Source organism: Balaenoptera physalus (genome assembly GCF_965194825.1).
Source record: "Balaenoptera physalus genome assembly, chromosome: 6".
Classification (NCBI taxonomy): domain Eukaryota; kingdom Metazoa; phylum Chordata; class Mammalia; order Artiodactyla; family Balaenopteridae; genus Balaenoptera; species Balaenoptera physalus.
This window is the reverse complement of record NC_138885.1, coordinates 75,451,850-75,740,207: the sequence shown is the minus strand read 5'-3', so window position 1 is coordinate 75,740,207 and position 288,358 is coordinate 75,451,850. Positions and strand designations below refer to the sequence as shown.

At 37.3% G+C, this 288,358-nt stretch overlaps 2 protein-coding genes across 8 annotated transcripts; one reads left to right on the top strand and one right to left on the bottom strand.

Moving 5' to 3' along the window:
- Nucleotides 1-48,831: 48,831 nt before the first annotated feature.
- Nucleotides 48,832-83,019, top strand: FRZB (frizzled related protein). Of its 2 annotated transcripts, XM_082466808.1 has the most exons (7): nucleotides 48,832-49,223; nucleotides 49,975-50,747; nucleotides 57,718-57,765; nucleotides 73,558-73,623; nucleotides 78,055-78,259; nucleotides 78,608-78,671; nucleotides 81,734-83,019. In XM_082466808.1, the coding sequence occupies exons 2-7, from the start codon at nucleotides 50,270-50,272 to the stop codon at nucleotides 81,848-81,850; spliced, it is 978 nt and encodes a 325-aa protein (XP_082322934.1). In that variant the 5' UTR covers nucleotides 48,832-49,223; nucleotides 49,975-50,269; the 3' UTR covers nucleotides 81,851-83,019. The 2 variants fall into 2 exon arrangements, with proteins under 2 accessions (XP_082322934.1, XP_082322933.1); XM_082466807.1 differs by lacking the exon at nucleotides 48,832-49,223 and having other exon boundaries at nucleotides 49,324-50,747.
- A 5,151-nt stretch (nucleotides 83,020-88,170) lies between these two features.
- On the bottom strand, nucleotides 88,171-214,316 carry DNAJC10 (DnaJ heat shock protein family (Hsp40) member C10). Of its 6 annotated transcripts, XM_082466704.1 has the most exons (25): nucleotides 214,079-214,291; nucleotides 213,465-213,515; nucleotides 212,204-212,553; nucleotides 210,439-210,601; nucleotides 208,410-208,460; nucleotides 202,840-202,922; nucleotides 202,103-202,234; nucleotides 201,435-201,528; nucleotides 200,273-200,350; nucleotides 181,283-181,326; nucleotides 180,497-180,634; nucleotides 177,325-177,414; nucleotides 176,463-176,576; nucleotides 174,804-174,918; nucleotides 169,879-170,006; nucleotides 169,462-169,578; nucleotides 165,281-165,382; nucleotides 163,895-164,050; nucleotides 162,787-162,920; nucleotides 162,076-162,129; nucleotides 161,651-161,798; nucleotides 158,053-158,172; nucleotides 156,138-156,242; nucleotides 144,360-144,450; nucleotides 88,171-93,271 (listed from the first exon to the last, which is right to left on the bottom strand). In XM_082466704.1, the coding sequence occupies exons 3-24, from the start codon at nucleotides 212,405-212,407 to the stop codon at nucleotides 144,442-144,444; spliced, it is 2,379 nt and encodes a 792-aa protein (XP_082322830.1). In that variant the 5' UTR covers nucleotides 212,408-212,553; nucleotides 213,465-213,515; nucleotides 214,079-214,291; the 3' UTR covers nucleotides 88,171-93,271; nucleotides 144,360-144,441. The 6 variants fall into 6 exon arrangements, with proteins under 6 accessions (XP_082322830.1, XP_082322828.1, XP_082322831.1 ...); XM_082466702.1 differs by lacking the exons at nucleotides 88,171-93,271; nucleotides 144,360-144,450 and adding an exon at nucleotides 152,511-154,996 and having other exon boundaries at nucleotides 214,079-214,315; XM_082466705.1 differs by lacking the exons at nucleotides 88,171-93,271; nucleotides 144,360-144,450; nucleotides 177,325-177,414 and adding an exon at nucleotides 152,511-154,996 and having other exon boundaries at nucleotides 214,079-214,316.
- Nucleotides 214,317-288,358: the final 74,042 nt, after the last annotated feature.

Genomic DNA, 288,358 nt, shown 5'->3' with positions numbered 1-288,358 from the left:
TGTTAAACCTTGCAAAGGCTGAAGTTGAGGAGCAGATAATGTACAAGTTCCCAGGCTGAAGCTGAACTTCAGTTCATTCCTAGTTCTTACCTTCAGGCAAAACGTACAAGGATCCTTGTATGCAGCATGAAGCAAGGCCCAGCTGGCAGAACTTGAGGTGGCAACGAAGAGAAAATTTGACCTTGACTGTTAATAGGGGTTTTGTCCAAACTGAAAATGTTGGCTAGAGTAATAATGAGAGCTAATGTTTATTGAGAGTTCACTGTGTACTAGACACTGTGGTATAAGGTAAGTTTTATCTAATTTAATTCTCTATTGCTCATTTCGTTCTCACAATAACTGTGTGTGATGGTTATCCTCATTACCAATGTGGAAACAGAAACTCAGGGAAGGTAAGTAATCTGTTCAGACTCACACTGTGAGGAAGTAGCAGGGCCAAGATTTAAATCTGGCCTAGAACTGTACTTTTAACAGTACTTTGTCTCTCAGATATGAATGTAGGCTTTTTTTTAATCCAATAGTATTTAAAGCTGCTTTGCACTAATTTAACTGCAGCTCAAGGAGCAGAAGAATAACCCTTACTCAGTGCTTATATTGTGCCACTCTCGGTACTAGGCATTTTCATGTCCCTTATCTCATTTAATCTCTTAAACCAAATTACTTAGTAAGGATTATTTTTTCAATTTTCATAAGTGAATGGGAAACTGATTTACAGCCTTAAATCCCTTGCCCCAGTGTCACAGAATTATTGAGTGACAGCACTGAGGTTAAAATCTACAGCTGTTGGATTTCTAGCCCATACTACTACTGTATTGTGCTTTTTCCCAAAACACTGAAAAACATTCCCTGGGTAAATAACAGTGAGAAGCTAACCCAGCTGTTTTTTTGGGGTTTTTTTTGGCTGCGTTGGGTCTTCATTGCTGCGCGCGGGCTTTCTCTAATTGTGGCGAGTGGGGGCAGCTCTTTGTTGTGGTACGCGGGCTTCTCATTGCGGTGGCTTCTCCAGTTGTGGAGCACAGGTTCTAGGCACAAGCGCTCTAGAGCGCAGGCTCAGTAGTTGTGGCGCATGGGCTTAGTCGCTCCGCAGCATGTGGGATCTTCCTGGACCAGGGCTTGAAACTGTGTCCCCTGCATTGGCAGGCAGATTCTTAACCACTACGCCACCAGGGAAGTCCCAAAGCTAACCCAGCTGTTGAAGTGAGATCCTACTTTGGAATATTCAACACTTGGCCTAGCATTAGACTTAGTGTAGGGAGCTCTGTAAACATGACTGATTAAATGATTCTGCGTTTTTGAAAGATGACCTTATTTTTAAGATAATGGCTAATACTTGAATGAAAAACCCGTTATGCAGCAGTGATTGTAATAAAGGAACGTTTTAGTCTTTTACAGCTGGATAGAGCCTTAGGAATTATCTACTTCACCTTACTCAAGGGTTAAGTAATTAAACCAAAGTTACTTAGAAAAAGACTATGGGATTAGAATACTGTCTTCATGATTCTTGGTATAGTGCTCTTTGTGCTGTGCAATGCTGCTGCATATATGCTAGTAGTTACATAGTCATAAAGTCTTAATCATAATGAGCTTTCACTGGTTCTTGGTAGGATTTCGGGGGTGGATGTGAGGTATGATGCCATGTCATCAAATTAATCTGGGATTTGAATCCAACTCTGTCACTTAGGGATGATTTGCTTGACTCTTCAGAGTTTGTTTCCTTAAGTGTAGAATAGGGATAATACCTACCTCAAGGACTATTGTGAGAATTAAAGTAAAGGAGATTATGTATATAAATCAGTGAGATTGGGGCCTGCCACATGGCATTCAGTTAATGGTGGTTGTTTTTCTGATATTATTCAGCTATTTGGTTTTGCTTATAAAATTGCCTTCTGAGAGTTCCATCATGTTTTTATGAATAGTATAACATCACAATTTACATTCGTGAGAATGGAACATCTTCGTGTCAGTCTATATTCTAGCTCTGGTTTGAAAGTCGTTACATTGTCTTAAATGTGGAAGTTTTTTTTTAAAAGACTGCTCTATACTGTATGACTTTATACTGATTTTTATATACTACATACAACAGAGGTAAAGCTTGTATTTTCAGATATCATTGCAACATCCAGAACAGTTTCAACAATTCCTCATTGGAAGCCTCTGTACTTTTCCTCATGTTGTTTCCTACCTCTGGAAATAGAATGTTCTTTTATATTCTGGCTGGCAAATCATCACCTCCCTTTTCCTTAGCACATCATCCTGTTTCTTTTGAACCTTATAGGTAGCTTTATTATAGTACTTACTGAATCACCGTGTATTTGTTATGTGTCTGTGTCTTCTTCAAGTCTGGGAATGCCTTAAGGTCAGGGTCCATGTTTATTTTGCCTTTCAGTTTAGTCATCCCTCCAACCCTGCACAGCCCTCAGAAAATATGCTGTGAGGTGGAAAAGACTGATGGCTAGACAGATACTATAGAACTCCATTGCTAATGATACCCATTGCTTCATGATGGGAACAAGTGGTTATTTTTCTCTTTGTTCTTGTGGAGGAGCAGGGCATTATTAGTTACAGGTAGGTGGGGTTTCTAGCACCTGGAATGGGCGTAGCTCATTGGTGATACAAAGAAGTGGTTTCTGTGATTTCTCCTGATGAGGTGATTCACATGTCTGTAGTATTTGGGGGAAAAGATGAGGGATCTGAGCTTCTTATATATCGATAACTAGGCATAAGGATGGGAGCATTGGCGGGAGATCAAAAAGGTGTTCCACGTTATAGGAAAATGATTTTTTTAATTTGGAAATTAAGTGAAATGCCAAGGGCAAAGAAGAAGGACCATCAGAGAAATTACAGAGTGACTGCTCAGGTCACTGTTCTGAAATAGAGAAATGATCCTTTCATTCTGGTGACTTACCTCTAGCTAGAGTCTGTACTTCATAAAAGAGGCAGGAGCTTTGAGACACTTAATTGTAATCTTATCCCTTTGCAGAAATACCTCCCATACTCAAGCAGGTTTGATGGTCTTCTCATGTCACTAGGCACAAGGATTAGCAGACCTTGAAATGTTATCCTATCAGTATAACTTCACATTTATTCTCAAGATTGCACTGGCAATTAATTCCCTTGGCAGCTGATCACACAGTGAGGACCGACCAGGCTCATAGGCTTCCAAGACAGCCGAACACCCTTGAAGAATAAATGCCTCTGCCACTGGAGGTCACGGCACCCAGAAAGTGATTAGAGGAAGCAGCTGATGACCTCTCTAGTGAGTTCTGCTATTCCTGTCATATCCAAGCCCAAGTCCAAGGGTTGCTGGCAAGTGGACCAATACCGTGACTCCCGTCTGAAAGATAGACCACACAACTCAACTATATTCTCTTCAGCCCTAAGCCATCCAGGCTTCCAGAAAAGCAGTCTGCATATTGATTCTATACAGCCTGTGACAGTTGGAAGATAGATAGGTGTGGTGTTTCAAGAACAGCTTATGAATCCCTCAGGCCACCCTATGTAAACCTATCATAGGAATTTTGCTTTGCTTCATATATTAACCTCATTGTACCATTGAGGCAGAGATTCCTAAAAAAAGTGTACACAGGGTGAACCCTGTTAAAATAATGAGCTTAACTCTCTCTGCGTGTGAGGAGGAGGACACCGTGAGAGCACCTGTGTTCTTGGGGGAGCACCCAGGTAGAGGTGCTCAGCACATGCTCTGACATAACTACTTGCTCCCACCATGAAGCAAAGGGCATCTTTACCAGCTGATTTCCGTAACATTTGTCTAGCCATCAGCCTTTTCCTCCTCACAGCGTATTTTCTGAGAGAGAAATTTATTAGAGGGGTTTGTTTCCTTACCTTTATCAATCTTGAAATTAATAGAGCCCTTCGTGTAATTCTAAATAGCTTAAGTTCTAAAGAGAATCAGAAAAGAGAGAATACTGTGGCACTTTTTAAATGTGCGGTATCGTCAACAATGGTTATTGTGGACAACGGGTTTCTGAGAGTCTCGTTTTCTGTGTTAGCTGTTTTAATTGATTTTTCAAAGATTAATTTGATAAGAGTTTTCATTTTAAAAGTAATGCTTGAGTCAGGAAATTAAAGAAACAAATTTCCAGCTTTAATTCTACTCCTCCTTGGAGCATTATATATCTTTCCAGAGTCCCAAACCTCAGCGAATATTATTTCATCTCCCTCCATTTTCCTTCTCAATGCCACATAATTCTAAAATTAAAAGAAACAGTGTATTATGTCATAGCCTAGCAGCAGTTCAACAAATGTTCTTTACCTACTATGTGCCAGATACTAGGGGCAGAATGATAAAACTAAAAATACAGTTTAACTAGTCTGTGGTGACCTGTCCTACTCACAGCTTCATCTTGGAGAGATATTCCTAATGGGGGCTCCCTTCTTCTGTGATTATGGATATGTGAATGCATTAGAAAATTAGTGTGATATCATTAGCAAATAAAATAAATTGCACTTAACTAGAATTCAACCTGGGCTGGGCTTCCGTCTCTCCCTCCCTCCCTCCTTCCCTCCCTTCTTTCCTTCCTTCCTTTCTTCCTTCTTTCCTTTCTCTCTCTCTTCCTTTCTTTTTGAAATCTGGCTACAATATTATGCTAGTGCACATATTTTAATTTGGTGGAAGGCGTGCATAACAAAATAAGTGAAAAGCTATAAATGTTAGAGAGCACGTATTTATTCCAGTGACTAAGGAGTAATAAATCATTTTGTCAAGTTGCACTGTAGCAGTCAAGTTTCATCTCTGTTATGGCTAATTGGCCAAGAATTTGTAACTCCATAGAATGGGAAAAAAGTGTATTAACTTGTAGCAATAGATCATTGAACTTATTAAATGTACCTTTCCTAATTCATACTTTCTTATGCTGAAAAAAAAGTACCTCTCTCAAATATATAATTTTTACAGGTCACTGGAAAAGAATGCTGTACAACAGGATTATTATAATGTGCTAAAAATGGCACTTGTATCTCATTGGCACGTAGAGAGCTCATGTGAAACCTCTTTTTGATCTTTGTTGGCTTTTTAGCTGAAAAGATTTGGAAATCTTTTTGGCACTGGCAAAGATAACACTCTAGTGGCTGTTGGTCGATTTTTAGCAACAGATAAGATAGTCTTTGTTGAAGTCAGTTGATTAATACATAATAGGCAATATGTTGCCTTAAAAGCAAATGCATATTTTTCTCATATCAAAAAATTCCCCAGGTTTGCCAACATTCAGAAATATTTAAAAGAGGTCTACATTTTCTTTTCCAGTTGGTCCTATGTTGAGAAATAATACTGCAACCCTCTGAGTTTTAGCAGTTTTTTAGGTAAAAGGAATTGTTCATGATGTAATTGATATTGTAACTACTCAGCTGGACTCCAGCTTTCAAGGGCTAAATGCATTTGTTGATTTGTTGATTTCCTACTCCAGCTAAAAGAATTCAAAGACATGAAAAGTCTATTGTGAAAAATACATAAATATCACAAAAGTCATCCTCAAGTGGGCTATCAGAAAGGGTACAAAAGCAGTTATTGCTTTCTAATACAATTATGAAAAACTTAAATTGAAAAAAGTATAACCATCTCAAATTTGTCAAGGCAGTTATAAAAGAGTACATAAGGGAAGGTTTCCCCTAAAATGTTTTTTTAATTTAATGAAGTCTTTTTCCCCCAGCTTTATTGAGGTGTAGTTGACATATAACATGTAAGTTTAAGGTATACAAAGTATTGGTTTGATACACTTATATATTGCAAATATATATATTGCAAAATGATTACCACCAGCACATTAGCTAACACCTCCATCATGTCACATAATTACTACTTCTTTTTTGTGGCGAGAACATTTAAGATCTACTCTCTTAGCAACTTCCAAGTATGTAATACAGCATTATTAACTATAATCATTTGATCCCCAGAATTTATTCATCTTATAACTGGAAGTTTGTACCATTTGATCAACATCTCCCATTTCCCCCACCCCCACCATTGCCTGGTAATCACTATTCTAATCTCTGTGTCTATGACTTTGGCTTTTTTAGATTCCACATGTAAGTGATGTACAGTATTTGTCTTTCTTTGTCTGACGTGTTTTACTTAGCATAATGCCCTCAAGCTTCATCCATGTTGTCACAAATGGCAGAACTTTCTTCTTTCTCATGGCTGAATAATATTCCATTGTACATATATACCACATCTTATCTATTTATCTGTTGATGGACACTTAGTTGTTTCCCTATCTTGGCTATTGTGAATATGCTGCAGTGAACATGGGAGTGCAGATATCGCTTCCAGATCCTGTTTTCATTTCCTTTGGATATATACCCAGAAGTGGGATTGCTGGATCATATGGTAGTTCTATTTTTAATTTTTAAGATACCTTCATACTGTTCCATAGTGGCTGTACCCATATCTATTCCCAACAACAGTGCACAAAGGTTCCCTTTTCTCTACATCCTCACCTACACTTGTTTCCCTCATCTTTTTGACAATAGCCCTTCCAACAGGTATGAGGTAATATGTGATTGTCGTTTTGATTTGCATTTCCCTGATGATTAGTAGTGTAGAGCACTTTTTCATGCACCTGTTGGCCATTTGTCTGTCTTTAGAAAAATGTCATTTTCTTAGCTCATTTTTAATTGGATTGTGTGGGGTTTTGGTTTTGGTTTTGGTTTTGGTTTTTTTTTTTGCTGTTGAGTTGTATGAGATCTTTATATATTTTGGATATTAATCACATATCAGATATAAGATTTGCAAATAGTTTCTCCCAATCTGTAGATTGCTTTTTCATTTTGTTGATTGTCTCTTTTGCTGTGCAGAAGCTTTTTAGCTTGATATAGTCCCACTTATTAATTTTTATTTTTGTTGATTGTGCTTTAGGTATCATATCCAAAAAATCATTGCAAAGATCAATGTCAAGGAGCTTTCTCCTTGTTTTCTTCCAGAACTTTTATGGTTTCAGGTCTCCTGTATTTGTGAATGGCATAAGATAGGGGTCCAGTTCTATTCTTCGTGTGGTTATGCAGTCTTCCCAGCACCATTATTGAAGAGACTATTTTTTCCTCATTGAGTGTTTTTGGCTCCCTTGTCAAATATTAGCTGACCATATACACATGGGTTTATTTTTGTGCTCTTCTGTTCCATTGGAACAGATTCCAGTGCAATCTGTTCCATTGGAATTTATGTCAATACATACTGTTTTGATTATAATAGCTTTGTAGTATAATTTGAAATCAGGAAGTGTGATGCCTCCAGCTTTGTTCTTCTTTTAATTGGTGCTTTGGCCATTTGACATCTTTTGTAGTTCCATTCAAATTTTAGGATTGTTTTTCTATTTCTGTGAAAAATGCCATTGGAAGTTTAATAAGGATTGCATTGAATCTATAGATGACCGTGGGTGGTATGAACAAGTTAATTTTAATTCTTCCAATGCATAAACACAGGATATCTTTCCATTTATTTGCATTTTCTTTAATTTCATCAATGTCTTATGGTTTTCAGTGTACAGATCTTTCACCTTCTTGGTTAAATTTATTCCTAAGTATTTTATTGGTTTTGATTCTATTGTGAATGATATTGTTTTCTTTGTTTTTCATTGTTAGTATATAGAAATGTAGCTGATTTCTGTGTGTTGATTTTGTATCCTGCAGTTGTACTGAATCCATTGATTAATTCTGGAAGTTTTTTGGTAGAGTCTTTGGGATTTTCTACATCAGCAAATAGAGACAATTTTAATTTTTTTCTTGCCAATTTGGATGTCTTTTACTTTTTTTTCTTGCCTGATTACTCTGGCTAAGACTTCCAGTACTATCTATGTCAAATATATTGCAAGAGTGGGCATCCTTGTCTTGTTCTTGATCTTAGAGAAAAAGCTTTCAACCTTTCACCGCTGAGTCTGCTGTTAGCTGTGTGCTTGCTACATATGGGCTTTACTATGTTGAGGTATTTTCCTTCTGCACCCAATTCGTTGAGCATTTTTATTGTGAAAGGATTATAGTATTTTGTCAAATTCTTTTTCTGCATCTATTGAGATGATCATATGATTTTTATCTTTTATTCTATTAATGTGTATCACATTTATTGACTTTCATATGTGAACCATCCTTGCATTCAAGGGATAAATCCCACTTGATTATGGTGTATGATCCTTTTAATGTGTTCAATTCGGTTTGCTAGTATTTTGTTGAGGATTTTTGCATCTACATTCATTGGGGATATGGTCTGTAGTTCTCTTTTATTATAGTATCCTTATCTGGCTTTGGTGTCAGAGTAATGCTGGACTTGTAAAATGAGTTTAGGAGTCTCCCGTCGTCTTCAGTGTTTTAGAAGAATTTGAGAGAAAGCTTGGTCTTAAGCCTTCTTTAAATGTTTGGTAGAATTCACAGTGAAACCATCTGGTCCTAGGCTTTTCTTTATTGGGAGGTGTATGACTACTGGTTCAATCTTCTTAGCAATTATGGGTCTGTTTAGATTTTCTATTTTTTTACAATTCAGTCTTGGTAGACGTATGTTTCTAAAAATTTATCCATTTCTTCTAGGTTAGTCAATTTGTTGGCATATAATTATTCACAGTAATCTCTTATTTGAGTCTTCTCTCTTTTTTCTTAGTCTAGCTAAAGGTTTGTCAATTTTGTTTATCTTTCCAAAAAAGTAGCTCTTATTTACATTAATCTTTTCTAGTGTTTTTCTGGACTCCATTTCATGTATTTCTGCTCTGATCTTTGTTATTTCCTTTCTTCTCCTAATTTTGGGCTTAGTTTGTTCTTCTTTTTCTAGTTTCTTTAGGTATAAAGCTGGTTATTTGAAATCTTTTTTCTTAGTGTAGGTGTTTATCACTATACACTTCCCTCTTAGAACTGCTTTTGCAGCATCCCATGGCTTTTATATTGTTGTGTTTCCATTTTCATTTGTTTCAAGATAATTTTTTCCCTTTTGATTAATTCTGTGACCCACTGGTTGTTCTGAAGTGTGTTGTTTAATTTCCGCTATTTGTGAAATTTCCAGCTTTCCTCCTGTTATTGATTTCTAGTTTCATACCATTGTGGTTAGAAAAGATACTTGGTATGATTTCAGTCTTCTTACATTTGCTAAGACTTGTTTCATGACCTATCATATGATCTGTCCTGGAGAATGCTTTCTGTGCACTTGAGAATTATATATATTCTGTTGATGTTGGATGGAATCTTTTCTGCATGTCTGTTAGGTCCATTTGGTTTGAAGTATGTGCCAAATCCTACGTTTCCTTGTTAATTTTCTGTCTGGATGATCTATTGTTGAAAGTAGGGTTTTGAAGTCTAGTATTGTACAGTAAGTCCCCTACAAACAAACGAGTTCGGTTCTGAGTGTGCGTTCGTAAGTCCAATTTGTTCGTAAGTCAGAGTTAGCCTAGGTACCCAACTAACACAGTCGGCTATATAGTACTGTACTGTAATAGGTTTATAATACTTTTCACACAAGTAATACATAAAAAACAAACAACAAAAAATAAAACATTTTTTAACTTACAGTACAGTACTTTGAAAAGTACAGTAGTACAGTACAACAGCTGGCATACAGGGGCTGGCATTGAGTGAACAGGCAAGAAGAGTTACTGACTGGAGGAGGGAAAGGAGGTGGGAGATAGTAGAGCCGAAGGATTGTCAGCGATAGGCGATGGAAGGCAAGCTGCAATTTCACTCACACCTGACATTGATGGCACAGGTTCTGGTTCCTTACTGGATTCAATTCTATCTACCCTCTTAAAAAAAGGATCCAGTGATGTCTGGGTAGTAGCTCTTCTTTTCTCATCATAGATGACATGGTAGCACTAGATTGCATTCTGAATTGCTGCTGCACCCTTTGTGTACCATTCTGCATTCGGGTCCTGTGCCTCAAAAACTAACACTGCGTCCTCAAATAAAGAAAATCCCCTTGCCATTTCCTGCACAACCACTTGTAGAGGATGCACACACGTGACAATATATGCCAGACACGTGAACTAACTTATGTGATTGGACATGCAAAAGCACGTTCGAATCTTTGAAAGTTCGCAACTTGAAGGTTCGTATGTAAGGGACTTACTGTATTGTCTATTTGTCCCTTTACATCTGTTAGTATTTGCTTGCTATAAGTGCCTCAGTGTTGGGTGCATATATATTTATAACTGTTGTATCTTTTTGATGAATCCACTGCTTTATCATTATATAATGACCTTATTTTTCTCTTGTTACCATTTTTGGCTTAAAGTCTATTTTATCTGATACAAGTATAGCTACCCTTTCTCTCTTTTGGTTTCTACCTTGCATGGAATATATTTTTTCATCCCTTCACTTTGAGCCTTCCTGTGTCCTTAAAGCTGAAGTGAACCTCTTGTAGGCAGCATGTAGTCAGGTCTTATTTTTTTTTAATCCATCCAGCCACTCCATGTCTTTTGATTGGAGAGTTCAATCTGTTTACATTTAGATTAATTATTGTAAGTAAGGCTTTACTAATGCTACCTTATGAATTGTTTTCTGGCTGTTTTGTAGTTCCCTTGTTCCTTTCTTCCTCTCTCTTGCTGTCTTCTGTTGTAAATTAGTTATTTTCCATAGTGGGTATGCTTTGATTCCCTTCTTTTTCTTTTTCTTTTTTTTTTTTTTTGGCTGCACCATGTGGTTTGCAGGATCTCAGTTCCCTGACCAGGGATTTAACCCAGGCCACGGCAGTGAAAGCCCAGAATCCTAACCACTAGGCCACCAGGGAACTCCCCCCTCTATCTTTTGTGAATCTGCTGTGGGTTTTTGCTTTGTGGCTATCATGAGGCTTACATAAAACATCTTATACATACAACAATCTACTTTACATTGAGAACAATTTAACTTCGATTACCTACAAAACCTCTACCTTTTACTCCCCCTTTTATATTTTTGATGTCACAATTTACATCTTTTTATTTTGTGTATCCATTAAGAAATTATTGTAGCTATAGCTTTTTAAAAATACTTTTGTCCTTTAACTTTTATACTAAGGTTAAATAGTTAACATACCACTATATTACAGTATTAGAGTATTCTGAATTTGACTATATGCCAAATTTAACCAGTGTGATATATATTTTCATATGTTTCATGTTACTAATTATCATCCTTTCATTTCAGCTTGAAGAATTCCTTTCAGCATATCTTGTAAAGTAGGTATAGTGGTGAAGAACACCCTCAGCTTTTGTTTGTTAGGGAAACTGTCTCACCTTCACTTCTGAAGGGCAGTTTTTCTGGGTAAATTATTCTTGATTGGCAGTTTGTTTCTTTTAGTACTTTGGATATATCATTTCATTCTCTCCTGATCTGTAAGGTCTGTGCTGAGAATTTGCTCTTAGCCTTATGGAGGTTTCTTTGTTATGTATTTCTCTATTGAATTCTTCAGTTCACTCAGTGTGTTCTTCAGCTCCAGAATTTGTTTGGTTCATTTTTATGTTTTCTATCTTTCTGTTGAACTTCTCATTTTGTTTTTCTGTTGTGTTCCTAATATTGTTAAATTATTTATCTGTGTTCTTTGTAGTTCTCTGAGCATCTTTAGAACAATTATTTTGAACACTTTGTTGGGCAATTCCTGCATCTCCATTTCTTTGGGGATCATTACTGATGGCTTACTGTATTCCTTCAGGAGAGTCATGATTCCCTGGTTCTTCATGATCCCTTGTAGCCTTGCATAGATGTCTCTACATTTAAATAACTAGTCACCTCTTCTGGACTTCATGGACTGATCTCAGCAAGGAAAGACTTTCACCTGTGGTTTGGGACATGCTGGAATGTGCTGTGACCCTGGTTCTAGTGGAGGAAGGTACCAAGTGTGGGGACATGTGGTGGCACTGGGTCCAGGGGTGCATGATGTCTCTTCGGCTCATGCTGCTGAGGTCCACAACATCAACAACTGTGTGGTCCTTGGGAGCACTGTGGGGGTCTACAGTGGCTGTAAGGGCTATTGGGGTCCTCAGTTATGCCTCTAGGTCCAGCAACTAGTGACCAGGCCAGACAGTGATGGTGGCTAGAGCCAGTAGTGTACATACACTTGGCTATGGGGCCTGCTGCAGGTGCCTGTGTGGTAGCTTGGATCAGCTGCAGACACATACACAGTGGTGGGGGCCAGGGTAGGCAGTAAGGGCTGGGCCAGTTGTGGGCTCACAGGCAGCTGTGGGGGCCCTGGCTGTTGGTGTGCTCTCCTATGACTGCATCATCTCCCTCTGTGTGCGCACTGCAGGGGAGGCCAGTAATGGGGGTCAGGCCAGGAGTATGCAGGTGCACAGCTGGAGGGCTTAACTGCAGGTAGTGTGGTGCAGTGGTGCAAGCCAGTGACGGAAGACAAGGCCTGATCCAAGCCCACAGGCAGTTATGGAGACCTTGGCTGTCAGCATGCTCTTCAGTGGCTGTATTGTCTTCCCCTGGGTGTGCACACTGCAGTGGACACTGGTGGCAGGTATCAGGCTAGCGGCATGCAAATGCACATCTGGAGGGGCTATGTCAAGTACACACTAGGAAGTGGATGTCAGCTGTGGGGGTCTAGGCTGGCATCTAGCACTCATGTAGCCACAGAGGACTGGGCTGGCCACCAGTGCAGTTCCTGGGCTGTGGCATGGGTGAAGAAGGAGGTAGCAGGGAAGGACTCAGGTGGCTGGTGTCAGTAAATACAAATACCTGTGGGGCAAAAGCTGGTGAAATCCCCAGGGGGTCTTTGGCAACTGTGCTGGTGTTAGTTTCTTCAGTGGCAAAATCTTCTGGATTTGTCTGCAGAGCAAGTCACAAGTCACTACAAACCATGATTGTTATTGGTAACTCCTGCTTTTCTTCCTTGTTTCTGTCTCTATGTGTCTCAGCTTTGCCAGTCTCTGGGTGGGGTGAAACTGTAATGGGACCTTCCTGTGGTGCCCCAAAGGCTGGGGAAGCTGGTTGCTCACTCCATCCACTCCTCCTTTCCTGGCTAGGGGAGCTCTTTCTAGCTGGGAAGTTCTCTCTTGACCCTGAGCAGTGCTGGCTTGAGGAATGGGATAATGCAGGCAAAATGAAGCTTTCTTCCTTCTCTTCTCATGAGGTTATTCTCAGATTTTTGTTCCACTGTGTTGCTGAAGTTTCTTAAGTGGACTCGAGAGCTCTCCAGAGTTGTTCTTATTCATGGAGAGCTGTCTAATTGCTGATCTTTACTGGGGGATGGAGGGCAGGGTTTTCTCCATCACTGTTTTGGTAATATCACTCCTGCCTCCACTTCAGGGAGTTTGTGACAAAGGCTCTGTACTTACATATGTGTATGCTTTTTCCTAGGGAAATAATTCATATTGTTCATCAGATTTTCAAAGAGACTAGGGAAAAGGTTAAGAATAATTGCACCATATGACATATATAAAATATTTGTTACATGAATGCTTGCATTGGACTGTATTTCTTCTTGAAAGATTTCTTTTAATATGTACCATTTCTTCTTGAACAATATCTCCTTTAGAAACTCCTCAACTAACAAAGGTAAATGAGTAAACATTTAAAAAAAATTGTTTCCTTTCCCAGAGTTCCCTGCTCCCCTTTTCTGGAATCTTTCATATTTGAGAGGCAAAGTACTCCTGAACGTCAGAGAAGCTACACAGACAAGTTGTGACCTGAACACTTGGGAGCCATTTGTTCCTCCAAATATAAAGTCCTAGCTGTGGTGCAGCCAGAAACAACACAGCCTTCCATGTCTTCAATTAGCACAGGGCCCGGCTCTCATGGGGACACCGCATCCCATTCTGCCTGGCTCAGTTCCTCAGGCTGCAACGCTGTTTCTTGGGCTGAGGACGGCACTGGTGAGAGATGGGGAAGGAGATGGCATAGCCTGAAAACTTGCAGTTGTGATCACCTAACTTTGAATTGATCTAGAATGAAACCTTTTTTCCCTCCTAAACTGCAAATATTTGAAATGCTCAGTGGCGTCTTTGGGGTGGGAAATTAGCATAACTTCCTTCTCTCACAGTCAGGTCTTCCACCCTCCCAGTGGGGTTTCTCTTTGAAATAAGAGTCGTGTGTGTGGAAAGGATTCAGGAGCAAGGCTTGGAGGACCAAGAAGAAAAGCAACCGGCCTATTTCCCATCCAAAGAGTAACCAGATACAGCTGTAACTTTAGACTGAGGTGCTTGGGAAAATGATTTTTATTATTTATTATTTTTTAAGAAGCAAGTGTATATTGCTGAGGAAGGGCCTAAAATGTGGCTGAGGAAATCTAGCTTTGATGATATAGTCCAATATACTATGTAAAATTTAACAAGCTAGTTGATTTTTTTTCTTAAGGAAAAAACTCTTAAAATTAAGTTTTTAAAAAGACAAAATGATTACCTATCAATTTAGAAATACAAACCAGAGATTCTCAAATACCCAGAGGATACGGTAGACTTATAGCCCATTCTTATTTCCTTCCATATTAGCTACATTCAAGTTTGAGCAATTATTGAAGGAAGTTAAAATTCTCTTGTGTTTTGACTACCTGTGGGAGGTATAATAAGATCTCAGCTGAAGCAGAAAACATACAATAAATCCTCCTTTTATGACTGACTTGAACATAGTTTATGGTGTTCGCAATAGTCATGTAACTTTGTGGGCGAAACAAGTAAATTACATTGTAAGTTATGTATTGCTAAATAGCCTCTGCTGAATAATAACCTGTTTTGTATATTTGCCACCTCTTTGTAATAGTAGCTTGTGTCTGCACTGTAGGTAGCACATAATCAACTGCGATATTGAAATGAAGAGAAAAGAGGCATTTGACGCTGGGTTTGTGAAAGGTTATATGTGATGGCATTTCCCATGAGCAAATTAGACCAAGGACTTCCCTGGTGGCACAATGGTTAAGAATCCGCCTGCCAGTGCAAGGGACACGGGTTCGAGCCCTGGTCCGGGAAGATCCCACATGCCACAGAGCAGCTAAGCCTGCGAGCCACAACTACTGAAGCCCCCGCGCCTAGAACCTGTGCTCCGCAACAAGAGAAGCCACCGCAATGAGAAGCCTGCGCACCGCAATGAAGAGTAGCCCCCACTCGCCGCAACTAGAGGAAGCCCGCGTGCAGCAATGAAGACTCAACGCAGACAAAAATAAATAATTAATTAATTTTAAAAATTAGACCAATAAAGTTATACTACATTTTATTAGTTTGAATAGAAAAAAGGTGACTTAAAAACTAGGAAATATGTCAAGCACATGGTTTATTGGCTCAATATATTTTTTCAAGGAGTCATTATTTATGAACCTGAATGATACCCACGCCCTTTCTTTTAGCCCATTCAAGAGAAGTTCAACATAGTTATTCTTTAATTACTGTCACCAGAAAACTAACCTTTAAAAAGAAAGAAAAGGAGAAACAATTGTATTTTTTTGAGTCCAGTTCATTTGGAAAGCCTATGCTGGAGTCACCATATAAGTGGGTTTGAACCAAACTTTTTGTTCAAGTAAGTCTATGCACCTCAGATCCAAATTTGGTGGTGTTCCAGGATACCTGCAGCACCACTCCCGACTGACTTTGCATCTCCAACCTGTGACCTCAGCAAGAGTGGATGTAATTGAGATGAGACTTGTAAGGTGCAAGATTCCAGTTTAACTCCTTTGAATTCTTGAGGTGTCTGGGCTCCGTGTATCTCGAGTGTAAGGTTTCATAGTGGTAGTAGTAATCAGTCTCACTGCCACCAGACTGTTTTTCTGAAGGAAAAGAGACATTTCTTCATACAAATAGAAGACTAATTCTGTCATAGGATGCATTCATCTGAAAAGGGATTGACGGGCAAGTGGAAATTCAGAATTTCAGTATCAAACGCACTGAAACTCAGATTCAACCTTTTAACAATCTGCATCTGTTTTCATTCATGGTCCTTGTTCTGAATACTGTGATTGTGGCTACAATTCTAGCAAGGCATGTTTGTGAGTCAGAGAACAGACTACAAAGTCCAGAAGCTGCAGGACTATTAACTAAAGGCTTCAGACTTAAGTGAAATGCATTTCTCCTGAGTGTCGAAGAAGTGCTACCTTGTGGCTAGATACATTAGGAATAGATTAAAGAGGGCCCCATAAAAGAGGGGGGAAAACCTATAAACCACATTCAAGAAAATTAAAAAATAAAGAATCTCCTTCCATGAGACCTTTACACTGAACCTTTTAGGATATATTCATTTCTACTCTATGTGCTATTTTCTGGAGTGTACCATTTCTTAAATAATAATGCAAAAATGGATTCACTAATGATTCCCATATTTTACGTGTACAACACCTAGGCCTCTGTCATCATCAGGTTGAATCCCAATCTTCTGTAGCTGAAAAATAACATTTCCATATTTATTTCTTTAATGCATTCATCTTAAGAGCCGGCATTCTACAGAGAGGATATTATACTAGGACTACTCGACTCTAAGGTGATATTTCCTTGCGGAGGTAACCACATTTCTTCCTTTGTTATTAAACTGGGGAGGCAGTCTTAGATGGATAAAACAAGAAGGAATTGGATGCTGAAACAATTTTCCCTGTACTCCCCAGCCATCAGTACTTAGGTTGACAGGTTAGCTACCATTTTGCTTGCCATGTAAAGGTACTGTGTGGAATTAAGTTCATCTTCACTTCAAAAATCTGAAGATGTTTCCCAGATGAATTTAGAGTACATTAAGCAACCATTAAATGCCCTTTTATCATGTTTCAGATTATGGGAGGCTCACTGCCCTCAAATTTGTGTGAAAAGTCAGTTGCCTCAGGAGGTCCTAGGAGTTCAAAAGCTGTCAGTGCAAGTGTTCCCAACCCAAGGCCTGGGATGGCAACTGTGACTTGGTTCCCATGTCACCAGGCCCTACAGCACAGGAGATCAGCTCTGCCTGCCACAAAGCCTAAAGGGCATGAGACTACATTGATAGAATTTGGGCTTGGAAAGTGTAAACACATAAAAATATGCATTTTTTTTTCTTTGAGTATGATGTAGTCTTTTAATTGGTTAATATATGATTTTTTCTTCTAGTGTCATCCACTTAAATAATTTTTCCATTTTATAAAGTAATACTTGTTTATTGAAGGAAACATATATTTACTGAAGAAAATCCATGTTTTTTCAGGAAAAATATAGACAAGGAAAAAACACAAATGTTAAATCACCCCAAATCCCATCTATATTAACATTTTATCTAGATACAGGTAAAAAGGTATCTATAGAGATTGAGATTGACATACATACACTATTGATACTATGTATAAAAGAGATAACTAATGAGTTATAAAGGTATATACTTTGAACCTCATGGTAATAAACACCAGTTCTTGTAAATCTTGAAAAAAAAAAATCATTCTTTGAAAAACAAAACAAAAAAAGATGTATATCTAGATATATCTATAAATATAGATATGTATACATACATACATATATACATTCTAGAGCTATATGCATTTCTATATTTACATTTATATCTACATCTACCCCGTACATCTGTCTATTGATCTATTGATCTACTTATCTATTTCAGCATCTATATCTATATACACTTACTTGAGATCATACAGTACCCACTGTTTGATAACTTTTTAAAACTTAACGTATATCATGAGCATTTTTCCGTGTCATTTTCTTCTACTACAGTATAGTCTACTAAATCATTTTTTAATGGTTTAATGCATAGTATTCCATGTGCCATACTTTTACCAGTCCCCTATTGTTTATTAAGATACATTCGTAGAAGTAGAATTATGAGCCAAAATTGTAAGGCTTCTGCTATTCAACATCACTGTCTTCCAGATGGTCTGTTCCTATTTCTACTTCCACCTGCAGGGTTTGAGAGGGCCTGCTTCCCTGCCTCATTACCAAACATTACTTTAAACTCTTATAGGGTATTCTTTATCAGAACAGCTCAAAGTGTCACGCAGACATCCACTTAACAATTTCTTCTCTACTAGGCAGGGGAGTGAAAAGGGTTGTTATACTTGGTTTAGTGAAAAACATTCAATATTTGGCTGAAGTAGGAAACTAAGATTAGGTCAAGCAAAGACCAAGAACAGACTCCTGGTCAGCTGAGTTCCCAGTTATATTTCTTTTTTTTAGGTATATTGCCAGAATTTCATTTAACTATATGTTCAAAGAACTGTTATTTTAGTTGAGTGGCATGGTTCATTTTGTAATAGTAATACATTTTTTTCAGTTCAGAGTTTCAAAATGAATTCTAATATGTGAGAGTTTAATTCAGGGCAACTTCAGGACAAAATAGGTTTTAAAGAGATCTGTAAAAGGGAGATCAGCTGTGTGCTTTGTGACCACCTAGAGGGGTGGGATAGGGAGGGTGGGAGCTCGGAGACACAGGAGGGAGGGATATGGGGATATATGTATACATATAGCTGATTCACTTTCTTATACAGCAGAAACTAACACAACATTGTAAAGCAATTATACTCCAATAAAAATGTTAAAAAAATAATAAAATGTGTTTAGAGTTCCTAAAAAACAAAAGAGACTTGTAAAAAGAAACTAAAATAAATTCCTGGATATCAAAATATCCTTTAAATAGAATTGGTGAATAAAGTATAAATTTAAAAAATAGATTAAATTTTCTGACAATACTCATTGACTTAAGAAAATTATACTGGTTGGAAAATACATTTTGCTAAAACAAAATATTTGAAAAAGAAGTTTTTGCGAAGTCTACAATATGTCAGAATTTATTCAACCCTAGTTTTTGTTGCATTTTCAAATATTAACCTGTGGTATTTAAGAGCATCTTCACAAACTAAGAGGAACTAGCTCTAAGGGGCTGCTATATAAAATGTATAATACCAATGCTGCATACTTAAGGATAGATGTACTCTAGGAGTTACTGTAAAATGGGATAATCTGCATTGGATTCATGTAGAATATCAACAAAAACACATGGAAATGCAATTTGGGAAGAAAGTATTTAATGATAGAGGTAGGCACGGTCTGGGTAGAGGTAGGTGTCCCAAGACTCTATTGCCCCTGTGTAGCATCTGCCATTTTCCCATATGCACCTATCTCTATTCACTTTGTCTTCTTTCACACTCATCTCTGACTTCTTTCATTTCCCCTTTTCTATATATTTCAATCTTTTCTTGCTCTTTTATATTCTCCTTTTATTTTAGGTTATCAAGGTTTCCATAGCCTTGTCCAGTAGAGGAAAAAGAGAGAATCTGCTTCTAATTGTGATTCTTTATATTGACTCCCTTTATCTCCAATGGAACATCCCTGCGTGTTTCTCTAATATAAAACAGGTAAACATATAATGGAATGGACCCTTAGTACCATTTAGCCTGCGGCATCATCCTTCAGATATAGGTGGTAAAAAGAGAATACTGTCCTGGAATTGGTGATATTAAATGGACTGGGTCAGGGGTCTGAAAGCCCTGGGTTCAAATCCAAATCTACTACTCACCAGCTCTTTGCTATTGGACTGACCTAAAAACTCACAGTGTCTTAGGATTAAATGAGATAACGTAGCTCCAGCATTTAGCACAAGCTTGGCCTACAGAAAAACATTTTTTAGGAGGTGAGATAAACAATCATTTGGGACTCTATTAAAGTATGTTGGCTCCACTAGGTGTTACTGGGGGTTACTTTGCCCTCTTAAGTGTTGAACACCATTCCACTAACTGCAGAAAATCCAGTGTTTTCCCAACAAATATCCATGAATTCCTGAGGAGCTTATGGTCATGGTCACCTATGGCTCCCGTCTCCTGCTTCTGCCAAATTATTTGTTAAGGGACTGTCTCACCATGCCATGAATGTGTCCATGTTTTGTGCCACTTTGACCCTGGCATGTCACCCAATGATTTTATTTTGCATACATACACAAAAAGTACTCACAAAAGATATTTATTTGTATGTAGAAAACTTGACTGAAGTTTCAGGTAGAGGAATTTATTTTACAGACATGTTACCTTACAAATTAAATGTTGGATATTCTTGATTTTGAAAGTGCCTTGGCTATTTTTGAAAAGAGGGCTCTAGTTTCTATAAAATGATGATAAATAGCAATACCTAAGTCATAGGATTGTTGTGAGGGTTGAATAATGTAAACCATGAAAAACACTTAGAACAATGCCTGGCATGAAGTGGTTAGCCATTCCGTCTACTCTTACTATCATTATCGCTCTTATTGTTATCTGCCCTGCCGCTATGTGACCTGGCGCTCCCCTCCCTTCTTTATCTCTTCTCTTTCTTCTGCCACCCACATTTCTGTTTGTTGTCTTGGCGGCTGCTGACCTTTAGCTCTGGCATTCATCCAAGGTGTTTATGAAAACATTTCCTAAACTGAGATAGTTTCCTTTCTAAGGAGAATTCTGCTGCTAGCTGTTAAGATAAAACGTGTTGGCAGCTTTTCCCCCTACTGCTTATATATTTTAATCATATAAATTTATTTAGGGAGGTAGGTTCCAGATGTATCTCATACTGAGATCAGATTAATCCCTGTTTCTTTAAACAATTTATACCTACGAACTACCCGGTTTATTTATTGACCCAATAGTGTTTCTTATCTTTGTACAAGAGTGTATAGTCTTTGATGGCAAGATTGTGTCTGACACATTTTGATTTGACCCAGAGACTTTCATGTAGTGGGTGTAATAAATAATAACTGATCGACTCCTTTCTCCACCATCGTGGTATGTGCGGTTGACTCCTTTCCTTGTCATGTCTTCTACAAGACTTTCAGGATCAGGTGATTTCTGGCTAAGAAACAAAAGCAGAGTCATTTCATTCCCCAAAGACTTCAAATGAAAATTCACAATACAGTCAGGTACAGCTCCAAGAGGAGACACTGGCAAGGAACCAGGCTGTGTCTATAAGGAATCGCACATCCGAGGCTCACATTTATGCTGTATAAAGGTCACTAGCATTTTACCCTATCAAGCTGAAAAATTGCCACTACCTGTCCAGTTGGACATATTTTATTGGGAAAATATTTTTTTTCTTTATGCTTCTGCACTGATAGGTTGGTTCAGCAATAAATATGTGAGACCTTTTGTTTTAAAAACGATAGCTGATTGAATAATAGATGGAACAATATTGAGTATATTCAATTCCAAGGAAGAAAAGTATTTTTTAAATTTATTTATTTTTAATTTATTTTTGGCTGCACTGGGTCTCTGTTGCGGTGCGCGGGCTTCTCATTGCAGTGGCTTCTCTTATTGCAGTGCACGGGCTTCAGTAGTTGTGGCACACGAGCTCAGTAGTTGTGGCTCGCAGGCTCAGTAATTGTGGCCCACGGGCCCAGTTGCTCCGTGGCATGTGGGATCTTCCCGGACCAGGGGTCGAACCCGTGTCCCCTGCATTGGCAGGCGGATTCTTAACCACCGCGCCACCAGAGAAGCCCAAGAAAAGTATTTTTAAAAAGAGCCAGCAATTTTTTTTGTTTCTATTTTTTTTTTTTTTTTTTTTTTTTGGCTGCATTGGGTCATTGTTGCTGCGCGCGGGCTTTCTCTAGTTGTGGCGAGCGGGGGCTACTCTTCTTTGCAGTGTGCAGGCTTCTTATTGCTGTGGCTTCTCCTGCTGTGGAGCATGGGCTCTAGGCGCTTGGGCTTCAGTAGTTGTGGCACACGGGCTCAGTAGTTGTGGCTCGCGGGCTCTAGAGCGCAGGCTCTGTAGTTGTGGCGCACAGGCTTCGTTGCTCTGCGGCATGTGGGATCTTCCCAAACCAGGGCTCGAACCCGTGTTCCGTGCATTGGCAGGTGGATTCTTAACCACTGTGCCACCAGGGAAGCCCCCAGCAGTTTTTTTTAAGGTAGCGTGGAGAGTTTTAATTTAATCCTTCTCTCACAGAAGGAGCGGAAGAGGTGAAGATGATTATGCAGAGAGACCACCAGTCTGCCCCCGCTGAGCCCACCTGCAGAGGGCATTCTGCGAATGCCTCACTGCGGCTCAGCTCCCAGCAGTATAGGTGCTAAAGAGACCTGTGTGGGAACAAGTGGTCTACAAGGTTTGCAGTGTGTGTGCACATGTCTGGTTGTGTGAGTCTGTGTGGATGGGTGTATCTGTATGCGATGTGCAGCAGCAGGGGGCCGGATGGGTGTTGAGGAGGCGGGGTGGGGGGTGGTTCTCTTTTCATCCTTGTGTCCAGCTGAGCCATTTTTGGACAGCTTTGGATGCCTTTGGCATTTAAAAAATCTTGTAAGTACCCTATCAACCTCAGGCCTAACACAGTTTAGGACATTTTATATGAAAGAGGACATTTACATAATTCTTAGAACTCAAAGATTAATCTTTATCATCTGCAAAAACCAGGGATTTGACACCTATTCTGCTTTTCCTGATGTTGCCTGAGATATTGCTGTATTTCACCTTCGTTGAAAGGAAAGAGGAAAATGAATGATATTTATTAACTTAATAAACTGTAATCTCATAGTGTTTATTGAAGACCAACATCTCTAGGATGCAAGGGCAGCCCCACCCCATGCCACCTACACCCTACCTGGGCAGAGCTCATCAGCTCAGGTATTTACACTAGAGCTGAAAAAGTCTGTTCCATTTAGAACTGGCTGGAAAAAAAGTAGAATGAGGGTCAAGTTATTAGTGTGGTGTTTAGTAAGGTAGAGCAAAAAACAGCACTGATGAGGAGGAAAGTCAAGGAGAGAACATGGAAAGAAGGGAAGAAGGGAGGAAAGGAGACAAGGAGGAAAACAAGGAAGAAGGAAGGGAAAGAGGTATGTTGTGGAGGGATTCTAGGGCCTGCTATGAATTTACTCAGTTTTCACTGTGGAGAGAGTAGGTCTGGGAGTGGAAGGGGATCAGATATCTGCTCACTTTCTTTTTTTTTTTTTTGGTTGAGGTATAACTGACATATAACATTATATTAGTTTCAGGTGTACAACATAATAATTTGATATTTGTATATATTACAAAATGGTCACCACAATGTCTAGTTAACATCTGTCACCATAGTCAAGATTTTTTTTCTTGTGATGAGAACTTTCTTTTAGCAGCTTTCAAATATGCAATACAGTATCATTAACTGTAGTACCATGCTGTACACTACAGCCCCATGATTTACTCATTTTGTAACTGAAAGTTTGTACCTTTTGCCAGACACTTTCTAATTATGGCATTGCTTCACTGGATTCCGAGGGCCACGGAGCCAGCTGTTATGTCTGATCTGTTCATCACTGTAAACTCAGGACCTAGAACAGTGCCTAGAATTGAGCAGATACTTCATAAATATTTGTTGAATGAACAAACTCATTATTTTCCTAAAGACAGATCAGTTTCTCTGTTTCCCATATTTAAAATAAACAGTTATTTTCATCCAGCATGCTAACTTGTGACTAAAAGGTCCACAGCAAGGACTGAGCTGACCTAACTTTTCAGGAATCCCAAACCAGGGAGGGTAGCTGGGACCAGCCTGGGCTCCACCTAGAGGGGGCACAGATCACAGACCCATTTACCCTTTCCAGTCCAGGAGAAACAAACAGCAGAAAGTTTTAGAGTGAGAATTTCCAATTTAACTGTGCAAATCCCTCCACACACCCTTTGTAGAAATCATGAAGGTGGCCTCCTTAGCCACAAAGGGTACCATTGGGTGAGGTGACTCATCCAAAGCCAGAAATTGCCTCATTGACAAGCATTGGAACTGTTATTACATGGAAAAAAATCTGTTGTTAGTTCCCTAAGCTTCTATAGAGATAATAAGCTCTTACACAGATAAGGATGAGCAATTATTAATTACGTATTTCCTTTGATGAGAAAATACAAGTAATGAGTTCAGAATGGGGAAGGTGGGGGAAATGTCCAGGTTATATGTAGGAAGAGCAGGTACCATTAAAAGAGAGATGCTCGGATAGGTAATGTGCCCACCTGACAAAGGGGTGGGGAATTTTTAGAATGGGGAGAGATGCTTTCACAGATAATACTAATACTAATACTAATACTAATACTAATAATAACAACAGCTAACACTGATCAGGCCAGGCACTGTTCTAATTGTTTACACATATTATCTCATTTAATCCTCACAGCAACCTCATGAGGTCCAGTACTGTTATCATTCCACTTGACAGAGGGGGAACTGAGGCTGAGAAGTGTTGAGACACTTGCTCAAGATTACACAGAAAGTTGGTGACCTCCTCTAATGATGGATGTGGGAAATAGCCAATTTGGTAATCTCCAACCCCAGAAAAATTAAAATGAAGGGCAAAAATCTTAGGGGCTTCCGCTTCTATTCCAGAAGTAAGTTGGCAAGCATAAACCTGGTAGCACGACTCTTAGCAGTTGCCAACTTTGTAACTTCTGATGTTGGCTATCTTTGTCATTCCTCTCATTCCCTGTCAAAATTCATTTTACAATTTTAAGTGAAATGAAATGGAGTGCTTATACCTGGGAGCAGTAAGGAAAATTGAGCGTGGGACCAAGAGACAGGTCAGGGATAGTGGCTGGGTCCCTGGAGTCTGTTGGAAAAAGGAAACCACTGGCCCAGGCATGTAAAGAGTCCTTGGAGATGAGCAGATAATTCCAGGATATGTAAATTGTGAAAGCAGACTCAGGCATCATTGAGAGAGGTTGCGGAATATTCTTTTCTGAAGGTGTTTAGATTTGGGGCTTGTTTTCTAGATCTGTTTTTATATTATCACTAAAAAGGAGACATGGTCTCCTGTGTCCTGGCCACAGCATCTGAAATATTCTCTGTCCCCCACCCTTGCCAACAAATCAGACCTAGGAGGCTGCTTCCCCTAGACTCACTTCTGAAGCATTGCTAAGAGTGCTTGAAGAGCTGTGGAAACAAGTAATTTTTTTATTAAAAATTTTATTTGAAAAATGATGGGAATACAACATAAACACCACTTATCCCGTCTTTTTTATCATCATGGCATAAAGTAAGTGGCTAAATTCCTCCTCCCTCTGCTTACACACACATTTAATTCTGCTCTCCAGGGGAAAGTATACCTTGCTTATCCTTTCCAACTTGTTTCTTCAGAGACATGGATGTTTTTTGTAGACATTATCTTATTTTACCCTAAAACTGCCTTTTGATGTCAAATGAGAAGGAACTATTATGCCCATTTTACAGATCAGGATACTGAGGGTCAGAGAAGTTCAGTGACTTACACAAGGTCAAAATATTAGTGTGAGATGGAACTAGGACTCAAACCAATTGTGCCTTGCTAGTCTTCATATTTGGTGAGGTTGTCATAATGAATAACTTCTCAGTGTTGTGCCTTGCTAGCCTTCATATTTGGTGAGGTTGTCATAATGAATAACTTCTCAGTGTTGCTGTTCCTTCCTATAACCATCAGTAAAGACTCTTCTTCACAGTCACTCATTCATTAATTCATGCAACAAATATTTTTGAGTGCCTTCTAGTTGCCTGTTTTAGGCGCTAGAGCAAATGGTCAAATCACTATCTGCATTGAGCTTACATTCTAGGGAAAGAAGATACATAATAAAATAAATACATATATTATAGAGTATACTACAAGGTGCTGAGTTAGGGAGAAAAATAAAGCAGTGGAAGAGGAGGGATAAAGAGGGACACAGGATTGGGCATTTGCCTTTTTAAATAGGGTCATCAGGGAAGTCTTCATTAAGAAGTTAACATTTGAGCAAAAATTTGAAAGAGGTACAGTACTGAGTCGTATGGACATCTGGAGAAAGAGCACGCCAGACAGAGGAATCAGCAAGGGCAAAATCCATGAGTTAGGAGCATTTCCATTCCCAGTATGTTCAAAAGCCAGCAAAGGAATGTATGTGGTGGAGTGGAGTGAAGGAGGGGAAGAACAGTAGGAGATGAAGTCATAGAGGAAAGGGGAAGGTAGATTCAGCCGGGTCTTGTGGACCTTGTAAAGACTGCGATGTTTGCTTTAAGTGAAAATGAAGGGCACTGGAGGAGTAACGTAATCTGACATATTTATAAAGGATCACTTTCACTGATGTGTTGTGATTAGACTGTAAGGGACTGCAAATGGAAGCAGGGGCACTGGTCATGAGGCTATTGTGATATCAGACTTGTTCTACTGTTTTAACAGTTGAGGTGATGAGATATGGTCAGGTTCTTCATATATTTGGAAGGTGGAGCCAAAAAGTAGAATGATCCCCCAGGATTTTGGCTTGAGCAACTGGAAGGATGGAACTATCATTAACGGAGATTGGAAAGACTGCAAGTAGGCCAGGGTTTAAACTTTTTATTCTTTCCTTTTCTTTCTTTCTTTTTTTTTTGGCATGGTGGTGGTAAAAGATCAGGAGCACAATTTGGGGCATGCTAAATTTGAGGTGTTTATTAGATATCAAAGTGGAAATGTTGAGTAGGAAGTTGAGTACATTTCAAGGTCAAAGTCTGAGCTAAAAGACATAAATCTGGGAGTCATCAGTTTCGAGATAGAACATAAAAGTTGTGAGATTGGATGAAATCGCCAAGGGAGTAAATACAGAGGAAAGAAGAGGATCAAGGACTGAGCCCTGAGGCCCTCCAACATTAAGGAAATGAAGGAGATGAGGATTTCCAGGATCATTTTTTAACTAGAAAATACACCAGGACTCTCTTAAGTGTCCAAATAGTCTGTCACCCCACCACCACCACGCCCCGCACCATCATCACTTCCATGACCACGTAACTGTTATATGATGTCGATTATGTGAACTGGATCTGCCATAGCAGTGCTATGCAGAGCAAGTCTACATCTCACCTCTTTGCATATCCAGGAGAGTGGTAAATTTGCTGGGTGGAGAAATTCCTTAACTGTCATTCACATAACGAGGGACGCCTCTTATTGTACTACTATCATGTGTTGGTCCAGAAAGGGCTTTGCTCTGGATTAACATGCCTCAAATAAAGAAGCTAATAGAAAAAGAATCTATTCTCAATTAGATTACAAATTCTAATCATCTACTATGGGACCAGCATACTACAAGTTATAGTGGGGCACACAAGAGTTACGATATGGCCCTCAACCTTGAGGCATCACAGGTTGTAACATGCCTCTATAACAAGGGGTATTCTGATTAAGCGATATAGTGGTGAATAAGTGTAGTCACTGCAGCCTGCCAAGATTGGGTAAGAGGTCATAAAGGTCATGCTTATCCAACAGCCTGCCTGGAGCAGAGAGTATATATTGAGAAACAGCTGTGTGTTGGCTTGGATGGAGGAGTGGGATAAGGTCTATGTAAGGGACATGAAGAGGCCAGGATCAAGGGAGCCTTGGGGTGGTGGTGGTTGGTGATGGGAGTGCGGCCTGAGTTGGGGGAGAATGTCAAGGGTCTGGCTATACTAGGCCAGGTTCCAAAAGTAAGGTTTGACAAAAACTTCCAAGGGTAAGCCTCAGCTCCAGCTCTCTTCTTATGCCACTCTGAAGAGGCATGAGTTTGGGGAAGGCTGGACAGCAGGACTCTGGGAAGCTTCTCATGCTGAACATGGAGGCTGAGTAGGCCCACTGACCTCCTGGGCCCTCCCTAAAGCTCAGCGTGAGGGGCACAGAGGGTGATGTCCAAGGACTGCTTTATTTCATCCCTTCACCCCCACTTGTGTTAGATTTAACCTCGCTAGGAAAATGTGTCCTTAAATTAAAAAAAAATGATTTTTTATATCAAAACATTTTTGAAGGATAAAAGATTGCTATACTAGACAAAATGACACATATTCTTTTGTTTACTTATTTATTTTTATTTACTCACTCTCACAACCTACATTTATTGAACATCTACTATGCAAGATACCGTGCTGAGCACACACGCCATGGACGGAGCACAATTCCCTGCCTTCTCTGGAGGTCCCTGACTTAGGCTCACATCATGTTATGTTATGGTTGGAATACTTTCTGGTAGAAAAAAAACTCATTTGCATATGTGCCCCATCACATCCACTCTTCGTAACCTTAAACAGGGGTTCAGTTTAATTCACCTACTCCCTGCACCTGTGTGCCTCAAAGGAAAAAGTAATGACCAAACATTCTGTTGAATAAAGCCAAACTGTTCTTTTTGATGCAGTCAGTCACAGGGCTGAGATTGCCCATGTGCTCACCCTGAAAGTTAATGGCCTACAGAAAAACCTAGTGCTAAACTGATTTAGTTTTATAATTTTATTCCAATAACAAGGGATGTTTTCCACTGAGTGGGAAAGATGCATAAGGCATTTATTTGGTGGGATAGGTGGTTTCAAGACTTTTCTAGTCAGAGCATTTTTGTTCCATGATTAACAACATCAGATTTTCTTCTGAAAGCCTTCTTTTGGAAAGACCACGTTGAACTTCAGAATGTATTTTAAGTGCTGTATTTGCTCTAATGAAAAAAAGATAAACACTGTGACCATTTCATAAATTTCAATGTTCACTTCATGTCTTTGCCACCCAACAAAGACAAAAGGGAATAAATGAGCTCCAGAACTTTTGGCATAGTTCATCTAAAATGTTTTTTGTTTGCTTTCTTAAAACTCAGGGCCATAACTCCTATATTGTCCATTTAGGAGTGGGTAAATGCAGTGACCCTGACTTTGGCAAAAGCTCATTCTTTTTTTTTTTTAAATTGAGATTTCTGAAACATTTTCAAAACGTTACACTAAGGAAACTTTAAATGGTAGCAATAAGGTTTTGTTTAAGCTTGGCCATTTGACAGTTCCTGTTTGTCTGAAAAAGACTCCCTAACATGCGTCTACCATCAAATACACAAAGTAAGTTAAATTTGTAGTTCAATATGCCGTCTTGAAACAAAACGACAGTCTAGGAGAATTTTCAAGTCAATGTAACATTTTATGGGTTTCTAGAAAATGTTTAATGTAAATAAGTTACTATAGAGGCTTCAATTTTAGATTGGCATATTAATCAAACTGTAATGGAAAGTCTAACTAATTTAAAGTTTTTCTAATTAGTTTACTTTAAATCAAATGGATTTAAAATTTGTTGCTGGTTTGAAGAGCTGTATAAATTACACATTGAAAATTCTATTCTTTAAAATAGAATAGAATGCCTTTCTAAAGAGTTATATTTTGTTCATGTTTAATCCAATTTCAAGGCCTCCTGTCTTGCTGCAGAGATCAAGGCTCTGGGCAGCTCTTAGCTATAGTTGGTGGCATTATTCACAAGTAGACACTGTCTTGTCTTTTCTAGAGGCCACAGTAATGAGACACTGAATCTAATTCTAACCTTATGGTGCTTCACTTGTCAAATCAGAGCCATCTCATCAGAGCTGGAAAGAGGGAAAGAGATGGTATTGATAAATGGCTGATGAAATTGGCCGGGAAGTTTCTTACCCTCTATCTGCTAGTGCAACTGATTCCCAACCCTGGATGGTTTCTCTGCGTGTCTCAATGACCTGTTTTTTCCCCCTTCCTCCTTCTCCCCTGAATTATCATTATCATTGAAACAATTAATATATACTTTGGAGCTAATGGAACAATTTAAGCTATATAAATTTAATTGAGAGCTGGTTTATCATTGAAAAATAGGTTCAAAAAGCCCTACCACCACCACCGAACAACCAGATAAGTCAAAATTCAATTATATTCAACCTGGCTCTTTGTTCTTAATTAGTCAAATTTCTTTATTAATATGTAGGTTCAATCTGAGGGCTTAAAATTTAGACATAAGATTGATCGAAAAATAAATAGAGAACATAAGAATTAAGTATACAAATATAAGTATACAAATATAAGTATGTGTATGTACAATGAGAGAAAGAGAAAGGGAGGGAGAGAGAGGGAGAGAGAAGAGAGAAGAACCTTGGGTTTGGTGAGAAAGCGGGGTTTGAAGGTTGCAAGGTGGAGAAGTTATGTATCCTCTGGAATATTTGCAAATGTAAACAATTTCAGACCATGTCTGGCCTCAGGTACAGCGATCCATTTTGAGGTTTTTAGTTTCATTTTCATCTCTGCTTCTCTTGTGTTTTCCCCTTCATTAGTTTGAAAGTTATATGCCCTATTGCTATTTTTGTAGTGGTTACCTGAGATGCTTTAAGGGATACATTTAACCTAACACAGTCTAATATTAATAATTAGACAATCAAAGTATCCTTCCAAATGATAAAAGATTTTGGAATATCTTAGCAGTACTTACCACTCCCTTTGGAATTACATGCTATTGTTATCTAGTAAATAAGTATCTATGGGTGGACATTCTTTTAAAAAAAAAAGGAAATTGGGGGAGATTAGTTAAGGATTCAACAGATGTGCATTTTTTATAAGCAATTTATAAACTAATTAATAGTGAAACTGTATAGGAACTGTTACCTCTCAGGCATAAATATTTTGTAACCATTATGTCTTGAGTTGAGTCTTAGTTCACAGACCCATGTGAACATGCTTGGAATTCATTACTTTTATCAGTGGGGAGTTGCAAATAAAAGGAGCAGGAGAGTCTTGGTGACAGTAAATGATAAACTTGGTGGGATATATGTTGAATTACAAGCAGATTTACACAGAAGCTCAGCGGTTTTCATGGATCTTACCCCAGAATGTTATAATATTTTATGGCTTTAGCCACAGTACAGATCAGATTCCCGAACACTACTCTTATCGTAAAAAGATGTAACACAGTTTTGGCCTTATAAAAACATACAGTATGTCAAAAGCACCTTTAGTCCTGGGTTTTCTCGAAGGGGCAGGGAAAGGGTTATTCAGCACAACATCTGTTCCATCTTATATTTCTGTAGCACTTAATCTCCAGGACATTTTTGTTTATAGATAGGCAAAGAACAGGCAATATGAGAGGAAAATTGGTTGGGGGTCGTGGCACACATGAGAAAAGTTAAAATGGTGAGAGTTGAAGTCCTGGTAAATATTACTTTATACTTATCATCTGTGACCTATTTGTTCTTTGTAATTGTTTTTATAAAAATAAACAATATTATTAATAAGAGTAGTACTTTGGCATCGAATCGTCTTTTTGAAATTGTATCCTTTGTGGTGATGTAGTGCTGAGGCACTGCACAGAGGTCTCATTACTATCCCTATTATAAGGGGAACTAGACCCCAGGGACATAGTCATCCCCGAGGCCAGTGGGATGAAATTAGACTCCTGGTAAACCTTGAAGGGGTTTAGTAAACAAAGACCTCTCTTACCAATCCAAATTAGGATTCCAGTTAGAAAAAAAGTTATAGCAGACCAACTGATGGATACGATTCCTTTGTTAGTAATCTAACAAAGTTGATTGGAGAAAGTGGCTTTAGATATATGGCTAACAGGACTTGCTAACTTTTGACCCCAGGACTGAGAATTAAGTACCCAGTCACAGGAGTGCTGGGCCATCGTAGGCCTTCCTTGCAGTGGCTGCACTGCCTCTAGAAGTGACCACAGTGGGCACCAAAGAGGGCTTGAAGATCTCCAAAGGAGAGGGAAAAGCCCAGTAGCTTTCTGTGCTCAAGTTCACAGGCCGGAAAAGTGGCTCTTCCAGTCAGGTTCCTCCCATGTATTTAGTCCTGGGGAGGAGTGGATATCTCCTCCCTGTGGAATTATCTTCTTGTTTCCCCACTAGCATTAAGTTCATCCCTCGCATCCTTCCAACCTGTTTTTGCTGCATCTCTTTTCATTTCCTTTGTTCTCTCCTTTGTTCTCCTTCCCTGCCTGGGGTGGGGGAGGGGGACTTCATGGGCAGCCATCAAACATTTTTTTGTCCTAATAATTTATTTCAGTCATATATCATGGCCTTAGGGATATATACTATTTGTTATACCTATTTATAAATGCAACAATGGAAACATATACTTTGTATATTTTGAGATCTATATATGAAATGACGCAAATATTAATTCTCTATAGTCAGGAAAGAAATTGTAAATTTTTACTGAGGTTGAAAACATGGAATGCGTGAATACCTTACATTTGTTAAGATATAGAATAAGTTCATTCATAAGAAGAACCTACAAATTTGTGTTTCCCTGGAGGCAGCAATAGCTAGATAGAAACAATGGACTGGCTGTCTATTTGGATACTTTTTTCTTTTCTAAATGTGATTGAACTCTTTTCTAGTAAAGTAGTTTCTTGATTGCCTTAGTCGAAGTCTTACTATGAATCAATTGTTACAACTTTATGGTTTTCTATTTGGTTGTTCTTAAATACTTTAGGGAAAATCTTAGCATGTTGTTGGCTTGACCACATTCTTCAGAGAAAAGTGAGCTCTGAAACAAAATGCATAGCAGATGTAAAGCACTGCAAAGTTCCCCAACTAACCTTCACCATAAATGATATTTTTAACACTAGGCAGCACCCACTGAGTGGCTGATGTGGTGCAGTGTGACAGGGTTCCTTGAGGGCTGCACCACCCTGGCTATTGTGGTCTTACAGATACTTCTAGTTAAAATTTTTTCATACCTAGAAGAGGAAATGCAATCTTCTGCAAAAAGCATGTCCATGGGTGATGTGGGGAAGAAGCAAAAATAAAAGGAAAATATGGACCTATAATTTGGTGAAATGAAACATGTCACCTGCATGACAAAGAATCATTTCAAATGTACACACTTAGGCTCTTATTATATGAAAAGTGACTAAATAAATATATACCGAGGTGAAAATATGTTAGGGAAATGTAAGCAGTTTTTCAAGAGCAGTTTAGAGGTACTATCAAAAATGCCAACTTAACCATTTTCCACCTGTCAATTCTTTCAAAGCCTCACCTCCCAGGGCCTCCTCCTTCCACTTTAAGTTTAGGGCCCATCTGAAGAAAACAGTGATGTTTGTGACCGTGCTTGTAGGGTGGTGTCATCTAAACCCTTGGAAGAAAAAGGTGTTCTCTCTTTCTACACTAATTTAGTTTTTAAGGGACCAATTTCAGGAATTTATCAACCTCAACGGAGAACATCCTTCAGATCTAGTGTAAATCTTCTTTGCTGTAACATAATGTTGTAACTTAGTCTTTTCTCAGTTAAAATATAGGACCAACCATTATACAGTTCTTTCCATTTTGTAGAGAAAACTTATAACAATGTAAGTTTTATGATGGCTCAGACTTTGTTTGTTGTGTCATCTCCACAACCTAAAACTGGCACTTAGAAGATAGCAATATGTGTTCAATGAATGAATGGATGAATGATCTTTTCCAGGATAACAGTATTCTTTTAAACTCTCTTCAGAGATTATATTCCACCACCTCACCTCCGCCAAAGAGAAGTTTCATTGTTTCCTCTGTATCCTCTTCACTTTGGTGCTATTAGACATAATATTCTAGACCTTGATAGCTATGTTGTCATTGTGTTAATCACCATCACTATCATCATAATCAAAAACATTAATATTGTTTATAAAACAGTATAAATGGACTCCAATGGGCACTCTACTAAAAGGTCCTCTTCAAAGACTTACTTGTTTTCATTCCAATCTTACAAATTTAAATGGTTTTTGTTTCAAAATTGGGAAGAAAGGAAATCTAAGAAAAGGGATGCTATTTCTCACTCTTGCAAAATATTTAAAGAATTCAAATTGTTTTTGTTTGGCAATTACTAGTAAGAAGTCAAAATCTGAATGTCTATCAAGACAGGAGATGAAGGATTTATAAAAAGTCTATGCTTAAAAGTATCTGAATGACCTGAACTGATCTTCATGTGTGTTGTTTTCATAACTTTGTCAGGTTTTTATCTTTATTGGCCAAGGGAAAGAATGGCTGATTTTCTGTTCCTATCTCTCTTACCACTTCGGATGGAATAATTCAGTGATGTCACTCTATATAACATCTTTCCCTAATTCTCTCTCTGGGAATCCTTCCCATGCAATGTGTTACCTTTGACATGACGTGTAACTAGGGGGGAGGGCGTGGTTTTCCCAGATGATCTATGTGCAAAGTCCTATCAAATTTTGAACCACATTAGGTCAAGCAAGGAACTGGACAGACTCACTTCTTTTTCCTTTTAATAATATACTTTAATAACAATCCTTTAATAATGATCAGACTGGCAGCTAATAAACAGAATCAAAACAAATATTATTTTTTGTAAATTATCATCATTTCTGAATAGTCTTGGAATTTATTTCTTATGAAAAAAATAAATAAAACCAAGGTTTTATTTGGAGATAGAAGATATAATTCTCCACTAGAATTATTCCAGAGACTGTCATGTATCATAATGTCATTGTAATTAACAGGTTTGACCAGATGTTTTTCCTTTGGGTTCAAGAAATTATTTACTCTTGAGGAGGAACCAAGATGGCAGAGTAGAAGGACATGCTCTCACTCCCTCTTGCGAGAACACCAGAATCACAACTAGCTGCTGGACAATCATCGACAGGAAGACACTGGAACTCACCAAAAAAGATACCCCACATACAAAGACAAAGGAGAAGCCACAATGAGATGGTAGGAGGGGCGCAATCAGAGTAAAATCAAATCCCATAACTGGTGGGTGGGTGACTCAAGACTGGCGAACACTTATACCACAGAAGTCCACCCACTGGAGTGAAGGTTCTGAGCCCCACGTCAGGCTTCCCAACCTGGGGGTCCGGCAATGGGAGGAGGAATTACTAGAGAATCAGACTTTGAAGCCTAGTGGGAATTGATTGCAGGACGTTGACAGGACTGGGGGAAACAGAGACTCCACTCTTGGAGGGCACACACAAAGTAGTGTGCGCATGGGGACCCAGGGGAAGGAGCAGTGACCCTATAGGAGACTGAACCAGACCTACCTGCTAGGGTTGGAGGGCCTCCTGCAGAGGTGGGGGGTGGCTCTTTCACCGTGGGGACAAGGGCACTGGCAGCAGAAGTTCTGGGAAGTACTCCTTGGCGTGAGCCCTCCCAGAGTCTGTCATTAGCTCCACCAAAGAACCCAGGTAGGCTCCAGTGTTAGGTTGCCTCAGGCCAAACAACCAACAGGGACGGAACCCAGCCCCACCCATCAACAGTCAAGTGGATTAAAGTTTTACTTAGCTCTGCCCACCAGAGCAACAGGCAGCTCTACCCACCACGAGTCCCTCCCATCAAGCCTCTTAGATAGCCTCATCCACCAGAGGGCAGACAACAGAAGCAAGAAGAACTACAATCCTGCAGCCTGTGGAGCAAAAACCACATTCACAGAAAGATAGACAAGATGAAAAGGCAGAGGGCTATATACCAGATGAAGGAACAAGATAAAACCCCAGAAAAACAACTAAATGAAGTGGAGATAGGCAACCTTCCAGAAAAAGAATTCAGAATAATGATAGTGAAACAAAGACCTAGAAGAATTAAAGAGCAAACAAACAGAGGTGAACAATACAATAACTGAAATGAAAACTACACTAAAAGGAATCAAAAGCAGAATAACTGAGGCAGAAGAACGGATAAGTGACCTGGAAGACAGAATGGTGGAATTCACTGCTGTGGAACAGACTAAAGAAAAAAGAATGAAAAGAAATGAAGACAGCCTAAGAGACCTCTGGGACAACATTAAACGCAACAACATTCGCATTATAGGGGTCCCAGAAGGAGAAGAGAGAGAGAAAGGACCAGAGAAAATATTTGAAGAGATTATAGTCGAAAACTTCCCTAACATGGGAAAGGAAATAGCCACCCAAGTCCAGGAAGCGCAGAGAGTCCCATATAGGATAAACCCAAGGAGAAACACGCCAAGACACATAGTAATCAAATTGGCAAAAATTAAAGACAAAGAAAAATTATTGAAAGCAGCAAGAGAAAAATGACAAATAACATACAAGGGAACTCCCATAAGGTTAACAGCTGATTTCTCAGCAGAAACTCTACATGCCAGAAGGGAGTGGCATGATATACTTCAAGTGATGAAAGGGAAGAACATACAACCAAGATTACTCTACCCAGCAAGGATCTCATTCAGATTTGATGGAGAAATCAAAAGCTTTACAGACAAGCAAAAGCTAAGAGAATTCAGCACCACCAAACCAGCTCTACAACAAATGCTAAAGGAACTTCTCTAAGTGGGAAACACAAGAGAAGAAAAGGACCTACAAAAACAAACCCGAAACAATTAAGAAAATGGTCATAGGAACATACATATCGATAATTACCTTAAATGTGAATGGATTAAATGCTCCAACCAAAAGACACAGGCTTGCTGAATGGACACAAAAACAAGACCCATATATATGCTGTCTACAAGAGACCCACTTCAGACCTAGGGACACATACAGACTGAAAGTGAGGGGATGGCAAAAGATATTCCATGCAAATGGTAATCAAAAGAAAGCTGGAGTAGCTATACTCATATCAGATAAAATAGACTTTAAAATAAAGAATGTTACAAGAGACAAGGAAGGACACTACATAATGATCACGGGATCAATCCAAGAAGAAGATATAACAATTATAAATATATATACACCCAACCTAGGAGCACCTCAATACATAAGGCAACTGCTAACAGCTATAAAAGAGGAAATCGACAGTAACACAATAATAGTGGGGGATTTTAACACCTCACACCAATGGACAGATCATCCAAAATGAAAGTAAACAAAGAAACAGAAGCTTTAAATGACACAATAGACCAGATAGATTTAATTGATATTTATAGGACATTCCATCCAAAAACAGCAGATTACACTTTCTTCTCAAGTGCGCATGGAACATCCTCCAGGATAGATCACATCTTGGGTCACAAATCAAGCTTCAGTTAAGTTAAGAAAATTGAAATCATATCAAGCATCTTTTCTGACCACAATGCTATGAGATTAGAAATGAATTACAGGGAAAAAAATGTAAAAAACACAAACACATGGAGGCTAAACAATACGTTACTAAATAACCAAGAGATCACTGAAGAAATCAAAGAGGAAATCAAAAAATACCTAGAGACAAATGACAATGAAAACACAACAATCCAAAACCTATGGGATGCAGCAAAAGCAGTTCTAAGTGGGAAGTTTATAGCTATACAAGCCTACCTCAAGAAACAAGAAAAATCTCAAGTAAACAATCAAACCTTACACCTAAAGGAACTAGAGAAAGAAGAACAAACAAAACCCAAAATTAGCAGAAGGAAAGAAATCATAAAGATCAGAGCAGAAATAAATGAAAGAGAAACAAAGAAAACAATAGCAAAGATCAATAAAACTAAAAGCTGGTTCTTTGAGAAGATAAACAAAGTTGATAAACCATTAGGCAGACTCATCAAGAAAAAGAGGGAGAGGACTCAAATCAATAAAATTAGAAATGAAAAAGGAGAAGTTACAACAGACACCACCAAAATACAAAGCATCCTAAGAGACTACTACAAGCAACTCTATGCCTCTAAAATGGACAACCTGGAAGAAATGGACAAATTCTTAGAAAGGTATAACCTTCCAAGACTGAACCAGGAAGAAACAGAAAATATGAACAGGCAAAACACAAGTAATGAAATTGAAACTGTGATTAAAAATCTTCCAGCAAACAAAAGTCCAGGACCCAATGGCTTCACAGGTGAATTCTATCAAACATTTAGAGAAGAGCTGACACGCATCCTTCTCAAACTCTTCCAAAAAATTGCAGAGGAAGGAACACTCCCAAACTCATTCTATGAGGCTACCATCACCCTGATACCAAAACCAGACAAAGATACTACAAAAAAAGAAAATTACAGACCAATATCACTGATGAATATAGATGCAAAAATCCTCAACAAAATACTAGCAAACAGAATCCAACAACACATTAAAAGGATCATACACCACGATCAAGTGGGATTTATCCCAGGGATGTAAGGATTCTTCAATATAAGCGAATCAATCAATGTGATACATCATATTAACAAATTGAAGAATAAAAACCATGTGATCATCTCAATAGATGCAGAAAAAGCTTTTGACAAAATTCAACACCCACTTATGATAAAAACTCTCCAGAAAATAGGCATAGAGGGATCCTACCTCAACATAATAAAGGCCATATACGACAAACCCACAGCAAACATCATTCTCAGTGGTGAAAAACTGAAAGCATTTCCTCCAAGATCAGGAACAAGACAAGCATGTCCACTTTCACCAGTATTATTCAACATAGTTTTGGAAGTCCTAGCCACGGCAATCAGAGAAGAAAAAGAAATAAAAGGAATCCAAATAGGAAAAGAAGAAGTAAAACTGTCACTGTTTGCAGATGACATGATACTATACATAGAGAATCCTAAAAATGCCACCAGAAAACTACTAGAGCTAATCAATGAATTTGGTAAAGTTGCAGGATACAAAATGAATGCACAGAAATCTCTTGCATTCCTATACACTAACGATGAAAAATCTGAAAGAGAAATTATGGAAACACTCCCATTTACCATTGCAACAAAAAGAATAAAACACCTAGGAATAAACCTACCTAAGGAGACAAAAGACCTGTATGCAGAAAACTATGAGACACTGATGAAAGAAATTAAAGATGGTACCAACAGATGGAGAGATATACCATGCTCTTGGATTTGAAGAATCAATATTGTGAAAATGACTATACTACCCAAAGCAATCTACAGATTCAATGCAATCCCTATCAAATTACCAATGGCATTTTTTACGGAGCTAGAACAAATCATCTTAAAATTTGTATGGAGACACAAAAGACCCTGAATAGCCAAAGCAGTCTTGAGGGAAAAAAACGGAGCTGGAGGAATCAGACTCCCTGACTTCAGACTAAACTATAAAGCTACAGTAATCAAGACAATATGGTACTGGCACAAAAACAGAAACATAGATCAATGGAACAAGATAGAAAGCCCAGAGATAAACCCACGCAGCCATGGTCAACTACTCTATGACAAAGGGGCAAAGATATACAATGGAGAAAAGACAGTCTCTTCAATAAGTGGTGCTGGGAAAACTGGACAGCTACATGTAAAAGAATGAAATTAGAACACTCCCTAACACCATACACAAAAATAAACTCAAAATGGATTCGAGACCTAAATGTAAGACCGGACACTATAAAACTCTTAGAGGAAAACACAGGAAGAACACTCTTTGACATAAATCACAGCAAGATCTTTTTTGATCCACCTCCTAGAGTAATGGCAATAAAAACAAAAATAAACAAATGGGACCTAATGAAACTTCAAAGCTTTTGCACAACAAAGGAAACCATAAACAAGACAAAAAGACAACCTTCAGAATGGGAGAAAATATTTGCAAATGAATCAACGGACAAAGGATTAATCTCCAAAATATATAAACAGCTCATGCAGCTCAATATTAAAGAAACAACCCAATCCAAAAATGGGCAGAAGACCTAAATAGACATTTCTCCAAAGAAGACATACAGATGTCCAAGAAGCACATGAAAAGCTGCTCAACATCACTAATTATTAGAGAAATGCAAATCAAAACTACAATGAGGTATCACCTGACAGCAGTTAGAATGGGCATCATCAGAAAATCTACAAACAACAAATGCTGGAGAGGGTGTGGAGAAAAGGGAACCCTCTTGCACTGTTGGTGGGAATGTCAATTGATACAGCCACTATGGAGAACAGTATGGAGGTTCCTTAAAAAATTAAAAATAGAATTACCATATGATCCAGCAATCCCACTACTGGGCATATACCCAGAGAAAACCATAATTCAAAAATTCAGCCATAAAAAGGAACGAAACTGAGTCATTTGTTGAGACGTGGATGGATCTAGAGACTGTCATACAGAGTGAAGTAAGTCAGAAAGAGAAAAACAAATATCGTATATTAACGCATGTATGTGGAACCTAGAAAAATGGTACAGATGAACCGGCTTGCAGGGCAGAAGTTGAGACACAGATGTAGAGAACAAACGTATGGACACCAAGGGGGGAAAACCACGGTGGGGTGGGGATGGTGGTGTGCTGAATTGGGCGATTGGGATTGACATGTATACATTGATGTGTATAAAATTGATGACTAATAAGAAACTGCAGTATAAACAAACAAACAAACAAAACAAAAAAAACGAACACTAAACTTTCTTTGGGTTATTTGTATGGAATTATGTTAACATAAATGTTTCAGACATTACATGAAACTTCTAAAAATCTTATATGTTTTGGTATAGTGTTATAAGTCATAATTGTAGTTATTACTTTAAAATGTATATCTCAGAAATAACTAAATTTCCTTGTCAATTGCATTATTATGAACTTTCATCAAATCTTTAACTGTGGTCATTTTTAAGTCTTTTGTCATTTACAGACAGTTCTGGGTGTACTCTGATGCTTTTGCAAAAATGTTCCTATAAAAGGATTTCATCTTCAAGGAATTCATGGAAAAGACTCTGACAAGTACAGGTTTCTGGTAACTGACTATACTGCTGAACTGAATGAATAAGCATTTTCAGAACTCTAATGGAAAACTGATGAATTCATAAAAGTGCTAAAAAAAGATCAAGATGAAAAAAAAAATTAATTACATGGGACTGAGTGAACTGATGAGGATGATTATAATTTTTGTGACTCTCAATAAAAAAAAAAAAGAAATTATTTACTCTTGTGTTCAGTTAATAATATTGTATCGATCAGTCATACATTCAGGGTAGATTTGGAAAGTATAATCTTCCTGTCTTTCTTTATCATTTCTGAGAGATTCCTCAAAGGAGACAGGTTTTACAAGACAAATTTCCTAAGATAAAACCAATCTTGGTGTTAAGATCTTCACTAATTATCATCAGAATGAATCAAGATATCAAGGGAATCAATGGAATAGAATTGAGAGTCCAGAATAAACCTTTACATTTATGTTTGATATTTGACAAGAATGCCAAGACAATTAAATGGGGCAAGAATAATCTTTTCAATAAATAGTGCTGAGACAACTAGATAGCCACATGCAAAAGAATGAAGTTGGACCTCTTCCTTACACCATGCATAAAAACTAACTCAAAATAGACCATAGACCAAAATACAAAAGCTAAAAGTTCTTAGAAGAAAACAGGAGTAAATCTTTGTGACCTTGGGTTACTCCAGTCCTTCTTAGATTTGACGCTAAAAGCACAAAAGACAAAAGAAATATTGAACTTCAACATTACAAACTTTTCTGCTTCAAAGAACACAATTAAGAAAATAAGAAGACAAACCATAGAATGAGAAAAGTTATTTGCAAATTATATATCTGATAAGGAACTTGTACCTAGACTGTATTAAAAACTCTTACAAATCAAAACAACATAAACAAAGCAAACAAACCAAACCAACAATGACAAACAACCCAATTAAAAAGTGCAAAGGATCCAAAGAGAGATTTCTCCACAGAAGATATGCAAATACACAGCCAATAAGCACTTGAAGATATGCTCAACATCATTGGTCATTAAGAAAATACACATCAAAACCACAATGAGATGCCACTTCACAGCCACTAGGATGGCTGTAATAAAAAAGACAGATAATATTAAGTATTGGGAAGGATGTAGAGGAACTGGAAACACTTATATGTTGCTGGTAAGAATACAAGATGGTGCAGCCACTTTGAACACAGTTTGGCAGTTCCCCAAAGATTTAAACATAGAGTTACCATGTGATCCAGCAAGTGCACTCCTAGGTATATAGCCAAGAGAAATGAAAACATATGTTCATGTAAAAACTTGTACAGAAACGTCATAGCAGCATTATTTATAATAGCCAAAGAGTGGAAACTTCTGAAATGTTCATCAACTGGTAAATGGATAAGCAAAATGTGGTATATCCATAAAACAGAATATTATTCAGCAACAAAAAGAAGTGAAGTACTGACGTATACTACAACATAGATGAACCCAAAAACATTATGAAAGGTGAAAGAAGCCAGTCACAGTGACCATATATTGTATGATTGCATTTATATGAAAAGGTATATGTAAGTCCAGAATAGGCAAACTATAGAGACAGAAGATAGATTAGTGGTTGTCTAGGGCTAGAAGGCTTGGGGGAAATGGGGAGTGACTGCTAATTGGAATGGGTTTCTTTTTGGGGATGATGAAAATGTTCTAAAATTGGTTGTGATGGTGGTTGCTCAACTCTGAATAATCTAAGACCCACTGGATAATATACTTTAGAAGAACGAAGTTTATATCATTTATGCAAATTATATGTCAATATAGATGTTATAAAAAAAATCTGGGGGATTGGCATGATACTTAGTAGGTAAGGTATTTATATTAAAGCACACCCCACTGTCCTAATGAGCACTGTGCCAAGACTGCAAGAGTAAGTTTTCATGTGGAGGCAATGCAGGGCCAAGAGGAAGAGCACAGCTCTTACAGCTGGATTGTCTGGATTTGAATCCTGACGTGACCTCTTATTAAGTCGTGGGGTCTTGGGAAATTATTTATTTACTCTGTGGCTCAGCTTCCTCATTCCTAAGTGAGAATAATGTTACCATGTTATCAAGTTGTTGTGATGACTGAATGAATTAGATGTTTTTATGGTGCCTGGCACATAGTAAATCATAGTAAGTGCTATATAAATATTTATTATTATTATATATAGTCCACAAACTTCAAAACATAACTTTTTGGTGCTGACTGAATTCCAACTCTTTCTGCTTCCAACTTAGTGAGTAAACGTATGAAAAAAGGAGCCGAAGTTAGAGTAAGGAAAAATGGATTTCTAAGGGACAGATTTCAGACAGATAATAACAACAACAAAAACACAGAGGAAAAGGAAAACAACATCGGCATTTGCCTCCTCATGTTGCTACATTCTAAGAAATAATACCTTGTTTCTGTGAAATGCGATTAAATATATCTCAAGAAAGAGGCAAAATGTCTGCATTTACCTTTTGAGAGCTGCAATTAGGAAATTCTCTAACTACTAACTCAACTACTGAGTTACTAAAGTTGTTAGCACTGGGTGGTTCCCACGATTCTGGCCTGAGCTGCACTATAATGATCCAGTTCTTTATGATGGAAGAATGGAGAGAAAGATTGAAAGAGTATTAGTCAGAGGTGGAGTTATTAACAGGTGATGGGAAGAGTAAGATAGCTGAGGGCCAACCTGAGGGTCAAGGGCCTCAATTAGAAAGGATCATGGAGGAAAATGGCACAGAGTAATTAATGGTCTTGGATTAGCAAGAAGTTCAGCAGGTCAGGATTCTCACACGGGGCAAATTAGTTGATCAGTGATATAAGGGTACTAAGCCTAGTCCCAGGAAAGGTCCCGTTTGCACTAAGAGGATCCATGTTAAGATTTAGGATCTTTACACTGGGTAATTTATTTTGAAGTCTCTCACTTTTTTTTTTTTTTTTTAGTGTTTACAGTAATCATATTGCTGTTTGTGCTGTTATTTTTATTCTAAGAGCGTTATATGTATGCTGTGGGATAAAGCAGATGAGTATTTATTTATTCATTTATTTGGCTGTGCTGTGTGGCATGCAGGATCCTAGTTCCCCAGCCAGGGATTGAGCCCATGTCCCCTGCACTGGGAGCACAGAGTCTTAACCACTGGACCGCCAGGTAGGTCCCTGAAGTCTCTCACTTTGAATGTAGAAATCTTTCAATACCTACTTCTGATATTCTGATGAGCATTATTACTCTTCAAAACTGAAAAAAGTTTTTAAAAATTCATTGGCTTTAGTAATTGATATAGTTGACAAGTTAGCAGATTCATGTTCTCATTATTTATATAACCATGGAAGAGACCGAATCATCTTCCAGGTTAAATATGGTATGTGCGACTCACATTTAACAAATCACAGATGACAGAAGACTAGCTGGGTTATCTTACCACGAATTGAACCCGCGCCCTTGGCAGTGAAAGCAAGGAGTCCTAACCACTGGACTGCCAGGGAATTCCCGGGTTATTGCTTCTTATTGATTTTTTTTTGCAGGATTTCTAATCTTGTGGTGATCATTTTAATGCCATTTTCTAATGTGGCCTTGATGGCCACCGTCAGTTGCTCAGTTGTTTACATCGTAACTCAGGTTGGGATGACCTGTGTGTTACTTGACTTCTCCTCTGGCACCATAAGAGGGGGAACTGAGGAATAAATCAAGACTTCCACACATATGATAAGATGAAAGATGTAGCAAAACATGGAGGTCTATTCTAGAGTAAGATGATAGAAAGGGTATTCTAGAAATCATCTGCAGTTAAATCTTGTCAAAGGGAGATTAGAAAGAAATCCAGGATCATCTAGGTTTCAATTGACATTAGACACAGGAAGTGCCACAGGGTGAGGTTTCCTTGGATGTGTCCCATACCTTCTCTTCTGGATTCCCAAATCCTTTTAAGCTGTTTGGAAGGTTTGCAAGATTTTAAGGGATTGTGTAAACTGAATACCATTCTGTTTAATTATCATATAAACTTTATATAGGCACTTGGTGTTTCCAAATGGATGAAAAACACACACCTTCAACAGAGAAGGATGGTGTAAATAGAAAGAATATTGAACCGGGAACCTTTAACTACCATTAACTGACTTCATGACTTTACATAAGTGATTTTAACTCTGAGTTTCCTCTTCAAATTAAGATATGGAGGGCTGGGAGGTGAGGGAGGGGGAACAGGTGGGTGGGCTAGATTGCTGCGGTTCATGTCTTTACTAAGATACTATGGTTCCTTCTGGAACTTCTTTGAAGCTGGCTCTATTGTTCTTTTGTTGCAATGGGGGTGGAGTGGTGCTGTTTTCCTTTAGAAAAGTACATTAGGGTCAGAGAGCCAGCTGATTTTATTGTCATGCCTCAATGGGGCTCTGAGGATGACCTTTGAATAACTAACAGAGGCATCTAGTCCTCTCTTCTTTCCTACTCCTTTCAGAGTGTCATTTAGCTGTTAGACTGCTTTATTGAAATTTTGTTTCAAGTAAGAGAAGATAACCAGGAGATAAAATCATGAAATCTTTATAGCATGTAAAGAGTTTACTAAAGGTAAATCAGAGCTTAATATCTAGTTCAAAACGGTGATACTCAAAGTGTCCCTGGACAGCAGTATCAGCGTCACTTGGGAACTCATTAGAAATGCAAATTCTCATGCCCTACCCCAGACCCATTACATTAGAAATTCTGGATGAGGCCCAGCAATCTGTGTTTTCAGAAGTCCCGTAGGGGATTCTGCTGCACATTACATTACAGTTTGAGAGTCACTGCCCTAATGCTGATGTAGCTAACAGGTGGGAAGCTTTTGTTGGATTGCTTGGAGACTGGAAACGTGAGATCTTCCTAAAGAGGAATTACTAGGTCTGCAGAATAGCTTGGGCAGGGGCCATGAAGCAGGAAGGTGTCCCTGTTTGGAGGGCAAAGCTTTGCATTCTATTCCTGGGTAGCAGAGCCAGAGGCTGACCGCCAGTGTGGCCGTGTTCAGAGACCCAGTCTCACAGAAAGCCCTGTTTCTCCCATTTCCCAGCTCCCTTCTGCCCAGGAAGAAGTGTGATTGTTGTAACTGTGAAAAGAGCATGGATTCAAGTCCCACTTCTGACAGGCCCTTAGCCAGCTGTGAGAGCTTTGGGAAATGACTTCATTTCTCTGAGCCTCAGTTTCTTCATCTTTATAACCAATACCTCTGGCAAAGCGTGGTGTGGTTTATGTGCCTCACACATAGTAGGTATTGAATAAACACTAGTCCCCTTGCTCCCCGGGTACTTAGGGCTGATGCTCAGTTGGTGCAGAATGAGATTGGCTGCAGTCACTCTGACTGGTCAGTGTCTGAGCCGCCCTAGTTGTTAGTTACTTCACACGTCAGCCCCGCACATTTCCTTACAGGACAGATGTGGACAGTCTTACAAACCACAGCTGGAGTAAGTTTAAAGTGTATTTAACAGATGAAAATTATGTTAATGTTTAAATTATTGACAAAACAAGACATTGCAAAATTCTTTTTAATTGGTCAAACTTAAATTTTGGAAATATGGCTATTTCACAGTGATAACCTCTAGCAAGATCTTTTTTTGATGTCTCCACAGGAACCCTTACCGGGAACTTAAATGGAATGGTACTTACCATGGTGCCATGAGGCATTATAAGAAGACTGATTGGCCATGACTGGGTCTGGGTGTAGTTCCTAAGCAGCCGTCGAGCCCAGAATTGACCCACAGTCCCAACTAAGTTCAAGGGGGCTGCTAGGCTGCAGCTCTTGCAGAGCCAGGTGCCATGTGGTTACTCTGAAGTGCCTTCATCCCTGGAAGAAACTCACCGGATGAGCCTTGAGGAGCCCTTCAAAGTCCTGGAAACCGGTTTTCATAAAATGTTTTTCAGTAAGGTACTGGTACATCAATAAGTTGCATTTGCTGCCTTGATAACTTTCTCAAATATAAAATCCACTGCATAAAACTCTTTGATTTTCATCCTTAGTTCCAAAATGTGAGTTCTAAAAGATCACTATAGCTATGCCCATCAAAATATCATTTAAAAGCTCCAATTCTCCAGCCCCTTCTGTGTGGCCTACAGATTATCTACTTTGAAATTTCTTCACCAGATAGGGAGAAATGTCTAAAGCAATCAGCTGTCTTTCATGTAGCCCAGGTGCAGTTTTACAAAAAGATCAGTGTTCTGTCAGTTAAACGCTGGTTAAATAAAGTGGTGTAAAATAGAACATAAGAGAAACAAATTACCAATGACCTATTTCCTCTGGGGCACCCGGTTTCAGCCTTCCCTTAATTTTCTCTAGTGTGGGCCTGTTTGAAGGCCCGCAGTTTTGAGGGTACATCTCATCTACTAGTGGAAACTATGCCATATCTCATTTGTGTTTCCTTCATGATTGTATAGCCTACTTTTCAAACTTGGCTATCATAATTTACTCAGTTTGTATTTTACTTCTCTTTAAGATATGTATATTTTAATGTTTAAAATATTGCATTCCAAGTTCCATCAGCCAACATTTCTCAAATGACTATTTCAAAAGAAATAGAAGATGAAGTCTCTTCTTTAAAAAAAAAAAATCATACATGCTATTTAGGAAGGCACAGCCCACCCAGATGAAATAATGAAGAAATTTTTTTGAAGCAGTAAGTTGGCAAGTGCTAAAGAATAATTTGCAAAAATGAATGATGTCCAAGGGGAACTAACTAGAAAAATGATCAGAACCGGGCAGGGTACTCAAAAAGGCTTCTGGTGGCCAATAGGCACATGAAAAGATGCTCAACATCATTAGTTATTAGAGAAACACTAATCAAAACTACAATGAGGTACCACCTCACACAGGTCAGAATAGCCATTATTAAAAAGTCTACAAATAACAAATGCTGGAGAGGGTGTGGAGAAAAGGGAACCCTTCTACACTGTTGGTGGGAATGTAAACTGGTGCAGCCACTAGGAAAACAGTATGGAGGTTACTTAAAAAACTAAAATTAGAGTTACCATATGATCCAGCAATCCCACTCCTGGTCATATATATATCTGGAAAAAAAACTATAATTTTTTAGATACACAAAGATACACAAACCCCTATGTTTATAGCAGCACTATTTACAATAGCCAAGACATGGAAGCAACCTAAATGTTCATCGACAGATGAGTGAATAAAGAAGATGTGGTACATATATACAATGGAATACTACTCAGCCATAAAAAAGAATGAAATAATGCCATTTGCAGCAACATGGATAGACCTAGATATTATCATACTAAGTGAAGTAAGTCAGAAAGAGAAGGACAAATACCATATGATATCACTTATATGTGGAATCTAAAATATGACCCAAATGAACTTATTTACAAAACAGAAACAGACTCACAGACATAGTGAACAGACTTGTGGTTGCCAAGGGGAGGGGGCTTGCGGGAGGGATGGATTGGGAGTTTGGGATTAGCAGATGCAAACTATTATATATAGCATGGATAAATAACAAGGTCCTACTGTATAGCACTGGGAACTATATTCAATATCCTGTAATAAATCATAATGGAAAAGAATATGAAAAATAATATATATATATGATGGTATCACTTTGCTGTATACCAGAAACTAACACAACATTGTAAATCAACTATAGTTCAATAAAGAAATAAATTTAAAAAAACCCAAAACCCAAAAAGGCTTCTGGGAGGCAGTGAAATTTATTTTAGGTTTTGATAAAGAGAAATTGGGTTTAGAGAAAAGTTGTGAGGGTACATGTTAGACAAAGGGGATATTTGACTTATGTGCAGGGGAAGGCAAACACACTTTATTTCAGATAATTGTAGAACCATTAAAACAACTGGCTCATTTTTTTCCCCTCATGCTGTTAAGATTTAAGATGAACAGGAAAATATATTTATCAAACAATCTATTATATCTAGTCCTCACTTCTTCCTTCTAGTTTATTGAAAATTCCACCTACATTTTCTTTACAGAGCCCCCCAAAGGCTCTATTATTAACTGTTTTTATATTTGTTTTTTCCCCTAAATTTTACTTGCTAAATCATTTTTCATCTAATTCATTTATACAATTTTTGGCTTTCTTTTGTTAAATGACACTAAATAATTGTAGACCAGGCAAAGTTGGTATACTCACTTAAATGACTCCCTATCTGCCATCTGTTGTTTTTTCTTTTCTCCTAAGTGGAACAAACTTCCTTCTGAAATAATTTACTGCAATCCCAAACGGCTGTTTATGGTCATTTTAGAGATAAAATTCCATAAACTCAGGTTAGCACTGACATTTTATAAGTGCTGTCGAGTCAATGCTGGGGAATGGAAACCATCTCACTTGGTGCTCTAAAGTGGAAGCATCTTTTGTCTGCTTATTATTGACTGTGAGAAATGGCTGGATTAAAGCAGCGAAATGTTTCAGTGATGCAGAGCAAAGGTGACTTCCTGTTTTGTTTTAGGGTTTGTTTCCTTCTCTTCTCAATGAAGGCTGTGTTTTCTGTCATTCTGCAATCCTTTTGCTCAGTGATTTCCCATTGAAAGGGCAGGGTAGGAGTGCCTCGGCAGGTCATTCATTTACAATTTGCCCTGAAAAGGGAGGAAGGGGGAGAGGGAGGAAAAGGGGCGGCTCATTAGTGGAAGGAGCAGACCAGGAGGGGATCTGTTTTCCATTTTCTTTTCTAGATTGAGCTCATTTGGATGAAAAGGGTTTTATTGTTGTCATTATCATCATTATCATTACCAGTGTGGTGTAATTTTCCTACACATCTCTCAAGTGTTAGGTGAAATTATTGGTGAGAAGAGTTAATAAATGCCATTTTATTTTAGTGAGTAAAATCGAGAAAAAAAAAAATGCCCAAGTACTTTAAAGCAGTTTTCAGTTTGAAACTTAAAAAGCAAAACTCAAAAGTTTTAATTCTGCAGGGCAAAGGAAAAACAAAATAACAACAACAACAACAAAAAACCCACCCGTATCTTGCTTCTAGTGGCCTATTTGTAATTATATAGTGTTTCTTCTCCTTTTATGAAAGGCGATTTCCCTCCACCCAGTTATTCAAAATGCAGACCTCTGTAGTCAGGAGCTCTGGGTTGATAAGGCTCCAACACCGCTGCAGGGGTCCCTGCTTCCTGCGACTTGGACATTGAGTGACGTTGCTTAAGTCTTTCCCCCTCAGGTCTGACTTTCTGCAGAGCCGGTGATCACAGAGGTGAGGCTATAATTTGCTTAAAGGAAATATCTCCAGGGAGCGTGGGGCTCGGGTGGGTTCCCAAGTGGGGACCTGGGGGCGCTCCTTCGTGGGGATTTGGGGTGGGCTCTTCAGTGAGAGGCCGGGGGCTCTCCTTTGGAGCCGGGGGTTGGGGGAGCTGAGGGGCTGCTCCCCTGTGTGTGGGTGGGGAAGAGGTGGTCGTCTCAAGTCCGCTCTGTCTTGGGTTCTCGCATCCTCACTGCTTCGTCACGCTTCCCTTTCCTCCGCCTCCAACCCACAGACCTCTCTCCGGACCCCTCACTCCCTTCCCGGGAAGGGGAGCGAGGGCTGGAGGGCTGGGACTGCACCGGGGCGGAGCTGCCCTTCGGGTCGGTAGGTAGGAAAGCGAAGCGCAGAGGGTCGCAGCCACAGACCTCCCGTCGAGGCTCCTCCTGCTGGTCCCCTCCTGCCTGCGGCTGGCTGGCCGCAGCTCACACCAAAAATTGGATCTTCTGCTCAGCCTGCAAGACTTGCAAACTCTTCCTGCACCCTCCTCCCGCATTAGGAGTCTCTGCCCTCCGGTTGCCCCCTTCCCCAACCCCCCTCCGGTCCTCCTCCTCACTTGGGAGAATTTCATGCTTCTTTTAGCACCTTTTTGTAATCCAGGGGAGGTGACACCCCAGAGCTCCAACTACCTCAGCTGAATTCTACTTTTGTTTTCATTTCTCCCTCGCTTCCTCTTGTTTTCCTCTCATCTGATTCATCTGCGAAGTCCGATGCTTCTGCCAGAGGGAGCGAGGAATAAATAGATGCTGCGGCCCCAGAAGGCTTAGACGTCGGGAAAGAGCAGCCAGAGCTGCAGGAGCGGCAGGGGCGGCGGCGGCTGGAGCTCGGCGAAGCTCGTGGTACCCCATTGGGGGAATTTGATCCAAGGAAGCTGTGAGATTGCCGGGGGAGGAGAAGCTCCCAGATCATTGTGTCCACTTCCAGGGGGGGAGGAGGAGACGGCGGAGCGGGCCTCTTGGCGTCCTCGGCACTGCTGCACCCTGCCCCGTCCCGCCGGGATCATGGTCTGCGGCAGCCCGGGAGGGATGCTGCTGCTGCGGGCCGGGCTGCTCGCCCTGGCTGCGCTCTGCCTGCTCCGCGTGCCCGGAGCTCGGGCGGCAGCCTGTGAGCCCGTCCGCATCCCGCTGTGCAAGTCCCTGCCCTGGAACATGACCAAGATGCCCAACCACCTGCACCACAGCACCCAGGCCAACGCCATCCTGGCCATCGAGCAGTTCGAAGGTCTGCTGGGCACCCACTGCAGCCCGGATCTGCTCTTCTTCCTCTGCGCCATGTACGCGCCCATCTGCACCATTGACTTCCAGCACGAGCCCATCAAGCCCTGCAAGTCTGTGTGCGAGCGGGCCCGGCAGGGCTGCGAGCCCATCCTCATCAAGTACCGCCACTCGTGGCCGGAAAGCCTGGCCTGTGAGGAGCTGCCGGTTTATGACCGCGGCGTGTGCATCTCTCCCGAGGCCATCGTCACTGCAGACGGAGCCGGTGAGTCCTGACACTGCACAACCTGCGCCCCCCCACCCCCAACCCCCGGCCCAAGCGTGTCCTCCAGCCGCTCACTTCCTGGAGTCCTTGTTACTCGCCTTTACTCTCTGATTTCTGTCTCTTCTCTGTGGATCACTTCTCTTAATGTCTCTCTCAATTACTGCTCTATCGAGCACCATGCCTTTTTCTCTCTCACCTCATCACCCTTCCAAACGGATGCACTCTATTCCAATAGGCGATCTGTCTTTCTAAAACACTCAGTTCCTTCCACTCCCATTACACTTCTACTCAACACTGCCCCTTCACTTCTTCTTTCCATGTCCAAGTAACCACATCTCCTAGAGTGATGCTTTTTTCTTACTTTCTTAATTTGTTTAGAATCACTTAACTTTCTTGCCTGATTCTCTTGCATTCTCAGTCATGAGTTTTCTATATTCATCGTGTTTAGCTACTTGTCAAGATTGTATGGTGAAAACAGAGAGCTGAAGAACTGTTTTCTTCTAATCGTTAAAAATGCCAAGATAATTCCAGTAACCTTACTCCAACCCACAGATGTTAGTGGTATGTGTTTGCTCAACATCCAGTTTGAGCAATTACCTTCACCTTAAATTTCCCCTTCCTTTCAATGAGATAAATTGTTCTTCCATTCCAGACTGACATAGCTGGGAAACATTGCCATGCACTGCTAATTAGCTCCTGAGACTTCCTGCAGCCACAGAGCTGGCGGAGTGAAATTGCTGGGCTCCTTTCACATTCCCACATGACTTCAAGTCATTTTGTAAATGACATATGGATGAAAGGAGTTATGTTTAAGGCGTGTTATCATCATACACTCATGTAATGTTATTTTTAATCTCACCCCTTATCCCACTCTTAAGCTCTGCAAATAATTTGTCTTCGATACTTTATTTTATGCTCTTTCTCTGTGTGCATCAAGCACCGGTTCATTTCAATCTTTCCCTACTGTAAAACTTTATTGCAGTTCTACAGTAAATGGAATCGATCACAAGTTGTTTTCTTACTAGTGTTTGGTCTAATTAGGGCAGTCATAACTCTTAAGACCCCAGCTAAACCTAGTTCATTATGGTCCATTTAATTCTAACTCAAAATCATTCCTCCCAACTACCCAAAACTCGAAAATTTCACCCTTCATATACTTTAAATATAAACCCAATCTTTTATGATTGGTCCTCTTTCACACCCTCCCCAGATCAACTCTGCCCTTAGATGTGATGTCTTTATACCTCCTTCTCTGTTCATTTTTGGGGCATCAACTTTTTCTTCTGCCTCTCAACTTGCTCAGCCTAAGCTCATGTCCTTAGTCCGTTTCTAGGTAAAATAGTTCTTGGTGGTCCGGGAATTGATTTGGAAAAATTGCTTTCTGTGCCCATTGCATTGACCCACTTAACATACAGTGAGTGGGGAGGGGAAAAGTACTTGTACAAATAGCTGCAAAACCAAACTGAACAGAAAGATTTCAAGAGCTTTTTGATGGTCACCTCAGTTTATCACCTTTGACTACCCCTATTGTCGTCTTGATTTTAATGACGAACCAACGACTGGTTGTTTAAAATAATCAAAAAGAAATGTATTTCTTATTAATCTTTGGTCTAAAAGAGCACTCTTGAGCTTTTGTACTCATTAACGTTACAGGCTGTGCAGACACTGGGAGAGCTCAGTTGCTGCCCTGGCCTGCCAGGCACTTAGATTAGTTAAATGCTGGTGCTCTTCTCAGGCCAAGGGCTAGGAACGAGGTGGCCACGGTTCACACTGAAATGCATTCCTCCTCTTGCTCTGAAACCTCTGTTAGAGGTGCACTTCAAATGAGAGAGGTTTGGCAAGGTTAATGGCTCTCAAAAGCCATGGTCAATATGAATGGAAAGCAGTTTCCTTAAGTGTCCCTTAAGTTACCTATCATCGTGGACCAAATGTAGAACAATTGCCTCATTGACGCCCTCAAATAGGACATGCATGGAAACAATTTGTCAGTCCATGGAACCTGATTGCTAAGCTGCTTTAAAATGCCATAATGTGCTTTGCTGACAGCATCCTTGCTAGAAAAAGAAGTAGGGGTAGGTGGCAGTTGGAACTGTATTTTAGTGATGGTCTCCCTTCCCCTTCCCTTTACCATAACCCTCAGTGTGAATCAGAGACTGTGGTGGCAGGAGGGAGCTGAAGGGGAGGTGGGGAAGGGGAATGGAATGGTGGATTCCAAGGCCGGCTTGCTGAAAATTACATTCCCTATCCTGGGTCAAACTGTCAGGCACCTGGAATTACTTAGGAACTACCACATGTGGCCAGTTTAATTTACGATGCAATATGCTCCTTGGTTCAGTGGGATATGGTAGTTCACAAAGCAGGGTTTTTTTTTTCCTTCCTCTAGGTATAAACAGAGTTCCTATGTCTTATGCCTAGAATTTAGCAGAATATAAAAATGAGGTCTCCCTGAACAAAATGGAACCACCTTTTACGTTCCTTCAATGTCAAGAGGATTTTCAAATCCTACCATTCACACAGATCTGTTCCCTTGTAGTACATTATGACTCCACCAACAAGTTTAAGGACATTTTACAAAGCAAAATCTTACTGAAATGAAATATTGCTTCAAACTACTTTTTGTTTTGAAATATTAGGGGCAAACATATTTTTATAAAGAAAAGATCATATCTTCCTGATTATTACCAAGAAATTCACATGAAATTTATTCTTTTTCCACATTTTATATTTACTAGAGAGTTGAGACTGCATGTACACCTGCTTTATCTGAGAATTCAGTTCAATTTAGTCATTCAGCCAGTTAATTAAGACCTTAGTCAAATCTTTAATATTGTATAGTGAGTAAAGGGTATGTGCTTGGAATGGGGCAGACTAGGTAGGTATTGAATCTTGACTCTGGCCTCATACCAACTGTTACTATAGGGAAATGATATAACCACTCCAATTCAAAGTTTTCTAATCTGTAACATGGGGACATACTGCCTACACCCCATGGACGTCTGGTACATAGTAGGTCCTCAACAAATTGCTGCTCTTGCTATTGCTATTTTACCATTATTATCATTGTTATTCAAATTGATTTTTTGTTTGTTTTTTTGGACAAACATGGTCTGTTGGTAAATGCAGGTACGGCCTAGAACTTTTATCAGTTCAACTCTGGGAAACAAGCTTCACACTGAGAACTAACTGGGAAAGCGGATCTTATTTCTCCTGAATATAAACTTAGTATTTCATTGTACACAAATGGACCTGGACCTCAGGCTCAAGAACAAATCCCTTTGGGAGCAATAGGTATAAAGAATGAGTCTGATGGATGTCTGTTAGTTACAAATAGTTTATCTGAGAAATGTAGACGTTGAGTGTTTAAGAAAATTTATGGTCTGATAGTTAACTGGTGTTTATACAGCCTCCTGGTTTGCCGTGCCAAGGGCTTTATAATCGCTCCTCAGTCACTGCTGCTTTTTGTTGTCACCCCAGCTCTTGCCCAGCACATTTCTCCCAGCCCTCTCTCGCCTGGCAGAGCTGTGCCAACTTTCACATGCATGCACTGCTGTTTAATCATTTCTCCACTTTCTGGGGAACAGGCAGCCTTTTCTTTAGCCCTGTTCTACAAATATTTGAGGGGCCAAATACCAAGAAGGGAGAATTATTTAGTGTGATATGCAGAGGAAAATGGAATGGAAAGGAGAAATGGACATTTTAGATTAAGACTAGAGAGAAAACATGATTCTAAAGCTTCTTCATAATGTAAAATATTGAAAGGCACTCTGGATGGGGTAGGGAAGAGTATTTTAGAATGCGGTGATATTAAATTCTATTTATAGCTAACACAATTATTAGTGGTAATGGAATCTCATGTAGTTTCCAAATTGTATTTCAGTAACTCACTTTTATCTTATTCCCACAAAATTCTAAATAGTTGTTTGCTATAAATAGCAAAAATGACTAAGTTATATTTGTCCTTTCTCCTCCTACTAGGTGTATCAAAAGAGGAGACCAAGAACCACCATGTAGAGTTTTAAATTATGAAGAATTGGCTATATATCCTCAGTTTAAAGAACACCAGTTTAAAAGTTATGGGCCCTTAGTTGGAATCCCAGATTTGCCATTAATGTTGTACCTTGAGCAAGTCATCTGACCTTAACATTGGGATTGTGAAGAACAAAAAGAAATATTCATGTGAAGTGAATGATAAATGGTAAATCAACATTAATGTGATTGGGAAGAGGAACAGGAATCATTAGCGGCCACAGAATAAGAACTAACAACACTTAGTATGTTCCAGGTGCTGTTCTAAGTGGGCAATGCATATTAATTTATTTAATTCTCATAATAACTGCACAGTAGGTATAATACTATTACTCTTATCTGCAGAAAGGGAAGCTGAAGCATCTAGAGAAGTTAAGTGCACCAAGTCCATAAAGCTATTTATAGAAAGAAGATTCAAACCAGGACCTGTTCTAAGCTATACGTCCTCTCTTATGAAGAAATAGGTGATACTAACTGTACAGATAATCTGTGTCTTTCGACCATCAGATTTCAGTTAAAGGAACAAGTTTTCTTCGTTGCATTTCCAAAGCCCATTTATATGTGGCCTAAGAGAATAGAAGACAGTCCTGGACAATGGATTCCAAGAGATAAGAGATAAGTACTTCTCTGAACTTCTGAGACAGCAGGAGACATACATTGCAGGCTCTCCTGTCTAACCCTGAGCCCCTCAGTCTCTGCAGGCCCCAGAGTGAACTCATCATCTCCTTACCTTCATACGCCTATTCTCTTCTAGTATTTTCTATATTGTTAAGAGACACCACCACACCCATACTCCAGGCCTGGGAGTCAGCTTTGCTTCCGCCCTTTTCTTTATCCCCCACATTCAATAGGTATCAAGTGCTATGAGATCTACTCCGAATCCAGTTCCCTCCCCTTCTTCCCTAATGGTACTTTCTTTGTTTTGGCCTCACCATTTCTTCCATGGATTATGGAACTAGAATGATAATTGGCTTGCTGACCTCCAGTATGATGCCTCCCTATTCCAACAGGGTGATCTTTCTGAAGTACAAATCTGTTGTTTAAAATCCTTTGATATCTGCCTCTAGTCTTCATGATCTCATGCCTTCTTACCTCTCTAGTTTCCTTTCTCTCTGCTTACACCACTCTATTAGCCCCACTGGAAGACTTGCAGGTCCTTTGATGAGTCCTGTGGTTTCTCATCCCAGACGTTTGCATGTGCTATTCTCTATTTGGAAAACCCTCCTTTCCTTCTCCAGCTCTTATTTAGAGCTCTTCTCCTGGAAACCTCTATGACCCCTACCTGAAATCCTTGGGGCATTAAAACCTACTAATAATACCCGCTATTTTAATTTAGGATAATTTTGTTAGAATTCCTAAGTTTAACTTTCTGAAAACATTTTTTTGGATTATTTCTGATCAGAAAACTTTGGTTTTCTCTCTTATAATTCTAACAACTGATGTCTAAGCACTTTAAAAAGTGTAGAAACATTTTCCTATGAATAAGAGTAAAAGAAGAAAACCAAGCTCCGAGGTTCAGCTGCTTCAAAGGGGTTTTCTTTTTCCAAGAGAAGAATTTTATCTTTCAGTTTTATTTCAATCTTTTGACATTAAACAATTATTTTAAATGTGGATCAATATATTTTTTTAATTTATGGAGAGATCATCTTTGTATAAATCATATGCATATTATCACATGATTATTAGACTTATTCAAGAATAGAATTCAAAGAATCTGACCTGAGTGGAACCAAACATTTTAGAATCAAGTATTTGTTGCCTAATTATCTATATTTTTATTTGGTGACTGCCATCTTTCCTAGGATATAGCTTTTTTTCTTATTTTTTATTAATTTTTTTGGCCACACCTCAGGTTTGCGGGATCTCAGTTCCCCGACCAGGGATTGAACCCTGGCCACAGCAGTGAAAGTCCAGAATCCTAACCGCTAGGCCACCAGGAAACTCCCTAGGATATAACTTTTAAAATACCAGCTAATGATTACTAAGCCTGGGAAAGTAATTCATTAGTTGTAATTTTGGGTATTATTGTTCTAAAATGGTATTATCCCTTCTTGTTTAATTTATTCATGATATGACCTGTGAAGAAAAAGGACAGAGGAAGAACATTATTTTCTATTAGGATAAACAGAGGCATTAAACTCATTTAACATAAAGTGTTAATTCAAGTGGAAAATGCTCGTGTAAGTGTACTGAGTTGAAGTGTCAGTAAGAACATATAATTAGGTACAGCATAGTGCTTTGCTGGGGCACTCAGTGTTATTCATTAGAGGCTGATTTCTAAACTAGAACAAAGAAGAATTTTACATAATTACCATTTTCATTACCATTTATCATTTTATCATTTTCCGGGATTTGGGGATCATGAAAAGAGTCGATGGCACTTTCCAATTATTACTGTGTCTGTTAATTGCACTGGCTTGAGTAGTCCCTGGATGGTAGGCTTCCTTTCTGCTAACGAACTGTTTAGTCTGCAGTTAACCCGAAACACAAGAATGCTTTCTGCATGCTTTCCTTAAGCACTAAGAATTAAAATGTATGCCAGTGAAGTGTGATACATCTATTTATCGAAGAGGTGTATTTAGTTCTTTTAGCCATCAAGAAATGTGTTGGGTGAATACCTAATATATTCATGGGCTTTAAAGTTACAGGAAGTTTTTGTGAAACTCAGAAACTTTGTTTATTACATACTGAAATAGTATGCACAGTTGATGAAGATTCAAAAGAGTATATCAACTTTCAATCACATGAAAGAATACATCATGTCCTTATTTGACCTACAAATGATAGTGTGTCAACCTCACAACACTAACAAGAATCAATTTCCTTGAGACACCTGGGTTCTTACCCAAATCAACTTGTGACTGAATTAGATTTTAATATGGGAATTCTTGAAATAATAATGAATATGTTATGATTCTTACTTTATTCTATCACCTCCTTTCAGATTTTCCTATGGATTCTAGTAATGGAAACTGTAGAGGGGCAAGCAGTGGTGAGTATATCACTATCTTCCTGGTTTTCTTTTGTGGTCAGATTAGTCTTGATGTTACCTAGATATTCAAATCTTATTTGGGGAAGTTTGTGTCTTATATTTTCAAAGTAAACTTATAAAAATATTTATTTGTATTAATTTTAGTTTTTAAATTAACATGGTAAAATTTGATCTTTTGTTTTTGTGTATAGGTCTATGAATTTTAATGCATGTTTAGATTTGTGTAACTACCACCACAATCAGTATACGTAACAGTTCCATAACCTCAAAACAAACAAACAAGAAAACCCCAGTTCCCTTGAGCTTCTCCCACCCTTAACCACTGGCAATCCCTGATCTGTTCTTCATTGCTATACTTTTGTCTTTTTGAGATTGCCATATGTGGGATGATAAGAGTATGTAACCTTTGGACATTGGCTTCTCTCACACACAAAATGCCTTTGAGATTCATCTAAGTTTTTGCATGTATCAATAGTCCATTCCATTTCGCTGCTGAATATTTTATTACTTGGATGTATTACCATTTGTTTATCCATTTATGTTTTGAAGGATATTTGGGGTGTTTCCACTTTTTGGCTATCATAGACAGAGCTATTATAAACATTTGTGTATAGGTTTTTGTGTAAATGTAAGCTTTCATTTCTCTAGGGTAAATATCTAGGAATATGATTACTGGGCTAAATGATAAAGGTATGTTTAACTTCATAAAAAACTGCCAAACTGTTTCCAAAATGACTGTTCAATTTTGCACTAGCAATACTTAAGAGTTCTAGGTGCTCTGCATCTAAGAATGGCTTTAGTTGCATCCTGCAAATTTTGATAGGTTTTATTTTGATTTTTCTTCAGTTCAGAATGTTTTATAATTTCCCTTGAGATTACCTCTGTGACTCATGCCTTACTTAGGATTGTGTTGTTAAATTTGGTGCTGTTTGGAGGTTTTTCTGTTCTTCTTATGCTATTAATTTTTTATTCTAATTCCATTATGGTGAAAGAATATAATTTGTATGATTTTAATCTTTTAAATTTGTTAAGATTTATTACATGACCCAGGATATGGTCTATCCTGGTGAATGTTTCATGTGTACTTTGGAAATATATATTCTGGTGTTACTGGGTGGAATGTTCTTTAAATGTCAATTAGATTTATTGATTGATACTTTTTTTTAGTTCTTTTATATTCTTGCTGGTTTTCTATCTACTACATCTATCAAGCACTGTGAGAGAAATGTTTAAGTCTCCAAATATTGTGGATTTTTCTGTTTCTTTTTTCAGTTCTGTCAGTTTTGTTCCATGAAGTCAAAGGTGATATTATTTGGTGTGTACACATTTAATATTTTTATGTCTTATTGGTGAATTGACCCTTTTCATGATGTAATGTTCCTCTTTATCTCTGGTAATTTTCTTTTCTCTAAAGTCTATTTTGTTTTATGTTAATGTAGCTCCTCCAGTTTTCTTTTGATTAGTGTTTGCAATGTGTATCTTTTTCTATCCTTTTACTTTTAACTTACCTACATCATTATGTTTTAAATAAATTTCTTCTAGACATCATATAGTTGGTTTTTTTGTTGGTGTTGGTTTTCTATCCATTCTGTCAACCTTTGTCTTTTGATTAGTATATTTAGATCATTTACATCTGTTGTAATTATTAATATCTTTGTATTTAGAGCCACTATTTTATTTGTTTTATGTTTGTTCCCTCTCTTTTTCATTCCTGTTTCCAATTTCCTAGCTTTCTCTTGGATTATTTGAATGAATCTCTCTCTCATTCTCTCTCTCTCTCTGTTTCATGTGCATGTGTGTGTACACACACACACAGACACACCCATGTATGTGTCTGTGTGATATATATATATCTATCTTTCCATGAGACAATGTAGTATTTTCTCTTTGAACCATTCATGTTTCTTTCAAACATTAAATATGTTTTAAACAGCTCAAGAGGAGAAAAATAGCCTACTGTATTTCTACAGATGTTTATAATTTCTATCGTTCTTCCTTCTTCCCTGATGTTCTAGTATCATTTCCCTTGTGTCTGAAGAACTTCCTTTATGCTTCTTTTAGAGCAGTTCTGGTGGCAGCAGATTCTATCAGTTTTCCTTCATCTAAAAATTCATCTCATATTCATTCCTGAAGGATATTTTCATTGGATATAGAATTCTGGGTTGGCAGTTCATTCAGTCCTTAAGAAATGCTATTTCATTTACTTCTGTCCTCAGTGTTTCTCATGGGACATTGGTTTTCATTCAGATCGTTGTTCTCCTGTAAGTAATGCATCAGATTTCTCTGGTTGCTTTCAATAATGTTTTCTTTGTTTTTACTTTTTAGCAGTTTGATTACAGTATGTCTGGACATTGATTTCTTTGGGTTTATCCTGTTTAGGGTTAATTGAGTTTCTTGTATCTATACGTTTATACCTTTTCTCAGATTTGGGAAGCTTTCAGAAATTATTTCTTCAAAAAATATTTTATACCACATTCTCTTCTACTTGAGAGTTGATGATGATATGAATTTTAGACCTTTTGATATTTCCCACAGGTCCCAGAGGCTCTGTTCATTCCCTCCCAGCCTTCCTCTGTTCTTTACATTGGATAATTTCTATCGGCCTGTCTTCAAGTTTACTGACTCCTGCCTTAGTCCTCTCCATTCTGCTGTTGAGCCCATCCACTGAACTTTTAAATTTCCATTATTGTAATTTTCAAAATTAAGATTTCCTCTTGGTTCTTTATTATATCCTGAATTTCACTGTTGAGAATTTCTATCTTTCCCTTCATTTCAACAGTGTTCACCATGACTTTCTGGGGAATTTTTATAAAACTGCCTTAAAATCATGGTTGGATAATTTCAACATTTGTGTCATCTGATTGTTTTTTCCCATACAGATTGAGATTTTCCTGGTTCTCATGGGCGGAGTAATTTTTTATTAGATTCTGGACATTTTGAATATTATGTTCTAAGACTTTGGGTCTTTAAAATCATATGGAGAATGGTGATATTTTTGCTCTAGCAGCAGTCTACCTAACTGGGTTAGGCTGCAAATTCTGACTAGTCTTCTGTGGGTTGTGATTTCAATATCAGTTCCACTTCCAAAGGCATTTGCGGTGTCTTTCAGATCTATCCCATGTGTACACTACTCAGTGGCCAGTGTGAGATCAAGGCTGTGATTTATACCATAGTCGAGTTTTCAAAGTCTATAGTATACTGTTTAGTGTCAGATTCACACATACCCAGGGGTGAGCCCAGCAGTTCATAAATATTTTTATGGGATCACTTCCCAAGCTCCTCCCTCTCTGTGATTGCCTTAGTACTTTTCTGTTCCTTGGGGGCTCCCCCTTTTTGTCCTTTGGCCAGAAAGCTGGAGCTTTATTTATCCCACTCTGTGATATACTTCCTGTGACTTCTTCTGTATCAGGGGCCAAGTGGTGGAGGACAAAGCAATGGGGGTTTGTCCCAGTCTCTTGACACCACATGTCATCCAATCAGAAAGGAAGGTTCCCCTCCATCGTCATTTTAGGCTTCCAAGGACCTCCCTTGCAGCAGCTGTTGCTGCCACCACTGTCCCAGGATTCCTTCAGAGATGGGGATAGAAGAGAATGGAGTGTTAGGAGACCCTTTCTGACTTCCTGAGTCAGAACCAGGGGGCTTTTCCTGGAGGACTCTCTGCATGATGACTACTTCCTGGCTGTGTTGAAACCAGGCTGGGAGGTACCAGAGGTGGAAAGAATGATGAACCCACTATCAGTCTGATGGTACTGAGCTTCTCCTCAAACTTCCTGCTACTGTTTACTTTTCAGAGTCCTTAAGTAGCAACATCTTGCGTTCTGTTTTATAACTGTGTTCAGTGGGAGATACATGATGGAGTCTACTTACTCCATCTTTCCATAAAATAAACCCTTAAGTGAAGTATGGCATACGTGCAGAAAAGGCACAAATCATAAGCATGCAGCCCAGTGCCTTTTCACAAAGTAAACACTCGTATGTAACCACTGCACAGATCAAGATGTATACCATTACCAGCACTCCAGAAACACTTCCTTGTGCCTCTTCCAAACCACTACTTCCACCTTTCTTCCCAGAGGTAACCACTAGCAGAAATTCTAACAGCATAGATTAATTTTGCCTGATTTTCAACTTTTATGAATGGAATCCTAATATATATATAGTGTGTGTGCATATGTGTGTGCGTGTGTGGGGCTTCCTTTGTTCTTCATTATGCTGTGTATAGCAGAACTTCTAAATTTTCATTGCTATATAGTATTCTATCATATGAGTATACCGCACTTCATTTATTCATTCTAATGTTCCTGGACGTTTGCTCTGTTTCTAGTTTTGTTTTGTTTTTTTACTATGACTAATGCTGCATTTGTTTCTGCAGGAACATTACAACTACAATTAGTTACTGTATACTTCTTTTTTACTTTCTGGAAATAGTAATGTGCACTGATTTGGGTCTGTATGTACTGCCTTGTAAGGTGTCTTATATGTGGAAGTGGAATCTTTATTAAGTTGTAAATAAGTTTGAAACATCAATTTTCATTAGATTGGAAGAGTTTTCACTGTTGATTTCCACTGAATCTTATCAGAGTGACAAGTATTTGACATGAGGCAGTGTGCACCAAACAAACATTTATCTTTTAAAAAACACAAGTGAATTAAAATGATTTATTTAGAATTATGTTGTTACCTTTTTAATGTAATTGAGTGTTCTTATAGTGTCATAAAATTAGCTGGAAATCACTGGTGCCCAGTAGTGGTGCTATTTTAAGGATCACTCCTGCTATGTTCATGTTTGCTGAAAACAAACCGAAAAACTCATTAGTATATAGTACAATTAGTGAGTCAAAATTTCAGGCCAAGCGCATGCATGTGCTATCAATTTGTCTAGAATTTATGGTTAGAATAATATAGCACTTCAGTGTGTGAAAGAGAGAAGACATTAATGACACTATAAATTCATACACAAAGATAGTTCAATGTGTAAAACTACCTCGAATGAATACAGTGTTCCAGGGTTCAGTGTTTACTGTTTCTCTTTTATAAATGTTTTCCTGTCCCCTGGTATAATGGGAGCGATGAAAACAAATTAACAGGGAGGCAAAACCAAGCTCATTTGCTTGTGAAGAAACACACTGACATAGTCACATGTTCCAAAAGAAAAGAAAATTTGTTCACACTCAAAATTTTGTGCGTTGGAGTAATGTAACAGCTGAGGTTGATTATGACAAAGCAGGAAATGAGGAGGACACAAAAACATTGTAACCCTCATAACCCCTCTTTCAAAAGTGTCAAGCTGTTTCTGTCTGGAATTTGGAAATGAAATTCTTTCTCGCTGGTTAACTTATCCTTTGCCTCAAAGCCTAACAGTCTTCTTTTTTGGGAGACAGTGACTGTCTGAGTAGCTTCCAGTTTGTGAGTGTGTTTTGCTGTTGTAAATCCACTATCATAATAAGGGGTACATTCTCTCTAGTTTCCATAACATGGAATATGGAGAAAAACAATTTTAGTTCTATTCTGCTGAGTCACTTCATCTGTCAAATCAACACAGAAAATTAAGACAGGTATTCAAATGGTGCAATGAAAAGATATGTTGTTTATTAAAACAATTCTGAAAAAGAATCCCCCCCCCACCGACCCCAGTTTTCTACTTGGTGATGGTGACCAATTTATGAGCTTTTGTATTTGAAAAACACAAATTTCCCCAAAGAGGTGATATAGTTAGTAAATTCTGACACTAATTAACTGTATAAGCATGACCAAATTACTTAACCTGTTATTCTGGGTCTGTTTTTTTAATATAAAATCAGATCATATTGACTGCTGAATTCTGATATATATCTGACATATTTTCTTTCTAAAAAAAATTTTTTTTAAGATTTTTTTTTTGATGTGGACCATTTTTAAAGTCTTTATTGAATTTGTTACAATATTGCTTCTGTTTTACATTTTGGTTTTCTGGCCACGAGGCACATAGAATCCCAGCTCCCCTACCAGGGATCGAACCTGCACCCCCTGCGTTGGAAGGCGAAGTCTTAACCACTGGACCGCCAGGGAAGTCCCATATCTGATATATTTTCAAATTAGGGAAACATGAGTAATATCTGCTGGTGTTAAAGTTGGGTACTCTCCCAGTTTTCACTAACACCTTCCTGACCCTTTTTCAAAGGTGCTTCTGAGAAACTCCTCTGAGCAGCTGAGTAACTGGTGATTCTTGATTGCCTGCACCTGCCAGGCCTGCCCTGGCAACACCCACCCCCCCTCCCCCTTTCATTGGGATGACCAGTGCCTAGCTTGGGTAGTACAGACCCATTCTCTCTCTTTCCTTCTCCAAATTTATTTCCTCCCCTTTGGCTTCTACTAATTTTGGGAAGGAGTCCAATTTTTTTTTTCCTTTGGTGCAAATGTATACTGACTATAGAGACTGACTTAACTTGTGGCAACTTCTACCTTTTATTTGAAAATAAAATTAGGATAGATAAAAATCGTATTTTGTAATTATATAGTAGCTTACAAATATATGCTTTTTTCACTGCTTTCCAGTATTGGACACTTTTTTTTTTGGCTGTGTTGGGTCTTTGTTGCTGCAAGCAGGCTTTCTCTAGTTGCGCTGGGGCTACTCTTCATTGCGGTACACAGCCTTCTCATTGCGGTGGCTTCTCTTGTTGCGGAACACGGGCTCTAGGCAACGAGGGCTTCAGTAGTTGCAGCACATGGGCTCAGTAGTTGTGGCACGCGGGCCCTAGAGGGTGTGGGCTTCAGCAGTTGTGGCGCGTGGGCTCAGTAGTTGCCGCGCATAGGATCTAGGGCACGTCGGCTTCAGTAGTTGTGGCTCACGGGCTCTAGAGCGCAGGCTCAGTAGTTGTGGCGTATGGGCTCAGTTGCTCCATGGCATGTGGGATCTTCCTGGACCAGGGATCGAACCCATGTCCCATGCATTGGCAGGCAGATTCTTAACCACTGCACCACCAAGGAAGTCCCTGGACACTTTTGATTAATACTTATTCCTAAGTATTCTTCTCCCTGAGCTACTACCCAAATTGTCCTAGCTCTTTTCCTCCTGTCCACAGCTATGGGCATTCCCCAAGTTTCTGTGCTTGGCCTCTGCTCGTCCTTGCAATGAGTTCTTCCTGCTGGAAGTCATTCAGCCACATAGGCCTAATGATCACTCTTGTGACAGCTCTGATCACTCTCGCAGGTAGAGTTCCACATTTCTCCTCCAGTGAACACTTCTACCTGGGCAGCCTATTTGTACTTCAAATACTACATGATTTAATAATTTTCTTTTCATTAAAAGTTTACTCCTTGCAACTTTTGTTTTAGTATGTGGCACCATTGTTCTCCCAGATCCCCGGTACTGAAACTTCATAGTCCATCTACCGATAAACTTATTAGTCCATCCACCCACCGTTCATCAAAAATGTAATGACCACCCCTTGCACCAGGCATACTTGATGCCAAGAACAGGGAGGGAGTGAAGGAGTGAACAGTTGACTGCACTACCCTTTTCTCCCACCTCTTTTCTGTGTGGTTGACATTGGGTGGATGTATGATGTTCTGAAAGACCCACTTTGCTTTTCTCTTAATTGACCTTTTTTTTTTTTTTTTTTTTTTTAGCCACACCGAGTGGCTTGTGGGGATCTTATTTCCCCGACTAGGGATTGAACCAGGGCCCTCGGCAGTGAAAGTGCAGTGTCCTAACCACTGGACTGCCAGGGAATTCCCTCTTAATTGACCTCTTTTATATATCACAAAACTAACACTTCAGATCTCACAGGAGAAAAGAGGCATATCACATTGGTTCTCTACATTTTGTATATCCTGAATGACTTGTGGATCCAGAAACCTTCTGAAAGACAGTTCATTTTAAAATTTCCAGTGACATAAATCCTAAAGGAATAAAACTAAATTTCCTTTTCATATTAATATAGTGTTAGTTCCCTCAATCTTAAGCAATTCCCTTTTACAAAGTGCAAATTACTATGAATTGAGACCTTTATTACAATGTTCGAGGTTTGTTTTTTGAGCTAGATTAAACAAATGTTAGTTTTGCTTTTTAAAGCCTGATTATATTACCTGAGTTCACCAATCAACTTCATTGCATTTTCCACATACTGCTCTAATCCAAAATAGAATCTAATATGATATTCTTTGCCCAATGTATATGTTTAGGAAATAAATATTATTTTAAACACGTAATGAATAGCTGCTAAGTCATGACACTTTAATTTATGGAAAAATGAAAGGAATTCATATAAGTATGAATTTTTATGTCAGTGGTACTTACAGTAAAATGCACAGTTCTTAAGTCTATGGCACATTGACTTTTGACAAATGTATATACCCATGTAGCTGTCACCCAGATCAAGATAAAGAACATTTCCAACACCCCTGAGAATTCCCTTGTGCCGAGTCAATCACCTACCCCACCATGAGGTGAGCATAGGTCTGATTTTTATTACCATAAATTAATGTTTGTTCTTCGGCTTCATGGAAGTGGAATCATACAGTACGTACTCTTTTGTGACTGGCTGCTTTTGTTTTTGTATAATGCTTTTGAGATTTACCCATTTAGTTCTGTGTATCATTTTATTGTGAAATAGTATGCCTTTGTGTGAGCATAATACCAATATGATTTCTAAATTCTATTCTTTTTATACAGTTCCCCCAAAACAAAATGTAATAATCTAAATTAAGTTTCTATCTCTAGGAAAAAAATTAGCAAATTTTTATCCTCAAACTTATAGATCATTTTTTTGTCAGAAAATTATCTCTTCTGTTTCATAAACTGCTCTTGAATTTGCATAAGTATCTTCCTTCCAATCTTTTTGGTTTGCTTATATATTACTACTACTACTAGCTAACATCCAATGAGTGATTAAGTACCAGGCTCTGTGCCAAATTCTTTACGTGAATTACTCTTTAAATTCTTACAATAACCCTATGAGGTAGCCAGCATTAGTTTAGAAATGGGTTTTGTAACTTGCTCAAGGCCACATAAGTAGGAAGGGACAGAGATGGGATTTAAACTCATGGGCCCTTAATTTTGCCATACTCTTTAGCACTAATGTTTATTAGAATGGCCACATATATGATCACTTTGGCTCGCTAAGTCTGATCCTTCAAATTTTGGATGTGTACATAATAGTTCAAATGGACTTCCTACATCAGGAAAGAAATTAGCTTGGTGTACCTGAATCAAAATAGCAGAGTCAGGCACTACTGAAAAAAATCTGATCGCTTTGCTTACTTTTGGTAGGCACCACAGTTCTGTAGATGGCAAGGAGCCTTGGGAAAATATTGCTTATCTTACTCATTAAATGGTCTTTACAAATGAGGGATTAGGATTCCCAGTGAATCTTGCACAAAAATAAATCTGACATTTATGGGCCGTGGTGTGCTAGGTACTGTGAAAGGTGTTTTATGTGTATTATCTCACTTAACTCTCTCAGTTATTCTGCAAGATACCACCGTTTAGATATTAAAAGTTACAAAAATAGTAAGAGATGGAGCCTACATTCAAACCCAGCTGTGTCTCACAATAAAAGTCCATCCTTTTAACCATGGTGTTTCCTGGACTCTGCCTCAGTGGTATAGATCTTCTTAGTGGTATAGATCAACATGGTTCCTGATTCTGTAAGAGATGCATTGTTGTTCTTTTTAAAATTTTTCCTTCATTATTGAGATCAGAACATTTGGGTTCTGTTTTTTTGTTTGTTTTTTTTTTTACTGCACCAGGAATAATAATATCCTCTAGATTTTCAATACAGTGTCCATTTCATGACTTGTAATTTTGGGAAGAGGGAAGGTGGTCCTAGTGGTGGCATCTAGGGATGTTTCACCATCTCTTTTTTTCTAGAAGGGTAGTGAAACTGACTTCCAGAAGGCCAAATGATACATTGCCCACCCTGCACTAAGCTCTATCTGTACATGTTCCATAATGGCACCCATCCCTGTTGCCATTTTGATGACTTTGATGATAAAGTAGATCATCCATCTAGTGCATTGACTCCTTCACTTCACTAACCTGTTTGTTCTACCCCAGCCATCCACTTCCATGGGCGCATTCTGTACCTTGCCATTTAGCAGTGGTGCCAGCTCTGTAATCTTAATTTCAAGTATCCACTTCTTTGCCTACCATCTCTTTTCATTCCAGCAGATTTGCTTTAGTATCATCACTGCTAAAATGTTACTCCACTGGGACTACCTATTCATCATATACCACTTACTATTATTGTTCAACCTTAACCTCCTTGTCTACCTGAGATTTCATGGTCTATTGTAATAATCATTTCCTTGAAAATACCCTCAATTCCCTTGCCTATCTTTTCTTCTGCCTTAGTCACCTGGCAAACTCTCAACTCCTGATGCTGGAGAAGATTACTTAGGTAGGGTGACTGGTTTTACTTTAAGTTCAAGACAAAATTCAAATACATGATCAACATTGCCTAGCAATCCTATCTTGTTTCTCTAGAAAGTTTGCCTTTCCACTCAATAAAATAATTGTTTTATTCTTTCTCTTCTCTCCTTACTCTTCCATACCCTGCTTCTCTTAGCCTCTCCTTCCCCACAGCTGATGACTTCATCCTTCAATGAGAAAGTAAAAGCCATCAGAAGGAACTCTCATCATCCCAGCAGCAGATTTAGAAGCTGTCAACATCAGTACCCCTCTCTCCTTTTTCTTCTTGTGCAGTGGCTAGAGTGTCCCTCTGGCTTTCACCCATCTTTTCCTTGCCAACTAAATTTTTTTTTTGGCCCCCCAGCATGCGCAATCTTAGTTCCCCAAGATCAAACCCATGCCCCCTGCAGTGGAAGTGCGGAGTCTTAACCACTGGACTGCCAGGGAAGTCCCCTTGCCAACTGAATTTAATGGACCCCTTTCTCTCTTAAGTCATCTGAGCTTTGAGGGTGCTCTCCTCAAAGAGAGCTCTCCTTTTCTCTTGAAACACCATCTTCTTTCAGCTCTTTGACTCTATACTCTCCTGTATTTCTTCCCCATCTTTGGATGCTCCTTCTCAGTCTCCTTTATGGTCTTCTTCGTCACTACCTTATGTATGAAGATGTAGTTCCTGCCTAGATAGCTACAGCTGATCTTTCAGGTTTCAAGCTTTAATGTCATTTCCTCAGAGGACTTTGAAGACCAGACTAGTTTAGGTCATCAATTTGTATGTTCTCACTGCACATTGTACTTTTCTTTCATAGGATGTATTACATATGAAAATAAATTATTTCGTGTGTAATTATTTGTTCAATGTCTGTATCCTATTCTGAATTGTCTGTATTGCTCATCAGGTGTCCTACATGCCTGGCACAGAGTTTGGCATGTAATAGACACCCAATAAATATTTGTAGAATGAATGAATTAATATGTAAGTGACTCAAAGGGTTCAACAAATGTTAGTTCTCTTTTCCTTTTCCATCTTATATTTAGAGAAGCATAGTTAATCCCAGGGTTGTAGAGTCAGAAAACGCTATTTCTATAGAAGAAAGACAAGTTTATGGTGTGATGGACATTGACATATGTTTAAAATTACTCAAGCCTTGCCCATGGACACCACTTATAGGCAATTGAAAATATAGATCTGGATCTCAGTAAAGAAGTCATAGTTAAGGATCATAACATTTTATAGTTTACATCTGTTTTAAAAATTGTTGTGGTCTTCTATGTGTCTTAAAATGGAGCGAAGGTGGACAAGTGGGCTTCCAGGGTCAAATATAAAACATACAGTTCATTTGGTACAAATTAAAATTATTTAAACTCTGATCTGATTAGAGTCAGTCTTGAAAGAGTTATAATAGAAATTGTAATGCAAATAGAATTGTATTTTCTTTTTTCCCCCTACTTTTTGAAAATAAATCTTGAGCACAGATCTAAGGCCTTTTCCTAAAAAAAAAAGCAGAAAAGTACTCACTCACAGATGGTAGTATTCCAAAGTCATGGTACATGAAAGGTTATAGGGGTTTTGGAATCTGCCAAAGTTAATTATAGTCTTACAGCTCTGGAGAAGACCCAAGAGAGTCAATTTCAAACAAAGGTCAGGGTTAGTTAGAAAGTCGTATCACACTTCAGCTTGAACTCAAACAAGGTTGCCTTAAATAGTTAAGGTCTGGTGAGTATCAAATTTCATAATTGTCAGGTACTTATAAATTTTAGACTTGTAAAATCATGGAACCCTTTAAAAAAGACTCTTGTCTTTATGTATTTTCAATAAATGAGCTGATTCTTATTTTTATGTGTAAAAAAATGAATAAAGAAGGATGTGATGACTTCCCACCCAGAGCTATGTTTCTAAGAAGCCCCAGTGTTGAGACAGTGAAGCTGTTCCCGGCTCAGGCACTGCAGTGCACCGTACGGCAGCTCCTCTGAATTGCAGACCAGGTTCTGTGCAGCACTGGGCATATTAATCTTACAAACTCCTATCTGTTCTAGGGTGGTAAACTCATGTTCATACTAGGATAATAAACAGTTTTCACTTTCATTAGCAGAGGAGTAGGAGATCTTGGATTCTAGAAGAGTAGCTGAGAGAATCTAGCTAGAGAATATGAGGGAAAGCTGCCCAAGACAGTTTCCTGGTTGTGCTCCACGGATGCTTGTGAGATATAGGACTGCATGTTGTTCTGTGATTCAGGTTGTACTTAATTCTAGATTTCGAGGTGAATGAATTGCTAATATTAAAACTTTCCCCACACTTGAAGAACTCCTTGTCACTTCTTTTACTGTGTCACAACCAACTCCTTTAAATTTTGCTGTATTTTTTCCTTAGATAAGAGCACCAAGGCAGTTCCTTTACACGTTTTTCTTCTCAACAGTGGAATGCAAGCAAATCAATATCTAGTGGTCTTTTGTGCAAAGCTCAGTAAAATAATAGATTTTACTTTGCCACTTAGGGAAAAAAATAAGACCTTGTGCCATTGGGAAGCTGGGGGAGGGAGACTAGTGGCAAAATTATTGGTGAATTAAAGTAGATATGATGATAATGCAACTGGCCCAATAAAAAGTCTGAGAAATCAACTATTGGTAGTAAAATAAAAAGAAGCTGTTGCAGTCTGATTTAGGGTGGCTGGTACAAGAAAATGTAGTGAATAATGCATGCAGTGTATTCCTCTATGATTTTTTTTTTTGGCCATTTCCCAGTTCTTGGGCTTTTGGAGACATATATGTAGATGTGGGTAGAAATACTTTAGAAAAGGGATAATCTTCCAGATATGTTGATCTAAGATACACTTTTCATGAAAACCTTCAGATATGAATGTTTGAGTTGAGTTAGCATAAATAAGTGAAAGTTCTTCTGTATTTGAGCCTTGTGGATATGAAATTCCACTCCTCCTTATTACTCTGTTATTTTTTGAGCTACTAGTTACTTCAACCAGACAGATATTTGCTGATAGCAAGAGCTAAGGTTTGGAGCATAGGAAAGTTTTCAAACATATAGTATGGCATTGCCACCTCTGAGGCCAGCAGGAGAAACAAGTGCATTGAGGAGGAACAAAATTTAGTCCCAAGAAAATAATTGCTTAGGTCATTAGCTATTAGGAAAGAGACTAGCTAATACATGTAGTTGTACAATTGGTTGTGGAAACACCTACTTAAAATCTTCCTAAATTGTTTTATGATATAATTTTTTTGAAAAATCTCTGCCTGGAAAGTGTTTTGGAATCCATTTTTTATGCTTCAAGCAAAGTTATATGGTAACAACATCATATTAGATGCAATCCAGTAACAGCTGGTGTATTTTTGCCAAGAATTTTTTATTAGAACATGTGCAATTTTCTGAAGAATTACAAATATGTAGATAATTTATCTACATTCATTATTTTTAATGAATAAATATCTATTTTTAAAGAGATAGAAAAGCATAAGTGAATTGGGATTGACATATATACACTAATATGTATAAAATAGATAACTAATAAGAACCTGCTGTATAGCACAGGGAACTCCACTTCGCTGTATAGTAGAAACTAACACAGCATTGTAAAACAACTATACCCCAATAAAAAAATTCTTTTTAATTAAAAAAAATATAAAGAGATAGAAAAGCATAAATCCATATCTATATATGGGTGAGGATAATTTGTAAGTCAAAGACCATAACATATATTTCTTCAGAAATAATGTCAATCTCAAGAATATCTCTCTTTTAAAAATGTATAATATTTTGGTACAAAATAAAACAGTAGAACTAGATCACTTTCTATTCTGTTTTAAATGGGAATACAAATGTTTTGCTAATAAGAAAGTTATTTTTTGAAGAGTCTTCTTCAAACTAGCAACCAGCACTGATGTTACGTATGGTTTATTGGGCTGAGATTGTTCTTCCACAAAAATAGTGTTAAAAATGACCTGCAGAACAAGAGAATTGCTGTGTGTAGCACTGAGGACACCCTCACTTCTCTCCTGGGTGAGAACAACAGCACTGCTGCTCCTGCTTTGGAGACCAGCACCTGCCCCCAGTAGAGACGCTTATTTCTAGAACTGAAAAGCGGGTAGTGAGGTGTTACATCCCTTGGGACTACTACTTCAAAGCATGTTATCTGTGAGTTCAACCGGAAATAACATTTATTTTGATTAGAAAACACAATGTCAAATGGTCAAGGAAAGCTTCTGCCTTTTATTAGTCTCCATGCTAACATAAAACACTTTTTAAACAAAATTTTTTTGTTGGCTTCTTTTCTGTGGTTCATGTGTTCGTTTTTCCTTTTTCTGTGTGAAAATAGAAAAACACATACCATTTCATCTTAAATGAAGCTTTCTCAGTGGTACTATTTTAAATAAATCTTTACATAAACTAAAATGCTTTCTAAGGTAATTGTGTATTATTTCCTATTTTTATATTGACTTTAATGACTAACAATTTACTATGATGTATACATATTATGATGTATGATGTATATATGTTGTATATTTCTTAGCTAAGTCATCTATAAACAGTATAGTAATCTACTCTCCAAGATGTTAAATGATTTATCCAATACATGAAACATTTTGAGATAATTACGTTTATTACATACACCTGTATTATGTCACATAGAATATGTGTTCTGGTCACCACTCACCAGATATTTAAAAAGCACAGAACTTCTCATTTTGAAATATGTATCTAGTAATTTCTGCCAATAAACATAAAAATACCATTGAGTTTAATAGCAGTTATTCTGCCTGTAGAAGGTAGTCATGATAATCACTATGGTGTACACCTGAAACAAGTATAATATTGTAACTCATTTATACTTTAGTTAAAAATTTTAAAAGTAAAAATTAAAAAAATTAAATAAAAAAGAAGGAACTCATGCCTCTTCAATAAGTTCACTGGGTTATAACAATACCTGCTTATCTCACTGAGTTGCTTTTAGATCCAGAAACTAATATTTGGAGGGGTGCTGTGTAATCTGTAAAATGTCTATGAATGCAAGTGGTCTTGCACAGGGGTAAACCAGTTACCTGAGCATAAGCATAAATTGCCTCTCAGTTGGCATTGATTCTTCTGCCACAAGCACTAAGCATGTCTCTTTCAGGACTCTGGAGTCATGCTCTCCTCCTGCATGGTGGTGAAGTGTTTCCTCAGGATCTGGGTGGTTTGTTGGAGAGTGGGAACTTATGAGCATTTGACATTGAATAAGAGGCTATGTAGCTAGAATAAACGTGAATGTAGTTCCAGGGGAAAGAGACCAGACACGTAGAATTGCTAAGAGCCTCCTTGCTGCCGAACTTGGATCTAATATTACCAAAAAATGTGCATAAACAAAAGAAAGCTGATGTTGAAGTTTTGCTTATAATACATAAAATGTTATATTTTTTAGAACGCTGCAAATGTAAACCTATCAGAGCTACACAGAAGACCTATTTCCGAAACAATTACAACTATGGTAAGGATAACTCATGATTGATTTATAAACTGCTGAGTTAAGAAAGGATGTGTATGTGTGTATAAATAAGAATGAGGCTTAAAAACAAACAAGGACAACTTTTTTTTTGATTGATTTATTTAATTGATTTATTTTTGGCTGCATTGGGTCTTCATTGCTGTGCGTGGGCTTTCTCTGGTTGCCTCGAGTAGGGGCTCGGGTGGGGTGTGCAGGCTTCTCGTTGCCGTGGCTTCTCTTGTCATGGAGCACAGGCTCTAGGCACATGGGCTCAGTAGTTGTGGTGCACCGGCTTAGTTACTCCGCGGCATGTGGGAATCTTCCTGGACCAGGGCTCAAACCCATGTCCCCTGCATTGGCAGGTAGGTTCTTAACCACCGCACCACCAGGGAAGCCCCAACAGGGACAACTTTTAAGAGCAAACTCTCCCTGTTCCAAACAACTAAACGGTCTCACAAGGGGACCATTCTCAACAAATGCTTGATTTTTTTGAAGCATATCAGGCAACATTGCTGGCATCTTGGAACCATGCAATTAAGTACACAGAGATACATTTCAAAACAGATGGGAGGGACTCTTCCCTTTCTGACAGGCCAGGGAGGATTTGGAGCTGCAGTGGGTCATCAGTTGTGATTTACGGGGGTGAACAGTAAGTGGGGTAAACAGAGGAGCACTTCAATGCATATGAGTGGTTAAAAGAGTCAAACTGGGTTTCTTCATTCTAACTGATGGAAAACATTGACAGTGTTGAAAAGTAACACAAAAGTTGTTAGTATTCAATTAAGGAAATGTTTTGTTATCTAGCCTGACCTAGACATCTGGTATTCTGATAAACAAAATATTAATTGAAGAGCTACCATTCTAAATGTAGCTGACAAATTTATCTGGAAGAGGAAAAAGTCTGCTGCCTCTGTGCCAAGTACTGTGTTAGGTGGTTTCCATACACTATCTTATGTGATTTTCTCAACTGCGCCATGAGACGTTCTATTATCCTTATTTTATCAATGATTATTGAACCTAAGTTGTCTTTCCTTTGATTATTCAGAATTACTTTTGGGTACTGGGATGCTTCAGAGTCACAAATATCAATTACCATTATATTTCAAAGGGTCAATTAATAGAGTTTTCCAGGGGCTTCCCTGGTGGCGCAGTGGTTGAGAGTCTGCCTGCCAATGCGGGGGACACGGGTTCGAGCCCTGGTCTGGGAGGATCCCACATGCCGCGGAGCGACTGGGCCCGTGAGCCACAACTACTGAGCCTGCGCGTCTGGAGCCTGTGCTCCGCAACAAGAGAGGCCGCGATAGTGAGAGGCCCGCGCACCGCGATGAGGAGTGGCCCCCACTTGCCGCAACTAGAGAAAGCCCTCGCACAGAAACGAAGACCCAACACAGCCAAAAATAAATAAATTAAAAAAAAAAAAAAATAGAGTTTTCCAGTTGATAAAATAAGGAACAAATCAGTATTTGCTGTATTCCATAGGCATTTTATTATGACTTCCCCGCCCTGGCATTTATGAGATTAATAAAGTTCATGTTACTGTCTCTGTCGATGCTGAGCAAATGAATAAACATGGCAATTAAATAGATTTTTAAAGGCATCTACATTATTAAAATGAGGGTTTTATTATTGAGTTTACATGCCCTACTTTACAGAATATAGGACATACACAGCAGACTTATCCTACTTTTATAATTTTGGGAATTGTATGGAGAGAAATGAGTAAATCTCTGTAAGAGTAATCTTTGATATCTTTGAGAATACTGTGTTTTGAAAGGTATCAAGTAAAAGATTCAGTGTAGTTAAATCTCTTTAAAATAAATATACCTAGTTTCTCAAGTTTTTCTTCAATGGAATCAATTTTTATTTTTTGTTTACTAACATCTTTAGAGGAATCTATAGTTTCTCTTAGCCAATGGTAGACACACTTTCCAAGGTTGAAATGTTTACCTAAGATGAGCCTGGCTGGTCACCTGAGGACCCTCTCCTCTACAAAGTGATATGAAATATCACAAGAAAAGGGAAGTCTTAATTTTTAGGAGGTTAGCTTTGTAAGACTGAAAAATGCTATATGAACTTTTAAGTACGGTAATATTAAAAACAAAAGCATGATAGAAATTTTATATTGGGGAATTTTAGTTGAATTTATATTTATTTTACTTATTAATTTTTACTATACCCAACCTTCTTAGTGCTGCAGTGGTTAGTGCTGCTATTTTTGTTAAAAGATAAAATACTACTGGTTACAAGTCATGGGAAGAGAAAATCAGCAACGAGGTAGCTGAGTGAAAATTACAACCGAAAATGGGATACAGAGCACAGTTAATGGAAAAAAGATAATTTCTTTCTCATAGCCAAACAATAACTAGATTGCTCATAGTTTAAGGATTTTCACTTGTCTGAGGCTTACTCAGAGCTTCTTTGGGGAAGGTAGGCACTGAAATGATTAAATAGAAGGAAAAACCCTGCAAAGAAAATACATTTTAAATTCCAAAATATGTTGATTTTTGTCTTTCTTAAATATCTACATGTGTCTACTGAGAAAACAAAGTGGGGGTGGGAGCATTTGATAATTCAGATAAAACCTCTGCTTCATTCAGATTAATTCAGTTAAAAGCTCTTGAGCTTTAACAAAATTGCTTGAATAATAAAGTAAGTCTTGTAGAGAGATATTTATTTTGGAGTGGGTACATGTGCTAAAAATTTCTAATGAAAATAGTAGACACACAGGGTAAATAAATCACTAGTTTGAGAAGGTTTGCACAGTTCACTAATCTGTGATAGTTGATGAATGCTATGAAGCACATTCACATAAGCCAGGACGCACAAAAATGTCTGCTAGCTGGGGTTGTGAATCTATCATCTGATTCTCCCAAATGACATTTCAAAAAGGGCAATCTTATCTTTTGTTAAAATAAGAATAGAACACTAATAAAAAGGGACTCCTTCACTCACAAATCACACCAAGCAGGGACAGCTGGGCAGTTACATTTTGCTTAGTATAAGCTCTCATACTTGAGACAACTAATTCTCTGAAGATTGAAATACCTGTGAAGCAAAAATGAGGTTTTGTCCTAAAGTTTTTAGAATTAGTAGCTTAATTTTTATTGTATGTGTCTTGTACTGGTGGAATGTTATTGAATAAGTTTCTGTATGGAATTGGGGCATTGACGGGAGGCAATGGCTTAATAGCTGGCTTTATATTTTCACAGATTACTTTTTTCTTTGTAGTTCTAAACCCCTAAAATATGTGGGAAGGGACTCAGATGAAAGTAGTTTACAGATATATGCCTAAGAGGCTTTCAAAAAGTACATTCATTTAGATATGTTGTGTTTTCCTCTGTATAACATCCATGGATATTGAACTAGAGCAATGAGGCTGCCTGGTCAAAAGCCACTGGCTTCCTACTAATTGACATTTTTGCTTCTTCTTAGGCTTTTTCAAACTCCCCCTTTAGGAAAAAAAAAGTAAAAAGCTCATTTACCAGAAGTAGGAATCTAAAGAATTTGGCTCTTCCAAAGGAGAGAAATACAGAAAAGAAGGAGAACTGTACTTTCTAGATTCTGAGTCAAATACCTTGACTTTGCAACTGAATTATTTTTAAGGCAGTTTGCCTTTATATTGAGAAGTCAAGCCGAGTCTTATAAGTTGGGTGCTAGAATATCCCTTGAGAGAGATAAATTAATGCAATTGACATAGTAGACCACATTCCATAGCACATGAGTGGCAACAGTTTTTATTCAAAAAGAAAATGCAGTATACCTAAAGGAGGGTATGAAAGATAATCTATACTGAAACAAAGGAAGAAAGGAGCCGATGTCTGAACAGTGAGCTAAGATGAGGAAGGTGGAAAGATCGAAGAACAAGCTTGGGAACACTGTAGAACAGAACAACTTTACGACACTAAAGAAAACCCCAACTCTTTAGAAAATCTATTAATAGACCCTATAGAAGAATGCTGACAAAGCAACAAAGAATATTTAAGTACTAGGTCTTTACATATAGTGAAATTAATATAGTTTAAATTCTTCTTGGCACAATTGAAACTGCACATATACATATACACACAACCAAAATGAAATTTTGAAGGAAAATTACATCCAGATTCAATCTTTGCTTATCTAAATGGTTTCTCACCATGAAATACATGCACACATGTATGCTTATATACACACAAATATAAACTTACATGCAAATACACACAAATATAAACTTACATGCAAAGGGGATCAGGGCTGAACATTAAGGGGGCAGGTGTGTTGTGTAGTGTGTCATTCACTACTGTCTAAGGTGACAATATATGGTTGACTTTTCCTCTCTATTCTTTGAGCATTAAGTGGATATGAATTGACTAGAAAGAAGCCTATGTATCTTTTTTGAATGGGGTGCCTATTGTGTATCATATTACCACATCAGCTTTATTGTCTTTTATCCAGTCATTCGGGCTAAAGTTAAAGAAGTGAAGATCAAGTGCCATGATGTGACTGCAGTAGTGGAGGTGAAGGAGATTTTAAAGGCTTCTCTGGTAAACATTCCAAGGGACACTGTTAACCTTTACACCAGCTCCGGTTGCCTGTGTCCTCCACTTAACGTCAATGAGGAGTATCTCATCATGGGCTATGAAGATGAGGAACGCGCCAGGTAATTCACTCCTTAAGGATTCAGAATAATGACTCCTGGGTTCTTACTTTGGGATCTGTCTACCTTCTGGGGGATTAAAGATCAGTTTTAGTTGGATCCTTCAATTTCATGTATTGGATACAAAAGTATATGTGGGAAATTTGTGGGTGTGCATTTTTCTGGGGAGATGGATCATAACTTCATTTGTTCTTAAAGGTGTCCATGACTCCCAATTAGTTAGAATTACTGTTCTAAAACTTGGCTGTCCTAGTCTAGTATAAACAGTTAAGTCTTTCTGACAATGATTCCTTGTACTTTTCAGTAATATATTTTAATGTTTCAAAAATGGTTGCTTCTTTAAAAATATAGATTACTGTTGGTGGAAGGTTCTATTGCTGAGAAATGGAAGGATCGACTTGGTAAAAAAGTTAAGGTAAGCCTAAACTTTATGTTCAAAATGATAAACAGAAAATAAAAGTAGAAAGACAGTCATTTGTCATTTAAACAAAATAGCTGCCCTCAACTTCATGAGAAATATTAAAACCTGATACATATATATTTAATATTCCAAGAACTGAGTTTGTCTGTAATGTCTGTTTCATTTAAGGAGCAAATTCTCTGTGTGGTATCAGAGATCTAACTACAGCTGCCTAACTTCTCACCATGGGAAGTCTAGCTGTAGTTAGTCCAGCCCTGCTCTGGTGGCTCCACATTATCATTAGGGCTCCAGGCTCCATCTAGCTTACGGATCTGTCATTTTTAAAGATATTGCTTCCATATTCAAGGTTAGCTGGATGTCACAGGCTGGCTGCCCTACCTCCACATCACACCTACATTTCAGGGAGAAAGAAAAAGGAGGTAAAAATAGATTCCAAGCATCCTACCTAGCAATTTTACTTAGGACTGGGTCTCCTGTCCATCCCTAGCTGCAAGAGAAGCTGGAAAATGTAGTTTTTTTAGCTGAATATGTTGGTTCCTTGAACAATTGCAGTTCCGTGAGTCAGAGAAGAAGGGGAGAATAAAGCTTGGGTACAAAACTGCCAATATTGTCCCAATGCATAGACACCAGTTCCTATGTACAAGGTGCAGCCGTATTCATCTGTATATAAGAGATCTGACCAAATTAGGTCCTTAGAGCAGAAACATAGCTTGATTTTTAAGCCAATGACTCTTAGATTCCGTAAGTGATGCATTTTTTAAAAAATCACAGTAAATCACTTTATTATAGAAGGTTCCATTTCCCCTTACTAAGCAAATCTGTTTCAACAAAAGGAATGTGGGGAGTATGCACAGAAGGGCAAAGAATCAAAAACGGTGTGTGTGCGTGTGTGTGTATGTGTGTGTGTAGTGGGCAGAAAGGGGGGGAGGGGAGAGTGGGAATTGTACCAAACATAATACATCCTCTTCCCTCTTTGAGTCTGAAGGCTTGGGAAACATTTACAAGGGTAAGTTAAACAACCCCAGGCAGTTTATCTTATACACCTGGCACTTGACACAGCAGACACATTTCAGTTTAAGTGACCTACAAGAAACGTAGAGGGCATTACTTTGCAGGGAGAAAATACCCTCCGGAAAGCTCTCCCCCCACCGCCACCCCAGTATTTTGTCAAAAGTGAGATGTATTTCAAGTTCAGACTCATGAGAATCCTCTATTTGTATCTCTCTTCAATTTGTTTGGTGTCTGTTAAAAAGTAACTCTTCTTCAGTGTGTTGGAATCTCTTACTGTCCTTTTAATTCCGTTTTCTGCTTGCTAATGCAGAACAGGAATTTGTCCTAAATTCTTGTACCAGTTGGAAGAGCTTTCAACATCATTGCTGCAAAGCATATAACACGGCTTGCTGCTTCTCTTTTGGTACCAAAACAATTATCATCGTGTAAAGACCCAGGACACATGGCGTGTTTGTCCTTTTTCCTAGTAAGGCAAAGATATTTTCCATTGTTTTCTACAGGGAACTCACAGTTATTATTGTGAACTCATTTATATTTTCAGTCTGGATTTAAACATGCTGAAGGGAAGAAATAACTTGAACAATTTTTAATTCATATGCAGAACTCAGGGTTAAAGACCATAAATGGGAAACCTCTTTTGGCTAGAATTACTGAGATTCTTACTGTAGTTTTCCAGTCAGTTCTGAAGATGTAAAAAAGAGTTTTAGGGAGGATACTGTTTTTTTTAAATAAGAGTTGTCCTTTTCAGCTGATTTGTTTTGCTCTCAGGGATAGATCAAGAATTAAATAAAGACTTTTTTATGGTTTTGCAATGCAATTTTTTTTTAAAACCTAAGTCTCTGTAATAGCAGGTTGTTCAAATCAAGATATTTGGCCTGCCTTGGGGAGCTGAAATTCAGACTTTTTTTTTATATGAAAATCCAGTAAGACTGTAGAGTTAAGTGTGCTAAAATGAAGAATTACTTTCAGTAATTGAAAATAGAGAATTTGTTATCTACTAAGAATTTTATACATTTTTCAACTGTGAATCTTCAGAACACTAAGCAGATGCTAGAATTAATTCTAATATGTAAATGATAAGGTCTAGTAAGTCCAAGAATCTTCGAATGGTAACTGATGGAGTTAGAATTTGAACTTGGGCCATCTGACATTAGCTCCTTGCTGCTCAAAGTGTGGTCCCTGGGCCAGCAACATTGGCATCACCTGGGAGCTTGTTAGGTATGAAAATCTTGGGCCCCGTCCCAGACCCACTGGATGAGGATCTGCAATTTTAACAAGATCTCCAAGTTATTTCTATATTCATTGAAGTTTAAGAAGTACTGCTATAGCCCTTATTCTTATTTACTACCTGTAATACCATAATATAACTTCTTTTTAAATTATTATATTCAATAATGTAAACATTATTGAAATTGTTAGTATGAAATATTAATAAACTTGACTGTAGTTATTAGAAACATTGGTGATGTCTGCTTTGTAAAACGTAGAATGAGGGCAGAACTTTGTTCTGTTTTGTTGCACTTGGTAGATATTATTTAGGAAATATTTTTAAGGGACTCTACCCCCTCCCCCCATTTTCATTTTTTTCACTGCTCAAATCACACAGGTTTAAAAGGCTGTGTTTTTACGAGTCATAAGAGAGGAAAATAAAAAGTAGCCCTTTCTTCAAATTCTCTATGTAAATCTTCCATTGGTTGGTCACCCATGAAGTAAGTACTAGACTTGTATATGTTACCTCAGGAAATACCCACAGATATCAATGTATATTTGTGTCACCGTTTATTGGAGATTTTAAGTTTAAGATTTGATATGAAAGCATTACTGATGCATTACAAGTGGCCAATTTTGTGCTTTTTCAAATCAAAGAATTATGTTTCTATAGCGTCCATCTCATTGTTACCCTGGGATATAGATTTTATACTTTTGGAAAAGTAGTAAAATGCTTTTGAGATCTGATTTTGCAGTCTTACTCAGTTGTTAGAATAATAGAAGTGATGACCCTGGTAATATGTGCTTGTGACCATTTTCTGTTTTAAATTTCACAGCGCTGGGATCTGAAGCTCCGTCATCTTGGACTGAATAAAAGTGATTCTAGCCATAGTGATTCCACTCAGAGTCAGAAGTCTGGTAGGAATGCTAACCCCCGGCAAGCACGCAACTAAATCCTGAAATGCAGAAAATCCTCAGTGGACTTCCTATTAAGACTTGCGTTGCTGGACTAGCAAAGGAAAATTGCACTATTGCACGTCATATTCTATTTTTTAACCACAAAAATCAGGTGGTAACTGATATTACTTCTATTTTTTCTTTTGTTTTCTGCTTTTCTCCTTCCCTCCATCCCTACCCCCCTTTTTTGTGGTCTGGGTGCAGATCCTTAAATATATTATATGTATTCTATTTCACTAATCATGGGAAAACTGTTCTTTGCAATAATAATAAATTAAACATGTTGATACCAGGGCCTCTTTGCTGGAGTAAATGTTAATTTACTGTTCTGCACCCAGATTGGGAATGCAATATTGGATGCAAAGAGAGATTTCTGGTATACACAGAAAGCTAGATAGGCTGTAAAGCATACTTTGCTGATCTAATTACAGCCTCATTTTTGCATGCCTTTTGGGCATTCTCCTCACGCTTAGAAAGTTCTAAATGTTTATAAAGGTAAAATGGCAGTTTGAAATCAAATGCCACACAGGCAAAGCCATCAAGCACCAGGAAGCATTTATGAGGAAACGACACGCAAGACGAATTATTTGCAAGATTGGCAGGAAGCAAAATAAACAGTGTTAGGAGCTGGGGAAAGAGCATTTTGCCTGATCGAGAAGCACAACTGAAACCAGTAGCTGGTTGGGGTGTTAACAGCAGCGTTTCTCTTTTGGCAACACATTCGATTTGTTTGTGAATATATTAATCAGCATTAGGGAAGTGAATTATAACCAGACATCAGCTGTTATCAGCATGGCTCTGTTTAATTTGCTTCCTTTTAGATAAACCCATTGGTGTAAGTCTTTTTTTTCTTCTTCTTTTAAAATAAATCTCACTTGCTGCATTTGACCAGGAAAAGAAAGTGTGTAAGCATATGCACCAGGGTGTTATTCTTTTAAAGATATGGGGCTCTCTAAAATGCTGTAGTTGCAGGATGGTAAAACGTGCAAGATTCTGGGTGTGGGTGTGTCTGTGTGTGTTAGCGTGGGGTGTGTGTCCGTACACTCACACCCAAGCTGAACTGAATTACAGGCCTGTGCAGTGGCCTGCACTTTATCATTTGGATTTGTGCTGTTTAATGCTCAGTAAACTATGCTTAATAAAAGGAATTACGGTTGTCAGGAGAGAGGTGACTCTGACTTTTGAAACAAATGCTCATTCTCATTACCCAAGCTGCAGTGGGGTCCCTCCGGGGACCATGGGGAACAAATCATGCTCTCACTTCTTCCTCCAGCAGGGGTTCTTTAGAGCCTGTGCCCATCACTTGACAGTCTCATTCTCTTAAATTTACATATTTGATATTAGTATTAATAGAACCAAATTTCTAAGCTGTGGTATGCTGAAAAGAAAACACTTATGAAGCAAATGGTGCTGTTTCCTTCTACAGGGACAAACATGTAAGAATGAAATTCATTCCTGAACAAAAGTTCCCTAAAATGGTAAATAACAATTCATCTAAATTCCCTCTTTTGGAAGTAAGAGAACATCCCCGCCTCCTGACTGACCCCCAAACCCCAACCATTTCCACAATCCCAGAAGTAGGAGTTCTCACCTTTGCCTACATCAGGACCACATAGTCTTTGAGCTGCCATATGGTTGCTTTCAGGTATTTTCACCATCTGCCCTTTGGGCTTTACTCTCAGATGGCTAAGACAGGGTCATTTCTTTCCAGATGCTGCTGTTGTAGCCCACAAAGGGGAGTTTGGGTGTCACGGGGTAGTAGTGAAATCCCACAGTGGATGAACTGCACCTCAGTATCTCTCGTCCTGACCTCAACTTGAGCTTCAAGGACTGAGGACTGGAAACTAGCACTTCTGCCTCTTCCTGTTTCTCTCATGCCTTTTTCATGTTCATGAGGGAAGAAGGGCAAGAACCGGCTGCAGGAGATTTAAAGGAATTGGTTTCTCAAATCCACAAAATGTCATCAACTCTTCCAAACCATAGTAAGAGGAATTTTAAGTAGCAAAATCTTTTGAGGTACAATGAAAGCCACAGCTGTTTGCAGCTCCTGCAGGTTTCTTTTTTTGGGGGGAGGGCAATAATATTTGTGTAGAGATTTGACACAATTTATGTTCAATACATATACAATTGTGATATTTATAAGCAAAAGATGACCAGAGTTTTAGATTCAGCTGTGTTTTTTTCCACCTTCCATTCTGCTCATCAGTACGAGCCTCTGTCAGCTGCAGTTTCTAATGGTATAAGGTCCCTGAATAAAGTACATTTGCTTTTTCAGTTTGATAGTTGCAATATCTCCATTAATAAATTATGTATAGGCCTATTTTGGAGGATGACATGATTTTTTTTATCTTAATGGTCACGTTTCTAACCAGACTGCAAAATCATTTCTACTCTGTAATTGCCGTAATACAAATACGTCTAATTAATGCCCCTCTACAGGCTTTTCTGACAAGTATTAACTTTCAAAGCCACTAAAAATTTAATATATATGCCTCCTTGTCAGTAAGCTTGAGATCTACAAAATTAATTTAACATTTCTTTGGAAAATTTTGTTCACTTTCAGGATTTTAATTTTCCTAGCCAAATAACAACACTAAAAATGTTAGACGCATGCTGAATAAACTAGCAGAAAGTACAATAACAGCAAACTTGGATTCTCCTCATGGATACGTGAGTATTTTACTGTGTCACGTCCAGAGTGTAATCTGATTCGGTGCCATATGTTGCACTGAGCATTGGAGGTGGGGTGAGACAAAGCCATGTCATTCCACATCTGTTATAGATTAAGAAGGCAAATACAAAAATTGTAATCACTGTGAGTAAATAGCACTACTTATTGTCTTCTGCAAGAAATTATTTGCTATTATCTTTCAACAAGTAAAATGAAAAATTAAATGTTTCAAGAGTGATGTTTATTTAGACTGAATTTTAATATTTTAATAATACAAGCTTTCAAGAACATGGGTAAAAGTGAGGTAAAGTGGAGATTTCTAATACTGTTATTGAAATCCAACCGATAGAATTTTAAAATATGGTTGCCAGCTGTACTAATATTACCAAAAACAGTATAGTTACGCCTTTGATAATTTACCTCTTTGGGATAATAATGTCTAACAGTGGCTCGAGTGCTCTGCAAAACATTTGGCATGTGTATTACCTCATGTAATCCTTGGAAGTCTGTGAAGGAGGAATTGTTATTTCCATTTTACAGATGAAGAAATCAAGAATTTAGAACTTCAGAGTTATGTAAGTAGCAGAGCTGGGCCTCAGACCATCTTATTCCCCAAGTTATACATTTTTCACCATTGAAATTACTGATAAAAAGTTAAGTGCTTCCTGACATAAACACCCAGCAGTGCCATCAACCTGGAACTACAGCTGCCCTCACTCCTTTTTCCTTAGAGACATTCAGTCATTCAAAATGGTCCCCTTATCACATCTCAAAAAGAGCTTTGTTAAGGCACCTGGATTCAAATTCTCACTTTGCAACTTACTGGCTGTTTAGTCTACACTCCAAGTTTTAAGATCAGGTGAGCTGAGCTGGGTGGAGCCTGTTGGCCAGTGCCTAGAGCATGGGAGGTGCTTAATAAGTGTCAGAATCATTCCACCTTTTACTCCTGAATACTTTTATGAGGTACTCAGTTCTCAAACAGTTCTCTCGCAAGTGCTTAACGCAAGAAGAAAAGCAGCTTCCAAGAGATCCTACCCCCTGCCCTGTTCTCTTTCCTCCATCTTTACGATGCCAGACTCAAAAAAAGTCCCCCCAACTCATCCTCAAGTTGAAGATGATTGAAATCGTCTTCCTTTACCTCCTCCAGCCAGGTAGATGTGCTTAGAAAGCAACATGATCAGGAGACTAGATGAATACTTAATCAATTTTGAAAAAGATAAGGTTTTGTAAAAACAGCATAGTAGTCAATTCTACAAATACTTACATCACTGATACAAAGTTATTTCAAATGTGATTTATTTTGGAAATCAACCAGAATACTTCTCCAATCACTTTTAAATATAGAGGATGATAAAACTATAGAAAGCTTCATATCTTTATGCTGTTCATCTCGATGGAGATGTCAACTTCCAGATTAATTCACTTATTAATCTTTCAACTTTTAAGTGGAATTGGACTTCTATACTTTACTGTTATCTATTATAAGTAATAAATTATTTCACATCAAGGAGTGAGGCAGGTCAAACAATTTTCTCTTAATGTTATTGGTAAAAGTTTGGCTCTCCAAAAAAGGTTTTTGCTCCTGGTTTAGGTGAGCAAGGAGAGACCTCTTGCAAAGATACACGTTCTCAATATGAGCTGAATTTTGTCGGAGGAGCTTCTTGGTGTTTTTCATTTCCTAGGGAGTTCCAGAAGTACTAAAATTATATCGAGACAAAGTGTTTATGTTTCAAAAGTGCAGGCTCTGCATTCCAGGCTACACACTGAGGGTTCTCAAAACAGAGGCAGCTTTTACTGAAACTTGGAAATAAGAATAACTCACAAGGGCTTGGACTAGTACATACTGGAAAAATAGAAGATAACCTAAAAGCCAGCTGAAAAAGGGAACAACCTAACCCAGGGATTGCATGGTAAATACTTAAGGCTTTGTGGGTCACACAGTCTCTGTTGCAAGCTCTGCCACTGAGGCTCAAAAGCAAACTCGACAATGCATACATGAGTGAGCATGGTGGTGTTCCAATAAAACTGTATTTACAAAAACAGGAGGTAGGCTGAATTTAGCCCTTGGGTTGTAGTTTGTCTATCTTTGTGGATCTAGTCAAATGCTCCCTGACTAGTTTGAATTATTTTATCGTTTGATGGACTTAATGAAATAGGTGGTTCTTGTAGCATAGAGAAATTAACTACTAAGAAAAGTTAGATTTGTGCTTAAAAAGGACTTTGCCTAAAATTTTACCATTAGAAATTCAGTTTATGGGTTGAACATTGTTCTCTTTAGGAATCTGCTTAAAATGCAAGTGCTTGGGAAACATATCAAGTCAGCATTTCTTTAGTATTAATTAAGTAGCTAGGACCAAAAGAGGCCCTAGAAGCTGCACGAGAGCACATAGTGCCTAGAGTAAAGAAAAAGGGATTGAAAGGGGAGAGCTATGAAAGGGAGGTGTTTGTCTCCCTGCTTTAAACAATTATTCATAGGATCCATTTGACCACCCATTAATATTTTTGTTGTTGTTGTACCTGCAAAGGCACATTCTTTAGGAATAATGTCCTGCATGAATGAGTGCTTAGATATCCAGACAGAGAGTGCCACTTCGGTTACTACACACCCATTCAACAAACACCTATTTTGTTGCAAGGCTCAGGGCTAGGAAATGAAGGTAAGACGTGGAATAGGATAATCCAGCAAGGAAAATCCACATATAATACAAGATGGTAGAATCTACAAAAGAAGCAAGAACAAAGGGTAATTCTTTTTAAAAGCCCTTCGCACTGCCGGTCTCATTTCTCTCTTGCCCTACCTCCCATTCATTCTAGTTTGGTATATTGAAATGTGTTCCTAGTGTTAGTTATTCCTTAGTTTTAAAGCTGGCATGACAGGAACAGTGGAAAACTACAGATATGGTTGGTAGTTGTCATTTGTAAAAACCTTACTTACTCCTTGCTATTTCCTTAACATTTCCATTTAAGTTGCTAAAAGTAGAAAAAGATACTAGGAAGTGTTGCTCATGCACTAAAACCCCCTTGTGTGTTTAACCCATTCACCATAAGCTTGATTTACAGCGGCTTTCCTTGCTTGATGAACCCCACATGCCCCATAATTTAAACATCTTAATGTGCCTCTCACTGGAGTGCCTTTTTATTTGAATGTAAATTGATTCTGAAACTGCTTCCAATCAGAAGTTTGTGTTTGATACACTGTAGCTTAGAGTGGAATATGGTCTCACCGAGGTCCAGTCTGCAAGGTATAGGATTGAGGTTCAATTGCCACCATAATTAACCTAGTTCAGGTTAATTTAACCATAAAATATACACTCCAGCTGACTATTTAACCTGCCACAAATAAATGAATAGCATAGATCCTGAGTCACTCAACAAATGAAATGCAGGTTGTTCATATAAATACAGAAGAACCTCAAGTTCATTTCTGGATTTGTGCAGCTTATTCTTTTTTGAAGACTTTGAGGGATTTTTAGTGGAAGGCAGACAAGATTTTTGCAGCATTCTAAACCTGAGAGCAACCCCACTCACCCTTGTCTAGTTCAGGTAAAACCAAATTTAAACCATTTAAGAAAGTGATTTATTTATATCTCTCCCATTCAAAAAGAGTATGCTGGAAGTCATTTAATGATTTCTATTGGTAGATAATTCTAAGGTTTAATAATTATTCCTGCTATTGGCAGGTTACATTGCAGGTTTTAGTGCAAGAAAATGTCAAGATACATGAAATATTTAGCTACAATTATAAAAACTAAGCTTTTTTTTTTTTTCAAGTACTTGTTTAATACTTTACACTAAATAGCCAAATTGGAAAGTATTTCAGACTTGTTGACTATCATCTTAGTAAATCAGGAAAATTTCAAGTTCTACTTTTCTCCTTCAAATTCAGGAAGGAGTGTGTGAGCTCAACTACACCTGGGTTCAGGTGTTAGCTCTCCTTGGAGACAAACTCCAGCCCCTTTCCATGATGCCATTCTCAGAGCCACAGCCTGGAGACTGGGGAAACGTCTTGCGGTGATGAGGACAGGCCAACAGACAAAAATGTGAATATAACGAGGCAACGGGTACACAAACATATCCAAAGAGGAGAGGCCTGAGCCTGGGAAGAGGATGCCAGAGGATGCTGGCCCCTGGCCCCTGACTAGTGTCGCCACAGCCAGAGTCATGTTGATGCAGAACTCTCTCCCCAAAACACAGAGGATGGTGATCCTGACCCAAACCAGGCCCACCCTCTTGGACAACTGATTTTTTGTCTCTGGAAATTAGGTGGGCTTAAAAATTCCTGAGGCTTGGAGTAGATAGAGAGGACATAGCAAGTGTTTCCTCCATACCAGGCATTATGTCATACTGTAAAGTTCTTTTTTTTTTGGCCACACCATACAGCATGTGGGATCTTAGTTCCCCAACCAGGGATCAAACCTGTGCCCCCTGCAGTGGAAGTGCGGAGTCCTAACCGCTGGACTGCCAGGTTCTTCTCATGGGACAGAGGGACAGAAAACCAGCCTGCTTTAATGACATGCAAATTTAAATCGTAAAATAGTTCTTTACACTTATCTAGCATTGTTCATCTCAAAGGACACTTTGTCACCCACTCATTCAGTGGCACTTTGATGTGATGTTTGGTGGTGGGTGTTATTGCATGGTACCTGCCCTGCTGGAAGGTACAGTCTGATGCAGGGGGCAGACGAGACAAGTGACAAATTGTGAGAAGTGCTAAGAAGGGTAAAGGGGATGCACTGATAGAGGCCATGGGGTGGAGGTGGGGGTGGGGATGGAGAGGACCTGCTCGACAACGGTAGTCATGGAGTGAGAGTCACTGTGAAGGGTATGATGCTAAGCTTTAGGGCCCTTCACTTGTCCCAGCCACAGGGGTCCCATGATGGTGTGTGTTTATAAGATTTACAAATTTAAGATTTAAAATTTTTCCATAAAAAAAGTTTCTCCCAAATTGTGTAAGCTTCAGGGCTCACAAAATCTGAATTCATTCTTAGTGGTTAGGGAAGGTTTCTCTGAAGAAGAGACATTTTGGTTGATTCCAATAGGATAAGAAGCAGCCTGCCATGCTTGATGCAGGTGTAGTAGTCCAGTTGGGTTGAAGGGCCACTTGAAAATCCCGAAGCTGGAAATTGCCCAGCCACTTGGAGGACCTGTGGAAGGAGTAGAATGGGGAATAGAGAGAGAGGGTAGGAGGGAAAGTTGGGGAAGGTAGCAGGGGCAAACATGGAGGGCCACGGTGGCCGTATGAAGGAGTTTGGTTTGTGTCAAAGTGATATGGAAAACCATTGGAGTGTTCTAAGCAGGCAAATGACATGATCAGATTTATGTTTTTTAAGATTGCTCAGACAATAAGAATTGATATGAGGTTGGGAGCATGATTAGAGAAAGGAGACTGTGGCACTATTCCAGGCAAGAGATGGTGCTGGGATTACAACAGTGGTCGTAGTGGTTATGGAGGGAACTGGACAGATTTAAGATACATGTTAGATTTTGAAATCCTAGCTGATGGGTTGGATGTAGGGAGCTGGGAAGAGAAAAGAGTCAAAGATGACCTAATAAAAAGATATTGGAGGTGGGCAGAATTACTGCCAGAAGGTTGCAATCATCACAACAAGTTGTATTAGGAATATCTAGGAAGGCATTTATTAATATAATGGATAGGGCTTTACATGTGTGAATATGTCAACGCTGACATTTCTTTGAAGGTGATGTAAGAGCAGGATTACAGAGTTAGACATGATTCTGCATTATTTAATCCCACTTGAGTGTGCAGGAATGAATTAGGTATGTGAAACATGTGTACCATCTTCATAAATCAGACTTTAACCTTGTTATCTGAGTTAGTTTACATTTCTTAGTAGCCTGTGGGAAACAATTATATGACTGCCACTGAATCATTCCAATCAATGAACAGACCAGGCTTTGAAAGCATACATGAAATGTAGCCAACATTGTGTTTGCCTGTGGATTAAGACCTTGACTTTAGGAGGTTTCAGTTAGGAGATGTTTTCCTAGAGTTAAAGACACATTTTTGCAAATAAGCAGGGAAGAGAAACATTGGCTAATCTGGTTCTCTAATTTCTTCCAAGTGTAATTGAAAGTTCTAAACTGTCAACTATAATTAAACACAATCTGAGCATTTAGGATCCTGACAAATCCATATTTGTGTGTGATGGTGTCTGTAGCATTAGAGACAATTTCAAAGAACTATAAGTGAAGATACTGGAAGGAGAAAGTAACTGCTATGCTGGTCTTACAAAAAATTCTTACCTTTTCCTTAGGGAATATAGACCAGTAAACATAAGTAGTTGCAAAAGCAATAAAAGTTATATTGTTCTTAAACAATTACATTCATTCATTAGGCTTTTAGAAAATAACACAGGCACTGAAATAACCATGGAATGCAAGGAGGAGATCATTAGGCTGCAAAGTAAGGTTCTTAGGGACTGACATCTCTAACTGTGCAATGTGAAGAATGTCAGTCAACTCAGCATTCAACTCTATATGAAATCTTCCAAGAGTGGATTTTATATGAATGAGTTTCCATCTTATTTCAGAACCCCTTTCTTCAGATTCTTCTCTGTTTTTTGATGAGAGTTGGTGATCTAGGAGTTTTTATATCTTATCTTTGTGGGACTTCTGCCCTCTACTACCCTCACACACACACAATTCCTGAAATACTTATTTTGAAGCCTAGTAGTATTTGATGAGAAGTCTGATCTCAGGGGAAAAAAAGGTAGGCATGGGGAAGGTAGCAGAAGATGATGAACACCACAGGAAAGCCAACATAAGAACATTTGGGGTGAAATTAATACTTTTGTGTTTGCTTACATTAGGGTGTTAAGCCTAAAGAAGTACAAAGAAATGGCATGATAAAAACATTTTAGAGAAAGGTAGGAAAAGAGGCTAAACTATGACAGGATTAGAATGGAATGATTCAGGAGACCTTGCTGATAGTGCTGGAAAGAAAAGTAATGCAGTTTCAAATTCTGCCCCTTGCAGAATTTTTGGTATATAAATCAAACAGCAGGAAGAACAGTCACCCTAAGCTGTTTCCTTGTGAGGTCTCTGCCTCCAGCTCAGACTCTCTGTAGCCATCAGCCAAGAGTGATGTCCAAAGTCAAACTAAGGCATTAGAAGTAAGTGTTAGCGAGAATACCCTGGCAGTCCAGTGGTTAGGACTCCGTGCTTCCATCGCAGGGGGCATGGGTTCGATCCTTGGTCGGGGAACTAAGATCCTGCAAGCTGCGTGCTGTGGCCAAAAAATAAAATAAAAGATAAAAAGTGTCAGCTTATAAAAAAAAAAATAAGTGTTAGAGTCTGGGATGCCATTGCCACCAAGTGTGAACTCTGAAAAGTGACCCTTCCCTCCTTCTGGCTGTGACATGCCAAGGGTCTGACGGTCATCCCTGCTGCTGTAGCCAATCTCAACGTCAAACTCCTGGAGATGCAGCCGTCACCTGCGAGCTCTACCAGGCACCCCAGGGAACCAGTGCCACGTGGCTTCCAGAGAGTGGCTGTGGCAGCAGAACGTGGAGCATCTGTCTGGAAACTGCCCCCAGATCCACGTACAGAGCCAGATTCCACCCCAGGAGCTTCCCCCATTCTGCCCCTGGAGTCCCCTCAGCTTACCTACCTACATGTAGCTGTTGGCACTGTTTGGGTTGTCTCACCAGTTATACTGGAACTACTATGAGCAACTAAACAATTCAGTATGCTTGTGGCTACCCAAAATATCATTGTTGAATGCATTGTCCGTGAAATAACCTTATATGATACTTATCTTGTTTGCCTGCCTTTAGTTAAAAAAAAAAAATCACTTTTTATTAAAAGAACACCCTGAATGAGTATGAGGTCTTTTATCTCATTGTTGCCAAGTATGGTGTTTGTTAAAGCTTGAAGAGTGAGAAAATGGATAACTTTCATCAGCCACTAATGGGGGGGAAAATAAGCTTAAATTTGTGACTTTCCATAAGATTAATCTAAATCTGGGAAAACTGGCTAGACTTTCCCCTGTCTGTTGTGTTCTTCAGTAAGTACAGGACATAAATACATCGCAGCCAATTTTGCCCCTCTGCTTTGCATATTAATAAAATTAGTTGTTGTGCAACTCCGTTGACCCCGCCTTCTGCAGCCCACAGCTGCTTTGGCATGCTAATTGAATTGTCAATAATAAACACAGGAAAGGAGGCCCTTCAAGCTACCATTTCGGGGCCACAAAACCTTCACTTACAGGCTGCCTGCTGTTTCTCCCAACTGTGCATGAAAAGCAATTAAGAAAAGTCTTGTGTAACTGTAGTCTGCTAAATCAAGGATAAACTGTATGTCGGAACTAACAAAAGACACACAAAACGCTTGCAAATCTTCTCACAACCAAACTGTGTGCAATGGTGCTTGTAAGAATGTGTGGCCCAATTAATGGAAAAACACTTAACTAAAAGTTAAATTGTCCCTTTGCCTTTTGCCCTATAAACTGGTGCCTAGCCTCAAGCATGAGAACCCTAGCTCAACGCATATTTTACCAAGGGGGAAACACAGTGAACCAGATATGAAACAGTCTAATAACTTTACCAGTCCTGGGCCAGCTGCTAATGCTCAGAATTTATACTGAATGAATACTTACCTCTTTGTTATTTCTAATTGCGGTGGTGAAAAGGTTACTAAATTCCCACACGTGATGGTACAAAAGACACTGTACGAACACAACAGCTCCATTTGACACCCATGGAAGCAGGGACTGCAGGCTTATAGGCTGAGTTAAAAAATAAATTAATAAAATACAGTTTGCATTTGCTGGCAAGTAGATGTGCCATGGTAACATAAATTTAAGTTACCGGTTTTTAAAATTGTGTGAAGTCATTCTCTTGTTACTAATAGGTTACATTTTGGCATATATTTTATTACTTAAAGTTATTTATAAACTGTTCTAAACTCCTAAGACATCTCGGTTTGAAGTGTTATTGAAATAATCCCTGGAATAAAATTCCTATGAGACTTATTTTACCCCTAAAGCTGTTCCCGGGTGGTGTAGTGTGTGTAACAGCGAGGGGTACCTATTAACCTGGATAACCCAGGAGAGACCATGAAAAATGGCCTATAGGATCTGGAGGCATATTTAAAGATGCCAGTCAACATTTTCTTAAATGTAAGATTTTGAAAATACTGAAAGTAAAACCTTGAAAGTTGCTAAAAATAGAACAGTTTAAAAATTTTTCCTCGTTAAAAGACACTTTAACCACTACATTTAAAATTGAAAGTAAGTAATTTACAATCAATCATTCTTTTTTTTTTTTAACATCTTTATTGGAGTATAATTGTTTTACAATGGTGTGTTAGTTTCTGCTTTATAACAAAGTGAATCAGTTATACATATACATTTATCCCCATATCCCCTCCCTCTTGCGTCTCCCTCCCACCCTCCCTATCCCACCCCTCTAGGTGGTCACAAAGCACCGAGCTGATCTCCCTGTGCTATGCGGCTGCTTCCCACTAGCTATCTATTTTAAGTTTGGTGGTGTATATATGTCCATGCCACTCTCTCACTTTGTCACAGCTTACCCTCCCCCCTCCCCATATCCTCAAGTCCATTCTCTAGTAGGTCTGTGTCTTTATTCGCGTCTTGCCCCTAGGTTTTTCATGACTTTTTTTTTTCTTTCTTAAATTCCATATGTATGTGTTAGCATATGGTATTTGTTTTTCTCTTTCTGACTTACTTCACTCTGTATGACAGACTCTAGGTCCATCCACCTCACTACAAATAACTCAATTTCGTTTCTTTTGATGGCTGAGTAATACTCCATTGTATATATGTGCCACATCTTCTTTATCCATTCATCTGTTGATGGACACTTAGGTTGCTTCCATGTCCTGGCTATTGTAGATAGAGCTGCAATGAACATTGTGGTACATGACTCTTTTTGAATTATGGTTTTCTCAGGGTATATGTCCAGTAGTGGGATTCCTGGGTCGTATGGTAGTTCTATTTTTAGTTTTTTAAGGAACCTCCATACTGTTCTCCATAGTGGCTGTATCAATGTACATTCCCATCAACAGTGCAAGAGGGTTCCCTTTTCTCCACACCCTCTCCAGCATTTATTGTTTGTAGATTTTTTGATGATGGCCATTCTGACCGGTGTGAGATGATATCTCATTGTAGTTTTGATTTGCATTTCTCTAATGATTAATGATGTTGAGCATTCTTTCATGTGTTTTTTGGCAATCTGTAGGTCTTCTTTGGAGAAATGTCTATTTAGGTCTTCTGCCCATTTTTGGATTGGGTTGTTTGTTTTTTTGATATTGAGCTGCATGAGCTGCTTGAAATTTTGGAGATTAATCCTTTGTCAGTTGCTTCATTGGCAAATATTTTCTCCCATTCTGAGGGTTGTCTTTTGGTGTTGTTTATGGTTTCCTTTGCTGTGCAAAAGCTTTGAAGTTTCATTAGGTCCCATTTGTTTATTTTTGTTTTTATTTCCATTTCTCTAGGAGCTGGGTCAAAAAGGATCTTGCTGTGATTTATGTCATAGAGTGTTCTGCCTATGTTTTCCTCTAAGAGTTTGATAGTGTCTGGCCTTACATTTAGGTCTTTAATACATTTTGAGTTTATTTTTGTGTATAGTGTTAGGGAGTGTTCTAATTTCGTACTTTTACATGTACCTGTCCAGTTTTCCCAGCACCACTTATTGAAGAGGCTGTCTTTTCTCCACTGTATATTCTTGCCTCCTTTGTCAAAGATAAGGTGACCATATGTGCATGGGTTTATCTCTGGGCTTTCTATCCTGTTCTATTGATCTGTATTTCTGTTTTTGTGCCAGTACCATACTGTCTTGATTACTGTAGCTTTGTAGTAGAGTCTGAAGTAAGGGAGCCTGATTCCTCCAGCTCCGTTTTTCTTTCTCAAGATTGTTTTGGCTATTCGGGGTCTTTTGTGTTTCCATACAAATTGTGAAATTTTTTGTTCTAGTTCTGTGAAAAATGCCAGTGGTAGTTTGAAAGGGATTGCATTGAATCTGTAGATTGCTTTGGGTAGTAGAGTCATTTTCACAATGTTGATTCTTCCAATCCAAGAACATGGTATATCTCTCCATCTATTTGTATCATCTTTCATTTCTTTCATCAGTGTCTTATAATTTTCTGCATACAGGTCTTTTGTCTCCTTAGGTAGGTTTATTCCTAGATATTTTATTCTTTTTGTTGCAATGGTAAATGGGAATGTTTTCTTAATTTCATTTTCAGATTTTTCATCATTAGTGTATAGGAATGCTAGAGATTTCTGTGCATTAATTTTGTATCCTGCTACGTTACCAAATTCATTGATTAGCTCTAGTAGTTTTCTGGTAGCCTCTTTAGGATTCTCTGTGTATAGTATCATGTCATCTGCAAACAGTGACAGCTTTACTTCTTCTTTTCCGATTTGGATTATTTTTATTTCTCTTTCTTCTCTGATTCCTGTGGCTAAAACTTGCAAAACTATGTTGAATAATAGTGGTGAGAGTGGGCAACCTTGTCTTGTTCCTGATCTTAGTGGAAATGGTTTCAGTTTTTCACCATTGAGGACGATGTTGGCTGTGGGTTTGTCATATATGGCCTTTATTATGTTGAGGTAAGTTCTCTCTATGCCTACTTTCTGCAGGGTTTTTATCATAAATGGGTGTTGAATTTTGTCAAAAGCTTTCTCTGCATCGATTGAGATGATCATATGATTTTTCTCCTTCAATTTGTTAATATGGTGTATCACACTGATTGATTTGCATATATTGAAGAATCCTTGCATTCCTGGGATAAACCCCACTTGATCATGGTGTATGATCCTTTTAATGTGCTGTTGGATTCTGTTTGCTAGTATTTTGTTGAGGATTTTTGCATCTATGTTCATCAGTGATATTGGCCTGTAGTTTTCTTTCTTTGTGACATCTTTGTCTGGTTTTGGTATCAGGGTGATGGTGGCCTCGTAGAATGAGTTTGGGAGTGTTCCTTCCTCTGCAATTTTTTGGAAGAGTTTGAGAAGGATAGGTGTTAGCTCTTCTCTAAATGTTTGATAGAATTCGCTTGTGAAGCCGTCTGGTCCTGGGCTTTTGTTTGTTGGAAGGTTTTTAATCAGTTTCAATTTCAGTGCTTCTGATTGGTCTGTTCATATTTTCTCTTTCTTCCTGGTTCAGTCTCGGAAGTTTGTGCATTTCTAAGAATTTGTCCATTTCTTCCAGGTTGCCCATTTTATTGGCATATAGTTGCTTGTAGTAATCTCTCATGATCCTTTGTATTTTTGCAGTGTCAGTTGTTACGTCTCCTTTTCATTTCTAATTAATTCTATTGATTTGAGTCTTCTCCCTTTTTTTCTGATGAGTCTGGCTAATGGTTTATCAATTTTGTTTATCTTCTCAAAGAACCAGCTTTTAGTTTTATTGATCTTTGCTATCGTTTCCTTCATTTCTTTTTCATTTATTTCTGATCTTATCTTTATGTTTTCTTTGCTTCTGCTAACTTTGGGGTTTTTTTTATTCTTCTTTCTCTAATTGATTTAAGTGTAAGATTAGGTTGTTTATTTGAGATGTTTCTTGTTTCTTAAGGTAGGATTGTATTGCTATAAACTTCCCTCTTAGAAATGCTTTTGCTGCATCCCATAGGTTTTGGGTCGTTGTGTTTTCATTGTCATTTGTTTCTAGGTATTTTTTGATTTCCTATTTGATTTCTTCAGTGATCTCTTGGTTATTTTATTTATTTATTTTTTATAAATTTATTTTATTTTTTTATTTTTGGCTGCGTTGGGTCTTCGTTGCTGCTTGCAGGCTTTCTCCAGTTGCTTTGAGCGGGGGACTACCCTTCATTGCGGTGCGGTGGCTTCTCTTATTGTGGAGCACAGACTCTAGGCACGCAGGTTTCAGTAGTTGTGGCACATGGGTTCTAGAGCGTAGGCTCAGTAGTCGTGGCGCACAGGCTTAGTTGCTCTGTGGCATGTGGGATCTTCCCAGACCAGGGCTCAAACCTGTGCCCCCTGCACTGGGAGGTGGATTCCTAACCACCGCGCTACCAGGGAAGCCCCTCTTGGTTATTCAGTAGTGTACTGTTTAGCCTCCATGTGCTTGTATTTTTTACAGATTTTTTCCTGTAATTGATATCTAGTCTCATAGCATCGTTCTCGGAAAAGATACTTGATATGATTTCAATTTTCTTAAATTTACCAAGGTTTGATTTGTGACCCAAGATATGATCTATCCTGGAGAATGTTCCATGAGTACTTGAGAAGAATGTGTATTCTGTTGTTCTTGGATGGAATGTCCTATAAATATCAATTCAGTCCATCTTGTTTCATGTATCATTTAAAGCTTGTGTTTCCTTATTTATTTTCATTTTGGATGATCTGTCCATTGGTGAAAGTGGGGTGTTAAAGTCCCCTACTATGATTGTGTTACTGTCGATTTCCCCTTTTATGGCTGTTAGTATTTGCCTTATGTATTGAGGTGCTCCTATGTTGGGTGCAAAAATAGGTACAATTGTTATATCTTCTTCTTGGGCCGATCCCTTGATCATTATGTAGTGTCCTTCTTCGTCTCTTGTAATACTCTATTTTAAAGTCTATTTTGTCTGATATGAGAATTGCTATCCAGCTTTCTTTTGATTTCCATTTGCATGGAATATATTTTTCCATCCCCTCACTTTCAATCTGTATGTGTCCCTAGGTCTGAAGTGGGTCTCTTGTAGACAGCATATATATGGGTCTTGTTTTTGTATCCATTCAGCCAGTCTATGTCTTTTGGTTGGAGCATTTAATCCACTTACATTTAAGGTAATTATTGATATGTATGTTCCTATTACCATTTTCTTAATTGTTTTGGGTTTGTTATTTAGGTCTTTTCCTTCTCTTGTGTTTCCTGCCTAGAGAAGTTCCTTTAGCATTTGTTGTAAAGCTGGTTTGGTGGTGCTGAATTCTCTTAGCTTTTGCTTGTCTGTAAAGGTTTTAATTTCTCCATCAAATCTGAATGAGATCCTTGCTGGGTAGAGTAATCTTGGTTGTAGGTTTTTCTCCTTCATCACTTTAAATATGTCCTGCCACTCCCTTCTGGCTTGCAGAGTTTCTGCTGAAAGATCAGCTGTTAACCGTATGGGGATTCCCTTGTGTTTTATTTGTTGTTTTTCCTTTGCTGCTTTTAATATTTTTTCTTTGTATTTAATTTTTGATAGTTTGATTAATATGTGTCTTGGTGTGTTTCTCCTTAGATTTATCCTGTATGGGACTCTCTGTGCTTCCTGGACTTGATTAACTATTTCCTTTCCCATATTAAGGAAGTTTTCAACTATGAACTCTTCAAATATTTTCTCAGTCCTTTCTTTTCCTCTTTTTCTTCTGGGACCCCTATAATTCAAATGTTGGTGCGTTTAATGTTGTCCCAGAGGTCTCTGAGACTGTCCTCAGTTCTTTTCATTCTTTTTTCTTTATTCTGCTCTGCAGTAGTTATTTCCACTATTTTATCTTCTAGGTCACTTATCCGTTCTTCTGCCTCAGTTATTCTGCTATTGATTCCTTCTAGAGAATTTTAAATTTCATTTATTGTGTTGTTCATCTCTGTTTGTTTGCTCTTTAGCTCTTCTAGGTCCTTGTTAAACATTTCTTGTATTTTCTCCATTCTATTTCCAAGATTTTGGATCATCTTTACTATCATTATTTTGAATTCTTTTCAGGTAGACTGCCTATTTCCTCTTCATTTGTTAGGTCTGGTGGGTTTTTGCCTTGCTCCTTCATCTGCTGTGTGTTTCTCTGTCTTCTCATTTTGCTTAACTTACTGTGTTTGGAGTCTCCTTTTCGCAGGCTGCAGGTTCGTAGTTCCTGTTGTTTTTGGTATCTGTCCCCAGTGGCTAAGGTTGGTTCAGTGGGTTGTGTAGGCTTCCTGGTGGAGGGGACTAGTGCCTGTGTTCTGGTAGATGAGGCTGGATCTTGTCTTTCTGTTGGGCAGGTCCACGTCTGGTGGTGTGTTTTGGGGTGTCTGTGACCTTATTATGATTTTAGGCAGCCTCTCTGCTAATGGATTAGGTTGTGTTCCTGTCTTGCTAGTTGTTTGGCATGGGGTGTCCAGCACTGTAGTTTGCTGGTCGTTGAGTGAAGCTGGGTCTTGGCGTTGAGATGGAGATCTCTGGGAGATTTTAGCCATTTGATATTACATGGAGCTGGGAGGTCTCTTGTGGACCAGTGTACTGAAGTTGGCTCTCCCACCTCAGAGGCACAGCCCTGATGCCTGGGAGGAGCACCAAGAGCCTTTCATCCACATGGCTCAGAATAAAAGGGAGAAAAAATAAAGAAATAAAGAAAGGAAGGAAGGAAGGAAGAAAGCAAGAAAGAAGATAAAATAAAATAAGAAGTTATTAAAATAAAAAATAATTATTAAGAAAAAAAATTTTTAAGTAAAAACAAAAAAACGGACAGACAGAACCCTAGGACAAATGGTAAAAGCAAAGCTATACAGACAAAATCACACACAGAAGCATACACATACACACTCACAAAAAGAGAAAAAGGGAAAAAATATGTATATCTTTCCTCCCAAAGTCCACCTCCTGAATTTGGGATGATTTGTTGTCTATTCAGGTATTCCACAGATGCAGGGTACTTCGAGTTGATTGTGGAGATTTAATCCTCTGCTCCTGAGGCTGCTGGGAGAGATTTCCCCTTCTCTTCTCTGTTCGCACAGCTCCTGGGGTTCAGATTTGGATTTAGACCCGCCTCTGTGTGTAGGTCGCCTGAGGGTGTCTGTTCCCCGCCCAGACAGAACGAGGTTAAAGGAGCAGCTGCTTCGGGGGCTCTGGCTCACTCAGGCCGGGGGGAGGGAGGGGTACGGATGCGGGGCGAGCCTGCGGCGGCAGAGGCCGGCATGACGTTGCAGCAGCGTGAGGCGCGCGTGCGTTCTCCCGGGGAAGTTGTCCCTCCATCACGGGACCCTGGCAGTGGCAGGCTGCACCGGCTCCCGGGAGGGGCGGTGTGGATAGTGACCTGTGCTCACACACAGGCTTCTTGGTGGCGGCAGCAGCAGCCTTAGCATCTCATGCCCGTCTCTGGGGTCCGCACTGATAGCTGCGGCTCGCGCCCACCTCTGGAGCTCCTTTAAGTGGCGCTCTGAATCCCCTCTCCTCGCGCACCAGGAAACAAAGAGGCAAGAAAAAGCCTCTTGACTCTTCGGCAGCTGCAGACTTTTCCCCGGACTCCCTCCCGGTTAGCTGTGGCGCACTAGCCCCTTCAGGCTGTGTTCACGCCGCCAACCCCAGTCCTCTCCCTGGGATCCGACCGAAGCCCGAGCCTCAGCTCCCAGCCCCGCCCGCCCCGGCGGGTGAGCAGACAAGCCTCTCGGGCTGGTGAGTGCTGCTCAGCACTGATCCTCTGTGCGGGAATCTCTCCGCTTTGCCCTCCGCACCCCTGTGGCTGCGCTCTCCTCCGTGGCTCGGAAGCTTCCCCCCTCTGCCACCCGCAGTCTCCGCCCGCGAAGGGGCTTCCTAGTGTGTGGAAACCTTTCCTCCTTCACAGCTCCCTCCCACTGGTGCAGGTCCCGTCCCTATTCTTTGCTCTGTTATTTCTTTTTTCTTTTGCCATACCCAGGTACGTGGGGAGTTTCTTGCCTTTTGGGAGGTCTGAGGTCTTCTGCCAGAGTTCAGTAGGTGTTCTGTAGGAGCTGTTCCACATGTAGATGTATTTCTGATGTATTTGTGGGGAGGAAGGTGATCTCCGCATCTTACTCTTCCGCCATCTTGAAGCTCCTCTCGATAAGGTACGTGTTTAAATTCAAAGTCCACATATACGTACTGGGTTATTCTTCCATCAGGTGAAAATTTTAAAATATGAATCTTTTGTGGTCATACAAAAAGAGCATAAAATTTAGACTTCCAAGATATGGCTTTGAGTTCCAACTTTGCCATTTATTAATGAGTTACTCAACTTCTCTGAGTCTTAATTTTCTCCTCTGTAAAATGGGGATGAAGATGTCAGTTGCAAAGGTTTTGCCTGTCTGGTTTATTCTTCCATAGATTTCCTCATGGTTGGCCTCCTCACGTCATTGAGATCTTTGTTCAAGTGACTCCTCTTCAAAGAGGCCCTCCTGACCACCCTCAGCTTCTTTCCAGAGAGCGACAGTGTTTCCCCTACAATCATTCTTATGTTGACATGCATATAGTGAAAATATATACAAGCATTAAAATGCTGACATCAAAGTTTTTAAATTAACATAGAAGGCTAGACTTGTGAGAAGTGTATATGTATGTGTGTGTGTAAATGTGTATGTATATGGCTATTTATTAGAATAAAAATATTTTCATCAGCTGATTCCAATTGATCCTCAATTATGTTTTAAAGATTCAAGTATGACATTGTAGTAACTTAATTTTTTAAAGGCTATTTTTGTTTTTTCAAGTGCCTTTACTGTAGACAGCAGCATTCTTTGTTGTGTGAAGTAAAAAGCAGCTGTAGTAAGATTGGGTTCTTTGCATCTGTCTCTATCTTTAGTAAATCAAGGATATGTCCTAGAGAATGTTTCCTATGATCTTTTTTTTTTCGTTTTCTTACAGTGCCCAATGAAAACGAATCAACTTTAGGAAAATTACAGTCTAAATTATACAACATGTTGATTCAAATTTTGTGGATTATGTGGGTAGAATGGATTTGATATTTCTTTCTAATAACAAAACAACTGCAACTACATGTTAATATTCCTGCTGAATGAATAAACATGATATTGATAAATCTGCATCTCACTCACACATAAACCTTTCTTTGTTTAATCAATTGATTCAGGTAAAACATGGTGCATGTCAGGAAGAGTTTATAAACCAAAGTGGTAGGAAAAGTTTTTATTTCTCTTTTCCTCTTCTCATTTTTATTTCATTCTTGCTTATAAAAATCCTGCAGCAAGAATTACTGGCATTCAAAATATGTTCTCTGAAGTTACTGTCCTTACTGATTTGAAACAGCTGTAAAACTTGAGGGGCTCAAATGAGTTTCCAAACACGCTGTTAAGAAGTACCTATGAGTACCCTGGATGGTCAGAGGGTTGTTTTGCATTCTTGGGGTAAAGCTTGTTGGGCTCCTGGGTTCTCCTTGGGCCTTGGTGTAGGGTATGTAACTCCTGTGTGTACTTCTGAAAATATTCAGACACCAAATAGAAGGTTAGCAAAGAAAGAAATTCAGCCAGCACAAGACATTGCCCCTAAATGTTTGCATCAATTAAAGCCCTCTTCAAGGCTAGCCTGGCGTTCCTCCAGCTGCAGTGTTCCATGTAAAATAAAATATTGCCAGCTGTAGTCAATGATTTGCTTTCCCAGTGAAACACGAGAAACGTGTAATCACTGTTAATATGGTAAAAATTGATCAAGTGTGACAGGCTATATAATTTACTGATTGCAATAGCCTTTTAGGTACCAACTCTGACAGCAGTACCCACTGATTAGTTTCTAAATCTCTAGAGCTAAGGTAAATTTTATACTTCAAATTTAGCTTTATGTCTCTCACGTGACAGAGGATTGGTTAAAAGGCCTATGATTTAGTTAATTGAGAGAATACTATCAACTATTCAAATGTTTTTGTAAGAGTGTTTAATAATGCAAGAAATTCTTATGTTATAATTTAAATGAATAAAGCAGGACTCAAAGTTACCGTATAATGATTACAGTTGCTCAAAAAAAAAAAAAAATCTGAGGTTAAAAAAATGCTAGAACATCAAAACATCTTTTTTTCTGGTTCCCATTTCTGTTAAGCCAAATGTACTGATTCAAAAAGTATAGTTGGCAGTCTGCAAATGATTTGAGAAAGATGCAGAGGAAAAAATTATGCATTAAAAGCATCAAAAATTGTAAAGTACCAGAAAAAAGTGGTGAAAAATAGAGGGATCTGAGAGCCCAAGCATTCACTTTTACAACTTGTGCCAAGAAATTAATTCTCATACTACATGTGCTTTGGTGATAAACATCTTTGGGGATCTCAATACACTGGTTATCCTTGGAGGAGTTTATAACGATGAGGCCATATAATCATGTCATGGTCAGGAGGGTGAGCTGTCAGATTTCAGCTTTTTCATCTCTAAAGGGGCAGTAATACCATTACCTACCCTACAGGACTACTAAACATTCAAGTGAGAGGATGCCCAGAGAACAGTGAATGTGCTGCCTGGCTACTGGTGAAGTTTGTAAGTGTTGCCTATTTTTGTGAGTTTTTAATTGTCTATATTTGTATTTTTCAGTACAAATTATCAGATTATCAACTACAATCTGTAGGTTTTATTTTTATGATACGATATATAATCAGCATCTTAAGGTCTTTTTGTGGCCACAAAATATTTTTACTTTTCTCTGCTGAAGTTTCAGGGTTTCACCTTTTGCTGCCTCTCTGGGTCCAGCAACCCTACCCTTTGATAATGTGACTAGTTTACGCACGTCTTCCAAGATTCACTTCAGCATTGCCTCCTCTGTATCCTGCTTTTGGCCCTTAAATTCTACCAAGATTTAGATAATCATCTTTGCTGTATTCAAAAATCATGTAATTTTAAGCAGAGAAAGTCCAGTTTTAACTTTGGCTCAATATAGCTGTCGAATCAGCAGACTCCTTGGAAAACAGCTAAGCGTTAAGGAAGAAGTCATGTTTCGCCTTCCCGGGCTGACGGTGTTATCTGCCTTCAGCAGAGGTTCTTTAAAAGCCCGTCATATTTTAAATTCCAATATTTACTCTTTTGTAGTTCCTTAGAATTAGAATTTTATTAGTAATAACGACTCAAAGGGGAGGAGGAGTCACTCGATCTTGGAGTTTTCTGTGTACATTTGGTCTAGTCTAAGAAACCAAAAAAACATTATCTTAGGGTTTGCAGGCCCTTTGGCCGAGCCTCAGAAACGTGGCTGGAGCGGACTTTGCTGCTTTAACTTTACAGGTCTAATGGCGATCCCTGCCTTGGGGCCGCCTCAGCCAAGAGGGCGCCTCGCCTGGGCGGGTTGAGGACTGGCATCTGCCACCACCATGGCCTAGAAGCTCTCTCTCCCTCTGGTGATCCACTAGTTGCAGCGGCCGTGCTCCCTGGCTGGTCTCTCTACTACCACAGTGTGTTTTTATTTCCTGCCGCTGGGCCTTTCTTTGGTTAAGTCCTTCTGGGTTCTCTGACAGTTGTCAATCACTTGGAAGCTCAGAAGGGGGCTGGTATCGCCTCATGCAAATTTGCCCATGTCTTGCCCAGCTACTTTCATGCTCTGCACATTAATAGTTTGCAGGGGGGAGAGTTCAAGTTCCATCTCTCTACGGTGTTTCTCCCAACTTCTGTTTACCCTGAGTTTTGCAAATAACTTCAAAGACAAGGTTCAAGATTTTATGGAATTCTCAGCAGGTAGTTTTTTGCAGTGAGTATCCATTCCCGGCACTGTTTATTGTGAGCAAAAGAACAGATGTGCTTTCTCTTGGAGGATAGACACAGTGCTCCTCTTATGTATTTCCTTCATGCTCATTTAACCTACTGGAAGCACAGAATAGATATTTAAAGTGTTTTATTGTCGTTGGGCATAGAGACAAGCTGGTGCTCAAATTCCCTATAAATACCACATGCTTTTGGTGATTTTCCCTGAACTGCAGCTTGGCCATTGTTCATGGGGTAACCAGATAACACACTGGATTTTTGGCTAATTGTGTTGCAATTGATTTTCTAATCAGGGTAATTCATGCAACCAAGATAAAAATACTAAAACTTGAATACATGGGTCAACTTTTTTTTTTTTTTTAACATCTTTATTGGAGTATAATTGCTTTACAATGGTGTGTTAGTTTCTGCTTTATAACAAAGTGAATCAGTTATACATATACATATTTTCCCATATCTCTTCCCTCTTGCATCTCCCTCCCTCCCACCCTCCCTATCCCACCCCCATGGGTCAACTTTTAAGTTTCTTGAAACAAAAAGTTTATACTATTTCTAACTACATGCCAGGTGATTACTTAAATTGAAAGAAAAAAAAAAAAAATCCCAAAATCAAATCAGCTGGCAGTAATGGAGGCAGATTAAGCCAGAAAAGGTAGAGATTTGTGTGGCTCTTTGTTATCTTATCTAAACATAAACTTCACTAGTGAACTCCCAAAGCAGTGTCTCATTTCCATTTGGAATATTGCAATTGGTATTTTTTACATTGTCTATTTTGGTCCTTATGAAAAGAAAGTGGAAAAATGGCCTGATGAGGTGGCATAATGCTTAAATCCACACCCGGTCTCTAACTTTTTTCCCCACGGGGTTCAGTCTACAAAGTCTCTAACACTTGCTGCTATTAATAAAAGTTGAATAAAATGATGCCTTTGTCTGAAGACATTAGCAGAATTGTAGTTGTGTTCCAAAGGATTGGGGGCTGAGAGGAGGGTGTGAGAAGGCCAGTTGGCCAGGGCACTGACCTGAAGGGTTGCTAAATTTGTTAAGGGGGAGGGCACCCAGCCAGCCATCAATGAACCACAAGTGCTCTGTTGCCAATCTAGGTGTCCATGATGCTCGGAATAGTTTTGCTTACTTTAAGCAGTTCTATCACATGTGCTCAGAAATTCTAATGATCGTTTATATATTTTATGGAAGCAAGATTTAAAAAATTGGACATGCAGTCTTGCTCCATACTCATGTTAATGACAACTTTAGAATTAAGGTTATAAAGATAGCTAAATATTTTGAACTTAAACCAGGAAACCAGCATCATCCCTTTTCTCCCCCACTCCTGAAACCCTCCACAACTGAAAAAAATTGTTTCCCTAGTTAGTTCTTATTTGAGGATACTGCAATGTTTCAGCACCCTGGCCAAACAGTAAAATCAGCTAGAAACTCTGGGCCCCATCATAGTCCAATTGAAACTGGTTTCTGGGGGGTTGGTCTTAAATGCTCCATGGGGGTTCTGATCTATACTCATTGTGTTGAATGAGTACCAGGTGACCATGATGACTTATTATACCCTCAAAATTTAGCTCACATCAGAAACACCTGGAGGGCTTGTGAAACGAGCTTGCTGGGCCCTACCCCCAGCATTTCTAAGTAGGTCTCGGTTGGGACCTGAGCATTTCTGCCTCTGTCAAGTTCCAGTGCTCGTTGATGCTGCCCCAGGGACAACACTTTGAGAACCACTGCACTAATACGGATCCTGACTCATTCTGTGTATCCTAAGGTACTTTCACTCCTAGAAAACTTCTGAAATTGTTATTGTTGTTTATGGGGGAGATTTGGAGAAGGGGCACAGCGTTAGTGCCAAACGGGCAGGAAGTGGAGGGAAGGGACTTTAAGAAAAAGAGTTAAGATAAGAATGTTATCAAAATTGAAGAGGGGGAAGGTTTGAACTTTATAAGTCCGGCTGGGCAGAGAAGTTTTACCAAAGAAGTTTGAGGAGAGAAGACCAGGGAAAGTTCTAATGGATGTAAGAGGATTTAAACGAAATTTTAAAGAAGTGTTGCCAAGCCTCTATTTTTCCCTCAGTGTGGTGAGAAATGTAAGTAAAGGATGGTTTTTTGTTGTGTCACATCTGGTCACTGCCCCATCTCTCTGGGATGGACCATGCGTGTCAGGCTTTTATAAGCAGTACATTCCCTGCTTTTTTTCCCTTCTTCATTCTCCTCTCTAGGAGAACCACAGCAACCTAACTTCAACTCTGTAAAGAAATAAGAATTGGAAGGAACGATGGTTTCAGAGATGCAAGAGACTATTCCTGGAGCTTAAGGAAAAAGAAATTTGCTTGAGTCTAAGAGAAACTATGTTCAGGGCTATTATGGGTGTGGAGCAAAAGGTGAAAAAAATGTATCCAGTGGCTCCCATTGGTCAAAAGAGATCCTGGAGTGTGAAAGCCCCTGCACTTCAGTTATGTGTGTGTTTGGGGGGTTGGGGGTGGGATTGAAGAGGTGCCCAGGAGGCAAAATGGGAACACGGGCTCTGGTTATCAACAAACAGGATGCTACCTTCTGAATGAGTGAAAGTAGGTGCGATTGAGATGAATAAAAAATGGAATTCAAAATTTATTTTAGAAGAACCAGATGGGATACACTATTCCTTGGAAACACAATTTTTTAGCCACATATATTTGCAAGTACTTTAAAAGAGCACCCACAGGTAGTGGGAAATGAAGGGTGCGAGGAGTCAGAACACCTGAGATAGTCCTAATTTTGTTGATAACTAGTGGCATGTGGTCAAATCACTGACTTCCTGAGCCTCACTATCTTCTTACAAAAGGGGGAACTCTGAGGTCAGCCCTGACAAATACCCTATGAAACAGAGATGAAGAATCTGATGTTAGGTCCTAGTTAGGCACCATGTTTTTATTTTTTATTTTATCTTTTTAAAAATTTATTTATTTATTTATTTTTGGCTGCGTTGGGTCTTCGTTGCTGCACGCGGGCTTTCTCTAGCTGCCGCAAGCGGTGGCTACTCTGTTGCGGTGCGGGGGCTTCTCGTTGTGGTGGCTTCTCTCGTTGTGGAGCACGGGCTCTATGCACGTGGGCTTCAGTAGTTGTGGCTCGCAGGCTTCAGTAGTTGTGGCTCGCGGGCTCTAGAGTGCAGGCTCAGTAGTTGTGGCGCACGGGCTTAGCTGCTCCACGGCATGTGGAATCTTCCCAGACCAGTGCTCGAACCCATGTTCCCTGCATTGGCAGGTGGATTCTTAACCACTGTGCCACCAGGGAAGCCCCAGGCACCAAGTTTTTAAAGCATAAAATAAATTTGTATTTCTTGCCTGTCTTTTAACTAAGATTCAAATTAGGTAAAACTCAGATTTGTTTCCTTGGGTTAGGGGTGAGGCCAAAATAAGGTTATAGAAAGCACAAAGAAATCAGTAGAGCCTTGTCTTTTAGGTAGGAACATACAGGACAAATGTTAGGACATTTCAATTTCGGTAAACAAGAAATTTGGCTATATTAGCACAATGCTGAAGTAGAGTTTAGTAACTGTTCAGTTTCTTTTCTTTCTTTCTTTCTTTTTTTTTTTCTGGAGGTGGGGAGAAGTTTACATTCCTCAAAAGACATGGACTAAAATAGATGAGACTTAGACTGGAATCTTTTTTGTAACAAACAACGAACCTTATTTCTGTTTCTTCTGTCTCCCTCTATTGGTTCTGAAACTGGCAAATCAGAACAATTTTTTTTTTTTATTTTGAGATTCAACCATTTATTTTATGTGAAAATTAAGCATATTTGTTCTTTATTCTTGGTCTTATATGTTTTATGGCTAAAGTAGGAAGTTTTTCTAAAAATTAAAATTCTGATGGAACAAGTATAAATGATAACTGGGTTATTAAGAATTTCATCAGGAATTTAAAATTGGATATAAATATTTGCTATTTCTCACAATTGCATAATTAAATCAGTAGGAAACTAGTATTATGAAATAATTAAAAATCACCCTTTAATTATCAATGGCATTCTGCCGGTCTTACTAAAGCTTAATTTTCATTGTATTATCAATATAAAATTCATCCTTCCTCTGGTTTCTGAGCCCATCTCCTACCCTCTCACTGAGGCTTCTCTTTCTATTTGTCTTTCTCATTCCTGTGTCTGAAAACTCTCCCTATTGGGTTATTTTTGCCTCCACATATAAATATGCTCAATATGTTCTAATCTTGAAAACAATTAGATTCCATCTACCCACTGCTGCATCTTTCCTTGTTTGGCTTTCTCTTTCTCTCTTTTCCCTTCCTTTCTCCATTTCTCTCTCCTTTCTTCTCCTTATCCCTGCTCCTCCCCCAGCTGCTTCCTTTCATTCATTCACTGGGTAAGTGCTTTTGAGGGTAGCAGTGTATCCTATGTGCCTCACACTGTAGTGAGTTCTGGAAAACATGGTTATACTGGAAAGATTGGGCTCTACCCTCATGGGGCTTAAAGTCTGGTGAAGGCGACATTTGATAAAAGAAGCAGGCGAGTATCATCACCTACACTCTTTCTCTCTAACCTATTGCAATTCAGCTTGAAGCTCTAGCCCAGGCCATCAATGATCAATCATTTCCAAAAGCATTGAACGCTTTTTGTTTTTATTTACACTTTCAATTTCTTATAGGAGTTTATCACTTCATTCTTCTGGAAACTTCTTTCTCCTTTGCCTTGTGTACCCATTCTTCACTGGTTTTCTTATTCCTTCTTATCCCCTAGGCCCTTTTGGAACCATTTCCTATATTCATCAATGAATGGGTATCATTTCATAGTGTTCTACCACCAGTTCTTTTATAACTTTTCTAATTTCCTGAGGCAAACCTGCCTATTCTCATGCCTTCTGCTGCCCCCTCTGCACTGGTAACTACATGTTCAATCATATCTCTTTCCCATCCATTCAAATGCCTGGTGGCATTCTATCTCAAACTCAACAGGTTCTGAATTGAACTCATTTTCTCCAAAACTGTGTCCTCCTCAGGTGTTCCCTGTTTTATTTTATAGAATCACCATACACACAGTCACTTAAACGAGACTTGTTGTTGTAAATAAGAGCAGCAAGATTTTCGAGAACTGGCTTTTATAGGTGATATTCAAATTGAGATTTAAATGACAAGAGGGAGCCAATCACACAGATGTCTGGGGGACAGTATTCTAGGTAGAGGGAACAGAAAGTGCAAAGGCCTAAAGGTGGAGAATGATTTTGAGGAGTTCATAGAACAGAAAGAAGACCAGTGTGGCTGGAGGGTAGGGGGCAAGAGGGAGGGCAGTGCCAGATGAGCTTGAGAAATTGGCAGGGGTTACATCACCAAGATTGTTGTAGATCATGGGAAGGGTTTCATTTTATTCTAAGTGAAATGGGGTGCAATTGAGGGATTCTTCAGCCAGAGAGTGACATTTAATTTACACTTTGTAAAGATCACTTCTACTACTCAATGAATAACAAATTGTGGAAGAGCAAGAGTATACACATGGCGTCCAGCTAGGAGGCTGTTTGGCTATCTAGGCAGGAGATGCTAAAAGTTGGAAATAGGGTAGTACCAGGGGAGCTGAAGGAGGAGAAGTCAGGATATATTTTGGAAGTAGTATCAATAATACTTCCTGATGAATTGGATATAGAAGGGGAGGCAAACAAAGGCATTAAAGACTATTCCTAGGTTTTTGGTATAAGCAACTGTGGGGCCATTTTACTGAGATGAGAACATATGGAGGGAACAGAAATTTTTTGCGGGGGTGGGGGCAGATAGACAGAAAGCTTTGTTCTGATTATGTAAAGTTTGAAATGCCTTTAATATCTCCAAAAGAAAATGCCAAATAGGCAGTTGGATAAATGAATCTGGAGCCTAGAAGAGAAAGAGCTGGTGACCCAAATGTGGGAGTCATTGACAGACGGTATCTGAAACCATGAGAACACATAAGATTGTCCAACAAGTGAACATAGGTGGAGAAAAGCAGAGGACAAGAGGGCTGAGAATGGAGTCCTGTGTTACACTAATGTTTAGAGGTCAAGTAGGAGAGAAGCAAGCAGATTAGTTAGGCAGACTAGTGAGGAAGGGGAAGACCAGGAGAATGTAGTGTCATTGAAGCTGGACAGTGTTCCGTGCTACTGAGAGGCCAAGCAAATGGAGGGCAGAAAAGGGACCTTAGGATAGAGTCTGTTGATGACCCTGACAAGAGCAGTTTCAGGATGAAGAGGGTCCTGCCTTTGTGAGTGCTTCAGATCACCCTGACATACTTTACTTCTTGTATTATCTTCATTAAGCTTCTGTATTTTTATTCTTCATTAAGTGGGCATATTAATATTTCTATAGTCCTTTATAATAGGTAATAACAGTCACTATTGGTGAGAGCTTATTAGAATAGTGTGTGCAAAGGCATAGAGACATAAAAAATGATACGACCTTTCAGTTGCATTAGTTGCATATGGTCAGAGTGTATAGTATGTGGGTGAGAATGAAGGTGGAAAGGATCAAAAAGAGTGAAGGTAAAGTTGGATAAGTAGACAGGACAGATAGAAAAGAGTAGAGTTTTACAGTTTTGTAGTTTTTCAGAGTTTTGTCATTTTCCTCTTGTAGGTCTTATACATATTTTGTTAGATTTCTACGTAAGTATTTCATTTGGAAGGGTGCTAATGTAAGTGGTGTTGTGTTTTATTATTTCAAATTCCACTTGTTCATTACTGGTACACAGGCATACGTCAGAGATATTACAGGTTCAATTGCAGACCACTGCAATAAAGTAAATATGCAATAAAGTGAGTCACATGAGTTGTTTGGTTTCCAAGTGCATATAAAGGTTATGTTTATACTGTACTGTAGTATACTGTATACTTATACTCTATTAAGTGTATAATAGCATTATATCTTTAAAAATGTACATATACCTTAGCTAAAAATATTTTTTTGCTAAAAAAATTCTAACCATCAGCTGAGCTCTTCAGTGAGTTGTAATCCTTTTGCTGGTGGGGGTCTTGCCTCAGCGTTGATGGCTGCTGATTGACTAGAGTGGTGGTTGCTGAAGGTTGGGGTGGCTGTGAAAATTTCTTAAAAGAAAACAAGAGTAAAGCTTGCTGCATCGATTGACTCCTCCTTTTTCACAAACGGTTTCTCTGTAGCATGCAGTGCTGTTTGTTAGCTTTTTACCCACAGTAGAACTTTCAAAATTGGAGTCAATCCTCTCAAACCCTGTTGCTGCTTTATCAACTAAGTTTATGCAATATTCTAAAGAAATTGCCATTTCTTTAGCAATAAAGTATTTTTAATACCACAAATTTTCAATTTAAAAATATGATATCTGCAAAGTGCAATGAAACGAGGCGTACCTGTGTAGGAAAGTGATTGACTTTTGTATATTAACTTTGTATCCTGCAACCTTATGATAATAGTTTATAGGCGTTTTCTTATAAGGATTTTTTGTTATTGTTGATTCCTTAGAATTTTCCACACAGATGATCATGTCACCTACGAACAAAAAGTTTTATTTCTCCCTTCCCAGTCTGTATGCCTTTTATATCCTTTTCTTACTGCATTAGCTAGGACTTCCACTACAGTGTTGAAAAGCAGTGGTGAGAGGGAACATCCTTGCCTTGCTCCTGATCTCAATAGGAAAGCTTCAAGTTTCTCATCATTAAATGTGATGTTAGCCATAAGGTTTTTTGTGTATATGTATATATTTATCAAATTGAGGAAGTTCACCTCTATTCTTAGCTTAGTGAGAATTTTTATCATTATGGATGTGGATATAAGAAAAAAATTTTTCAGCATCTATTGACATGATCATGTGATTTTTCTTTAGCCTATTGATGTGATGGATCACATTTTTTACTTCTAATTTTTTATTTCTAGGTAGCTTTTTACTTCTAAGTAGCTTTTACTTTTTGCTTTCACTTTTTTTTTTTTTTTTTGGTTGCACCTCCTGGCATGCAGAACTTCCCTGACCAGGGATGGAACCCACTGCAGCGGAAGGGTGGAGTCTTAACCACCAGACCACCAGGGGAGTCTGCATGTACTTTTAACATTTGCTTTCAACTTTTATTTTTCACTTTTCACTTGTATTTTCTCCTTTTTCTTTTTACTTTCACTTTTCACTTTAAACATCCACTTCCACATTTTACTTTTACTCCTACTTTTCACTTTTATTTTTAACATTTCACTTTCTTTTCACCTGATTCTACTTTTGCTTTTTACTTTCACCTTTTACTTTTTATTTTTACTTTTTACTTTTACTTCTAACCTTTCACTCTTACTTTTAATTTTTACTCTTTCCACTTTTACTTTTACTTTTGCTTTCACCTTTTAATTTTCACCTTACTTTACACTTTTACTTTCACCTTTTACTTCTTACTTCTACTTTGTACTTTGTACTCTTCACTCTTACTTATACTTTTTACCTTTACTTATTTGATTTTAAATGTTGAACCAACCTACCTGGGATAAATCACACTTGGTTATAATATATAATTCTTCTTATACATTGTTGAATTTGATTTTCTAATATTTTATTGAAGACTTTTATATTTATGTTCATGAGAAATGTTGGTCTGTATTTTTCTTATAATGTCTTTGTGTGGTTTTTTGTATTATGGTAATGCTGGCTTCATAGAATGAGTTAGTTAATTTTCTCTTCTTCTATTTTCTGAGAGAGATTGTAGAGAATTGGTATAATTTCTTCCTTAAATGTTTGATAGAATTCACCAGCAAACCTCTCTGGGCCTGGTGCTTTCTGTTTTATAAGGTTATTAATTATTGAATTAATTTCTTTAATAGATATAGGCCTATTCAGGTTGTCTATTTTCTCTTTGTAAGCTTTGTCAAATTGTGTCTTTCAAGGAATGGTTCACTTCATATAGGTTATCACATTTGTGGGCATAGAGTTGTACACAGTATTCTTTTATTAACCTTTCTATGTCTGCAGGATCTGTAGTGATGTCCCCTCTTATTTCTGATATTATTAATTTGTGTCTTCTCTTTTTTTCTTAGTTAGCCTTGCTAGGTGCTTAGAGATTTTACTGATTGTTTTAAAGAGCCAGCTTTTTTTTTTCCCCTCTATTTCCTTTTTTCAGTGATTTCTGCTCTAATTTTTATTATTTTCTTCTTACTTTGGATTTAATTTGCTGTTCTTTTTCTAGTTTTCTAAGGCAGAATCTTAGGTGATTGATTTTAGATAATCTTTTCTAACACAGTTGACCCTTGAACAATGTGGGGATTAGAGGTACCAACCCTCCAAGCAGTTGAAAATCTGGTATAATTTTATAGTTGGCCCTCTTTTCCTTACATGCAGTTCTGCATCTATGGATTCAATCAACTGTGGATCATTTAGTACCACAGTATGTATTTAAAAATCTGCATATATTAATACTATGTATAAAATAGACAAATGATGGGAACATACTGTATAGTACAGGGAACTCTACCTAATGCACTGGGGTAACCTAAATGGGAGGGAAGTCCAAAAGGGAGGAGATATCTGTATGTGTATGGGTGATTCATTTTGTTGTGCAGTGGAAGCTAACACAACATTGCAAAGCAACTATATTCCAATAAAAATTAACTTTAAAAATCTGCATATAAGTGCAGTTCAAACCAGTGTTGTTCAAGGGTCAACTATGTATACATTCAATGCTATAAACTTCCTTCAAACTACTGCTTTCACTGTATCCCACAAATTTTTATGATTTGTGTTTGTATTTTCATTTAGTTCAAAATATTAAAACTTTTTTCTTAATTTCTTTTTTGACCCATGTGTTATTTAGAAGTGTGTTGTTTAATTTCCACATATTTAAGGATCTTCCAGTTATCTTTCTGTTACTGATTTCTAGTATAATTCTACTGTGGTCTGAGAGCATACATTGTGTGATTTGTATTGTTCTAAATTTGTTAAGGTGTGTGTTATGGCCCAGAATGTGTTCTATCTGGATGAATGTTCCATGTGAGCTTGAGAAGAATGTGTATTCTGCTGTTATTGGATGAAATAGTCTATAGACGTTCATTATATCTAGTTGACTGATGTGTGGTATTAAGTCCAACTATGTTCTTACTGATGTTCTGCCTGCTGGATCTGTCCATTTCTGATAGGGGGAGTGTTGAAGTCTCCAACTACAATAGCTGATTTGTTTATTTCCCTTTCCAGTTTTACCATTTTTTTTGCCATATGTGTTTTGATGCTCCATTGTTAGGTGCATATATGTGAAAGATTGTCATATTTTATTGGAGAATTGACCCCTTTAACATTATGCAATGCCATTCTTTATCCCTGCTAACTTTCCTTGCTCTGAAGTCTGCTTGTCCAAAATTAATATAGCTACTCCTGAATTATTTTGATTGGTATTAGAATGATATATTTTTCTTCATCCCTTTACTTTCGATCTATGTAGACTTTATATTTAAAGTGGGTTTCTTATAAGTCAAGTCATTATGCTGTACACCTTAAGATTATGCAGTATGGTATGTCAACTATATCTCAATAAAACTGAAAGAAAAGTCAAAAGGTAACAGATGTTGGTGGGGATGTGGAGAAAAAGGGAGCCCTGTACTCTGTTGGTGGGAATGTAAATTGGTGCAGCCACTATGGAAAAACAGTATGGAGGTTCCTCCAAAAATTAAAAATAGAACTACCATATGACCCAGAAATCCCACTTCTGGGTATATTTGCAAAGGAAATAAAATCACTATCTCAAAGACAAAAAAAAACCCTTGATTTCTTGTAGACAACATATGGTTGGGTCTTGATTTTTGATCCACTCTGACAATCTGTATCTTTTAATTGGTGAATTTAGACCATTGACATCAAAGTGACTACAGCTAACACTGCTGTATGTTATACAGAAAAGTTAAGAGAGTAAATCCTAAGAGTTCTCACCACAAGGAGAAAAATTTTTTTTAATTTTTTCTTCTTGTTTTTCCTTGTATATATATGAGAAGATCAATGTTAACTGAAACTATTGTTGTAATAATTTCACAATATATGTATATCAAATCATCATGCTGCATGCCTTAAACTTATACAGTGATATGTCAATTATTTCTTAATAAAATTGGAAAAAAATCAGAAAAAAGGCAAAAAGTTTCATTGATATAGTTGGTTAATATCTACTATGTTACTGTTTTCTATCTGTTGCCCTTGTTCTTTGTTCTTATTTATTTTTTTTTTTTTAAAGAATATTTTGATGACTCCAATTTTTTTTTTTTTTTAATAGCTACTTTATTTATTTATTTATTTTATTTTTTTGACTGTGTTGGGTCTTCGGTTCGTGCGAGGGCTTTCTCTAGTTGTGGCAAGTGGGGGCCACTCTTCGTCGGGGTGCGGGGACTGCTCTTCATCGCGGTGCGCGGGCCTTTCACTATTGCGGCCCCTCCCGTTGCGGGGCACAGGCTCCAGACGCGCAGGCTCAGTAATTGTGGCTCACGGGCCTAGTTGCTCTGCGGCATGTGGGATCTTCCCAGACCAGGGCTCGAACCCGTGTCCCCTGCATTAGCAGGCGGATTCTCAACCACTGCGCCACCAGGGAAACCCCTTTGTTCTTATTTTTGTCTCCTGCTCTTTTTCTGCCTTTTGTGGTTGGAGTTGGCTATTTCCCTTCCCCCGAGTCAGTTAGGTTCTGACAAAACTTCAGCAGGTTAGGCTCTGGTTATATTGTTTCTCCTGAGGGCAGGTCTTGTTAAGAACAGGATGCTCTACTATATTTCAGAATGGTTCTTTTTTTCTCCCCCTGCTGGAAGCATGAGGAGATTTTTCTCTGATAGTCACTGTGAGAATTTGGTAGAGTTTCAGCAGGTAAAACACAGGAGTGTGAGGGCCCCTAATGACTGAATCCCCTAGGAGTTTTTCTCTCTGACTTGTCCATAGTTAGCCTCTAGCAATTCATCCATTATAGTTCAGATTCAGCTACTCCCGCATGGGTTCCCATGGAGGTTTTGTTTATAGGTTTATGCTCTGGTAAGTTGTTGATTCTCTTCATTCACCTGTTGGTCTCTCCAATTTGGAGGTGGGGAAACAGTGGTTGACCCTGTGACCTCACTTCCATTATGGATCTAAGAAGAGTTGATTTTTTTTTTTGGCCACACCGCTTGGCTTGCAGGATCTTAGTTCCCCAACCAGGGATTGAACCCACACCCTTGGCAGTGAAAGCACAGAGTCCTAACCACTGGACTGCAAGGGAATTCCCTGAGTTGTTGATTTTTTTTAAAGATAATTTTTAAAGAGAAGTTTTAGGTTCATAGCAAAATTGAGAGGAGGATATAGAGATTTCCTATATACTCCCTGCCCCTACATATATATAGACTCCCCCCATTGTCAACATTCCCCACCAAAGTGATATATTTGTTATAAATGGTGACCTGCGTTGACAAATCATAACTCTCCAAAAACCATAGTTTACATTAGGGTTCACTCTTGGTGTTGTACATTTATGGATTCGGACAAATGTATAATGACATGTATCCATCCCATCATTACAATATCATACAGAGTATTTTCACTGCATAAAAATCTTCTGTGCTCCACCCATTCATTCCCAACTTCTGACCCTGAATTGTTGATTTTTCAGTTTGTTCAGCTTTTTCTTTATTGTTAGGATGAAGCAGTGACTTCTGAGCTTCTTACATGCCAGACTGGAAACCACTTAACCTCATTTAATTTTTTAGAATAAAGGTTAAAAGCAAGAATTTTCTATTTAACTAAGAGCTTTGAGTGAGTCTGGGGCTTAAGATTTTATTGTATCTTAAGCCAATTGAAATGGTTCTTCTGAAATATGTATTGCAGCTAAGAATACAAGGAAAAATCCGCTGTTCATACTAGGGAAATATTATTAAAGTTTTATTAGCAATCTCATAACTATTGTTTTAGCTTTGAATTATTCACATCTGAACATTAATTTCCTGGCTTGCTCAATTTTCAAATCTCTAGTACTGTTGAGTCTAGAACACAAAAACACTAACATGCTCAAATATGGCAGTCCCACAGCACAGTTTTCCTATGATGAAATAGGAATAATAGGCCAAGTGCAATTACTTGAAATTATGCATTTTTCATTACAATAGTCATTGTTATTTAAAACTGAGAGTTTAGATTGAGGACTTTAATTTTCACTGTTTAGAAAGGAATGTTTTTGGTTTCCGGTACTTGAAGCATCAAAAAAGGATGATTGTTCCATGATACTGTTCATGTGTTTCTGGCAATAATAGGCTTAAAGGAAATTTATTTGAAAATAGAAAAAAAAATGAAACAGTCTTGGTGTGTGTACCACTTAACATGTTTCCTATTGTCTGTAGATCTAGTCATTCATATACTGATAACCTAAAAATTGGATTCAGGGTACTTTAAGAGGAGTGCCATCAAGATTGTCAATAGAAAACTTTCTTTCCTCATATTTTCTTTTTTCTTTTTTTAATTTATTTTTAATTGAAGTATAGTTGATTTACGTGTTAATTTCTGCTGTACAGCAAAGTGACTTAGTTATACACATACATACATTCTTTTCAATATTCTTTTCCATTATGGTTTATCCCAGGATATGGAATATAATTCCCTGTGCTATACAGTAGGACCTTGTTGTTTATCCAGTCTACATGTAATAGTTTTCATCTGCTAACCCCAAACTCCCAGTTCATCGCCCCCACTTCTTCACATTTTAAAGTACTTTACTGCCATATCTTAGGTAATTATCCTGGATAAATCATGTTGCTGGAACTCTTGTATTTTGCCGCCTTTGAAAACTATAATTGTCATTATAAGTCAGGATCTCAGTCACATTACAAATGGACATTTACTAAGCAGACATTAAACAACTAAAAAGTTTCATTAATGTGGTTTTTATATAGCAATACAAAAGGCAGAAGTATAAAAGTGAACAGTATAGTGGCTGGTTTGCTAAGGATGTGAAGAATTAAAGTATGCTTTCCTAATAATATTATATTACTATAGTGGATGGAGCCTCATGATGGCAGGGAATCTTGCCCTAAAAAATACATTAGAAAATTTAAAAAAAAAACCTTGGTGTGATGTATTTGAAATTACTATAATATTTGAGATGGGACACTAGGTAATTGTTGTTCTATCTTTGTCTCATCCAATATTAAAGCATGCAGTAGGCACTTAACAAATGTTTGACTTAATGAGTGATATTATTTAATTGTCATGATTGAATGAGTGGCATCATTGAATGTCACTAATGAATGACAAATATCATTTTAAAATACCCATTTTTATTGCTAATATGAAGTTAAACAATGGTATTGTGGTTATGTGAATAAAAAGAAATCTTTACATGAGATACATGTCAAAATATAATTGATCCTCATTATATATGGATTTGTGAACTTACCTACTCACTGAAATGTATCTGTAACCCCTAAATCAACACTTGTGATGTTTGTATGGTCATTTGCAGACACGTTCAGAGCAGCACAAAATTGGAGTGGCCCAATGCACACGTTCCCAGCTGAGGTTGAACAAGGTGACTCTCAGCCTTCTTGTTTCAGTCCTCGTACTGTAAACAAGTGACTTCATAATCTACTTAATGATCACATTTTTGCGCTTCTTCTGGGTTATTTTGCTGTTTAAAATGGCCTCCAAGCGTAGTGCTGAAGTGCAGCGTAGTTTTCCTAACTATAAGAAGGCTATGATGTACATTACAGAGGAAAACCATGCATTAGGTAAACCTCTTTCCGTTACAAGTTATGGTGTTGCTGACCGTGAGTTCAATGTTAATAAATCAACATTATATATCATGTGTCTTTAAACAGACACACATAAGACGAGGCTGTGTATTGACCAGTTGTCCACAAGGTGACCAGAGGCTTGCAGGAACCTAACCCTGTTTTTCTACCATGAGCAGTGGTTCAGTGTTTGCTAATTCAGTGTTTGTGATAAATTTATAGAACATAGATACCCAGAAAAATGAGAATTAACTGTATTTACCGATGAAGTGATGGAGTGATCTGGGGTTTGCTTAAAAATAATTCACGGAGGCACAGGGAATTGGGTTGGGACATAGATGAAACACATTGATGAGTTGAAAATTGGTGAAGCTGCAATTAGCTGCTCATTAAACTATTTTCTCTATTTTTGTAAATGTTTGGGGTTTCCATAATAAAAAGTTGTTTTCAAAATCCCATTCTAAGTATTTAAAGACTTTAATTCCAAATATTTTCATGAATGTTTGCTGCTCCCAATTTTAGTACTTGACTCAAAATTTTCCTAATTTTTTTCCTCCCTCTATCATCCTGTTTCCTCCAGGTTTACCCCATTCTACTGTTGTAGGTAAAAGAAAATGGAAGGAAGTTAGAATACAATCTGAGGGCTTTGAAAAGAGTTTAATTGAATTTTACAGACCCCGAAAAAGTAAATTATGTCTTGCAGGGTCTGTCCACCTCTCTAGAACAATCAACACATTAAACAAACAAGCTGTTGCCAGGGACTTTATTTACACAGCTCTCCTTCTTACCTCAAGGACTCTGTGACATCCTCTGCTTTTTTGCTTTTCTGAGAATAAATTCTCTAAGGGAGCCTTCCTAGTAAGGGTTAACCCCTATACACTGTGTCTAGCAGTGATTGGCTGAGAGAGTTTGTTTACCTTAAAGGGAAGAAACTTTCTTTTTTAGTTTCTTGTTGACTTTGACCCTAGAGTATACAGGATGATTTCAGGACTGCCCTTGATAGATGAAGAATTTATAAACTGACCTATGACGTTGGCTCACAGAGAGGGAGGAATAGACCACCAGCTCTGTTTATTTGTTTGTTTGTCTTAATTAAAAAAAAGAAAAACCACCCAGCCAGAGTTGAAAGAAGTAGGAGAAAAATACAGGGAAAACAACATAATTGTACCTTGTACTTTCCTAATGTTTCTTGCCTGTGGGGCTCAAAATATTCTCTAAACATTAACTCAAACATCAGTAGCTCCAAGGTACAGACAGGGCAAACATTATTACCCTCATCTGAAAGATGAGGTGAGGCAGGGCAGGGAGTCAACAGAGCCAAGATTAGGACTCAGAACTTGACTGCTGTTCAGCCACCAGCAAAGTAACTCCAGGACCCTTCGCTGCCTTCTCTGGGTGGTTTTCCTTTCGCATCTTAGTCATAACCCATCCCCTCACCATAAGCCTTTTGTGAGATCTCTTCTCTCATCTGCGAGGCCTTCCCGGACCACCTGGACCACTAAATAGTATCCCTCCATCTGCCCCCACACCAACCCCCATCACATAATGCCTTTCTCCAGCTTTGATTTCTTTTTGACCTTATTACCTGACACATTGTTTATTCCTGGTCTCCCTCCATTAAGATGCTCCATGAGGGAATACTGTCCAGTATTCCTCCAATGCCTGTTGAGCCCAAAGTGGGTACTGAGTAAATATTTGTTGACTAACTCCCTTCCTTTATTAAAACTTGCTTTTAGTTAAAATTCAATAGTGTTATCTCAAGGTGGTTGAGAATGCTTAACATATCTCCTAGGGGTTACTTTCATTATAATAGGAGAAACCTTACTGTGAATTAGCCAAAGGAACAAAGCTCTAATTCATTGCAGCTAATAATTTGAAGAAAGTATTTCTACCCATCAAGGGGTCCTTTTTGATGATCTCTGACCCTATGTCCAAGGCCAGCCCTCCCAACAGCGGTCATCAGAGACAGTGAGAAAAGAAAAGTGGATGAGAAACAGACTTTGTATTCTGTACATCAGTAGTAGGTTTAAATTGTGAAGAAATAAAACAGGATTTTATTTTAACTGAAATATATTCAATATCAGAAGTAAAACCTTTCAGTGCTTTTAGACAACATCTTTTTCTGTCCTACATCTTTCTTTATGTCAGGTATCTGACTTTCATTTTATCTAAAAAAATGCTTTTCACACACACACACACACACACACACACACACACACACACACACACGGAAAGGAAGCCTTGCCTTGTTAGGGGAGCAATCAGAGGGATGCCTCTTTAGAGACCCAGACCTTCATTGAATCAAGGATAAGGCAGAGAAATCCCTCTCCTGCAGGCTTGTCTATTGATTAAGAGCTTCGTGTAGCTTCCTAATGGCAAACTTTGAACAGTTATGTGGTATAAAGGGTGAGCCTTTTCTCACGGAAACCCACCATCATGACAAATTATAATTAGGAGCAAATCAGAGCATGATCAGACTTCTGGTGGCTTCTGAAAGGTGCAAGTGCCGGATTAAAGTCTATCTAGATGATAATCCATATTGTGGCTATTGTGTAAGTTTATTTTTGTAAAACTTAATCAAATTTTCACATTGGTTATTTCTAATTTATTCTCAACTGCTTTATACATTTTGATATTTTTGTGTTCATTTGCTTTTTTTTTTTTTTTTTTACACCCAGTCTTGGTCCAGGAACCATTTAAAGTGGCTTACAAATACACACACACACACACACATATATATATATATACACACGCACATATACAATAAGAAAAAAGATTACATTAAAAATTGGTGAAGAGGAAATCAATATAATGGAAAAGTGAGAATAGGCAAGGTGAGATAAGAATAATAATGCCTAAACATATACCATTTGCTGGGGAGAGGTAGGCACTGTTCTAAGCACTTTGCATATAAGAACTCATTTTATCTTGACAACATCCCTACAAGATTAGTGCTGTTATTCTCATCATTTTACAGATGAGGTAATTGAGGCATGGAGAAGTGATTGAGACCATACAGATAGTAAGGGGTAGAGCTCTGGGGCTCAAAGCTCAGCACTCTGGCTCCATCATGCTTTACTGATTCAACAATGAAGCTGGAAATAAGATTAATACACAAAGTAGAAATTGTAAGGTCCCGCCGTCCTGCTAGAGGCAGACCACAAGTTTACCTCTAAGATTTTTGGCAGACAAAATCAAGAAGGAAAAACGATCAGTTACAGGATTCACAGTGTTTAGGAGATAAAAAACAAGCTAGTTGCTCAAGAGTAGCATAATTATTTCTAGTTGGGAGACCAGGAAGAAAATTCTCTTGTAGATTCTCACAAAGAAGTCACTATGTGATGAAGTGGACACTATTCTCCAGTTAGGCTGTCAGGTTTTCATAGGTCTGTTTTTTTACATTCTTCACTGTGTCATAATGTATAACCAACACCAAAGCCAAGTTCAGTAAAAGGCAATTCTGCAAGGGTGGTGATTTCTGAAGATGTGGTCAGGTTTGTGGATTTCTGCTGGTCTGGCTTAATTTAGGAAAACATTTTAAGCTATTTAGAGGGAAGAATGGACTGTAGATTTCACGGGCCACTGTCCATAATTATTATTCCTCTCAATTGAGCTTTTGTAAAACTTTGAGTGGTAGCGAGTTTGAGGTTATTTCCTGACCAGTACCTGGAGTGCAGCTTTTCTGTGCTATTGGTTAAGTACAGAGCTTTAGCTTTAGCAGCTGACTGAGTTGGGTGAAGGACAGATTTTCTTGTAAAAGCTGAGGAAATGCAAGGAGACTCTTTGAATAGAGGGCCACCCAGTCTGTATAGGACTACATTCAATGGGATAGAGGCTGGGGCCTTGACCACCTCCAAAATATATGGAGCCAAAATGACTCTGTGGGGATCAAAAAGTTCCCCACAGACAATTTCAGTATGGACTTCTGAAAGCAGGTATAACCAAATACATACCTCAGTGATTAAAAACAAATCTCAGTAATGGACTCCTAACATTTTTAAACTTAAAAGTAAAACCAAAGTAATAAAAATATAAACATAATTTAAAAAATAAAATAGTATAAAGAATCTTAACCAAAAAAGCAATCATCCTTCACAACAGCCCTCTCCTTTCCTGTTTCACTCACCAAAGGCTACCACTTAAATTTTCTGTTGTTGTTTTTACATTTTACCCAGATTTATAATTTTTTAAAATATTCTACCACATTTGCTTTATCATCCTCTCAGTCTATATACATATATAGAGATAGATGTATATAGATAGACATATGATTAATTTTTTTGACCATTTGAGAGTAGTTTGAATACATCATGGCCCTTTACCCTTAGAAACTTCAGTATGTATTTCCTAAGTACAAGTTGTATATTCTTTAAAAAAACCACAGTACAACTCTCAAATTCAGGAAGCTTAACATTGGCTCAATATTTTGTCTTATCTATAGTTCATATTGCAGCTTCTTCAATTGTCTCAATAACGTCCTTTAGAGCATTTGTTCTCTGTAAGTGCAAGATTCGGTTCAGGATCAAGTATTGATTTGTCACTCCTCTTAATCTCCTTTATTCTGAAATGATTCCTCGGCCTTTCTCTGTCTTTTACAACATTAACGCTTATTTTTACATTTTTAATTTTTAAAAACTTTGAGATAAAATTGCCACACAGTAAACTGTATATAAATTGTGCAATTTGATAGGTTTTGAAGTATGTATACAAGTTTCCACATGTCCCTTTGTAATTTCTCTCTCCAGCCACCCCATCTCCCCCATTCCCCATACAACCACTGATTTGCTTTCTATTACCAGATTAGTTTATATTTTTAGAGTCATGCAAGTGGAATGATAAAGCGTGTACTATTTTTTTAATTATTTTGAGATTCATCCATGTTGATGCATCCATCAATATTCCATTCTTTTTTATTGTTGAAGTATTCCTTTGTATGGATACACTATGGATTGTTTACTCATTCACCTGTTGATGGGCATTTGGGTCGTTTACAGTTTTTGGCAATTACGTATGAAGCTATGAACATTCATGTACAAATCTTGTATGGACATATTTACCTTCTAGATAGACCTATAAGGAAATATGTCGATTATATGGTAGGCCCATGTTTGATTTCTTAAGAAACTGCCAAACTTTTCAAGTGGTTTTTCTATTTTATATTCCTATAGCAATGTAGGAGAGTTTCAGATCCTCCAATTTCTAGCGAACACTTCGTATGTCAGCCTTTTTAATTTTAGTGATTCTACTAAATGTGTAGGAGTGTCTCATTGTGGTTTTAAGCATTTCCCTAATGACTAATGATGTTGAGCACGTTGGGTGTGTTTGTCATATGTATATCTTCTTTGGTGAAGTGTCTTTTCAAAATTTTTCCTTGATATTGAGACTTTTGAATGTTTCTCAATTTGGGTTTGCCTGATGTTTCCCTGTTACTAGATTTAGGCTGTGCATACCCAACTGGAATAACATAAACATAATATTTCCTTCTCAGAGCATTTTATCTGGAGACACACTTTATCTCTCTGCTCCATGTTGGTAATATAATCCCCTGGTCAATGTGTGGCCCAGCCTTCCTTCCCCATAGTTACTTTTTCCCCTCTTTCAACTAATAAGCAATTTGTGGAGAGAGATTTTGAGACCATGGAAATGTTCCTGCTCCTCGTCAAATTTCTTCCTGGATTTAGTATCACTTGATGATGACATCCTGAACCAATCTTTACTAGTATTGTTGCAACGTATTGATTTTATAATTTAAGCACTCCTATATTTATCAGTTCACATGCTACTGTAAGAGAGAGCCCACTTGACCTCTCTCTCCCTCCCTCCCCCGCCTTTTTTTGGCCGTACTGCTTGGCTTGCGAGATCTTAGTTCCCTGACCAGGGAAATCTACCTAGCTAGCTAGCTGGCTATCTAGGAACTGTAAAAATTTAACAACTAGCTAGTACGGGCAAGGCTGGGAGAGGTGGGAAACCCTGATTTTTAGCATTTGCCAGTTTCCATGGTGTAAATACCCCCACTATAGATGGTTTCAAGCTACCATTATGAAGTCACTGAATGCACCTCTGGAAAGAAATGCACAATTAGCTCTCATGAGCCAATAGGATTAGCTAGCTAATCTAACTAATCTAGCTCATCTACCCTAGCTAATCTAGCTAGCTCATCTATCTATCTGTCCATCTCTCCACCTACCTACTTACCTATTCCTCTAATTCAATCCAACCCCTCAGGCTTCTTCCTTGACGTCACTCATTTCATATTTTATCCTCCCTTCTTCTATAGTGACAATCCCAGCTCTCAACAACACTAACATGTTAACTCATTTGTTCATTCCTATAATATAAAAATAATTGTTTAAGAATTACTACACCCATATCACTACTGAAAACAAAACAGTTAAAAAGAGTTCAAGATTTATTTGCATTTCCCCTAGACTGCAGGCATATGGTCAAATCAGGTATAAAAATTCCTTGGGTTAGTCACCCCCATTCCCTTTCAGTTTGGTTATGTTGTTCATTTGAAGTATAGTTGGGTTCATTTATATTTGTTTGCATTCAATTTTGGGTTTTTACTCTCATCTTTGTTGGCTTAATTTTATTTTTTGAATATGTAGAACATCACATGGTTCCAAAAGTACAAAAAGGTTTTTTTAAAGAAGTGTTGCTCTCTCTTCTATCCCTTCTACCCCATTTACCACACCCTTGTAGGTCTCCAAATACATTAATTTCTTTTTTTTTTTTGGAAAAGTGGCTGCATGTAAATTCAATTTTTTTTTTACATCTTTATTGGAGTATAATTGCTTTATAATGATGTGTTAGTTTCTGCTTTATAACAAAGTGAATCAGCTATACGTATACATATATCCCCATATCTCCTCCCTCTTGCGTATCCCTCCCACCCTCCCTATCCCACCCCTCTAGGTGGTCACAAAGCACCGAGCTGATCTCCCTGTGCTATGAGGCTGCTTCCCACTAGCTACCTGTTTTACATTTGGTAGTGTATATATGTCCATGCCACTCTCTCATTTCGTCCCAGCTTACCCTTCCCCCTCCCCATGTCCTCAAATCCATTCTCTGTGTCTGCGTCTTTATTCCTGTCCTGCCTGTAGGTTCTTCAGAACCATTTTTTTTTTTTTAGATTCCATATATATGTGTTAGCATACAGGTATTTGTTTTTCTCTTTCTGACTTACTTCACTCTGTATGACAGACTCTAGGTCCCTCCACCTCACTACAAATAACTCAATTTCGTTTCTTTTGATGGCTGAGTAATATTCCATTGTATATATGTGCCACATATTCTTTATCCATTCATCTGTCAGTGGACACTTAGGCTGCTTCCATGTCCTGGCTATTGTAAATAGAGCTGCAATGAACATTGTGGTACATGACTCTTCTTTTTTTTTTTTTTTTTCATTTTTCCACGTTTTTTTTTTTTTTTTTCACACACACACACTGTATTTTATTTTTACAAGAGATAAATAGACTGACACCAAGCATTGTACATGGATGACCACAACAAAAGCAACAATGATTGCAATTACCAAACATGAAACACACTCATACTATGTCATAATATTGACATTCAGTCCAGTAATCCTCCACTGTAACAGCTCCTTTACTTTGCAGTGAAAATTGATTTGTATATTCTTTGCCTCTGAGTCCTTGTGGGATTTTTTTTTTTTTTAATTCAAACAGAAAGTCACAAAAATTATACTCTTCCTCATCAGTTCACTCAGTCCCATGTAATTAATTTTTTTTTTCATCTTGATCTTTTGTTAGCACTTTTATGAGTTCATCAGTTTTTCATTAGAGTTCTGAAAATGCTTATTCATTCAGTTCAGCAGTACAGTCAGTTACCAGAAACCTCTACTTGTCAGAGTCTTTTCCATGAATTTCCTGAAGATGAAACCCTTTTATAGGAACATATTTGCAAAAGCATCAGAGTACACCCAGAACTGTCTGTAAATGACAAAAGACTTAAAAATGACCACAGTTAAAGATTTGATGAAAGTTCATAATAATGCAGTTGACAAGAAAATTAGTTATTTCTGAGATATACATTTTAAGGTAATAACTAGGATTATGACTTATAACATTATACCAGAACATATAAGATTTTTAGAAATTTCATGTAATGTCTGAAACATTTATATTAACATATTTCCATACAAATAACCCAATGAAAGTTTAGTATTAGTTGTTTTGTTTGTTTTTTTATACTGCAGGTTCTTATTAGTTATCAATTTTATACACATCAGTGTAAACATGTCAATCCCAATCGCCCAATTCAGCACACCACCATCCCCACCCCATCGCAGTTTTACCCCCTTGGTGTCCATATGTCCGTTCTCTACATCTGTGTCTCAACTTCTGCCCTGCAAACTGGCTCATCTGTACCATTTTTCTAGGTTCCACATACATGCATTAATATACGATATTTGTTTTTCTCTTTCTGACTTACTTCACTCTGTATGACAGTCTCTAGATCCATCCACGTCTCAACAAATGACTCAATTTCGTTCCTTTTTATGGCTGAGTAATATTCCATTGTATATATGTACCCCATTTTCTTTATCCATTCATCTGTTGATGGGCATTTAGGTTGCTTCCATGACCTGGCTATTGTAAATAGTGCTGCAATGAACATTCGGGTGCATGTGTCTTTTTGAATTACGGTTTTCTCTGGGTATATGCCCAGTAGTGGGATTGCTGGGTCATATGGTAATTCTATTTTTAGTTTTTTAAGGAACCTCCATATTGTTCTCCATAGTGGCTGTATCAATTTACATTCCCACCAACAGTGCAAGAGGGTTCCCTTTTCTCCACACCCTCTCCAGCATTTGTTGTTTGTAGATTTTCTGAGGATGCCCATTCTAACTGGTGTGAGGTGATACCTCATTGTAGTTTTGATTTGCATTTCTCTAATAATTAGTGATGTTGAGCAACTTTTCATGTGCTTTGTGGCCATCTGTATGTTTTCTTTGGAGAAATGTCTATTTAGGACCCCTGCCCATTTTTGGATTGGGGTATTTGTTTCTTTAATATTGAACTGAATGAGCTGTTTTTATATTTTGGAGATTAATCCTTTGTCTGTTGATTCGTTTGCAAATATTTTCTCCCATTCTGAGGGTTGTCTTTTCGTCTTGTTTATGGTTTCCTTTGCTGTCCAAAAGCTTTGAAGTTTCATTAGGTCCCATTTGTTTATTTTTGTTTTTATTGCCATTACTCTAGGAGGTGGATCAAAAAAGATCTTGCTGTGATTTATGTCAAAGAGTGTTCTTCCTATGTTTTCCTCTAAGAGTTTTATAGTGTCCGGTCTTACATTTAGGCCTCTAATCCATTTTGAGTTTATTTTTGTGTATGGTGTTAAGGAGTATTCTTATTTCATTCTTTTACGTGTAGCTGTCCAGTTTTCCCAGCACCACTTATTGAAGAGACTGTCTTTTATCCATTGTATATCTTTGCCTCCTTTGTCATAGATTAGTTGACCATAGGTGCGTGGGTTTATCTCTGGGCTTTCTATCTTGTTTCATTGATCTATGTTTCTGTTTTTGTGCCAGTACCATATTGTCTTGATTACTGTAGCTTTGTAGTATAGTCTGAAGTCAGGGAGTCTGATTCCTCCAGCTCCGTTTTTTTCCCTCAAGACTGCTTTGGCTATTCGGAGTCTTTTGTGTCTCCATACAAATTTTAAGATGATTTGTTCTAGCTCCGTAAAAAATGCCATTGGTAATTTGATAGGGATTGCATTGAATCTGTAGATTGCTTTGGGTAGTATAGTCATTTTCACAATGTTGATTCTTCCAATCCAAGAACATGGTATATCTCTCCATCTGTTGGTATCATCTTTAATTTCTTTCATCAGTGTCTTATAGTTTTCTGCATACAGGTCTTTTGTCTCCCTATGTAGGTTTATTCCTAGGTATTTTATTCTTTTTGTTGCAATGGTAAATGGGAGTGTTTCCATAATTTCTCTTTCAGATTTTTCATCATTAGTGTATAGGAATGCAAGAGATTTCTGTGCATTCATTTTGTATCCTGCAACTTTACCATATTCATTAATTAGCTCTAGCAGTTTTCTGGTTGCAGTTTTAGGATTCTCTATGTATAGTATCATGTCATCTTCAAACAGTGACAGTTTTACTTCTTCTTTTCCAATTTGTATTCCTTTTATTTCTTTTTATTCTCTGATTGCCATGGCTAGGACTTCCAGAGCTATGTTGAATAATAGTGGTGAGAGTGGACATCCTTGTCTTGTTCCTGATCTTAGAGGAAATGCTTTCAGTTTTTCACTATTGAGAATGATGTTTGCTGTGGGTTTGTCATATATGGCCTTTATTATGTTGAGGTAGGTTCCCTCTATGCCCACTTTCTGGAGAGTTTTTAGCATAAATGGGTGTTGAATTTTGTCAAAAGCTTTTTCTGCATCTATTGAGATGATCATATGGTTTTTATTCTTCAATTTGTTAATATGATGTATCACATTGATTGATTTGCATATATTGAAGAATCCTTGCATCCCTGGGATAAATCCCACTTGATCGTGGTGTATGATCCTTTTAATGTGTTGTTGGATTCTGTTTGCTAGTATTTTGTTGAGGATTTTTGCATCTATATTCATCAGTGATATTGATCTGTAATTTTCTTTTTTTGTAGTGTCTTTGTCTGGTTTTGGTATCAGGGTGATGGTGGCCTCATAGAATGAGTTTGGGTGTGTTCCTTCCTCTGCAATTTTTTGGAACAGTTTGAGAAGGATAGGTGTTAGCTCTTCTCTAAATGTTTGATAGAATTCACCTGTGAAGCCACCTGGTCCTGGACTTTTCTTTGTTGGAAGATATTTAATCACAGTTTCAATTTCATTACTTGTGATTGGTCTGTTCATGTTTTCTGTTTCTTCCTGGTTCAGTCTTGGAAGGTTATACCTTTCTAAGAATTTGTCCATTTCTTCCAGGTTTTCCATTTTATTGGCATAAAGTTGCTTGTAGTAGTCTCTTAGGATGTTTTGTATTTCTGCTGTGTCTGTTGTAACTTCTCCTTTTTCATTTCTAATTTTATTGATTTGAGTCCTCTCCCTCTTTTTCTTGATGAGTCTGGCTAATGGCTTATCAATTGTGTTTATCTTCTCAAAGAACCAGCTTTTAGTTTTATTGATCTTTGCTATTGTTTTCTTTGTTTCTATTTCATTTATTTTCGCTCTGATCTTTATGATTTCTTTCCTTCTGCTAACTTTGGGTTTTGTTTGTTCTTCTTTCTTTAGTTTCTTTAGGTGTAAGGTTAGATTGTTTACTTGAGATTTTTTTTGTTTCTTGAGGTAGGATTGCATTGTTATAAACTTCCCTCTTAGAACTGCTTTTGCTGCATCCCATAGGTTTTGGATTGTTGTGTTTTCATTGTCATTTGTTTCTAGGTATTTTTTGATTTCCTCTTTGATTTCTTCAGCGATCTCTTGGTTATTTAGTAACGTATTGTTTAGCTTCCATGTGTTTCTGTTTTTTTCCCTGTAATTCATTTCTAATCTCATAGCGTTGTGGTCAGAAAAGATGCTTGATATGATTTCAATTTTCTTAAATTTACTGAGGCTTGATTTGTGACCCAAGATGTGATCTATCCTGGAGAATGTTCCTTGCGCAGTTGAGAAGAAAGTGTAATCTGCTGTTTTTGGATGGAATATCCTAAAATATCAATTAAATCTATCTGGTCTCTTGTGTCATTTAAAGCTTCTGTTTCCTTATTTATTTTCATTTTGGATAATCTGTCCATTGGTGTAAGTGAGGTGTTAAAGTTCCCCACTATTATTGTGCTACTGTCAATTTCCTCTTTTATAGCTATTAGCAGTTGCCTTAAGTATTGAGGTGCTCCTATGTTGGGTGCATATATATTTATAATTGTTATATCTTCTTCTTGGATTGATCCCTTGATCATTATGTAGTGTCCTTCCTTGTCTCTTGTAACATTCTTTATTTTAAAGTCTGTTTTATCTGATATGAGTATAGCTAATCCAGCTTTCTTTTGATTTCCATTTGCATCGAATATCTTTTTCCATCCCCTCACTTTCAGTCTGTATGTGTCCCTAGGTCTAAAGTGGGTTTCTTGTAGACAGCATATATATGGGTCTTGTTTTTGTATCCATTCTGCAAGCCTGTGTCTTTTCGTTGGAGCATTTAATCCAATCACATTTAAGGTAATTATCGATATGTATGTTCTTATGACCATTTTCTTAATTGTTTTGGGTTCGTTTTTGTAGGCCCTTTTCTTCTCTTGTGTTTCCCACTTAGAGAAGTTCCTTCAGCATTTGTTGTAGAGCTGGTTTGGTGGTGCTGACTTCTCTTTGTTTTTGTTTGTCTGTAAAGCTTTTGATTTCTCCATCGAATCTGAATGAGATCCTTGCCAGATAGAGTAATCTTGGTTGTAGGTTCTTCCCTTTCATCACTTGAAGTATATCATGCCACTCCCTTCTGGCTTGTAGAGTTTGTGCTGAGAAATCAGCTGTTAACCTTATGGGAGTTCCCTTGTATGTTATTTGTCATTTTTCCCTTGCTGCTTTCAATAGTTTTCTTTGTCTTTAACTTTTGGCAATTTGATTACTATGTGTCTCCATGTGTTTATCCTTGGGTTTATCCTGTATGGGACTCTCTGTGCTTCCAGGACTTGCGTGGCTCTTTCCTTTCCCATGTTAGGGAAGTTTTCGACTATGATCTCTTCAAATATTTTCTCATGTCCTTTCTGTCTCTCTTCTCCTTCTGGGACCCCTATAATGTGAATGTTGTTGTGTTTAATGTCCCAGAGGTCTCTTAGTCTGTCTTCATTTCTTTTCATTCTATTTTTCTTTATTCTGTTCCACAGCAGTGAATTCCACCATTCTGTCTTCCAGGTCACTTATCCGTTCTTCTGACTAAGTTATTCTGCTATTGATTCCTTCTAATGTAGTTTTCATTTCAGTTATTGTATTGTTCATCTCTGTTTGTTTATTTGTTCTTTAATTCTTCTAGGTCTTTGTTAAACATTTTTTGCATCTTCTTGATCTTTGCCTCCATTCTTTTTCCGAGGTCCTGGATCATCTTCACTGTCATTATTCTGAATTCTTTTTCTGGAAGGTTGCCTATCTCCACTTCATTTGGTTGTTTTTTTGGGGTTTTATCTTGTTCCTTCATCTGGTACATAGCCCTCTGCCTTTTCATCTTGTCTATCTTTCTGTGAATGTGGTTTTTGTTCCACAGGCTTCAGGATTGTAGTTCTTCTTGCTTCTGCTGTCTGCCCTCTGGTGGATGAGGCTATCTAAGAGGCTTGTGCAAGTTTCCTGATGGGAGGGACTGGTGGTGGGTAGAGCTGGCTGTTGCTCTGGTGGGCAGAGCTCAGTAAAAGTTTAATCTGCTTCTCTGCAGATCATGGGGCTGGGTTCCCTCCCTGTTGGTTGTTTGGCCTGAGGCGGCCCAACACTGGAGCCTACCTGGGCTCTTTGGTGGGCTAATGGCAGACTCTGGGAGGGCTCACATCAAGGAGTATTTCCCAGAGCCTCTGCTGCCAATTTCCTTGTCCTCACAGTGAGCCACAGCCACCCCCTGCCTTTTCAGGAGACCCTCCAACACTAGCAGGTAGGTCTGATTCTGTCTCCCCTGGGTCACTGCTTCTTCCCCTGGGTCCCGATGTGCACACTACTTTGTGTGTGCCCTCCAAGAGTGGAGTCTCTGTTTCCTCCAGTCCTGTCGAAATCCTGCAATCAAATCCCGCTAGCCTTCAAAGTCTGATTCTCTAGGAATTCCTCCTCCCGTTGCCGGACCCCCAGGTTCGGAAGCCTGATGTAGGGCTCAGAACCTTCACTCCAGTGGTTGGACTTCTGTGGTATAAGTGTTTGCCAGTCTGTGAGTCACCCACCCAGCAGTTATGGGATTTGGTTTTACTGTGATTGCACCCCTTCTACCGTCTCACTGTGGCTTCTCCTTTGTCTTTGGATGTGGGGTACCTTTTTTGGTGAGTTCCAGTGTCTTCCTGTCGATGATTGTCCAGCAGCTAGTTGTGATTCTGGTGTTCTCGCAAGAGGGGGTGAGAGCATGTCCTTCTACTTCGCCATCTTGGTTCCTGGCTCCAGTTTTTGTATTTTTGATATTAACTCCTTATCTGTCATATCATTTACAAATATTTTCTCCCATTCAGTAGGCTGTCTTTTTGTTTTGTCAATGGTTTCCTTTGCTGTGCAAAAGCTTTTAAGTTTGATTAGGTCCCATTTGTTTATTTTTGCTTTTGTTTCCTTTGCCTAAAAAGACAGATCCAAAAAAATATTGCTACAGTTTATGTCAAAGAGTGTTCTGCCTATGTCTCCTTCTATGAGTTTTATGGTTTCCAGTCTTACATTTAGGTGTTTAGTTCATTTTGAGTTTATTTTTGTATATGGTGGAGAAAATGTTCTTATTTTATTCTTTTACATGTAGCTGTCAAGTTTTCCCAGTATCACTTATTGAAAAGACTGTCTATCCTCCATTGTATCTTCTTGCCTCTGTTGTCATAGATTGACCATAAGTGCCTGTGTTTATTTCTGGGCTCGCTATTTTCTTGCATTGACCTATGTGTCTGTTTTTGTGCCAGTATTATACTGCTTTGATGATTGTAGGTTTGTAGCATAGTCTGAAGTCTTGGGGGATGATACCTCCAGCTTTGTTCTTTTTTCTCAAGATTGCTCTGGCTAGTCAGGGTCTTTTGCAGTTCCATGTAAAGTTTAGGATTATTTGTTCTATTTCTGTGAAAAATGTCCGGTGTATTTTGATAGAGATTGCATTAAATCTGCAAATTGCTTTGAGTAGTATACCATTTTAATAGTATTAAGTCTTCCAATCCAAGAGCACAGAATATCTTTCCATTTCTTTGAGTCCTCTTTGATTTCCTTTATCAATGTTACACAATTTTCAGCATGTATGTATTTTACCTCCTTGGTTAAGTTTATTCCTAGGTATTTTATTCTTTTTGATATAATTGTAAATGTGATTTTTTTCTTGAATTCTCTGATAGTTAATTTTTAGTGTATAGAAAAGCAACAGATTTCAGTATATTAATCTTGTATCCTGCAGCTTTACTAAATTCATTTATTAGGTCTAATAGTTTTTTGGTGGAGACTTCAGAATTTTCTATATGTAGTATCATGGCATCTGCAAATAGTGGCAGTTTTACTTCTTCCCTTCCAATCTGGAGGCTTTTAATTTCTTTTTCTTTTTGTCTGATTACTATGGCTAGGACTTCCAATACTGTGTTATATAGAAATGGCAAGAGTGACCTCCCATGTTTTAAAGCTGCTGCTACCAGCTCAGCTTCTCCATTGGTTAACTCTGTACCTTCAAACACCTTCCTTCATTTTCTTGTCCATCTGCTATAGCAATGTCATAAGCTGGAAACCCTGGGCTGGATCTGGCATTGTTTGGCCCTATGAATATTTTAAAATGTTTTAAAGTAGTTGTCAACATTAAAAGATTTTTCATAAAAATCCAGGCTTTTCTTGGTACATTGGAATCTCTGGGTCTCTGTTTCTTCATGTCAACAATCTTTTGGAGCTAAGGAGCTGCTGCTGCCCCATTTAGATAGGGCATGTTCTAACTGCCCTCATTTACTTTGCCTACTGGGCTATGTGAGTTTGCAACCCCTGAACTACAGAGTCTATCTTCTCTCTGGGAGATAAGGACATTAGTGCTCCTACCGTTCCCTTTATTTGGATCAGTGTATATTTATTTTTGTGTTGTTAATCTGAAAATCAATGACAGTATTTGCATTTTCATGACTAATTAATTTTATTTCTATGTTTTGTTAAAAAAATTAGCTCACTGGACTTTCCCAGTGGTGCAGTGGTTAAGAATCCACCTGCATTTTGCAGGGGACACGGGTTTGAGCCCTGGTCCGGGATGATCCCACATGCCACGGAGCAACTGAGCCTGTGCACCACGACTACTGAGCCTGCTCTCTAGAGCCTGCAAGCCACAAGTACTGAGCCTGCATGCCGCAACTACTGAAGCCCATGCACCTAGAGCCCATGCTCCGCAACAAGAGAAGCCACCGCAATGAGAAGCCCTCACACTGCAACAAAGAGTAGCCCCTGCTCGCCGCAACTAGAGAAAGCCCGCGTGCAGCAACAAAGACCCAACACAGCCAAAAATAAATAAATAAATTTATAAAAATAAAAATAAAAAAATAACTCACTGAAAAGCCAAGTGGTGGGTTAGACTTATATTTCTTACTCTAGTTTTTTCTTTTTTAAAAAAGAAATTTATTAATTTATTTATTTATTTTTGGCTGCGTTGGGTCTTTGTTGCTGTGTGCAGGCTTTCTCTAGTTGCAGCGAGCAGCGTCTACTCTTCATTGCAGTGCGTGGACTTTTCATTGCAGTGCGTGGACTTCTCATTGCAGTGGCTTCTCTTGTTGCGGAGCATGGGCTCTAGGCACCCAGGCTTCAGTAGTTGTGGCACGTGGCTCAGTAGTCATGGCTCACAGGCTCTAGAGTGCAGGCTCAGTAGTTGTGGTGCACGGGCTCAGGTGCTCTGCGGCATGTGGGATCTTCTCGGACCAGGGATCGAACCGGTGTCTGCTGCACTGGCAGGCGGATTCTTAACCACTGCACCACCAGGGAAGTCCCCTTACTCTAGTTTTAATGCTATGATTACTCAAAGGAGAGAGTCTGAATGCATTCTTCATTTCTACACCCCACCAATTACTTCCTGTATATTCTAGTTTTTCCCAGACATGAATGTGCCCTTATACTTCCCCCTCCCTCCTCAGAGCTTTCTTTCCCAGAGCCTCACTTTCTAGCTCCAATCTGACCTGGTCATCTTTAATCTTCTTGCTCAGTTGTTGTCTTGTGATTTTGCTTCACTGCTCTCTTGTTTCTTGGATCTCACGCATTTTTTTTAATGCCTTCATTTAGTGGAGGCATACCATCAGCTAACTGCCTAAGAGAAAAAAATATTTATTTTTTTTTTAAGCAAACTTTTTTTTCTTTTTGGCCATGCCACATGACTCGCGGGATCTTAGTTCCCTGACCAGGGATCGAACTCCCTGAAGCCTGGAGTCCTAACCAAGGAATTCCTGAGAAAACATCTTTATTACCTGCCTGCTATTTGTGTCTGGGTAGGTGTGTATAGAAGCCTAGGTTAAAAATATTTTCCTCTCAGAACTTGAAAGTCTTTCCTTCACAGTTTTCCAACATATCCAGAGTTCCAATTACAGTCTGGTGCTTGTTCTTCTGTAGGTAACTTAGTGTGTGTGTTTTTGTGTATGTGTATGTGTGTTTCTTGTCTGGAAGTTTTTAGAGCCTTCTGTTTGGTTCTGGAATTTAACAGTTTCATGCTGAGTAAAAGTTAAAGTGCTTATAATGACCTGCAAGGCCCTCTATGGTCTAGCTCCCAATTCTCAGTTTCTCCTCAAACCTTACTACTCTCCAGTAGCTTACTCCTCTCCAGCCACAGTAGCCTCCCTACTGTTCCTTGAACTTGCCTAGCATGTGTTGCAGCCTGCTCTTTAGCTATTCTCACTACTGATATGCTCCACCCACAGATAGTCTCCTTCAAAGGCAGACTCTCCCTGCCTACCTTATTTAATACTGCAACCCTCCTGCTGCTGCCTCTGTACTCTCAATCCCTCTTACCTTGTTCTATCTTTTTCTCTATTCTATAACATACTTGTAACATACTATAACATTTACTTATGCTAAGTGTTTTATTGTCTATCTCTCACTGAGAGAATCAAATCTTCATGAGATGAAGAAATTTACTTTGTTATCTTAAATGCCTAGAACAAACCCTTGTACCTTATAAGTGCTCAATAAATTTTTGTTGAATGATATTGGTTATGTTGAGCTCATACAGCTAGCTCATAAATGATTCCTATTCAGGCAGGCCAAAGGAAGGATGACAAAGAGGATCACAGTGTTCCATGAGTGGAAGAGTTGAACCTAACCTGTACTCACTTAGAGATTACAGTCTTGCAATTTATCAAGAAAGAAACTGGCTTGCATTTCAGATGGACTGGTATAAGTCAATAGCTCTGTAGTTTGTGGGGTGCAAAGAGTTGTTCTTTCAAAAAATGGGATATGTTAAACACCAAGTCCATGGATGGAACTTTTTTTGGACATTAATTTGAGGGACCAAACATGAAGCTGTAAAAGAAACCAACCAATTCTACCAGGGTTGGTAACAGCTTTAATGAAACACTTTGGGGGAAAAAAAGAATATGTCTTTTACATTATTTTTGGACTTCAAAATATTATCCTGTTCCATACCCTCAAACCCCTCTCACGAAGATATCCAACTACAGTAGTGTAAACTTGGTTAATTCAATAAAACACATACTTCAGCTGATGCAGTTAATTCTAATGAAAACTGAAAGATCACAGCATAGAGTTTAAAGAACAATTGTTCATTGATGGTTTATATACATTTGTGAGAATTGCTTATAAGTGGACTTGCATACCTATTTTTTCTTTCATTCATTTATTCTCCAAAAATGTGTTGAATGCTGATACAGTCCTAGCCTTCAAGGTTCATGCAGTCTAGATCAAGAAAACAGATAAGTGGACAGGCCTAAACTTACACAGTGAGTGTTAGAATCCAATTTTCTGATTCTCTAGAATACTGTTTAGAATTTAATTTAAAATTCACGTTTTCAGTACTTAGTCAAATGCAAAATATAATTTACAAACACTTTAAACATCCATTGTTGAAATGTGAGATGCACTTTTGACTTTTAAACATCTATTTTATACCCATGTTGCAATTAATTAAAACATGATTCTATAAATTCTGACTAGAAGTCTTATTGCATCTTATAATGACTATATTCCTGTTTTTGAAGTGTCTTATCCACATTATATTTGAGTGTCTCAAAACACTGTGTATAATATGTATGCCTGGATGCTGGATTTATTAAGCAGAAAAGAAGTGAGAGGCAGAATATAGTAGTCGTTAATGGAGCCAGGTTTCACATGTCAAGGAAAATTTCACAGAAGAGGCCAGTTTGAAGAGTATCTTCAAGATGAGACATGGAATTGGAGCAGTTTGGGCCAATATTCTGTTAATAGCTGTATAATCATCATGGACAAATCTATTTTCCCCTGCATAGTGTCAGGACACATAATGACCTCTAGCTGGGCTGAAATTTTTTTTTTTTTTAGTTTTTAAATTTTATTTATTTTTTTTATACAGCAGGTTCTTATTAGTCACCCATTTTATACATATCAGTGTATACATGTCAATCCCAATCTCCCAATTCATCACACCATTTTTAAAAAAAATTTTATTTATTTTTGGCTGTGTCTGGTCTCAGTTGTGGCATGTGGGATCTTCGTTGAGGCATGCGGGATCTTTTGTTGTGGAGCGTGGGCTTCTCTCTAGCTGTGTTGTACAGGTTTTCTCTTCTCTAGTTGTGGCACGCAGGCTCCAGGGCATGTGGGGTCTGTAGTTTGCGGCACGTGGGCTCTCTAGTTGAGGTACGTGAGCTCAGTAGTTGTGGTGTGCGGGCTTAGCTGCCCTGCGGCATGTGGGATCCTAGTTCCCCCATCAAGGATGGAACCCACGTCCCCTGCATTGTAAGGTGGATTCCTTACCACTGGACCACCAGGGAAGTCCCCGGGCTGAACTTTTAAAGTTCAAGATATTTATGTGCTTTTAAAATTTCACTTGACAGCAACTCACTTGATATTCATTTGGCCAAAATGGTATTTAAAAATACTGTGTATAAATGGCCACCTGAATACATGTCTCCCTTAAATTCTAACTCTTGAGACTGTGAGGAGTTTTTATGTTAAGGCTTATTCACACCAAGAAATGCCAACGTTTGTTGCCAACTAGTTATGATTAAGGAGGACTGAAAATGAGGCTCTAGACTTTCTTTTTTTAAATTGAGAATTACTGCTTGGATTCAGTTTTTATGGCTTGATCCCATAATGGATGAATTGGCCCACTTCTGAGGGAACACATTTCATGTAGGGTAGATCTGTGTGTGGGTATGAAGTAAGATAGAGAATAAAGCAAAGGCAATGTAAAAAACAACTCAGCATAGCAGGCAATATAACTGATATATTAAGCAGCTAAGGTTATTACGTAATTGATATATTGAGCAACTAAAGTCATTTGATTCTTGGTGCTAGAAGGCATGATTATACTGTTGTAATTTATTTTTAAAAAAAGGGAAACCATGCTTCATTAGATAATGGCTTTTACATTTGACATTTTATTTTATTTTATTTTTTACTGAAATATAGTTGATTTACATGTTGTGTTAGTTTCTGGTGTAGAGCAAAGTGGTTCAGATATATATTTGTGTTTGTGTGTGTGTGTGTGTATTCTTTTTCATATACTTTTCCATTATGGTTTGTTACAGGATATTGAATATAGTTCCCTGTGCTATACAATAGGACCTTGTTGTTTATACATTTGACATTTTATATAGCAGATTTAAATACATCTAAGTATTGTTCAGTTCTATAAGGCTAAAATACTGACTTTACAAACTTCTCAAATTTCACATGTAGAAAGTCATGCAAACTAAATGAATACCAAGCATTTAGCCCCCTAAAGTACGTTAGTGACTCTTGAGGGTCATAAGTAAAAAACAAATTTCTTTTGCTCCTGAAGATCTAACAGTCTACTTTGGAAGACAGCATATAGAATAATTGGAGAATAGTACAGTGCTGAATAAAAGCTTATGCTTTCTTATAAACAAATGCTAAATTATGTGGTAGAGAGTGAGATATTTTTAGAAATTTAGAAATCAATGTGGAGTAAAGAAGTCAGCAAAAGCTTCATAGAGGGAGACAGAGTTTGAGTTTGAAGGATGAATCCAGGTGGGAAAATACTATGAAATGAAGTATGAAAATATAAATTAGCCAACTTCCACAAAATATTTTTGTATGGAAAATGTAATAATTAAAAAACTCAAAGCGCAAATCAAAACCAAAAGGTATCACCTCACATTCATTAGGATGGCTATTATCAAAGAGAAAATAGCAAGGGTTGGTGAGGAGTTAGAGAAATTCGAACCCTTGTGAACTGTTGATGGGAATGTAAAATGGTGCAGCCACTATGGAAAACATTATGGGATTCCTCAAAAAATTAAAAATAGAATTACCATATGATCCAGAAATTCCACTTCTAGGTAAATATCCAAAAGAACTGAAAGCAGAGTGTCAGAGATATTTGTACACCCATGTTCATAGCAGCATTAAACAATCTCTAAAAGGTGGAGAACTTAGAACTACTACCCATTGCTAACATTTTTCCTTCTGAGGTAATATTTCAACCCTCCATCCTTACTTTCTAGGTAATTTTCAACTTTTAATACTTCTTATTTATCCTTTCTTATTTTTACTCTAGTTTTCTCTCATGTTCGCTAAATAGTGGCCCTTTAAAATATTTGTTACACTTACACCTGAGATTATAGTGAAGGAGTATGTCTTAGTTTTCTACTAATCATTAGTTCAACTAAGAGGTATCTAACTCCTGAGATAATCTTTGCCTATTAAATCTCAAGTGACTACCTTCATTCCTATACCCATTTAGACTAAATTAGATTTCTTTGACTTTTCAATTGGCAAGACCAAGCATGTAGGCCTTCAGTAGTGGTCTTGCATAGAAAGACATAAATCTAGAGTCTGTTGCTTTGACAGGCACATTTTTGTTCTAACTCACGGACTGTTTGGTAGTAGTTCATAGGTTTGCCTGAACTTCTTGAACAGCAGAACTTGTAAACTATTCGGAAATCAAAACACCAGGTCAACAGTAGATAAAGCAGATATTTCCTTTCCCAATTTCTAGAGCCTTAAGAAGCAGAAGCCCCCAAAACTAGTGGGTGATGTGTCCCCATATGACCAGTGGGGCTGCAACTGATTTGGATATAGGACTGCAGTTGTAGGAAACACTAAGACTGTGCTTAGGTGAATCTGTTCCTTAGCTGATCCCAGCCAATATTTTTTTCAATGCATAAGAGATTTTTGGAGATAATTTTGTTTCAAATTGAACTTTACCATGTTAGTGTTAACTATTAAGCAGCACCCCAGTTTAATCTTTTGTATTGCAAGAGGAAACAGGTGATCATTATCAAATTACCACTATCACTAATTCCTTCAAACAGACTTCCAAATCACTGGTCTCTGTTGCAGAGATCCTACGCAGTCTGACCCCTTTATCCCCACTACTTCCACTGGAGTTTTCACCTCCTGATGTGAGCAGCACTTTCTCTTCATAGTCTTTAAAAATAATTATTCATAGACTGTTGTGAAATCTGAAAATAATATTACAGCAAAAATGTAGGTGCTTGAATCCTTCCCAATTTTCTCCTCTCAAACCAAGGGAATCTCCTTTTTAAAAGCTACTAGACTCAGTAGGATTGAATTTGTGCCTCCAACTTGGGGCATGATGGCTTACCTAAGAATGTTTCTGGGCCCAATTTGTATGTGTGCATGTGTACCTCATGGCTGGGACATGCAAAGAATCTTGAGAGTTGCTCCTGGGTTCCCTCGAGAACTAAATTCATGTAACATCAGAAGGAATGATGGGCGCTACTCAAGAAGACAGGGCAAGGGTAAGAAAAACTGTGACTCTGAGGACTATGGAAGCACATCCGAAGCCAAGGGGAAGCCTGTGCTCTGCCTTAGAACACAGAAGGAAGGAGTTGAAGGGACGAGGGTTGTATTGAATATATCCCAGACTAGAATCCATGTGAGTCCATTTCATACATTAATTATACAACAATTTACTGTATACCATGTTTCTGAAATGAATAATATTATTCAAAGGTGTTCAGAATCGTCTTTTCGAATAGATGCTGCACAATGCACAAAACTCTCTTACAGTGCTGTTTATAGGGAAAAAGTCTAGTTTCTCATACACACAAGTTTTTGTATAGAAGCAGTACTGAGAGAATAACAGCGAACTGTTGGGCTGCAGAGAGAGAAAGAGATCAATTGATCCAGGGCTGGAAAGAGAGATTCAGTTCAGGAAAGAGCATCCCTGAGAGTAGCAGGCACTGACGGCTGCAATTCAAAGCTGTGGTATCCATCAAGGGCATGGGCTAGGCGCTGCCAGGCAAGGAAATGGCCCTTAGGAACAGCAGAGAAGGTCACCTTAGGGAGATGATGTACCCTGCCCCTCAGGTCACCCTTGCAGAAGATGGTGAGACTTCTCTGTACCATCAGTCTTTAGTTTTATTAGTCTGGTTCGACTAGACAATCTCTAGTCAATTCTTTCTGTGTGAGAATTCAGTCTTATGATCTGAGTGAGGAAACAGCATCATAATTTTCAAGCATTCTGACAGCTTGGGCCAATTACACAGGCTCTAAACAGTGAAATGGCTCTCAGGTTCCAAGCTGGGAGGGAGGAATGAAAGGAAAATGAATTGCACATATTCTCTTCCAAAAGAGTCCTACTTAGTGCCAACCAATTCCATCTTTATCCTGTAGTAATTTTCCTACCTTTCCTAATTCAGCAAACGGATTTATATCTGGCAAAGAGATGATTATTACAAATTTGTCATTTGGTGTTCTGCATAAAAGTTCGGTAATATCTTCGTTATAAAGGCAATATGTTGCTTTTTAAAAATTAAACTTAGTTATTTAAAAACTTTATTTTGGAAATTTCCAAATAGAAAAAGTTGAATACTATACCAAACCCTAATTTGTCCATTTTATTCAGCTCCAATAGTTAATAAGATATCACAGTCTTATTTCATTAACAACCACTTCCAGCCCCTAGATTATTATTTTTTCCCTTTTTTGGTTATGTTTTATTTCGTTTTCCCCCACATCCTAGTCACTGAATTACTTTCAAGCAAATCCCAGACATTTCATTTTGTAGATACAATTTACATACCTGAAAACAATTCCCCTTCATTGAATACTTGTTTGATATCAAATATACATTTAGTGTTCTAAATATCCCCAACTGTTTCATAAAATTTTTTGCAGTCTGTTTGTTCAAATCAAAATCTTAATAAAGTCCATACATTGCCTTTAGCTAATATAACTCAAAAGCCCCTCTCTCTAATATCTCTTTTAATCTATAGATTACCCTTCCGTCTGTATTTTTTTCTTGCTATCTTTTTTTAAAGAAACTATGTCATCTGTCCTACAAAATTTCTCACTTTCTTGATTTCTGTTGCCTGCATGTTTTTTTTTTTTTTCTTTTTTTAAACACGTTATCTCATTTTGTCTACATAACTACCTGATGAAGTAGAAAGAAGAGAGAGTTTTACCACTGAGCAAAGGAGTTGATCAGGGTACAGAGAGATAAAGCGGTTTGTCCAAACTTGGAGTTAATAAGTAGTTGGACCAAAACTAGAATCCAGGAAACACATTTCTTAAACCAGGGCTCAGCTCTTTTTACCCAAACACTGAACCTCTTATTTCATTAATTAAAGCAGTATTAAAATACCAAAAATCCTGAGGAGCCTTTGAATAAAAAAATTAAAATATTATTAGTACAGTTTAATGTTTTATAATTTCTTAAAAGTAATCCATGTACACTGTTATCTAGGCAGCATTTGTCATGAATGGGAATCACTGAGCCTCAATATATGTATATATGTTTACTTGTCTGCAATAGTATATATGCCTATATGACTGTCTTAAATTTATTCTTTCGTATCACTCACACGCTTGAGTATTTCTTTGTCTTAGTTGCTATACTAGATTATAAACTTTTGGATGCAAAGTACAGTGTTAGTTTCTCTGCAGTTTCTCATAGTCAAATGTATGTGACTGATATTCAGGATTTTTGGTGAAAAACAAAGGCAAACTGGGCTGTGTGAATTCCCATTCAGTACTGAAGTAGAAACAGCATTTTCTGAGTAATGAAATACCTTCTACGTCTCTGCTTATTTTTCACTGCCATCTACTGGTGCCTGATGTTATTTCTGATTAAGATCTTTCAGGGGAAGTCTGTCATAGGGACTGAATGGAGAAAAAAGAAATTATGAAGTCATAAAAATTATTTGAGAAAGTTCCTTTCAAAGGACTAGGTGCTTTCTTGATAAGTAAAGCTACCTTAAGTGTACAATAAAAATTACTAACTTCTAAAAATTTCCATATCTATTATAATACCCTCTAAGCATTACAAAATCTGCTAATTAAACTTATAGATCATCTGCTACAAATTTTTAGGCATAAAATGAGTATAACTTCTATAGAGTAAAATTAAAATTATATTTAAATGTAAGCAAAGGGACTGAAGGATTGCTGTAAAAAAGCAGGTCAGAAATGATAAAGGGCTGAAATAATATAGTAGAGATCTGTGAAGAGCACAAAATCTAGATATAAAGATGAGGTAGAATATGTAGATGAAATGACTGATTGATGGCTTAGGGACAATGAAGAGGGAATTATGATGACTCCAAAGTTTTAGTTGAACCCTTAGAATAACTCCCTTAACAAAGTGTAAATTCTAAGGAAGAACACATTTGAAAGAGAAATATAAGTTCAGTTTTGGACATGCTAAGTTTGATATTTGTTGATTCAGTGCCCTTGGTTGCACTGTCAATTAAACATGTGTTCAATGGTAACTAAATTTACCGTGATCACTTCACAATGTATACAAATGTTGAATCATTACGTTGTACACCTCAAAATAATAACAATAAAAGAATATAAAAAAGAAAAAATATGAGTATAACTTCTAGCCAACAATTCTTATCACAGTTGAATTACTGGCAAATTAATTTTAACAAATTTAACAATGTAGAATGATACTGCTGGTTGTTAATTAGAGTATATATTATACATACATGTGCTAGGTTCTGAAAACAGAGCAGAATATAAGAAAGCCATGGCTTTGATCCTAAGAGAAGATAATTGTAAATATTGGAGGGAGGAGGTATAAAAATTTCTCATTTAGGCTTTTTCTAAGTTTATGCAAAACACATCAACAAAATGAATTCTAAAAGTAATTTAATCTCTGTAGTAAAATAGGTATGTTTTTTGCATTTTGAATTTATCATTATAGTTAAAACAGATTAAATTAGCTTTCCTAACCCCTTATATAGTGATTTAGATTAAGGCCTTTTGATATGTCATATTATTGAGTCTTGTGTTCTTTGGTGACTGTTTTTTGGGAGAGAATGAATTGCTGAGGTAGTTTTAAAAGTCACAATGCAGTTGATCTAGCAATAACCTCAGTTTTTATAGTAAACCATATGAAACATTGCTATTCCAAGCCTGAAAACTTTATTATATAAATACACATATCACTTTTACAAATCATTAAACATTTTTTTTTCACTTGTTTAGCAACATAGAAAGTAAAAGAAACAAAACGCAGAACTAAGAAAAGAAAGGTTAGTGACTAGTTAGGGTAAGTCTAAATTTAAATTTACTCAAAAATAGAGTAATACTATTTCAATTACTGTAACTTTGAAATATAATCTTTCTCAAGCTTGCTTTGGCTATTTGGGGGTCTTTTGTGGTTCTGTACAAATTTTAAGATCGTTTGTTGTAGTTTTGTGAAAAATGCCACTGGAATTTTTGTCTGTGTTGGGCCTTTGTTGCTGTGCATGGGCTTTCTCTAGTTGCAGCGAGCAGGGGCTACTCTTTGTTGCAGTGTGCAAGCTTCTCATTGCAGTGGCTTCTCTTGTTGCAGAGCACGGGCTCTAGGTGTGCAGGCTTCAGTAGTTGTGGCACATGGGCTCTAGAGCGCCGGCTCAGTAGTAGTGGTGCACGGGCTTCGTTGCTCCGCGGCATATGGGATCTTCCCAGACCAGGGATCGAACCTGTGTCCCCTGCACTGGCAGGCGGATTCTTAACCACTGTGCCACCAGGGAAGTCCCCCATTGGAATTTTGATAGATGTTGCATTGAACCTACAGATTGCTTTGTGTAGTATGGACATCTTAACAATATTCTTCCAATCCATGAGTATGGAATGTCTTTCCATTTATGTGAGTCTTTTCAATTTCTTTCATCAATGTCTTATAGTTTTTAGTGTACAGGTCTTTGACCTCCTTGGTTAAATTTATTCCTAGATATCCTTTTTAATGCAATTGTAAATGGAATTGTTTTCTTAACTTCTCTGACAGTTTATTAGTTTATAGAAATGCAACTGATTTTTGTGTATTCATTTTGTATCCTGCAACTTTACTAATTTATTAATCCTAAAAGTTTTTTGGTAGAGTCTTCAGGGTTTTCTATATATAATATCATGTCATCTGCAAGTAGAAACTGTTTTACTTCTTCCCTTCAGATTTGGATGCCATTTATTTCTTTTTCTTGCCTAATTGCTCTGGCTAGGGCTTCCAGTACTATGCTAAATAAAAGTAGCAAGGGTGGACATCCTTATCATGTTCTTGATCTTAGAGAAAAAGCTTTCAACTTTTCACCATTGAGTATGCTGTTAGCTTGTCACACATTGCCTTTATTATGTTGAGGTACCATTCCTTCCATACCTACTTTCCTGAGAGTTTTTATTATGAATAGATGTTGAATTTTGTCAAATGACGTTCCAGCATCTATTGAGATCATCATATGATTTTTATCTTTCATTTTTAAAATGTGATTAGTAGATGATTTGCAGATGTTGAACCATCTTGCACCTCTGGAATAAATACCACTTAATCATGGGGTTTCATCCTTTCACTGTATTTTTGAATTAGGTTTGATGATAATTTGTTGAGGATTTTTGCATCATTGCTCATTAGGGATATTGGCCTGTAATTTTCCTTTCTTATAGTTTCCTTGACTGGTCTTGGTATTGAGGTAATGCTTGCCTCCTAAAATGAGTTTGGAAATTTCCCTCTTCTATTTTTTGGAAGAGTTTGAGAAAGGTTGCCATCTGGTCTTAGACTTTTGTTTGTTGGAAAATTTCTGATTACTAATTCAACCTCCTTACTAGTAATGGATCTGTTCAGATTTTCTATTTCTTTATAATTCAGTCTTGGTAGGTTGTATGTTCTAGGAATTATCCATTTCTTCTCATTTATCCAATTTAAAGTTTTGTCAATTTTATCTTTCTAAGAAACCAACTCTTAGTTTCATTGATCTTTTCTGTTTACTTTTTAGTCTCTGTTTCATTTATTTCTGCTCTGATATTTATTTCCTTCCTTCTACTACCGTTGGGCTTTGTTTGTTCTTGTTTTTCTAGTTCCTCTAGGAGTAAAGTTAGGCTATTTGACACTTTTCTTGTTTCTTGAGGTAGGCTTTTTATTGCTGTTTGCTTCTTAGAAATGCAGCATCCCATATCTTTTGGTATTTTGTATTTCCATTTTCATTTGTCTCAAGTTATTTTTTGATTTCCCTTTTGATTTCTTCTTTGACCCATTTGCTGTTCAGGAGCATATTGTTTAATCTCTGCATATCTGAAAAATTTCCAGTCTTCCTTTTATAATTGTGTTCTAGTTTCACACCATTGTGGTCAGAGGATATGCTTGATATGATTTCAGACTTCTTAAATTAAGACTTGTTTTGTGGCCTAACATATGATCTATCCTGAATAATGTTCCATGTACATTTGAAAAGAATGTGTATTTTTCTGCTTTTGGATGAAATGTTCTGTAAATGTCTGTTAAGTCCATCTGGCCAAATGTGTTGTTTAAAAGTTCAATGATTCCTTATTGATTTTCTGTCTGGAACATCTATCCATTGATAAAAGTGGGATATTGAAGTCCTTTACTATTATTGTATTGCTGTCAATTTTTCCCTTTAAATCTGTTAATAATTACTCTATATATTTAGGTACTCCTATGTTGGGTGCATAAATATTTACAAATGTTACATTTTCTTGTTGGACTGACACCATTATTATATAATGACCTTCTTTGTCACTATTACTTGCTTTGTGCTAAAGTCTATTTTCTCTGGTATGAGTATGGCTATCCCAGCTTTCTTTTGGTTTCCATCTGCATGAAGTCTTTTCCTATCCTTTCACTTTGAGACTATCTGTGTCCTTAAAGCTGAAGTGAGTCTCTTCTCAGTAGCATATAGTTGGGTTTTTTTTTTTTTTAATCCATCCAGCCATTCTATGTGTTTTGATTGGAGATTAAATTCATTTACATTTAGATTAATTATAGGTTGGTGAGGCCTTACTAATACCATCTCTTAATTGTTTTCTGGCTATTTTGTAGTTCCTTTGTTCTTCTCTGTTGCCTTCATCTGTGAATTGATGATGATCTGTAATGATATGCTTTGATTCTCTTCTCTTTATCTCTTGTGACTCTACTGTAGGTTTTTGCTTTGTGGTTACTATGAGACTTACATAGATAATCTTTTATATATAACAATCTGTTTTATGCTATAACAATTTAACTTCAGTAACCTACAAAAACTCTACCCTTTTACTTCCCCCCTTATGTATTTGATGTTACAATTTACATCTTTTTTTCTTGTGTATCCATTAAGAAATTATTGTAATTCATTATTTTTATTAGTTGTCTTTTAACCTTTGTAACTCGATTTGTAAGTGATTAACTCACCAGCATTAGAGTATTCTGAATCTAATTATATATTTACCTCTACTAGTGAGATTTATATTTTCGTATGTTTTCCTGTTACTAACTAGTGTCATTTCAGTTCAGCTTAAAGAATCCCCTTTAACATTTGTTGTAAGCCATGTCTAGTGGTGATGAAGTCTTTCAGCTTTTGCTTTTCTGGAAAACTCTTCTTCAATTCTGAAGGACAACTTTGCCAGGTAGACTATTCTTAGTTGGCAGTTTTTTGTTTCTTTCAGCATGTTGAATAAACCATGCTACTCCCTCCTGGCCTGCAAAGTTTCTGCTAAAAAATCTGCTTATAGTCTTATGGGGGTTCCCTTGTATGAAACAAGTTTTTTTTTCTTGCTGCTTTTAAGATTCTGTCTTTTGCAATTTAGTTATAACTTGTCTTAGTGTGGGTCTCTTTAGATCATCACATTTAGAACTCTGAGCTTCCTGGATCTGGGTGTCTGTGTCTTTTCCCAGGTTTGGGAAGCTTATAGCCATTTTTTCTTCAATTTTTTCTGCCCTTTCTGGGACCCCTGTAATGCAAATACTGGGTTGCTTGATGGTGTCCTACAAGCTATCTTTACTCTTTTTCATTCTTTCACTTTACGCTGCTCTGATTGGATGAATTCCACTGTTTTGTCTTTGACTTCACTGATACTTTTTCTACTTCATTTAGTGTACTGTTGGCCCCTCTACTGAATTTTTCAGTTCAGTTATTGTATTCTTCAGCTCTGTAATTTTTACTTGCTACATTCTTTCTTATATTTTCTGCGTTGAAATTCTCACTTTGTTCATGCATCATTCTCCTGACCTCAGTGAACATCTTTATGACTATATTTTGAAACTTTATTAGATAAATCACTACCTCCATTTCATTAAGGTCTTTTTCTGAGGTTTTATCTAGTTCTTTGTTTGGAACATAGTCCTCTGTTTCTTCATTTTCCTTGACTCTGTGTTGGTTTCTATGCATTAGGTAAAACCACCTCTCCCAGTTTTGAAGGAGTGGTCTTGTGTAGATGAACCTTATCATTTAACCATGCCCTAGCTCTTGGCTCTCACATCTTTGTGATCTTCCAAGCAGACTTCTTTGTTCTTAGTGGCTCTCAGTAGTGGAGAGTGTACCAAGACCTGTCAGTGTCCCAAAGGGGATGGATCTCAGTCCCGCACTTAGATGCAGGCTGATTGGAAACTGTATTCTCAGGCAGCAGCTTTTAAAGTATGCAAATACACCTCTTGAGGAAGACTGGGAGATGTCATTTCTGTCTGCTCTCTTTGCACTGAGGCTTGTGGGGAACTGCTTGTTTGCTACAGTCCTATGGGATCCACAAGCACTGCTGGCCACCAGAACCAGGTGTTCAAGGGATGTCCCCTGGGTGGTAGCCATAATAGCTGGGGTGCCAGATGTTTGCACAAACTCCTTCTCTGGAGGTGCTGGTGATCTGGTGTGAGGCAGAGGGAGCACACAAAGATGGTGCCTGCCAGCCTCCATGGTCTCTGTAGAGTAGCAATGTAGTGACTCCCTAGGAGTGTGTTAAAGTAGAAGACTGCCGTTCAAACTAAAGCATTTAAGATAAGCAAATAGGCCTGTTCCATGTAAAGACTGGGCAGTTTCAGTATGTTCCCTCTGTGCTAGGCCTTGGGGGATTAGCCACGGTGAATCCATACAATCCTGTAAGGAACTGCTTCTCAGGTTGCACTAGCCTTGTGGGTCTCAGGGAGGCAAGCCCTGCTGGCTTTCAAAGCTACATGCTTTGGGGGCCCATCTCTTGGGTCCAAGTCTTAAAAGTTGGAGCACCAGCTGTGGGGTCTGAACCTTTTGATCCTCAGGGAGGAACTGGTCCTGAGTTCCCTCTTGGTCATGTCATTGTGCCAGGTGGGGTTTATGGTGAGATAGTGTCTCAGCCTCTCCTACCCATTCCAGTGTGGGTTTTTTCTCATTCACCTGATGTGTAAGAGTTGCTCAGCTAGATTCTAGATTTCTTTCAGAGGGAATTGTTCTGTATGCAGCTGTATATTCAATTTGTCCATGGGAGGAGGTGAGTTTGGGAGTCATCTTGTACTGGAACCTATTGATTATTTTAAAAAAAATATTTTACCTCCTCAAGATGTTTGGAATAGCAGTAGTTCAATGAAGAATTGTCTATCACTTGTTAGACCAGAGGGCAGACTGATGAATAACACATTTCTGGGTTTTCCTCTTTCCTACTGTGTCTGGCCATGAGGACCAATCTCAGGTACTGTTAAGTGTATGGTTTGTCTCAGGAGCCCTTGATGGACCAAGTTTCTCCACATGCTGAGACCCTTCTGTTGGACTTTTTTCTACTGATCTATTTTACTTACCCACTTTTGAATCTTAAGCAAACCCTAATTTAGAGCAGCACAGACCTTTTCGCATATGATTACTAATTTTCAGGACATCAGGCTACTAAATAATTCACTCAAGTGACAAGATAATGCAATCAAGTGGTCAAGATACCACATTCCTGGATTTAATATTGATATGGGACAGTTTGGCATCAGCCTCTATCTGTTATTCTGGTTAGTTTCCGCTCATAAAATATATCCAGCCGCTAACAAGGGGATTGGGTGACAGTACAGTTGACCCTTGAACAATGTGTGGGTTAGGGTTGCCAACCCCCAGCACAGTCAAAAACTCATGTGTAACTTTAGAGTTGGCCCTATGTAATAATAGGCCCTATGTAATAATAATTCTGCATCCGTGGATTCAACCAACCATGGATCAGGTAGTACTGTAGAACCTATTCATTGAAAAAAAATCTTCATGTAAGTGAAACTGCACAGTTCAAACCTGTGGGTCATTTGTACAAGAACCTAAACGCAAATCTAGTGTTTAAAAAAAAAAAAAAAAAAAAGACTCGAGCCAGTAAATCACTAACATCTTTATATATGATCAGTAATACATTTATACTTTGCTTGGTGGTTGACCTAAATTTTATTACTCTTACTAAAATCAAGATTATTCACCAGAAGAATTTGGGTACATTTATTTATTTTATTTTTGGCTGCGCAGCATGGCTTGTGGGGTCTTAGTTCCCCGACCAGGGATTGACCCTGGGCCATGGTAGTGAAAGCGCCTAGTCCTAACCACAGGACCACCAGGGAATTCCCGTTGGGTACATTTAAAGTTTTGGTTTATATAAAGTGGTATACTACCAGAAAGGTTATTTCCTTCTCATCTTCAGAATCAATTTTATCCTGCAAGTATCATTACAGAAAATTTTAAATGCATTTTGTTAATTTAAACTTTGTACTATTTCTTAAATAGTCATGATGGACTGAATATGAGACGTTTGAGTTTGTTGGTAGACCTAAGAAATTAGACTATTACACAAAAATTGTTTAAATGGATTAAAAACACTACCTCTTCATTAAAAACTTTCTTATATAAGTATCTTTGTAAAATGTGTCCCATAGGAAACAACATAGTAATGCTTTTCTAGTAACTGTACACGTCAAAGAAAATTCCTGCTTTGAATACTATTAGAAAACAAGGACAAATTTAAAGAAAACCTTTAAAATATTAAAATAGTTATTTTGAAATAGTTATTTTATTTTAAAATCTTAACCATATCCTTAAAAATGAAAAAGATATGAAAGACATTAAATAAAATTTGGGAAACTAGAACAGGCAAGCATCATTAATGCCCCAAACACACATTCCCAACAGTTTCACATAACCACATTAAACATCTAATTTTCAAGTCTAGCTGCCTGATAGAATGCACTCTGGTCTGTGAGAAATGGTGCTGTGTTACCCAAGGCTAGCTGCACACAAAAATGGTGTTGCTGAGAAAAATGCCGTGTTTTACCTGGCACTCTAGAGGTGCTCTACTGCACTAATGTGGCCGTTAGAACCTTTAATCCTGTCAGCAGTTTTTAAATACCCAATGATACTGACATGATTGCAAAAAATTCTGATGCATGTTACTTTTATGCTACATGTTACTTAACATGTCTCCCAGGTCACCCTGGCTTTTGAGCTGATTCTACAGGCACATACCTAGGCCCAGTTACAGGATACATAATATTTACTATTTCATTTACTGCCTAAGATATTTCTCAACCAGTAAGTTTGGCATTCTATTTATAGGTAATAGTGCAGGTATCTATAAGCTTGTTTATGGGTCCCATGTCAGAATTGTGAATTTACAGACACTAGGGAGACAGGGACTAAGCCTTGGGTTTAGTTTACTTTTGCACACTTCTCTGTGTCCAGCATAGCGGTACTCTCATAATTGGTACAAGTTCAGTAAATATTTACCAAAACTTCTTCAGGCATTCCATTTTGGAATTCTTGTAGAAACAAGCCAATTTTGAAAATCTTCTAGGCTTTGAAAATGTAATAAATGAAAGGCACTTGCCATTACTGATCATAAGTAAAAAAGGTGGTATAAAATTAAGGTTAGAAGTGGTGACTCTTTTGTGTGTGCCCACATGTGTAAAGTGGAATTCAAGATAAGAAGTTAAAAGATACACAAGAAACAATATGGGAGAGAATATGAAGAATAGGGTTAGACTTGAAAATGAAAAAAAAATAGAGTACTTTTTGGATAAATTGCAGTTATAAATTAACCTTTATGAGGAAATTTTGGGGAATGGGGTAAAAACAAAACAAACAGACAAAAAAACAAAATTCTCCCAACATAATAAAGCATGATTCAAATAGGTTTTTGGGAAAACTTAAGTTTTGAAAAAAAATCTGTTGACCTCTTTTGATCAATTGGGATTTTTACCATTCCATACACTCTGAATTATAACTAAATAACTACATGTTACAATGTTTTGTTAACGTGCAAGGAAAAAAAATTTGGATTCTTTGAGCCTGAACAATTAAACTAAAAGATCCCATCCTTAAATTTTTATACTTGATTTTCTTACAAAATTAACTTCAGTTGTTAGGCCAATATTTATCTGAAAATGGCAGCCTCCAACAGTAAATAATTGGAATAAACACAGCATCATTATGAGCTTTAGGGAAACAAATCTACAAAGTTAATTTTTCCTTCTTGAATAATAAAAGATTGGACAAGAGTGAAAAACCAAAACCATGAAGGAAAAAAGGCAAACGTAAATAAAGGATAGGCATCAAAACAAAGTCCAGAAGTCAAAAACAAATATTAGAAAGATGCTTCAAAAATCAATAACCATCACAGGGAAAACATTATGAAAGCAATTCAGAAAATAAATGAACACATATCTTTAAAATATAGAAATATTTGGGATACTCTACAATGCCCAGTTAATTGCTATAAATATTTTTTCCCCCTCAGGTATATATGGATACTATAGAAATCAATAGGATTTGTTTACTTTCTGTTATAAAAATTTTTTCTCATATGTGAAAAATTAAAACCAATTCTTCAACCTTTAGAAAAGGAAAGAAAATGAATCTCTTCACTATAATACAGCATGAAAATAGGGTATCTGTTTACTTTCCCACATTTTGAGTATGTTTTTTAAATGAAATACATGGTCAGATAATTTCAGAGATTTTTTTAGGAGAACGGGTGACTGAAAACCAAGTTCTCTTTTCAGGCCAGCCACAAAACTTGAATTGATAAAGTACACTTTGTATAACTTAGCATGTACGTAGATCATAGAGCAGGCTCATGTTTGAGCCAGCCAGCCTAAACATCTTTCTGTGGGTCAGCAATCTGTGACCCACGGGCTGAATGTGGCTTGTGGCCTATTTGTGTATAGCCTTGAGACCAAGAATGGTTTTTACATGTTTTAAAGGGTTGTAAACAAAATAAAAACAGAGAATATGTGACAAAGAACCATCTATGGTCTACAAAGCCTAAAGTATTTACAATCTGGCCCTTTACAGAAAAAGTCTGCAGACCCTTCATTTATATTAATGTTGTACAGAATTCAAGCAGTGCAATTACGAGTCCAAGGTAATGTTCATTTATTCCCATCCAGAACATAGTAACATTCTGAAAAGGTGGCTTCTGATGTCATCTGTCAATTTCTTTTCAATTTTTTTCTTCATTTTCAACATCATTAAAGTTCATCCTACAATAATAATGTAAAAGTGATTGAATTCCTTTCTCTTTCAACATCTAATGTTAAAAAGAAGTTAAAAATAATAAACTGACCTAAGTTTTACCTTTTCAAAAATAATTACTCAATATTCTTATTTAATAGATCAGATGAAGTATACCTCGCCTGTTATAACAATGGAAAAAGGTATCTCACAATTCTCACCTGCCCATGGCAGATAATACCAATTATAACTTACCACACTTTCAAAGTCATACTTTGATGTGCTCTATAACTTAATTTCAGTTAGCATATTCTACTTTATGACTAATGTTTTCGATTTCAAATGTTTCACTTGAGATAAGTCACAATTTTAAAAATAAAGCATCTTGAGAAAACGAACATAGCCAAAATATCAGAAAAACATTTTTGTTCACTGAAACAAAAAAAATAATAAAGTTTCATAACTAACTCTTTTCTATCTTTTAGATTTGGATAAAACATAATTCTTGAGGTAGGTTGTAAAGCTTCCTATACCAGGGTCTGTAGTTCTAATATGGATCTATAAAGCCAGACATCTCTAGCCCTCTTCAGAGGCTGTGCTGTTCTTTCGTCTTTTCACCTTATAGGGAAAGAATCGAAGAAACCTCATGTGTGACTGTATTAAATTCCATTCAGAAAGCACTCTAGCATTTGTAAACTCTTTGGTCTGTTTCTAAATATGTCCTAGAATGATACTGATTTAAAAAAGGAAAACATGAATAGCTCTCTGAAGAATAGCAGGAAAGAGGCTGCAATGCTTCTTGATGCATTAATAATTCAAGGGTGCGGGGCAAGATGAATACAGGTTTTAATACATCCTGACTATACCAAGAACAAAAGAAAACTTGCTCTCCAAAGTGTTATGAGGCTCAAATCAATGCGTTTACATTTGAACAAATTTTAATAACTTATGACCATAGTCACTATTTTTCTGTTAAATGGTTTTACTTGTCCCGATTTCTAAGCATTTAAGTGTCCAGAGGCTAAATTTGTCATATTTTCCAAAGAAGAAATTTCTAACTACCTTATTAATTTTTAAAGCTTCATTTTACTATTTATTGATACATATACTATATAGTAAGAATAAATTTAAATACTGTTTGCCAAAGTCAGCTCTAGATTTAGTCCTTACCTTATTTCTCTTTCCATGATTTTGGAGGTTTTCCAATTTTTCATATATTAAGGTAGTAATCTCTTTTGCATCTCTGGAATCTATATGCTCTCCCCAAGTATTTCTCTAAAATTGAAAACATTCTTCTTATAACCTTTTAAGTATCTAATCAAAACATGACATTTCCATCTAAGAAACTTGATTAAATATTCCTTAAAGTTCCAAGTGTTTAAAACTTCAATTTCTTCAAGGAAATGCTGCTGCAAAAGCAGTTAACCAATAATTTACCTAAAATAAATACTAACAATACTTTTATGGAAACATGTAAATTAATACCTTGATTAAAATGCATTGCTAACTCCAAATGCCTCAAAACATCTGAATTGTTTAAGATGTCCCCAGAGGACTCAAAGCATTCTAATCTAAAGTCATTGGCATAAACAAAATCCTTGACCAACTACAACAGTGCAAAGCAATGTATATTTCCTGGTTCTCATCTGCCCACAGCAGGAAGGTGGCTAAAAAGCAGGGGAGAGGACAGGTCAGTACATCCAGGCCCGCTTATTTTGGATCTGGAGCCACCTGTTTCCTTCTTCCTGGTGGGAACTCCAAACTGTATGCTAGGATTTTGTTTCTGTGTATAGCTGCTCACCTGGTTTGAATTTCTCACTTCAATCACCACTCTGCTTTGGCCTTGTCTGCTGGACTTCTGGATTCTACCCCTGCCTTTCCACTTGGACAGGGATATTTTGGGTCCTAATCTTATCCTCTGGACACATGGTAACATCATGTTTTCAAACAGCTCCCTGTATGGCCTGGTTAATTCTGTGACTGCTCACTATACTGATACTTCCCTAACATCATTCTATCTGAATAAGACGCCTATTTATGTCACCTAATTCTCAGGTGTTCTGAGAATTGGGAAGCTAGTGATTCCTAAGGAATTAAGATTCAGGCTCTGGTATAAAGCTCCTTTACTATCACTGAGTTCTGCTTACCCCAGACTGTTCTTAAGACAGAGATAGCTTCCTCATAAATCAAAATCCTTCACTGAAAAAATCTAGATGTCTGACAAATCTACATTTCTGAAATTCATCATGTAATTTCTTTAGCTCTATTTCAAAATGTATTATAATCAAAAGTAAATAACGCAAGATCTTAAACTGATATTCTTAAAAAGCATATATTAAAACATTTGAAATTATTTCAATGTTTTATGAGAAAACATGAATGCATGGCAGATATTTATTTTTATCACAGTTCTACTGTCAAAAATGTCTTATTCTTTTACTTGGGAAGACAGCAAAGGTCATGAGTCCTTTCAGTTAGCAATTATACTGGCTGAAAGATATATGCTTTTGTATCAATGAGCATAGAGACCCACTGGTAATAAATGCCAAGTTTTCTTTTTTTAAAAAAAAAAAAAAAGCATATTGTCAGTGGCCCAAAAAACAAATTATGAATGAACCATGGAACCCTAACTTTTATTTTATAGTCTAAACCATTAATAAGTATTCCTCAAGATAAATGCTCAGGTACTAAGGCTATTCCAAAAGTATTGACAGTATTCTCTTAATTTTCTCTTTCTTTCCTAGAAAAACTAATTATAAAGATAATATATGTTAATTCTATAAAAGTAGGAAATACAAAACTTCACAGAAAATAATTACCTTGAATTCTACCACCCACAAAAAACTACTATTAGTATTTTGGTGTGTCTATTTAGTAGTTCCCTATTCAGGAGTATAAAAATTTTAAGGCAATGGAGATCTTATCAACTGTGAGGCAGAAAAATCTTTTAAAATCCCTTGGTGTGTATGTGAAAAGAAGCTTGTTTCAGTGACATGCAGTGAAATTAAAAATGACAAAGGGAAAGAAACTAGAAAAAAGCGTTACCTGTTAAAGGAAAGGCACACAGAAGAAGGCATGTACATACCTTTGCCCTTTCATAAGGATAAAATTTAACAGTTGGATAGGCTCTGATACCAGCTTTCTGGCAGGTTTGAGCATAAGCCTGACAGTCTACTTTTCCAGCTTTCACTTTTCCTTTAATCATCTGAAAAGAGAAAAATATGCTTTGCTATTCTCTTTGGCATATACTATTCTGGCAACCACAAAGCAATATGATACTAAAAATTTTAAATATATATAAATCTAAGGATTTGTTACTTAAAAAAAAAAAGTAGTTTTAATCATTTCCATTCAAACAAGATTGCTTCCAAATTCTTACTAGCTCTGAACTCTTATTTACCTAGCACAGCCCTGCCAATAGCAAATAAACTCTCCTTTGCCTTATCAAGAAAATTGAGAAACTTTATCCTGAACTACTTCTTCACCTTCCTCCTGTTACCCACAGTGTGTCTGTCACACCACAAACGTCTCAGATTCTGTCCTCCACCTCCCTCAGATCTCTGGTCTCATTTGCTGAGGCAGCACCCTTCCTCTTGTGGAAGGCTGACTATGTCTACATTCTCTGGTCCCTCTCTCTCAGAGCTCTTTCTCACTCTTCAGTATATACACATATGACCAAAAAAGAATTCCTTCCTTAACTGCACTGGTTCCTCTAGCTACCACCCTGCTTCTTTCTCTTTTTGAGCAGTTTATTCTTTGACCACTTCCTCATCATCTACTTTTCCTCATCATCTACTTATTATCAACACATTTTAGCTAACTTCTGTTCTTACTGCTCCCTCCACTGAAACCACGAGAAGTTCACCCATGACTTCTATTTGGCCAAACTGAATGGACAATTTTCAGTCTTCTTAATGGGTATCTGTCACTACGGACCACACCTTTCTTTCCTCTTTTCTTTCTTGGCTTATCACTATTCTCTTGGCTACTCTACTCCTCTGGCTATTCTTCCTCATTTCTAGCATGGGGACCTGCTCCTACACCCGCCCCTCAAATTAAAATGTCCAATCACAGTTCCATCTCTCATCAACAATTTTTTTCACTGTGAAAAATCTCCCAGGGAGATTTTATATACCTATCTGCTGCTGAATCCTATTAACCCTTGATTTCAGTCAACTAGGTACTGGCCTGTTTCACTTAAATAAGCACCTTAAACATACCATTTCTAAAATGAATCCTTTCGCCTTAGCCCACTACTCCTTCTGTCCAACTATTCACTCAGTTCAGGCCAGAAACTAGGGCCATCCTAGACTCCTTTTTCTACTACACTTATCACAAACAAATACCAAATCCTAGTCATTCTTGTATCTCTCTTACACGTGTTCCATTCTTTCTATCACCACAGCCATAATCCTGGTTCAGGTTATCACCTCTCACTTCAGGACAATTAAAATATCTTTGCTACCTCTAATTTTGTCCCCAAGGCTGGGGTACTCAACAGGTGGACTAACTTGTGCTAGGGCACCAGCAAAGCTGCATGCAGAAGCATGTATGCACGCATGCACACACACACACACACACACACACACTCATAGTGAAGGTCAGAAAAATCTAGTTGACTTGTACTTTAGGTTACAGAAGGACACCATATTGTTTTTGGTGCTCTGATCTTTCTCTGATCTTGATGGCCCATGTTCAGTCCATTCAATGTGATCCTTCTAAAATATAAAATGGATCCTGACATATCCAACAGTTCTCTTCCAATGCTTATATAGAATACATTCTGAACAGTATGAAAACAGTGAGGAAGAGTGTACAATGTGAATAGTGTAGGCAAGCGGACCAAACCATCTCCTTCTTGCCTATTTAAGAGCCTCAGTTTTTGCCACTCCCCTTCTGTCGTTATCTTCTGGTAATCCTGGACCAACAGTGGAGAAGCCTGAACATGCTCCACTGTCTTGTGTCCCTGTATCTTTGCAAATTCTGTCTTCTCTGTTTAGAGTACTCTCTAGCCAACCCTTTCAAAGTGCCACACTCCTAGTCATGTTGTAATTCTCATCTCAAATACTAACTTTTCTGTGGAGCCTTTTGTCTCCTCCTGGCATGACTCTGACTTTCTTCTTCCCATGCTCTTGTTTCACTCTAATTTCACTATAGTAATGATCCTATTGATTTATATACATTTATTTGCATTTTATCTTCCCACTACATTAAAATCTTGTTAAAGACATGGAATTTTTGTCTTTCCATTTTTTTAGCCCTAATATTTGGCATAATGCTACTTGGTGCTTAGGATTTGCTGAATGACCTTTTTAATAATTTTCTGATATATGCAAAATATTGCTGCATTACAAAATATATAACTAAGTTTTTAAGGGATAAGGGAATAAAACATTTTTGTTAGACTTATTGGAGAAAAAGGAAGCATAAGAGGAAAAGAAGATATAAGTAGAAAAAAATGAATAACCTCTTATTTCAAAGACCAGTCAATTACTAAAACAATGTTTTATGGCTCCATAGGGCTTTGAATCCTTTTGCTAAAAAATACCCCCGGCTTGGGATGTTCAGCTTTTGTTTTAGATTTGTGGAACTGGTACTGACTTTCTCATTCTAATGAATACTTCAGAGCCAAAGGCAAAGTTCCTTGAGTAAAGAGGTGAGGAAGCTATCAGTCTGGATGGATGAGGCCACTGACAGGACTGTTATGACAGAAACACCAAAAGAGACTGTATTTAGTTTAATTTTATAAGCGTTTACTGAGTTAAGACACAGGGGATATACAGATAGATAAGACATGTATCTTGCCCTCACAAAGCTCATAGTTTTATAGAGGAGAAAGATATCTAAATATATAGTTAACATGCATTGTATAAGCACACTGATGGAGTACATGATATCCAGGTGACACTGCTTAAGTGGGAAGGTTAGAGAATACATAATGCCATTGGAGCTGGGTTTTGTACGATAGGGAGAAAAAAAATCCAGATGACCAAGGTAAGGAAAAGGCATTTTAGAGAGGAAACAGCATGTACATAAGGGTACTTGTTCAGAGAACCTGGAGTACTTTGTTGTGCCTGGAGTGTAAGGTGTGAGGTCAGGGAGAGAGATAAAGCTGCAGAGGTCAGAAGGGTCACATCAGAGATTTGTAGTCAAGGATGCAGGTCAAGTAAGGTGGTTAACAGGAAGCCAGAGAAGGCGGTATTTCAGAAAGATCATCAGGGTAGAACTGAAGAAGGTAGACTGGCAATATGAGACTTGTTAAGAGGCACATATGACTGAGTCTAGATGAAAGATGATGAAGGCTTGAACAAAAGGCTAGCAGAGGAGATGATAGGAGATGACAGATTTGAAAGGCATTTAGGAGATAGAACTGATAGGATCTAGTGACTGCCTGGATGGCAGCAGAGTAATGGTGATGGGAAGAAAATAAGGAACAAGCAGAAGAAGTGAGGTTTCTGGCTATTTTGGTTAAGAAGACAATGTCAACCAAGATAAGGATGTTAGCTAAAAGCTTTAATAAAGAAGGAAGAAATCTACTGCAAAGATTATAATCACAGAAATGGAACAGAGTTTTTTAAATTCAAGGAAACTTTTAAGAAATAAAATTATATTTACTATGTCTTATCTAATTATTAAAACATGCCAGTGACCACAACTTATTTAAGTAGATAGACATGACTTACCCTAGCCAAGAGCTCAAACTCTGGAGCAAAGTTTTGGCAAGGTCCACACCAAGGAGCATAGAAATCAACCACCCAATGGTTTTTCCCTTGTAAAACTTTTTCATTGAAAGTCTGAGGTGTTAGATCTATAGATGCTTGAGGTAAAAATCTGTGACAAGGGATGAAAATTATTTTTCATTATACAAAACCAAAGCAAACATCTAAAATAGAATATTGCAAATCTTTCTAAGTTAAATGACTTCAAACAATGACAATGTAATAATGTAATAAAGCACAACCTTATCTTGGTAAATTATAATTCTTTACTAAGTACTTTAAAATGCTAGAACCTTAAACAACTCAGTAAATTTAGCTACAGACATGAGAGGAAGGTAAATAGCACTGAATATAATTTATACAATGATACATAGTTTTTAATTACTCACCCTAGACCCCAGATTCTTAGGGAATAAGCATCCCTATTCCAACCATTGTAACTACTGAAAGAAGAAAAAATACATAAGTTGTAGACAGTTATTTTCTATTATTGGACATGTTCAGAAAACAATCTCTTTGTAGCAATTTAAAAGATAAGTTTAGTTGACTGACTTAATCTAGCATCTTTTTTCTCAGATATACCTAGCTGCAAATACTGCTTACATGGCTTTCCAAATGTATTTTTCTCTAGTCTCGATGTCTTTTTGTACTCTGGACAGACCTGAATGTTTAGCTGCCTGCTGGACATCTCCTATATATCTGTGGTAATGGCAAAACTCAAAATCTCCAAGGCTTTACTTTCTGAACCTTTATTCCAGTTATTACTGTCTGTCAAATTCCTACCCACTTTTTAAGACCCATGAGGACTAGTGGAAATAATGTGAGCAAAAACCCTCTGGTAGAATACCTGAAACGAAACAGGGGCTTAATAAATGTTCTTCCTCTCCTCATTTTCTTTACTAGATTGTCAGCTTCATGATCAGTGGGACTATTCAATTCACTTTTCATCTTGTAAATTTCTCATTAGCACACTATCTTAAACATGGTGGGCTCCCCAAAATACTGGTGGTTTAACTTTTATTTAGTTAGGATAACTTTTATATTTTAACTGTATAAATAAATGATTATATAAACATCTTCAAATTTTAGAGAACACTTACTGATATTGATAAGCTTTATTTGATTTTGGGGGAAAAAATCTTATCTCAGGGTATCTCCGAACATTTTCTTGGGAACAGAAAGAATGATATTGTTGGCAGTCTATACTGCCCACATTGATCAGTCCAGTTAATGTCTACAAAAGAGAAAAAAAGAGATCAAAGTAAGTAGAATAAAATTATCATAACTATTTTATATATGTTTACAATAGAGAAATAGTCACTGTGAGATGATTATTATATTATTTATCAGTGATTTTCACCAAATAAAAATGGGTAAGGGCTTAAAACATAATAGAACATTTATAGTAATGCATTGGAAATCTAATTTTGTAGTTAAGAACTTATTACAATTATTGCAGATTAAATAATTGATTTTGTTCATCTATGACATGGGGAAAATTGTGTAGTTATAAAATTCAAAGTGTTAGAAACCAAGAGCTAATGAAGTTCTTTGCAATGGTATTTCAAAGAGTTACCTTTGAGTTGCTTTTTCAAATGCAGCCATGGGTCACAGATAGCATACTGAGTCATGCCCAAATTTAAAAATTTTATTGAAAAAAGCAGAAAATTATATTACTATGAATTTAAGATACCAGAAATAATCTTAACTCTTAGGTTTGTTTATTATTTATTTTAGAAATAAATACAAAATAGTAATTTCATTTTCCATTCTGGTATTTAAATAATTTGTTTCCGATCCTTCATGATTTATACCGCTCTGTAGGAAATTTAAAAATCTGTTTCATTGATCAAGGCCATTTTTTTCTTACTTTAAAGTCTCACAATATTGTGAAGAAACTGTATCTTTAAGCTCTAAAAATGAAGAAGTAGAAAAAACATTAATAGGAAATAAAGGAGATCTTTGTGTTGATGCTGGCAGAAATTTGGTCAAATATACACCAAGTGACATAGAAAAAAGGGTAATTATTCTATACTATGCATATACCAGACAGAAGCAGAGTTGAAATCTAACTGGTATATAAAAAGTGATCAGAACTTTTATTAAGTGATAATCTAGAGGTGGGTTCACTCAACTCAGTTTCAAAATAATTGTTAAATAAACATTCTTAGTAAATGTTAAGATTTACAATAAACTATTTTACTACACCCGGGCCATTCTTTTCCATTCTGGCATTAAGACTTGACACGGATGACACCATGGAGAATAGAAATCAACCATCCAGACTTCGTCATGTTTTCTTTGTTTAACTAGTTCATTGAAAGTGGTGGGTGTCAAGGAGATCACTGAAGGATTCATAAGATCCTAAAGAGAATACAGCGTTCATTGTAACAGATATAAAAAGAAGTAGTTCATATATTCTTGGCAAACTGTTGGTATATGTCATTTAGAAAGGTTCCTGTTTCTGAATAATCAAAAGATACATTAGGATATATAAAGAGAATCTATAGTGAATTATTTTAAAAAGTAAGAAATGATCCTTAATTTATTTTTTAAGTTTGGATTTTGCCCATCAGTCTTATTAAATCAAGGTATATTTTCTTATTTCTATACATCACTACAATCATCTTAGGTAGAGAAAAGAGGCAACTTTAATTAAGGTTAGAAGTAGATGAGGCAAGAGTTCCAAGAGCTGCCCAGATGTCTACACAGGCCATATAGTTCTTTTTGGAACCAATAATTGGTTTGGAAATGACCCCTTAATTATTTATGGAAAGCCTACTATTCTATTTTTCTGACATTCCGACTTGAGATACTGCACAACCTCAGATCACTTGCTCCAAATGCTGTTTTAACAGAGCTTCAGTCTATCATGATTGGGTAATACTAATAAAGATGTTTGCTTCCCTGGGGAAACAATCAAAAACAACACAAAACAAGAAACCTACTACTTTGGAGGAGGAGGGAGAGATGAGCAGGACAGAAAGTAGAATGGTCACTGCACGGATAATAAGCTAGAATTGTTCCTTTCTTTCTTAGGAGTTCCCCTGTAACTATTTTAGTCAATTAAGACTATTAGTGAGAAAAAAGGAGATGCTGTAGATGTAGAGCACTTCTGGGCTAATAACACAGCAGGCTCGGCATAAGCTGCCTGGGCTTGAAGAAGCCCCCCATTGGCGGTTGGGCTAAGACTGTCCTTAGCCACTTATTTCTTGGAATTATCCAAGAATGGGGCTCACTGCTATCTCATCTATATGGGACCGAAAAGAAAGAATCTGTGGTAATTCTACCTGAGAAAACAGGGAAAGGGGGTGACAAGGCTTTATGTAAAAGTTACAATTTCATGTGTTAATAAATAATTGTGTCCATAAGTACAAAGCACTATACTAGGTAACAAACAAAACATATACTTGCTATAAACTCTGGGAATAAGTCTATAATATTTAAAAGAGTAGAAAATTTAACAAATTAATGTTGTCAGGAAATGTTTTGGCATAAAAAGAACAAATCCTATTATTAAACATTATCAAATATTCATACAAAGTGTAAACATACATGGAAGGATTTATAGCCACAGGCTATAACTTAAAATACCTCTACGAACTCCAAGATCTGTTCAGCAGAGTGATGTCCTTCATATTCATGAATGTTGGACTGGTTGAATACCACTGTTGTTGGATAAGCCTGAATGTTATACTGTTAGGAATGAGAACACAAATTAAACAAAGATTTTATACACTTTACCCAACTCTTTCAAATTCATAACCAGCTCTCCTTTATTTAAGTAACAACAACAAGATTTTAAAAACTTATTGCTAAACTGCTGGTGACTGAAAAATTTTAGCCTGGCCAGATTTAGCAAAGGAAATAGATTTATTGCTGTACTCCTGAGTATCTGATCCTTATTTATAGTTACTCCATTAGCCATAAAATCCACAGGCACTGAAACACTGAGAAGTGAGGATGGGTAATTACTAGCTTGGTCCTCTTCTGCTCTCCTGAACCAAGGTGGATGCGGATGTAAAGAGCAGACTAATCTCTAGCTTGAGTGTTTTTTTTTAAATACCATAATAAACACTTCAATTTGTTTAGAAGTAGAAGAAAAATCAAGGAAATAAAAATAGCAAGAATATGGGCTTCCCTGGTGGTGCCCTGATTGAGAATCTGCCTGCTAAGGCAGGGGACACGGGTTCCAGCCCTGGTCTGGGAAGATCCCACATGCCGCGGAGCAACTAGGACCGTGAGCCACAACTACTGAGCCTGCGCGTCTGGAGCCTGTGCTCCGCAACAAGAGAGGCCACGATAGTGAGAGGCCCGCGCACAGTGATGAAGAGTGGCCCCCACTTGCTGCAACTAGAGAAAGCCCTCGCACAGAAATGAAGACCCAACACAGCCAAAAAAAAAAAAAAAAAAAAGCAAGAATAAGGAAATAAATTAATAATTCATGTGTATATAACCATATTTTAGGCTAAAGAATTATGAATCCTGCCCTAAAAATGAGGTCACTTTTTTATTCTTTGCTCAAGTCAGCTTTTATGGTAAAAAATACTATAATTTCCTCCTCAGAATTAGTATGAACACTAATCCAGAAAGCACTTCTCTAAAGTTTTTCTTCTTATTTATTTTTTTAAAAAGTTATAAAGAGATCCCTATCTGTGGATTTGCTGTAGCTGAACTTTGCATCCTCAAAGTGGAAAAGCACTCATTAGCAAACTGGAATCTTTGACTAGGATTCAAAAATAATTTTAGAAAAAACAATGGAAACATTTATCAAACTTTCGTAAATGAGCACAAATAGCCCATTAGATGAACAAAACAATAATTTTATCTAACATTTGACAAGTCCTTATTATGTGCTGAGCACCTTTTTAGCACTGACACATGGAGTTTCTCATCTGTTCCTCACATCAACTCTATTCAGAAGCTAAAATTACTAAGTCAACTTTATAGATGAGGAAACTGAGGTACTGAGAGGCTAAGTGACTTGGTCAAGTTATTAACCAATTAGTGAGTAGTGAATCCTGACCTCTATTCCAGGTGAATTTGATGCAATAGTTTTAAATCTTTAAACTTTGCTTAATTATCTATAGGATATTTAAAAGTTGAGATTAAAAGTAGAAAAACTACAGGAATTCAAATTAATTAGTTTATCACAATTTTTTATCTTTGCTTAGCACCTTTTTAAAGTCTCATACAAGGCATTCAAAACCAAAGAAAGGCCTTATTTATTTCATTTTTTAAACTTATTTTAATGAAATTTTAAACATAATGAAAAGAGAATAATCTAACAAACACTCACATATATCTCTGCTACATTTAAGGATGATTAACTTTTCTGCCATTCTGGCAGACTGTTGAAAGTTCTTTCTTCATCCCATTTCCTTTCCTCCCTGACACTAGGAAAGAGCATGTATCCAATCCATTGATGTTTTACACTTTGGCTACATGCATATGTATCCCTAAGCAGTGTATTGTAATGTTTCAGCACTTATAAATAAACTTTCTACAATTTCATCATACTCTATACTATTCTGCAACCTGCTTTTTTCATTATATTCTTGAGATTTACCCATGCCGGTAAAGACAGATCTAGTTTTAAGTCCTCTATGGTTATTCCACTCTGTGACTGGATAATTTATTTATTCATGTACTTGCTATTGTCAGCTAAATTTTTAAAAAATTTGATGGATGGGGAGGGTGTACGACTATTGCTATAATTTGTACTTTCTTGATGACTAGCGAAGTCGAACATTTTCCATATTTATTGAATTTCCTCCTTTACAAAATGTCTGTACACTTTTTCATTTTTCTTCTACTTAAAAAAAATTGATTTGTAGTCTTTAAATATTCTGGACAGTAAGGTTTTGTCAGTTATATGTGCTGCAAATATTTCCTCAGTCTGTTGTTTGCTTTGACTTTATAATGTCTCTTTCTTTGGCAATGGTTTTAACATTTAACGTAGCCAAATTCATTCCCATTCATAACTTTTATCCTTAGTGTATGTGTGCCTACACAGGCATGCATGTCTGTGTGGAATGAAATTATTCCTCACACAGATGCATAAAGATTTCACCCTACATTTACTTCTATTATGTTTTTAAAACACATTCTTTTTTTAAAAAAATTGAGGTATAGTTGATTTACAATATTGTTTTAGTTTCAATTGTACAGCAAAATGATTCAGTTTTATATATATATATTTCAGATTATTTTCCACTAGAGCTTATTACAAGATATTGAATATAACGCCCTGTGCTATACAGTAAGTCTTTGTTGCTTATCTGTTTTATGTATAGTAAGTAGTGTGTATCTGTTAATCCCATACCCCTATCTGTCCCCCTCGCAAGCTTTGGTAACGGTAAGTTTCTGTGAGCCTGTTTCTGTTTTGTGTATATACATTCGTATTTTTTTAGATTCCACATGTAGGTGATTTCACATAATATTTGGCTTTCTCTGTCTGACTGACTTCACTATAGTACTCTCTAGGTCCATCCATGTTGCTGAAAATGGCAATATTTCATTCTTTTTAATGGCTGAGTAATATTTCATTATACACACACATCTTCTTAAGCCAACTGTCTGTTGATGGGCACTTGGGTTGTTTCCATGTCTTGGCTATTGTAAATAGTGCTGCTGTGAACACCAGGGTGCACATATCTCCTCAAATTAGTTTTTGCTTTTTCCGGATATATATCCAGGAGTGGGATTGCTGGATCATATGGCAGCTCTATTTTTACTTTTTTAAGGAAACTTCATACTGTTTTCCATAGTGGCTGCACCAATTTATATCCTCACCAACAGTGTACGAGGGTTTCCTTTTCTCCACACCCTCTCCAGCATTTATTATTGTTTGTAGACTTTTTGATGACAGCCATTTTGACTGGTATGAGGTGATACCTCATTATGGTTTTAATTTGCATTTCTCTAATAATTAGTGAGTTGAGCATCTTTTCATATGCCTGTTGGCCATCTGTATATCTTCATCATAATAATTACTGAAAATCATCAGATACCCAGTGTTCAAGTTTCCCCAATTATCTCTATTTTTTTTTTCTGGAGTTAGTTTATTTGAACTGCATCCAAACAAGGCCTAGACACTGCATTTGAATGATATGTCTTGTAAGTCTTTTTCATCTCTTTTTTCCTTCTTTCAATGTATATATCCAATAAACTGGTGTTTGTCCTGTAAAGTTCTCTACATGCTGGGACTTGAAGACTGTATGTACCTGGTGTCACTTGACATGTTCCTCTGTCATTGGATTTCCTATACACTGATATCTGGAGGCTTGATTTGATTTAGGTTTTTTTTTTCCCCAAGGATATTTTATAATTTCTAGTTCTTCCTAAACTGAAGAGTATTTATTAACCTAAGATAATATTTTGTATGTAAACAAAAGTTAAGAAGCTCATTTAATTTCTATTAACTACACTTAAAAGACAAAGAATAAAAACTATATACCACCAAAAGGTAATATTAAGTTAAAAAAAATCTTAAATAATTGAAAATCGAATAATCATGTATTTTATCAAGTCAACTAAATATTTTTCTGAGTTTCATAAATAAGACCCTGTCTACATTGAACCACATATTATCTATTTACATTTAGTCCAATCATAATTTTATATCATTTTGTTGAAGTTATTTCTTTAAATAATTTGTTACTACTCCAAATATTAGATGTACATTTGAAAGTTATTTTATTGCTTTAACATTAGGCTGCCAAAACATTTTACAAAAACATTAATTAGAATAAATTTTTTGTACTTTGCCTTACCATGTTACAGAGTCCCTCGTGAACTGTACAATCTAATGTACCAAACTTAAGCTGACCGTAAAGATGCTTTGATGCTTTTCGTAACTCTGGCAATAAAGCTCGACATGGTGGACACCACTATGAAAGAAAAAATATTCATAAGCACTGAGCCAAATGAAACAAAAAAACACACACCATTTTTACAAGCAAATGCTAAGTAAGACAAACCATACTTAGTTACAAATCTTATGCATTTATATTCTCAGTCCTTGGAGGGGAGGGGCAAGTATATCAGCCTTTCTTAGAAGTAATATGTGACAGAGGCCAAACTGAGTAACATGATTCTAATATTCATGGTTCAAGGTTACCCAGAAAATTTTTTTGGCTGTGACAAGAGAAAATGACAATATCGAAATCTGACAGATAAACATAACTTACAGGGGCAAAAAAATCAACTAGCCATGGTTCTTTGTCATTGGCAGGAAAATTCTGAGGTCCCAGTGTGGTAACATGAGAATTAACACTTTCTTTGGCAAAGGCAAGTATATCATAAAGAATCTTCTTTCCTTTGAAACAGAGAAAGAGAAAAATTAAAATCTACATTCTGTCTTTTTATCCATAGAAACATTTCAAAGCTTTTGTACTTGAAATATTAAAGAGAAGATAAACTTACTAACAAATTGATTTTGTTGAGGTTTTAGTGTTCTGTATACTATATACACATAGGTTTGCTCTGCCAGGAGAAACCTTTCCTTTACTCTGTTTCTTAGAGGATCAGATAAAATGTCAAGATCTCTTTGAAAAGTTCCTTCATCCTCAGAGGCAGAATAATTTCCTTGCAGTGTTGAGTTCTTTTTGCTTACCTGAACTACTGTTATAGCCTCTTAAATCTGTTTCTTCAACCTAGACTTCTCTTATGAATTCAAAACCTGTATTACCAACTGCCCAGTGGAAATATTTACCTGGATGTCATATAAACATTTTAAACAAAATATATCCAAATTGAAGTTGAGCTATTTTCCCCTAAACTTGCTCCTTTTCTCACCTTCCCTACCTTGGCAATGGCATAATCATCCACTAGGTGCCTAAATAAGAGTTCCCAGAGTTATTCTTGCCTTCTTTCTTTGCCCTTGTATCATAGCTCCATCTCTTACCATCTCCAACCCCAATTTAGGCTACTGCCTAAATTTAGTCTGACCTACTGAAATAACCAAGCTGGTCTTTCTGTTCTGCCTTCCTTAACTAATTCATTTTCTACATTGCTACCACAGGCAAGTTAAAAAAAACATTCATCTGATCATGTTGTCCCCTTGCTTAAAGACCACTGCCTAAAGAATATACTCCTTGGCTTGGCAAATAATAGCTTTCTTAGGACCAGCACATAGTCCATTTTCCCATGTGCCCTCTGATTTATTCACTCAATAGTCAATATGAAGTCAAGCACCTATTATGTGTCAGGTCCTGTTTTAAATGCCATAGTGAATGCAAAATTAAAAAAGATACAGACCTCCTTAAGGAGTTCACAGGCCAGTAGAAGAGAGAGAGATTTTCATAAATATTTAAATAGAGTGATAAATGACACCACATTCTCCTGCTTTTTTCTCTTTAGCTGCTGCTGCTTGAATTGCTTCATGAATTCTTTGACAGTCCCTTAAAAGTGACCCATAGGGCCCTGATTTTGTCTCTCTATGCACTTTTGACAAGCTCATACTCACCCAAGGCTTCAATTACCATTGATATGATGATCATTTGTATCTACAGTTTTAGCCCAAACTCTTCTCCTAAGGACCAGGCCTATATTCAACTGTGAACTGGGGGTGTCTACTCACTCCATGGCACCTCCTCCCCCAGTGTTCTCTTCCTCACAGAATGGTGCAATCAGTCACTCAGTTGCCAATTCACCAAGTCAGAAGCTTGGGTTTCCTTTTCTTATTCCCCTACATCTAAACACAATCACTGGGGCTTCCTTGGTGGCGCAGTGGTTGAGAATCTGCCTCCCAATGCAGGGGACACAGGTTCGATCCCTGGTCCAGGAAGATCCCACATGCTGCGGAGCAACTAAGCCCGTGCGCCACAACTACTGAGCCTGTGCTCTAGAGCCCGCGAGCCACAACTACTGAAGCCTGCACGCCCTAGAGCCGGTGCTCCACAACAAGAGAAGCCACTGTAATGAGAAGCCCACGCACTGCAATGAAGAGTAGTCCCCGCTCACTGCAACTAGAGAAAGCCCACACACAGCAACGAAGACCCAATGCAGCCAAAAAAAAAACACATACACACACACAAAAAAACAAAAAAACCCCCCCAAAACCCCACAACCATCAAGTTATACTGATTTTGTATTCTTGGTATTTAAAAACTCTGTCCACTTCTTTTCATCCACATTACCACTATTTAGATAAGGTAGCCATCTCCTCTTACATAAATGACTGCATCAGACTTCTACCTGCTCTCCCTTCATCCAATTTTTGTTTCTATCCATTCTAGGCAGCCAGTCGCCTTTCTAAAATGTAGAACTAGTTAAATCATATCTCTGCTTAAATCCATGAATCCCTCTGCTTTGCCTCCAGGATAGAGTCCAAATTACTTTACCTGACAGAGGAAACACATAATTTGGACCCCTGGTGCCCTCTCAAGCCTCAAGTCTCATTCCTTTCCACACTCAACATTCCAGTTATCCTGAAATTCTTGCTTTCTAAGAATGAATGAGGTACCCTTTTATTTCAGAGTCCATGAATACATTTGCTGGTTCCTGGGCTTGGAATGTGTTTAACACCTCTTTATTTGTATAACCACTACTTCTACTTTAGATCTCAATGAAGAGCTTGCTTTCTCTAACCTCAGAAAATTATTCCATCTATATGTTCTGCCTAAGTGCAACCCATACTTATCTCTTATGGTAGTCAGTCTTCAAGATAGCCCCCAATGATCCCTACCTCAGGTCCTCATACCACTGCTGTACCAGTGTTGGTGTATGTGACCAATAGGATATGGTGGATGTGACGGTTTATATTATCTGAGATCAGATTATCACTGCTTGTGTGTGTGAGTGTGTGTGTGTGTCTCTCTCTCTCTGATAATTCATTCTGAGAGAAGTAAGTAGCTGTACAGAGAGTCCCACCTGGTAAGGAACTGAGGCCTCCTGACTATGCCACGAGTCAGCTTAGAACCAAATCTGCCAGCCTCAGTCTAACCTTCAGATGACTGTAGTCTTTACCCACCCTGACTGCAACCTCATGAGAAAACCTGAGCCAGACCACTCAGCTAAGCTGTTCTCAGATTCCTGAACACCAGAAACTGTGTGAGTTAATAAATGTTTGTTGTTTTAAGCTGCTAAGTTTTGGGGTAATTTATTACTCAGAAATAGATAATACTCCTCACTTCAGACATTTTAAAAGTTGCCCATCTACTTGTCTGTTTTCTCTACTAGTTCATAATGTTCATAATAAACACCTATTTAAATCCAATACTCAATACCTATTTAAATCCAAAGAAATAATACAAGTTATGCTATAAAGTTAGTGACAACATACGAAAGGAAGTACTTGGGTATTCACGGTATATTACAGGGAGAAAATGCTTTATGCAAAGTTTTGAAGGGTGACTTGGAATTTGCTAAATATTTTGAGGGGCAAGAAGAAATGATTACAATGCAGGAGGAAGAAAAAAATCTTGTGTAAAGGCACAGGAGTGAAAAAACATATTTTCAGTGATCCACAAGTAGTGGAGCTAAGATTATTGGGAGGGGTAAAGGTAGGAGATGAGGCAGAGGAAGATGAGGCAGAGGCAGATAGTGAATGTACCCTATTAATTTAACAATTATTTACTGAGCTACTATGCACCAGCATCCTAGGTGCTGGAAGTACAGTGGTGAGCAAGACAGACAAAGTCATTGCTCCTATGCTAAGGAATCTGAAGTTTATTCTAAAAGAGATCAGGAGATTCAAGGCAAAAAAGTGACACGTGAATGTTCTAGGTATTCCAGGGTAATAAATCTGCAAATAAAACAAGTAATTAATTGTAAAGAGAAAATGCTATGAGACAATTATATTGGAGAATATTAAAGAAGATGAAGGAGATAATGGACCTGAAATAAGGCAGCGAGGGGGAATCTATGAGAAATATTTCAGAGGTGAAAAAGAACAGAACTCCATTATTAAAACTTGGGTCATTTCCAGCACTTTCAGGAGGTGGCATAGTTTAGCGTGGCTATAAGCCTACGCTTTGGAGTCAGACACATTTGGATACAAAATCTACCTTGACCAATTACTAGTTGTCATGGGCAAGTTACTTTATCTTTCTGAGCCTCAGTTTTCTCCCTTGCTGGGTTGTTGTGAAGATAAAAATGGATATGCACCATATGCAAATTCTTTTAGAAAAACATCTGATTTATAAAAGATACTGAATAAACAGTAGTTACTGTGAAGTTTATCTTGTCAAGTCTTTGCTCACAGAATTCCTTCAGTCTACAGGGCCTCACTTGTTTTTCTCTTATTTGCTTTGGGAAATTGAGTATTCAAATGTCATTTTAATTCAAAGATCACCTCCTGACCTATACTATGCAAAAGTCTCTTTATTTTATCTTATAATTTATACATAATGACTATTACAATGTTTGTCATATTTTCTTATAACTCTCCCTCCTCTCACCCACCACTAGGTGATATTTTAAGCTTCTTGAGAGCAGAGTCCATGTCTTATAATTTTGCATTCCTAACACCTACAAGAGTGCTTGTCATGTAACAGGCATAGTTATCAATATCTGTTATTTACTGACTGTGTTACAGTCAGTAGTTTATGTCTCTCTTTTGCTACATTTGACCTTTTTCAGGACAGGGCCAATGTTGTGTTCCAAACCCTAGGAATTGGAACTGTACTTTCATGATGCAGGGCTAAAGTCCCAAACAAGGTGAAATGCAGAAATATAAATTCAAGAGAGATAACAAAGCAGTTAATGGAGATATCTGGTCATCCAGTGTTTGAAAAATCCAAAACAATGTCTAGAAATTGCCCATAATGATTGAGATGCTACATTTGGCACACTGAAATGGAAACTAGATGTTTCTTATTTTTGTCAACAAGACAAACCCTGAAATTACTTACTAGCCTGACAAGTCATCAGAGCCCTTGCTGAAACAGTGATCAAAATATTGGGGAGAAAAAATGGATTTATTTTAAAGAGTAAAGAAGATAAAACAACTATATTTAATTCAAAATATCTTTCCCCACAAGAAACAAATTTACTAATAAATGAGAGCAAAGTTATTTTTCATAATCATGTCCATATAAAACAAGGTTAAAAAGTAGAATTAAGAATTACTATTTGAAAATCGAGAAATTTTTATCACTTTTTCCCTTCTTACCATGATGAATTTCAAATTCCTTAGTTCCTTGTCCTTTAAATACTGCTAGACATGGCTGAAAAACATAGAGATTACTACAGATGTCTGGTGCAGAGGAACAGTCAAACTTGCCAACCTAAAGTATAAAGAGAAGGTTTAATCCGTTGAAAATAAAATCTTACCCATTCAGTTAAATATTCATAAGGATAATCCAAAAATGACATTGCTATAACAACAGCTTCTAAACAGAAGTTAATGGACCATGAAAGTAAGAGACAGAAATCATTAATTTACATTTAACACTGAAACTATATTTAGTTATAAAAAAAAATGCCTCCTAGAGATTTCAAAAACCTGAGAGGAAATTTCCAAGAAAATATTAAGTTGTTTAGAAACCCACCCTTCTAAAAATGTAGAGAATATTTATATAATCTTGGGGTGGGAGAAAGAGAGAACGTCTTAAGAGAGACCCTACAAAGAGAAATAATAAAGAAAAAGGTTCACATTTTCATACGGTATGGAAAAAAAACCCAGTGGGCAAATGATAAACCAAAAAAAATATTTGTAGCATTTAAGACAAAGGATCTATTAAGAAATAAAAAGATGAACATCCTACCAGGAGAAAGAAAATGGGCCAGAGACATACATGGAAAATAAAGTAGAAAGCAAATAAATGAAAATGAGTATTATTAACAAATCACTTTTGGCCTATCAGAACAGTGTTAATTATAAAGAATGATAATACCAGGGCTGGCACTGGTATAGAGAAATGGTCACTTACATGCTGTCAGTAAGAATATAAACTGATATAAATTTCCTGGAAGACTCTGGTAATGAGGATAAAAAACTTTGAAGAAAATATATAACCTTGGTTCAAAAAATTCCTCATACTGCATTTTTGCAGTATATCTTTTTGATATAAAAATGGAAACAAAGTCACCAGTAAAAGAGGATTTGTCAAACAATAATGATGTAACCATACAGTGAAATACTGCTTGGTCTTTAGGATGATGACCGATACATTTACATATACATACACACATATACACATATATATTACACTGGTATGTGGAAAAATTTATATCACTAAATGGAAAATTTTACAAAAGAGAATTTAGTGAATCTAATTTGATTAAAAAGCATACATATAAATTTACATGTGTGTCTACTACAATGGCCATTACAATATGCATATATGTGCACACACATACATATGCCCACACTTAAAAAGCTTGAAAGGTTATTATAACAGTAAATTCTTAGTAGGTTTATTAACAGTGGAGAAAATGTGGATAATTTTTAGGCATTCTACTTTAATTCATTTTTGTGCTCATTTATATATCTTAATTTAAAATAATGAATATGAAATTACTTACATAAAGAAATAAGAATTTAAAAAAGGGAAAGATATCCTATTCTATAGTATGCATTCCAGAAAAACTATCATACAGATTTATCACATAACAACTACCCAAGAGAAATGAAGGTTAACCTTTTTCGGATATCATTTTAACTTTTAATAGAAAAAAGAAAATGCAACAGAAGAACAAAGGCATTTAGGGGTTTCTTAACCTAGAATTTCAAATAAACATTTTTATGTTATTTAAAACATTAACTTTATGTACTAAATTAAGAAGAAAGCACATAAGCAGAAGGCTAGGCAGAATACACTTTTCTTACTTGAATATGTTCATTTTTAAGTAGAGTTTTTAGTTTCTTCAACTCAGGATCATTTGAATTTTCATTTTTTCCAAAATGAAAAAATAAGAGCCACCGATGATGAGCCAAACGATCCTTAAAAGTGATTAAAGAAGAAAGTGATAAAGGAAAAGAAACATCAGAGATGGGAAATCCTAAGAGTTCTATCAATAATTTCTATTTCTCTGACTTAATTTTAACTATCCTACCCATTACTTCAAAATATTGTCTAAAATTCAGACCCAGTCATATTCTTATTTTGTAGTTTATTTGGAATAATGCTATATAAATCAATTATATAATATTACACAAAGAAAAGAGTCACTAAATCATAAAATCTTAAAGACGATGACAGAGCCAAAAAGCTGAAAGGCGGGTAAGTCAGATTTCTTCAGGTTTAACAAAAAGTTTGGTAGGGATATAGACTTAGAACACTCTGGGATCAAGAAGTAGAAAAAATAACTGATTCTACTACAAACTGAATATTTCTAAAGTTGCTTCTTAATTCTCAGTGAACAATACAGATAGTTCTGTAAGCGAGAACAAAGAGTTCCAAATCAGATCCAAAGTTGCTTTGTGATCAAAATCTTGCCTTTTCTGGTGCACCTCCTGCGGCCTACCTTCAGGACTAGTTAGGTTTCCAAAACTACAGATCCACACTGAAGCTGCAATGCCAGCAACCCTGGCATTAGAGTTCAACCTAGAACCAACTGATATATATATATAAGTCCTTTGAAACTGCTACTTCTTCTCCAAAATGAATAAAACAAATGCTGATTTTAAAATGTTAAGATCTGAAATGTTACCAACATTTAATACTATTTATTATTAAAAAAAATATTACCTCTAGTGTGTTTGCCGTAAGTAGTTCAAAATCTGGAAGGTTATGCATTATTTCCAAATATATTTCTTTAGCATCCAATGAATTAAGAAACTAGAATAAGAGAATCATATTGTAATCTTTTTAATCAACGTTCACTTATTTTAGTGTCTCAGTTTTTCAGTTTTCAGAGAAAGAACTTTTAAGGGAAAAAATCATAGAAGTTACACAGTTTTTAAGCTAATTATCCTAAATGTTGTCCTTTTCCAAAAAAAAAAAAGGACAGTATATCATATTGTGGCAATTATTAAACTGGGTTGTTTCTTTAAAAAATAGTGATGTAAAATATATTTCATTATTAGGTGTTTCATTACCTGGAATTTTCTATTAACTGTGCGGCATATTCTATGATAATCCTCAAAATAACCTGGAGTGACCTCTGGCTCACTGGGAAAAAGCTATGGTATGTTCAGTTTAATTTTAATGCTAACATGTTTTACAGAATGCCAATGCTTTACGAATTCTTTAAAAACTGTTAAAACACTAGAATATCTGGTGATCTAAGATGCTTCATACCCCAATCAATAATTAATAGGAATTAAGATAAGAAAAACTTATTATTGGAAAACTGGAATGGACTTTATTATAGAGATTTTTAGAAATAATGTGCCAAAACCAAACCACTTAGGAGTTTTACAGAGTAAAATGTGTATATATATAAGAGATATATTTTAAATTAAATATATTTTAGATCTAGGTCTCTTATTTAAAACAAAACAACTGAAATAGACACATCTCGATTCTAACAAACCTTCTTTATTTCTGTCCATATTTTATCCTCAGCATATTTTTCTCATAGAACTCTCTCTGCTCTTCTAATTCTCATGGAAGCAGCTGCTATTACAAAGAGTGCAGCAATAGTTACATCAAGAAAATGTATACAGGGGTTGATGAAACAGTTTATTGTATATCTTTAATTATAATAAACTATTTGTTTGAAATTCATATATTACTTGAAAGATCTAAAACTCCATTAAAAACTTGTAGGAACTACCACTGTATTCACAGTTTAATTGTGTTCGACATGAGAATAATCAATAGAAACAATGTCTATAACATAAGAACAGAAAACTCAGATTTTCAGCTTAAAAAAAAATCTATAGCATATTCTCAAAAATCTATGAAATAACTTGTTACCAAAGGGCTTAAAAGGCCAAAACAGAGGACTTTCATGTCTCAGTACTATAAGCTCATTCACTTTAGTCACATTCATGAAGATTTTACTAAAAATACTCCCATAGCAGCTTATATAAATATGTAAGTTATAAATCCAGTAGAACCTCCTTATAAACCTGTTTGTTTTAGAGTAAAATTTGGCAGTTACATCTAGAAGGGTACTGTCCAGCCTCTGAATTTCACCTGCCAGACATATATAGCTGGCATAGTGTTTTACATTTTTTAAAACTTGAATGCTTTTAGGAGGGACAGGGACTTTTAATTTGTCACTCTGTGTTGTCACATTTCTAATATCACTCATTTATGTTTCCTAAGATCATATATGAGCTTGCTGTTTTATATCAAAAAGCCCAAAGACCTCACTGAAATATGAGATTGTAGTACTGAAGGCAGGAGCCTATATTAAGTGTTGGCCAGGGTACAGGCAATCCTCATGAGCTAATGGCACAGTGTAAATAAACTCAACTTTTCTGGGCATTCTGGCAATATGAATTGAATTTAAAATTGCTGCAGCCATCTCATTCTGAACAGGTAATGGAAGAAGCGCACAAAGGTGAACAAGATAGTCATTACAACACTGCTTACAATCATGAAAAAGTAGAAACAAATATCTATCAATAGAGGACTGATTAAACTCAGTATGTTACATTTAGTCAATGGATTACTATTCAGGAATTGTTGATGTATTTTTGATTGATGTGTATATTTATAGGAATTATTGTATATACTACTATTCAGGGACACACACACACACAATATAAGGCACATAAGTAGGCACTATATATAGTACTTATGTGCCAGATATTCTTCTAGGCATTTGGGATACATCAATGGAAAATCCAAACTTAAAATTTACTGCAGAAGAAAAATAATGAAAGAGTAAATAAATAAGTAAATTACAGTGTATGTTATAAGGGGATAAGTGCAATGGAGGTGGATTATGGAAAGATTTTAAAGACAGAGCCACAGATTTCCCTGATGAATACGGTATAGGTTATATGGTATGAGAAAAAGAGGGGTCAAGAATGACTCCCAAAGTGTTTGGCCTTAATGATAAAAGATGAAGTTTTCATCAACTGAGATGGGGAAAAACTGGGTACAGCAGACGTATGGGGAAATACGAGGAGTTTAGTTACAGATCTAAGTTCAAGACATCAATTAATATCCCAGGGGAAATACTGCATGGGCTGGAGAATATCCATGTCTGGGCCAAAGACAAAACTGGTGAGTTGTCTGCATGAAGTCATAATTGTATGTACATATAGGTAGAGACCTGGAAGGGTATGTACCAAGATTTGATGGTGCTTGCCTATGGGTGATTTAATTTTAATGAACTTTGTATCTTTCTTTATACATTTATATACCAAATATGAATTTCTGTAATGAATATGTGTAATCTTGTCAATACCAAAAAAGGAAAAATTAAAATACAGAAAAGAAAACTAAAGGTAGTCTGTCTTATATCAGTCTTTTTTTCTTTGTGGGTTCTCTAGGGACCTATCCGATATCCCAGTATTTGTCTCAGCTCCTTGACAACTATCTTGAACCTCAGTTTCCTCATTTATAAAATTAGGAATGTGAACCACACCAGCAGTTGCCAAACTGAGTTTACACCAGAATCAAACAGGGTGCTTTAAAAAAACAGATACCAGATTCCATCTAAACCTACCAATGATCTATATTTTAACATTAATGGAAACCAATAAATATTCATTTAACCTAAGAATGTATTCCATACCTTTGGGTTTTTAAAACTGTAATGGTTTATGCCAGTTTAAAAATAATCCTTATAGCTTAACTTTATAAACTGAAGTATTAAACAGAATCCCAGAAATATTTGTTCTAAGTAATTAAGTGTCCTATAATCAGATGATATAAACTGGTTCATTGTTTTGCTCATTGTTTACAAAATGATGTATTTGAATACGTGTGTGTGTAAAGAAATTAAAGTGATTCATACCAAAATACCACTTTTCTCTTTGTTATTTAAAGTGGCTCCAGGAGGAAAATACGCAGTAGTACTTGTTGTAATGTCCAAACTTTTACAAAGGTTGTCCTGGGTGGCACAGTCCATCCATCCTACATTAACAAGACCATCCTAAAATGGAAAAAAACAAAAAATCGTGTTGTAAGTGGAAGAAAAAGTTAAAAGGATTTACATTTAGCAAAAACACAACTTTTCTACTATTAATTAAACTTTTAAAAAGAACACTAAAAAAATGATGCAGATTTGAATAACATGATTAATAAATTTAATCTAATATATATAAAAATTACACCTTACATAGGAAACATTTTCAAGCACACACAGAACATTAACAATCTTCATAAGTGGCAAACTCCCAACCCATAAGGCAGCTTCAATAGTGTTAAAGTATCAACAACACACAGATGGCACTCCCTGACCATAACATGATGAGAGCTAAATAAGTAAAATAACAAAATGACAAAAAATAAAGTTTAGAAATGACAAAAACACTAATATATAACTTTCTGGTTAAAGAGGAACTCTAATGGAATACTTAGGAGTGAATGATAATGAAAGCACCACACGTTAAAATGTATTGAACACAGCTAATTAATTAGAAAGAAACTTATAGCTATGAATACATTTATCAGAAAACAAGCAAGATTACAAATAAGTGAGATAAATGTTTAAGAAACCACCAAAGAAAATATTTGGAATCAGTTTTTAAATGTGTTTCTTAACATGGTGATACAATTTTACAAAGTAATTGATGCTTACCAACATCCCACTTAACCTGAGACGTGTCTGTGAAGTCAAACAATCTGGTGGGGGAAAAAAAAACTTATGAGGCAATTTCAGCTTAAGTCTGTACTTTCATTTGCTGTTCCCCCAAACCATCATGTTGATTCTTAGGCAATTAATTGGGCTGTGCTGGTAAATACTGAGACTTTTATTTACTAGGTAGACATAGAGGTCAATGTCTCATTCTTCTCCCTCCCCCCGTCCCCTTTTCTCTCCCTACCCCTCCCTTCCCTCTCCTTAGTCTTTTATTCTCTCCCCTTAGTTTCTCAGGATTTCCAGCTAAAGAAAAAAGAAGGAATTCCCTATCAAGTACCTCTTTAGGATCTTATTCTCAAATGTCTCCTCCTATCAACAGTACCCTTTATCCAACGGATCTCATGATTTGGGGTAATAAAATGTAATGCCTATTTGATAAATAACAATATGTGCAGAATCCTTAAAATACAATACAATCTTAGAATAGCTTCTTCACTATTTTTATGTAAGTCCTATAAATATGAATGCTACGATACAATGAGATAGATTTAGAAGAAAGGGAGATGCAGCATCACAGAGCTCACGGGGATAGGTAAAATCAATCTACCTACGGTAAAAGTAAAATAATGTCAGAAAGCTTTAAAAGTTTTCCTTATGTGTGGAATGGAGAGAAACATGTGCATTAGGCCAAAATGAGAGAAAACCCTTCAATGACAGACTAAGTTTAAGGGTGATTAGGTGATTTTTGCTGCAAGGCAATACCTTTCCAACATAGCAGCATAAAGGCTGAGAGGTGAAGTATGGGGAAAAGATCCATGTTGGGATTAAACATATGAAAATGCATTAATTAATTAGGATATTTTCTAACACTAGGACCAATTTTTAACCAATCTTCCTGCTTGAATACAGTTTATGTTTGTGTAGGGTACTGAACTTCCAACTTAATTTACTAGGGGAAAGGGTCCTAGAAACGGAAAGTTATCATCTTCAAATATATACTTTTTTTTTTTAAGGTCGCAGCACGTGACATGTGGGATCTTAGTTCCCCAACCAGGGATTGAACCTGTGTCCCCTGCATTGGGAGTGCAGAGTCTTAACCACTGGACCACCAGGGAAGTCCCCCAAATATATACTTTTATGAGGCAAACATGTACATTTTTGAAATGAATACATATGATGGAAAGTCAGTAACTGCAAAAAATTATTATTTTGTGAGGGTTGTATCTGTCAACAACTAATTATTTTTTCGAAGTGTCAAAAACATTTGTAGCTATCTGACGGTATAATTTACCATAAGTATAATTAAGCTGAAAAATTTGCCCATTGAACATAAACCACATGATACTTGAAGAAATTAATAACTGTAGAGGAGAGATCAAGATGGTGGAGTAGGAAGACATAGAGCTCACCTCCCCTGACAACATACCAAAAATACATCTACATGTGGAACAATTCTCATGGAAAACTAACTGGAAAATGGCAGAAGAACTCCTATACAACCAAGGCTGCAAGAAAGATTTCCATATAACCAGGTAGGATGGAAAAGGCATAGGGTTGGGACCCCCACCTGAGAGGGATCTGAAAGGAAGAGAAGGTCCTCATGGGCAGACCCTCAATGTGGGGAGCAAGTGGGTTGAGCCACAGACTGGGCATTCCAGTCCTGGGGTCCTGCAAGGAGGAGACAAGCACCCTTGGCTGCCAGGAGAACTGCTGGGACAGACAGAAGGGCTAGAGGAGCCTAGACTCTACTCATGAGGAGTACACATGTGCTGCTTTACCAAAAATCAGGGCGGAGAGAGCTTTGCACTGGCAGCTGCCACTTCGCCACACTCCCCAATCCGAGCTGGTTGAACATCCCGGCCCCACTCACTCCATACCACAGCCCAGTGCTAGATTTGGGCCAACCAAGCCCTGGGAGGAGACTTGGTCTAGCTATGCAGAGACAGACTGGGGGTCCTGGGATGTGACCTGGGTGGAGTGGAGGTGGCCACTGTCAGCACTTGCTCAGGTAGTGCCGCAGGAGCACCCCGCAGTTTGCCTCCCAGTGGAGCTGATGCTCTGGCTCCACCCACTCCACACAGCAGCTTAGCCTCGGAGCTGGGACAGACAGGTCCTGGGAGAAGACTGCCACGGGGTCAGCCCAGTGCTCTGGTGGTAGCACAGCCACCTCAATTCCTGCAGCCACTACACCCCAACCCCCAGCCCCAGCCTAGTGAATGTCCCAGCCCCACCCACTCCACACCACAGCCTTGCACTAGATCTGGGATAAACAGAAGAAGGGATGAGACCTTGGGCTGGTTCTGACTGGAGCCTCGGATGCCTACAGAGGAGGTGTACTGGTCCTTTGTGAGCACATGGGCCTCACTTGCTTCCTTTGGGGGCAGGGCACCACTCAAGGGGAATGGAGCCTGACTGAGCCCGACCCTCAGGGCATTTACTCCAACAGCTGGGGAGCAGACCCTGTCCCTGACAGGGCGGCAACAGCTAGGCAGCAAAGAGGAAGTCCCGCCTCACACCCTGCACAGTCTTTAGATCCCCCAAAACCAACCAAACCCCCTATCTAGGTGATAACGACCAGCATACCCCGAAGAAAGACATGGCTGGTGTCCATCGTACACACAGAGTCTACACAGGGATGCTACCACATAAAAACACCCCTTTAAGACCATAATAGATAATCGTTTCTCCTAAATTCAGAGACAGAGACAGTTAAGTAAAATGAAAAGGCAGAGGAAATACTCCCAATTAAAAGAGCAAGAAAAATCCCCTGAAACAAATAATGAAACAGAGCTCACCAGTCTACCAGACCCCAAGTTCAAAAAGGTGGTAATAAAAACGCTAAATGAATTAAGAAAGATCAATATAAATGCAGATCACTGTAACAAGGAACTAGAAAACTATAAAGATGAACAAATCAAAAATGGATAATTAATTCAATTTCTAAGATAAAAAGAAATCTAGAAGCAGTGTACAGCTAGCTAAATGACACAGAAGAATGAATAAGTAAGCTGGAAGACAGAATAATAGAAATCACCAAATCAGAAGAGCAGACAAAGACAAGTGAAAAAACGAAAATGAAAGGAACTTACAAGATCTATAAAATAATATAAAATGTGCCAACCTATGCATAATAGGGGTTTGAGAAGGAGAAGAGAGAGAGAAGGGGATCAAAAACTTATTTGAAGAAACTATGGCTGAAAATTTGCCAAACCTAAAGAAGGAAACAGATATCCAGGTACAAGAATCACAAAGGGTCCTAAACAAGATGAACCCGAACAGACCCACAAGATATATCATAATTAAGATGGCAAAACTTAAAGACAAAAAGAGCATTCTAAAGGCAGCGAGAGAAAAACAAAGAGTTAATCACAAGGGAACCCCCATAAGGCTATCAGCTGATTTGCAGGCCAGAAGGGAGTGGCATAATATACTAAAAGTTCTGAAAGGAAAAAACTGGCAACCTAGGATGCTCTATACAGCAAGATTATCATTTAGAATAGGAGAGATAAAGAATTTCTCAGACAAGCAAAAACTAAAAAGATTCAGTAATACTAAACCTACCCTAAAAGAAAGGGTCTTCTCTAAATGGAAAAGGAGCAAGAAACTATAGGAAAGAGAAAATCAAAATAGGCAAGGCAAATATATAGTAAGAATTGAAGATCACTTAAATAAGCTAGTATGTAGACTAAACAGTCAAAAAAAATTGTAAAAGCGACTCTGTAATAAAAATAAAAGGATAAGTATAAACATGTAAGATAGGCTATCAAAACTGCAAAGTATCAGGGAGGGGAGTAAAAAATGTACACCTTTTAGAATGTGTTTGAATTGAATGACTATCAGTTTACATCAAGTAGATAGAGTTACGGGTCAACATACCTAAATTCCACGGTAACCACAAATCAAAAACAAAATAGATTCACAAAGAGCAAAAAGAAAGGAAGTCACACATACAACAAAAGAAAATCATCAGACCAAAAGAAAAAACAAAAAGAATAAACAAAGAAGAACTACAAAAACAACTGGAAAACAAGGATTAAAATGGTAATAAGTACAAACCTATAAACTACTTTAAATGTCAACAGACTAAATGCTTTGATCAAAAGAGTGGCTGATTGGATTAAAAAAAACAAGAACCTGAAATATGTTGTCTACAAGAGACTTACTTCAGGATAAAAGACACACACAGACTGAAAGTGAGGAGAAGGAAAATGATATTTCAGGCAAATGGGAATGACAAGAAAGTGGGGGTAGCAATATTCATATCAAACAAAATAGACTTTAAGACAAAGGCCATTAAAAAAAAGACAAAGAAGGGCATTATATAATGATAAAGAAATCAACACAAGAAGAGGATATTATACTAATTAATACATACGCACCTAGAGATAGAGGAACCAAGACGGCGGAGTAGAAGGACGTGCTCTCACTCCATCTTGCGAGAACACCAGAATCACAACTAGCTGCTGGACAATCATCGACAGGAAGACACTGGAACTCACCAAAAAAGATACCCCACATCCAAAGACAAAGGAGAAGCCACAAAGAGATGGTAGGAGGGGCGCAATCAGAGTAAAATCAAATCCCATAACTGCTGGGTGGGTGACTCACAGACTGGAGAACACTTATACAACAGAAGTCCACCCACTGGAGTGAAGGTTCTGAGCCCCACGTCAGGCTTCCCAACCTGGGGGTCTGGCAACGGGAGGAGGAATTCATAGAGAATCAGACTCTGAAGCCTAGTGGGAACTTATTGCAGGACTTCGACAGGACTGGGGGAAACAGAGACCCCACTCTTAGAGGGTGCACACAAAATAGTGTGCGCATCGGGACCCAGGGGAAGGAGCAGTGACCCCGGGGGAAACAAAACCAGGCCTACCTGCTAGTGTTGGAAGGTCTCCTGCAGAGGCGGGGGGGGGGTAGCTCTGTTTCACCGTGGGGACAAGGACACTGGCAGCAGAAGTTCTGGGAAGTACTCCTTGGCGTGAGCCCTCCCAGAGTCTATCATTAGCCCCACCAAAGAGCCCAGGTAAGCTCCAGTGTTGGGTGGCCTCAGGCAAAACAACCAACAGGGAGGGAACCCAGTCCCACCCATCAACAATCAAGTGGATTAAAGTTTGGCTGAGCTCTTACCACCACAGCAACAGTCAGCTCTACCCACCACCAGAGCCTCCCATCAAGCCTCTTAGATAGCCTCAACCACCAGAGGGGAGACAGCAGAAGCAAGAAGAACTATAATCCTGCAGCCTGTGGAAAAAAAACCACATTCACAGAAAGATAGACAAGATGAAAAGGCAGAGGGCTATATGCCAGATGAAGGAACAAGATAAAACCCCAGAAAAACAACTAAATGAAGTGGAGATAGGCAACCTTCCAGAAAAAAGAATTCAGAATAATGATAGTGAAGATGATCCAGGACCTCGGAATAAGAATGGAGGCAAAGATCGAGAAGATGCAAGAAATGTTTAACAAAGACCTAGAAAAATTAAAGAGCAAACAAACAGAGATGAACATTACAATAACTGAAATGAAAACTACACTAGAAGGAATCAATAGGAGAATAATTGAGGCAGAAGAACGGATAAGTGACCTGGAAGACAGAATGGTGGAATTCACTGTTGCGGAACAGACTAAAGAAAAAAGAATGAAAAGAAATGAAGACAGCCTAAGAAACCTCCGGGACAACATTAAACGCAACAACATTCGCATTATAGGGGTCCCAGAAGGAGAAGAGAGAGAGGAAGGACCAGAGGAAATATTTGAAGAGATTATAGTCAAAAACATCCCTAACATGGGAAAGGAACTAGCCACCCAAGTCCAGGAAGTGCAGCAAGTCCCATACAGGATAAACTCAAGGAGAAACACACCAAGACACATAGTAATCAAATTGGCAAAAATTAAACACAAAGAAAAATTATTGAAAGCAGCAAGGGAATAACGACAAATAACATACAAGGGAACTCCCATAAGGTTAACAGCTGATTTCTCAGCAAAAACTCTACAAGCCAGAAGGGAGTGGCATGATATACTTGAAGTGATGAAAGGGAAGAACCTACAACCAAGGTTACTCTACCCGGCAAGGATCTCATTCAGATTTGATGGAGAAATCAAAAGCTTTACAGACAAGCAAAAGCTAAGAGAATTCAGCACCACCAAACCAGCTCTACAACAAATGCTAAAGGAACTTCTCTAAGTGGGAAACACAAGAGAAGAAAAGGACCTACAAAAACAAACCCGAAACAATTAAGAAAATGGTCATAGAAACATACATATCGATAATTACCTTAAACGTGAATGGATTAAATGCTCCAACCAAAAGACACAGGCTTGCTGAATGGATACGAAAACAAGACCCATATATATGCTGTCTACAAGAGACCCACTTCAGACCTAGGGACACATTCAGACTGAAAGTGAGGGGATGGAAAAAGATATTCCATGCAAATGGAAATCAAAAGAAAGCTGGAGTAGCTATACTCATATCAGATAAAATAGACTTTAAAATAAAGAATGTTACAAGAGACAAGTAAGGACACTACATAATAATCAAGGGATAAATCCAAAAAGAAAATATAACAATTATAAATATATATGCACCCAACAGAGGAGCACCTCAACACATAGGGCAACTGCTAACAGCTCTAAAAGAGGAAATTGACAGTAACACAATATTAGTGGAGGACTTTAACACCTCACTTACACCAATGGACAGATCATCCAAAATGAAAATAAATAAGGAAACAGAAGCTTTAAATGACACAACAGACCAGATAGATTTAATTGATATTTATAGGACATTCCATCCAAAAACAGCAGATTACACGTTCTTCTCAAGTGCACACGGAACATTCTCCAGGATAGATCACATCTTGGGTCACAAATCAAGCCTCAGTAAATTTAAGAAAATTGAAATCATATCAAGCATCTTTTCTGACCACAACGCTGTGAGATTAGAGATGAATTACAGGGAAAAAAACGTAAAAAACACAAACACATGGAGGTTAAACAATACATTACTAAATAACCAAGAGATCACTGAAGAAATCAAAGAGGAAATCAAAAAATACCTAGAGACAAATGACAATGAAAACACGACGACCCAAAACCTATGGGATGCAGCAAAAGCAGTTCTAAGAGGGAAGTTTATAGCTATACAGGCCTACCAAAAGAAACAAGAAAAATCTCAAGTAAACAATCTAACCTTACACCTCAAGAAACTATAGAAAGAAGAACAAACAAAACCCAAAGTTAGCAGAAGGAAAGACATCATAAAGATCAGAGCAGAAATAAATGAAATAGAAACAAAGAAAACAATAGCAAAGATCAATAAAACTAAAAGCTGGTTCTTTAAGAAGATAAACACAATTGATAAACCTTTAGCCAGACTCATCAAGAAAAAGAGGGAGAGGACTCAAATCAATAAAATTAGAAATGAAAAAGGAGAAGTTACAACAGACACAGCAGAAATACAAAGCATCCTAAGAGACTACTACTAGCAACTCTATGCCAATAAAATGGACAACCTGGAAGAAATGGACAAATTCTTAGAAAGGTATAACCTTCTAAGACTGAACCAGGAGGAAATAGAAAATATGAACAGACCAATCACAAGTAATGAAATTGAAACTGTGATTAAAAATCTTCCAACAAACAAAAGTCCAGGACCAGATGGCTTCACTGGTGAATTCTATCAAACATTTAGAGAAGAGCTAACGCCCATCCTTCTCAAACTCTCCCAAAAATTTGCAGAGGAAGGAACACTCCCAAACTCATTCTACGAGGCCACCATCACCCTGATACCACAACCAGACAAAGATACTACAAAAAAAGAAAATTACAGACCAATATCACTGATGAATATAGATGCAAAAATCCTCAACAAAATACTAGCAAACAGAATCCAACAACACATTAAAAGGATCATACACCAGGATCAAGTGGGATTTATCCCAGGGATGCAAGGATTCTTCAATATACGTAAATCAACCAATGTGATAAGCCATATTAACAAATTGAAGAATAAAAACCATATGATCATCTCAATAGATGCAGAAAAAGCTTTTGACAAAATTCAACACCCATTTATGATAAAAATTCTCCAGACAGTGGGCATAGAGGGAACCTACCTCAACATAATAAAGGCCATATACAACAAACCCACAGCAAACATCATTCTCAATGGTGAAAAACTGAAAGCATTTCCTCTAAGATCAGGAACAAGACAAGGATGCCCACTCTCACCACTATTATTCAACATTGCTGTGGCTAGGACTTCCAAAGCTATCAGAGAAGAAAAAGAAATAAAAGGAATCCAAATTGGAAAAGAAGAAGTAAAACTGTCACAGTTTGCAGATGACATGATACTATACATAGAGAATCCTAAACATGCTCCCAGAAAACTACGAGAGCTAATCAATGAATCTGGTAAAATTCCAGGATACAAAATTAATGCACAGAAATCTCTTGCATTCCTACACACTAATGATGAAAAATCTGAAAGAGAAATTAAGGAAACACTCCCATTTACCATTGCAACAAAAAGAATAAAATACCTAGGAATAAACCTACCTATGGAGACAAAAGACCTGTATGCAGAAAACCATAAGACACTGATGAAAGAAATTAAAGATGATACCAACAGATGGAGAGATATACCATGCTCTTGGATTGGAAGAATCAATATTGTGAAAATGACTATACTACCCAAAGCAATCTACAGATTCAATGCAATCCCTATCAAATTACCAATGGCATTTTTTACGGAACTAGAACAAATCATCTTAAAATTTGTATGGAGACACAAAAGACCCCAAATAGCCAAAGCAGTCTTGAGGGAAAAAAACGGAGCTGGAGGAATCAGACTCCCTGACTTCAGACTATACTACAAAGCTACAGTAATCAAGACAATATGGTACTGGCACAAAAACAGAAACATAGATCGATGGAACAAGATAGAAAGCCCAGAGATAAACCCACACACCTATGGTCAACTAATCTATGACAAAGGAGGCAAAGATATACAATGGAGAAAAGACAGTCTCTTCAATAAGTGGTGCTGGGAAAACTGGACAGCTACATGTAAAAGAATGAAATTAGAACACTCCCTAACACCATACACAAAAATAAACTCAAAATGGATTCGAGACCTAAATGTAAGACTGGACACTATAAAACTCTTAGAGGAAAACATAGGAAGAACACTCTTTGACATAAATCACAGCAAGATCTTTTTTGATCCACCTCCTAGAGTAATGGAAATAAAAACAAAAATAAACAAATGGGACCTAATGAAACTTCAAAGCTTTTGGACAGCAAAGGAATCCATAAACAAGATGAAAAGACAATCCTCAGAACGGGAGAAAATATTTGCAAATGAATCAACGGACAAAGGATTAACCTCCAAATTATATAAACAGCTCATGCAGCAGAAACAAACAACCCAATCCCAAAATGGGCAGAAGACCTAAACAGACATTTCTCCAAAGAAGACATACAGATGGCCTCGAAGCACATGAAAAGATGCTCAACATCACTAATTATTAGAGAAATGCATATCAAAACTACAATGAGGTATCACCTCACACCAGTTAGAATGGGCATCCTCAGAAAATCTACAAACAACAAATGCTGGAGAGGGTGTGGAGAAAAGGGAACCCTCTTGCACTGTTGGTGGGAATGTCAATTGATACAGCCACTATGGAGAACAATATGGAGGTTCCTTAAAAAACTAAAAATAGAATTACCATATGACCCAGCAATTCCACTACTGGGCATATACCCAGAGAAAACCGTAATTCAAAAAGACACATGCACCCGAATGTTCACTGCAGCACTATTTACAATAGCCAGGTCATGGAAGCAACCTAAATGCCCATCAACAGACGAATGGATAAAGAAGATGTGGTACATATATAAAATGGAATATTACTCAGCCATAAAAAGGAACGAAATTGAGTCATTTGTTGAGACGTGGATGGATCTAGTGACTGTCATACAGAGTGAAGTAAGTCAGAAAGAGAAAAACAAACATCGTATATTAACGCATGTATGTAGAACCTACAAAAATGGTACAGATGAACCGGGCTGCAGGGCAGAAGTTGAGACACAGATGTACAGAACAAACGTATGGACACCAAGGGGGGAAACCTGCGGTGGGGTGGGGATGGTAGTATGCTGAATTGGGCGATTGGGATTGACGTATAAAGTGATGTGTACAAAATTGATGACTGATTTAAAAAAAAAAAAAGCAAAAAGAATGAAAAGAAATGAAGACAGCCTAAGAGACCTCTGGGACAACATTAAATGCACCAACATTTGCATTATAGGGGTCCCAGAAGGAGAAGAGAGAGAGAAAGGACCCGAGAAAATATCCGAAGAGATTATAGTTGAAAACTTCCCTAACATGGGAAAGGAAATAGCCACCCAAGTCCAGGAAGTGCAGAGAGTCCCAGGCAGGAGAAACGCAATGAGAAACACGCTGAGACACATACTAATCAAACTGACAAAAATTAAAGACAAAGAAAAATGACTAAAAGCAACAAGAGAAATATGACAAATAACATACAAGGGAACTCCCATAAGGTTAACAGCTGATTTCTCAGCAAAAACTCTACAAGCCAGAAGGGAGTGCCAAGATATATTTAAAGTGATGAAAGGGAAGAACCTACAACCAAGGTTACTCTACCCAGCAAGGAGCTCATTCAGATTCGACAGAGAAACCAACAGCTTTACAGACAAGCAAAAGCTAAGAGAATTCAGCACCACCAAACCAGCTCTACAACAAATGCTAAAGGAACTTCTCTAAGTGGGAAACACAAGAGAAGAAAAGGACCTACAAAAACAAACCCGAAACAATTAAGAAAATGGTCATAGGAACATACATATCAATAATTACCTTAAACGTGAATGGATTAAATGCTCCAACCAAAAGACACAGGCTTGCTGAATGGATACGAAAACAAGACCCATATATATGCTGTCTACAAGAGACCCACTTCAGACCTAGGGACACATACAGACTGAAAGTGAGGGGATAGAAAAAGATATTCCATGCAAATGGAAATCAAAAGAAAGCTGGAGTAGCTATACTCATATCAGATAAAATAGACTTTAAAATAAAGAATGTTACAAGAGACAAGGAAGGACACTACATAATGATCAAGGGATCAATCTAAGAAGATATAACAATTATAAATATATATGCACCCAACAGAGGAGCACCTCAATACATAAGGCAACTGCTAACAGCTCTAAAAGAGGAAATCGACAGTAACACAATAATAGTGGGGGACTTTAACACCTCACTTACACCAACGGACAGATCATCCAAAATGAAAATAAATAAGGAAACAGAAGCTTTAAATGACACAATAGACCAGATAGATTTAATTGATATTTATAGGACATTCCATCCAAAAATAGCAGATTACACGTTCTTCTCAAGTGTGCACGGAACATTCTCCAGGATAGATCACATCTTGGGTCACAAATCAAGCCTTGGTAAATTTAAGAAAACTGAAATCATATCGAGCGTCTTTTTCGACCACAACGCTATGAGATTAGAAATCAATTACAGGGAAAAAAAGTAACAACCAAAAACACATGGAGGCTAAACAATACGATACTAAATAACCAAGAGATCACTGAAGAAATCAAAGAGGAAATCAAAAAATACCTAAAGACAAATGACAACAAAAACACGACGATCCAAAACCTATGGGATGCAGCAAAAGCAGTACTGAGAGAAGTTTATAGCAATACAATCCTACCTCAAGAAATAAGAAAAATCTCACATAAACAATCTAACCTTACAACCTAAAGGAACTAGAGAAAGAAGCACAAACAAAACCCACAGTAGAAGGAAAGAACTCATAAAGATCAGAGCAGAAATAAATGAAAGAGAAACAAAGAAAATAGCAACGATCAATAAAACTAAAATTTGGTTCTTTGAGAAGATAGACAAAATTCATAAACCTTTAGCCAGACTCATCAAGAAAAAGAGGGAGAGGACTCAAATCAATAAAATTAGAAATGAAAAAGGAGAAGTTACAATGGACATTGCAGAAATACAAAGCATCGTAAGAGACTACTACAAGCAACTCTATGCCAATAAAATGGACAACGTGGAAGAAATGGACAAATTCTTAGAAAGGTATAACCTTCTAAGACTGAACCAGGAGGAAACAGAAAATATGAACAGACCAAATCACAAGTAATGAAAGTTACACAAGTAACTGTGACTAAAAATTTTCCAAGAAACAAAAGTCCAGGACCAGATGGCTTTACAGGTGAATTCTATCAAACATATAGAGAAGAGCTAACACCCATCGTTCTCAAACACTTCCAAAAAATTACAGAGGAAGGAACACTCCCAAACTCATTCTATGAGGTCACCATCACTCTGATACCAAAACCAGACAAAGATACTGCAAAAAAGGAAATTATAGACCAATATCACTGATGAATATAGATGCAAAAATCCTCAACAAAATACTAGCAAACAGAATCCAACAACACATTTAAAGGATCATACACCAGGATCAAGTGGGATTTATCCCAGGGATGCAAGGATTCTTCAGTATATGCAAATCAATTAATGTGATACACCATATTAACAAACTGAAAGATAAAAACCATATAATCATCTCCATAGATGCAGAAGAAGCTTCTGACAAAATTCAACACCCATTTATGATAAAAACTCTCCAGAAATTAGGCAAACAGGGAACCTAACTCAACATAATAAAGGCCATATATGACAAACCCACAGCCAACATTGTTCTCAATGGTGAAAAACTGCAACCATTTCCTCTAAGATCAGGAACAAGACAAGGTTGCCCACTCTAACCACTATTATTCAACATTGTTTTGGACGTTTTAGCCACACCAGTCAGAGAAGAAAAAGAAATAAAAGGAATCCAAATCAGAAAAGAAAAACTAAAACTGTCACTGTTTGCAGATGACATGATACTATACATAGAGAATCCTAAACATGCCACCAGAAAACTTCTAGAGCTAATCAATGAATTTGGTAAAGTTGCAGGATAGAAAATTAATGCACAGAAATCTCTTGCATTCTTATACACTAACAACGAAAGACCAGAAAGAAAAATTAAGGAAACAATTCCATTCACCATTGTAACAAAAAGAATAAAATACCTAGGAATAAACCTACCTAAGGAGGTAAAAGATCTGTACTCAGAAAACTGTAAGACAGTGATGAAAGAAATCAAAGATGACAAAACAGATGGAGAGATATACCATGTTCTTGGATTGGAAGAATCAATATTGTGAACATGACTACACTACCCAAAGCAATCTACAGATTCAGTGCAATCCCTATCAAATTACCAATGGCATTTTTTTTTACAGAACTAGAACAAAAAATCTTAAAGTCTATATGGAGACACAAAAGACCCCAAATAGCCAAAGCAATCTTGAGGGGAAAAAAAGGAGCTAGAGGAATCAGACTCCCTGATTTCAGACTATACTACAAAGCTACAGTCATCAAGACACTATGGTACTGGCACAAAAACAGAAATATAGATCAATGGAACAGGATAGAAAGCCCAGAAATAAACCCACACACCTATGGTCAACTAATCTATGACAAAGGAGGCAAGGATATACAACAGAGAAAAGACAGTCTCTTCAATAAGTGGTGCTGGGAAAATTGGACAGCTACATGTAAAAGAATGAAATTAGAACACTCCCTAACACCATACACAAAAATAAACTCAAAATGGATTCGAGACCTAAATGTAAGACCAGGCACTATAAACCTCTTAGAGGAAAACATAGGAAAAACACTATTTGACATAAATCACAGCAAGATCTTTTTTGATCCACCTCCTAGAGTAATGGAAATAAAAAGAAAAATAAACAAATGGGACCTAATGAAACTTCAAAACTTTTGAACAGCAAAGGAAACCATAAACAAGATGAAAAGACAATCTTCAGAATGGGAGAAAATATTTGTAAACAAATCAATGGACAAAGGATTAATCTCCACAATATATAAGCAGCTCATGCAGCTCAATATTAAAAAAACAAACAACCGAATCCAAAAATGGGCAGAAGACCTAAACAGACATTTCTCCAAAGAAAACATACAGATGGCCAAGAGGCACATGAAAAGCTGCTCAACATCACTAATTATTAGAGAAATCCAAATCAAAACTACAGTGAGGTATCACCTCATACTGGTTAGAATGGGCATCATCAGAAAATCTACAAACAGCAAATGCTGGAGAGGGTGTGGAGAAAAGGGAACCCTCTTGCACTGTTGGTGGGAATGTCAATTGATACAGCCACTATGGAGAACAGTATGGAGGCTCCTTAAAAAACTAAAAATAGACCTACCATATGACCCAGCAATCCCACTACTGGGCATATTCCCAGAGAAAACCATAATTCAAAAAGACACATGCACCCCAATGTTCACTGCAGCACTATTTACAACAGCCAGGTCATGGAAGCAACCTAAATGCCCATCGACAGATGAATGGATAAAGAAGATGTGGTACATATATACAATGGAATATGACTCAGCCTTTTAAAAAGGAATGAAATTGGGTCATTTGTAGAGATATGGATGGACCTAGAGACTGTGTACAAAATGAAGTCAGAAAGAGAAAAACAAATATCGTATATTCATGCATATGTGGAATCTAGAAAAATGGTACAGACGAACCAGTCTGCAAGGCAGAAATAGAGACACAGATGTAGAGAACAAACGTATGGACACCAAGCGGGGAAAGCAGGGGTGGGGGCTGGTGGTGGGATGAATTGGGACATTGGCACTGACATATATACACTAATATGTATAAAACAGACAACTAATAAGAACCTGCTGTATAAAAAAAATTCTTAAAGTAACATACAGATATCGGTTGCATTTCTTCACACCAACAATGAAATATCAGAAAGAGAATGTAAAAAACCAATACCTCTTAAAATCGCAGCCCCAAAATAAACTACTTAGGAATAAACCTGACCAAGGAGGTGAAAGACTTATACGATGAGAACTATGAAACATTGAAAAAGGAAACTGTAGACGATTCAAAAAAATGGAAAGATAACCCATGCTCCTAGATTGGAAAAATTAATATTGTTAAAATGGCCATAATACCGAAAGCAATCTACAGATTTAATGCAATCCCTATCAAATTACCCATGACATTTTCACAGAATTAGAATAATCCTAAAATTCATATGGAACCATAAAAGAGACGGAATTGCCAAAGCAATCCTGAAGAAAAAGAACAAAGCAGGAGGCATAACCCTACCAGACTTCAGACAATACTACAAAGCTACAGTAATCAAAACAGTGTGGGGACTTCCCTGGTGGTGCAGTGGTTAAGAATCCACCTGCCAATGCAGGGGATGCGGGTTTGAGCCCTGCTCCGGGAAGATCCCACATGCCGCAGAGCAACTAAGTCCGTGTGCCACAACTACTGGAGCCCGTGCACCTAGAGCCTGTGCTCCACAACAGGAAAAGCCACCACAATGAGAAGCCCGTGCACCGCAACAAAGAGTAGCCCCCGCTCGCTGCAACTAGAGAAAACCTGCGCAGCAACGAAGACCTAACACAGCCAAAAATAATTAAAAAAAAAAACAACAAAAAAAAACAGTGTGGTACTGGCACAAAAACAGACATATGGATCAATGGGACAGAACAGAGAGCCCAGAAATAAACCCACACATCTACAGTCAATTAATCTTCAACAGAGGAGGCAAGAATATACAATAGGGAAAAAACAATCTCTTCAACATGTGGTGTTGGGAAAGTTGGACAGCCACATGTAAATCAGTCAAGTTAGAACACACCCTCTCACCATACACAAAAGTAAACTCAAAATGGTTTAAAGACTTAAATATAAGACATGACACCATAAAACTCCTAGAAGAAATCATAGGCAAAACATTTTCTGACATAAATCATACCAGTGTTTTCTTAGCTCAGTCTCCCAAGGCATTAAAAATAAAAACTAAAATAAACAAATGGGACCTAATCAAACTTAAAAGCTTTTGCACAGCAAAGGAAACCATAAACAAAACCAAAAAGACAACCTACAGAATGGGAGAAAATATTTGCAAATGACTCGACCAACAGGGACTTAATTTCCAAAATACACAAACAGCTCATACAACTCAACAACAAAAAACCAAACAACCAAATCGAAAAATGGGTAGAAGACATAAACAGACATTTCTCCAAAGAAGAAATACAGATGGCCAGTAGGCACATGAAAAGATGCTCAACATCACAAATTATTAGGGAAATGCAAATCACAACTACAGTGAGGTACCACCTCCAGTCAAAATGGCCATCATTAAAAAGTCTACAAATAGCAAATGCTGGAGAGGGTGTGGAGAAAAGAGAACACTCCAACACTGTTGGTGGGAATGTAAGTTGGTGTAGCCAGTATAGAGAACAGAACAGAGGTTCCTCAAAAAACTAAAAACAGAATTACCATATGATCCAGCAAGCCCAATCCTGGGCTTATATCCAGACAAAACTCCATTCCAAAAAGATACATGCACCCCTATGTTCACAGCAGCACTATTCACAATAGCCAAGACATGGACACAAGCTAAATGTCCATCGATAGATGAATGGATAAAGAAGATGTGGTACATATATACAATGGGATACTACTCAGCCATAAAAAAGAATGAAATAACGCCATTTGCAGCAACATGGATGCAACTAGAGACTATCTACTAAGTGAAGTAAGTCAAAGAGAAAGACAAATACCATGTGATATCACTTATATGTGGAATCTAAAATACAACACAAATGAACCTATGAAACAGAAACAGAATCACGGATATAGAGAACAGACTGGTGGTTGCCAAGGGGGAGGGGGTTGGGGGGGAATGGAATAGGAGGTTGGGGTTAGCAGATGTAAGCTTTTACATACAGAATGGATAAACAACAAGGTCCTACTGTATAGCACAGAGAACTATGTTCAATATCCTATGATAAACCATAATGGAAAAGAATATTAAAAAAAAGAATATAAATATATGTATAACTGAATCCCTTTGCTATACAGCAGTAATTAACACAACACTGTAAATCAACTATACTTCAATTAAAAAAAAAAGGTTTAAAGACCTAAATATAAGACACGACACCATAAAATTCCTAAGAGCGAACACAAGCAAAACATTCTTGAACATAAATTGTAGAAATATTTTCTTAGATCAATCTCCCAAGGCAAAAGCAATAAAAACCAAAAATAAACAAATAGGACCTAATCAAACTTACAAGCTTTTGCACAGCAAAGAAACCTTCAACAAAATGAAAAGACAACTTTAGGAATGGGAGAAAATATTTGCAAATGATGTGACTGAAATGGGGTTAATATCCAAAATATGTAAATAGCTCATATGACTAAATTAAAAAAAACAAACAACCCAATCAAAAAATGGGCAGGAACTTCCCTGGTGGTCCAGTGGTTAAGACTCTGTGCTTCCAATGCAGGGGAAGAAGGTTCAGTCCCTGGTTGGGGAAGTAAGATACCACATGCCGTGTTGCATGGCCAAAAAGGAAAAAAAAAAAAAAAAAAAAAAGGGCAGAAGACCTAAATAGAGATTTCTCCAAAGAAGACATACAGATGGCCAACAGGCACATGAAAGATGCTCAACATGGCTAATTATTAAAGAAATGCAAGTCAAAACCATGATGAGGTATCATCTCACACCAGTAAGTATGGCTATCATCAAAAAGTCTACAAATAAATGCTGGAAAGGATGTGGAGAAAAGGGAACCCTGCTACACTGTCAGTGGGAATGTAAACTGGTACAGCCACTATGGAAAACAGTATGGTGGTTCCTCAAAAAAAACTAAAAATAGAGCTATCATATGGTCCAGAAATTCCACTCCTGGGTATATATTTGGAAAAGACAAAAACTGTAATTTGAAAAGATACATGCACCCCAATGTTCATAGCAGCACTATTTACAATAGCCAAGACATGGAAACAACCCAAGTGCCCATCAACAGACAACTGGCTTAAGATGTGGTATGGATACAAAGGAATATTACTCAGCCATAAAAATAATGAAATATTGCCATTTGCAGCAACATGGATGGACCCAGCGAATATTATACTTTGTGAAGTAAGTCAGACAGAGAAAGACAAATATATGATATCATTTATATGTGGAATCTAAAAAATAATACAACTCAATCTATTTAATACAAAACAGAAACAGACTTACGGACACAGGAAACAAATTTATGGTTACCAAAGGGGAGAGAGGGAGGAAAGGACAAATTAACAGTGTGGGATTAACAGAAACAAGCTACTTTACATGAAATAGATAAGCAACAAGGATTTACTGTATAGTACAGGGAATTATACCCAGTATCTTATAATAACCTATAATGGAATATATTCCACAAAAAAACCAAACTGAATCACTATGCTGTACACCTGAAACTAACACAATATTGTAAATATATACTTCAACTTCAAAAGAAAAAAGGAACTTAATAATTTTATAACCTATGTGTAAAATAATCAAAAAGAAATATTCATTAAATAAAAAAATTATAACTGGGTACAAATTGTATTTTGAAAATAATCAATTATAGAAGCATACTTAAGACTTTCACTTAATCTAAAGGGTACATACTTCCAGTTACAAGATTAATAACTTCTGGGGATCTACTGTACAGCATATAGTGATTATAGCTAACAATACTGTATAAAATACTTGAAAGCTGCTGAAAGAGTAGATCTTAAATGTTTTTGCCCCAAGAAAAAAATGGTAAATAGGTGACAGGATGGAGGTGTTAGCTAATGTTATGGTGGTGGTCATCATTTTGCAACATGTGTTTCAAATCAACAAACTGTACACCTTAAAGTTACAGAATGCTCTATGTCAATTATATCTCACTAAACCTAGGGGAAAAAAAAGACTGTCACCTAAAAATCAAATGTCATGGTCTCTTCATCATAACAAAATAACAAATATTACCTCTTCCTTTGGAACAAAAAGCGATCAGCCAGCCAATACCAGCAGCAAACGCAGTTTGTATGGAGTTAACAAAATTTCCTTAAGAGAAAATAAAGAAAATTTCTAATCATTTACTACTCCATAATGGAAACTGTTTTCTAAATGGGTTTTCCCTTCTAATGTCACCCATTTCCAATCCACTCTGAGTAGTTTTCAGGATTCCTAAAAATCCTCTTGAGCATATCAAATTCTTTCAACTATTTTTTTAAATCACATAAAATCTAAATTCATTATTTCATTAAGAAACAAATTGGCAAGTGAGGCCCCTTGTGATCTGAGCTTTGTCTACCCATACAGCCAGCCATATTCTTCCCCAAGCCACTCTACCCATTACCCATCTTTTTGTTAGATTCATGAAATACTACCAGTTTCCCAAATACAGTGACCTTTTAACGCTTCCTCTTCACTTTCAAGACAGGTTATATCTGACCTCGTTCAAGAATAATTTTCCTAACCCTTCCTCCTTTCCCCACCTGAGTTCTTTCATATCCTTCATGCTTCCCTAAGCTTACCTCTATCATAATGGTTACTACACTGCATTTTAATGGTTTACTAATGGGGTCCTGGAAGGCAGGGATTATATAGTTTATTACTACAGCCCTAGTATTTAACATAGTTTCAGAGACATAACTGTATTCAATGAATGATATGAGCATCCCTTTAGAAGTAAATACTATCATTTCATGGGTAGTACAGATAATTAAATAACCCACCTAAAGTCACTTGATGAATTCAAAACCTAAGATTAGAAGAGTTTTTAAACTTCAAAATTAAACTGAATACAGGCATGAATTTACTGCCTGATGTAGTATACTTATGAAAGCAATAAAACACTTGGTTTACGAAATATTTAGTTGCACTTTCAAAGTTGCCTTTTCACCTAGCCCCACTTCATACCCATGTCCCACATCAAAATTGTTTTCGTTTATGTATAAATATAGTTAATTTATTAAATGCCTACTATTTAGTAGGGCTCAGAACAAATGACACAATTCCCTTCTAAGAAGCATGGAAAAGATATTTAAAAATTTCAGTATTATGACCAGAACATTGCCACTGAAAAGCTTAAAATACCAATTCAAAGTATCCTTGAAAATCCAGCAAATTATGAAAACAAAATTACCTGTCCACAATTCTGTCACTGTGCTTCTAACATGCTGCATGGCGAAATTCACTAAACTTTCCTTTGATCTGTCACCATGGTATTTCACTGCAGCCTATTTTTTTATTTATAAAAAGAGAAATGTCTTTTACTTTTTCTTTTTAAAACTCATACCAAATACCTTGATTCTCCATTATTCTGAATAAGTAAGATCTGTCTCTCAATAGTACAGTGTATTTCTAACTGACATGCTAAGAATCTTGATTGTACACATTCCATGTCAGACATTTGAATAATACTATTTATGTTTTTAGTTTCACTTTTATCACTTAACACTGGGGAGAGGAAGGGAAATCAGAACTTTACATTCAATGAGAGAAAACACCTGTAAAATACTTTGTAAATTATAAAGTACAACATGCATATTGGTTAACATGTTCTTTAAGATGGAAACTGAAATTGGAAAACATTTAATTTTGAAATAGAACAAAGACAAAATAATGGAATCTAAAAGTATTCACAGTATAATAAAAAATGTTTATTATGACTAGAGTATAGTTAGATGGCATCTAAAATAAGACTTAAAAATCAAAAGATTCTACAAATTTACACAGTGTTTTCTCTAGTATTCCCCTTGTTATAATGTTCTACCAATTAAAAAAAAAAAAAATGCCAATTTTATCTCTTACCATTCCAGACCTAAAAATGAAGAGGCTGGGATAACTGTTCACTCCTTTCATTCGGCAAAGCATTCTATCATCGCCACAGTTAACAGCTCCAATTCGAAGCAATCCATCTACTTCTTTAGCAAAGTCTCTCCACTATGAGGAAAAAAAAAGTTTCTTCTGATATGATCATTTATCTTTCCCTGAACATTCTTTAAGCTGTACTTTCCTTTTTTTTTTTTTATTAATTAATTATTTCTTTTTGGCTGCACTGGGTCTTTGTTGCTGCACGTGGGCTTTCTCTAGCTGCGGAGAGAGGGGGCTACGCTTTGTTGTGGTGCGCAGGCTTCTCATTGCAGTGGCTTCTCTTGTTGTGGAGCACGGGCTCTAGGCGCACGGGCTTCAGTAGTTGTGTCTCACGTGCTCTAGAGCACACGGTCAGTAGTTGTGGCATATGGGTTTAGTTGTTCCGTGGCATGTGGGATCTTCCCGGGCCAGGGCTTGAACCCGTGTCCCCCTGCATTGGCAGGCGGATTCTTAACCACTGCACCACCAGGGAAGTCCCCAAGCTGTACTTTCTTAAAGGAGATTATGCTCAGGAAATAAAACCATATAAACGTGAAAAAATATTAGTCATTTCTGTTATAGTTACTACTAATAGAAAAAACACTCAAATAACACTCAAATTTTAAAAAACACTCAAATAACAGATCAGTTGTAAATAGTAAAACTTTAATAATCAGGATGTAAAAAATACGTACTGTGGGAGCTAAATCATGGCAGTGTGAACACCCTGGGGAGTAGAAGTTCACAAACCACAGTTCTCCAGAATTAACAGCAGCATCTGAAAGTACATAAAACCAAAACAACTTAGAACAACCAAAACAACCAATTTACTAAAGGTTTGTACCTATTTTTGTTAAAAATTTTCCTTGAGATCAGAATGAAAAAAAGTCATATATTTCTCACACTGCCTTTATCATTTTCTGTATAATTTTTTCTATAAGAAGAAAACATACTATTTCAACTGTCAAACTAACAATACCTTTTTTTTTTGACTCTTCCAAGCCCTACTTGAATAAGAAACAACCTTGACCTGCATGATCAATGTCACCAAGAAGCTGTAAAAAGAAAGGAAGCAACAAAAGGAAGCAACAGCCAAACCTCATGACAGTCTGTGTGGTTGAGAGAAATGAAGAGAAACAGTGAGAGAGACTGAGATTTAAGCTCTTCTACTATCTGCAGCACTGGTTAAGCACACAGTCAATCAATTCTGACAGCTACTCCAGATTCTGAAAGAATGAAGAGACCTACACGACATAGTAAGGACTGTGGGGATTAAATCTAATCTTTGCTCTTAATAAGACATTTTCCTTGGAAAATTGTGTTATTTGAAATATTAGATCGAAGTTTTTAACAATTCAAAACATGAATACATATTTGCTAATAGATCTGAACACTACATAATATCTACCCAACAATACATTATACGTTATAATCTAATCTATAAGAGGACCTGATATAAACAAAATTTATTCATTTAAAAATTTTATCATTGTAAGGATGTGCTCTAACATTCAAGATAAAAAAGTTAAGAAAATTTGCTTTTAGTTAGAGTCTCCATGTAATTCCATATGAAAATCAGTTATCAGTAATTTTTAAAGAAAATATTTTCATAAGTTATAATAAATTATACCAAGACATCAAAACATGCACACTATTCTAAATATGTGTAACTGATTCAGATTAATTAGTAACATGCACAATAATGTTCACCTACATTTCAGTTACAAGACACACAGATCTATGTGAAAAACAGTTAAGCCATACATTACAAGCAAAGTGTACACATTAGGATTTTATCAGCTGTTCTTTGGCAAAGGTTAGAAAGTCTGACAAATAGACCACTCTATCTAGGTTGCCAAAATAATTGCCATGCTGACTTAGATCAACTGGTATGAATTTAGGTAAAATCTTATATGTTCTCTGCCCCTTTCCTCTGGGACCTCTATGACGCAAATGTTAGTACACATGACGTTGTCCCAGAGGTCTCTTAAACTGTCCTCATTTCTTTCTATTCTTTTTTCATTTTCCTGTTCAGCTTCAGTGATTTCCACTACTCTGTCTTCCAGCTTACTGATCCATTCCTCTGCATCATCTAATCTACTGTTGATTCCTTCTAGTGTATTTTTTCATTTCAGTTATCATATTCTTCATCTGTTTGGTTGTTCTTTATATTTTCTAACTCTTTGTTCAAAAACTTCTAACTTCTCACTCTGTTCATTCAATCTTCTCCCAAATTCTTTGAACATCTTAACAATATATTTAAAGTGATGAAAGGGAAAAACCTATAACCAAGAAGACTCTACCCAGCAAGGCTTTCATTAAGATTTGAAGGACATATCAAAAGTTTTACAGAGAAGCAAAAGCTAAAAGAGTTCATCACCATGAAACCAGCTTTACAAGAAATGTTACAGGGACTTACCTAAGTGAAAAAGAAAAGGCCACAACTAGAAAAATGAAAATTACAGAAGGAAAAAAAATCTCAAAAAAAAAAAAAATCTCATTGTTAAAGTCAAATATACAATAAAGGTAGTAAATCAGCCCTGTATAAAGCTAGTAAAAAGGTTAAAAGACAAAAGTAGTAAAATATATACTCAATAAATAATTAAGGAATATATAAAACAAAAAGATGTAAAATATGACGTCAAAGTCAGTAAATGTGGTGGTGGAGGGAGTAAAAATGCAGGGTTGTTAAAATGAGTTAATAAGCACACACACAGAGACTGCTACGTACAGTGTGTGGAGTAGTCAACGACTATGTAATATCTTTGTATGGTGACATATCATAATCAGACTTACTGTAGTGATCACTTTGAAATGTACAGAAACACCAAGTCACTATGTTGTGTAACAGGAACTAACACAGTGTTGTATGTCATTACACTTCAGAAACAAACTCACAGAAAAAGAGATCAGGTTTGTGGTTACCAGAGGCAGGGGTCGGGGGGAGGGAGAGTTGGATGAAGGTGGTCAAAAGGTACAAACTTCTAGTTACGAGACAAATAAGTACTAGGGATGGAATGTAGAACATCATAAATATAATCAACAATGCTGTATATCATATATAAAAGTTGTTAAGAGCAAATCCTGAGAGTTCCATTATAAGAAAACATTTTTTCCTATTTCTTTAATTTTGTATCTGTATAAGATAATGAATATTTACTAAACTTATTTTGATCATCATTTCATGATGGATGTAAGTCAAATCATGCTGTACACCTTAAACTTATACAGTGCTGTATGTCAGTTATATCTCAATAAAACTGGAAGGGAAAAAAATAATGGCATTTAATTTGACACAAAACCTTATTTAAAGTGGGAAAAAAAAATGTCTCACATCTTGGTACTTTGTTTTCATAGACTACTTCTAACTTATTTGCCCAGTTCCCACTATTATTAAAAATATTTTTAATACTGTATTATCAAAGCTCAATGGGATGTTTTTGCATAACCCAGTGACTCAGAATAGAACAAGTATATTTCAAAATGTGATTTTCAGCTTCTAAACTATACAACTATAGCTAATGTCTGTTAATATTTATGTGATTATAGCTAATAGCTTCTGTTAGCCTAGAAAAATGTAAAAAAAGGCAGAAGTGCTTTGAGTTCCTCTTTAATTTCTTGAGCGTGTCTTCAAAAGGATGAATGTATTGTGTGGGTACTACTCAAAATGACTACTGTTAAGTGCAAGATGTTCTTTGCTTTCGCAGGTACTATCTAGAACTTGTTTTAATAACTGCATAATACTTTTCTATGACATATAAAAAGATAATATGCATCATGTTTAATGGGAAGGATAAGAACTTCAAAGTGAAGTTTATTAATCACATTTTTTCTTCTGTACTATAGTTGAACATTTCAGAGTTCCACTCCTGATAAAAGTGAACTATGTAATCTGGATTAACTCTTCCACTACAACTTCAGAACTGGAGAATATACAAAAGACTACTGTTGAAAGCATCAGAGTTCCCAATGCAGAGAAGAATTACAGGGCCCAGGAATGGGAGGAGGTAGAAATCAGGGGGCCAATGTTTGCCAGGAGGTAGTTGATAGGCAAGAAACTGAGCAGAGCTTTCAATAGATTCATGAGACTAGAGGGACAAAGATGGAGTTCAGGGCACATGTAGAGAAGGGTCCTGTAAATAAAGATGAACTGGAAGGAGACCAGTCCTGTACAAGTACAAAGCTCAGCTTTTGAATCATTTCAGTCTCTGTTTGGATAAAGCTGATCTGAGATTGTTAGTGACCCTAGTCAGAAGAAAATATAACTTCTCTCTGGAGCAAGAGAACATACATAACTTAAAAATAACTCCATAATTGTTTATATAATTAGTTACACAAAAGACCAGATTAAGTGACCCAAACCAATAGAAACTACTGGTAATGGAAAGAGACCCACAACCAAGTATGCTAATGTGATATTTACATAGGCACAAGTTGATACTACTATCCATCCTTATTTATCGTCCTCCCTTGGCTTCTTCAGCTAAAACTTAGGGATCAGCTTGTCTTAGCCTAGTAATACACAGGGTAGTATTAGAGTTCAGACTGAATAGTGGCAACTTTGCACCGAACCTATCAATGTCAGTTAATTATTTCTGAAAAACTGTCTCTAAGGTTTTGTGACTATTAATTCTTAACTACTATTTGGAGTTCCATATGAATTATTAGCAGTTCTTAACCTTTTCTCTATAATAACAAATCTGAAAAAGTTTGAACCCATGTGCAATACAACCATCAGGAAAGTCTTTCATTCTGGGTGGATTCATGGATTAGTCAGCTTGCAGGTTTTGTTCAGTTCCTCTAACTCTATCTCTAATTCCAAAGTTTTCTGCCCCACAGGACCACAAAATACTTATTGACTGACTAGCAGATGAGAGACAATAACCACAGAAAAATCAATAGGTTCATATAACTACAGTCTAAAAAGTTATGATTCTGCAAGCTTGTGACATGGGTGTCAGTTCTGTCTACCAACAGTACAAATGAATCAAATTTTCCTCCATTTCCTCTGTAGAAAAGACACCCATTTTCCTTAGAGCTTGTTCAAGTGTTCACTACAAGACTTTTAACAAAATAATGTACTGAACAGCTACCTTGTAGGCCTGAACTCGCCAACATGATATACAAGTAAGAATACGATGCAATTCTTGCTTAGAAGGAACTGTACAGAAACAAGTGACTGTAACACATTGTTTATGATGATAACATGAGAAATTATATAAATTTATTTTGCAGCTAGTATGCTATTTTAGTTTTCTAAATTAAATGAGACTGTAACACAGCAAAATAAAATTGAAATATGATTTGAGGTAAAATATATTGGTTTGAAGTAGAAAAGAATATTTTATTACAAGTGTACAAATTTGAAAATGTAAGTATCTTTAAGGTTTTCTACAATGCAATGCAAAGTACAGTAGAAATATATTTTTATATCCATTTTCACACAAATCACAGATCAAATTAAATCTGCTTCCAAAAATAACCACATACTTATTCAAAACCCTGACATATAAAAGTTCTAAAACCAGAAGTATTTCTGCAAGTTTGCAGGAAGCTCACCTGGCATACAAACCTATCCTGAACTGATATGGGGGCTATGTGTTATTTTTACTTCTTTTATTTAGTATACACTTATGCATTTCGCTGTATAAATATTATTTTTAAAAAAATAGTATACTGCCCCACATTCTGCTAATAACTTTTTTATCAGTGCTGATATTTTTATTTTGTTCTCATCCAGCTTTTATCCTCTATGCATATATGTGTATACCTTTTGTATGATTTGTATTATACTGCATATACAATTTTGTATTAGGCTTTTTTTTTCCACATAACTACTCTTAAATATAAACACTTTTTAATAATGTGAAAAAATATAGAAAAAAAGAATAAATATTGGTTCATTATTTCAAATGTGTCAATTATACACAAACACACACGTACAGAATGTTGAGGATGTTGCTAGCACTTCTAAGGTTTCATTTCCTCAACTGCCAAATGAGAGGAATAATTATTGTTGCTAATACACAGAATGTCATAAAAGTTCACTGACATAATGGAAAGAAAAGTTGATGATGACAATAAAAGAAACTATGTGAAAACCTCAACTATGGTTATAGAACATTATTTAAAATACAGTATATACCATATTACCTTGCTAAAATTTTTAAAATTTCTAAATTCTAAATGCATTTGTCCTTGAGCGTTTTAGTTAAGAGACTGGTCTTGAACTAGCTTTAGAAAAATCATATACCCCCAAACTTACCAAATTCTCTTCTATCCAATGTAATGATTTCAGGATCATCGTCATAAATACCTATTTAGAAAAATACATAAAATTATAGTTAAAATTTCATCATAAAAATAAATTACCACATAAAAGATGTTACTTACTTTTGTTTCAATCATCAAAAATCAGACTGCTATACTAAATCTCCAAGTGGAAGAATATGCAACACACTAAGAGAAAAGCAAAGAGTAATAATACCATTGGTGATACATTTAAAGAGTATCAAAAGACATTAGTTTCCTGATATGGACTGTCATGGGGTGTGTGTGTCTGTGTGTGGCAGGGGGTGGGGATTCCCAATATTCACACAATGTCATCTCTACAGAAAATGTCTATTATACGTTTTTTAAAAAAGTTTTTATTTTGAAATAATTATAGACTTGCAGGAAATTGTAAAAACAGTTCAGAGTCCTACTTATCTTTCATCCAGCTTCCCCTAATGGTGACATACTATGTAATTTTAGTACAATATCCAAACCAGGAAATTGGCACTAGTACATTACTGTTAACTAGATTAGAGACCTCATTCACTTTCAGACTGCATTTTTTTTTAATGTGTTATCGCTTAAAAATATTTTGTATTGCTAAAAGTCTTATATAATTAGAATACTTGCAGAGGTAGAAGCAAACTTAAGTAAATATAAATTTTATTTATAATAATAATTAACACCAGTGTGAGAAAGTTTCTCATTACTACATAAATTATCTAAATATTAGTGATGGATATATACCAGGGGTTAGTAAATATTTTAGATTTTGTGGGACATATGGTTTCTGTCACAGCTATTCAACTCTGCCCCTGAAGTGTGAAAAATATGTAGATAAATGAACAAAACTGTATTCCAATAAAACTTTATTTACAAAAGCAGGTGGCAGGCCGGACTTAGCCTGTGAAATATAGATTGCTGACACCTGTTATAGACTATTAAGCTATAGTGATTATACCTGAAAATACTATTTTGAAAAGTCAGTCTTGAGAAACAAATACTCCGGATACAAACTGAAAATATTTTATTTAGTCTAAGATAAAAGCATACTTCAGTTCTCTGCCTGCATTGGAGGCTAATTGAGATTGTAAATATTATGTGTTACCCTTATAACAATCACAAGAGAACTACTGGGTATCGGAATGCTCCCTCTTTGCTTGACACCTGTATTTACTTTCCCCCTCCCTCAATCTCTTTAACTTGTTTACTCTCTCTGCTCTTGTCTCATTTCTCATTCCTGTCCATACCTTCAACCATTATTAATCATTACTAATTAAGAAGAATGGCATTTCTACTGAAGTGACCACTATTAAAGGAAACTTTAGTCTTCCTTGGAAAATATGATGCTCTAAAAATACTGAAAGGCTTCAATATTTAACTTCTAATACACATATTTTAAAAAATTAAATAGCAATCCTTATTTTAAAAGTATTTAACAAGATTATGACCAAAACACCTTCATATTTATACAGATATCTACATACTACTTGACTTTCCTTTTGAATTCCACTCTCATGTTATATTAAAAAGAAGGTCAAGGGGGGACTTCCCTGGTGGCTCAGTGGTTAAAAATCTGCCTGCCAATGCAGGAGACACGGGTTCGAGCCCTGGTCCGGGAAGATCCCACATGCCGCGGAACAACTAAGCCCACGCGCCACAACTACTGAGCCTGTGCTCTAGAGCCCGCGAGCCACAACTACTGAGCCCGCGTGCCACAACTACTGAAGCCCGCGCACCTAGAGCCCGTGCTCCCAACAAGAGAAGACACCACAATGAGAAGCCTGCACACCACAACGAAGAGTAGCCTCCGCTCGCCGCAACCAGAGAAAAGCCCGCGTGCAGAAACAAAGACCCAATGCAGCCAGAAATAAAATAAATTAAATAAATTTTAAAAAAAAAGGTCAAGGAGACACATGTTAACTACGTAATAGTTTATACATTAGCTAAGTGGTGAAACAAAATTTTCTAAATTTACTCGAATAAACAATAATTTCATAAGGAATATCATATCATCTTACCAAAATCATAACGATAATAATTCCAGCTTTCATACTGGCCTCCTTGATTATCTGCAAGTCCCTTTTCTCCATATTTGTCATACTTTTTCCGCAGATCTTCATCTTTGAGTACTTCATATGCTCTGTTTATTTTCAAAAAATCACTATGTGCATCTGGGTTATTCTATTAAAAAATATTAGATATAATATTTGTTTCAGATACACGATCAATTGATTTAACTTAATCCTGAGATTTCTGTGTGAACAGATACCAAGATAAGGAGGAGTAGTACAATATGAAATGGGTGCTCATGCATTGAAATAAAAAGTCAAAAAGTATTTTTAAAGAACTACAATCTTAAAAAATACGAAAAGTAATAGAAATGAGAATTGATGCTTCAAAAGGTTGATAGAGGTGGTCATCAAATATAAGTCACTACTTCTAAGAGATGCAACAGAAAAAACTGACAAATGAACCCTTGGAAACACTTAATATTGTAAATATTATGTGTTACCCTTAAAACAATCACGAAGAAATTTGTAGGTTATTTTTCTATTTGAGGCAAAACCCAGTACTTTAAGTAAAAAAAAGTTATGTACTCCAATCTATCAGATAATGACATAAGGACTAATATCAGAGTAACAACTCAAAACTGGATTAATACGTTTCATTTGTTACTGTTTCATAGAATTGTTTTTTGAAGAATGTTTTCATCTAAATACTTAGTTGTAAGTGGTCTACCATCTTTCATGTAGAAACTTAAAGGAAATAACATTCTGAAATTTTAAAGAAAAATCTGAAATAATGAAAACCCTAAACACAATACAATGTAGATCTCAAGAAAATATTACCAATTAACAAGTGTTTTAGAGAAATACTGATTCTATTGCTCAGCTTTATGTAATCGAAATAAAATAATCCTATTTAAAATTCTATCTAGGGACTTCCCTGGTGACCTAGTGGTTAGGATTCTAGGCTTTCACTGCAGTGGCCGGGGTTCAATTCCTGGTCAGTGATTGAATCCGTGGTGAGGCCAAAAATAAAACATAAAAAATAAAAAATAAATAAAAATAGTAAAAAAAACAAAAAAAAAAACACAAAAAACTGCAGTTACTGAAAAGTAAAAAAAATTCTATCTAGATATAATTAAATCTTTCTCCTTGATGAGTATCAAATCTCAGTAAGAAAAAAATGAATGAGATAAATTATAAAAATACCTTAAGAATTAAAACTAATACAGTTTTCAAGGATTACATCATAGGATACATAATCAATATTTATGATTGGAATTAACTGGATTTGGCTGCTCCCAAGTTTTAATTTATAATACTTTCTGACTCTGTTCTTAGACTTGCACATGGGAGAAAATAGTTAAAGTTGAAGCATACTATTATTAGCTATTACTGCCATTTTTAGCAAGACATACCCTCTAAGTTCTAAGGAAATAATTTTTCTGTTACTGTTCTAAAATACTTGATTTTAAACTGCTTTACTAGGAAATCTACTGCTTTGTGATTAACATCTGTAATGTAACTATTGGAAATTAGTTTTCAAATTAAGAGAGAACTGCATTTTTGGTACAGACATTCCTTTACACTCTTCTGAACTTAGAACATTTTGCTTCTTCTGTTTTTAGTACAGAAGTTGCATTATGATTTTTGACATGTGATTGTTCTTAACCATTTTGAGCACTTATTTAAAATAATTTTAAAAATAATTTAAATACATACCCAAACTTACTGAAACACATTAATTAGATATGTTTAAAAAGAAATTTTTACCTACCGGGTTTTTATCAGGATGTAGCTTCAATGCCAATTTCTTGAAAGCCTGTCTTATTTCTCTACTGCTTGCAGTTTTGGATACACCAAGTAAACTGTAAAAATCCTGATCTGTACCCACTAAAATGGCCATATACACTATTAGAAAACAGAGCATGACCCTTTTCAAGTCTCTGAGATAGTCATCTTTATTTAACCAGACTCCCATTGTTTTTCTTGTACAAGTTCTGACTCAAGTGAACATTAAGATAATGCCACTGGTTCCGGTTGATGTAATATGCAAATCTGAGAACTTCTGTCCACATTACTCCAAAGGTGAAACAGGTATCATGAATTTTTTCCCAAAATGTTAATCTAAAGAGAGAAAATCAGGTAGTTGAAATACATGAATAAAAAACCAAACACATCAATAACACTATTTACTAAATAACATGGCCAGCAATACAATCTCCAGTAAATGACAAATCATGGTGAGTGCCTCAGTCTCTGTTCTTTGGGGGCCCCCTTCACTGCTTCCGTTATCTAGGTAGACAGATTCGTGAGATCACTCAAGGTAGCAGATAAAGGTTAAAAGTAGCTAGTGAGGTTGCAGCTACCTAGAACTCTTTACAAACAAACAAGTGCAGCAACTTGCTCTATCAGCACCAGAACACAAGGCGGGAGGGTGGGGGAAGAGCTATTTCCTTCCATCTTCTACCCAGCTTAAGCTTGCCTCTTGTGATCTGCTTCCTTTTTGGTTATTTCTTCACCCCTTTAAGGCTATTCAGTTTTCATTTCAATCAAATTTCACTTGTAGGAAATATCCTTTGGGAGTACTAGAAAGAAGCACCAGATCCTTCCAAAGGGCCTGTATTTTTCATATAAACCGTCCAAGAGTAGCAGTGAATTTATATCGCTGTAACAACTTACATAGTCGGACGTTTTTTCCCCTGAATTTTCTCAGAAGGTGCTTACTTATACCTAAGTAGTTACTATTTTATAAACTAAAAGACTAATAACTGCAAGTTAACTGTAATTTTATTGCAAAGTTTACATTTGGCATTAATAAAAATAGAAAAAGAAACAAAAGGAGAAAAGGAATCAGTTATTTAGACATGCTCACCTGTGTAGGGTAAAAATAAAATCAGATCACATGTAAACTTGTATACTTTATCAATAGTTCCAAACATATCATAATGCTTCGAAAAATCTAACCTTCCTAGCATCCTCAGTTCCTCCTTTCTTCATTTAATCCTAAATGCCTATTTAAAATTTTTTTTCCTTACCTGTGAATGGTTTTGGTTCATTTCTAATCCTTTTCACGCCACCAGAAAACCCTTTGTAAAACAGAGTGATGGAGATTAATAAACATCCAGACTAAAAAACAACGTTTAGAATAAAGTAGAGAATATATTCTCAAACACCACTTTGAGACAAGCGGTGTTTGTTCCCTGCCTAGTGGTGGTTCTCAGACAGCGTGGGCGTGCCTGAGGCTGTGCGCCGAGCTGCGGGGACAGGTGGAAGCCGCAGGTAAATGCAACACTAACTCCTCGCTGCCACCACTCCAGGATGCGTTGCGGGGAAAGGGGAAAGGGAGACACTAGGTGAAAGAGACTGTCAAGTGTTGCTGGTGTGTGAAATCTCAGGTCGGATTAGGGAGAAAGGAACCTAGATAACTGAGGGTAAAGTGAGAAATTGGAGCAAAAACCGGGGAATTGCTGGGCGGAGGAATGGCGGTGTAGGTAGAACGGAGGAAGACTGGAAGCGAGAACACAATAAACCAGCCTCAAGAGCGAAAAGGAGGGGAGATTCCAGTGCACAGGCATTTAGCCCCTCCCTTCCCGGAGGGCCCAGGCCGCCGCCAGCTCCAGCAGAGCCCCGGCTCCCCACCCATGCCCACCTCGGTGCTGCGAGGTCGTCTCCTGCAGCTACTTCCCCATCCTCAGTCCCCGGCGGCAGACCCCACTCGGCCAAACACAAGCTGCGCGTGCGGTAAGGAAGCACGCACTCTCTGACCGCTGGCCCGCGGCGCCCGCTATGTGGTACGAGCAGCCGCACCGACAGCGACGAGCGCGGCCGGCTCGGCTCGGCTCCTCGCGCGGCCGTCTCCTAGGCGAGGCGGGGCGGGGCCTGGCGCGGGGCATTGTGGGAAAGGCGTGGAGGACGCTGCTTGGGAGGACTCGCCTCAGGATCTGCGGGCGCAGCGGGGTGGGGAGGGCGGTGCAGGTTTAGGTTGACGTGGCCGTTTGCGCGGAATCCGGCTCCGGCTCCGGCTCCAACCCGGAGCTGAAGAACACGCAATACCCACAAAGCCCGCGCTGCCGCACCATCGCGGCTGGTGCAAGCCGCGGGCAGGAATCTGGACGACAAAGTCCGCCCCCTTTTGCTCCCGTTGCTGTGGTGACGGGACCAATTACCCCCCCTCCCCCGGAGGGCGGGTTTAGGCGTGCAATTTCCCTGTGACCCTGTTCTTCTTAAAGGGAAAGGCAGAGCTATAGAGGATTTTTCTGGTCGTTGGGTGGGTGGGGCAGAAAGGGGAATTTAACTTAAGTGACATTGATAGCAGTGTCGGTCTAGAGGGCTGAAGAGGGAGTAGGAAATTTGGAAGAAATAAAAATATTTATGAGTGTGTGTGGGTGACAAACCTTTGAGCATTCTACAGTATTGCCTGACTTCCTAGTCATCCAAACTAGAAACTGGGGAGTTATCCATACTCCTCTCTCCCACATTTACATCTAAATGATGTGGTATAGAAACTGCATTTTTGATCTGCAGAAATGTAACTAGAACAATGGAAGTAGCTGCAGTTGCAACCATCAAAAGAGAAAACATCCTGATGAAGAGGATGCCTGCTTATGACATCAACCCTAATATAAGTTGTACTTGGTAACAATTTCATGTGTAGTAAATCAAATGTCAGCTTGTTAAAAAATGATGACCATGTAGGATCCATAGCTAAACTAATATATTGCCCGAAAGAAGAGAAAGTAGTCAGAGCAAAGGCAGAAATATTAGAAGCAGCCTAATGTAATAGTAGCTAATAAGTGCCAGGAACTGGTCTAAGCACACATGTAATTCAGTCCTCCAAGTAATCTTATATGACAGGGACTATTAATATATCCATTTCACAGTTGAGGAAACCAAGGTAAATATATGATAGAGCTGAGATTCACACCTGAGCAGCCTGGCTCCAGAGACTGTAATGTTAATCATTATGTCACCCTGTGAGCCACCAAAATCTTTAGAGTAAATTGAAGAGCAAAAAAGAAAACTGGAGAATCAAGCCGGGGCCAAGATTACAGTGGGTTTTATGCCATGATGAAGACATAGACTACCTTTTAGGTAATCAGGAAGCTACTTAAAGCTTTTAAGTGAGGGACTGAGATTGTATTTTAGATCATTCTGGTAGCTATTGGAGAGTGAATACAAAGGGACCATGACTGGAGAAAGGGAGAACAGTTAGGAGAATGTTAGAGAAAGAGTAAATTTGGCAAGAAATGGTGATTAGTTGGTTGTGGGAGATAAAAGAGAGAAAGGATCTAGGGTTAACTTCTGGTTTAGGTGGCTGAGTACCACTCACGGAATGAAGATCTGTTTAGGGAGAAGATAAAGGATTCTGATTTGGATATATCTATTTCAAGTTCCCTAGATTATGTCCAAATAAAGGTACACAGCAGGGTCATACTGCTCACTGCATGACAGGCCAATAAATCAAGAGACCAGTTTTGGGGGCAAGGAAGAGCAACTTTATTCAGAAAGCCAGCAGACCAAGAACATGGCAGACTTGTGTCCCAAAAAACCATCTTGCCTGAGTTAGAATTCAGCCTTCTTTTATACTAAAAGGGGAGGGAGTAATGTCAAACATTTCCCGGTTCTGGTCAATCTCCAGAGGGGATGTGTTAATTTCTTCCTTGAAGTCATTCACAGCTGGGCCTGGTCAGGATGTTTCCTGTGAGCTATACAAAGGTATTTTACCTTAATGCTCGTTACCTGGGAGGCAGGGTTCCCAGAGATGGGCATTATGTGTAATTTAAGCTTATAGGCAACATCCCTTTAGTGATTAATTTGTAATAGAATACAAAGGTTCTTCCCTATTACATAACCATCAGGGAAATGCAAATCAAAACCACAATGAGATAACACCTCACACCTGTTAGAATGACTATTGTTATAAAGATAAGAGATAACAAATGCTGGAGTGGACATGGAGAAAAGGAACCCTTGTGCACTGTTCGTGGGAATCTAGATTGGTATAGCCACTATGGAAACCAGAACAGAGGTTCCTCAAAAAGCTAAAAATAGAACTACCATGTGATCCAGCAATTCTGCTTCTGGGTATTTATCAGAAGATGAAAACACTAATTAGAAATGACATATGCATCAATATGTTCACTGCAACATTATTTACAATAGCTAAGATATGGAAAGAGCCTAAATGTCCATTGAAGGATGAATAGATAAGAAAAATATGTATATATAGTGGAATATTATTCAGCCATAAAAAAGAATGAAATATTGCCATTTGAGACAACATGAATGGTCTTTGAGGGCATTATGCTAAGAGTAATAAGTTGGCAGAGAAAGACAAATACTGTATGATCTCACTTATATGTGCATTCTAAAAAAAACCCCAAAACAAAAAACCAAGTTCATAGATACAGAGAACAGATTGGTGGTTGCCTGAGGCTGGGGGTAGGAGGGTTGGTGAAATGCGGGAAGGAGTCAAAAGGTGCAAACCTCCAGTTATAAAATAAATAAGTCCTGAAGATGTAATGTACAGCAGGGTGACTATAGTGAATAATACTGTATTGGGTATTTGATTTCTAAAAGAGTAGATCTTAAAAGTTCTTGTCACAAGAATAAAATTCTGTAAAATTCTTATTGTGGTGATCATTTCACAATATATAGAAATATCAAATCCTTATGTTGTACACCTGAAACTAATATAATGCTGCCCGTGAATTCTACCTTAATTTAAAAAAAAAGAAGAATGTAAGCTCCACGAAGACAGGAATTTTTGTTTGTTTTAGTTACTGTTGTATCCCCAGTTCTTCCTGGCATATGGTAGGTACTAAATACATTTTTTTTGAATAAAACAAATTAATTTGAGAAGTGATCTGAAAAAGAAGAGCTCATCAAGGAGTCAAAAATGAGATGATTAGATATATTCAAAAACAACTAAACATGAAGGAAGTTAATGAGAATGATTCAGGTAAGATACTGACTAAAACTTGTTAATTGGGTCTGGCAGTTAGGTTATAGCCATCACAGAAAGCACAATTTTAGTGGGTGGTAAGGGTGGAAGCCAGATTGCAGTGGACTGGAGATTGGATGGGAGCTGAGGAAATGGAAATTGTAAGTCAATAGGAATCTACTGAAAGTTTGGACGAAGAGAGAGGCAGGTAAACTTATTGCAATTCAAGCAGGATGTGGATTCAAGAGAGGAAATGCTTTAGGCTTGAAAAGACTTGAACAAGTTTAAAAGCTGGTTAGGAGCCAAAAAGGAGAGGGAGGCTGCAGATATAGGAGAGAGTCAAGGGCCCAAGTGAATGGATTGATCATAAACAGTTCATTTATTCATTAACATTGTTTATTGTCCTCTGGGCTAGGTCCTTGGGGTAAAGTGGTGAGCAAAGTTATAACTCTGCCCCAAAGAAGTAGGATAATGGAGGACACATTAATCTTTTATTCAAGCAAATCTATAATTATGAAGGGAAAATATATAGTGCTGTGAGAGTAAATAACGGAGAACTGACCTTTGGGGAGCAAAGTGTTTGAAAAGGTATTACCAAAATAAATGAAATAAAATAAAAAAGAAATTTAATGTATATGGGCAAGGAATTAGAGAATGTTTTAGGCAGAGGGAAGAGCAAGTGCGTGGTCTTTGTACTTCGAAAGTCCATGGGTTGATTGAGGATCAAAAAGAACAGAATGCAGTGAGCCTAAAGGAGAGAGTCAGCAGGATGACCCTGGTAAAGTACACAGGGTCAAGATCATGCAAAGTCTTATAGTTCATTTTAGAGATTCTCATCTTTTTTCCTAGAGCAATAAAAAGTCACAGCCAGTTTTAGACAGTGGAATATCATCATCATCATCATTGTTATTGTTATGATTTTACTTTTAAAAATTTGGGAACAATCTCAATGTTACAAAAAAATTCAAAGTTTCTTTGTTTTCCTCAACCATATGAGAGTAAGTTGCTGACATGTTTTCCCATTATTTCCCAAAACCGTGGTGTGTATTTTTTACAAACAAAGACATTCTCCTATATACCCACAACACAATCATCAGAGAATTAACACTGATACATTATTACCATCTAATCTACTATCTAATCCTCATATCCCTTGTAGGCTTTGCAATTTGTCCCAATTATGTCCTTGTAGGATCCAGCGCAGAATGACGTGTTTCATCTAGTTGTCATAACTCCTTATCTCCTTCAGTTAGAAACAGTTCTTCAGTTTTTCCTTGACTTTCAATATCTTGATACTTGTAAAGAGTACAGGCCAGTTATTTTATAGATGTCTCCCTTTTTTGGTTTGTCTGATGTTTCCTCATGATCAGATTTAGGTTATGCATCTTTGTCGGGAATCTAATAGAAGTGACGTTATGTTGTTTTCATTGCATGTTACGATGTGGTCCCAAATTTTGATTTGTCCCGTTATTGGTAGTGTTAAATTGGATCGTTTGATTAAAGAGGTGTCTGTGAGGCCTTTCCACTGTAAAGTTACATTTTTTCTCTTTGTAATTAGGAAGTGCTTTGTGGGGAGAAACTTCAAAACCCTATGAATATCCTGTTGCTCCTCAAACTTTCAATTTATTCGTTAATTTATGTTATTATGGATTCATGGATTCCTATTTTGTTTAAAGGGTTAAAATCCATTATTATCATTTATTTAGATGCCCAAGTTGTTCTAGAATTGACTATTTGGAATTCTTCCAAGCTGACTTTCATGTTTCTTTGACAATCCCCATCATTTTTTGAATATGTTTCTTTTAGAGCACAGTAAGACATTTACACTCATCCAGCACTTTTCCTGCCTCAGCCCTGATACCAGCCATTTCTATAAGAAGTCCTGATTCTTTCAGAGAATGGTATTTAGATAGCAAGATCTTGGTGCTAACCATGCTCCATGCTTCTGGGATGCTGTTACTCCCAGTTCTTACCAGTGGACAGAGGTTGGGAATACATATATGTATAGATACACACACACACACACACTTACGCACATACACATGTTCACATTTACATATATATAAAACTATGAGGTCCCACCAGTACCTCCAATTCCAGTATGATGCCATTTCATTTTGTTCATTCTATTTTCCTCCTTTCCCTGAAAATGAGAAACCTGATTCCCATTATCCTTGATACATATGTACTTAATGTTCAATTCCCCCTGTGTAACCAATCTCCCATTGCTGATGCTAGCCCCTCTCCCGTGCAGTTGCCCTCTTCATCCCACTTGGTTTCTCACACTTTATACTGGGTCGCTCTCCTGAGCAGGTGCTCCACTCACTTCATGCAGGTGCCAAACTATGCCAGGCTGCACTCCCACAGGGACACCCAGAAATGGTTCCAATATGCACTCACTTGCTCCCTCATCTCTTTTCCTTCACCCAGTATGGACACTCTCCCCAACTTGGTTGGGCTCTAACTCGTGCCAAACCCACCTAATGGCTTTTGGTCTGAATTATTCAGGATGGGAAAGGGCCAGGATTATTTTTTAATAATCATTTTAGCTATAGTTTGAAGAATTTATAGTAAGAGGGCAATAGTAAATATAGGAAAACTGGCTAGGAGACTATTGCAATGGCCTAGGTGTTAGGGGATAATGTCTTGAACTAGGGTGGAGTTAGTTCAGATGTAGAAAAATGAACAGATTCAAGAAAAAAGTGGGAGGTAATATACATAGGATTTGGTGATGAATTGGTCATGGTGGGGAAGAGAAAGATATCTGAAGACAGATCTCTACTTCAGATAATTAATGTCCACTTGCTTCAGAGAAACCGAAGCCTTGCCAGCTTCAGTACAATAAATCAAAACTTGATAAAATAGCTCCATCATATACGCGTGAGATATGTTATAACGAGGGGACTGTTTTGTTTCATTTTTAGTTCCATCTGGGGAATTGCTATTTATCTTTTAAGATCCAGTTCACGTTTCTTCTAAAAATTATTTTTCTGTGAGCCATTCAAGCATGTTTGATCACTCCATCCTTTATTATTCCATTTATCACACCATATTGTAATTACATTTCATTGGTTGGTCTAATGAATTCTTTGAGATCAGGAATCAGATATTATTTACTTTTTTTCTCACTGCCTAGCTAGAACAGTGCTTGGCACTTATTCAATACATGCATTACAATGGAATAAAGAATCAATATTTATTATGTGCAAAGAGGAAAGAATAGTCCTTTGTCTCTAAAGTCATTAATGTCTGTCCTGGGAGGAGAGGCATGAAGAACACACATTCACATGTAGAAAAATAGTAAACGTTGAATGAGTGATATAAACAATGTATTCCAGAGGGACTCAGTTTTGGGCTCAAGTGTACAGAGTAGAATGAGAGGACAGTACAGGTGTTTCTAAATTTAAAAAAATTCTTTAATAAATTTGGAATTTTAGAACCAGGTAGAATCTTTGAGATTGTAAAGTTTACTTCTTAAATTCATAGGCGAGGAAATGGAGGCCCAGGAATGTTGATGAGTGACTTGCCTAAAGACTCAAATGAGTCAAAATACTCATTACTCAAACGTAAATGAATGAAATGGGACTACTACCTGTGTTTTTTGATTTCTCAGCCAGTATGAAATGATAATCATAATCATAATAACTGAAACTTAATATACATTATATGTCCCAGGCACTATATCAAGCACTTTACTTATATTAACACATTCAATTGTCATAACAACTCTATGAGGTAAGTGCAATCATTATGTCAGTTTTACAGATGAGGAAACTGAGGCTAAGAGAGGTTAAGCTACTTGCCCACTGTTGCACAGTTGTTAAGTGGTAGAAGCTGGATTCCAACCTGGGCAGTCTTGATCTGGAGTCCATAATCAGTTAATTAACTGAAGTATTTTTGACAGCTTTTATTTAATAAGGTGTTATTTTCATAGATTTTTTTTTTCATAATAACCTATCACAAGTGCTTGGCTTTGGGGGTAAATTGTAATACTCTATTAGATCAAACCTTATATGTAAAGACAAATTGGTTGATGTCTTAAAATCACCTACAGCACCTACTGATAGAATTGACATTCCTTATGTGTGTTGAATTCAGTTGAATTTTCAGTTGCTTATATTTCTATGATAATTATAATTTTACATTTTAATCTCCAATAAACAGGTCTCCTTTTGCCTACAACTGACCTTTCTTTTATGCTTATTTTATTTTATGCTTATTTCCCTATATCCCAATTTTTTTTCAACTGCATAGTTTAGTCCACTTATAATTACTGTTATTACTGATATGTGTGGGTTTATTTCTAGAGTCTTATTTTGTGCTATTTGTTCTGCCTTTTCTGTTTCTTTATTCCTCCTTTCTTTTTTTTTTAAATTTTATTTATTTATTTATTTATTTTTGAGTGTGTTGGGTCTTCGTTTCTGTGCGAGGGCTTTCTCTAGTTGCGGCGACCGGGGTCCACTCTTCATCGCGGTGCGCGGGCCTCTCACTGTCGCAGCCTCTCTTCTTGCGGAGCACAGGCTCCAGATGCACAGGCTCAGTAGTTGTGGCTCACGGGCCTAGTTGCTCCACGGCATGTGGAATCTTCCCAGACCAGGGCTCGAACCCGTGTCCCCTGCATTGGCGGGCAGATTCTCAACCACTGCGCCACTAGGGAAGCCCCTATCCCAATTTTTTGACACTACAGGTTTTAGTGTTAAAAAAGTTATGTAGTAATTAAATACTTAAACAAAAAAGTCACAATAAAGCATACATAAAATGTATAACACATATAAATATACATATGTATATATATATATATATATACATACCTGTATATATATTTTGTATACATTGGCTTCTCTTGGCACTAATTCCTAAATAAATAATTGCTAAGTTGAATTGAAAGCAAACAAAAAGCAAATATAGGTTGACAGTCCTAATGAAATATTTTTGCTTTCTATTTTACTTGATTTAAAAATGGGGGTAGAATTCCCTGGCAGTCCAGTGGTTAGGACTCAGCACTTTCACTGGAGTGGCTGGGGTTTTCAATCCCTGGTCAAGGAACTAAGATCCCGCAAGCCACGCGGCATGGCCAAAAACAAAAAAATGAAAAGAAAAAGGGGGACCAGGAGATTGGAATATAAACTGATAAAATGTGCTTGACAGTCTACCACATCCCAAATCTTTAGAGATGATAGAGATGTTTATTTTTAAAAAATCCAAATCATTGTTGCAGAACAAGTGCCCTTGATGGACCAGAAAGTTTGAGGGATCCCTGAAATGTGGAAGACAGGAGGTGTTGAGTTAACAGAAGAAATCACTGAGCAAAGACCAAAGGAGAAGAATGCTGCAAAATGTGAGAATGGCTCTGGATGTTATTAAGAAGAGAATGACATGGGAATGAAAGAACATGGAGATGTTGGTTGGTTGAAGCACTGAATTTAGGGTAGCTATGCAGGTGAGCCCCTGTATTGGGCATACTCAAGGCCATCCCCAAGTTTGATGATTCACTAGAATGACCCATCTGACTAAGAATGTAATTGCACTCATGGCTAAGATTTACTATACGGAAGGAATACAAAGCAGAAACAGTAAAGGGGAAAAATGCATGAGCAGAGTCTGGAGGAAACCAGGTAACTTCCAAGAGTCCTCTCCCAGTAGGGTTCACAGGATGCACACCTCTAGCAACGAATTGTGACAACACATGCAAAGGGTTGTGTACAAGGGAAGCTCATTAGAGACTAAGTGGCTAAGGTTTTTATTGGCAACTGGGCAGGTAGGCATCCTCTGCTTAGTAGGCACCAAAATTGTAGACCAACCACCAGAAGGAAAGTAAATGTTCAGCACAAACCACATTGTTTTAGAGTTTAGGTACAGTGAGTCATTTTTATCATTTAAGGAAAGTTTTGTACCAGGAAACTGTTTACCAGCCAAGTTCCCAGACCCCAGACAAAGAGCAGCTTCCCAGCAAGACTTTCCAAGGAGAGCAGTCTCAGGTTTGCTATGTTAACTCTTTTTTGCACAGCCTCCTCTAATCACTCTCTTCCAACCAATCAAGCAGTACACTAAGGAGGCATCTGCTGCCAGACAGGTACAGTGAGGGCATGAGATTTTTTCAAGGTGTCAAGGAAAGGTCCTGGTTTGCTAGGAGGGAGGAGAAGATGACATACTCAGAAAATTAATGAACGTCACATTCCTCTCAGCAGCACATTTTCCCTTCCTTCATGAACACAAAGGAGATCCTATCGTACATGGGAATAGCATATACATAGAGGCTATCAAGAGGAGGTGTAAAAACAAAGATAGCATAACTAAGAATCACCAAAGTTTCAAGATCAACTCAACAAAGAAGGCACAAAACCCAAAACAAATAAAAATACAACTAACAAAAGAGGGGGGACTTCCCTGGTGGTACAATGGTTAAGAATCCACCCGCCAATGCAGGGGACACAGGTTCAAGCCCTGGTCCGGGAAGATCCCACATGCTGCAGAGCAACTAAGCCCGTGCACCACAACTACTGAGCCTGAGCTCTAGAGCCTGCAAGCCACAACAACTGACCCCGTGTGCCACAACTACTGAAGACCTTGCACCTAGAGCCCATGGTCCACAACAAGAGAAGCCACCGCAGTGAGAAGCCCATGCACCACAACCAAGAGTAGCCCCCGCTCGCTGCAACTAGAGAAAGCCCATGTGCAGCAACAAAGACCCAACACAGCCATAAATAAATAAATAAATAATTTTTTTTTTTTTTTTAAAGTGGAGTTAATAGTGCACACAAAGTGGGCTATGTGCATCCCAGGAGGGACACAGGTGATCTTTTGGGGGTAGGGGCAGGGAGGAAATTTTTCAACTATTTTTACCAAAAAATAATTATAAAAAATTCAACTTTACTTACGTTACTAGAATGTCAGCTACATGGAGTCAAGAAATATTGTCTGCTTTGCCTATGATATTCCAGATGTATCTGTTAAAGGGTAGATTTTAGTATTTGTTGAAGGAATAGATGAATAAATTTAATATGTGAATTAAGAACAGCAATGTTGGGACTTCCCTGGTGGCACAGTGCTTAAGAATCCGCCTGCCAATGCAGGGGACACGGGTTTGAGCCCTGGTCTGGGAAGATCCCACATGCCGCGGAGCAACTAAGCCCGTGTGCCAAACTACTGAGCCTGTGGTCTAGAGCCCGTGAGCCACAACTACTGAAGCCCACGTGCCACAACTACTGAAGCCTGTGCACCTACAGCCTGTGCTCCGCAACAAGAGAAGCCACTGCAATGAGAAACCCACACACTGCAACGAAAAGTAGCCCCTGCTTGCTGCAACTACAGAAAGCCCGCGCGCAGCAACAAAGACCCAACGCAGCCAAAAATAAATAAATTAAAAACAAAAAAAAAAGAACAGCAATGCTATAGAATTTGTAAAGAAATATACTGATAAAAGTACAACCCTCATCCTCTTGTCTGCCCTGTCCCCCTCAAAAATAAAAAAATTGGAGACCAGGACAGGTTGTTATAACAAAGAAGCAAATTCAATGCAAATGAAAAGTATAATCATTAAAATAAAAATCTCAAAGACGGACCGAGTAGAGGGATGTTCACAGAAAACCAGCAAGCTAGAAGATCAAATGAGGAATTCTCTAGGAATGTAGGACACAAAGATGGATCCATTGATTGGAGAAGTTGGGAACTCTAATAGAGATTCCAAGAAGAGATGAGAGAGCAAATGCAATGTAAGAAGTTTCAGACGTATTTCCTACAGTGGGAGACTCAACTTTTCAGATTAATAGGACACACTGTGCTGAACAGGATGAATGAAAAACATATTTTGTGATAAAACCAGAACCTCAAAGGAAGGAAAAAAATGATAAATGCTTCCAAAGAAAAAAGCATACATGATATTCAGATTAAAGGCAAACTAAATACAAGAAGGCATCTTTCCTCAAAGTTCTGAGAGAGATGATTCTGAGCTTTATTTTATGATGCTATTATAAATTTTATAATTTATATTTTTCAGTATTTTTTCTTCATTGTAAGTATACAGTAACACAATTATTTTTACTTATATCCTGCAACATCATTAAATTGACTAACTATGGTAGGTTTTTTTGTAGGTTACACTGGATTTTCTTTGAAAAATATGTTGTCTATGAATTAAGACAATTTTATTTCTTCTTTCCAACCAATGCTTTTTATGCCTTTTTCCTGCTTTATTGTAGTGACTAGAACCTCAGTACAATGCTGAGTAGAAGTGTTGAACAGATTGTTTTTAATCTTAGGGGGAAAGCATTCAGTGTTTCACCATTAGGTAAGGTGTTAGCTATAGTTTTTTTGGTAGACGACTTTTACCAAGCTGAGAAAATTCTGTTCTCAGCTTGCTGAGAGGCTTTATTAGGAATGGATGTTGAATTTTCTCAAGTGAACTGTTTATATTTATTGAGATGATCACGTTTGGGGTTTTTTCTCCCCAGTTTGTTAATATAGTGAATTAAGTTGATTGATTTTTGAATGCTAAACTGTCCTTGCATTCCTTGGATAAATTCACTTGGTCATAATACAGTCCCTCTTAATATATTGTTGGATTTGATTTTCTGAAATTTGTTTAGGATGTTCTCTTCTCTTTCCATGAGGGATATTGGTTTGCAGTTTTCTGTTCTTATAATGTCTTAGTTTGGTTTTGGCATCAGTGTAATGCTGGACTCATAGAATGAGCTGGGATGTATTCACTCCTTTTCAATTTTCTGGAAGAGTTTGTGTAGAATTGGTATTACTTCTTTCTTGAGTATTTGGTACAATTCACCAAAGAAGCTATCTGAATCTAGGATTTTATTTGCGGGATGGTTTATAACTTTGAATTCAATTTAAAAAAAGATACAGAGCTATTAAGTTTATTTATTTCTTTTTGTTTAGCTTTTTATTTTAAAATTGTGGTACATTCACAGGAAGTTAAAAAAGAAAATACATAGATGCCCTGTGAAGGCTTCATTCAATTTTCCCCAATGGTTATATTTTATGTAATTATAGTACAATATCAAGACAAGTAAATTGACATTGATACAATGTTTGCATAGTTTGGTGCCATTGGTGTCACTCAAGATATAGAACTATTCCATCACCACACAGAGGTCTCCTTTATGCTACCCGTTTAGTCACGAGATTACCCCCCCCCACGTCCTATCACCTCTAACCCCTGACAACCATATTTCCATCTTTATAATTTTGCCATTTTGAGATTTGATTTTCACTCAGCCTAAAACCCTTGAGATTCATTCAAGTTGTTGCAGGTGTTAATAGTTTGTTCCATTGGTTTTATTTCTGAACAGTATTCCATGGTACGTTTAACCATTCATCTATTGTAGAACGTTTTGGTTGTTTCCAGTTTTGGACCTTTGCAAATGAGGTGTCATGAATATTTGTGTGTAGTTTTTGTGTGTGTATGTAAACATAAATTTTAATTTCTCTGGAATAAATTCCCAGAAGTGTGATTGCTGGGTTGTGTGGTAAGTATATATTGATACTTATTTTTTAAAGAAACTGGCAAACAGTTTTTCAAAGTTGTTGTACCATTATGCATTTCTACCAGCAATTACTGAGGGTTTCTGTTGGTAAAACTTCTCTCATCACAAAACCAAAAGATGGGACTGCATTGCCTGCTCAGGAACAAATGGATTTGCATTCCTTCCTGGGATTTACAGTGATAAATGAGCTTCCTAATTTCTGATGGCAATGTCAGCAGAGCTAACTGCATAAGATTGAGAAGGGGAATATGCCACATTTCTGGAGTAGGGCTCAGAATTGTACCATTCATATAGGACAGAAGCCCTGGGAGGTGCTAACCTACCAATGTAGAGCAGGTTCTGGAGCACATACAAATACAAAATAGTATAGAGGAAGGGGCAAAAGTGGAAGAAAACTTCCAAGAAAGATGAGCTCTCATCAAGAATTTTAAGTCTGGTGCTTGTATAGTTAAGACATCAGCTATAAGACATATATGAGAAATGGGTTTATTTCTTCTTCTAAAAAACCTAATTTAAAATAAGAGGTGGAGAAGGAGTAAATGAAAGGAAACAACAGTATTCTACATCATGATATAATATACTTATTCTGTTGTGAGAGAGATAACCTTATACATTTTGTTGCAGTCAGAAAATTTTTTTTTCTATGAAAGAGCCAATTAGATCCAAAAAAGGGGAAGATTTTACACTAGAGGAAATGGGAAATCTAAGCATTACAAAAAGGACTTTAAATGTGTATGTTGAAAATACACAAAGGAATAAAGCGGAGTGAAAGTTTAGAATAAACTTGTCTGAGACATTCCTTGCAGGCTCTCTTCTCAGAAAGGGATTTGACCTTTCGCTTTTCCATGATTTCCCATGGAAATAAGTCATAGCTGAGTGTTTAAGGACCTCAATGCTGGTAGAATTCTCAGGTGATAGATCAAGCCACTGATCCAACAACAGCAACCACAAGGTTTAGATCCAGAATGCTGATCATGACAGAGAGGGGCTAGTGTTTTCCTAGTCAAAATCCCCACAGCACTAGGGCCCGGATGCTCCTTCTGAGTCTAATGTCTGGCCTTCCAGATGCCTGAGGGTCCTAGCCAGGTTGTGATAGGCAATGGAGGACCTGTACACCTACTACTTCTTTCTTAGGAATTTTATACAGGCCTGGAGTGTTTGATGTTGTTCGCTTAACAATTGGGCATCTGTCCCAGCATACCAAGGCACCACAGATCAAAGACCTACTGTGGAAGTAGGAAAAGCCCAAACAGGGCATCATGAGTAGCTTCAAGGACTGGGATGGATAATTACCAACTGGTTGCAGGAACTAGTCCTTTGAAGTCCCATGTTTCTTAATCAATAAATTTGCTAAGAATGTTAAGCCCTGGTGAGATACAGATTGTCAATATTCCATAGTTGTTATTAAGGCCTGAGAGGGAGTTACATGGAGGTGAAGCAGAAGAGGAAGTGTGAACTGGAACCGGAGGTGAAACTACTAGTTGAATATTCTGATGAGTGGAATGGGCAAAGAATTTTAGATAAAGTAAGACCAAATAAATGAACCATTTCCCTAATCCACTTCCTATAATCAGAGCAAAGAAGGTTGTCATGTAACCATGTCAAGATTAGGTGTCATGTGTTCTGTCAGGATTAGGTAGTATGAGACAGAGAATGTTGTTAGGGCACTATGTAGAGCAAGAAAAGTGGGGGAAGTATAAAGTATGTGACCCTTATGATCATCCACACACACACCCCCGCCCCGATCCCATGACAGTGATAACCTTAAATCAGACCAAATGAACTGACAGAACTGTTGGGTGGACCTCCACCACGAGGCTGCCTCTTGGAAGACTATGAAGTTATGGCATTTAAATAAAGGGGCCAAACAGAATAACTTTGAAGGTGTCCCCAACTAGGTTCTATGAAAATAATTAGGGTGTAGGGGGCCCTTCCTGTAAAAACCAGACTGAATGCTTAGTGTGTGAGATGAAGGGAATATTAGGGGAGGGCCCAGACCATCTGGAAGATGAGAACAAGGAGGAACCAAAAATTATATCCCCTCCTATGACATTTAAATAATAAAATGGTTTGTCTGGTAAGGTATGTGTCCTCTAGGTAGTTGCTAACCAGTCCCAGCTCATCATGACCCCAGAGTTGTCTGATGATTCATATATTAAAGCAGAGGCATTGGCTGTCCAGTTGCAGATGCTCATACACATGGTTGCAACATTGGAAGTATGATGCTGTTGACTCTTGGGCTGTCCAGAGACCCTCCAATCAGACACTGGATTATACTTCATGGCCCAGAAAATATGAAGCTGGGCCTCCTAGCATAGGCTATTCCATGCACATATCACCTGCACAGCGTGTGGCAGTAAAATGCTGGGACAGGTCTCTGAAAAGGACAAACTTCATCAGTCTGCTGTTCATCATCCCATTGGTAGACTGGGCCACACGCCTAATGCTATATCTGTTTTAGGTACATCTCCTCAGGGGTCTATCTGTTCTTAGCTATCTTCTAGCGATCCAGAAGGGGGCATGGAATCATCTGGAGTGGAGCAAATACAGTGCAAGACCCAAGCCTAGATATGACTTCCCACAATCACTCCTTTTCCCTCCACCCTGACTTGATCAATCAGTTAGGAAGCCTAGATTGCATCCTGTGCCAGTGGGTGGATGGACACCAACCTGGAGGCACTGCTATATCCTGATCCACTGTTGTGGCCACACAACCAGGGTCATGCCCATCCTCTATCTTGTCCCTTGTAATGTTGCACTTCTGGGCACAGACACTCTGTTGTGTGGACACTACACTTATCATTCTTATTACACATGCATTCATTCTTAGCTCTATAAAAGGTGGGAGAGTGTAGTGGCAACAGGGGAAGTCCTACATCCCAGAGAAATTGATTTATGTTTGGTGGATCAGATAACACTCAGTTTGTGATTCAGTTTACTTGGTAGCCCAGGGTCAGGCATTCAGTATTTACCAGGGTCTAGGAGAAAACTGAGAGCTAATTTCACGTTGATAATATTTGTTACAAGAGGACATCTTTGCCATATAACAAAACTCTAAAAGCCTAGGCTGTGCATCTTCTATTGGGGCGTATCAGAAGCACCTTATAGTATCTCTGTCTGCCAAAGGCACTTTCAATATCATTGGGTCTGCTGGTCATAAGTTCCAAGTAACAGGACCATTTGCATCACAGTGTAGGTCTACTTATTTCAGACCCTTTCTTAAGTCAGGTCCATCTAAAAATGTCCAGTCTCATGAATTAATTGGTAAATGAGTTGGAGTAACACACCCGAATATTGTAAATATTTCCTCCAAAATTCAAGAAGCCACCAAATGTTTAACTTCTTCCTTCATGATAGGTGCAGCAACTAATATAATTTTACCATTTATACCATTTATACCATTATAACTTATATTAACTCATACCATTATACTACTTTAAAAGAAATATTTCAACCTGTCCTAGACCACTGGGCCATTAGTAATTTTACCAGAGTGGCAGATCCTGAAATTTATCTCCTATTCTCTGGCATATGTATGCCTTAGTAAGGCTTGGTACATCCTACTTATCTGTTCCACATTAATATAGTGGATCAGTATGATAGTCTTTAGGATATCAGGATGATCAAGGACCCTCTAAAGCATATTATGACAATAAGAGGTTTGACATAGTCCTGGAATAAGGTAATAAAAATATATTGTTGTTGGTGCCAGGTACATGCAAATTGCTTCTCTTTTCTCTTATCCAACTGAAAAAAAAATAGCATTTAACAGGTTAACAGCTGCACACCATGTGCCAAAGACTGTGCTAGACTTTTTCAGCTAAGAAAACTTAGCTGAAAATGTAACTTCCTTTGGCATCACATTTTATTCTCCGAGAGTCAGTGACTTTTGACCCAGCCAAAAAGGCAAGTTAAATGAGGATATATTAGGAATCACTAACCCTGCATGTCTCAGGCCTTTAATGGTGGTATTAATGTTTGAAATTCACCCAGAGATGTGATCTTGCTTTTGGCTTGCTTTCTTTGTGTCTGTGTGCAACAGTTTCAGATGCTTCCATTTGGCCCTTTCTATCATAAAAGCCCTATCTCCCCTCAAGGAACCAATTCTTGGGATTCTGCCAGTTACTAAGCATTTATCTATTTATACTATACAATCTAGGACTGGGGAAATAACCACAGGATGGGTTCACATCCTCTTGGGCCTACTATTAGACTCAGGCCAAAACTGCATGAGTCCTACCTTGCTTAGTGGATCATGGTGACATGTTGAGTTTCCAGGGATCAGCAAAAACTCAGAACTAGTATCTGAAAAATTCCCAGAAGATCTGGCTATTTCCCTTTTGCAAGGCCAGTGTCAGTCTGGCAAAAGGGCACTGGCTACCCTGGAGAAGGCCCAAGGGGGAAAATCACAGTATGTTCCTGTTGTCATGTTGCCGGCATCTCTCTCAATTGAGGGACTCTACATTTGGGAACTGGTTAGGTCTGGGATCCAGGTAACAGTCTGTGAATTCCAGCTATGGTGACTTGAGTTACTTTTCTGCCCTGTAGACCCAGAAGTTTTCCTTCTATAAATGTCAAACAGCACCTTAGTAGGTGCCTATCTTTTTAATTAATTGGGACCCTATAGTCAATTAGCCATTGCTACAGATCAATGCGGTCAAAATACTTTGATTTTCATTCCATCTCTTTAATAATTGCACCCTTCGATTGCTGCCAGTTGAACCGTACCACTTGGCTTCTACAATTCTGGGATCTTATTCTCAGTGAGATCAAGCAACTCATTTCTACTGCAACATTCCCCACAACCATTTCTGACCTATAGAATGTAGCCACCACAGAGCTCTTTGAGGATTCTGCTGCCTCCTCCCAATGCATTTATTAATACTTTGGTGAAGGTAATGTTCTTTTGGTCCTCCTGAAGGGATGGTTTGGGAGTGGCAGAGCATAATAGATCCATTCCAACTTACCCTTTTTCCTGAGCCTTTAGACTTCTTCCTCTACAGTATGACAAGAAAGTTCTGACATTTTGACCTCATCAACTGGAAGCCATCATTTAATCTAGGCTTTATTTCGTTCACCTAATAGATTACTAAGACAAGTTCAGGTGTTAAAGGCAAAATACTAAATGTGAAATTCTAAGTGAGTGCACTTATGTTAATGAATTTGGCCCTATTGAGTCATATATTCTGGACCTCTTGGTTTAAATATCCTTAGAATTCATTTTCCACAGCTCCCCGGGCTCCTGTCAGTATAAATTGGAAGTTCCTTTTTTTTTTTTTTTTTGGAAGTTTCTCTATTTTTAAATTTTTTCTTGAAATTAAAAAAAAAATGGATTGATTTTAGATTTATGGAAAAGGTACAAAGGTAGTAGAGAGTTCCTTCACCTAGCTTTCCCAGATGTTAACATCTTACAGTCATGGGACATTTGTGAAACTGAGGTTTCAACATTTGTACAATACCATTAGCTCTACTACTTTCTTTGGATTTCACCAGTTTTTTCACTAATAATTGGCAGTTCTTTTAACTCTTTTTGTGTGTGTGCTATTACTTGCTGCAGCAGGTCTTCTGCTCCATCTGGACTATGTTGGGATCCAACTTTTGTTATGGGCCTAGAATGAATAAGAATTGGTAGGGGTGAGTCCCAGGAACATCATTATTAGGAACCCAAAACATCCAGTAAACCAAGTTGGAGAAAGAACACGATAGCTCCAATAAAAATTCATATTTAAAAAATGTATGGGGGGCTTCCCTGGTGGCACAGTGGTTGAGAATCTGCCTGCCAATGCAGGGGACACGGGTTCGAGCCCTGGTCTGGGAAGATCCCACATGCCACGGAGCAACTGGGTCCGTGAGCCACCATTACTGAGCCTGCGCGTCTGGAGCCTGTGCTCCGCAACAAGAGAGGCCGCGATAGTGAGAGGCCCGCGCACCGCGATGAAGAGTGGCCCCCACTTGCTGCAACTGGAGAAAGCCCTCGCACAGAAACGAAGACCCAACACAGCCATAAATAAATACATAAATAAATTTTTAAAAAATTGTATGAAGGGAAACACATAAGCACAAACACATATATCAAAATCCTGAGCACATATCATAGCTTGCTGGATGGGAAACGCAAAGCAGGAAAAGTAAGTTCTACAGTTAACCAATATGACAGCTCTCTGAGGTGATGTCCTTTTTTACCTTATTCTCCATGGTTTCTCTTTCTACTTTCTGAGAAAATTCTCCTTTCCTGTCATCCTCTACAGCCACATCTGAGGGTTCACTTCAAAAGAAAAGTGAAAAGAATAAACTTATCAAGGATAAAGAAGGAAAGAAAGAAATTGAAAACCACGAAATAGCTCACATGTATGAGGTATGAGCTATAAGCTGGGCACTGTTCTAAGTATTTTTCACATAATATTTCACTTAATTCTTACAGAATCCTCTGAGGTAGATATTATTGTGCCAATTTTACAGAGGTGGGAAGTAAGGCACAAAGAATTCAATACCTTGACAAAGGTTGTACAGGTAGTAAGGACAGAACTGGAATTTGAATCTGGGCAGCCTGGTTCTAGAGACTGCATTTTTGAGATGGGCGTAATGCTGGCCTCACAAAATGAGTTGGGAAGTATATTCTTTTCCTCTATTTTTAGAGAGAGATTGATTTTTATTTTCTCCTTAAATATTTGATAGCAGTCACAGTGCATTTACCTGGACCTGGAGTTTTCTTTGTGAGAAAGTTTTACGTAATTTTTAAATTGTATGTATTTCTTTACTAGGATGTTCAGATTTTCTATTTCTTCTTGAGTCAATCAATGTTGGTAATTTTTGTCTTTCAAGTAATTTGTCCATTTTACTAAGTTGTAAAATTTATTGGTATAAAATTATTCATACTATTCCCTTATTATCCTTCGTGTCTGGGTAATATGTAGTGATATTCATGTTTCATCCCTGACATTGGTTACTTGTCTCTTCTCTTGTCATTTTTCTTGATCAAACTACTGACTGATCAATTTTTTGGATCTTTTTGAAGAATCAGGTTTTGGTTTAATTAATTTTCATTTTTCTGTTTTATGGTTTATTGATTTTTCTCTTATCTTTATTGTCTTTTTTTTGCTTATGTTGGGTTTAACTGATCTTTAAAATTTTTACTTCTTAAGATGGAAGTTTAAGTTGATTTGAGACATTTCTTCTTTTTCTAGAATAAATATTTAAAGTTATAATGTCCTTTTTTCAGCTTTATTGAAGTATAATCGACAAAATTGTAAGATGTTTATTGGTATATGTATATATTGTGAAATGATTCCCATCATTGAATTAACACATCCGTTACCTAGTTACCTTTTTTGTTGTTGTTAAGAACATGTAAATTTTACGTTCTTAACAAATTTCAGTGACACAATACAGAATTATCACTTAAGTTTGTACCCTTTTACCAGTCTCTCTCTAGTCTCCCGACCCCCCCAGCCCTGGCAACCACCATTCTACTCTCTGTTTCTATGAGTCTGACTTTTTTTTTTTTTAGATTCTACATAGAAGTGATACAATACAGTGTTTGTCACAATACAGTAAGTGTCTGGCTTATTTCACTTAGCTTAGTGTTCCCCAGATTTATCCGTGTTGCTTCAAATGGCAGGATTTTCTTCTTTTTTAAAGCTGAATAATATTCTTGTGTGTGTGTGTGTGTGTGTGTGTGTGTGTGTGTGTGTATACATCTATCTATTCTCTATCTAGCTAGCTAGCTAGCTATCATCTACCTATCTTCTATCTATCGTGTTTTCCTTATCCATTCATCTGTTGTCACTTAGGTTGTTTCCAGAATAATACTGAAATGAACAGGAGAGTTGGATGGTCAGGCCACTCAAGATGGCTGTTCTCTTGCTCTTTGTACATTCCCCCACCTGATGAGTGCCTGCTTTACCTACATCTTACCCACAGACTGACCTTCCTACGTACTTGCCCCAGGCCCCAGTTAATGATTGTTCTTATCAAAGGGGGGATAAGGGGCGTGCCCCTCTGCTGGTTTCCCTGCTAACTAATGAGCCCACCTGACGCCAATTCTCCTGTACTGGTAATCTCCCCTTCCCCCCGGGAGTGAAGACTACCATCATGTCCTGCCGCGCACAGTGGGGTGTCGCTCCAGGGCCTTGCTTCAGACGTGTAAGCTATCCTATCCATTAAACTGTTGACGTCTCTGTTGCTGACTCTGGGCTCTTTCTTCGGTCTTGAAGCTGTTGCAAATACAGGACTTGTAGGCCTGCGGGGTGCAGCACAAGAGTACAAATATCTTTTTGAGTAATGATTTCATTCCCTTTGGACATATATTCAGAAGTGGGATTGCTGGATCATATGGTAATTCTATTTTTGGCTTTTTGAGTAACCTCTGTACTGTTTTCCTTAGTGGCTGTATCAATTTACATTCTCACCAGCAGAATACAATGATTCCCTTTTTTCCATATCCTTGCCAAAATTTATTTCTCGTTTTTTTGATAATAGACACTAACAAGAGTGAGATGATACCTCATTGGTTTTGATTTGCATTTCCCTGATGATTAGTGATGTTGAGCACCTTTTCATGTACCTGTTGGCCATCTGTGTGTCTTCTTTGGAAAAATGTCTATTTAGGTCTTTGCCCATTTTATAATTGTGTTATTATTATTATTATTATTGATTTTGATAATGAATTGTATGAGTTCTTTGTATATTTTAGATATTAACTCTTTATCAGAGCTGTGGTTTGCAAATATTTTCTCTCATTCAGTAAGCTGCCTTTTCATTTTGTTGATGATTTCCTTTGCTGTGCAGAGCTTTTTAATTTGATATAGTCTCACTTGTTCGTTCTTGCATTTGTTGTCTGCTTCTGGTGTCAAATCTAAAAAATTATCACCAAGACCAATGTCAGGGAGCTTACTGCCTATGTTTTCTTCTAGGAGTCTTATGGCTTCAGGTCTCATGTTCAAGTTTTTAATCCATTTTGAGTTTATTTTTGTGTATGGTGAAAGGTACAGGGTACAGATCTTTCACCTCATTGGTTAAATTTATTCCTAGGTATTTTATTCCTCTTAATGCATTTGTAAATGAGATTGTTTTCTTAATTTTTCTTTCTGATACACATTGTTATATGTTGTTAGAGTATAAAACAACGGATTTTTTTTTTTTTTTAAAACAACGGATTTTTGTATCTTGATTTTGTATTCTGCAAACTTACTGAATTTATTAGTTCTAATAGCTTTTGGGCGGAGTCTTTAGGATTTTCTATATAAGCTATCATGTCATCTGCAAATAGAGACAATTTTACTTTTTCTTTTTGAATTTGGATGCTTTTATTTCTTTTTCTTGCCTATTTGCTCTGACTAGGATTTCTAGTATGTTGAATAAAAGTGGTGAGAGTGTCTTCTTCCTGATTTGAGAGAAAAAGCTTTTAGATTTTCACCACTGAGTATAATATTAGCTGTGTGCTTGTCATATACGACCTTTATTATTTTGAGGTATGTTCCTTCTACATCTAATTTGTTGTATTTATCAAGATAGAATGTGGAATTTTGTCAAATCTATTGGGGTGATGATACGATTTTTATCTTTTATTTTGTTAATGTGGTATATCACATTTATTGATTTTCATATGTTGAACCATCCATGCACCCAAGGGAAAAAAACTCACTTAATCATGCTGTATGATCCTTTTAATGTATTGCTGAATTTGATGTGGTAATATTTTGCTGAAATCCTTGCATCTATATTCATCAGTGATATTGATATTGGCCTGTAATTTTCTTTTCTGGTAGTGTCCATATCTGGCTTTGTAGGAGGTTAAAATGTCTTGTAAAATGATTTTGGAAATGTTCCTTTCTCTTTAACTTTTTGGAAGAGTCTGAGAAGGATTGGTGTTAATTCTTCTTAGAACACTTAGTAGAATTCACCTGTGGAGCTATCTGGTCCTGGGCTTTTCTTCGTTGGGAGGTTTTTGATTACTGATTCAACCTCCTTACTAGCAATGGGTTTGTTCAGATTTTCTATTTCTTCATGATTTGTCTTGGTAGGTTGTATGTTTCTAGGAATTTATTTCTTCTAGGTTATCTAATTTTTTGGCACATGATTGTTCACAGTAGGCTCTTAGAATTCTTTGTATTTCTGTTATCATTTGTAACATCTCTTTCATTTATAATTTTATTTGAATCCTATTTCTTTTTTTCTTGGCAAGTCTAGCTGAAGGCTTGGGTATTTTGTTTATCTTTTTGAAAAACCAGATCTCAGTTTTATTGTTCTTTTCAGGCTCCGTTTCATTTATTTCCACTCTGATATTTGTTATTTCTTTCCTTCTATGAACTTTGGGCTTAGTTTGTTCTTCTCTTTCTAGTTCTTTGAGGTGTCAAGTTAGGTTATTTAGTTGAAATCTTTCTTTTCTCATACAGTAAGCATTTATTACTATAAACTTCCCTCTTAGAACTGCTTTTGTGGCATCCCATAAGTTTTGGTATGTTGTATTACCATTTTCATTTGTCTCAAGGTCTTTCTTGATTTCTCTTTTGATTTCTTTTTTGACCCATTTGCTGTTTAGGAGTATGTTGTTTAATCTCCATATATTTGTGAATTTTCCAGTTTTATTCTTGTAAGTGATTTCTGGTTTTATACCACTGTGGTTGGAAAAGATGCTTGATATGACTGCAGTCTTCTTAAATTTATTAAGACTTTTTTTTGGACGAACATGTGATCTATCCTGGAGCATGATCTGTGTATAAGGAGAATGTGCACTCTGCTCCTGTTGGCTGAAATTTTCTATCTATGTCTGTCAGGTCCCAGGTGTATGGCTGTGGGGTTGCTTCTGTATCATTTAAAAACTGCTTCTTTTTTTGTTATTGTCCTGTGGGACCCATGCATGCAAGCTCTGTGAGAAGGTGAAAGGTATGCCCACCAGCTCCCCAGTCTCTGTGGAAGATCATAGCCAGACCCTAGATACATGTTAAATTGGAAGCTGGACCTTCAGGCAGCAGCTTGTGAAGTATTCAGTCAAGACCCCTTTCAGGGAGAGAACGGGAAATGGGCATTTTTACCTGCTCCCTCTGTATTGAGCCCTAGAGGGATAGCTCTGGCCATTGTTCATGCCCATGCCTGTTAAAAATTGTTTCTTTGTTTATAATCCTGTGGGACTTGTGATTACAAATCATGTTGGCTGTCAGAGCCAGGCAATTCAGGGCCCCATCCCTCAGGCAGCAGGTGGAAAAGGAGGAGCCCCAGAAGCTTTTTCAGAGAGATCCTGGTGACCTGGTTTTATTGTTGGAGTTAGTCAGGAGAGGTGGGCATCCCTGCCTACTCCCTTTGCACTTAGCCCCAGGGGGATAGCTGTGTCAAACGTTCACGCACCCTTTAAGAACTGTTTCTTTGTTTGTCTCAGTTCCAAGAATCTCATGGATGCAGGCCCCTTAGGCCCTCAAGAGCCAGGTGTCTTGGGGGCCTGTCCCTTGGGTGGGAATCTTAAAAGTTGGGGTGCTAGATGTGTGGTCCAAGCCTCTCACTTCTCAGGGAGAAGCTGGAAGCTGGGGGTTCCTTCCTAACTGTGGGGTGCTGTGCTGAGTGGGGTTCGTGGCAAGAATGTGTCTCAGCTTTTCTCACCCATCTCACTGTGAGTGCATTCTCATTTGACTAATGTGCCAGAGTCACTCAGCTAGTTCCTGGATTTCTTTCAGAGGGAACTGCTCTATGTGTAGCTGTACATTTGGTGCATTAGTGGAAGGAGGGAAGTTCAGTAGACTCCTATGTCCCCATCTTGGTCCCTCTTCTGCTATCATTTTAGTGGTATCTCACTTGTGTTTTCATTCTTATTCAGTTAAAAATATTTTAAATTTCCCTTATAATTCTTCTTTGGCCCATGGGTTATTTGGATGTAACAAGGGGCATAAACTAGTGCTTACCTCGTAAAATTGTTGTGAAGAAGTAAGTGAACAATCATAGAAGTGATGCGCTTAGAAACAGGTCCCTGCACATAATGATTGCTGTGCATAAGCTATCATTTTCACTGCCAAATTTATGTTTGAGTCTCCTCATTCTGCTTTAAGGAAAAACCTGAATTTTCTCTTACCTCTGGTACTGTAAACCCTGGGACTCATTTAAACCACTGCTTACTCTTTCATAATCCTTTGCTACTACCAGTGTAAAATCAGAATGCTTTGAGGGCCCAGTCTTTCTTATATTGCTAACATATAATTAGTCTCTAATTAACCAGACTTTTTGTGGATAAGAGAGAACTATTATTTGTTTTGTGCAACTTCTGCTTGCTTTAGCAGCCACGTGTCCTTTAAAATTCTGTGGTGGGGAGAAGAAAACAAACAGAATATGGGTGTGGTGTTTAAAAAAATCGTGTTACTTCTTTGTCTTTTTCAATCAGAAAAGTTTACTTTGGCCATCTTGGAATATATTACTTTGTAACCAGTTTCAAGTTATATGACTCCTTGTTTCTTGGTGAATTTATTTTATACCTAAGAATTGCTTTACTAAATGCTGTTTCCAGGGGTTATTCATTTTTCCCTCCCAACATTTTAAAACATCAAACAGAACCGAATGTGCCTTTTGCCCAAATTAATATACTCAAAACAAAGATTAAATAAAAATATTAAAATTTCAGTTGCATGCTAATATGCAGAGAACCTTCCTCGATGACGAATGGAGATGCTAAATAAAAAGGACAAGCATTCTCTATCTCTAAATGAGGGAACAGGGTTTCAGGGAAGGGAGTAGACTATGAAAGGCTCTCTGAGATTTTTAAACGCTGAACCACTGTTCCTATCTGTCTAGATGCAAGTGCCTGACCTGGTGATGACAACTTTGGGACTTGTCATACCTAACAACAGCCTCTCACATATTGATATAGGCTTCTATCCTGTTCTCCATTGAAAGGTTTTAATTTCTATAATAGTCAGACTTTTCAACAAAAGCTTAGTATTATATTGAACAATTCTTTTGGCATAACTGACTACAAAAATCTGATATAGTCCCTCTTAACAGCAGTGGATACTTTAATGCAGTTATTACACTTATAAGAAAGTTTTATAGCATCATAATGATATCAGCAATATTCTGCAGTTAAATATAATTGTTTAATTCTGTTGTCATAAATTTTGCATTTGAAGTTAGTCTTTATCAAGATCAATTTATATCCCAAAGACCTAATCTACTTCTTGTAAAAAATTTTCTCTTCAATGCCTGTTCCTTTATTAATTAGCAATGTTAATTAGTTGAATAATTTTTTTTTAATATTAATTAATTAATTTATTTTGGCTGTGTTGGGTCTTCATTTCCGTGCAAGGGCTCTCCCCAGCTGCGGCAAGCGGGGGCCACTCCTCATCGCGGTGCGCGGGCCTCTCACCATCGCGGCCCCTCGTGTTGCGGAGCACAGGCTCCAGACGCGCAGGCTCAGCAGCTGTGGCTCACGGGCCCAGCCGCTCCGCGGCATGTGGGATCTTCCCAGACCAGGGCTCGAACCCGTGTCCCCCGCATCCGCGGGCAGACTCCCAACCACTGCGCCACCAGGGAAGCCCCTTGAATAATTTTTTAATTTACAAAGCTAAGGGGCAGATTGCCACCAAGTTGATGGCAGCAAACATACTGTCACTATGCCTGTCTTCTCTTATCTCCATTATTATTGTTTTTGTTCAATTCATAAAAATGCCACTGAGCCAGCAAAGAGTGTCACCCACTATTAATTAGGTAAGATGAGTTGCCAAAGTATGCTAGGAAAGAAAAGTGTCTTTCCATTGAGCAAGCCTTCACTTCATATAGAATTTTTGTTTGAAAAATTATTTTACACGATCTTTGGTCCTTCAGGATACTTGGAGGTTTTCTATACTCTTAAAGGTAAACACTAGAAGTTTTATTTGATTTTGTTTCTACTTGATCAATTTGTCAGTTGCAAAAACAAGAAAACCATAGGCTGCAGTTTGCCACATTCTCCAGGACATAACTGAGGAAAAAATAATCTTTAAATACTTCAGTCATTAGGACATGAAGTATGATCTAGGGACTCTTGGGGACCCCGGTGTCTTTCCAGGTATCCATGAGGTCAAAACCATTTTCATAATAATAATGAGATGTTAATTGTGTTTTGTTCACTTTCATTCTGTCACAAATATACAGCGAAATTTTCTAGAGGCTACATGATGTGTCATATCACAGTACATTGACTGTAGAAACAGATATGAAAATCTCGCTGTCTTTTATAATGCCAAACATTAAACAGATTTATAGAAATGTAAAATACTGTCATCTTCATTAATTTTGGGGAGAAGTTTTTCATAAACATGTATTTTAATATGTAATGATTTATTTTTTAAATGAAAATTAATAAAATATTTTAAATTTCTCAGTTTATTTCTAATATGGTAAATATCAATAGACACAACAGATATAAACAAAGGCTCTTTGAAGTTACCAATTTTTAAGAGTGTAAAAGGACTCTGAGGCAAGAGTTTGCGAACCACTGATCAATCCAAGTGCCAAGAAGACTTGCTACTTTTCCCACTCAATCCTGAGAACTGTGTACCTGAATATTTATCTAATATCCTTACTCATTTTAATGACTTCAACTCTGTTTTTAGTTTATGTATCCTGTGTTCCCCCGCCTCCCCCTCCAGCTCTAGATTCACTGTCAGATCAGTTACCTTAGATCTTAAATTTTACAGAGTTCTGAACGCTTGCAGCAACTTGATTGAAAAGCAGAATTGATTGGAGAGATATGAAGAAATAAGAGTAGGAATGGTGAGCTTCAAAGAACTAAAGTTTTATAACTGGTAATATTTCTCCTATAACCCCTACATTCACGTAACCAAGGCAATGAGACCGGACTAGAGCTAGAAACTTATCATTTATAGATGGTTTGTAGTATGTCAGACATTTTATTAGCTGCTTTTTGTCTTTTATTATTTTTAGTCCTCAGTTTCTTTGGAGGTATGCATATTTGACTCATTTCATGGATGAGGAAACCTAGTTTGGAGAAGTGAAATGATTTATTCAAGGCAACACAGCTAATTGGCAGAATTGGAATTCCCAGCTTGGTCTGATTAGCCCCCCAGGCCATGTGAGCAAGAGGCGCCTTTCAATTTCTTTTGTGTTGTTTCTTTTTCTTTAGGTTTCACACTGCGGAAGGTCTGCACCATAATAGATATTTAGTAAATAATTTTTGTAGAATGGGGACATAAATTTGACCCAACTAAAGAGGTGAGTCCTGCTTAGCTGTGTTAAAATTATTTCTATTTTCTCTCAGATCATTCCAGCCCCCTGATCAGAATCAGAATTTCCAACTGTTCCCTCTGCTCATAAAAGCATTTTAATCAGAGATCCTTTAGCATGGGGAGTCACTGACCTTTCAAGGGCTGTGAAAATTAATGAATGGAAGATAGGTCAGTTTCTTCCAGAATGTAAATTAGAATTAGTCTAAGAGAAACTTAAAAATAAATTGCCACTGGGGACTGAAGAGTTATTAGAAATAAGATCAGATTCCAAGAAGGATATTTTACATTACATGAAATATATATCTTGAAATACTTCCCCATACCCCCTCCTGAAAATAAATTCTATTCTGCTTTTATTAGTCTATCTAGAACAATTTGGTTGGTTCTGTTCTACTTTAACAATCAACTTAAAATGCATGAACAGTTTCATATCATTAACTTTCATCTCTACTTGTTATTATAACTTGAAATCTTAAAAAGTAATGGTTATCTTTTTAGAAAGTACTTTGTGTGATTTACCTATCTGAAAGATCACAAGGAAGAGAATAAATAATTCACAAAAATCCAAACTGATATATTTTGACTGCCGCCTATTTACTAATTTTATTTCTAATAGGAAAAGACATGAATTTATACTAGTCACATCAATGGTGTGATGAGGGAGCAACACCAGTCACTTTGCTAAAAAATTTAGATTTAGTAAAAGCAAAAATTATGACTATGGCCTATGATAAGTTAAAAGTAACCTAAATAAATAAGAAATAGTTTTTAAAAGTATTGTTCTCATTTAATATTAATGAAATACATATCCTTAATCAGGAATGTCTTTTCTATAGCTTTTATAATTATAAAAAATAAGACGAGTCTCCATTTTCTCTGACCATCTGATAATTCATTGCACATATTTTATGATGCGCATCTCGTACAACCAATGTGTACGTTTATCTGGAAAATAAGGTCTTGTCCATTTTCTTCAGGAGAGAAACAGAGCTTAATAACCAGCGGTGCTGGCAGCAGCCTCAGTACCATGATCAAGAGCAGAGATCACAGGATGATGAGAAAGACCTGGGTTTGAACCCCAGCTATGCCATTTTAGCCCTGGACAAATCAGTTAACCTCTTTTATCCTTATCTGTAAAATAGTCATAATGATTATCTCACAAAATTGTTTTGAGAATTATAAAAGAGCATGTCTTTAAAAAGCCTGGTATATGATAAGCATTCACAAATGGTAACATAAAAGGAAAAAGCAAACAACCTTTTTCTTTCTACAGAAATATTCTTACAGCAGAGAAAGGTATTTCATCATGCTGTTTAAGCTTAGTGGAAATATTTCTTAAGAGCCTATAAATGTCATCTAAAATTCTACATACTCTAAGTAACCTATATCCTATTATTTTTTTGAAGAGGAATTAACTCAAGTGAGATAACAATTGTCTTACAGTGTAAAATCATACATATGCATTCTTGACTTTAAATGTTTCTAATAAAATATATTAGTGTATCAAAATCATAGTGCTTCATTATCTCCTCGGGGAAGTGATAAAATCAGTTTTTAGAAACTAAAAAGTAAGAAAAATTTGGTCCTAAAATTTGGTATATTAACCAAAATGCAACACCTGTGAACCTGAAACAATCAGGTCATACCCATTTCTTTACTGGGAAAAGAAATTGAGTAAATTGCCTCCTGAGAGTGGATAGTCAGCTATTTCATGCAGAGCTTTGTTTAGAAGCATGAGTTATCTTGATGAGTATAATTTCTAGCCTGATTTCCTTTGTGAAGATTCAGGGTAAGGCCTGAGGCCTTAGTATTATCACTTATCCCTTCTCCTTGAGTTATGATTAAAAGAGAATAATCACGGAGATTTGAGTCAAACAGGAATCAATACATCAATATTATTACTGATAAGGGCTATGTCAGGGATAGTCTTTAATACTCAAGAATAACTGAAGTACATTATTGCCTGATCCTCCTGTTAGTTGACAAGTGCTGCCAAGTGTCTGTAGACATTTCTTGGAAACTAGAGGTCTCAGGGCCAAATACACTGTGTTCACATGTTCTGCCACATGAATATATTTAGAGATGAAATCAGCTTGAAATGAATATTAAGAACAACCTTAAAGGGGAAATGAAGTCATAGCCAGGCAGTTTTATCCCTTTGCCTTGGTGATGTGGTATGTGACGTGCTCACTATATGCAAATGTCTCTGGGTTTTAAAAAGAAATATATATTTTTTCATAATAAGAATAGGCACAGGGGCTTCCCTGGTGGCGCAGTGGTTGAGAATCTGCCTGCTAATGCAGGGCACACGGGTTCGAGCCCTGGTCTGGGAAGATCCCACATGCCGCGGAGCAACTAGACCCGTGAGCCACAACTACTGAGCCTGTGCGTCTGGAGCCTGTGTTCCACAACAAGAGAGGCCGCGATAGTGAGAGGCCCGCGCACCGCGATGAAGAGTGGCCCCCGCTTGCCGCAACTAGAGAAAGCCCTCGCACAGAAACGAAGACCCAACATAGCCAAAAATAAATAAATAAATTAATAAATTAATTAATTAATTAAAAAAAAAAAAGAATAGGCACAAAAAGGAGTAGAAAAAGATGATGCTCATCCTCCACCACCCCAATATAATTACTATTAGCACTTTTCTGTGTCTCATTCTGTTTTTACAGATCTATAAAAATATTTATTCTGTTCTTTCTAGTTAAATTCCTAACATAAATATTTTCAATGTTACAACATTATCTTTATAAACATATGTTTAATGATAGTGTAGTGTATAATATTTCACCGAATGGATTTAGCATAATTTATTTAAACAGTCACCCTGTGTTTATTTCCAGTTTTTAAAGTTGTTTCTATATTTCCTTTTGCTAATATAAACAATGCTGATGTAAGTATCATTCTGCATAAAACCTTTGCTGTTTTAGATTTCTTACCTTTAGAATCTCAAGAGTTGAACTTTAAGATTCAAAGGTATATTTAGGGCCTAAGGTATATTCCCACAAGACATTAGAGTAGGAGGCAAGAAAACATTTTTCCTAATAAAAACCTAATCAGCTTTCTAAAATATGGCGCCTGAAAGTTGTCCTGAGGAGCTATATTTTAGGAATAGCAACAAGGTGTATGAGACCTGTATATGGAAGTTGCATTCTGTCACTGATAATAACCATTTAGCAGCACTGCTAACAGAGGAAAATGCTAACTGTCTTTGCTGCTCTTCTGACGCACGAGAGGAGTTTAATAGAAAATTGAGCACATTTTCAACTTGGTAAATTCCTCAAGAAGGGAGAGAGGGGCTAGCATTTGGTGAGTGCCTGCTTGGCTCCAGGCACAGTGATTGTTATTTTACATTTATTATTGTTTAAGTTACACAGTAGGTGTTGTTGCCTCAATTATACCACTCACCTCTTTTCCCCTCCAGGGTTCTGGTCAGTAGAATACAGCATCAGAGACCTAATTCAAACTGGACTCAAGATTTCAGACATATTACTGGTAAAGTTGGACTGAAGGATGTGAAATGCCTCCTAATTCCTTCCAAGCCTAGATTTTGGAATCCATCTGTCTGTTATTATCTATCTGCTTACAGGTGAAGAAAAGTTGGAGTTGGGAAAGCAGGCTCTCTTGGTCTGCTTATCACTTAAAGATTACAAACACAGGTGCTCACTGTGTAAGAGAGCAAGCAGGCCCCAGAGGACAAAAGGCAGTTTCCTGTCCACTTGGCAGTGTAGTGTCTTGCCTTCTGGTCAACATAGACCAATGGAGAACTGCTTCTCTGTAATAGGTAAGAAACCTGAGGTTCAGATATGTTAAGCAACATTCTGAGGTCACATAGCTAAGTGGCAAGTGGCTGAGTCAACATTCAAACCTAGACCCCAAGGCCCATGTTCTTTTCATCATGCCGATGAGCATTACTGCCTTCAAGAGCCTCATTTCCCCCCAGCACATTCTTATTTTAATAGAGGCTTTCTGGGGACATAATATCTTAAGGGATAGGACTGACTCTAATGGTGGGAATTTCAGGCATCTTAGTAGACCAGGAGGATTGAGATTTGGGACAGTTTGGCCTTTTGACATTTCTCAAATGATGAATCCATCTACAAATCTTGGAACAGCTATAGCAATCAGCCTAACTAAGCTCAAGACAGAAAAAAATGAGAGTGAAAAGTCAACGCCTAAGCTCTAAGACAAGATTTTGTAATGAGAAACACTTTAAAACTACATTTAGAAGTATTTAAGAAACTATACATAAATATTGTTGAATTCTATGATTTAAACTTAAATCATGACTTTATAACAATGATCTACAAGAAATAGTATTGTTTCATGCTTCATATATTTCAGAAGATATGCTTGGTTTTTAAATCACATGAGGAATGAAATTCTAAAAGACATCTTTCAAAGAAAGAAATACTTTATCAGTCAAAGCTATTAAATTCTTAAATTTTATAGTATGAATTCTTTTTCCAGATTTCAAAATTTGTCCATAATAGTTATTGCTTTTTAGATTATAAAAATAATTTACTTTCAAAAAATGGAAAAGTAAATGAAGTAAAACAAATCAATAATCCCATAATCACACACAATCACCTTTTAAATTTCTTTTGTATTTCTTGTCTTAAAAATTTTTTGCCCATTTTTTTTCTCTATGTAAAATCAATAGTCTTTCATTTCCTCCCACTAGAGCTCTGGGTTCCATAATCCATTTTCTTGAGAGCTTCCTCCATTAATTACTCCTCTTCTTCCTGAATCTTTAAACTTTCTTCTCTCTGGGTTCTTATTTTTAAGCATATGAATAGGCTGTATTATTTAAGGGTATGTGTCCTTTATGTAAGAATTTGTTCTAACACAGACACATCTGCCCTTTCCAACTCTAAGTAGCCTTCCCACTGTCAGGAGAGACAGTCGCTCATGAGTCTCTTCTCTGCTGAGTGTGCCAAAACTGCAGTGTCCTGACTGTTCTTTTACCTGGACCATTTCTCAGGGTTGTTTGTGTATCTAATACTTTAAGACATGAAATACATCCTCCTCTAGACAAAGAGTAGGCTTAATTACTGCTTGCTGTAAAAGCAGTAAATTCCCCAAACCCAGTGTTTCTCAGGTGAAATACAAACCCACTAAATGGGGCTTCCCTGGTGGCGCAGTGGTTGAGAATCTGCCTGCCAATGCAGGGGACACGGGTTCGAGCCCTGGTCTGGGAAGGTCCCACATGCCGTGGAGCAACTAGGCCTGTGAGCCACAACTACTGAGCCTGCGCCTCTGGAACCTGTGCTCCGCAACAAGAGAGGCCATGACAGTGAGGCCCGCGCACTGCGATGAAGAGTGGCCCCCACTCGCCGCAACTAGAGAAAGCCCTCGCACAGGAAATGAAGACCCAAAACAGCCAAAAATAAATAAATAAATTAATTAATTAAAAAAAAAATTCCTCCATAAAAATACCACTAAGCTTTAAAAAAACAAACAAACAACCCACTAAATGCATGGTGTTCATCTAAACTCATTGTATCATCTAGATTGCATGGTACCGGCATAAAAATAGACATATATATCAATGGAATAGACTTGAGAGTTCAGAAATAAACCCATACATTTGTGGTCAATTGAGTTTCTACTAAGGTGCCAAAACACTTCATTAGGAAAGGAGTAGTTTTCCAACAAATGGGGCTAGGACAGCTGGATATCTACATGCAAAAGAATGAAGTTGTATTCCTACCTCACACAATATATAAAAATTAACTCAGAATGGATCAAAGACCTAAATGTAAAAGCTAAGATTATATAATATATATCTTATATATAGTATAGGTGTAAATATATATAATATAGGTGTAAGTCATCGTTACCTTGGATTGGCAAGTATTTTAGACATTTAGATATAATACCCAAAGCAGAAGCAAGCCCCCCAAAAATAGATAATTAGACTTCATCAAAATTAAAAGGTTTTATGCTTAAGAGGACAATATTTTAAAAGTGAACACACAACAAACAGATAGAATGGGAGAAATATTTGAAAAACATATATTTGATAAGAGTCTAGTATCCAGAATATATAAAGAACTTTCACAACTCAACAATGAAATGACAAATAACCCAATTTAAAAATGAGCAAAGATACTTCTCCAAAGAAGATACACAAATGAGTTGTAAGCACATCAAGTTATGGTCAACATTATTAGCTATCAGAGCAATGCAGATAAAATCAAAGAGATACCACTTCTCACCCACTAGAATGGCTAGAATAAAAAAGACAGATAAAAACAAGTGTTGGCAAGGATATATAGAAATCAGAAACCTCATACATTGCTGGTGGGAATGTAAAATGATGCAGCTATTTTGTAATGATTTCTTAAAATGTTAAACAGAGTTACCATATACTCCCATAATTCCACTCTTAGATATGTACCCCAAAGTGATGAAAATGTATGTATATACAAAAACCCATACACAAAAGTTCACAGCAGCATTAATCATAGTAGCCAAAAAGTGTTAACAACCCCAAAGTCTATTAACTGATGAATGTATAAACAAAATGTAGTGTATCCATACAATTGAATATTATTTGGCTATATAAATGAAGTTCTGATATATGCTACAATATTGATGTACCTTGAAAACATGCTAAGTGAAAGAAGCAGACATAAAAGGGCATATACTGTATGATTTCATTTGTACAAAATGCCCAGTACAGGCAAATTGATAGATTCAGAAATAAATTAGGAATTGCCATGGGGTAGTGGGAAGATGGAGAGTGACTTCTAATGAGATTTTGGGCTGATGAAAATGTCCTGAAGTTATATAGTGATGATGGCTATATATCTTTGTGAATTTACTAAAAATTACAAAATTATACAATTTAAAAGGGTGAATTTTATGGTATGTGACTTATTTCTCAATTAAAAAACAAAACAAAACAAATCTGTGCTGAGCCATAGTTTAGAAAGAGGTGAGTTGGATTAATGGCAATAACATGATGAGATTTTTTATCTATTCCCTCTAGGAAAGGAATGTTGAAAAAGAGCCAGAGCAGTAGTCTCCCAGATAGAAGGTCGAGATCATTACACAGGGGTATACTTTAGATATTACATTCTTTTTTTAAAATTTGAAACCACACCAATTCTCTTGTGGGAATGAAAGGTGAGGTCTACTTTTTACGTTTAGTTTTGAAAACCAAAGAAGAAATACAGTGAGAGAGGAGGTGGAAACTCCAAGATATCAGGGCTATGACTTCCTGCGGCAACAGTGGGCCAGGGGAAGGAAAACCTATTTCTTTCTTGAATAGTGTGACTTTGGTAGAAGTCAAGGACTTAACCTAGGATGTAATATCAAGGACTAGAGTTAGGAAGTAACCTCTCAGCAGCTGTGTGGGACAATGCTCCCTTATCCCATTTAGACAGCAAGGAATGAGTGTGGAACCTGTTGGTGCCACAAAGTGGAACTTGCTTGAGCCAACTTCAGAACATAAACTGGTTTATATTCCTGTGGGTATTTTAGTAGATTATTGGTCATATGCAAAGTGAAATTTAATCTATTTGCCTCTTAGAATCTGAAAAAACTTATACTTAAGATCTTTAGAGATTCTAGGGGAGAGGGAGGCCCAAGAGGGAGAGGGTATATGTATACCTATAGCTGATTCACTTCACTGTGCAGCAGAAACTAACACAACATTGTAAAGCAATTATACTCCAATTTAAAAAAATCTTTAGAGATTCCATATATCTCTGAGTAGAAATATGAATCTTAGTAGTTGAATGGGTTAGTTTCTCGTCATTGGAGATCACTCTAGCCATCTCAAATTGTCCTGTTACTAGGAAATAATTTCAATTTTTTCCAGTTTATAAAATAAAGCATTGGTTTAACCCTATATATCCCTATTGCCTCTACCTTCCCTCGTCCTTCATTTTAGCTGAAATACTCTTATGGGATTGTTTGGCTGTCCTGTTTTCCTCCTGTGCTCTATTCTAGGTGGGCCACTGATCATGACCTGTCTTTCCTTGGAGGCATCTATCTTTCCTCAGATTTCAGGCTAGTTGGTTACCCTGAGATCTCTGATCTTTGATGGGTTCAAGGGAAGTTATGCTTTTATAGATTATCTGGATTTTTCTTATTGTTAGTGTGGGAGTGATGCTCTTTTCAGATTTCTACATCCTAAACAGAAGATAGAAGATACATCACTTACTAAATAATTCCTTTCTCTAGTGAACTGAAAGACACCTATCATCTTTTAAATTCTCATTTATACTTGTTAACTAAATTTTCTTATAATTATAAAATATTTCAAAGGATAATTTTGAATTTAAGGATATAGAATCATAACATCTACAAGTAGAAATTAAATTATCTCATTGATTTCAATATTTATTTTCAATAATTCAATTACATCTTAAATCACTGTCTAGGATTTTTAGAAGGCTGTTGAATACTAGAGGTGATTATAGATATTTCTTGTTTTTTTGCTGATTTTAGTGGTAATTAATTTAGTATTTTACTGTTTAATATGATAGCTATTATTGGCTTTTGTTAAATAGTAGTCTCTTTTCATTCCCATTTACTTATATTTTTACTAGGTATGGCTATTTTATATTAACAAATGCATTTTTGACATCTATGTAGATACTGCAAATATGATTACAACATAAGTCAAATGAATATAGAGGAAACAAAAAAATCTCTAAAAGTAATGGAATAAAAATAAATTCAAAGAAAAGATAAATAAAGTTAAAAAACGGTTCCTTAAACATTAAAAATATATCACATCTCCTTTTTAGTTTATTTACATTTAAAGAAATTATTGATAAGTATGTGTACTTATCTCCAGTTTGTTAATTGTTTTTGGCTTGTTTTTGTAGTCTTTTTTGTTCTTTTCTTCTTTTTCTCTTTTCCTTTGTAATTCGATGGCTATCTTTAATGTTATATTTGGATTCCTTTCTTTTTGGGTGTGTGTGTGTATCTATTATAGATTTTGGTTTATGGTTACCATGAGGTTTGTATATAGCAATCTCTCTCCTCTCTCTCTCTGAAATACATATGTAAATATATTTCAATCTTCTGACTAGTGATTGGTCTATTCAAACTTTCTATTTCCTTGATTCAGTCTTAGAAGGTTATATGATTCTAAGAGTTTATCCATTTCTTCTTGGTATTTCAATTTGTTGGCATATGGCTATTCCTAGTATTCTCTTATAATCCTTTGTATTTCTTTGTTATCCATTGTAATTTCTCCTCTTTTATTTCTGATTTTATTTATCTGAACTTTCTTTTGCTCTTAGTGGGTCTAGCTGAAGATTTGTTAATTTTGTTTATCTTTTCAAAGAACAAGCTTTTAGTTTCATTGATCTTTTCTATTATCTTTTAAATCACTGTTTTATATATTTCTACTCTGATCTTTACCATTTCTTTTTCTTTTTTTTACTGACTATGGGCTTTGTTCTTCTTTTTAGTTCCTTTAGGTATAAGGGTAGACTGTTATTTGAGACTTTTCTTGTTCCTTGAGGTAGGCCTGTATTGCTATAAACTTCCCTTTTAGTACCACTTTTGCTGCATCCCATATATTTTGGTTTGTGGTATTTTCAGTTTCATTTGTCTTCAGGTATTTTTAATTTTTTCCTTTGATTTCTTTGTTGACCCTATAGTTGTTCAGTAGCATGTTATTCAGTCTCCATTCATTTGTGTCTTTTTCAGCTTTCTTCTTGTAGTTGATTTCCAGTTTCATTCCACTGTGGTCATAAAAGATAGTTGATATGACTTTAATCTTAAATTTATTGAGATGTATTTTGTGTCCCAACATATGGTCTATCCTTGAGAATGTTCCATGTGTATTTGAGAAGAATGTGTATTCTGCTCCATTTGGATGAAATGTTCTATATAAATCTATTAAGTCCACCTGATCTAATGTTGCATTTAAAGCCACTGTTTCCTTACTGACTTTCTGAATGGATGATCTATTCATTGATGTAAGGGGGCTGTTAAAGTCCTCTAACATTATTTTCTTGCTGTCAATTTCTCCCTTTAGGTCTATTAGTAATTGTTTTATATGCTTTGGTGTTCCTATGTTAGGTGCATATATATTGATTGGTAACTGTTATGTCTTCTTGATGAATTGTCCTCTTTATCATATAATGTCCATCTCTGTCTCTTGTTTCCTTTTTTTGGAGTGAAGTCTATTTTGTCTGGTATAAGTATGGCCACACCCACTTTCTTTTGGCTGCCATTTGCTTGCAGTATCATCTTCCATCCCTTCACTTTAAGCCTGTGTTTGTCTTTAGAACTGAAATGAGTCTCCTAGAGGCAGTGTATAGTTGGGTCTTGTTTTTTAATCCATCCAGCCACTCTGTGTCTTCTGATTGGTGAATTTAATCCATTTACATTTAGGGTGATATTATTGATAAATGAGGACTTAGTACTGCCATTTTATCTTTTGTTTTCTGGTTGTTCTATATCTTCTCCCCTCACACCTTGTGTTTCTGTGTGTACTTTTGGTTCGGTGGTTTTCTATGATGTTTTTCTCAGTTTCTTCCTTTTTAATGTTTCATGTTTCTGCTCTAGATTTATATTTTGTGGTTACCATAGGTTTGTAAAAAAAAACTCATAGATAAAATAGTCCATTTTCTACTGATAGCATCTTATCTCCATTTGCCTATGTGGGTTCTCTCCATTTCCTCTTCCCCTTTTATGTTTTTGTTGACTCAAATTATCCTTTTTTATGTTGTGAGATCATTATCAAATTGAAATAGTTATAGTTATTTTTATTGCTTTTTTCCCTTTAACCTTTAGACATAATTAAGTGCTTAACAACCTATTCTAATACAGAGTTTTAATTTTCTGATTCTGTCTATCACCTTGCTCAAAGTTTTGTATACTTTTGCCTTTTCATTTCAGGTAGAAGATAACTTTTCTGAGTAGAGTATTCTTGGCTGACAGCTTTTATCTTTCAATATTTTGAGTGCGTCACTCTACTTTCTCCTAGCCTGTAGAATTTCTGCTGAGAAATCTGCTGATAGCCTAATGAGGTTTCCTTTGTAGATACCATCCTTTTTACCCCTGGCTGCTTTCAAAATTCTTTCTTTGTAATTGACTTTTGAAAGTTTTAATATAATGTGTCTTGGAGAAGGTCTTTTTGTGTTGAGGTAATTAGGAGTTCTCAGCTATTATTTCTTTAAATAAACTCTCCTCCATTCTCCCTCTCTTCTCCTTCTGACATTCCCATTATCCTTGTGTTGCTCTTCCTAATGGAGCTGGATAAATTTTATAGAATTTCTTCATTTTTTTAGATATCAGTTCTGTCTCTTCTTCTACCTGTATCACTTCTAGATTTCTATCTTTGAGCTTGCTAATTCTCTCTTCTATATTGTCTGCTCTACTTCTGCTTTTTAATGCATTCTTCATCTCATTTATTGAGTTCTTCAGCTCCAGAGTTTCTGTTTGGTTGTTTTTTAGAGTTTCAATCTCTTTGGTAAAGTATTCCTTCTGGTCATAACTTTATTCCTGAACCCACTAAACTGCCTTTCTCAGTTTTTCTGTAGTTTGTTGAGTTTCTTTATGACAGCTATTTTTAATTCTCCATCATTTTATATCACAATACTCCATGACTTTAAATTTGGTTTCTGGAGAACTGTTATTTTTCTTTTGTAACACAGTGTTCCCATGATTTTTCATTGTGCTTGATGAGTTGTTGTTCCTCTTCTGGCACACTTGAAGTGCTGAACGCCTTTCTTCATAGGTACACTTTATTTTCACTGATTCTAACAATTCAACAGGTTAGTAATTAAAGGCCTTTCCTGTGTCTTTCAGCAGGTGGCACTAGAACACAAGTTTGTGGTTTCTCTTATCTGAGCTGCCTCTGGCTATATCTGGGAATCAGTACTTTCCACACTCTACCAACTCTCTCAGAAGTGTCACTCAGTACCTTCGTTGCCTCTGCTTGTCTCTTTATGGCTGCTGGTGCCTTGCTGCTGCTAGTGTTGATGCTGTAGTTGGTGTCACTGCCTGGGCACCAATATGGTGGGTGCCTCTGTTGTGTCCAGGGTCTCCTGGGTTGTGGGCTCTGCCATCACTGGCGGAGGGGGAGAGAGTGGGAATTCAGGGTCATGGACACCTTTGCTGTGTCCAGGATTTTTGGGTTTGCAGGCTTGCTGCTGCTGGTGGAAGGGCTAGAGTTGCAGGTACCTCTGTGGCTGGAGGGATGGGATCACAGGCCTTGCTGCCACTGATGTCTGGTTCCCTTTGGCTGGGGGCACGTCTGTGGTCAGGAGGCTGGACTCATGTGTGCCACCTCTCCTGCTGCTACCAGGTTTTCTGGGGCTCTGGGTTCTGCTACCAGGTTCTCTGGGGCTGTGGGCTCAGCTGCCAAGTCTGGGGGGCTGGGATTACAGGTACCACCTCTCCTGTTCCCTCAATCTGCCTTCTCTATGCATTCCAGTCCACCTGCCTTTACATGTACAGATGTGTGGAACACTCTGGCATCCTGTTGTTTTGGACACAGGAACCTTTGTTGAGTTATGGATATTTTACTGGTTGTAGATGGAAGGGGAAAGAAAAAGTGAGCATTTGACATTGCCATGATGCTGACATCAGTAACCAGGATGTCTGGTTTTGAAAATCAGCAGGTCTTAACTCCGGAGAGCTGGAAGGCTGTAGAAATCTGAGACTTCACTCCTCAGAGGTGTGCAAAAAAACTCACTCAATCTGAGTCCCAGTGCAGAAGCAGCAGTTTAAAAAATGCCTGGGTAGACTCACATGCTAATTTGGAGAGCCTCCTGGAGAAACAAGAAAAATCTCAAAAAAACAAAAACAAAACAAAACAAAAAACAATCTAACATTACACTTAAAAGAACTAGAAAAAGAAGAAGAAAAAAAATCTCATTAGTAGAAGGAAGGAAATAATGAAGATCAGAGAATAAATAAATAAATAGGAGACTAAAAATACAATAGAAAAGATCAATGAAACTGAGAGCTGGTTCTCTGAAAAGATAAACAAAATTGATAAACCTTTTGCTAGACTTATCAAGAAAAAGAGAAAAGAGAGCTCAAATAAAATCAGAAATGAAGCAGAAGTTACTACAAACACTACAGAAATAGAAAGGATCATAAGAGATTAGTTGAATGATTAACTGCCAACAAATTGGGCAATCTAGAAGAAATGAATAAATTCATAGAAATATTCAATCTTCCATGACTGAATCAGGAAGAAATAGAAAATCTGAACAGACTAATTACTAGTGGTGAAATTGAATCAGTAATCCAAAAAACTCCTAATAAACAAAGTCCAGGACTAGACAGTTTCACAGGTGACTTCTAAGCATTTAAAGAAGAGATTATACCTGTCCTCAAACTATTCCAAAGAATTGAAGAGGAAGGATCACTCCCAAATTCATTCTACAAGGCCACCATTACCCTGAAACAAAAACCAGACACAGACACTACAAAAAAAGCCGAAAAGCAAAAAAAAAAAAAAAAAACACTACAGGCTAATACCCCTGATAAACATACAGGCAAAATCTTCAGTGCAAAATACTAGCAAACAAAATTCAACATACATTGAAAGGATCATGCACCATGATCAAATGAGATGGAGCCCAGGGATGCAAGGATGGTTCAATATCTGCAAATCAATCAGTGTTATACAAACAAGACCAAAGTTAAAAATCATGTGATCATCTCAATAGATGCAGAAAAAGCATTTGACAAAATCTAACATAAATGTATGATTAAAACTCTCAACAAAGTAGGTGTAGAAGGAACATACCTCAGCATAATAAAGACCATATATGACAAACCCACAGCTAACATTATACTCAAAGAGGAAAGATAAAATCTTTTCCTCTAAGATCAGGAACAAGAGAAGGATGCCTACTTCACCACTCTTATTCAACACTGTATTGGAAATCCTAGCCACAGGAATCAGCAAGAAAAAGAAATAAAAGGCATCCAAATTGGAAAGGAAGAAGTAAACCTGTCACTTTTTTCAGATGACATGATTTTATATATAGAAAACCTGTAAATACTATGCCAAAAATTATTAGGAATAATAATTCAGTAAAGTTGAAGAATACAAAATTGATATACAGAAATCTGTTGTGTTTCTATACACTAATGATAAACTATAAGAAAGAGAAATTAAGAATATAATCCCATTTAAAATTACATCAAAAAGATGCAAAAAAAAAAAAAAAAAGGAATAAAATACCTTGGAATAAATCGAACCAAGGGAGTATAAAAGACTTGTACTCAGAAAACTATAAGACATTGATGAAAGAAATTGAAGATGACCGAACAAATGGAAAGAGAAACCATGCTCATGGATTGGAAGAATTAATATTGTTGAAATGTCCATGCTACCCAAAGCAATCTACAGATTTTATACAACCCTATCAAAACAATGGCTTTTTTTTTCTGTACAGAGCTAGAACAAATAATCTTAAAATTTGTATAGAATAATGAAAGTTCCAGATACCCAATGCAATCTTGAAATAGAACAAAGCTGGTGGTATCATGCTCCCACATTTAAAACTATACTACATATTAGAAAAATGAAAATCAAAACTACAATGAAGTATCACCTCACACCAGTCAGAATGGCCATCATCAAAAAGTATACAAATAATAAATGCTGGAGAGGGTGTGGAGAAAATGGAGCAAATGGAACTCTCCTACACTGTTGGTGGGAATGTAAATTGGTACAGCCGCCATGGAGAAAACTACGGAAATTCCTTAAAAAACTAAAAATAGAGTTACAATATGACCTAGGAATCCTACTCCTGGGCGTAAATCTGGGAAAAATGAAAACTCTAATTTGAAAAGACACATGCACCCCAATGTTCATAGCAGCACAATTTACAATAGCCAAGACATGGAAGCAACCTAAGTGTCCATCAGCAGATGAATGGATAAAGAAAATGTGAGATATATATATATATATATATATATATATATATATATATATATATATATATATAATTTTATACATATATTTTATAATTTTATATATATATAAAATTGACTGTAAAAAAGAATGAAATAATGCCATTTGCAGCAACATGGATGGATCTAGAGGCTATCATACTAACAGAAGTAAGTCAGACAGAGAAAGACAATATATCACATGATATCACTTATGTGTGGAATCTAAAAAAATGATACAAATGAATCTATATACAAAACAGAAATGGACTCATAGACATAGGAAACAAACTTATTACCAAAGGGGAAAGGGGAGGAGGGATAAATTAGGAGTTTGGGAGTGACAGATACAGAGAATTATATTCAATATCTTGTAATAACCTATAATGGAAAAAAATCTAAAAAAGAAAAAGAATCTGATATATAGATATATATATGTATATTTCACTGAATCACTTTGCTGTGTAGCTGAAACTAACACAACATTGTAAATAAACTATACTTCAATAAAAACTATACTGCAAAGCTATAGTAATCCAAACACTATGGTACTGACAGGAAAACAGACACATTGATGGATGAAACAGAATAGAGAGCCCAGAAATAAACCCATGCTTATATGGTCAATTAATTTACACCAAAGCAGGCAAGAACATACAATGGGGAAGTGGCAGTATCTTCAATAAACAGTGCTGGGAAAAGTGGACCAATAAATGCAAAAAAAATTAACCCGAACCTCTTTCTTACACCATATGTAAAAATAAACTCAAAATGATTCAAGACTTAAATCCAAGACCTGAAACCATAAAAATCCTAAAAGAAAACATACAGTAAACCCTTTGACATCAGTCTGAGCAGTATCTTTTTGGATTTTTCTCCTCAGACAAGGGAAATAAAAGCAAAAATAAACAAAGGGGATATATCAAACCAAAAATCTTTTGCACAGTGAGGGAAATCATCAAAAGAACAAAAAGGCAACCTATTGAATGGGGAAAGATATTTGCAAGTTATATATCCAATATGGGGTTAATATCCAAAATGTGCAAAGAACTCATATAACAACTCAATATAAAAAAAAAAACCTCAACCAAACAAGCAATCCAACTGATAAGTGGGCAGAGGACCTGAATAGATATATTTCCAAAGAAGACATATAGATGGCCAACAGACACATGAAAGATGCTCAATATCACTAATTTTCAGGGAAATGCAAACCAAAACCACAGTGAGATATCACCTCATGCCTGTCAGAATGTCTATTTTCAAAAAGACAACAAATAACAACTGTTGGCCAGGTTGTGGAGAAAAATGAATACTACACTGTGGGTGGGTAGGTAAATTGGTACAGGGACTATGGAAAACAGTATGAATATTCCTCAAAAAATTAAAAATAAAACTATCATATGATCCTGCGATTCCACTTCTTGGTATTTATCCAATGAAAATGGAGTCACTAATTCAAAGAGATACATACACCCTTATGTTTATTGCAGCATTATTTAGAATAGACAAGATATGGAAGCAACCTAAGTGTCCATTGATAAATGAATGAAGAATAAGTGGTACATATATACAATGGAATATCGGCCATAAAAAGGGTGAAATTTTGCCATTTGCAACAACATGTATGGATCTAAAGGGTATTATGCTAAGTGAAACATGTCAGACAAAGACAAATATCATATGATTTCTCTATATGTGGAACCTAAAATAACAAAACAATGAACAAACAAAACAAAACTAAAACAGAAACAGACTCATAGTATAGACAACAAACTGGTGGTTGGCAGAGGGGAGGGAGATAGGGGAAATGATGAAATAGGTGAAGGGGATTAAGAGGTACAAAATTCCAGTCATAAAATAAATAAATCATGGGAATATAACGTACAGCACAGGGAATGTAGTCAACAGTATTCTAATAACTTTGTATGGTGACAGATGCTTACTAGACTTATCGTGGTGATCATTTTGTAATGCATATAAATGTCTAACCACTATATTGTACACCTAAAACTAATATATATAATACTGTATGTAAACTATACTTCAATAAAAAATAATAAAAAAGATAACGTTATACACACACAATGGAAAATTGTTCAGCCATAGAAAAGAATGAAATCTCGCCATTTGTGACAACATGGATGGAATTTGAGGGCATTATGGTAAATGAAATAAATCAGACAGAGAAAGACAAGTACTGTGCTATCTTTCTTATGTGTGGAATATAAAAAGCAAACAAAAACCGCCACAAGAAACAAGTTCATAGTACACAGTATAAATTGGTGTTTATTAGAGGGGTTTGGGTGAAGTGAATTAAAGGGGTGAAAAGGCACAAAGTCCCAGTTATAAAATAAATATGTTATGGGGATGTAATATACAGCATTGTGAGTGTGGTTAATAACACTGTACTGCATGTTTGAAAGTTGCTAAGAGAGTAGATCTTAGAAGTCCTCATCACAAGAAAAAAACATTTTTGTAACTATATATGGTGACAAATGTTAACTAGACTTATTGTGATTATTTAACATTATATACAAATATTGAATCACTTTGTTGTAAACAAAACTAATGTAATGTTATATATCAACTATACCTCAGTAGAAAAAAGTAATTCTTGTTCCTTTAGTTGTAACAATAGTATTGTGATTATGCTAAAAAATTTCTTGTGTAGATAAATACTACAAATATCTATAATGACATGATATGGTATTTGTGATTTGCTTCAAAATAATATAGAGCAGGGAGAATTGGGTAGAAGTTAAATGAATACATGGACCAAAATTGGTAGTTGTCAAAGCTGGTGATAGGTACATGGGAGTTCACCATATGTTTCACTGACTTTTATATTTGAAATTTGAAGCAAAGTTTCACAGGACTCTGGGGAATTGTTATAAAGACCGAAATTTTGCCAAATAATTAGGGCAATAAAAATGGAAAATGGATTTATAAAAAAACTAATAAATTAGGTAATCTGTGATTAAGTTGGATATAATCACAGATATCCATAAAAATATAAATTACCTAAAATGATCCAAGAGGAAGTAGACATATATGTCTACATTGATTACTGTGTAAGAAATAGGAAATGTTTTTAGAGGTAATAATAAAAAGTCACCAGGTCCAGATGTTTTATACCTGAATTCAATCTAACTTCCAAAGAACAAATAAATTCTCTATTATTTACTATTTCAGACCATAGAAAAAGACTACAATTAATTTTTCAAAGATAACCTTAATACTGAATACTAGCAAGAACAGTTCAAACAAATGTATTCATGAATATAGATACAAATATCATAAAATATTAGTAAATTAGATTCAGCAATGTATTAAAGAGTAATAAACCATAATTAAGTGATTTTTTTGGTTTTCAGGGTTGAAAGGTAATTTAACATCAGGAAATCTATTAACATAAACCATTACCTTAGCAGATTAAACAAGAAAAACCATGTAATTGTATTAATTGATGTTTTTCTCTTTTTGGTATTGCTGGCATATTTGGAAGGTATATTTTAGTTCAGTTCTCACCCCAGTTTGCAGATAGCTTCTGGAGCAACCAGCAAATTTTCCAGTCCGTAAACTTGTGTAGTAGAGAGTAAGGAAAGGAAGTGTATAGAAAATCTTTTTCAGTTCCTCTGGAAGAGCAGGTTGCTAAGGCCATCCAAATCAAGTTCAAATTGGTTTAATTCAAGCTCATTATGTAGTACAGAATCATTATATGATATATGATGATTAAGATTGCTCTAATGACTAATGGAATAGATTTTGTATCTTATTAAAATGCAAATTATTTCAGCAGGGATAATGAATTCAGTTCCATTTGTCAATAACAACAAAGGAGACTTCATTAGGAAAGTGGAAAGGAGGACAAATATATTGGATACTTAAGATGGGGAGAAGAAAGGTGCACCATCAAAAAGGCATAAGTACTTCAGGAGACCAACTTTACTGACCTAATACTTTGGCTTAGGGTGAGCCCGAATGTCTGTGCTCTACTCATAGAGGCCTCAACAGGAAAGGGAAGGGCAGATTCAGAGGGAGGGCAGACAGGAGAAGAGATTAACATTCAAGAAGTATACCTCCCATGGTCCCCGCTTCTGACAGGCATTTTAATAATGCAAGCACTATGATTGTTCACAATTTTTAGATGCAGAGACAATTTTAGGGAAGTTTTGTATCTTGCACAAAGTGACCCAGTTATTAAAATGCTAAGCCAAATTTTAATTCAAGTTTGTGTGACTTCAAAGCCATTACTCTTTCCCCACTGAAATAATTAAAGGAAAGAATATTCAACTATATCATTTTCTTCAATAGTGAGAGTATGAGATGAGTATTACATATACATATTACATGAAGCATACAAATATTTCATTAACTGATTCATTAAAAAAATTATTGAGATTCAGGAGCAGAAAATTTCCTTTTTTGGTTACATAATAATAAGAAGAGCCAGTGAGGATTATTTTGTTTCTCTAGTATAAGTAAGTTTAATTAGGCATTAAAACCAGCCAAGCCAACTGTCTCTTTTTTTTTTTTTTTTATTCTTTACGCAGGTTTTTAATTGTAAAATACGATATGCATACTGAGAAGTGCACAGGACAAAACTGTCAATGTGACAAATAAAAAGAGAATACTTACGTAACCACTACACAAATCTGAAAGTATTGATACTTGTCAGCATCTCAAAACCCCCCCCATATCCTTTTCTCATCACAAGCTCTTTCCCTCTTCCCAGTTAAACATCATCCTCATTTCCTTTTTTTTTATAATAAATTTTATTAGTCATCAATTTTATACACATCAGTGTATACATGTCAATCCCAATGGCCCAATTCATCACACCACCACCCCGCCCCCCACCCCGCCTCTTTCCTCGTTTGGTGTCCATACGTTTGTTCTCTACATCTGTGTCTCAACTTCTGCCCTGCAAACCGGTTAATCTGTACCATTTTCTAGGTTCCACATATATGTGTTAATATACAATATTTGTTTTTCTCTTTCTGACTTACTTCACTCTGTATGACAGTCTCTAGATCCATCCACGTCTCTACAAATGACCCAATGTCGTTCCTTTTTATGGCTGAGTAATATTCCATTGTATATATGTACCACATCTTCTTTATCCATTCGTCTGTCGATGGGCATTTAGGTTGCTTCCATGACCTGGCTATTGTAAATAGTGCTGCAATGAACATTGGGGTGCATGTGTCCTTTTAAATTATGGTTTTCTCTGGGTAAATGCCCAGTAGTGGGATTGCTGGATCATATGGTAATTCTATTTTTAGTTTTTTAAGGAACCTCCATACTGTTCTCCACAGTGGCTGTATCAATTTACACTCCCGCCAACAGTGCAAGAGGGTTCCCTTTTCTCCACACCCTCTCCAGCATTTGCTGTTTGTAGATTTTCTGAGGATGCCCATTCTAACTGGTGTCAGGTGATACCTCATTATAGTTTTGATTTGCATTTCTCTAATAATTAGTGATGTTGAGCAGCTTTTCATGTGTCTCTTGGCCATCTGTATGTCTTCTTTGGAGATATGCCTATTTAGGTCTTCTGACCATTTTTGGATTGGGTTGTTTGTTTTTTTAATATTGAGCTGCATGAGCTGTTTATATATTTTGGAGATTAATCCTTTGTCCGTTGATTCATTTGCAAATATTTTCTCCCATTCTGAGGGTTGTCTTTTCATCTTGTTTATGGTTGCCTTTGCTGTGCAAAAGCTTTTAAGTTTCATTAGGTCCCATTTGTTTATTTTTGTTTTTACTTCCATTACTCTAGGAGGTGGATCAAAAAAGATCTTCCTGTGATTTATGTCAAAGAGTGTTCTTCCCATGTTTTCCTCTAAGAGTTTTATAGTGTCCAGTCTTACATTTAGGTATCTAATCCATTTTGAGTTTATTTTTGTGTATGGTGTTAGGGAGTGTTCTAATTTCATTCTTTTACATGTAGCTGTCCAGTTTTCCCAGCACCACTTATTGAAGAGACTGTGTTTTCTCCACTGTATATCCTTGTCTCCTTTGTCATAGATTAGTTGACCATAGGTATGTGGGTTTATCTCTGGGCTTTCTATCTTGTTCCATCGATCTATGTTTCTGTTTTTCTGCCAGTACCATATTGCCTTGATTACTGTAGCTTTATAGTTTAGTCTGAAGTCAGGGAGTCTGATTCCTCCAGCTCCATTGTTTTCCCTCAAGACTGCTTTGGCTGTTAGGGGTCTTTTGTGTCTCCATACAAATTTTAAGATTTTTTGTTCTAGTTCCATAAAAAATGCCATTGGTAATTTGATAGGGATTGCATTGAATCTGTAGATTGCTTTGGGTAGTATAGTCATGTTCACAATATTGATTCTTCCAATCCAAGAACATGGTATATCTCTCCATCTGTTTTGTCATCTTTGATTTCTTTCATCACTGTCTTACAGTTTTCTGAGTACAGATCTTTTACCTCCTTAGGTAGGTTTATTCCTAGGTATTTTACTCTTTTTGTTGTGATGGTAAATGGGAGTGTTTCCTTAATTTCTCTTTCAGATTTTTCATCATTAGTGTATAGGAATGCAAGAGATTTCTGTGCATTAATTTTGTATCCTGCAACTTTACCAAATTTATTGATTAGCTGTAGTAGTTTTCTGGTGGCATCTTTAGGATTCTCTATGTATACTATCATGTCATCTGCAAACAGTGACAGTTTTACTTCTTTTCCAATTTGTATTTCTTTTATTTCTTTTTCTCCTCTGATTGCCGTGGCTAAAACTTGCAAAACTATGTTGAATAATAGTGGTGAGAGTGGGCAACCTTGTCTTGTTCCTGATCTTAGTGGAAATGCTTTCAGTTTTTCACCATTGAGAACAATGTTGGCTGTGGGTTTGTCGTATATGGCCTTTATTATGTTGAGGTAGGTTCCCTCTATGCCCACTGTCTGTAGAGTTTTTATCATAAATGGGTGTTGAATTTTGTCAAAAGCTTTTACTGCATCTATTGAGATGATCATATGGTGTTTATTCTTCAATTTGTTAATATGGTGTATCACATTGATTGATTTGCATATATTGAAGAATCCTTGCATCCCTGGGATAAATCCCACTTGATCATGGTGTATGATCCTTTTAATGTGTTGTTGGATTCTGTTTGCTAGTATTTTGTTGAGGATTTTTGCATCTATATTCATCAGTGACATTGGTCTGTAATTTTCTTTTTTTGTAATATCTTTGTCTGGTTTTGGTATCAGGGTGATGATGGCCTTGTAGAATGAGTTTGGGAGTTTTCCTTCCTCCATAATTTTTTGGAAGAGTTTGAGAAGGATGGGTGTTAGCTCTTCTCTAAATGTTTGATAGAATTCACCTGTGAAGCCATCTGGTCCTGGACTTTTGTTTTTTGGAAGATTTTTAATCACAGTTTCAATTTCATTACTTGTGATTGGTCTGTTCATATTTTCTATTTCTTCCTGTTTCAGTCTTGGAAGGTTATACCTTTCTAAGAATTTGTCCATTTCTTCCAGATTGTCCATTTTATTGGCATAGAGTTGCTTGTTGTAGTCTCTTAGGATGCTTTGTATTTCTGTGGTGTCTGTTGTAACTTCTCCTTTTTCATTTCTAATTTTTTTGAGTTGAGTCCTCTCCCTCTTTTTCTTGATGAGTCTGGCTAATGGTTTATCAATTGTGTTTATCTTCTCAAGGAACCAGCTTTTAGTTTTATTCGTCTTTGCTATTGTTTTCTTTGTTTCTATTTCATTTATTTCTGCTCTGATCTTTATGATTTCTTTCCTTCTGCTAACTTTGGATTTTGTTTGTTCTTCTTTCTCTAGTTCCTTTAGGTGTAAGGTTAGATTTTTTTTTTTTTTTAAACATCTTTATTGAAGTATAATTGCCTTACAATGGTGTGTTAGCTTCTGCTTTATAACAAAGTGAATCAGTTATACATATACAATATGTTCCCATTTCTCTTCCCTCTTGCATCTCCCTTCCTCCCACCCTCCCCATCCCACCCCTCTAGGTGGTCACAAAGCACCGAGCTGATCTCCCTGTGCTATGCGGCTGCTTCCCACTAGTTATCTATTTTACATTTGGTAGTGTATATATGTCCATGACACTCTCTTACCCTGTTACATCTCACCCCACCCCCAGTTAGATTGTTTATTTGAGATTTTTCTTGTTTTTGAGGTAGGCTTGTATAGCTATAAACTTCCCTCTTAGAACTGCTTTTGCTGCATCCCATAGGTTTTTGATCATCATGTTTTCATTGTCCTGTGTCTCTAGGTATTTTTTGATTTCCTGTTTGATTTCTTCAGCGATCTCTTGGTTATTTAGTAACGTATTGTTTAGCCTCCATGTGTTTGTGTTTTTTACGTTTTCCCCCTGTAATTCATTTCTAATCTCATAGCATTGTGGTCAGAAAAGATGCTTGATATGATTTCAATTTTCTTAAATTTACTGAGTCTTGATTTGTGACCCAAGATGTGATCTATCCTGGAGAATGTTCCATGTGCACTTGAGAAGAAAGTGTAATCTGCTGTTTTTGGATGGAATGTCCTATAAATATCAATGAAATCTATCTGGTCTATTGTGTCATTGAAAGCTTCTGTTTCCTTATTTATTTTCATTTTGGATGATCTGTCCATTGGTGTAAGTGAGGTGTTAAAGTCCCCCACTATTACTGTGTTACTGTCGATTTCCTCTTTTATAGCTGTTAGCAGTTGCCTTATGTATTGAGGTGCTCCTATGTTGGGTGCATATATGTTTATAATTGTTATATCTTCTTCTTGGATTGATCCCTTGATCATTATGTAGTGTCCTTCCTTGTCTCCTGTAACATTCTTTATTTTAAAGTCTGTTTTATCTGATATGAGTATTGCTATTCCAGCTTTCTTTTGATTTCCATTTGCATGGAATATCTTTTTCCATCCCCTCACTTTCAGTCTGAATGTGTCCCTAGGTCTGAAGTGGGTCTCTTGTAGACAGCATATATATGGGTCTTGTTTTCGTATCCATTCAGCAAGACTGTGTCTTTTGGTTGGAGCATTTAATCCATTCACGTTTAAGGTAATTATCAATATGTATGTTCTTATGACCATTTTCTTAATTGTTTTGGGTTTGTTTTTGTAGGTCCTTTTCTTCTCTTGTGTTTCCCACTTAGAGAATTTCCTTTAGCACTTGTTGTAGTGCTGGTTTGGTGGTTCTGAATTCTCTTAGCTTTTGCTTGTCTGTAAAGCTTTTGATTTCTCCATCAAATCTGAATGAGATCCTTGCCGGGTAGAGTAATCTTGGTTGTAGGTTCTTCTTTTTCATCACTTTAAGTATATCATGCTACTCCCTTCTGGCTTGTAGAGTTTCTGCTGAGAAATCAGCTGTTAACCTTATGGGAGTTCCCTTGTATGTTATTTGTCGTTTTTCCCTTGTTGCTTTCAATAATTTTTCTTTGTCTTTAATTTTTGCCAGTTTGATTACTATGTATCTCAGCGTGTTTCTCCTTGGGTTTATCCTGTGTGGAACTCTCTGCAATTCCTGGACTTGGGTGGCTATTTGCTTTCCCATGTTAGGGAAGTTTTTGACTATAATCTCTTCAAATATTTTCTCTGGTCTTTTCTCTCTCTCTTTTCCTTCTGGGACCCCTATAATGCAAATGTTGTTGCATTTAATGTTGTCCCAGAGGTCTCTTAGGATGTCTTCATTTCTTTTCATTCTTTTTTCTTTAGTCTGTTCCACAGCAGTGAATTCCACCATTCTGTCTTCCAGGTCACTTATCGGTTCTTCTGCCTCAGTTATTCTGCTATTGATTCCTTCTAGCGTAGTTTTCATTTCAGTTATTGTATTGTTCATCTCTGTTTGTTTGTTCTTTAATTCTTCTCGATCTTTGTTAAACATTTCTTGCATCTTCTCCATCTCTGCCTCCATTCTTTTTCCGAGGTCCTGGATCATCTTCACTATCATTATTCTGAATTCTTTTTCTGGAAGTTTGCCTATCTCCACTACATTTAGTTGTTTTTCTGGGGTTTTATCTTGTTCCTTCATCTGGTATATAGTCCTCTGCCTTTTCATCTTGTCTGTCTTTCTGTGAATGTGGTTTTTGTTCCACGGGCTGCAGGACTGTAGTTCTTCTTGCTTCTGCTGTCTCCCCTCTGGTGGATGAGGCTATCTAAGAGGCTTATTCAAGTTTCCTGATGGGAGGGACTGGTGGTGGGTAGAGCTGGCTGTTGCTCTGGTGGGCAGAGCTCAGTAAAACTTTAATCCGCTTGAGTGTTGATGGATGAGGCTGGGTTCCCTCCCTGTCGGTTGTTTGGCTTGAGGCAACCCAACACTAGAGCCTACCTGAGCTCTTTGGTGGGGCTAATTGTGGACTCTGGGAGGGCTCACACCAAGGAGTACTTCCCAGAACTTCTGCTGCCAGTGTCCTTGTCCCCACGGTGAGCCTCAGCCCCCCCCCCCCCCACCGGCCTCTGCAGGAGACCCTCCAACACTAGCAGTTAGCTCTGCTTCAGTCTCCCCTGGGGTCACTGGCTCCTTCCCCTGGGTGCCGATGCACACACTACTTTGTGTGTGCCCTCCAAGAGTGGATTCTGTGTTTCCCCCAGTTCTGTCGAAGTCCTGCAATCAAATCCTAGTAGCCTTCAAAGTCTGATTCTCTAGGAATTCCTCCTCCCGTTGCCGGACCCGCAGGCTGGGAAGCTTGACGTGGGGCTCAGAACCTTCACTCTAGTGGGTGGACTTCTGTGGTATAAGTGTTCTTCAGTCTGTGAGTCACCCACCCAGCAGTTATGGGATTTGATTTTACTGTGATTGCGCCCCTCCTACCGTCTCATTGTGGCTTCTCCTTTGTCTTTGGATGTGGGGTATCTTTTTTGGTGAGTTCCAGTGTCTTCCTGTCGATGATTGTCCAGCAGCTAGTTGTGATTATGGTGTTCTCGCAAGAGGGATTGAGAGCACGTCCTTCTACTCCGCCATATTGGTTCCAATCCCCCTGTCTCGTTTTGATAGCCAAGGTTTTACAAAATTGTTTTCCAGATATATATATCCTTTCTCTCCCTCTCTCTGAATTATACATATATGTATATATGTGTGTATGTGTACATATATATGTGTGTGCAAATATATGTATATATGTATATGTGTATGTATGTATATATATAATTCATATATATATGAATGATACCTATATATTCTAATATGTCATTTAACAAATGAGGATTGTAACATTTATCTAAGCAACTAAAAATTACATGTTTGGAGTTTAAAAAATAATTGTGAACCTCCGTTCTTCAGGAAAGCCTGTCCTTGAAGTGATTACCTACATAAGGGTTTGCAGGTTGAGTTTTTGTCTCTAAAGCAGATTAGGAAATAAATTAGTGAGTTTTTCTTAGTTAGAATTGTTTAGCTTAAATGCCTGGGTAGCTTATTTTTTCTCATATATTTAATTAGCCGCCTATATTAGCTAGAAAATAAAAATATAATATATGTAGTATGTAAAATATGTAGTATGTATTTTTGTATATGAGTATATTCAAACAAATTATCTTAATATTTTGTCAGTTTATCTTTGTAATGAAGTTTTACAAATAGTTTGGGTGTGTTATTTATACATAATTTTAAAAAGATATTACAATATCTTTTAAATGATCATCTTTTATACTATTTTGCTTTCTCATCACGAATTTCCTCGAAAGCTTACCAGTAGAAGGTGTTGTCATACTTTGATCCCCAATCTGAGAGTTAGAGATGGTATCTTAATCTGCATTTTTTGGGTGTATTATGAATCAGGTCCACCATTTTCTCATATATTTAAGAGCCATTTGTGTTTCATTCAATTTACTTTTTCTATGCCAATTATATCCTTTGGTCTATTTTTCTATTTGGTTGTTTCTCATTTTCTTGTACTTCCGGACTTTATCTAAGTTAAGCCCATTGCCAGTGAATAATTGCAAGCCTTTTTTCTCTGTTTTTTTTTTTCATTGACTTTGCATTTGTTGATCACAATTAAAAATTGTTTGATATAGTTGAACTTATCAATCTTTTATTGTTTCTGGATTTTGAGTTAGTGTTAGAAGTTCTTCTAGACCTACTTGTCTTCTCCCAGTGCTTGTATAGTTTCATTTTTTACATTTAGATGGTTGATCCATTTGGAGTTTATCTTTGTAGACACAATTTTATCTTTCTCTATATTTAGAAAGTATAGTCAGTTCTAGTATAGTACTTGTTTTGAAAATACAAGTTGTTACAATGAAATTGATATATTAGGGAGCAGTTTGAACATAACATTAATTTTGCATTTGTTTATGCACAATTTTATCTGTGAGAAACACCATATGTATACAGAAAGTTACCCAGCTGATCTGAGTTATGCTATGCAGGAATACACAAAACGAAAGCACACACACGCATCCTAGCTGTCTACCTTAGTTCACCACATGTTTTATCCTACATGGTGTGTTTTGATATTACTTCACACATTTGTAAACTTTTCTATGTTAAAACACCCCACTCATTTAAAACCCCAAACATGCTTAAGCATTCTGTTTCAAAAATATCAAGCAGTGCATACAAGAGTAAAACTGTAAAACCTAAAATAAAGATTTTCAAAGAAATGAGAAAGTATGTGATAACACTCAAGCAAAAGGCATAAAGGAATTCACATTGCAGACAATCGAGACTCCACAAAAATAAAAGAAACCTCTATGGCTGGAACAACTTCAAGTGCTGTGAAGTCACTGAGAAAAAGACCTAAAAAAATAGAAGAAATGGAAAGATTGTGGAATATGAAGACCAAACTGCATTGTGAACAACTTTTCTTACAATCAAAGAGAAAGCATAATCTATATACAAATCCTTAGACATCACCAAGTCCTGCAGAAGCGACTTCTTTTTACTTAAGTGTTGAATTGGTGATTTTAAACATCTCTAGTTTTCAAAATCTTCAATTGTCTGGTGAAACGATGAGTACAAAAAGAAAGTCACAAAATTTCCAGCAGCAAAACAGATGTTAATTGAAGAAGTGGGCTATATAGTGTATCACATTATAGTTTTGATGAAACAGGTATCTATTAAAAATGCATGCCTTGAAGGACCTACATCTCAAAGACAGAAAAACAAGCCCAAGTATTTAAGTCTGTGAAACATCACAAATTGTGATAATCCTTCTACCACTTCGTAGTGAGTCACAGGCTGCAACCCTTCCTAAGTTCACGTCCACAAACAAACCTCAGGTCTTTTTCAAATTTGAGTGCCATTTTAATTGTAGTATTTATGTATTTCTTAACCATTTAGTGTGTATAAAACTGTGCTATACTTAAAAAATAATTAGATTCCTATCTTTTTTATGTGTTACTGATGAAGCTTTTGACTGTTGAACCCTAACCCATTTTTCCCATAAGCCCTGTAATTTTTATTGTGTGAGTTTGCATAATGGGTGATTTTAGGGAACATATATTTTCCATTACAGCAGAACTCACTGTACACGTTTCCTGATAATTTGAAATACTGGTTTTATCTTTTATTAAATTTCTATATGTACCTTTTCTATTTCTGGACACTCAATTTTGTTTCATGGTCAGTCTGACTGCTCATATGCCAATGCCACGTTATTTTACTTTTTGAGTCTTGATACTATTTCAATAACTAGTAGAGCCAGCTAATCCTCCTCCTGCCCACCTTCCACCACCATAGTTCCTATATTTTAGAGTTTTCCTGCCCTATTTTTTGCTTGCTTATTTTTCCATATAGACTTTAGAATCAATTTTATGAGCTCTAGGAAGAAAGATATTGATGATTTAAATAGAATCACATAAATTCATGAATTAACACAGATACTGAGTCTTCCTCTTCATGAAATATCTCCAGAAAATGCCTTCCATTTTCTCAAGTCTATATTGGTGGTTTTCAGAAGTGTGTTCATGGTTTTTTTCTCACAGAAGTTGTTAGATTACTTATTAAGTATATTTGTAGCATTGTATAATTTTTTGTTGCTATGTTAAATGGGATTTTAGTTTCTGTTATATCATTTAAATGATTGTTGTTTTGGTAGTTATTGATTTCCATATATTAATTTTGTATCCTGCTACCTTACTGAGTTATCTTATTGTTTGTGTTTTTTTTCCATTGATTTTCTTGGGATTTCCAAGTATACATCATATCAGATGATATGATTTTGATGTTATTAAGAAAGAGAAAGCATTTAGGGCATTTTCCAATTCACATACCCTAAATGCCTTTTCTTTTTTTAATGGCATTAAAACTAATACTTCCATTACAACATGAAATAGTAATGACAGTGGTTATCCTGGTCTTGTTCTTGGCTTTAAAAGGAATGGTTCTAGTATTTCCCCTTTCAACGAACCCCTGGATTTTGGTCTGTGATAGATTAAGCAAGTTTCTATCTATTACCATTTTACTGAGTGTTTTTATTAGGAGGGAGAAGAGAATTCCTGGGTCTAATGGAGCATTGCTTGATAAAACAGGCTGTCAAGGATGTACAGAAAAAAATACAGTAAGTAGAAAGCAGGATTCTTGAATTTTTAAATAAATAGTTGTGAAAATGGAACTTCTTTGGGTATATGCCTTTGAATCTACCACTGAATTTGTTTCCTGTATCATTATGATGAGAAGTGGCAATTCTGAATAGATTATGGACAAGTTTGTGTGTGGAACTGGGGTGGGTGGGGTATATATGTATTTATTAATAAAACTTTGTGATTAACAAATGTGATTAAATCCAGAATTATGTGTCAATTTTTATTTTGTCTTAGGCTCTGCATCCTAAGAGTGCATTTTGATAGAGATGATATCAGCTTTTTGTTTGCCAACTCTACATATACAGCTACCAGATTATTATAAATTTAAGGTAAGAGCACAGATTAAAAAAATAAAAATTTAAAGGGGATAAAGAGGAGAAGGTTTACTGGAGGCTGGGATCCTATTCCATTGCGTTTTTCTATAGTGCTTAGTAGCAGGCACTGTGGGCACTTTGCAGAATATTTGTATAAGAAAGAGATGAAGTTTGAGGTAATTTTGAAGACAATACAACTGCAGTCATGTTGCATAGTGGTTTAGTTTATAGCGTAGCATCATTTTTTTTTTAACATCTTTATTGGAGTATAATTGCTTTCCAATGTTGTGGTAGTTTCTGCTGTGAATCAGCTATACGTGTACATATATCCCCATATCCCCTCCCTCTTGCATCTCCCTCCCACCCTCCCTATCCCACCCCTCTAGGTGGTCACAAAGCACGGAGCTGATCTCCCTGTGTAGCATCATGTTTTAGTACATAGCTTTTGGTGGCAGACTTCTTGTGTTTAATTCCTGGCTATACCACTTACTACCTTTGTGATTATGGTCAAATTCTATACATGTTCTGTGCCTTAGCTTTCTCATCCATAAAAACATGGATGATAATGCCTACTTCATAGGCTATTGTTAGGTTTAAATCAGTTATATATATAAGAGTTTAAGATATTACCTAGCATATAGTAAGTGCTCTATAAGCATTAGTATTTTTATTGGATGGCAAGTTCTGCCTAGTTTTATGGCTATGTTCCTATTTGTGACCACTTTTTACAATGGTAAGTCTAGAAAATACAGGTGATTTGTTTTATTAAGTGAGAACTTAGGATGTTTTTCTTACAGTTAAGGTGTCCTATCATAATAATCTTTGTTTTTATTATATCAGAGAATGTATCCTAGAAGTTTGAGTTGAATAAGCAACATATTTAAAGAAATGCTATCTAAAGAAGCTTGTGATAATCATATATAAAGTACATAAAACAAAATTAAAAACTAAATCTCAAATAGAATTAAACTTCAATATATTCAAAGATTATTTATTTAAAACAATTAATATTATATTTAAATGCTGCCCCATTGTGCTATTAAGATATAATATAGCTAATTCCTAAAGAAAAATATTTTTTTTAATGACACATTTTCTGGAAAACTATTCTCTCGTGACTTTTTAATTAAAATTTTTTAACATCTTTATTGGAGTATAATTGCTTTACAGTGTTGTGTTAGTTTCTGCTGTATAACAGAGTGAATCAGCTATATGCATACCTGTATCCCCATATCCCCTCCCTCTTGTGTCTCCCTCCCACCCTCCTTATCCCACCCCTCTCGGTGGTCACAAATCACTGAGCTGATCTCCCTGTGCAATGCAGCTGCTTCCCACTAGCTACCTATTTTACATTTGGTAGTGTATATATGTCAATGCTACTCTCTTACTTCGTCCCAGCTTACCCTTCCCCCTCCCTGTGTCCTCAAGTCCATTCTCTACATCTGTGTCTTTATTCCTGTCCTGCTCCTAGGTTCTTCAGAACCTTTTTTTTTTTTTTAGATTCCATATATACGTGTTAGCATACGGTATTTGTTTTTCTCTTTCTGACCTACTTCACTCTGTATGACAGAATCTAGGTCCATCTACCTCACTACAAATAACTCAATTTCGTTTCTTTTTATGGCTGAGTTATATTCCATTGTATATAGGTGCCACATCTTCTTTATCCATTCATCTGTCGATGGACACTTAGGTTGCTTCCATGTCCTGGCTATATTGTAAATAGAGCTGCAATGAACATTGTGGTACATGACTCTTTTTGAATTATGGTTTTCTCAGGGTATATGCCCAGTAGTGGGATTGCTGGGTCGTATGGTAGTTCTATTTTTAGTTTTTTCTACTTTTTTTTTAAAATATTTATTTATTTATTTATTTATGGCTGTGTTGGGTCTTCGTTTCTGTGCGAGGGCTTTCTCTAGTTGTGGCAAGCGGGGGCCACTCATCATCGCGGTGCGCGGGCCTCTCACCATCGCGGCCTCTCTTGTTGCGGAGCACAGGCTCCAGACGTGCAGGCTCAGTAGTTGTGGCGCACGGGCTTAGTTGCTCCGCGGCATGTGGGATCCTCCCAGACCAGGGCTCGAACCCGTGTCCCCTGCATTAGCAGGCAGACTCTCAACCACTGCGCCACCAGGGAAGCCCCTATTTTTAGTTTTTTAAGGAACCTCCATACTGTTCTCCATAGTGGCTGTATCAATTTACATTCCCACCAACAGTGCAAGAGGGTTCCCTTTTCTCCACACCTTCTCCAGCATTTATTGTTTGTAGACTATGGTAAAAAGTGGGGTCATGTTACTTACCTCTCTGGGTTTCATTACCTTCTCATAAAAGTAGAAACTTATATTAGATTTCTTTCATATCCCTTCCAATTCTAAAGTTTCATGAATTTCTTATAAAGTAATCCTAATGTATCTTTAAAGTACATAGATACAGAAAATGAATAAAATTTATTGATCCTTTTAAGGTAGGCTACATATAAGTAAATCATTTGATTTATTCTTGAATACTCCCATAACTATGTAAATGTTTTTATTAGATACTAAATTTTAGTTGATATTATATAGAAACAATATATTTCTTCTTAGCTTGGACAATTAAACTTCGCTATCAAAGTGCTTTATGGAAAAGCCTGCTTTCATTGCAATGACATATTTGGTAGCAACTGGTATAATTCCCATTTTTAGAAAAATGTAGATGATTCATTGTGACCTGTTAGGAACCAATATATCTACTTCTGTCTAATTTATTTGTTATTCTCAAGAAATTTTAAGAGTCTGAAATTTTGCCCTATTTGCAGGTTAACAAGTTAATCTCATGGATGCTGTTGAAGACATGCGATTACTAGATGAGAGATAAAGGACAATTTAATTAACTATAGCAATAGTGGTAACCAGAATATCAATATTTTTGTATGGGTTCCCTGAGCCTCTATACCCACAGTATGATGTGAATAGGACTAGATGATGCTTGTATACATAGTGAGTTGTGTTACAGGAGAGAAATCCTGAACTCAGGGAAATCTGAATCTTTTATAATGAACCATAAAGAAAGCTTCCCTTTGCTCCAGGTGAAACATTATCTCTATTTACCAAAGCTATTCACTATACAAATACACTTGAAAAGATAGCCTAGAACAAAAGACGGTGCCTCTGCTCACAAGAAGCTCAGAAGCAAGAGACTCATGGAGAATTGTCTCTCAGTACTTATACCTCTTGATAATAACTTTAAAAAATTCCAATTAATTTTTAGTAACACAACACGTTCAGATAAAGACGTCAAAACTTGAAATTTAAGCTCAGCCTATCACATTTACAAAGTTATCAATCTGGAATAATCAGAATTATAGAAGTTTCCATACTGAGTTAGACAATGATATGTCTGAAATGGCATGTGGCTAATTATAAAATAGTATATCTTCACTAATATTTGGTAGCAACTGGATTCTGATAATATTTTGGGAATTGTTACGGTTATTTTTCTGTCATAGTGTCATTCTTTTCATTATGGGGAAATTACTCTGATGTTTTCTGAAATTCAGTCCTGGAGTGATATCAGTAGCAGAATGACAACTCTATTGGATCAGTTGATAACCACTGAATGTACACATAAGAAGATGAAATGGACAGTGCTTTAGATTGGGGATTCCCAATCGGGGGCCATAAAATCATTATTACAAATTAAAATGAAGATCAGGAATTGCCTAGGGAATTGAGAAATCATGAGGGGGCAAATGGTGCAAGTTTAGTTTAACTAAAGTTAATGTGTTAACAGAAGAATTCTGGCAGACATTGCACAGAGGCAGCCTGTCATAAATGCTGCTCAGCTAAAGTCTTAAGGTTTCTCAGAGAATCCAGAAGTAACTAAAATAGCTTTTACTAATGACTAGCCAACCTATTCCATGGCAGACTGCCCAGACTGTTTTTTTTTTTCTTTAATGGTTTCCAGCCAATCAGCTTACCCGAAGAAAAGTAGAACAAACACATTGCTCTCAGAAAATCTATGTTTTTTTTCCTACTTCATCTCCTCTTTGTTTTATATATTCGTTTTTTGCTGTTCTTAAAAAGTGTTTAATGACTGACTCTCTTTTATAAAAGAAACCTTTGTGTGAATATTAACTAAATGTTTCTGAGTTATTTGTTCACAGTCCAAATTCATAATATCTCCTGTGTGTAAACTATTTTAAAGTGTATATGTGCTATTTTATTAAATAAAAGTTTATATAAAAGCATTAACAAATGTACAGTAATTTTTAAATGTATATTTTCTCAATTAACTGATAATAATGGAGACAGTGGCCCTTATAATAACCGTTAATCAATTAGCCAGTATTTAAAAAATACCTACTATTTACTTAGCACAGTCCCTGAAGACAGCTAGTCAGGGATACCAGAATCACAAAATGTTTACGTAATTGTTATTACTCTATTAAGCATGAAAATGATCAGTTTAGACAATATTCTAGCAGTTTAGAGGAGAGGTTTAGCAGTTAGAGGTCGAGGTGGGGCTAGAGTGATGGAGGGATTGTGGAGTGTGGTCATGAAGAAAGGAAAGAACATTTTGGAAAGTTACAATAACCAGAGCAAAGAGGCAAATGGTGCTAGTAAGGAAGATGGAGCAAATATATGTATAGGGAAAAATGGGGTTTGTATAGTTTGAATGCTGGCTATTGACAAAGGTTCTCTCATTGTCCAAACTACTCAGACTCCTCTGAACTTCTTTTAAACTAGGCCTGACTCTTGTATTTCCATGTTCCTCTGCATTGTCCAATTTTAGCAAGTATCCTGGTAACTCAATTTAATCAGTATCCCTTTCCCTGGATATCTGATTGGGTTCCTCATCCTCTGCCATCCCTCAGGTGATATCTGATCACCCTAGACTGTCTTAAACAAGAATCCTATTAAGTTGGTTTAGCCACAATCCTCCATAATCCCCTAAGTTTCCTTTTAGTAATTTTCCATCCACTGATCCCCACCCTACTCTTTGGCTATAAATTCCCTCTTGCCCAAGCTGTATACAGAGTTGAGCCCAGTCTCTCTCCCCCACTTCAGTATCCCATCTCAGTGGTCCCTGTACACATCTTGATAGTCTCCCCCCACCCCCCCTTGAATAAAGTCTTCCTTATTATGTTTTAACAAATCTCATTGAATATTTTTTTTTCTTTAACACTACTCAAAAGTGTGAACCATAGACCAGCAGTACAGTCATGAACTGAGAGCTTATTAGAGATATAGAATCTCAGATTCCACCCTACATTTAATGAATTAAACCTGCAGTTTTACAAGATTTCTCAGGTGATTTATATGCACATTAAAGATTGAGAAACATTGCTAGGTGATTGGTTTCCAATGCTTGTCACTAAACCAGGACCATTTTGGCTAAATAAGAATGCCTAGAAAGGTTGCTAAAAATAGAAGTTCTCAGAAACCTCCACCAGAGATTCTAATTCACTAAGCTTGAAATTCAGGAATGTTAACAAGCTTCCCCAGGTGATTGTGATGCACCACTGCCCTAAGCGGAGGACAGTATCTTCTAACTTTGACTTGATCTAGTTCCAGATCACTGATTCTCAACCTTGGCTGCACATTAGAATCACTTGGAGACCTCTTTAAAAATACTGGTCACTGAGCTCCACTCTGAGAGTCTGATTTACCAGTGCTGTTGTGGGACTGAGGAATCCTTTTTTTTAAAAAAACATCTTTATTGGAGTATAATTGCTTTACAATGGTATGTTAGTTTCTGCTTTATAACAAAGTGAATCAGCTATACATATACATATATCCCCATATCTCCTCCCTCTTGCGTCTCCCTCCCACCCTCCCTATCCCACCCCTCTAGGAGGTCAGGAATCCATATATTTTTAAAACTCCTCAGCGACTTTATTGTGCACCCAGGATTGAGAAATACTATTACTTATGATTTAGTTTAAATAGCATAGGTGGGAATAAATGAAAGGAATGTAACAGGGAAGAGCCAGTTCTGATCCCATGTTGGATCTGTTTCTTTGACTTTAACCTTTGCTTTTCATTGCTTTTGTTATTATAATCACACAAGCCTGCCCTGCTGCCTGAATGTTAAACTAAAGTGCCTTTGTTCAGCTCACAGGGAATCTGACCCTGCCCACCTGTGAATGGCTGCAGAAAAGGAGAAATTAACACATCCCCTCCCGATGCTGGAAGCCAGGCAAAACTAATGGCCTTTTTACTTTGCTTCCTCACCTCCCCCTACTCTCTGTTCTATAAAAGAAACTGGCATCCAGACCCCGATAAGATGGTTTTTTGGGGACTGTAATCTGCCATCTTCTTGGTCTGCCGGCTTTTCCAAAAAAGTCGCAATTCCTTGTCTCAGCACCTCGTCTCCCGATATATTAGCCTGTCATGCAGCGAGCAGAGCGAGCTTGGACTCGGTAACAGGAACCTTGGATTTTTTCTTTTTTTTTCAAAACAGAAGAGTTACATATGAGATGTACCTAAATGGGAGATTATTTTCGTGGTGGTGTAAAGAAATAGATTAAAAAGAGAGAGAGAAGCAGTGTGAAAACCATCTGTAATAGTGCAGTGGAGAGCTGTTCTACTGAAGCACTAACAGTAAAAATGGAAAGGAGGATTTTGAGAGAAGAAATATTTAGAATGAAGAATTATCAGGTCTTTGAAACAAACTCTTAGTAAGGAGTAGGCTTAATAACATAAGAGTCTGTAGAGAGGTCAAGAAAACCGAGTGTTGAGAAATTACTATTGGATTGGATGGTTCGGAAGTCATGGAGATTTTTGAGAGTATTATTTCAGCGAAGGGGTGGGAACAAAATCTAAAATGTAAGAGATTGTAGAGAGAGTTAATGATGAAGAAAATGTGGTTGTGGGGTGACTTCATTTAAAATCCTTAAGCAAGAAGACAAGAAAGAAATAACATGTTTCCAGAAAGGAGAAATAGTCTAGTGAAGGCCGTTGTTGTTTTAAAGGGTGAAATTTACATGTAAAGTGAAGTTACAGAAGAGACTGAAAATAGAAAGCAAACCAAAACAATCCTTTAATTTTCTTTTTCTGAACATTAAAACTATGTAAAAAATTCAACAAATTTTAGTTGGCTGAGGGGACTATTTGTCAAAAGGTGCTATGGGTTTAAGAAAATAATTTAGATGCTGTCAAAACAATGAACTCCCATCACTTTAATCCATGGCATAGCAGCACCTGAGCCCACTGGGCCATTGTATTAAAAGGTACACCTTAAAAACACAACTGGGCCAGAATAAGTAACACCCTTTCATTTTGAGAACTGATCTTTCTTTGTAATCCTGTGAATGGTGGGGCTGGGGTGGGAGGAGGAGAAGTACACTTAATTTTGCCTATTAAAGATCACTTAGTCTCTTCTGTCTAGAATAGCCTCTTTTGGGGAAATTGTCAATTAATTCAAAGTTCAAACTTCCTAAAAGGCTGTTTCTCTCCTTTCTCAAAGGTCTTTCCTTCCTCCATTTCAGGAGAGTGTCTAGGTGTGTGTGGGTTGGTTGTGGGGCTTACATTTACTCATGGTGGACTCTCTATTAGCCTGAGTTTTGCCCCTTCATTGTTTCATTCTGGTTTCTACTGCAGTGAAGTTGATTGATCTGGTATAGCCTTGTGGAAGCATGCTTATACCACCTTGATTTTTTACTAGTGTATAAGCATCCTCTGCTTAAGTTCATAGTTTCTCCCATCTGTCCCCAGTCATGATGTGCCTGCTGATATATCTTATCTTGACTAATTGACCACAGTGTCACTAGGAGTGAAAGAGATAAGCAACCTACTAAAATGCTGCTTAATTACTCATAACAGGAAAAACCGAAAGATCTGATGGCTGAAAACCTGACGTCAGTTACCTTGTGGATAGTGATGAATTTCTACCTAATTTCTAGACCCAAATTAGTTCACAGACCTAGAACTCCTTGATGGAAGGGGAGACCAGGTCCTCTTGAGGAAGGATGCTGTACACAGCCACCAGGTATATACTGTGAATTCTCTTCCAAGCCTTTCCCAAAGGGCCACTACTAGAGTAACTGCACACTGGGGAAAAGGAAATACCCTGACTTTTCAGAGATTACTAGATACAGGTTCCAAATTGATATTATTTCTGGGTACCCCATATTCACCATGATCCACCAATCAAAATGGGAGCTTACGGTGGCCAGGTGATAGATGGAGGCTTAGCCTAAATTTGAGTTACAGTGGACCGTAGAGCACAGCTGGTGTTTTCTTCCTTGGTTCCTGAATGTATAATTGGAATAGACACACTTGGTAACTGGCAAAATCTCCACTTCTTGCTGCCTTGTTAAACTTTACTCTTCTGAGTGTGTTATCTATTAATTTTTTCCAGCTTTACTGAAGTATAATTGACAAATACAATTGTATTTAAGATGTACAATGTGATGAATTAATATATGTATATGTGTGAAATAATTACTGTAATCCAGTTAACACATCCATTACCTCACGTAGTTACTATTTTTTTTTGGTGAAAAAACTTAAGATCTAGTCTCTTAGAAAATTTCAAGTATACAATACAGTACTATTAATGGTAATCACCATGCTGTATATTAGATCCTCAGATCTGATTCATCTTACAACTTGAAGTTTGTACCCTTTGACCAACACATCCCTGTTCTCCCACTCTCTACCCCCTGGAAACTAATGTTCTACTCTCTGCTTCTATGAGTTCAACTTTTTTAGATTCCACATATAAGTGAGAACATACAGTATTTGTATTCTCTGTCTGGCTTATTCCACTTAGCATAATGTCCTCCAGGTTCATCCATGTTTCTGTAAATGGTGTTCTTTTTTATGGCTGAATGATTTTCCATTGTATATATACCACATTTTAAAAATCCACTCATCCATTGATGATACTTAGGTTGTTTCCATATCTTGGCTATTGCAAATAAAGCTTCAATGAACAGGGGTGTTCAGATACCTCCTCAAGATACTGATTTGATTTCCTTTGGATATGCACTCAGAAGTGGGCTTAACGGATAATATGGTAGTTCTATTTCTAATCTTTTGAGGACCCTCCATACTATTATCCATAAAGGCTGTACCAATTTACATTTCCATCAAGTGCAAAAGTGTTCCCTTTTCACCACACCCTAGCCAACACATCTTATCTTTTGTCCTTTTGATAATAAACTTCCTAACAGGTTTGAGGTGATATCCCATTGTGGTTTTGATTTGCATTTCTCTGATGATTAGTGATGCTGAGCACCTTTTCATATAACTTTTGTCCATTGTATGTCCATTCAAGTTCTTTGCCTATTTTTAAGTCAGGAGTTTTTGTTGTTGTTTTTCTATTGAGTTGTGTGAGTTCCTTGAGTATTTCGAATATTAACTCCTATCAGAAATATAGTTTAGAAATATTTTCTCACATTCAGTAGGTTGCCTGTTTGTTTTGCTAGTTGTTTCCTTTGCGGTGCAGAAGCTTTTTAGTGTGACATACTCCTACTTGTTTATTTTCACTTTTGTTACCTGTACTTCTGGTGTAATATTTAGAAACGATTACCAAGATCAGTGTTGAAGAGTTTTTCCCCTTTGTTTTATTCTAAGAGTTTTATTGTTTCAGCTTTTTTCCTATATTTTATTCTAGGAGCTTTTCCCCTATGTTTTATTCTAGGAGTTTTATGTTTTCAGGTCTTATATTAAAAGTCTTCAATCAATTTCAAGTTAATTTTTGTGTATGGTATAATATAAGGGTCCGATTTCATACTTTTGCAAGTGGATATTCAGTTTTCCAAACACCATTTATTGAAAAGACTATTCTTTCTTCATTGTATGTTCTTGGTATTTGTGTGGTATGTAGCATCAGTTGTAATGTCTCTTTTTTTTTTCATTTCTTAAAAAAATTTTTTTTTATTGACATATATTTGATTTACAGTGTTGTGCAAATCTCTGCTGTACAGCAAAGTGACTCAGTTATACACATATAGGCATTCTTTTTTTTTTTATATGCTCAACATCACTAATTATTAGAGAAATGACTACAATGAGGTACCACCTCACATCAGTTAGAATGGCCATCATTAAAAAGTCTACATTAGCTGGGACAAGGTAAGGGAGTGGTGTGGACATGTATACACTACCAAATGTAAGATGGATAGCTAGTGGGAAGCAGCCACATAGCACAGGGAGATCAGCTCGGTGCTTTGTGACCACCTAGAGGGGTGGGATAGGGAGGGTGGGAGGGAGGGATATGCAAGAGGCAGGAGAGATGGGGATGTATGTATATGTATAACTGATTCACTTTGTTGTAAAACAGAAACTAACACACCATTGTAAAGCAATTATACTCCAATAAAGATGTTAAAAAAAAAAAGAAAAGAAAGGGTAAATTTATACGAAAATAAAAAGTCTACAAATAACAAATGCTGGAGGGGGTGTGGAGAAAAGGGAACCCTCCTACACTGTTGGTGGGAATGTAATTTGGTACAGCCACTATGGAGAACAGTATGGATGTTCCTTAAAAAACTAAAAATAGAACTACCATATGACCCAGCAATCCCACTACTGGGCATATACCTGGAGAAAACCATAATTCAAAAAGACGCATGTACCCCAATGTTCATTGCGGCACTATTTACAATAGCCAGGACATGGAAACAACCTAAATGTCCAACAATAGATGAATGGATAAAGAAGATGTGGTACATATATATAATGGAATATTACTCAGCCATAAAAAAGAACGAAATTGGTTCATTTGAAGAGATGTGGATGGACCTAGAGTCTGTCATACAGAGTGAAGTAAGCCAGAAAGAGAAAAACAAATATTGTATATTAATGCATATATGTGGAATCTAGAAAAATGGTACAGATGAACCTATTTGTAGGGTAGGAATACAGACGTAGATGTAGAGAACGGACATGTGGACACAGTGGGGGAAGAGGAGGGTGAGACAAATTGGGAGATTAGGTTTGACATAAATACAGTACCATGTGTAAAATAGATAGCTATGTGAGAACCTGCTGTATAGCACAGGGAACTCAGCTCGGTGCTCTGTGACAACCTAGATGGGTGGGATGGGGGGGTGGGAGGGAGGTCCAAGAGGGAGGGGATATAGGTATACATATAGCTGATTCACTTCATTATACAGCAGAAGCTAACACAAAATTGTAAAGCAATTTTACTCCAAAAAAAAAAAAAAATACTGCTTTGACCCATCTCGGGGGTGACTTTGATGGTTGGCAGTTTCAAGTGGGACCCATAGCAAAAGAGGGCTCTCCAGCAGGTCCAGGCTGTAGTGCAAGCTGCCCTGTCTCTCAGGTAGATCCAATTGTGCAAGAAGTAGATAAGGACTCCATATGGAGTATCCGGAAGCCCCAACAGGAAAGTTGCAGCACAGACCCTTAGGGTTTTAGAACGAGGCCATTTCCTCCACTGGAAAGAGTTACCAGCAGCTGTTTCTGGCGCATTGCTGAGCACTAGCAGAGACTGAGCACCTGCCCATCAGCTGTACCACAACCTGCATAGATCACTGAATTGTAAAGTTTGGATGAGCAAAGTGACAATTCATTGTAAAATGGTGCTATAATATGAATGTTTGTGTCCCCCTAAAATTCATATGTTGAAATCCTAAGTCCAAAAATAATAGTATTAGGAGATGGAGGTCTTTGGGAGGTGATTAGGTCAGAGGGTGAAGCCTTCATGAACAGAATTAGTGCCCTTACAAAAGAGGCCTGAGAAAGCTCCCTTGCCTCTTCTGCCATGTGAGGTTATAGCTCAAATACAACCATCTATGAGGAAGTGGGTTCTCACCAGACACCGAGTCTGCTGACATCATGATCTTGGACTTCCCAGCCTCCAGAACCGTGAGGAATAAATGTTGTTTACAAGCCATCTAGTTTATGGTATTTTTGTTATAGCATCCCAAATGGACTAAGACAAATGGAAACTGCATTTTGGGGATCAGGCCCAAGGAAGTCACAAGGGCAAATAAATGATGTCAACAGGTGACCTAAGTTCTGTTTTACCTACCTCTGTTGCACTAATATATCTCTCTGAACTCATATATATGGAACTATTTTATAGATAGTTTGGCTCCATATGTGGAACCAAATATGGGCTGCTATCTCCCTATAGCTCAGAGGTGGCCCTAAAGGACCATTGGGAAGGAGTGAATATTCTCAGTGAGCAAAGGTGTGAGGTTTAGACATGGTTGTTTACTTTGTATGAAAGAGAAATGAACTGAGTTAGATATACCTCCCAAGAAGGTGGTGAATGGCTTGGCTTGGTCAGGAGTCTGGAATAGGCAAGATTAGAAGATTGGGGTCAGGAAGGTCCAAGGAAGAATGGGCTGGACATATGAGTGTGTGACTCTTCCTATCTCTATTATTGTTCACTGGAATGCATCCAACACAGAAGAAAGACTGAACAACCAGGTGGACAGAATCATCCTTCTGGTGGATGTTGGTCAGCTTCTGTCTTCAGCCACCTCAGTGCTTATGCAGTGGGTTCAAAACAGAGTAGAAATGGTGGTAGGGATGGAGACTGTACATGGCCTCGATATGTGGAGTCCTACTCACCATGGCTGATACTGCTGCTGCTGAATGCTGAATCTATTAGAAGTAGAGATCAGTGGTAAGGTCCTGATATATTATCATCCCTCAATAAGATCAACCAGTCACATGATAGCAAGTTGATTACACCAACCCCCTTCCATCATGAAGATGATAGTAATTCTTCCTTACTATCAAATTCAAATTGATGTCTTCTCTAAATATGGTTTACCTTTCCTTCTAACAGTACTTCTGCAACACCACCATTCGAGCACTTACACAATGTGTGATTTACTAAAACAATACCATATAACATCCTCTCAGATCGAGGAACTCTTCATAGAGAAAGAGGTGTGAAAGTGGGTGCCCGGCCAAGAGGCCCTCTTGTCCTACCACACATCACATCCCCTGGAAACAACTGGATGATTATAATTATGGAATGGCTCAGCCAGTTCCCTTCAAGATTGCCTTGAATCACTGGCTGATGTATAATGAGGTGTCCTCATGGCTAAAACACACGGGTCCAGGAGCCAAGACATTGATATAGAACTGGTCCCTCTCACCATTCACTCTCTGAGGTCCACCTGTGCAATTTGCACTTTCCTTTCTTGACAGCTTAGCTCTGCTAGATTAGGAGAATTCTTTTACTCAGCAATACAAGGAAGTATCTAGTGAATCTGAAGTTGTGACTGCTTCAAAAGAATGAAAAGACAATCCTGATTTATTATGGGCTCCTCATGCCAGTGGACCAGCAGCTAAAGAAAAGAATTACTATATTCGTGGGGGGAAATGAGCCTTAAGATCACGAAGAGCTACGACTGCTACTAAACAATGGAATTGAGGAGATGCACTGGTGCTTTCACGTCTGGTGATAATGATGAATCAACAGTTGTAGTGACCATAGCACGATAAAAACAAAGCAAATAAAAGCTCAGATTCTCAGGCTGAAGATCTGGGTTATTCCACTAGGTAAGCAACTTGGATAAGCTGAGGAGAGAGTGAGCAACCTGGTAGACAAAAGGGAGAGAAAAATACACAAAGGGTGACAGAGAAGTAAGATGATGAGTATGAATTTTAGTTTGGGTATCAGTTGTAGCATCTGTAGCTTGTGCCTCTATCACTTGTGTATTAAGCTTTCTGAAGAAGCAAGTGCCTTGAATATTCAGTGATGGATTGTATTTAATGTAGGGCACAAGTTGATCTGAGTGGTACCAGGGTGGATTTATCAGGGTGCCTCTGGTGCCCTTACATCCTCTTAGTCATTTCTCCTAGTCCAGCTGTGGCTGGGGAGGATAGTTCTAAGTATATTTTGACTCACTTTGTACTGAAAGCATCTTGCCTCAAACGTATCATGTCTTTGATTTCAGCCCCACGGCTCCTCTGATGCTGTGGATGAAGGAGGTGTAAATAGGCAGCTGGAATATGAATCTAGATGTTAGGAAGTAAGTTTGTAGAGGTAAATTTAAGTGTTTCCAGGCTGTAGAAGGTATTTGAAGACACTGGAGGGAAAGAGATTCCTTAGGAAGAATTTCAAGTGAAAAGAAAAAGATCATGGGGAAATGTCCCAAAGAATATGTAAAACACTTATATTTGAGGAACAGTTAATATATGTGCAAAGAGGGAACACCGGCAAAAATCTTGAAGAGTGGCCAGTGATAATACCAGGAGAATGCTTAATGTTTTTATTTAAGGATGGCCTCATTAAGCCAAATTTACTAATCTTCTCAATTTTATATAAAGAACAGAAATAACACACACACACACACACACACACACACACAGAGTTCTTTGTAATTTATAAAGCCATTCTATAAATTTTCACATTTGATCCATACAAATATATGCAATAAGCTCAGATTTCAAAATTATTCCCATTTTAGAGATAAGGAAATTGGATCCCTGACTTTATTGATAAAGAGTGGATAGCTGGATGTTAAATCAAAGCCTATCTCTTGTTAAACTGAAGGAAGTAACTGTTCATCATTTTAGACTTTGAATTTTAGCTTCTGGTTCAAAGTCTGCAGCTTCAGCCTTCACATGTTATTTAGAAACCTGCTCCTATTATGCCTATTGTTATAGCTTCATCCTGATCTGTGTGTCTTAAACAGGGCATTACTAGTTACACCTCTATTTTAATCATTGTAGGTTGATTCATTTATTTGTAAAAGCATTAATTAGTTATCCTCATGCATTGTCTCAGTTTAAGGTAGAGGCTTCAAATGTTACATTAACAAACATTGTTTTGGGAACTTACAGACTGAAATGAATGCATAATATAAACAAACAATATGTATAAATAAAAGATGAAACTAGCTTACTGTTATTAGATTTGCTTCAAATATATTTGTATGTGTAGGCCATAGAAAGAAAGTAAAATAAAAATGTAACACATATTAAATAAAAATTTAGTTTTTTTGGTTCTATGTAGATAAGTAATGTTCAAAGATTTCTCTTGGGCGAAAATAATTATACTAAATTTTGTAGATACATACATTTTGTAGCAGCAATAAACAAATTTGCCGCATTTCTAAATTTTAATGAACATACCCAGAAATTGTCAAAACAATTTCCCCTTGATTTGGCATTAAAAATACAGGCAAGACTCTAGAGGGCACTCTATTCCTGTTGTTTTTCAAGAGGTGGTACAATTCCTTTTAAATGCAGCAATGAATGCAGGTATTTAAAATTCGTCATGAATACTTCCAAGAAGGTTAGAATTCTCATGCAAGATCTTGAAATTAGTATGTGTTAGTGGGATTTTGTGTTTTATGTTATATGCTTTCACTTGGGATAGTTTATGTTCTTTAATGCCTAGGATGTAATTAAGTTCTCAGGAGAATATACCTATATTTAAAAGGCTAAACGTTCTAATATGTGTAGCTCTAATTGTTTTCTCAGCATTGCTTAATTATGTTTAACTTAATTTCTTTACTTGATTGTTATTGCTAGTAATAACATATATTGTTACTTTAGTCAGAGTTTTGGGATTTTTCTGGGATTGGCATCATCACATTACTTTGATTCTTCCCTAATTACCTGCACATTAAATGTATATGGGAGGGCCTCATCTGGTGCCTGGATTATAGCAAGGTATTAACTGAATATTCCTTAAATCTGAATCTGAAGGTTAAAAAAATCTTTTAATAGTAAATGAAGATACCACATTATCTATATCTGTGCCCTCTTCCCTAGGCCATTCATGGGCTAGGTGATGGTAAAAACCTGGTCACTCAGGGTTTAATTTAGCTCAGAGACTACTCTGGTTTGCCAGTACATTATAAAAAAATCTGAATTTGACTGCATTTAAGCCATTGCATTCTATTGATAAATTCTAACAATACTCACATCCCCCTGATTTGTACCTTACCTGCCTGGTACTTAAAAAGCCATGTGTGCTTAAAACCTCTGGATCTTTTTGCTGGCAGCAGATGTCTCTGTTAAATACCATGTTGTGTGAATAAGTGTTGCCTCCTTAGTTTGGTTTATTGGCCCTTGTGTATAAACCTCTAGCTTCCTAAATCTCTCTACTCTTTAAGCTGAGATTTTTTTTCCATTTGTACCCTCAGCTTTGCCAGAATTGACCAAGGGGAATTGAAGTTTTAGGAATAACTCACTTTTGTTTTCCTATTCTGACTGTGCTTTCAGGGCTAATAACTTGTGTTGCACAAAACTCCCATCATGCATTCCATTTCCAGGAAGTGGGCAATGAATTTTTCCCCCATATGTCTGGATCTTATCTTGGTAACCTTCCAGCTACCCAGTTCGACCCCAAGTAACTTGAATCTTACTTCACTCTGTACAGTACCTGGAGATGGTAGTCGCAGGTGAACTACAGGCCACTAGAGGGGACTATGTTATCTGCTGCCACTTAACTGCATTGTCCGGTTCTTCCATCCGCATTCCCATTGTGGTGCTTCACCCCGCACCATTAAGGACATACCTTGTTGGACTCCCCTGACACCAACACTTGCTCTCATCCTCTTTACCTGGTAGTCATAATCCCTTACATATTTATGTAGCACTTTCAAAACACATAATTTAACGTCCTAACTGTATCAGCTCTTATAATAGGCATCT

What these genes read in the sequence shown, in the direction of transcription:
- FRZB (XM_082466808.1), top strand. Translation starts at nt 50,270, where the DNA reads ATGGTCTGCGGCAGCCCGGGAGGGATGCTGCTGCTGCGGGCCGGGCTG. An exon ending in CTGTAGAGGGGCAAGCAGTG is followed by an intron (nt 57,766 to 73,557) that starts GTGAGTATATCA and finishes TATATTTTTTAG; the next exon opens with AACGCTGCAAATGTAAACCT. An exon ending in GACTTGGTAAAAAAGTTAAG is followed by an intron (nt 78,672 to 81,733) that starts GTAAGCCTAAAC and finishes TAAATTTCACAG; the next exon opens with CGCTGGGATCTGAAGCTCCG.
- DNAJC10 (XM_082466702.1), bottom strand. Translation starts at nt 212,407, where the DNA reads ATGGGAGTCTGGTTAAATAAAGATGACTATCTCAGAGACTTGAAAAGG. An exon ending in TACATCCTGATAAAAACCCG is followed by an intron (nt 210,602 to 212,203) that starts GTAGGTAAAAAT and finishes ATTTTTTAATAG; the next exon opens with AATAACCCAGATGCACATAG. An exon ending in AAGAGAAAAGTGGTATTTTG is followed by an intron (nt 177,415 to 180,496) that starts GTATGAATCACT and finishes CTCTTATTCTAG; the next exon opens with TTTCTTAATTCATTGGATGC.